Genomic DNA, 288,358 nt, shown 5'->3' with positions numbered 1-288,358 from the left:
TAAGCCTTTTATTTCAGATGACTTAAAAATTTGGTAGTTGATTCCTTGCAATCCTGCTAAATTTCAAATTATTTGGACATATTGAGAACATATCATACTTATTGGCAAATTGTTTAGACATATTGATAGCATATAGATAGCACGGCATGTCTCATTCCATATAATATCCATTGTTGATATCTATTTCATCTCTGTCTAAAACATGGGCACATTAGAGGCCCACTCAGGATCCACAGTGCAAAATTAATGTCCATTGTACCCAGCAAGTTACCCCATATAATTTGCTCTTCCACAAACCTCCAACAGGTTTTAACAACCATCTCTCTCTCTGTACCATCAAACAACACTTCTAACATCCCTAAATCCTTCCAGTCAGGATCCTGAGTTTTAATCATAACCTCAAAAGCTTTTGTCATTTTGTCTGGGTCAGCTCAGTAGGTGCCAGCCATTGCCTCCCAATTATTAAGGTCTGTTATTGCAAATGTCACTTTTTTAATGATTGAACTGTCTGTACCCACTGCCTGATGAAGGCAGATGGTACCACACCTCTGTGTTTAATTCTAGTTCTTCCAGCCAAGTCCTGGACTAAAACTCTCTGTTCCTTGATACATCCTTTCCATCTCTAGCTTCTCCTCTGCTCCACAACAAAAGCATCCCAAGCACTGAAAAAAAAAATTACAATCTGAGTAATTGTGGTCTTGAATTGTGGACTGTGTACGTGTTTACAGATGAACAGTATGAAGAGAGAAAAAAATAATAATTACCTATTAATAATTTCTTTACTGTAAAAAGGAAAGAAAAAGTATTTTTATTTTCATTAAAATTCAGCATGCGCCAAAGTTCAAAAATAGAGCATGTCTTCAATGGAGGTGAAAAGAACATTATTATTTAGAATACTGCTGTATGAAGAAAGGAGCCAGGCTAGGTAAAAGATTTTCCTAACATGTAGAAACACACCTGAAGACAGCTAACAGGATTGTTATGAGATCATTTTGAAACACCAGTTCACCACGAGCAAGACAGGAAACATTTAAACACTCTGTTGCAGCAAAGAAGACATTTTCATGGTTCTGCAGCAATGTAAGCTTCTTTTCTCTTTACCTGATGGGACTTTTGTCTTCATCTCTACTTTGAAAATTGTTGTTGTTGTTGTATGAATTAATTATCAAATGACTGGGGAAAAAAGGAATATTTGGAACAGAAAGACCAAGCTACATTGGAGCACTCAAAACTCAAAAAACTCAAAAAACCTCAAAAATCTAAATTTTTCACATCATGTTCCCATGATTGTAGATGGAAAAAACTATTATGCAAGCTTTTTCTTTATGGTACTTATTAAATAAACGGATTTAAGATGAGCACATATATTTATCTGCATTTGCCATCAGAACACTTTTACCTGATGGGCCATTTTCTTCAATTATATCACATGAAGATCTGGATATTACGTCCATAGTGCTTACATGCAAATATTTATTCTTTTATGACTACCTCATGCTAAATCTGTGCTAAGAGGGGCTTTTCCCACCAGTGCTAACCTGAGGACCTAGAGCATACTTAGTAGTGTAAGCAACACTGATATAGAGTAGGTTTTTAGGGAAACACAGAATAAATCCAAAAAAATCAATATTTAATCCATACTTCCAGCAGAGTAAACCAAAGCAGGTTTACTCCAGAGCCCAACTCCACTTTTTCTTTTAACAGTGGGGTTATATCCACAAGGATCTGATGGATGATGAGAAGAGGATCGAGACACTCAAAACAACAGACCACACAATGCATAAATACATCATTGCAGGCATTTTAGATGGATGAAAGTACTTATCAGTTTGGACATAAAGACAGACATTATTCCTAGCTGATAACAACTTCTTTCCTCAGACTTCAGGGCTTTTTGTTGCTGTCCATGAATTTTGATTCTAATTTAACCATCAGGCAAGTGCTTCATCTCAGTTTATCCGAGACATCAGTTTTCATAACTGCATTTTGTGAAGAAGCTGTTTCTTCCTGCAAAGTCAGGGTTTTCCAGGCTGCATCTCCCCCACAGTATTGAATATTTTCGCCTTACTAGCAGATGAGAAAAATTAGTATGTTTCTTCTCTTAGAGATCTCATTTAAAGATAAGGTGCTTTTGATTAGAGCAAAAGGCAGGACTGCACTGATACACATACAGATAATTAAAAACTAAGTGTTTTCCTTTCCTCTTTAATGAACACAATATTCAGTTTAAAATTACTCCTCCTTGTTTACTTTCTCCACAATCTGGTGTGGCATACCCACAGGCTTCACTACCATGAAACATTTAATGTAAGAAATTTTAAGCGTACTTTCTGAGCACCTTGTCCTCATGTTCTCTTTAAAATTCACTGAAATAGACATATTTCTGGAACATGGCAAACCATTCTCCCTGCAAAAGAAAGTTACTGCTTTGTTTTAAATATAATTTCTGGTATTAAAATCTTTATCTTTCTTTAACTGAGGGACTTATTTTCTTTAACTGAGTCTTATTTTCTGTGCAAATGTGTTTGTTTGTTTGTTTGTTTGCATCAATAAATCAGGACTGACTTCAAGCTGACCACATATTGTACACCTCAATGGAAATCTATGAAGGGAATATTCATAATACCTGTGGACATCTTGCATTACACCAGTGGGATTTTTCATCATCAGTAGATGAATACAAAAAACATGGACAGAATAAAACATGGCAGATTTATGCAAAAGACATATTGAACCTGATTTATTTAGCAGTCTGTTATTTACTATATCCACCCTCAATCTTCCCCTTGGGTATGTGGAATGGAATTATTTCCCGTAACTGTAAAATTAAAGGAAGGAAAAAGGAGAAAGGAGGAAAAAGGAGGTCACAAAATAAAATAATGAAGAGCAGGAGAAGAGACAACACTCTTCCTTCTGTCAGTTTGATAAAAAAGGGATTCTTTTTTTCCCCTCACCAAAATCAGAGGGGATTGTGAAAAATTAGTAGCGATAACATCTGGTTAGAAAATCAGAGGAGAGCAAAGAAGGAAAAAGGTACAACCAATGGTTTAATAAATCTGCCGTTTATTTTAAAATATTAGACTTTAACATATAGGCACAAAACATTTGAAATTTGGGTCCCCCCAAAATAATTATTAGGACACAATTTTAGCAGTGGCAGCCCTAACAATGCATGGGATTTTACTTCTCAGAGGCTTCTCAGAGTCCAGACCAGAGATCACCATGCACACCCAAGTGAGAAAAATAAGATCCACTGTAAAATCCACTCCCGGTTTGTAACAGGGGGGAAATGCCTGTGCCCTCCCAGACCACTTCTTCCCTATCAGTCCTCATGTACCTGACATTTTACTTCCAGAACTGGGGGAATATATGGAACAGGGTTTCCAAAGCCACCTTTTTCCTGAAAGATAGGTACTGCATTGCTATCATTACTGTGTTGTGTGACACTCTTGTTCCTGGATACCTTTTCTCTAACCTAGATAATCTACTTTTCCCTTTGTCAGCTGTTGAAGTGCTGCAGGGTTTATTGCACCCTGGTGACTTTTACAAAGCTAACCACCTGAGATGATGTTTAGCCCAATTCATCTTAATTTAAGCTGATAGAAAAATCCTGCCCAGCCGTCAGTCATTTTCTCAATAGCTGAAACACCCAATTATTATGACTCAGTTTAGTATGTTTTCTTGACCTGGACAAGGATAAAAGACTCTGCTATATTAAGTTTCTCACAGTATCATTGATCGACCAGAAAAATGGAAATTAATTGAAGTAAGAAAGAACTCAGTGGAATATTTCATTTTCTCAGTAAGGAAGATTACATTACTGGTCCTTTGTTTATTTTGAAAAGAATCATCTGGAGTTCAGTTATAACTATCCAAGCATGTTTTAAAATAGAAGTCATCTGATATTAATAGAATCATGAGAGGCTAAATGAATAAACCAAACCCTTTAAACCCCTAGTTTAAAACTGGAGAGAAACACTGCACAGACACAAGCCAAATTCAGTGACGTTTCCCAGGCTGAGGAGGAGTGTGAAATTACAGCCACTCTTAGGAGCTCAGAGTCACCATTAGTATTGGATTAAGATGAAAACCAACCCCAAGGTGCAGTGCAACACTGTAGCAGTCCAAATGCCCATTTTCCAAGTTATATTATGAAGGCCTCACACTTGTTCAGTGTTTAACAGATATACAGTCTGGGCAGAGGTTTTCTGGGTTTTCTTTGCCTTTTCTTGCTTACTTAGTTCTTTTGGAAAAAAATCTTCCCTGCAGACACATTTAGAAGGAAACATAATTCTCAAAATCATATTGCTTCCTTGTTTTCAGAGAAAAAAGTCACCAAATGGGTCCTGCTAGATCCATCTCTTGGGAAACAGGGGACAACTCGTGTCTCATGAGAAGGACAGGTCTGATTTCTGTGGCCACGATCTTAGGTTGACCTAATGTATTAGTATGAGTTACTGACTGCCAGGCACAGGCAAGGAATCAGCAACTGGAGCCAAAAATCTCATGAGACACCGGTAAGATGCAAAGAGTAAAAAAAAGCAATAGCATTTTGTTCTCTTGCTGCAAACCATAAAACTTTCAAGTAAAACACACTTGAAGAAGCATAGCTTTAAAGGAAAACTACATTTAGAAGATATAGACACATTTTTTCTGTACACTATGCAGTGTATAAAATCCTGGAAATAAGGCAATCTCATATTTTATTACATACACTGTTTTCCTGTATATTATATTATTTGGCTAACTGGCTCTTCTGAGCTACATTTAGCCAGTTATTTTCTCACTGCTTACCGGTGTCTAATTCCCAGAACTTCCAGCATATTTTTCAATTAAACTTTTGTCGTTATAATAAACTTCATCTTTTCCTTTTGTTTAAGAAAAACTGTCCCCTAAGGAGCAGACTGAGGAGTATGACGTTTTTACCAGTTAATAAAAAAGCCTTCTGGAAAATATGTTCCAAAAATACTTTCAACTAATGTCAAAGGATTAAAAATAGAATCTTTCATTCACAAACTTCTGCTTTGGTGATGCAAGAGAAATTCTGAACATCTGTAGATCCAGGAAAATTTGCTTTACACAGGAATGATCTCTAAACTCACCAATATAGTGTTTCTCTACTTTTCATTGAAAATAAAAGAAAAATCAAAGTTTCTTGAGTGATACAGACCAAAGCAATAGAAGACCTAATACGTGTACAATATGGACATGTTTATCACAGACCTTATATTTGCAGAAGGTGGTGCCTCCTCTGGTGTCTAAAAATATTCCCAAAAGGGAATGAAAGGTCTTTCAGTTCCAGTAGGGGAAAAAAAATTGAAATAAATCCTTAAATTAGGAGAATCGAGAAGAAGGAATATATAGCAAACACCATGGAAATATTTCCTTTTACTTTTTCACTCTTTTTCTCAGGCTATTTCTTTTGCCTCTGGTTCAACCCATAGGATGTTCTTGCTCTGTTCAAAACTGGAGAGTCCCCAGAGTCCCAGTCCAGGCTCAGTAGATCCTGAACAAAGGCATTCTGGGGCAAAGCCCAGCTAAGCCATTTTGTCCTGCATTAGTTTGCTACTGGACCTCCTGTTGCAAACAGACAACAATTTGTACAATGAGGTTCATGTCTGCAATGCTGCTCCAGGGCTCACAATGTGAAATCAGGAGCTTTGTGAAAAGCTTTCTCAAAATGAACAAAAAAAGAAGAGGTTCCCTTTTGAAGGTGTCTTTTGAAGGAACTACTTCAGTGTAGCCAAGAAAAGGCCCACTTTGGGAAGTGGGGGTGAAGGGAAGGAATAAAAGAGAGAAATCAGTAAAATGGAATTTAGAATTCTGTGTAGATTAATGTTGTATAAAAACTTGTTTTAGGGTCTCAATGTATGCTAAGCAAATAGTAGTCACAGAAAGAAAAATCTGAAATATAGTCTGCCATGTTGCAAGTCAAACCTGATTTTTCTGACATATGTCTCCAAGTCTGAGGTTATCATTTAAATTACAGATGGTATAGTAAAGACTCTTCAGCCTTTAACTGGTGAAGTGATTGTAAATGTTGTTCTAACTTATACTGAACAGTACTGATGCTAATTGAGTAATAGCAGAGATTTTCTTCAAGTTTATGGAGTATAACCATTTCTCTTGTGTTCAAGAAATGCCATAGCTAAATTGTGTGGTATTAATTTCACACTACAGGGGGAAATGGTGATTGTTGCCAAACATAATCATAATTCACGGCCAATTTTGATTATTACAGTCAGGTTTGGTGCACAGAGAAATTATTTAGCACATAATAACTTTAAGAGGTCATAACCAGGCATTTAAAGCTATGGATTTTCCACTTCAACTACAAATTTCATGTTCTAGACCTGCAAGTGATCCAGAGGTAACATTAGATACTTAAACTTGCTATTCCAAAAACGACTGAATGTCACTTCAGGAATAAGGAGTCACATTAAGTTGTGTTGGTGCTGTTGACAAGCACAGGGGAAGTTCCCATTCGTGGCAGAGGTTCACACGGAATCAGTGTTGTCTGGATTTTCCCAGACACAGGGCCCAACACTTCTAAGTGAGAAGTAGACTGGTGCTCTCCTCCCTTTCTCTGCTCATTGCTGGTGCAGGCAGACAGTCCTCATGGCAGGGCTGAGGCTACACTGGCCATTGTAAATGGCCTAATAGATGTTTTTCATTTTTAGAATGAATATGTGTAGGCACTCAAATTAGCTTCTGGAATCCTATTAAAAATGCCCACAGTCCACTGCCTTCTCATAAAGTAATTTTCTTTGCTTTAGAATGAACTCAGAACTGCAAGTCTTGGGTGTTGGATGTTGTCTTGGTCAGTAACATAAACAGCTTCACTTATTAACAGTTTTTTGTCATAACAACCACCCTGGGTACTAAATTATCTAGTCCCAGGGTAAATCCTGTTTCCTGCAACACTCTTTATACCTTACTGCAGATGCTCACTCTGGACCAAACAGACCCCTTGCTTAGGCACTTTCAGATTCCTTTGCATCTGCTCTTTCCTATGAAGACCCACAGGTGGGATTTTCGTGTCCATGAACCCACAAGACCTCATTGATCATAGCCTTATCATCAACTTTGCAGAAAACTAACCTATCACAGTATTTTTTCCAAATGTTTGACTTTAAAAGAAATCAAAAAACCCCATGAGCTCTCATGTTTGGCATGTAAATGGTAGAAAAGTTTTGTTTATTGCAGTTTCCATGTATAAGCAAGACAAACCTGTTGATATTAGACTTTGGAAACCCTGTCAAGGTCTTTGCCAAGAAAAAAAGCAGAAGCTTCAGAACAAAAGTGCTGGTTCTAGCGAGCTAAAGACCAGGGACTAGCTGTGTGTCCACATAAATGCATGACATTAATCCAGCCTCAGTCTCTGAGCCACTGGAGCAGCCAGCAGCTGGGACTTGCAGAATGTTCTAGACAGTCAGACTCTGTATGTTTCTCTCTGCATAATCACAGCCACTTCACAGGCCTGCAGCAGTTCTGCTGTTCCATCACATAGCTTTACTTCAGGTCGTCAACTCTTCCACCGCTCAAGTTTGTAAAATATATTGGTTTTTCCCCAGTATAATTCTAACCACAGAACAGGGGGGTTCTACTCCCTCTGGGTGTTCCCAAGTAAAATCAGCTCATGGCAGGGCTCCATGCAGGTGATGGACAGCAATGACCCAGGAATGGCACAACTTTATGGCACAATTCCCTGTCATGTGGAGAAATTTCCTTCCCCCACATAGAATTAACCAATATATTTAACATGGAAGATAAGCTATAATTCAATTAGTTGGGGTGCAAAAAGTCATCATTCACAATAATAATAGAAGACTGAAATACTTTTGCAATAAACTTTTATTGCTTCTAATGGTAGTAGCGATTTTCCAAAATTTCTCAAAAATATCTTAGCATTATGGAGAACAAATCATAATTTAGAAGGCACAGTAGAATAGAGCTTCCTAAAGATACATGTTAGTTCAATGTATAGATACTTTTTTAGGAGAGAAACAATTGAAATACACAGTAAATTCAGTGTGATGTTCTCCCCTCTGTAGTGTTTGCAGGAATAAAGGCAGCATTCCTGCTGAGGGGCATGTCTAATGAAGTCATCCTTTCGCTTTCTTTTTGGTTTTGCCCTTTTAAACCTTTGAGTTTGCATATAACTCATTATTCTGCATGAGTGGAAATAGGTCCCTCAAATACCATCTGGGAGACCTCTGAGGTTTGCCTTCTGTAGAGGTCTGCCCCAAAAGCTCCTGAATGGCAGGAAAAGGTTTCTACATACTGTTCAGAAAGATTGTATGTGAAGTGGCTGATACTTGATAAAAGCCATGGGAAAGACTTACTTTAAGTGAAGTGAGTAAGAAGGACACATTGAAAATATCATGGAGCAAAATTACTAGTTAAAGAGCAACCCGACTTTTTTTCTGAAAGAAGCTGTCAGGGTTTAGTTTGGTTTGGTTGTTCATGTTTTTGGGTGATTTAGCTTTAAACTTATTTGAATCCGCTGATGTAAATGGAATAACAGCATAAGATTTTTCCAGAATGCCTTACAAAGTGAATTGACCTTGTTCACTTACAGTCTGTGTGGCATCAAATCCAGCAATTACATGTACTGTGACGGAAGTTGCACTTACAGTATGTGCAGATTAAACCACTTTACCACTTACTTAGATTTTTTTTTTTTTTTTGATACAGGAATTAACTAAGTATGCAAAACAAGAAGTTCACTGTATGGGAAGAGTAGTTTCAGCTAAAAAAATATTCATGAGAACATTGTAAAATAATGCTGTCCACAGAACTAGAAAATTGTTCTTAATTTTTAAAATTTTTGCGTGCAATAGACGTATTTATGCTGGAACAGTGATGAATTTTTCTGAACAGAGAGACATCAAATGTTTTGTGGTCTATCGTGTTTTACTAGATTTAGACAGGTTTTGTCTTCTTTTTGAATTGGACCAGGTGAATTTATTTGAATTGCTTCTTCCCATACTAGCCAAAAGATGAGTGTCTGATGTCTTCTGAAAGCAGAAGAGTATTGCTTAAGGAAATATATATAAAATTATGAATGAGAAACATTGTAATAACACTCAGGAGAAGATACTGGAAGTGGATGAAAATCCTGACCATAGCCATTCCCCTGCTAGTGCAAGAAAAGCAGACAAAGCAAGGGCTGAAACTCCATGTTTCAATATCACAACTTCTTTCAGTAAAGATAACTCCCATTCCTCAGGTATTGAATGAGGTCACATTACTGCCAGCAAATTAGTGATTTCCCAGAGAAGGGAGGGTGGCTGTACTGGGAACTGCAGGAGAAGGTCAGTGCTGAAGACTTTGCAGATCAAGTTTCAGCAAAAACCCACACGTGCTCTGGATAATCAGAATTCAGAATTGCAGGATATCTTGGAGCTCTTACTAATCAGATGGCTTGCATCAGCCATCGTGGCCTTGTTTGGAAGAGAAAGGAATCCCTTGGTGGGAAAGGATGTGAGGGTCAGTAATAAAATCTACCTCTAAAAATAACATCAGCTTTACAATAGGGCTTTTGCTTTTACACAGTTTATACAGGCAAATTACTTGACAAACTTCTTTGACAACAGAGAAGCAGCCTTAGTTTGCTATTTTTGAGCCACTTATTCATCACAAGAGCTTTATCAAAATATAATTTCCATTCTTCTGCGAACAAATGAAAAAAATCTGAAGAAAACAGAGTAATTCATTTTTGAAGCTAGCAGCACTGACTTGGGGAGCAGCTATGCCTTATCGTTTTTTTTAGAGCAGACTTTACATTTTCTGCACTGGAAATAATTAAATATTCAATACTGTATAAAAAAACTAAGTGTTTTGAAAGGAAGAGAAAGAAGATCATACAACCTAATTAAAGACCATCACAGAGAATTCTTCTGGTGCTCTGGAGAGGCCCAAGAGAGTGAAAGTAGTACATACCCACAGGCTAGCCCTCCTTATCTGACCCAGCACTAAAGAAATCAGTGTTTCCAGGAAAATAGCTTCTATGCCCTAAGAGCAGTGCATGCAACAAACTACCAGCACAGCAGTTCCTGGCTGGTTAGCATGTTACATGTGCACATCAGCCTTTCCCTCAGCCAGGCTGCACATTCAGAGCAGATCCACCTCGTATTTCCCCAGAAATCACCAGTGCCCAGTTTCAGCTGGCTTTGCTTGCTGTAGTGAAAAAGTCCTGCCTTGACCTGGGGGCGACTGCTTGTTTGCCTCTGCTTGACACAGCTTTGCTTTCCACAGACATGACAGGAGTTTTCCAACTAGATAAGGTTCTTAACAAGGCTTCCTCTTTTTTTTTTTTTTTTTTTTTTTTTTTTTGTTTGTTTGTTTTTTGGGGTTTTTTTTGGGTTTTTTTTTTTTTCATTTTGATGTTAAATTTGACTCTCAGAATTAGAGAATTGTAATAATTATGGATCAGAAACACACTAAAAAAAAGTTACAGCTGTTTGAAAAACTAATACATTTATCCATTTCATTACCTCCAAGTGTACTAACACAGCACCTTCATCGATACCTCAGACACAGAGTACTGGAAACTCCAATTTTCTCTTCCCCAGCAAGTCAGGGTAACCAGCAAGTCGGGGTGACAAAAACACTTTGTTCAAATTAAATATAAAGAAAGAGCAAACTCAAAAAAACCCAGTGAAAGCCCTTACTCCTTATCAGCAAGGAACAAAGGCTTGATTCTATAAACTAGCTTCAGGTTTTTTCTTACCTGAGATACAGAAAACAAAACTTAAGGTCCAGTAAAACACTTTGATTACCTTAACTGCCAACCATTGACTAATTTGAAAAAGAGGAGGAGTCAGTCTGCAGTGTCTGTTCAGACCAATCCCAGCAATTCTTGTGGACAGTGCATGGTGCTATGGAGACAGTGAGACTGCAGGGGCTGATATCTCCCCCAGCTGCAGGACCGAAGGCAGGGACCCATCTGTGCCACGGCCACTTGTGGAGCTCGGTCGTCCAGGCTCACTCACACTGGCTGCACAGGGGATTTGGACAATGCCAACCTGAATAAAGGCTCAGATTTACCCCCTCACAACATTCACAGTGGAATGATGAGACAGCAATGCACAGATATTAATAGAAAAAAAAATTTACACACATGGATCTCCAGCTCTGGTGTAAGTTGATAAACAGCTGTACTGCTGTTTGCAAGTACAATCAGAGACAGAGAGGAAAGATTTGATTTATTAAAGCCTGGAGAATAGTGAGATGTTTTTCTGCTGCAAAAATGTAAATGCATGTAAGCATTGAGGCAACAGAAATTGCCTGAGCTTTGAAAGGATCATTATAAAACTGTGGGGCATATTGCTAACAGAACTGCCTTTCCCATTGCAATATTATCTTCACTTCTAGAGATTTGTGATCTCTCTTTATGGTCCACTGTAAGTGGCATTCAACGCCTACAGCCTACAAATAAAATGTATCCATTAAGGCAAATTTCAGAGTGTATTGCTAAAAAAATGCTTTTCACATGCCCACACTTGGTTTCACAAAAATAATTTTTTCAAGGTTTGAAAAAAGTGCGTTCTGATATGAATGTTAAATAATTGATTATAAAATGTTCATTTGGTATTAAAAAATTCTCCAGTTTTTCATATAAATCATCATTTATAGTTCTTATTCAACCGGATGAGCAGACCTTATCCAGATTATAACTATACTTTTGCAAATTTAAGGTGTATTTTGAGTTGGAAGGGACCCACAAGGATCATCGAATCCAACTCTTAAGTGAATAGCCCATACAGGGATTGATCTCAGAACCTTGATTTTATTAACACCATGCTCTAACCAACTGAGATCATCTCAGGGAAGGTATCTGAGACAAAATCTTATTTATTATTATTGATAGACTAGCAACCGAATGATCAATTCATTGGATTTGCTGTTTTTGCAAGGGCACTTTGGCTACTAAAAAATTAATTGCCTGAGAATCTGCAAAAAAACCATTTTTATTTGAGGTTGTATCCTATATACTGTTAAAGGCAGAAAAAATCCCTTGAGTTTTCTGTTTTTAAAGTGCTTGCAGAGAACACGTTTATGTGATGAGGTGAATTTATACTGCAATGAGACTCCTTGACTCCCCAAATTCATGGAAGAATGAGATTATAACTACTGCACTGGGTCTGATGAGGAGACTCAGCCAGGCAAGGGAAAGCTGATGGCAGCCCCAGTACAGAGCTGTTCAGAGCCTGGTTTAACATTAGTGGAACAAGGTCCACTAAATGAAGACTTTAAAGGAGGACACAACCCAGTGGGACAACATCCTCCCATGCTAACTCAGGTCTGCAACCCTGTGAAAAATTGCTCTTTCCCTAGACCCCCTCAGGAGTTTAGATGACTGAGCAAATTCTTCCATTTACATATAAGGGAAGTATAATTCTAAAACTAATTAATGTTAACAGCTAAATTATATCTTCAAAGAAAAAAAAATAAATTGATTGACCTATCTAACTGACCTATTGCCCTCAGCTGGTAATGATGTAATTTTCCTAAATAATTTTTAATTAGTTGTTAAAATTAATTGTAAGCAGTGCCCACTTTTAGCCAGTACTAGTTTTTTCAGAGGCTCTTATTGTCACTTATGATATAAAATCACCAAAACTGTAAGTTTGCTAGAACTAACCCTGGTGAGCTTCAATAAACTCACCAAGAGCCAAAGGGAGTTGAAGATTGAACATCTGGGACCTAAAATTTATGACCCTTCAAGGATGTTGGAGTAACCAGAAGTTGCAGAGGAGATTAAGGCCTGTAAAGCTGGAGACTACCTGTCTGACCAAAAGATGATAAAAAGACTAAAGAGTGTGGACCAAATTAGCATGAAGAGTGAGAAACCAACAGCAAATAGAGGATAGAATACTAATTGATGAAAAGAACGATGCAGATTAGAACCAGTAAGCATAAATTTCTTTGTTTGCTAAAAATGTATAAATAAGTGAAGAAGTTTTGTATTGGCATCTCTGTGGAGGCCAGAACTCTGTCAGCCACACATATCTCTTCGCCAAGAATAACGTAATGCCTTAATCCCTAACACTAAGAAAGCAGTGCTAGGGAGTCTTAGTTATCCTGATGATTATGGAGGATTTTGGTGACACCCCCACCTGGAATAAAGTAGTATTTTTATAATTCTGTAGGAGAAACCATAATACTGTCGTGACCATAGAGATTCACAAATAGACGCCTATATGTGTGGCAATTTTGGAAAACTATATGTGTGGCAATTTTGGAAAGTTCATCCCATCTGTTAATTCATGCATTTACAGATAAGGGAAGAATAGCAATCAGGAAGGTGATTTCTCATCCCTGTAGTGATTCTTAATGAATGGACAGAGGGGATAAGGAAAAGATGCCCACATGCAGCAGTAGCCTTCCATTTGGCCTTCTCAAGACACTTTTGGTGTCTGCATGCCAAGCAGCTGCATTAAAAATCAGTAGTGATTGATTGAGCCACCACTGTGAGAAGTCTATTAAGCACAATTCATAAGTGGGCAGGGGCGCTTATTCCTGGCTATCTTTAAATTCTGGGACATTTTTTTCGAACACTTAAGCAAGAGGGGCACCTCCAAACAAATGCTGGATGTATGTGATTCCACATTTGCTTTTTAGTATTTTTTTCCTCCTGCAAAGGAAGTTGGGTGTCCAGCCAAGAGGCAGACATGGAGTTGAGCTCTGTATTTCAAGATACCTGTGTGCAGACAGTCTTTGTAGAGTGGAGAGATGTACAGATGTCAAAAGAAATGGCAAACAATGGAACTAGATGAACTTTCATGTCCCTTCCAACCCAGACCATTGTATGATTCTACATTAATCAACCTCTTCATCAACTGTTAGTGCTTTATGAGAGCAACTGGAGAAACAGAGATTACTTTTCAAATTATGCAAAAACCCAGGCTTATCTGGAACTGGTCAGATCTGTCCTGCTAAAGACACAGCCCTCAGAACTAGTGTCTGGCTGCCTGCTGGATGTGGCACTGTTCACCCCCATGCTCTGGGGGTTCTTAGCCCACAGAAGAGAGCACCTGCCCAAGCCACGGGCTGCCAGCTTCTGCAGGAGAATGCTGTGGGAGACAGTGCCAAGGCTTTGCTGAAGCCATCCCCAAGTTCCCTCCATCCACCAGGCAGGTCACCTTGCCCTCTGATTGCTCTGTGTATGCAGTGTGATTGCCCTCAAGAGGATCTGTTCCATTATCTTGCTGGGCACAGGGGTCAGGCAAAGGTAGAGTGATAAACTCCCACTTGTCCAGAGCACATTCAAAAGTGGGGCTGTGTACATCCCACAACTGAGAGTATCAAATTACAATTGTTAAAACCTTCATTATTATGCATTGAGCTGCACATCACAAGTTTCTGATGATTCAGTTTATGAAGAAGTTTTGTCATATCTTCCTCTCATGACAACAGCCCTCAGCTTGCCAACTTGAGCGTCAGACTCAGAAATACCTGCCAGTTTTCACGGTGACAAAACCTACAAAAACACCCCTGACCCACCAGAAGTAATCTAAATGCAATTTTCCTTTTCTCTTAGCAATGCAAACAAACTGCTTTCATCTCAGTCAGGTCTCTTTTATATTCTTCTTTTCCCCAATTGCAAGATAGTCAAAGGTAATGTAAACAATCACCATCAGCCAGTAAAAGCTAGGCTGGTTTAGCTAGAAGTTGGGTTAGTGAAATATTTTGATTGAATAGGATTTATATCCAGATTTTGAAGCAGACAGAATGAGCATGGTGGACTCAAAGTAGGATAGCCAAAATTTTTGCCATCTTATCCAGACATAATGTGGCAATGAAAAGCACTGAGTCAACGTGCATCATTTTTAGTGTCAGCTATTGCAGCAAAAAGACAGAGCACTATCGTTGGTAACAAGGGTTTTTTCAAATCCTCATCACCAGGCATTACCACGACCCAGGAAACTTCACAAAAAAAGCTCTCCAGTGAATTAACCTTTTTTTTTCTGGCCTGCTTCCAACAAAGATTTCACTATTCAATATTTGTTATTTCCCACAACCAGCCTGACAAAGGCAATCTAATGGCTCCCATGTAACTCGGCTGGCTTCAGCTGGCCAGAAGACAACAACCCTTTGCTGGCCCTTCCCCAAACTGCTCAACCTCCAAGTATCAGCTGCTCTTCTGAGATAACAAGGAAAGCAAGAGTGCATCAGAGATTGACACTGCTGACATGCAAAGCCAGAGTATGTGACAAGTTTCTTTTCACTGCTGAAATTAATGATCCTGCTTATTGAAGGGAGGGGTTTAGAACAGTTAATTGCTATTGTTTTTTACTGTGTGAGAGGTATTTTAAGCACAGAAAAGAAGCCAGGTCCTTGGAGGCTTTCATCTTAGCAGAACAATGCCCTCCTCCTTACAATCACATAAATAAATCTATTTTCTTGGTGCCTCATCTGTACACAGAGGAAGCAATTGTTGAGGCCTCCTCTTGAGGTGCCACATGACCCATACACACCTGCATCCTGATCTGGTTACTGAAGTTCTTAGAAATGCCCCTGCACAAATTAAGGTGCACTACATGCCAGTGACAATAGTGTGGGTTTTATCTGATAGTAAATATGGGGGGGGGGGAAGAGAGAGAGAAAGAAAAAAGAAATAGAAATAGGTGGGGGGACCAAAAGGGGATGTCAGAGACAGAATAAGGAAAATACCACCACTCTGTGCATGCCAGCAGTGTTCCATTGATCCTGTCCTTGGTGATGAATGTCCCCCCTAAAAGCACAGGATCAGTTGGATTTTCCTACCTCAGGCCAGGAGGAAAATCCAGGTACCTCCTTGAGCAGGGGGAGTTTGCCATTATCCCTTACAGCAGACTCCACATTTGTTGCATCACATGCAAAAGGTGCAAGGCCCAGGAATGACTCTGGGGGGCACTTTGGGGGACCTTTGATGGATTAAGGCATCCCCTCAGCTGCCCCTCACAGGAGGGTGCTATGGATGGGGCATTCCCAGGGTTGGGAGTTCCATAACCAGTTTGTGTAAGGGAGGATGGGTTCATTGCCCCTGAGCAGAGGTTACAGCACACCAAAACTTCCTCCCCCCACCTCGCCTGGGGGGGAAATCTGTGGAAACTTGCTCCCAGCAAATGGGTCTGGGGGCTACAGCCTCCCCCACCCCAGAGCCAGCCAGAGATGATTCTTAGCAGGGCTGCTGGGTTTGGCTCACATTATTTTCTTTGTTAATTGTTTGTTTCAGGTGATTGAACAGTGGGTTCTCCCTTTATCTCTTTCCAGCACTTTGACTTTCAGTCCAAAGTCTCAGTCAGGTTTCCTCAGGGGGGCAGCTTTGGTCATAGCTTCTTTATGCAGTTCTTGTTAAAATGAGCAAAACCTTTTGTCAATGTTTGAGGCAGAACTGTTTTGGTCGCTGACAACTTGTAGGGAAGAAAATTTGTTCAACTGTTGTGTACTAGAGTATTTCCAAAAGCTCCACAACTTGCTAAAATATTTCCTTTATTTCTTAAGGCTTGGGATAAACTCCCTCAAGAGAAGGGGCAGAACGTTTTCCTTTTTTTTAGTACATTCAACACTCAGTCTTTGCAAACAAGGAAGGCAAACTATTGAGTATAAGATCACCTATGCACAAATAAAGAAATAAATTTTTTGATCACTGGAAAAGTGATGTTGTTTCAGTCTGTACAGGTGAGGGTTCACACAGGTTTACCTTCGATACCACCTGACACGAAATAGATTAGATGTCTAAGGTTACTGCCTTCATGATAATAACGACCTAAAACCCTGGACACTGTCACAGCCAAAAAAATTATGACAGAGTACATGCTCAAAGGTGACAATGACAAAAAGGTACCCTGCTGAAGTTCTCCCTGGAAACTGTGGGCCTAGAATAGAGAATAAAAACGACACTGACCACCATATAATTCCCATCTCCATAGCTAGAGCCAGCTCCCCTGTCCTTTGCTTAAAAGACACATGACACAATTCAGAGAAACGAAAGGTTCCAGAAACATTTGTTATGAACAAATACTTTACATTTTTCTTTTGTTTATCTCTTATAGCACTGTATTGTGCGCTAGAATTGTGTTAGGCAAGAAATACACCAAATATGTTGGCCTGCAATTCAAAATGTCGGGGCCATGTTCCATCACTTTGAAGCCAGTCAGGTAAGCTAAAAACCTCTGGGAGAGTTACTGCTATAAAAGCCAACAGAAGTTTCTTAATTTATTTAAATTCATTGTTTTACTCTTCATAGTTCAGTAGGATCCTCATTAATATAATTGTTGCAGGAGTAAAATAATTAATTAATATAGCAATTTAACATGTGCAGCTTTTTGCAGTGACACTGAGGGTCCAAGTCTGCTCTCAGGCTCTCTGAGAAAATCCCACGGATTTTGGTGGCATTCTATTGACTTTATATTCTTGTTAATAATAAAAATTTTTTCTGATGATTTTCTGACCATTTTGTGCAACTTCCTTAGTTAAGCTTGCTTGAAACACTCAGTGAGATTCACTCTGAACATAAATAATGAATCATGCTTACAGAATATCCATGTAACAATTCCTTCTTTTTAGGTAATTTATGTGGGTAATCCTCGTAAAATAAATTCATCCCCTGCAAGCCTGCAAGTCAGTGCATTTGCCTCCATTCTGACTAGATTCTTTACAGTCTTTGGTTTTCTAAAATGAGATTGAGTTTTACTACACACTGGGATAAAGAAACTCCTCTTACGCACCCTGCAGTGCATAAAGGAAAGAGGTGTTATTTCTGCCAACTATAAAGTGAGCAAAACTTGTCCCCCAATCCCTACAATTAAGCTCTCTCTATCTGGTGTTCCTTGCATCTGTTCCACACTGCCTTTTTTTTTCCCTGAAAAAAAGAAAATCTTCTATCTCTTCTTACTTGCCCTAGGAAGAAGCATTTTCCCAAGGCCATCCATCCCAAACTGAAAGGTGAGTGACAGCTGTGCGTTAGGCAGCTTCGTGGGCTCCGGCCTTTCCCCTCTGACAGAAACAGTGTAAAGCCCTTGTTTCAGTGCAGGGAAGGCAGCTGTGGTTCCTGGTCCATACAAATAATTTCCTAATGGTTTGTGTGGGTGGCTTGGAAAGCCTGGTGCTATGTTCATGTTAATGTGTGTGGTGCATAGGTGTGCATACAACCGTGAGGAAGAAATGGATCCTTCATGCTGGAATATCGTTCTGCATTCCCTAAAATCACTGCAGCAGCTATCAGGGAGTTATGTCAAATATCAGGGTTTGCCTAATAATAAAAAATAAAATAGTTGATTGCATTGTGGGGAGGTAGAAAAAGTATGTTTTATCCCAAGGTTAAAGAAATTTCAGCATCCATGAAGGGTCAGCTTAGTTCAGCATTGAAGAGGTTGTTAGAGAGAAATATAATTAGTGAATGTCTTAACACAGTGAAAAGGTTGAATCTTCACTACATTTAGAAATCAGTTTTGCTTCACAATTAAAATCTAGGCCATAATCTAAGATAAATCTAAACTCAGTAGCACAGCAGGAATAATGAACCCGAGGAAAACACATCTACTGTAAAGCTTGTTCTTCTTTGTATACTGATTGTAACTGTATCTTTGATGAGTAAGAGGGACAAAACCTGATCCACACCAGCAAAATCATATTCTCTGGTGCCATCTACCCAACTCCCATATTTCGTTAGCATTCAGGAATGATTTGCAAGTTAATTGCGTTTGGAAATCGCCTTACACAGAAAAGCGTTCTTGAGTTTACCTCTCAAATCAATCTCGATGAATGCACCTGAGAGAGGCAATAATCTTTGGAAATGGCCAAGAATTTGAATTGCTTGTATCTATGTTGTTCTTAGCTTCTGGTGTAAGACGTGAAAATAATCCAATTACATCTCTTCAGGAAACAGCATGGCATTATTTGGCTTCCTGCATGCGTGTGCATGTGTCTGTGCACATCTCTGTGTGTGTACTCTCCAGAAAGCCAAAGCAAACACTTCAAAGGAACAGAAGACAGTGTAAAGCAAAGAAGCATATTTCTTGTCAGAAGTAAACAGATTAGGCACATTAAAATTAAATAATATTTATTATAGCCTGACCCCTTGCAAAAACAAAGGTTCCATCATTGCTGATGGTGAGCACGTTTTCTGCAAATGTGCCCATGGTGTTGAAGGACTGCTGGTCAAGGTGAGAAAGGTGAAATATCTGTTTTGAGTTAATATCCACTGCCTTTCACTAACAAAAGTAAGTTTGTTTCTACAGGACAGCCATTATTAGTCTTTTAATCCTTTCAAAGATCCATGCAAATTTGCTTTGCATACTGTTCCCAGGAACTTCAGTCTCAAAACACTTCACAAATATGAAAGAAAAAAGAAAGAAAGAAGAACCACATCAGGTTCCTTTCAAACATTTGACAACATCCTTGCCCTGCAAACTTTCTCAACCCCTTTCCTTTTCCCCAAAGAGATATCATAAAACAAGACACAGATGAAGCAGGATTGTCTCTAGTGTCAGGGAGATCTTGTTTTATAGCTTATGATCGAACCTCTGCATAAAAATAGCAAAGGGGGGAAATTACTAATAAAGACCCACCTCCCCACCCCAGCATTTTGCCCAAGCAAAATGCACAAAAGAACTTTTTCCTTTTAGGTGTTATCTATATACTTTCAGCTGACTATAGATGTGATCACTCAGTTGTTACAAGTAACACACTCTTAATCACACTAACAAAACACAGAACATTTTAATAGATAGAAACAGTCATGGTAGAGTTCATCTTGTCCCACTGGGGGAAAAGGAAGCAGGGTCAGGCTCTTTTCTTAGATTATTAATATTACTAGGAGGGGAGAGATTATTTCCTAAAAAGACACTTGTCAGGTATATCCTCAGAGGCCTCACACCACTCTTTTGAAAGCACTGTTTGGTGGGACCTTCACACATCAGGCAGAGGCCATCTGTTGGTTAACAGCTGAGGCTTGCCAGCTGAGCTGGTCCTGCCCAGCCAAAAACTCCACACATGGCAGAGGGGAGGTGCTCTGGTGGTCACAGGTGCCCCATACCTTGGGGTAACATCTGTTTGACTGGAGACAGGCATATGTGCTTCCTTTCACACAGTTGCCACAGTGGGAATTTTTGTCTGGATGCACTAAGCAGGATGTGGGAATCAGATCTCCTCTCCGCCAGGCCTGGAATTAGTGTCATCCTGAAACAAATTTCTCCCTTCTGTGTTTGTCTCTATTTCCCACTGTGGTAGCTTATTTTACAGCAAGTTCCTACTGGGGCTTGACAGTGTTTGGGACAAGCAACTGAGAGCTTTACAAGTGGTTGCACTTCAGGCTAACTGGTTTACTTTTTCATAAGGACTTAATCTACTGCAAAAAAAGCAAAGTGTCCATTTCTAATGTGGAAGGTGTGGTTGGTATCTTCTCTTGTGTCCCTATACTTCTTTTGCCTTTGTCTCCTGATCAAATCTTAAGCATCTTTAGAATGAAGAGTACAGATTTTCTTTTTGATAGCACCAGTGCAATACAGAGAAACTGTGTTTCCCCTGGAGCCTTACCATTAGCAGTGGCACAATCCCCACCTTCTGACCCTGCTCCTTGCACTATGAGGAACTTGCTGTGACAAAAACTTCCTGTCAGGAAACATTTCATACAATGGCTCTCCATTTGTCTACTGGGCATGGCACCAGGAAAAATATAAACCAGGAAAATACTCCTAATGAGAAACCCAGAACTTGTCTAGTTTCACCTGAACTGAAATTCTGCTAGCCAAAAGTGGATGGATGGATGGATGGATGGATGGATGGATGGATGGATGGATGGATGGATGGATGGACGGATAGATAGATAGATAGATAGATAGATAGATAGATAGATAGATAGATAGATAGATAGATAGATAGATAGACCCACCCCATAGTATTCCTTAAACTTTGTATCTTCAATCTTCAGTAGCACACTAGAAAGTAAACCACAAGACGTAGCTCACATATTTCTCACAAGACACAGCTCTTTTTTTTTCATTTAGTATTTTCTACAGTTTTAGTCATCAAAGACTAGAGTCATGTAGAGAAGACAAGACATGTGAATAACATTTAAATTTCATGAGAGAAAGAGCAAAGATGCCTTCAAAAGTACGTGAAAGGAACAAAGAAAACAGTTTATGATGGTACAAATGGTGGTCTTGAAATTCCAAGATGTTAACTAAGTCTGTGATTGGACATTATGCATTGATCATGATGCCCTATGCCTTGAAAAAAGTCCTCATACAAAGACTGCTCAGAGCAAGGCCTGAACCAAATTAACTTCCATGTCAAAAGCAGTTATCCTGTCTAGTCTCAACTTGTATTAAATAAAGAATACAAAGTGCACTACCCAGAAAACCCAAGGCAGAAGTTCCTAAAACTGCAATACTGGTCTTACATTTGCTATGGCACCCAACCTCAATAATGACACACTAAGCATGCAGGGAGAGAAATAGTCTCATCCTTCAGGAAAAAGCTATCAAAATTCAATACTTAGCAGAAACTATTTTATAAAGTAAAAGTTCTTTCACAAGTGGCATTACTGACTCAAACTAACTCCTTGTACAAGTGTTGGATATTGCAGGTGGAGACTATGATCAGCTAGGACTGAATTTTTATTGGTTTGAATTTGGACACGGGCAACTGATCTAGATGTGGTAAAACTATTTTGGTAGTTTGCATACACACACAAAAATGTCACAAGAAAATGTGTTGTGAGGGAGAGAGATCAGAGCTTCCATTACCAATTTCTTCCCTTTAAAAGCATTGGTTGGACAGAAACAAAACAAACAGACAAACAAAAACAAAAAATAAACCAAATAAAACCAAAAAAACACCACCACCACCAAAAAAAACCCCCAAACTAACCAACCAACCAACCAACCAACCAACCAACCAAAAATAAACCAACCAAAAAAACCCCAACTAAACAACCCAAACCAGAAAAACCAGCACAGGGGTAAAATACTGTCAGGTTAGCACTGATTTTTACTACTGTAGTGCACACTGCTTTCTGAACTTCAGGTTTTAAAACCAGTTTCCCCATCAGTGGCATTCAAAATTGCAGGAATCATCATTCCCTTGTTCCTTTTCCTCTTCTAGGCAAATAATTTATATGGGCTTGACAAGGCTGATCCTAACTGGGTGGTGAAGCTTATTAAAATGTAGTAACAGCTCACTATTATTAAAAAACCCCAGAATAGCTCAGGTTACCTGCCTTGTCTCTTACAGCAGCAATAAGCAGAGTAAAAGACAGCACCAATGTAATGTACCCCTGGTTATTCTGTTAGCCTCTTATTTCCAGTTCTGGGTACAGATCTGAAGTGAATTGCCTTTCCTGCAAGCCCCTGCAGATCTGCCTTCTGAACCCATCCATTTTCTTCTGGAATGAAGGTGAATTTCTTGTGCTTGTATTGGCCTTGAGCAGCATCTCTGATCTTCCACATGATGCACTGAAATGGAGATGCCAATTTAATTTGTTTGCTACTCTGCTGGAAGAGTTCTACCTGCTTTCCTCACGTCACTTAAGCCTGCAGAGCGTCCATGTGTCAGTGTAAGTGATCCAAACTTGGGTCTAGACAGTAACATATTTGAGGTATCCAGAATACTGCAGTTTTTCATGTTTTTTATGCCAATGTAAATAAATCCACTACCCTGTTCTTAGAAATTTTACATCTTGGTGTTTCCTAAGCAACAAAAAAGAAGATTTAGTACTGAGCTACCCCTGCTGGAAGGGCACTCTGTTTTGTCCAGATCACAAGGGTAAAGACTTTTTCTTGCTGCATAATAATTGAAGCATAACAATTTAACAGCCTTAATTTTAGTCCACCAGGGATAGGCTTTGATTGAAGTAGTAAAGGTGTGGTGTCTTTAAATTAATTTCTTATCTTTCTGCATCCCCTTGACAAAACCACTTCATCTCTTCATGCCTCAGTTTCCTCTCTATAAAAGGATGAATGCCTGTCAGTCTTTACCGTCTCAAACTGAAATAATATCTCAACAATATTACCAATAAATAATAAAGGAAATTATTGCTGAATTAGACCTAATCTTCCAGTTGGTTATTTTTTGAGGGTTCGTGTGTGTGTGTGTATTTGTTGTTTTGTTTGGGTTCAGTTTTTTTTAAGTACTCATGCCTTCAAAAATCATTTGAAGAAGAAGGAGTTTGAAACTATCAAAATAGGTTTTGGGGTGAATACAGACAAGCTCAATCCAAGTTCATTCACCCCATGTAACTTTTGTCTGCCTATGTGTTAAATGGACAAGGCACAACCCTTACTTAGACATTTGCTTGGCCTGTTGTGGATGCTTGTTGATCAATTAACACCCCTATTTCTCTAATCAAGGCACCTGAAAGCTACCAGCATGAAATCAGACTGCATGAATTGCCTTACAAAACAAAACAGTTCAAAGCAGCCTCAAGACACACAAGACAGCCCCAGAAGCCTCAGCCCATGGCACCTGCCTGGGCCCAGCCAAACTGGGTTGCAGTGCTGCAACAGCCTTGTGCAATGTAGGAGTTTCCTTCCAGCAGAAAGGAAGTCTCTAACTGCGGCAGAGATGGAGTCTGAACTGTTAGTTACTCTATCAGACTTAAATTTAAGGAGTAGATCAGCATCTCTTCTGCAGCTGGCACTTCCAGGCCTTCCTGAACATCCACTCTAAGTGGAGAACCTATGCTGACAAATGGTAGAAATTCAGAGCTGGCCAACAGTTCCGAATAGAAGAGATAGTTTCTTACTGAGAAACACTACGTATCATGTTCTCACAAAGACATAAACTTATCATGACTTTTAAAAGTCACTTCTTCCCATCACTTCCTGGCTTTTTCCACACAGATATTGATGTTAATGCTGTTTACTCCCGAAGCTTAAACCTTGTCTTACAAAGGTGCCATAACTCACACTGCAAACAATGCTGCAAATAAATATTTCCATTTCCAGCAGCTGGGTGTCATCAGTGAATAGGTGGGAATTTTATTTCTTCCCAAAACTTCATGTCAAAATCCCCACAACCCCAAGAAATGAAACATTTAAAAGGTGTTAAGAGAATCCATGCATCACAGAACAACAAAATTCTAGAATCTTACTGGGCAATCAACCTCAGAAATCTTTTACCTGTGACTTCAGAAAATACTAAAATTTAATCTCTAGGCATTCACTTAACTACTGATTACACCTTTGAAACCTCTGGAGTTAAGGGGATATTTAAGGAAGGAAGACAGACAAGGTGAGCCACACAACTGTTTTCTGTGATCCCCAGACCCTTAAATAACTTAAATAATTTCCTCAATCTGTCATTATTGAACAAAATTGCGATTTACCATGGCCACAGAGGGATGATCTAAAACCGGCTTGTAAAATGACTTTCACTCCAATGCAAGTACATTTTCCAGGAAAATCATGTTCCCATTAAAAACCATATTACAGAAGAAGAAACAAACATCCTCAGCAATTGATACCTTTTGCATCACAGTAACTCAGTTCAGCTGTCTCAGTCCTCTAACTCCTGAAGCTGCACTACAACAGTCTAATGTATGAGTGGGGGTTTGGAGTGGGCAGCTTCTAACAGAGACAAGAAGAGTCATGGACCTTATAGAAGAATATCCTTATGTATTCATGTTTTGCCAGGAAAAAAAAAAAGAAAGAAGAGAAATGAACAAATGCAAATGAACGCTAGAGGGAGGCAGTATTTAAACCAGATCCTAGTTCCAGAACTGAGTAGGCCACAGGGGAAAGGAGAAGCACCAGTTTTTCCTCTCACCAGTCTCAGTGAACACGCAGTGTAATTTATGCCTGTTATTCTGTCTGATGTACAGCCTCCAAGCTGTAAACTCAGTTATACAGATGTTGTTTGAGTCCACTTATCTAGTCCCTGAGTTACAGATGCTTGCTAAACTGTATGTTTTGTAAGGCTGCTTAAAAAGAAATCCAGATACCACTCTTTTCTTATTCCTTATTCCCATAATTTATCATTTTGGGGTTTTAAAAAAGGCTTAATATTGTCACTAAAATGTGTTTCAGACAAGATAGTTAGTTTTCCTTAGCTGAACTCCAATAGAAATTTGTTTTCTTTATATTCAGGTGCATCTTCAGCATAAATGAGTTTTGCATAATCTCAAATAGTCATCAAATTACACATACAAAATCTTTTAGATAGTGAGCATAAATTACATTGCTCCTTCCAAACAGTATTTTCTTAAAGTACTCGTGCAATTCATGGAGCAGAAACGCACAAGACTTCTGCTGGTCCAGTCTAGTCCAGGTGCCAAATTTTCATTGACATGAAAGGGATTTAGATGTCTAACTACTTTGATAGAATTTGTTCTTCTTCATTTAAAAACCATTTAAGTGAGATCAAACTATTTTTGCTGCCAACAAACTTGGACACATAATTTCGCTGCCCACAAACTTCAGAAGTTTGCAGAAGTGCAAGCTTCTGCAGACTCACTAAAAAATCTTGACATCTGAAATATTAAACACAGGAGGATTATAATATAGGATGATTACAAATACACCGAAACTTTGGATTTGGGAAACACTCCCAACCAGAGTACATTTGTCAGCCTGTGTCTCTTAGAGCTTCAATTCCTTCTGTTCTGTGTCATGTAAGCACTCCAAGGAGATAGTATATGAGGCATGGATCTTTTCTGAGATTTATCAGCAAAATTTGTGCCCTGGAGGACAGCCAACTTGTGCCTCAGGTGTACCAGATTATGGGGCTTGAGGACTGTGATAATGACTGATCGACACAATCATGGTCGTGTTTGGCTTATGAAGGCATCTCTCACCTTTTTTTTTTGTTCCTTTCTAAATACAGTCTGTCCTTTTAGTTCTTAATTGTAGCTTAAAAATATGCATAAATCATCAAATTTCAAAAGCCAAATCTTATCGTTGAGGCTAATACTGATTGCATTCTCTTTTTCTCTGAGCTAGCTTAGCAGGACCCTTTATTCCTGTTTTAATAACCCCATACCTCCTTTGGAGAGGTTAAGGAGCCCAGCTAACTTTGAATCCTTCTTTAAAATGAAATAACCCTAAGTTCAGCTGATGTGGAGCGAGAAGGAAATCCCATTTCCTGACCATTGCCACCTTTACAGTTGATTTCAGTTGTTGTAACACTAAGGTTAAATACATACAAAATGCCCAAACAGTAAAACTTCATAAACTGCACATAATGCCCACAAAGTACTCACAGTTATTTATTGCATCTTATTAGCTTTCTCTCATATCCCTAGTTCATGCCAAAGGTTAAAGGAAATCCCTAGCATTGGAGAGGATTTGTAGCCCAATGATGTAGAAGGGAAGACTGTAAGAGTTTATGTAAAAAGTAAGCTTCATTTAGCTTTGGACACAGGATATGAAGAGGTCCCAGTGCATGCATCTCACTTGCAGTCTCAGCAGCAAGACCTCTCCTGCTGGGACACTGCACAGCAGCCAAGTAAAGATTTGTGGAAGATAAAAAGTCAGGAATTCAGTTTCTTCTTCTGTACTGGACGAGACAACAGTAATATAACCCTTGCAGTTCACTGCAGTCTCTTCAACAAAATAATATGCTAATATCACATAAATGTCACCCCAGTGGCTGAGTTCTCAAGTTGTTCTCGAACTGGATCCCATAAAAGAAAAACCCCACAATTCTTCAGCCTTAGGATGCTTCTCACCTTTCAAACACCTGCTATAAACAGTGGAATCAACATAACTTCAAAGAAGTCCCAGGGGTCTTTTGTCAGAGGACATTTCAGGGATCGCTATCAGCTTCTCTGTTATAATTGCACACCTGTTAAACCAGTTAGAGAAGAAACCGTTCCTGCTATCCCAGGAATTTACATTATTTGACTCTCTCTAACACAAAAGGTACAATAAATACCTCTGAAAAGATCCTTGCAAGGCATTTGGGAACTTGGAATTACTGTCTGAAACTGCTTTGCATTTTGCTGGCCTTCTCTGTTAGACTGGGTCTTAACTTTACATGTGCAGGCTTATGCCGTCACTTTTTTTACTTCCATGGCAGGGGGTGAGCTGGCAAGCAACTGGATATATGGAACTAAATGTGTCTTTGGTATGGCACCAGAGTGTCAAGGGCTTGATTAGGAGGTATCTCATGTCTTTTGCTCCAAGTCCAGACCACCTGCTTTGAAAAGCTGTTTTTTTATCTTGACTTTTTTACGTCTTCAATTTGTGCTTAGGTGAGGTGGCGAATTTTACACTTGGGTAAGTGACAGACTTGCTTTTCCTTCAAACCAGGACCAATACATTCCCCCACGATAACTAATACAGTTTAGCCCTAAACAGAGGAATTCAGCACGTGCAAAGAGAGGTGCTTGTTGTCTCTCCACCTCAGTAAGTAGAAGGAATTCTACAATACTTCAGAGGAGTCCTCTGAAGATAAACCCAGGAGAACCAGAGGAGGACCTAGGTGGGACACAGAAGTGCTCCTCAAGAATGCAGAGCTGTGAAGGTAGCACCTGTGAGTAGTTTGTTTAACCAGTGACACCCTGTTTCTCTAAGCTTATGGATCAGCATTCACTAGTACAGCTGCCCTCTGCAGCTTACATGGCACAGACTGTCTTGAGTGTGCAGCTGCACCTGAACGAGCTGACTTCTCAAATAAAATCAGTATCATTCACAATCCCCACAGTTACAGATCCCAGCCTTATTGTGATAGAGGCTGAAGAAGCATGTAGTTGAAGAGACTAGAACTTACACAAGAATCCTTAACTCACTGAACTCTTTCTTGTCATTTCTTTCTTCCACACTATTGCCTATGCCTTGCGGTGCTTCACTGGCACTCGTCTGGTTCCACAAGTTGATTTACAAATGCTACAGAGCACCTCTTGTTATAAAACTTACAACTGGAACAGCGAATAAAAAGCTGAGGAGCATTTCCCAAAAAAATGCTGATTTGAGATGTGGGGACATAACTGCACAATGGGTGGAGACAGCTGAAACTCAAAGACTGAACCCAATCTCAATTTAAATAGATGCAGAGATATTGAAAAATATGCCACAACCCAGAGGTCTTTGACTCTTCCTTTTCTTTCAAGAGAGTGCTTAACTCCAATTACATTGGTAACTATAGAAAATCTGCTTGAAATGACATGGCTCCATACTAGTTTCAATGAAACAAATTTTGACAAAGAAACGGTTATCACTTGGAATACATGAGTTTTTCAACTCTGAAAAGGGGGGGTGGTAAAAAAAACACAAAATCAAACAACAAATAAGCTGCTGGGACAGTTTGGATAGGATAAAAACACATGAAATGGGTAGAACCACTTGATAAATGGGTATGCATGTTAAAAACATAAATGGTCTGTCTATAAAACCCAGTTTCACTGTTAAGGAAAAGGTATCTTTTTGCCTTCTACAGAAATACAGGGGAACAAAATAGAGGTAGCAACAGAAGAAGTTAAAAAAAATTACTAGAATAAAAGGCATGCTTTGCTTTGCTTTGCTTTGCTTTGCTTTGCTTTGCTTTGCTTTGCTTTGCTTTGCTTTGCTTTGCTTTGCTTTGCTTTGCTTGAAAAGCTACAAGTAGCCAGATACAGCTGGTTCATCCTGACCTGAGCTTAAAGAATGATTCATAGATATGGATTAACTGAGGAATGAATGGATAAGCAGGTACTTCCTACCTTGCCTGTTTCTGCTTTTTTTGCTAGCTGTCATTCTGTGAGTAAACATGGAAGGCTTCTTCAGATAGGAGAAAGCATGAACCACTGGAAAAACACACAATCCATGTGGGTCTTTAGAATGGAAGTAAATGTCAATTTTTTAATTTTTTTTTTCAGAAGCATGGTGTTTTCTAGAAAGTATGACAGAAAATCTAAGGCAAAAGGTACTGCTGCAGCTCATGGCCTAGGCAGCACTCAAAAGCAATGTGTGAGGAAAACTATACTGTGTGGTAGCCTGGACAGCTTAGTTAAGGGCTCAGTCAGAATTATCAGCTTATATCTGGTTTAATATAATTTTTACAGATGAAAGCAGCATGGAACAAAATAACTATGGATTGCATTAAAAGGAGCTACAAAGAAAAAGGGAGGAAAAAGGAGTGACAGAAGAGAAGAACCAGGAAAAATCAAAGGACATAAAGAAATCTGAGGAATTGAAAAAGAAGAGTTTGTGAAAAACAGCAAAAGACTGAAAGAAATGTAGGATGCAGCAAACATAGAAGGAAAAGTGTACATGGCTAACCAAAACTGCTGCCTGATGGCATCAGCATCCCCTTCAACCTCCCAAAAGCTTATCTTGAGGTGGTCCTGCATGCTCACCTTCTCTGTTGCCCTCTGAGCCCTGGGTCTATGCCCCATCTCATGTTCCAGCTGTCAGTGGGCTCTCACGGATTCTCTATTTCTGTATAATCTAGAAGACATGGCCTGAATTTAGGCTATGAGCCACCTAAGTGGATACAAATTGTTCTTTTCTTTGGTTTTCTGCAGACAGTTTGTGCTGTAGTTTATAACTACAGTTTAGCTCTGTGTCAAAGTGCTATTACCTATGCTGAGGTAGTGTAGAATGGCACCACGTCCATGCTGCTACTTTTGCTGGATCAAACTGCTTCATCCACTCCTTTAATTGAGGATGATGCCTTAAGGTTTAGCTTTCATATTTTCCAGATTCTGTACTGCATTAGTATATAACTCTGAACTTCATATAGAGTGTTAGCAGGCTCCCCTCACAGTTTAGTTAGACAAAACAATCTGTTTCCAGCCTGAGAACCAAAGACACTGTTGAAGCTTCAGGCCCAAAAAGTAAAAACAACAGCGAATTGAGGAGAGCAAATTGGGAGGATGGGACTTCATAACCTGAAGCTGTAATTGGACAATTAACCCCAATATGGAAGAGCACCAAAACTCATAAAAGTGTGAAAACTTGTGACTCAGTGTCCATCTTGGGTGGAGCCACAGCCAGGCTCTTGTACTGCCCAAGGTGTATCCTTTGAAGGCCTTTTAATAAATACCTACTTTATTCCTTTAACACTGGGCAGTCTCTGTTCTCTATAGCCTCTCTAGGCACCAAGGACTAATTTTAAATATAAATTCACTTTCAGTTCTTATATTGGGCTATAGAGGGTAGTTCCTACCCTCTTATCAACTCACTGTTCCTTATGTCCTCTAAATAGATATTGGGCAGAAGACAGACCAGGAATAGCTAAAATATTATGATCATACTGACTGCCTAAGGACATTAATTTGTATCTCTATCCTTTTTAAAGTTAGTAGTTCCCTTGAAGCATTCAGCAGCCCCACTGTCTCTGATGACCACTGGCCAATAAAGGAATTTTTTTTCCAGGGGATGCACACTATAGCACAGGTATTATTTTTTTAGAGCATCACATTAAAAATCCTTATTAAGTTGCTTCCCCTGACTGTAACAGTATTGCTGAATGTATGAAACAAGACAATGGACTGATACAAAATACTGCAAAACCAGTGCCATAACCATTGATTGTTTCTGACCGTAATGCTAGAGAGTTTCCATTCATCCACAGATGAGATCTGCACTCTGTTCTGTTTACATCTGTGTGTTTAATTCCTAACACCACTGACTTACAGGTGGCCCCAAGATAAAGGACGGAGAACAGATTTCTAACACTGCAAAGGAACATTTGTATTCAAATTTTGGGGTCAGCTCTTTATACAGAGTGCCATTGGAGGAATTTGCATTTCTCCACCTCTAGAACATTTAAGTTACCATACTTTTACGTAACTCAAGTCCATGTCTGCATCTGCTATCTAACACAGGCAGTAAACTGTCCCCATGCATTACTTTCAAAAGATCCATTCTGGGTAGGAACAATATCACATACATACTTTTGCTTTCAGTTAAAAAATGGCATTTTCCTGTGATTGGTAAGTTTTGTTTTAGAGGCAAATGATTACAGCTCACAGCTTTTATTGCTACAAGCAGAAGAGAAAAGTAAGATATGGACAGAGTTGTACGTTAGAACAATAAATTGGGACAGAAAAGTCAAACAGGAAGATGGAACTGCTTCTTGCCTTCTGTTTCATAACAAGGCTGCCATATTAAATATCTTTGTGGAATAAACAGGGCAAAATAACCTCTATTCCTATTATACACTCTATTCAAAGGCTGTTCAAACCAGATTAGATAAAGAAGAGAGAATGTGAGGATTTTGCCAACACTTTCATCAGGGAAGCAGCCATTCCACTAAAACTTCACCAGAGACATTATGGTTGTGAGTTTACACTGCAGTGAGTTTATATTGTTATATTAGTCAACACCATTAGAAACGTGTTCCAACTACGATTTTTACACAGAACAATATAAATGCAAAGTATTTTTATTATCCTTCCATCTGGTAGTCTTCAAGTGCTTTGCAGATGTTAGGAAGCCAAGCCCCATAATTCATGATGACATAATGTTTCAGAAAATCAAAGCAAGTTGCAATCCATGCTGTTTTTCTGGGTCAGATACTTGTTCAGGAGTTCACTGCATCACCAGGGCAGTTTAGTGAAAGACACAGGCCAGAACAGAGAGTGGTTCTTCCAGAGGAAATGAGCCTTTTCTCTCCATCAAAAAATCTCCAACCTGTCTTAGAAATTATTTAAATTTGTCCTCAAATCTACACTACCCAAGAGAGTAAAGTATAGATAACTTTTTTAACTTTTGAACTTTTCCAAGTTCAAAAGGTACTTTTCAAAGAGGGAAATTGAGGTAGAAATGTTTAGCAACTAGAATAATTTAAAACCAAAGAAATACTACTGCTTCTAGAGGTACAAAAGGAGATCTCCTCTGGCTTTTGGCACTGGGATTTAATGTTTTCCTTTACTCAGATTTTTAATATGTTCTGTTCAGTTTTAATGCCTGAGGAGTGTCCACAATTCCTTGTACTTAAAAAGATTGTAGTTAAAAAGAACCTGACCCACTGACTCTTTAGGAAAACAAGATACTTTACTTGCCCATACAAACCACAAATATAGCAAGGCTCTGTTAGGGATCCTGTGTGCAACTGGTTTGTGAACAAAAAAAAAAAAAAAAAGTTAGAAATTCTCCCCACTTTTAAAACAAGAACATTGCAACAGAAAGGGCTTCTCTCACCCCAGGAGATACAAACTCAGATGAAGTAAGAACGTAGTAATGAGCAGACAGACTGTATCATATAAATACTGCAAATTAGTCATTAGAAGATTCACATGGTCCCTCTTGACTTCCCTTTCAATTGCTACCAAGATAAAATGCCATTCTTGGAAGTGTGAAGCTTGATAAAGATGTGGATATGGAACAGCTGCAGCTGGATTTTAAACTCTTTGAAAGGTAAGGGATGTAACTACCTGTTAAGATCCAAGCCTGCTCAGTGACTTTTTAAAGAGGAATTCAGATTTAGGTTTACTTCAGTGATGCATAGGGGAAACAGCAAATTTCGCAGGAGGTTGAATAAGAAATTTTTACTTGCAAACTTTAGAACATTAAGGTAGGAAAGGATACTTGGCAAATTTAAAACAACAAAGTAAGGCACTTCACAGAGCAACTTTAAGTTATCCACATTAAGTTATCCACATTTTGAGAAGAGGAAGTTAGAGGAAGTAAGAGAAAGAAGAGATAATGATATATGTATAGCCATTGCTTTAGATCCAGTGTAGTCTCAGCTGTCTGTAAATCCAAGGCAGTGGGGCCCATCAGTGTCACACCTGTGCCACTGCTTTTTATCTGCTCTTGTCTCCCAGGGCCCCGTCACAGGCACCTGCCTGTGCTTTACTGTTCCCCAGGGGCCTGTGAGGTCTTGTTCCTCCACACAAACCACAGGAGCTGTTTTGTTGCTCTACAAACCTGTGGCTACTAACCCTCCTGCTTACCATTGAACAACGTGACAAGATCTATAGACAAACCAACCCTCTTTCAAACTTACTTTCAAACAGAACAATTGCAACAACCACTTCGTAACTTTGGCACAAATATTTTTTCTAAGAAATGCAATTTGAAATTTAAAAAAAAAAGCTCAGATGGTACTTTATAAATATTTTCAGATCTATTTCTGCTCATCAACCTGGAAATAATGGATTTTAAGACATATCTTCAAAGGCATATGCATGTATTTGCACACAACATTCAAAATGCTTGTATTCCTGCATTTAGATAAAATGTGTTACCACATCAAAAGTAAAAGAGCAAATTGAGGTTCACCTTTGCAAAACTCAAGAATCTGATCCTTCTGGATAGTACTTCCATTTATTCTTTGATATAAGTGAAAAAGCCAGTATACACTGCTAATGATCTGTGTATGCAATGTTTCTAGAGGAATTCCAAAGAGGCATAGAAGTAGAAGCTTACTGCAGAAGAAAACAGCAGCAGTTAACAAGTGAACGAAGAGGAAAAGAGAATGGCGTAGTCACTTATGCTCTGGCCTTGATACAGCCACACTAGAACTCTCAAATTCTCTTCAGGAGGATTCACATTCTCACTTTCAAAAATGAGCAGCGAGGTTCACTTACAGTTGATTCATTTATGTTCAACACTTAGTACACGTATTTCTTCTAATTTTCCATTATTTATGTATCACTATTTGTACATAGCCTTTTTTTCTAAATAATCTATCTCTCACTATAATATCCATTAAAATTCTTAGGATGATTCGCACTGTGACCTTTACCACCTCAGCGAATGCTTTCTTGTGCCAGAAACCTGCATTCCTTTCTCACTATACAAATTCCACTGCCTGAGCAAAGCTTGTTCACATTAAGTTCAAACCACAGGACTGAATCCTGCAAACCTTTCACATGCATAGTCATTCACAGGTCTCCCTTGTACGTAAGATTTACACAATCCGGATTCCAGTTTATATGCAATGCTTTTCCATTGGAAGCATTTGGATTTCCATTCCTATCCTGGCTTTGCTTCACTGACATTTCCAATTCAATTTCTTGGTATGCAAAAGATAGATTTATCAAAAAAGGTGCTTTTTTCAAAATGAAAAGCTATCATATGTGTCAGTGTTAGACACATATGTATTCTGACTTCTCTGGGTTGAAATGTCATTAATTATTTTTATTTGCATGAATCTAGGGCATAACTCAAATGATCCTAGCAGGGTCTCATTCTTAAATTATATTTTCTTTCCGCAGCTACTATGGGAGAAAGTTTGAATCAGCGTTATCCACCTAAATAACAAGCAGAATTTAAATGCTCATCTCCACAGAAAAGGGTTAAATGTATTCTTTTCAGACATCTGCAAGAGCAAAGACAGTATGTGTACTTTGAAATAGTGGCAGAATTTTGTGTTTACATCAGAAGGACATTATACGTATGCAATGCAATCTAGTCAAATCAAAGAAAAAATACTGATTATCAATTGACACTATCAGCTGTAAGATAACTGTTAATTAAAATAAAATAAAGGCATGATAGTGAGAGTTCTGTAAGCAGCGGAAGTTAAAGAATTCAAAGAAGGGGAAATAAAAGTGAGGTTCTTTTCAGGATGAAGAAATTACTATCAAAAATGAAATCCAGAGAACAAGAAGGAATACATGTCAAAGAAAGAGCTTAGAAGGAATGCTTTAAGGTGAGAGGAAGGACAAAGGCAAAATAAGAAAAAGAGAGGAGACTGCCAGGTCGAGCAAAGGGAAAGGTTCTTGAGTGAAAGCAATGACTTTTTTTCCATCCTTTAAAAAGCCTGACAATTTCTTTGGCAGAAAATGCTTGGCAGAGGAGACAGGAATAGAGCAGGATGTTTTAGAGGAAATTCAGAAATAGCAAAGAATTGAAGGGACAAAGGTCATGCTAGTTTAAGAAAAAAGAAAAGTCTCAGAATATTCTGAGTTGGAAGGGACCCACAAGGATCATTTGGTCCAATTCTTAAGTGAACGGCCCATATGGGGATTGAACACACAAACTTGATGTAAAATAAAGATATTGGTCAAGGGACAGAGAAAGGGATTTAAAAAACTGAAAACTTTCTTGTGGAATAAGAAACTGCATGATGCTTACATTACTTTCTCCAGCAAGGCATTGTGACATTAAAGTAGGTTGAAATCAAAGAGAAAAGGAATGCTAGAATTACACAAAGAAGGTGCCTTTTAAAAGAACCCCAAGGAAGCAAAAGGCCAGAGGAACAATGAAGGAGAGAAGATCAGGCAGGAGTGCTAACAAAATAGATGTAGAATAGATAAGAGGGTCAGAAGCAAGTAATTCAATGAAAAACTGCAGTAAGCAGAAATCAAAGTGGCTGGCTTAGAGTGTGGATCTCTCCCAGGCAACAAGACCAAGAGACTGCAAGGAAGGGTACGTGGGATACTCTGGAGTAACAAGGACCTTCACTGTGGAAGCCACCATTCCCTCAGCATGACTAGAGAACTGAGGAGAGAGGAACAGCCAGGATTACACAAGGAATAGGAAGGAGAATCAAAAGAATGGCAGATGAGTGCAACAGAGGCAGATGAGCACAGAGGAGCAAAGAATTAGATATGACAGATCCTATCTGCATTGATATATCATGTTACTGCTTTAGCAACTTGCAGTAGCACTGTGAAATATTTGAAAAAAGGAAGATAAAAAATTCCGAAACATTTAAAAAATCTTCTGATAATCAAAGTCTGTCTTGACTATAAACTAAGTTCACATTTCAGGCTTTGAGGGAAAACCCAAAGTTATCTGAAATAACTTTGTTTTTGTTGGTGGTATAAAATATTTATGGATTAAATGAAGAAGCTTTCTAAAAAATAGTGCACACACCTATATACATTATAAGGATAATGTGGTCTCTTTGAGATACTGCCACAGGGATGATGTGAAAACATCTGATGAAACCTCTGTAGGGTTCTCAAGCACATCTTAAAAGGGAATTGCATGGCAACTAAAAGTGCAAGTGATTTGACACTACACACCACATCTGAGTGCAGAAGAAATTACGAATGTTCATTTTAATGACAGATAATTGAAATCTACTCTTATGCTTTGTAAGACTAAACAAAAAGTTATCACAGATGCATTAAATCTCATTCTTTTTGTGGCTCAGGTGGAAAGGTTATGTACTGATTGTATGCTGGTTCCTTCAGCATACAATCAGTACACAACCTTTTCATTAAGCAGAGAATTCTTGGGGTGTTTTAAGAATTCAGCTGTTGCTTGTCACATGATCTGCATAAAGCAATATAGCAAGTGTTCTGGGAAAGGCACTGTTTCTTTTCTCTTTTATTCTGTGGCAGAAATAAAGGACCCAAGCAGCAATCTGATGCTCTGTCACAAGCAGCCTGTGGTAAGCCTTTTTGTATCACAACTCCAGTACCACGTCTTCCATCTCCACTGAGATACATCCAAAGACATGGTTATTCCTGCATGAAGGGTCTGCATTTACTAACCATTAGCTGCTTGTTCCCCTCAAAATCCCTGAAAGAAAATGAGAAGGAGAACTGCCTGGTTCTTGGGTATTGTTGTTTTTCAGTGTTTATACAGTAAGTATTTTGCATTTTTTTGCAAATAGGAAACCATTTTGGTTTTGCTGGACAGTCCCACTCTGTAAGAAACTAGTAAAATCAGTGGAAGGCTCTGACATAACCTTGACTAATTCTGCTTCTGCTTGATGTTGCAAATTAGCTTGCAAGCTCCAGGGAGGCACTGCAGTCCACGAAGGAGGCTTTCTCCCCACTACTGACCTCAGGAAGGAGGCTTTCTTCCCACTACTGACCTCAGTCGTCATTCTACAAAAGACTGCTGACTAATTAGTGATTGGGTGTGAACATCAAATAGCCCACTCTTTTTGGTGTTAATTTATAAACAATAGCTATTAAAGAGAAACACAAACTCAGTTTCTGAGAGGTTTTTGAAATGATACCAAAATTGGCCAGACAGAAAGCTTCTAACATTTCTGAGTATTAGAAAGAAAGCATATTTTATTGCAACATACTGGTCACTGAGAGGATCCTACCCCAAGCATCGGGTAAGCAGAGCTTTTATCATAAACAGTGATTACATGCCCATCAGCTATCCCTGATTACCTGATGTACATGTATTGCTGTATTTTACATGGTTATACTTACCAGAAGGCCTTATGGGGCTCTTTGGCATCTGTCTTTAACATCCAGTGTCCTTTTTAGGTGGTTGTTCCTCAACAACCTAAAAAACCCCATTGTTTTGCATAACTTCTGCTTCGTCAGCTTTGCAGACCTGAGCTGGCATCCTGCTTGTGTTTGAGTGAATTTGCACAACTCCTGTTTGCCTAAGCTACATCCTTTTCTCCATGTTGCACTGTTCTGTTTGACTGTCCTTATGAGAGTAAAATGCTGCTCTGTTCCACTGTTCTTATCAAGTCTCCCTTTTCTTGAGACCAAGTTCCTTATGGGAACTATTAATATCTGTATTTAATTTTTAAGCATAAGGCACTACAACAGGTATAGCACTGAATCATGATGCAAGATAAAACATAAGCAATTAATGGAGATTATTATAAACAAATTATAAACAAGTCTAGCTGGTTAACCATGCAGTAAGTTTGGCCCTCCTGAGCTGTCCTCAAGAGCTCACACAGTAGCTTTACTTGCAACCCATAACTGCTGATCCACAGGTGACACCATCAGACCATCCCAAGAAATGCACACAACTCTCTTACCATTTGTGGCTGTGGAAGTTGGCCAATTGCTTCTTTTGTTCCTGTCCCACCCTCCTTTGTCCTTGGAGGATTTTGAATCCCAAGTAGGTTAATGTGGTCTGGACTATTTGTGCTTTGTCTTTGAATACTCTGGATCCACTTAGTCACAGAAAATTCAACAATGCCACACTCTGATCCCAGCACTGCTGTTTAGTTTCAGTGGCTATCAGAATGTCATCAACATACTGCGACAAAACTCCAGGAGGGTTCTGATTTTTCCATCCCTCCAGTTCTTCTGCTAATTGATTTCTGAACATAGTGGGCTATTTTTAAATACCACTCCTGTGGTAGTACTGTCCAAGCTGGATTCTTCTCCCTGTGTTTCCATTTTCCCATTCAAAAGCAAAAAGCCCTTGACTTTCAGTATTCAAAGGGACACAAAGAAAGGCTTATTTCAAATCTAATGCTGTAAACTATTTTTATTTTTCACTCAAGCTTGTTAGCAAGGTATAAGGACTTGCTACTGCCAGGTGTATATCTTCTACTATCTGATTTACAGTCCTAGCATCCTGTACCAGCTGGTAATCCTCTCTGTTTGCCTTCTTAACAGGAAAAAGGGGTATTAATTTTGGATTCACAGTTCTTCAATAGGCCATATTTTATAAATTTTTCCACAAGGGAAAATAACCCCTTATGACTTTCTGTTTTCAAAGGAGATTGCTTTTGCCTTACCAATTCCACTCCCACTCCAGGTTTCAACTTCATTCTTCCAGGCTCTGCTCTTCTGGATTGCCCAGTCACCTCTCCAGCACAGACTATGGAAACCACTGCATACTTAAGTGATACTGGCAGACAGATCACATCCAATTTCAGAGACTAGTACAAAAATAGAGGCTTCTACATAATGAGGTTGAGAAATAATAACCCGTATTTTGCCCATATTTTGATTTCAGCATTTCGTTTTTCCAATAAATCTTTCCCAAGGAGATGCTTAGGTGAATTGAGTAGATACTAAAAGGGTGAGTTTGTTTTCCTAATTCAAAATCAATGAGCTTGAAAACCAGCTGAGATTTGCAATTTCCTGTTACACCAATGATTGTTATAGAATCATTATTCAAGTTTCATTTTACTGTATTTAGCACAGAAAATATCCACTGTATCCACTAAAAATTCTGCCTCCTCATTTACCTCCTTGTTTCCCAGCTTAGCTGTAAGCAGAGGTTCTGCTAGGGAAGAATCCTCTGGTCTCCCACAGTCATCATGGGTGATGGCCACAAGAGGGGGGCTTTTATGTTCCAGCTGTGGACAATCTTTTTTCCAATGCCCATGTTTATTACAGTAGGCACATTTGATCAATACCTAGTCTCCCTAAAGGGATATTCAAGGTGCCCCTTCCTTTCTCCAGGGGCACCATTCCTTTAGAAACCCTTCCATAGCTGCAACCTTCTGGGGTTTTTTTTTGGAGGGTTTTTTGAGTATTAGAAGGTAGATGCCAGCCACTGACTTCCAGTCATGAAAGTCTGTTATTGAAAATGAGACTTTTACTGTGATTGGACCATTGGCACCTACCATCCAAGGGAGGCAGCTACTGTCATATCTCTGTGTTTAGCTCTAGTTCTCCCTGCAACAAGACTAAAAATCTCTGCTCTTGGCTACATCTTCCATATCTCCTCTATCTTCTCATCTATATGTGCTAAATCTGCCTCTTTGTGCGCCAGCTCCCTTGTGATATCAGTCTTGGCAGCCTGATCTGTTCTCCTCTCTAAGCTGTGATTAGGACTGACTATAAGATCTAAACCATCCTCCTTACTGGGGAGATGTTCAGAACAAATTTGTTATATGCTGCACATAGAACAACAACATTTTAACCATTTTTCTTGACTCTCCTTTTCAAGACCCAGCACAAAAGAGTCTGAGGGAGTTGGATTCAAGCCACAATTTTTCTGCCATTCCATCTGATTCCACAAAGTGAAGAATAACCTCATCCCATTTCTGTTCCCATCTTAAAAACAATATTAACTGTAACAATGTTCAAGGTTCCATTTTGTGGCCACTTTTTCCCAGAGCGTAGTTTGTACAATGGCCACCATTGATTAAAATGCTAAACTGAATTCTCCCTGGTAGGTGTTTCCCCAGGGGACTGACATTTCTCCAAAGTCAAAAATGCAACCAAGTGTGTCAGAATGCCCCTTTAGATTGTCCACTACCTATTTTCAAATAGTAGACCCAAAATGTTACAGTACAGATACAGATACAAATACAAAACAATTATCAGTTGAAAAAAACAAGTCAGATACCAAATTTTAGAATACCAAATAACCCCCACACTGTGCTGGAAGATTGACACATCTTATATGGGCAGGATTCCCAAAAGAACACCTTATTATTGAATGGGATCTTACCCATGTCCCAGACTCGTTGGAGGTTCTTCTCCTGGCGCCAGCATGAAGATCCAGAGACCCCTGGGATCCACAGAAGATCAGGGGAAGTATCTCACCTGAAATCACCAAAAAATACCAAAGTGGGCTAGTCTCTCATTTTTTTAACGAAAAATGAATACTGAAAAATTAAATCTATCTGACAATTTTGAGACTTATACAGAGTTTCTAGAGAATTAGAGAATGAAGAATGAAAACCAAGAACTTACCCTATTTCTTAAACACTCAATATTTAACAAAACATGATTTAGGGATAGAGACAGTGGGGCCATGTAGAGTCAAAAAATCTTACTAAAGACACCACTGATCTGCTGTTTCTCTTACAAGGTCTGAGGGCAGGTATTTTGGATGACCAAATGTATCAGTAATCAGTACCCCAACAAAACCCCAAGAAGTGGGAGCATCCAGAGGACAGCATAGGTGCAGTACAAACAGCAGCAGCCCTAAGTGACAATGAAACCTCTAAGTTTGCTGATGGGGAAAGGGTTGGTGTCACATAGCCCTCTTCTGTCTTCCAGTTGTGTACAGCTGGTGCACTAGCAACAACTATGCCACATTTCTGACCCTCTAGGAGCTACATTAGCTCACCAAGCCACAGCTCAGTTATTCGTTCTCTAAAAATCTCACAATTCCCATACACAAGAGAACAAAAGATCTGCCACATCAAATTGGATAAAAGGTTTTTCCAGCATATCCATTCTGTCTTCCCAGATGGTCATACATGAGTGCCTAGGGAGAAAATACCTGAAATTCAGATTAAGAGTTGCATTCAGTCCACTGATTTATTTTAAGAAAGGAGACATCATTTATCCTCCATTATTCCAGCTAAGCTAATGGATTTGCTTTTAATTCTCCCATTTCTCCTCCCCGCAGAAATAAACTTTCCTATTACACAAAACGAAAAAATCTCCCAATATTACACTACTTTTAAGTGTGACAGTTCAAAAGTAAACCAGCAGGAGAAATGAATCCCACACAAACACCTCGGAAGAGATTCCAGGCTGGAGTTACAATTTAATAGAAACGTTACAATAAATGCAATGATACAGAAAAACTGGCTCAAACCCACCAAGTCAGAGTACAACCTGGCACCCTGTTAGCAGTCAACCACCTGCTTAAGCAGTGGTTGCAGTGTTGTTGAAATGAAGGTTGCAGGCTTGTTGAAAGTGGTGGTTCTGTGGAAAGTCCGGTCCTCCTGTGGAAGTTCGGGTCCTCCTTTGGGTCCACTGAGCAGTGGTGATGTCCCAGACCCCCAAACCTCAAGAGTATATGCAGTAGAGCTCAGGTGGTACCTCCCCCAGAATGGAATGATGTGGTCCTATGAGTTATGGGGTCTTTCAGGAGTGCCTGATGGTCGTTTCAGTGGCCTGTTCTGCTGGTGTCTACTCTGTTGATTATGGCCCATTAGCAGAGGGGACCCTCTCAGGACGGCTGCTGCAGCTGCTTCCCCCGTGGGAGTTATCATGGGAGGAGCCCCAGTGAAAACTATTCCTCCTCCCAGAGTTTGCCTCTTCTCTTCTAACACCCAGCTTGTAGCCTGAGGGATCGGCTGTGCACCGGGCAGCTGCTGGGAACGACCCATCATTAACAGTTCATCGGAAATTATGTAGATCGGAGTAGAATACACAGTCTGGTTACACCCATATTGGCACCCTTTTTCCTGTAACCACTACAGAAGAACCACTGAAAAATCTGTGGAGCAATCAGCAAGATTGCACACATGCAGCATCGTTCTTTTCAAACAAAAAGAAACAGTAAATAGAAGTGGCCTGCCAAGCAAAGCCATGGACCAAGTAGCTATGCGTGATCTGTATCACCACAGCTGCTTATCACTGTCATCACTACAAAGCCGGCTCCAGACAAGAAGAGCATGCTGAAAAAACAGAAGTTCTTGCAGAAAATTCAGCCTACATAGTAAAGATTAGAGCTCAGGCAGTTTAGAAAATGTTCCTGCGTTTTCTATAGTGTCTTGTATCATAGCTTGGTCTTATTTTGATAAAATAACCTGCTTACTCTTTGTCCCCATCCAGTGCTTCCTGCCTTCTCTTACGACTACAAGTTCTTTAGGAAGATGTGGGTGACATTTGTAGAAATCATTCAAGTTCTTGCAAAAGATCTGGTTTTATTTCTATTTGGTTTTAATTAGCTGTGCGCAGCAACAAAGGGAGGTTTACAGCCCCCAATCCACAACCTCTGTCTGGCAACTTCAGCCTTTACTGGTACAGTCCACACTGCTACAGCATTCCCTCGAAGCTAAGAAAGTAACATTTTAAAATATACACAATATAAAAACAGACTTACATCAACCTCATTAGCAGAGAAACTCTTCTCTCTGTAACAGCGGTATGTTCTGGTCAGTCATGTTTACAGTATGGTACACACTTACTTAGCACCATCTGTGAACTAGATTATCTGAGAACAACATATCTGTGACAAACCAAGACCATTTTCAGATGAGCACTTTAATTACTGGTGACTGAAAAGTGTCAACCAAGTCAGAGTTTATTTTCCCCTTGTCATGGTTTAGGAACGGTAAACCCAATTTAGTACTCCAAATAAAACCATCCTGCTGCTTGCTCCCCTCTCTCTTTTCCCCCTCCTCACTGTGGGTGGCTAGAGAGAAGAATTGGACGTACAACAGTTAGAGATCATGTGCTGAGATAGGAACTATTTACTGGAAATGCTAATGAGACAACAAAACAAAAAGTAACAGCAACAATACTAATAAAGAAAGTGTACAAAAGAGAGATGTGATTTTTGATTCACATGCAAAAAAAATACTCACCACTGAGCCTGCAACAACAAACAATGCCCGACAGTTCTCCCTCCTGCCCTCTCACTCAGTTTTCTAGAGGGGACAGAACACCCTTGTCTCAGAAGTGAGAGTCCCTCTCCCTCTGCCCCTCACAGTGGTGTAAGGTAATACAGAATAACCTCCATGTCCTAGCCACATCCCTCAGCAATGCTCTTCCTCTGACTACTGAACCAGTAGTCAGAGGAAGAGCTGATTATCTGTATCTAGATACAGAGACAAAGAATGCCTTTGCCTCTGTATCTAGATAAAATAGGTGCTTTAACAGTTCTCCCTACACAGCTAAGTTACACAGTTTATTTCAGAATAAGTCAATCATAATGCCCCAAAAATGGGTCTTGACAACACAAGCTCTTGTGTGGCCCAGCAGCGAAATGGATTGGGAAAGTGATCCAAGATTAACTCAGCAAAGTAAATGAGAGAAAGAGAGAAAGAAAGTACAGTTTTAACACCTTTAGGAGGAGTAAGAGAAAAACCAAGGAAGAAAGCACAGGCTGGTTTGGGCTGTTCTTTTAAGAGTGCCAGTCCAGGTTGGCTTACTCTATTTGTGTAATCTCGGAATAAGATATGAAATATGACACATTTCATGTCATATTAAATCCACTTTAACTGTGGGATGCCCCCAAGTAGGGCAGAACTATACTGTACACTTACATTTCTCCCTTTTCTTTTGCTAGATCTTGCTGATGTATACTTGCTGATGTATATCTTTAGAGAGGCCAAAGCCTACCTGGAATTGAGTCTGGCAAAGGAAAACAAGAAGGGCTTCTAGAAGTGTATCAGCAGCAAAAGGAAAATGTAGGGCCACTGATAAATCAGATGGGTATCCTGGTAACAGAAAACACAGAGAAGACAAAATTGAGGGGGGTTTTTTGCACCAATCTTTACTACTGAGGATAGTTCTCAAGAGTCCTAGACTTTGGGCGTAAGAGAAGGTGGCTGCAGAATGGAAGACTTCCCTTTGGTCATAGAGGTGAGCTCACAGACTGACTAGACAGATTAAACACAGTAAATACACAGGCCCTGTTGGGATGCACCCATGGGTGCTGAGTGAGCTGGAAGATGATGTTCGTCTGCCACTCTCCATCATCTTTGAAAAAGAATGGGAAAGGTGCCTGGCAATTGTAGGAAGGACAAGGTTACCCCCACCTTCAAAAAAGGCAATAAGGAGGACTTGGGAAACTACTGGCCAGTCAGCTTCACCTCCATCTCTGGTGATGGCAAAGGGAATACTGGAAGTCATCAAAATACATATAGAAGAAAAGAGGGTCAAAGAGGGGAAATCATGCTTGACAAATCTGATAGTCTTCTATGATAGCATGGCAGGATGGGTTGACAAGGGGAGAGCAATGGATGTTGGCTACCTTGACTTCAGCAAGGCTTTTGGCACTGAATCCCATTCTTGCAGATAAGCTTAGGAATTGTGGTCTGGATGAATGGAGAATATATGTCCGGATGGGGCTTGTCCAGGCTTGTCTGGCCTTTGCTGCTTGGCCGAAAGGCGGCGACTGCGGTGGGCTCACCTCAGGGACACCTTTCGCTGCTGGAAGCTGCAGCTGGCCCTAGGGACATGCCCAGACAGGCAAAGCTCCGGTTTACCTCTGTGCAGGTGCTTTAAGGCGGATGGTGAAGGAAAAGAGTGGATTCTGCTAGAGAGTTCGATCCAGAGTTTATTCTGATGTCAGGCTTCTGAATCCCCCAACAGCTTCTAACAGAACCCTGAAACGCCTGGCTGCTTTAAGCACCTTTAAGCCTAAGGAGAGAGGGAGGGAAGGAGTGGGGATCCCACCAGCCAGGTGCAGGGTGGGCAGATCTCAGGTGCAAGGGACGCCTGGGTGGGCCAATGGCCCCCAGGGCATCTTTTGAACTCTGCCAATCACTCGATGCCACTTTGGAATGCCAGGATTGACAGACAGCACCAGCAGAGGTCAGGGGTGGGGAGAGGGAAGGTGATTGCCACCTGGGAAAGGACAGAGATACCTGAGACAAACTATGACATCACACTGCTACAGAGGCGGATCAAGAGCTGTCTGAATGGCAGAGCTCAGAGGATCATGACAGCAAAGTTGAATCCAGTGTGAGCCAGTAGTCAGTGATGTTCCCCAGGGATCAATACCAGGTCCAGTCTTGCTTGTCTTGTTTTCCTGGATGAAGGGATCAAATGCACCCTCAGCAAGTTTGCTGATGATACAAAACTGGGGGGAGTGGCTGATATACCCTTGAAGGTTGTGCCGACATTCAGCAGGACTTTGACAGGCTGGAGGAATGGGCAGAGAGAAACCTAATAAGGCTCAGCAAACCTAATGAGGTTCATGCGCATACAGGATCCTATACCTGGGAGGAAGAACCCCAAGTACCATTGCAGGTCTTATCTACTAGAAGGACCAGGGAGCCTTTGTGGACAACAAGTTGATATAAGCCAGTAGAGTGCCCTTATGGCCAGGAGAGCAAACCTTATCTTGGGGCGCATCAAGAAGAATGTGACCAGCAGGTCAAGTGAGGTGATTCTCCCCCTCTACTTGGCTCCAGGTGAGGAATATTGTGTCCAGCTCTGGGCTCTCAGTACAAGAAAGAAAAGGAGGTAATGGAGGCAAGAAAGATAATGAGGGGTCTGAAGCATCTCTCTTAGGAGAGACTGTGTGAGCTGGCTCTCCTTAGTCTCGAGAGGACTAATAGGGCAATCTTATAAACAGATACAAGTATCTCATAGGCTGGTGCCAAAAGGATGGTGCCAGACTCTTTTCAGTGGTGCCAAGGACAAGGAGCAACACCCATAAACCAAAATAAAAGAAGTTCCACCTCAATATGAGGAAGAACTTCTTTACATTGAAGGTGGCAGAGCACCAGAGCAGACTGCCCAGGGAGGTTGTGGAGTCTCCTTCTCCGGACATGTGTCCATCCCACATAGACACATTCCTATGTGCTTTACATGACCCTGCCTTGGCAGCGGAGCTGGACTATGTGATCCCCTACAGCCCCCTTTCAACCCTAACAATTCTGTGACACTATGATTTGTCTGACAAGCTTCAAGGAAAACTTTTGCCACAAGTTCACTGGCTGTCAGCTTTAGGGCTCCCATCATGCCCTGCTTCTCCAGGAAAGGTCCACTTCTGGTTAAATCACTAAAAAACAAAAGCGCAATTACAATTCTGGTGGTTTTTTTCTTTTTTTTTTCTGGAGTATAACTAGCAGTATCACATGCTGAAAGCATGTGCATTTATTCACTTTATCAGCTGAACATAAAAACCTACCCTTACATTGACTTCAGCTTCCTGAAATATATTTAGGAACCCCAGAGCTATTGCTAGCGTTCTGTAAAATGCTAGCAATACTTCTGAGAGCATGTATGTGGTTGAGCAAAGCATTGGGGTTCTTAGCATGTGAAATATATTGCCTGTCTGGGCAAACTCTCAAATATGGTGTGTCTCCTCTTCTGAAAGGGAAGAAAGAGGGCCCCACCTGCCTAGTGGTAATGTATTACATTCTATTTCCTACATATTTATTTCTTGGTAAATGAAACCTGTACACAAATAAAGGACATCCACTTCTTTCCCCCATATGTCCTCTTAGCTTTCTGATTCCTCAGCCATGCTTCCATGAAAATGGATGGATTAGGGCACATATGCTGGATCCAAAATATTGTGGATTCATAAGAAAAAATGGTTTGGCTAGTTCAGACTCAATCTGTGGATTAAAATTTGTTCAAAACAAAAGTATTTAAAGGATAACATTGTCCTGGCAGGTTTTCTGGCAGATCACATATCACCTGTCCTCCTGCAGTGACCATGAAGCCAGAATAAATACTGTACTGTGTATTCTAGCTGATTTGACAGAAATGCAGTGATACACTCAGGCCTGAGCCAGTCCAAATCTGTACTAAGAGGTGATCTGGTCGTGTACAGCTCTGGTATTCCTGAACCAGAGCAAATAAAACTAACTAAATCCTGTTTTAATCCTCCACCTAAAGCTGCAGGGGATTTCTAGGAGCATGAATCACACAACATGGCTTGTTTTGTCTTTTTTCAGTTATGGGAAGAGTGTTTTGTATGAGGTCCTCAAATCTGTCTTCAGTTTTTCTGGGGTCTTCTACTGACAAGCTCCAGGGTTCAGCATAGAGTACTACAGCACATTCCTGCCTATCCAAACATTTTATTTCCCTGTGCCTGTAGTGAGGAGAAGCTTAGTAGTGGAAACCTACAGTTTAATTGTTTGCTTTCAGAGGTTTGGCTTCTCTACAGTGTAAACAAAACACTTTTTATGTCATTTGTTGCCAGAAACAATGTCCAAAGTAATTTAATAGATATTCTAATCACTGTCAAATTAATAGTCCAATAATTTCCCATATTGCTTAGCAGTCCCAGAGAAAATGTCCTAAAATAATGGTGCTGTTGTTATTCTCAGGGTCTGGTATGCTCCATATGCATACACTTAAGCACTAAAGCAAATGCTTGCTAAGTCCCAGCTCACACAGCCCATGCTGCTCTGCTGGGCTCTAAATCTGAACAACATGCAATCCTGTGTGTTTCTTTACATTTTTTTTTTTGTGCGACAGTTTTCATTTTCTCCACTTTACTGGAATACTGACTACCAACCACAAATTTTCATCGGGTTATGGGGAAATATCTTTAGTAATTTACAGGTATTTCCTCTGTCTTCTCTGGAGTACCCAGTATTCTGGAATGTTTGAAATTTGGCCTCCTCAGGGGACTGAGAATCTAAAATTTCTAAATCAATTTGAGTCTGCCTTAGAAGAAGAAATTGTGAAATTTCCTGGTTTTTTACTTCCTTTCTGAATGCACTACACCATCCATTTTTTTTTTTCAACTTCTAGTGGTGTATATAATTTTTCAAGTAGAATTAATATTCTCAATATTGTATTCTGCCCTAATTCTAATTCAGAATTATTACACTCATCCATTCCTGAAGATAATGGGAACTTTTGTCTTCTTTGCTGCTTCCTTTATTTTCAATCTAAAGAAAATTGTATCTTCTTTGGTTATCCCCTTTGCTAGCAGAATAATTAAGGTGTGAACACTTTCTAAAGTTTGTTCCTTCCACTCAGCTGTTTTCCCAGATTTGTTTTCTTTGTGGTACATCCAGGTCTCAGTTTTCCCCAGAGACAGCAGTTTTTGCATAACATCTGTTTTATTCGGTGCTCAGATTCAACTTAAAGTTCCAACTGAAGATGGAGGAGCACTCCAACAGAAGGGGCCACAACAAGCCGCCACACTGAGCAAAACAAAGGATGGTAAATGTCATCAGCAGAAACAGAAAGGTAAAATAGAATCAAGCTTTATTTTGATTCAGCCTCTCAAGCCTGCAATTTATGGAGGCTGCAAGGGCATGAAACAGCTGCAACCTCATTCCTGAAGCTGGTCTCTCTGCCTGCCTTCCACAACCACTCATTTATCCAGGAGAACTGAGGAAGGATGTCATAAGTAAAGCAAACACCAGTATAAAGCTTTCAGTATCACAGGTCAGGCTACCATAAGGGTGCATGTTACTACAAGGGTGGGGAAGGAAGGTTAACATCACACACTATAAAATATTAACTGGAGGAAGCAATATCTTATCATAACTAGCATATTCTACATTCAGTCTGATAGTAACATGACTCTACATCAGTATTCACTACCAAATGCCACCCTATTCCATAACTCTGATATCCATGATCACTTGAGCATGAAAAAAAAAAGATGTCCTTTTCAAAATACACTGTTTCTGTGAAAAGGGACTACACAGGCATGAATATGCACCCTATAGGCTAATAGGGAGCAGGGGCTAAAGGATGTAAAAAGGAATGTGATGACAGGCATGGAACAAGGCAAATTCAGTTGACATTTTGAACATGATTGCATTTTCATCTATAGTCAGGAAGACTGGATTGGAAATGCCATTAGTATAGGCTTTCTTATGCCATTCACACTAATTCCCATCTCCTGACATTACAGATATTTCACCACAGCAGTCTCTTTAGCTTTCTGTTATAGAAAGCCCAAGGAAGTACAAAAATGCACAAGAATAAAGAGATGAAAAATAGTTAGTTGAGAGTTTTCAATCTTTTAAAGAGGGTGGCACTCACTGCATCTTGGGTATCACTTTATTTTAGCGTGCCTTCTTTTATTTTACCCATCTTCAATATAAGACATGGTCCTAAAACACTAATCTCAAATGTAAATCCTAAATTTCCTAAATTTTGGGGTGTCTGAATCTAAGGATTTGATTCAGACTGGGTATAAATATCCTCTGGAATGAAACTTTTATGTTGGAGTATGAGATGTCTGGAACTAAGCTTAGAGGCATCTCAGTCCAATGTACACATACAGAATGAGAAGAAGACTCTAGAATTTCAGAAGGAACCCAAATACTATTAAAAACCCCTTTTGAATAATGCAACAGTGTACTGGGTCTGGCTGGGATGGAGTTAAATTTCTTCACAGCAGTCAGCATGATTTTTGTGACCAAAACAATGCTGTCTACTCACCCATAATTTAGCTACTACAGAGCAGCGCTTCCACAGCGTCGAGGTTTTCTCCATTTCTCACTCTGCCTGCTATGGGTAGGGGCCAGGGATTGGCAAGAGGCTGTGAGGGGACACAACTGGCACAGCTGACCCAACCAGACCAAAGGGACATCCGTGCCATCTAACATCATAGTTAGCAATAAAGACTTGGAGATGAGTCTTTCCAAAGTACTCATTACTCAGAGATTGACTGGCTGGGCATCAGCCTGTTTTTGGGATGTGGTGAGCCACAGCCATTTAATCACATGGGTTTTCCTTTTTTTTGTCCCTATTTCCCCCCCTCTCCCCCCACCCCTTCATTTATTAAACTGTCTTTATGTTGACCTGTGAGGTTTTTCTCACATTTGCTTTTCCAATCCACTCCCCATTCTGATGAAGGGGGAGTGAATGAGCAGCTGGTGGGTACTTAATTGCTGATCAGGGTCAACCAACCACAAAGACTAAAGCATCTAATTTTTCAAAGAGAAGAAAGGAAAATGGAATGATTTCTGTGCCATATCTACCAAACAGAAGTAGAAATGAAAGATAAAAAACATTACTCATTTTTCAAACCATAGTATCTTCAGGGACCATTATCCATAGCCGCATAGGTGACAAACATTTCTCTCAGCTGCCTCTTCTTTATTACTAGACACTATATTTGGATAACCTTATTAGGTTTTCTCTCTGTAAAAATGGGCTTTCTAAATATGAACAGAAGTTTTTTGTCTCAAGAAGCTCATGTCTTAAGAACAGATTTTGAAAGAGGATTCTAAATATTTTGCTTCTCTACACCAAATGCATTCTCCAGACACAAAGTTTCATAACACAAAATTAGACAGGTAATTGTGTTTTATTATCCCAATTTAAAGAAATCAGGAAAAAAACATGGAGTTTTCCATGCAAGGCCATAGTAAACACTAGAGTCAAGGCGGGCTAGCTTTAGTTTCTCTAAACCCTGTCTTCGGGTCTGTGGATGATAATCTCACTTCTGACAATAGCCAAGACAGGTTTAATTCTCTGTTACTTTGGGAATCCTGAGATAGCAGAACTTTTGGAGCAGTCTGTTTGAGAGATGTTTTCCATCTACAATGTTTTCTACAATTAAAAATCCTTTCTGACCACTACCTCCCCCTTGCATGACTGTATACCAATTTGTGTAACTCAGAAAGAACAGAGAGACGCATAGTTTAATTCTGTTTATTTATTCCTGCCAATTTAACCCTTTCTTCAATAATTAAACAATGGGACTGTTTACCCTTCCTTTTAATTAGTCAGTGGCTCTTTAAACCGAATGGTAATGATCATAAGAGTTTCTTTATGTCTTTCATGTTATAGCAAAGGACTCGGAGATATTTTTTTCTTCTAAGTCGTTGTTGAATTTGACATCAGGACTATTCTTTGCAGAACTAGCTGCAATTAGAGCAATTATGCAGATCACATGTCTTTCCAGTTTAATAGCTGGCTTTTGTTTTGCTTCCTTTTTTCTCTCTCTTTTTTTTTTTTTCTCTCCTCTTACCGCAGTTTCTGTAAGCCTAAGAGGAGGATAAGGAAAGACAGACAGACACTGAAGTGGACCACCTACTGACTAGGTCCCCCCATGGAACTAGATAATTTGTTAAATACCTTTGTGCTGGAGGAAATTCCTACGGGGTGCTTTGCATCTCAGCTTGCCAAAGGTCATCATCACAACATCACCCCATGCTCTCTTTCTGCTTCCCAGGCAGGAAGGGGATGGCACACTCTGCAAACACTGATAAATGTCTGCTCTCTGCAAAGAGACAGTGGGTAACTAAACCAAACCATGAACCAGATGGGAAAAAACACACACACAAAAAAAGCAAATATAAAGAGCCTGCATTGTAAAAGCTGTAGAAGGAAAAGATCTTAATCTCAGGTACCTGTTTATCTAGGCCCTGCCTCACAAAGAAAAAACCCAGATCACTAATTAAGCCATGCAGCACAATATAAGCTTACAGAGCACCTGTCAAAAATGTATCCACAGGCCCACTAGATGCCTCTATGCATGTGAGATCCTGATCTTCAAAGAACCGTGTAAACAAATTTTAAAAAACTGCAATCCTGCATGGCAAAGTCACAAGTACAATTCTGTTCCTTTATCTCCAAAAAAACCTCAAAAACTGAAAAAACCAAACCAAACCAAAACCATAAAGAAACCTTACAAGCCTGGGTGTTGACCTCAAATACTTAACTAAGAAGAAAATTAAGAGACTGTAACATTACTTATTTCCAGTTTTTTCAGAATTACTTTAAGAAAAGGTACTGCCTGTGAAGCAAGCACTAGCATCATGTCCAGGCTTCAAAATTATACAGATAACTTTACAAACAAATAAGTAACTCTGACACATTTTCTAACCACACTAAAAAAATTGAGTCAGAAAATTGACCACCTCAAAAAAGATCATGCTGTAAAATGACAAATAATTGTTGGCATATCAACTGCATTTTATAATTGCATCCGAACTTTCAAATACACCTAAACATAAATCTGATGCCACATATATTTTGTAATCCATTTGAACCACTTGGCTGCATGTCAGAGCTCAATTAACAACAAACATTATACATCAGTTGCAAAACATTTTAGACAACAATTCCATATAAGAGCAGAACTTTGAAAAATTTGCCTTTTACATTTGTGTAATTTTGTCTGTAGACATCAGGTGAAGGTATTTATAGATTAAACAGGATTGGTTTTATTATTTGTTAGTTCTTCAGGTGCAAAAATATATCTAATGTGTGTGCATGTTATGCAGCCTTTTATCTCCTCCTGCTGCCTGATTAGCTCACCCACAGGGGATACAACCACATCCAATGTGAAATGAATATTATAAATATGAAGTTCCAACAATGAGCTGCTGCACTCACATTCTCAGAATCTCCAGCACAGTCAGCTCTTTTGTATTGTCTTGCTGGAAGAAACAGATTCAAGAAGGTTCAAATTTCACTGCTCAATCTCCTGCTGAGAATGTAGCAAGAAATATATAATATTGACAGTTTTACATCTTAACAACTTGAGAACCTGCATCTGTCTTCTGAGAGAATTTGGAACTAGTATAAGATAATGCAGGGGAAAAAAATTAAGGAGGTTTTCAGTAAAATCAATGGGGTTTAAAGGTAAGCAGTAAACTATATTCTGTATGTCTCCATATCTTTCTTTTGTTAGCTATGCAGAACAACTGCATGAATAGGATGGAATTTAGTGACAAATACATTACACACACACACATACATAGGCTTTCTTAACTTGGCCTTCAGTATATGGCACTTCAGTATATGGCACTGATTTTAATGGCCTTTAATATGACTCTCACTAATGTCCAATGGCTTTTAGTCAGATCCCTGATCAAACAGTTTGACGCTAATGAGACTCATTACATTAAGGGCTTCATAAAAGTTTGAGTTAAAATCTTGAGGGTTTGTTTTTTTTTTTAATTGATCAAATGATCAATAGCAAAATCACGTGTGAAATACATAGAATAATAATACTGCCTCTAGTTAGGCTTCAAATAATTTAACCATTTTTGCTTCTTTGACAACCAATGAAGGACAGCAGTTTACCATAAACATTTTAGAAGGGCAGGGTAAGCTTTTGACTTGTCATGTCTAAAGCACAAGATGCTCTTCATCTATTTGTACCTTCTATTAATTCAGGCAAACAAAATAGTTACGTGGACCTTCCAGTGTTACAACAAATAAGAAGGTCTGTAGCATAAGGAAAATTTTAGTTGTTTGCAATAGAGAGTTTCACATAAGCAAGTATGATGGGCATGAGAGGTGGCTCACAGGTTACGAGATAACCTCAAATCTCCCCTTGTCATTTCCATGGTCTCTTAATGCACACAGGAGGAAAAGGACATGGAGAAATGCAATAGCACACACCAAATATGTCTTAGATTTAGCTGTATTGTTGTATTGAGGTACTATATGATGCAATTAGTTTAGACCCAGTATAGTAATCTCTTTCTGTAAGTCGCCTTTTCATGGTTGCTCCAGGGGCAGCATAGCAGTCTAGTTTTCCTAAAATTGAGTTCATGGTAAAGCCAGAATTCTTCTCTGATAATGTCAGTAGCTTTTCATAGAACATTCAGCCGTGTTTCTGAATATAACTGTTTTCTGATTTTGTCTGAGTTTGTTTTATGTACTTTTACAAGTTGTTTTCCAACATATTATGCAACTTGTTATCTCAAAAAACCCAAAAAGTAAAACACTTATTTGAACATCTGGAGATTAACATCTGAATTAACAGTCACATTTTCATCATGTTTAGAGTCTGTTGGCCTCTGAGTTTCACTTTCTTTCCTTTCCAAGAATAAATCTGGTAATCTCTTCTGAGTTTTATTAGGTCACTCATGAATGGATTTCATTAACTAAGAACAAGTTTCCTTGAGAAATTTAGTTGCTACAGCTGGCATCCATGTGTTAACTTCTCATCCCCACAACATCTCCATATGACATTAAGAGATGAAAAGCTTGCCGGTTCTGTTATATTGTTTCCTCTGTTTATGTTTTCTGTGATGTCCTCACCTATGGTATTCCTGATGCTGAACAAAGCATGTTCTGTCAGAGAAGGAATTATTGTTTTCCTAATGCTTACAGTAGTATTCAAGCATCACTTCCTGTACTTGAGGCAACAGTAAAAATATTATTTAGAAATGCTTGCACCACCTTTGTCATCTTGATACCATCTTGCAACAGTGTTAACAAAATGTGTCCATGAATCTAAAGACTCTGAATCAGGAATTAATACATTTGGACCCACTCCAGAGACAGCCAGCATTGTAGTTATGTGACCTGAATCAGTGACCTCCCGCAGGTGTGCTGGGAACACATCATCCTGATTCAGTGACCCACATACTCCTCACTATTGTATTCATGGAAAGGTGGATTATTTTTTTCTGATGACAACAGAGAGTGATATATAGCTGTGGAGTTGATCAGAAAACTGTCCAGAACTGGAGTTGACCAAGCAACTCAGATCATAAAATTGACTAAGTGAGCACATGACAGTCATTGGCTGCTGCTGTATTCCTCTGCCACAGTGCAAGTAACAAGACTGTGTTTCTTCTACTTTTTACTAAATGTCTACCAGAAATTGTAATTTCTTATGCATTATTTTAGTACTAGGAGTGATTATATACTTTTTGGTTTGGTTTACTTCATAGATGGATGAACAGGTAGATAAAGTAGAAATTGGAACAGGGTATAACAAAATTCATGTGTGCACAAAATCTAAATGGCACAGGGTATAACAAAATCTATTTGTGCTGGCAAGTTCTAAGTGTACCTATACATCAGAGGGTATTGCTTCTCTCTCTGATGGTACAAACACAACCCTTCTGGTTAGAAGGTTCAGTCTTTATCTCTCAGGGAGAGCTAGCATAGATTTTAGGGTGCTGTCTCTCAGGGTTACCCAGACCGCGTCCAAGGCACATTCCCAGAAAACAAATTGATGATTAAAGAGCTCATTTCCTAGGTATAGCTTCAAAATTAGGTTTTAAATGTCACTTTCATAGTGTGTGTATCAGTGAGCATGACTTGGTTGAGTTCAGGAAACCCTCGTTAAAGGCTAAGGGAACTTAATGAACTGGTATATTGGCAGTGGTGATGAACTATATGTTATACATAGACTTCTTAAATAGTGAATATTCAAGCTGAGAGCTGTGACTGCAGAAGAGACAAAAATGCCTTTCCAACAGGCAAACATCACATTCAGGGTGGCTCTCCACAGATGCTCTTTCCTTTTAACAAAGATTTTTGCAGTGTCTTTTGGAACTACTAATGATCAAAACTATGCATTCTGTACGCCAAACAGAATAATAATCTGCATTTTGCAGCATGAAGAAAAACAATGTAAATGCAAAGGGTCATAGAAGCATCACACTTTTAACAAGTATATTGGCAAATGTTCTCATTTGCACTGTGTGCTTTTGAGTTGCTCAGTTGCTGAATCAAAATTTAAAAATACCAATATGTGGCTCTGAATTATCCAACCGAGGAATCAACACAGAAGAGACAAAAAATAACTAAGGCTGATACAGAAGGGAAGAAAGAGTGAAGTGTTTATGTTGCAGAAGAACTTGATGTAATTTAGAACCAGTGTTTTATATTTCTTCCAGAATGTGTGAAAATTTTCTAGGAGTAATCTAATCTCCTCATGAACTGTGACAGTTTCATTTCTTAAGAGCAGAGAAAGACAGCAAAAACTGTCTTTTTCCATCACTCACAATAAAATCCAAACCAAAAAGACTTTATTTAAAAAAAACCCACTTGCATAGAAAATGTAATTTATTGTGAATATCACATCATTTACAAATGTGTGAGCATTTAACAGCAAGAAAATTATTACACAAAGAAATTGTAAATAATATATTAGCCTCATAGTAAAGCTGCACAATATTCTTATCAGTTATTAAAAAAAATATCCATTTCAGTCTTAAGTTTGACCAGGGGCTAAACTTTTCTAGCTTTTTTTTTTTATTATTACTTTTTTACAATTCCTCACCTTTTCTCTCCCCTGTGCCCTTCTTTCTTACTCTTGTAAAAGAATACAATATAACAGAATCAAAAGACCATCTAAAAATTATCTGTAGATAAGAAACTAAGAATTTACCTAAACCTAAGATGATGCTTTGTGGCTATAGATTTCACTTGCTAGTTATCATCATTCTCTCCAGCCACTACATTTCACACAATGAATGCACAGGTGAGCAGAACTGGACACACAGGAGGCTTGTGTACTTATGTAACATTACCAGAACTTTCTGGGAGAAATGAGTTGTTTGAATTAATGAGCAGCAAAACACACCCAGATCCTTCTTCTCCATCACCAGTTACTTCCTCCAGTGCTGATTTACACAGACAAATCACTGTGCTAAAGACTCACCAGTGTTGCAACTTCTGATCTGGAGTTACCATTAACCATTATGGTTGTACTCTGAACTTTGAACATGGACTACCAATTATGGAGCACTAGGTCATTCTCTGTCAGGTAGATATGATACCTTAGTAAGCATTTCTCAGCAATGCTATATTATACACCATCATGGTCAATACAATCCATGAACACTTTCAGCTACAATGGCTCTTGTTTTTCATGATAAACAGAGGTAAGCACAGAGAATAATGTCCTGTGAGTAGTATCTATAGAATAGAAGTCTTGGGGGACAATGAAGGGGCAAAATGATGAGCTGGACAAAAAGAGAAGAGAAAAATCTTCCCAGCAGCAGAAAGACAAGCAGACAAGGAAAGGAAGATTGATTGCAGGTATGTGGGGAGAAAAAAGAAAATTGAAGAAAAGGGTATCAGTATATGAAGAAGAAAATTTGGAAGAGGAAAGCATTCTCATCAAAAGATTACTCTGTCCTTTGTATTAAGTCAAACACAGAGAGGCCTTGACAGAAACTGTCAGTACACCTCTGCTCTTTAGCAGGCAGAGAGGCGGCATCTGCAGACATGCGCATTTCCTCTATTAATTTCAACAAAAGCACCAGAATTGTAAATTCCTTAGTAAATTGACACAGTAAAATGAGTTTCTGAGGTATGCAATCAGCATCACCCCCTTGGAAATGAACACCTGCCATTCACAATATCAGTCTTCGTAGCTGGGCCATTCTTTCTGGTGTCTATGTTTCTGCCCTCCATTTCTATTCAAACTTAAAATCTGACAGGATGTATGAAACACAACTAAATATTTTCCCATTTTTGTTTAAAACTAATAAAAATGAATGAGAACTTCCATTTTTGCAGTCTTGGCATTGGTTTAATTACTACCACAACAGCGTAGAGCACACAGAGGTTTCCCTACTCTTTGATTGGTAAACCCTTTAAATTCTTCACTATTCAGGAGCAAGTAAACTGGTGAATGGTATTTTATGTGAAAAGGCTATGCCACAGGTCTTACCTTGACCTCCCTGAAGAGGAATTATGTCTGAATTATAACAGAATGAATTATTATTCAATCACCTAGAAACAGAGGCTGTATGTCCTAATGCACCCTTTCCCAACTTGTTCCTTGCCTGAGACACAGTATAAAAACCTGCCACACTTCCTAAATGATAGGCTGATGTTCTTCCAGCCTCCTCTCCCATTAACAAACTCACCACTTCCAGGTCACATCTTCTGTTAGACACTGGCTGTAGTAAACAAGCTCTTTTTCAATTCAAGGATCAACAAATTACACTGAGCAAGTTTCATGCAAAGAAATGCAGATTATATGCAGGAGGAGTTATAATCCAAAGGAGCTGGGAGTCCACCAAAGCTGGGTGGACTGTAGAGTCCCAAGTTAAAAGGGATGCTCTTAAACTATTATTTCTACACATTTTTCTGTGGAAAAGGTCTCAGGTTTTCTTACAGATTAAAGACACGACCTCTGCTTCCTCTCACAGAAAAGAAGAGGATAAAGAAGACTAAATATAATCCCACTATCATCATGACGTTAGTTACTTCATGAGCATACCATGACAATAGGAGCTTCATGGAGCACCTGAACAAAGATAAGGGAACAAGGACTCAGAAGATAATTGCAAGTCTAAAGAAGCAGAATACTAGCTATACTAGTGAAGGGTCTGTCACTGACATGTTTTATGAAAAATCCTTTCCTTAGGATTTTTTCTCCTGAGAAGCTGAGGCCCCAGGAACAATATGTTCATTCTAGCTATGCACTGTGTGTTACCACTAAAGTTAGTATGGCTATTGGCACCGTCAACTAGATCTCTGAAATAGAAAAAAAAAAAAAAAGAGAAAATAAAAAGAAATATACAGGAAAAATAATAATGACAGTTTAGATTAAAGCTCAAAGAGATGCATTTGCACAAATGGGAAGATGGCAAATAAGTATGCTGGCAAAGGCATCAGTACAAGAAGTCTCTTCAGATGGTGTAACTAACACTAGCATCGTTTCAAATTATGCCTGCTAGTATGGCCATAACTATAATGAGGGGAGGCACATTCTTTCTAAAAATTACAATAAACACAATCAAAGATGTAAAGGTAACAGTGACATTCTGTTCACAGGGTGAAAAATAGACAGTGAAGCCTTATTCATAAAACTAAAAGGAAATCCACATAATACCTGAATAAGGCAGTATCAGTCCAGTTATCAGTGACCAGGAAATGCCCAGACACACATCTATTCCTAGATCCAGACATAAATGCTACTGCTTTACTACCAACAGACAAGAAATAAAGATCATTCCCTTTGATTCCTTACATGAATCACTGAGCTTCTGACACTGAGCTCAGGGAAAAATTGAAGCTTGGCCTGGAGCACACCCTGACAGAGGCCAAATACCCATCCCAATTTCCTTCTGTTCATTGCTTTGTGCTGCCCCAGCTGCTTCACCCCAGTTGAGTACTTTTACCTGTCCTGTCTCTTATCTCCTCTACATTCAGGACAAAAGGCCTTCCTCCTTGGCATTCCCAGAAAGCTCATTAAAGTCTGCTGTCAATTATCATGTTCACTCTCAGAGTGACTAACAAGTGGGAAGAGAAATTTGAGGTCATGCTTTGGTATGGATTGCACACAGGTTTAGGTATACAGACCCTATAGTCTACACACTTGGAACAGGGAGAGGTATCCCAGTGAGAGGGGTGAGCAATCTGAACTAATTGGCTGCTGAATGTAAAATAAGTGCCTATTCTACAGGCGCAAACTATCACTCAAAATTTGGACCTGCAAATGTGGTTTTTCATGAGAACAGTGAAGTACTCAAAATACATACCCTGCTTCAAAGGATGAAGAGACAGGTATTTGTGAAGAAAAAACCTGTTAATATACTTGATTATATGTAAAACCAGTGTTTTACTAAAAACCAAATAAAAAACCCCCAAAACTTACTATTCAAAAGCATTTGATGTTAATACGTAAAATCAGAGGCAAGCCTGAAGCATGGAAAACTGGAAATCAAAGAACTCTGTAACAGCAAATTGGATTGTATGGTGGCTGGTGTCAAGTGACCTAGCTGTACTGTTTATAAAAACCAGTAAAAACAGTTATGTTTGAAACTCAGGAAATCTAAATTCTCCTTTGGATTCCAACACTGTCCATCTTACTAAGGCAACCTCTAAACATCTCCTTGACACAACCTCCACTCTTTGGAAGTTTTCTTTCTTTCATCTACTATGGTTCAGACTCTTCCTCTCCAAGGAAGATGAACATATATTCCCAGTTTATTCTTAAAATAGTCGGTGCTCTGGAATGTCTTCAGAGGCCAGCACATCTGCTTGCAGGACTTCTACCTGGAAGACACTAAGCTCCCACTTTCCTTAAATTTACATATTCTATGTGGTTTCCTCCTTAATTATGACTCTGGGGTGCCTAACACATCTCTGGAGCACTGATCTGCAAAATATACAGGACTGCTAGGAAGCTGCCATGAAGCACAGCACAGTAAAAAGGCTGCCAGAGCTGGCGAGCCAGAGAGATTTTCAGGCTGAGAAAGAACTAGAAAGGAAAGAATAATTTCAGGACTAGGTAGGCAAAACAGCAAAACAAGAGGCAATTAGAGCACATAGGACAGAAGCGAGAACAGCCACTGAGGTCAGATTCTGGATCACTATTGTTTGGGATTAACAACAGAGGAGGGACTGATGGATTAGTATTAATAAGTAAAGGACAAGGGAGAGAGACCTGTGGAAATTTGCATTTTGAGCAGTCAGACAGATACTGACTTTTGTCATAGAAGAGAGGCAAGAAGGGGGTGGAGGGGTGTGTGTGTGTATGTTAACAAGAGGCACCAGTGTGACAATAGTGATGAAATGGAGCAAATTAGTGCTCTTGCCAAGAGGAGATAAAAACTTTTCCTGTGGTGTACAGACAGACAAGCTATCAGGTCTCCCACAGAGTTCAAAAGCAAGCACAGCTACCAGCTACATACAGTTCATATCCAGCAGGTACACTGAATAAAGGATTTTGCCATGATTAGAATTCAGCAAAACTTTGCAGTCTGGAGTTCATATTGAAACACATTCAAATGTTTCACAACACAACCAATGTCCAAATGTTCTCACACTAGCTATAATTGCCATCTAACACAGTGGCCTCAGCAAAGAGGACTATAATCACAGAAAAAAATGCCTCTGGGGACTACACCCCTCCTCTTCTAGAGTCTATTTTTATGTATAGTACAATTTTCACAAAATTTTTGTTACGCTGTGCAATATGATGCAGCTTTACGAAAAGATACTTGGGGACAACAATGTATTTATCAAATAACTGATTCCTAGCGACTTTGCTGCCCGTGTACAAAACACCATCAAGTGAGACAAGTTGGAAGTACATTACAGTATGGCCTTTTTCTTTGTAGTGTGCACCTTTTGTCCATCATCTATAGCAAAAAACATGGCAGTCAAAACAATAGTAGAATGATCTGAGAAAAGACCAAAAAATAAAATTTTAATTTAGCACCTTCAGAAAAACAAACTGGGGTTGCATAAGGTTCAGGTTTTGTGACCCATTGATTGCTATTTACTTCTATAGGGTGGATATTCATGATTAAGCATAATTTAAGCCCTCCAGATATAGGATAAGAGCTGGCTTGTGTAATTTTCATTGAACCAATGAATAAGGAGGTCTAATTGTTGCAGGATATTTAATGTCATATTCAAGGAATGTGTATTTCTGAATACTAGCAACAAGGTGTAAGTGCCTGGTCCTAACAGCTACAATTCATACACGGGCCAATGCTGCTGAATCCAATGAGAGTGTTGACCGCAGTTTCAATAGAACAACAATTTACTCAAGAGTAAGCCACCATCTGTGAAATCCTAGGGAAGGCAAGCCATGAGGTCTTAAATGTACAAAGAGAACTTAACAGTACATTGGAATATACTGAGAAAATGATCACACAAACTACAAAAAAAAGAAAACCAACAAACTAACAGAGAAGTAGCAATCTCTGGCAAATAAGTTCTTAGAGACATCAAACAAACAGGTAAGCAAAGAATGCATTTTCCCCCTTTCTCTTTAAAAACTATCAAAAACTATCAAAAGATGTGGGAAGATGCTAATCACCAGTATAATACCTGTGTGTAAGAGAAAAATTAATGAACCTAAAGCAGAGAATCATCTGAATTGGAAAACATAGCTTTCTGTGTTTTACTATTTCTACTTTTCAAGGGAAACAGCTGCTTTAACAGTAGAGATGTTTCCTCCACATTTTGGTAGAGGAAAAATAGACCTCTCTGTTATTCTATGACCTTCTGTAAAGTATGTAATTTCTCATACTTGAGCAAAAAAGAGAGTGACAGCAGCCTGTCACCTTTGATGACACCTTTTTCTCAGAAAAAAAGGCCCCAAATTTACATTAGTGCATTGCAATGGTACTTCTCATGTCCAAATTCCTTCAAAACTTGCACAGATCCTCACAGTAGGTCCGTTGGACCAATTATTTTAACTTTCAAGCAAAACGAAGTAGAGCTACAGGTAGTCTGAAGTTATTATGGTGGCTCAAATGCTTAGCCCATTAAAAACAGGCTTGGGCTGGAGTAGACATGAGTTTTCTCTTGCCCCAGCCAGGCACCAGCCTGAGACAGCTGCTGATGACCAGCAGCATCTTCTCTAGGGCAGGAGGTGCTCTGCCTATGGGAGCAGGTTGCAGATCTACGGTAACACTGCACAGAGACTTGGATGAGGGAGCAGTGGGAGCTCTCTCTTCTCTGTCTGGGTCTGGACCACCAATCCTCTGCCAAAGCGGCAGCCACCCACTTTTCTTTTTGAAGGTGGTGACCACGGACAGACGGGCTGCATTAAACGACGATGTATGTATACTGCAGGCAGCACAGGGCGGCTGCGAGAGAGGCAGCTGTGGGGCTGTTCTTGTCCTGCCTGGTAGCCGAGCAGTTTCTCCTGGGGACGGCAGGCCACAGCAGACACAGCCTACCGGAGCAGCTGGGGCTCCCCCACGGCCCCTCCTCGCCCTGGGCGCCCCGCGGGCGCAGGGCCGAGAGGCCGCCGCCGGTGCCGAACACGAGGCCTTGCCGCAGGCCTCGCACCTCGCCGCGTCTGCTGCAGCCCCGCCGGCGGGGCGGCGGCCTCCCGGCCCGGCGGGGGGGCAGAGACAGCGCTCGGGGGCGGCGGCTGACGAGACCAGCGGTAGCCCGAGGGCGAGGAGCGCGGAGAGCGAGGCAACCCGGCGCCGACTCGGCTGCCATTTCCCCTGGCCTTCGGCGCTGCGGGAGCGAGGGCGGGGAGAGGAGGCGGAGGAGAAGGAGGAGGGAGGGGAGAGGGAGGTGGCCGAGTCGGAGTGCACTGAGGCTCTGAGCTGCCAACACTCACACATCGCCTGCCGCCGCAGCCGCGCTGCTCCCGGATTCCGGAGAGAGGGAGCGAGTAGAGGCGAAGAAAAGCCAGACGCGGGAGAGAAGGCAGAAGACCGCTGGCAGGGGGAAGGAAGTCAGAGAGGAGGGAAACGTAGAGAGAGGGATAAGGACCCCTCCTCCCCGCGGAGAGACGACTTCCCATGTAGCTAGGGATAGAGGGAGAAGCTGGCGCTCAGGAGCAGTGAGAGAAGCTCTCACAAGCAAGTTACTTAATCCCGGGAGAGCGGCGGGAAGAGGGCACAGCAGCAATCACTGATCAGAACCACTATTCCCAGCCCCTCATCATTTAACCCCCGGGTGGTTCAATGAACTACTCCAAGCTCTTCCTAGTTTCTTCCTCGGGCTAACTTCGGAGGACGTGCTGCCGGAGCGGCCCAGAGGGGAGGACAAGGGCCTCGGAAGAAGGAAGGAGAAGTTTTGTGGGGGTTGCGTGCAGAGGAGAAGATGGGCTGGAAGCGCCGCTGTTGCTGGGGAGGCGGAGGCGGCGGGGACCTTCTCTGCCGGCTCACCCTGGTGCTGGGGTTCCTGCTGCCCGCCTGCAGGACGCGCCTCTACACCAACCACTGGGCTGTGCGGATAACCGGGGGGCTCCCGGAGGCCAACAGGATAGCGAGCAAATACGGATACGTCAATATAGGACAGGTAACGCTAGTCACAACTACTTCCTAGCGGGCACCGCGCTGCGGCCGCCCTGCGCCGCCGGGGCAGGGACAACGACGAGGGCAAGGGACGGGCGGCCCCGCGGCCGCTGCCCGAGCACGGCCCCGCCGCAGGCCCCGCCGCCGCCGCGGGGCGGTCAGCGGAGCCGCCCCGGCTTCCCGCCGCGGGCCCCGGGAGATGATGCGAGGGGACAGGTATGCCGGAGAGCTTGGGGTTGTGGCCTTCCTCTTCGAAGCCAGGTGTGAAACGGGGCGCGGGCCAGGGAGCCGCCCGCGGGGCGGGAGGGGGAGGGCATCGCCGGGGGGCGTCCCGCCGCGGCTCTGCGCGCCGCCTCGCTGCGGCTGAACTTTGCGCTCCGCGGCGGACAGCCTCCTGTGTCCCCTTTCCGAGTTGAAAAGCGCTCGTACGAGACGAGCTCGTCCTGCTGCAAACGCCGGTCTCGCCGGCAGGCAGGACGTGGCAGCCGCGGCTGCCGGCTCGCCGCGGAGGGCGTCCCGACCCCCGCGCTGGCGGGACGTGCGGAAGGAGGAGGTGGCAGGGTGTCCCGGAGCGGCTGCCAGGCGTGCGGCTGCCTGCGGCGTTTCGTGGGGAAGGAGAGCGCGCTAGTGGGGCCGGGGCCACACCTGGACGTGGCTATATCCAGACATCACCACGTCAGAAAATTCTTGGATACAGTCAGGTTCAGAAACTGCAAGTTAGCAAACACCTGGTTCTCACTGGATCCCATCACACTGAAAAATGTTCCTCTTCTACAATTAGGCACAGTTATCTTTGAAATGTCCTAACATCACTGCTTCTTAAGGAGTTTATACTCAGTGTTCTAGGCTTTCCTGGCAGTTGTTCTCAAAATTCAAGTTGCTTATGTCGGGTTTACAAGGTGAGTACCTAAAAAAGAAACAGTCCTGTGTGCATGCTTGGGTGCAAACATCCAAGGACATTCTTTGTAGACAGTAGTTTATTCTACATTAATTGAAAGGTTAGAAATGAACATTTACAGGTACAGAAGGCTTCCTTTTGTACATGAGATTTACAAAAACGCAGCTGTGTTTACACTCCAGGCGTTTCAGATCAACCAAATCAAAGTAAGACCTGATTATTATTGTGTTTTAAAATGGGTTCCCACTTACTACATCATTGAATCAAAAGTTTAAAGTACATCTCAATGTTCCCACTCATAGCAAGCCTGAATAAGACAGCTGTGTGGTCAATTAAGATAAATAATTTACATGAGAAAAGCTGGAAAATGTCACTGGGGTAGCACAAAACATGATGTGTAAGGATGCAGTTGCTTAGAAAAACTGAGTATCTACTTCTCTCTTGGAGCACTTAAGCAGGCAGGCAATATACTTCCAGCTGGAGGCACTAAAATTTGGGAGGAAGATGGCATGTCAAAATTAAAGTACTACTTTGGAACTACAGTTTAGGAATCAAAATTTTTTGCGTCGGCTTTCTTTTTAATCTTGCACGTTTTTTGCTCAAGATGTTTGTATTCCTATCTGGGCCCTTATAGTGCCGAAATTAGCAACCGTCAGTCAGTCGCAGGATGTGCCTTTCCCCGTTTTTTCTTTTGTCAGGCTGGCTGGTCAGCTCAGGGCCTGCCTTTTTGTGCTTTGCATATGTAAGCCTCATCTTGAATTAAGGAAAGAATGTAGTACGCCTCTGTTGTTTCTTGTGTGTCAGTGAAAAGTGTCTATATACAGCAATGGAATATACAATTATGGATAATACAGATTAGGTATACAGATGAGAATGAGAGAAAATAAAAGATTTTAAGTAATTGAAAACTGGAAAATACTTTATTAGGTATATGGATGAAAAAAGAGTAGACTTTTGCGTGCCTAGGTAAAGATGGGTAAATGGAGTAGAGTATTAACTTTTGGGAGAATGGGAATCGGGAACAGTTGGGACAGATGAGGTGGACTTGCCAATAGCGAGCTTTTTTCATAGATCTGGAAAAGCAGGAAAATATTTGACACAAAACAGGAAGTGCAAAAAGAAGATAAGAATAGGGCATAATCTGCTGGTTTTTAGTGAGTGACAATTGCAAGCAATTAAAAAAATTGTTTTGTGTGAGATGTTGAAAGATATTTTCTTAGGTGGATATGCTCTGAAAACAAGAGACATCAGTAAGCAGAATTTTCTCGTAGAGTTACACAATAGGCATAATGTTTTGGTTACATTAAATTTATGAACTCATCTTTAAAAAGAAAGTGCAAAAAGCTAAATCAAAATTCCACTGCAGCTGGTCCAAAGGACCAGCTTACAAATTATCCAGAAAAATAACCTATTTAAAATATTCAAGATAAGAAGTAGTGAAACTGTATAAAAATGAAAGTTGCAAACCAGGAGCATTCTGACAACAGTAAATTGCATGATTAGAGCTGCAGGAAACAGTGGGAAAGAAGGGTTCTAAAGGGCTCGTTTCCACTGACCATATTGTTAATTTTGTGTTTGTGGAAAAATGGCATTGAAAGATGCATATAAAGTTGATGAGTAGAGACAAGTTGGTAGACCCAGGAAGGCTCTAAATTGTAAATACTGGCTAACATCCCTTCTCCCAGTTTTTGTTATTTAGTGCATTCCTGGTGACAGGAGGAATTTAACTTACTGTTTTTTGATGCTTGTGTGATTTGGAGAATATCCAGTTGAGTCTTGAAATACGTCTTCAGTAATTTTCATTGCCATGGCAAACCTGCAAAGGCTTGCTAAATGACTGGACCAGTCAATCAGAAATAGATGGCAGAAGGGTCTGTTAAAGGAGGCCTTGAGATAACCTACTGGTGAGCTATTGAGAACTCTTTCTCTCACAGCTTCTGGTAAATTTTTGTTGCTCTCAGTCTTCTGTGGTCTTCATGTCTTACTATGAAAACTCAAAGCTTTAGCTTCTTTATTCATTGAACAGAGGAATTTTCCATTAATTTTTAGGGAGCATAGCACAACAGAGAAAGAATCCTCTTTATGTTTTTCCAGGCTACATATTCTGTTTCCTACAATATGCTCTGACATACTTCTTGTTTATCTTGTATTTCCAGTATTACCAGTGAGATATGTCTTCTGTGTTTCACTGGACTTTAAAATTATGTAAACATGTAATATCAGGACTTAAATGCATAGAGTTGACTTCTTTCCCCCTTTTCCAATGTAGGTTTTTCTGACTTACCCTTGAAGTGCAATTAGTAGTTTCTCTAGCCTGGAAAAGTGTTGCATTGTTCTTTTTGCACTGGTCTTCTAAGACAGTGGTCTGGACTTGCAAACCTTCTGGGACTGTGATAAGACAGCGTAACATAAAGCAGCCAGGGAGCTGTTCTAAGTTCCATGCTGGATGGAGCAATTTGGGCTATAGTGCATCCCCCAGCACCTCTTTGCTGGCTTTTCTATTTCACAGTGGCTACACAAAGCATACCTTACCTTAAGGCAAAGTATCCATCACTGACATTCAGGAACATTTCTTTCACTGTTGGCAGCTGTCAAGGGTTAAGCATATCGTCTGTGTAGCATTTTGTATAGTTGGTTTAAATATTGTGACTATTTGCTGTCGTTGGGTGCCAGGAGTTTCTTGTCCAGGCAGTGGATTTTCCTCTAAGGTTGAGGAGCAGTTGGTACCCCAAAGGTGATGGAAGAATGGAAGAGATAAAGATATCTGTGGTTGCAACAAGGGAGAGAAATGCTGAAATAGTAAACTTCAGATCCTGTTCTTCCTTTCTTCTTTCTTGATTCTAGGCAAGAGCTGAGGATGGTTGAGCACTTGCCCACATCACATCTTTCTTCTCCTGATAGTATTCTTCCAGAAGTACTATCTGATCTTCTTCCAGAATTGAGTAGCCTATTTCCTGCCCTTTGCAAGTGACTGTCCACCCGATCCCTACAATTTTCTTCGTGCAAGGAATAGACACTATTAGCCAAAAGGCACCTAAGTCTGCTAAGCTTGAGCTGTGCCTCAGGAATCACAGTAAGATAAACAGATTTGGCTTTCTAAATGATGTAAATGCTGATATTACTTGCCAGTAAGTGTTTTGTGGTGAGTTTGTTTGTTTTAATTGGGAGTATTGGTTTGAAGCCAGCAGATCACACAAAAGTTTAGTAAATAATATTTCAAACCTGTTAGTTTCAACAGTTCATTTCAAACCTGACATTCCTTCGATGTCGCAGAGAAGATGTTGTGTAACAAGGTCAACTGATAGAAAGAATGGGAGGAATAGCTGTTTTTCATTTTCCAAATCTATTCCTGATGGAAGGCAGAAGTAAATTCTGCAGACTAAGTAGTTCAAATTGCAAGACAAGGAAGCAGTTAAGGAAAAAAGGAACTTAATTTGAGATAAAAAGTCTAAACTAAGGTGGTTGTCTTCAGCAAAGGAAGGAGTTTGCTGCCAAAAGCCTCCACCACTTTATAAGGATGTCTCAAAAAAGCAAGATGATAGACCCTTGTGTAAAGTTCAAGTACCCCATAATATAGATGGATAATAGAAGAATCATACCTCTTAAGAGCCTGTGTGATCACAGTACTGCAACAGAGTATGCCTTACTAAAATTTAATACCTGTAATACCTGAGTACTAAGGATACAAGTATCAGGACAATGGTATTAAAAGAATTAAAGCTAGATGTGCTCTAAGTTGTATGTATATGCAGATATGTAAAGTGGGGTTACACAAATACAGCAAGGAAAACAGAATTTTCTCTTACATATAGGAGGAAAAAAGTTCATTAAGGGGTGGTAGTGAATAATCACTGGTAGACAAATATTTGGAAAGTACAAGTTCTGAAAAAAAATTTTTGTGAATGCGTATAATGCTACAGAACCGGCTCACCTAAACATATTGGAGTCTACAAAGAGTATACCATGGCTGTTTCTTCATTTTTAGTGGTAGTTTTCTCATCTCTGCAGTTAAAAATGGGAGGGAGGAGGGAGAGAGCAGATTGTAATTCTAGTAAATGTGAGTTTTCATTAGGAATTGGATGAAAAAAAGGAATGGTTTCTGATCATACAGTCAGTCTAGTAGCATTTGTATGTTATAAAATGAAGGAAGATGATAATCTTGTGTAACAGTATAGTGGTCAAACTGCAAGTTGTGTGATGATTTTTTTATTTAAAGCTCTTAGGCAAACACAAACTAAATTATATTTTTAAGAATAACAAGTAGTTATTTTGCATTGCCTAATTTACAAATGGCAATGTTTGTGCAATCTGCTTCACTCAAAGTGCAGAAGTGGATCAGACTGGGTTAAATGGAAGAACTGGAAGAAATCTGTAAAACATATTGATGTAAATCCATGGTCCATGATACCTCTGGTATGACAGCAGTCATGTCTGGTATGACAACCTCTGACTGACAATGGCTAAAGCTGTAGAAGTGGAGGGAGAGAAAGAAATCACTGCAGATCGGTTTGTCCATTGCAGTGCCTTTAAGGAAAACCAGCTATGCCCACATGTTTCCTGGCAGATATATAACCAGTTTTTGAAGGTCTTCAGTAAGGAAGTTGCACAGTGTCAGTGGAGCTAGTGGTTTTAGTGGTCTTTTGTACTCTCTGCCCTGGTGAAGTCAAAACTGTATTAGTCTTTCTGCAACTCAGATCTCGTGTTTCTTGTTTCTCTATGAATGTAAAGAGTAGCAACATCAGAAAAGTTGTAGCATTTCCCTCTTCCAAACTCTCTATGTTTTCCATCCAAGTTCAGTGGTTTCCTTTGTTTTATGTAAGTGAGGCTTTCACTGACCAGTCTTGCTGTTTGACTCTAGTCTTTCTAAGATGATCCTCATATTGAGCGAGGAGCTGCCAGAGCATTACAGCTGAGTACAGCATAAGGATTCCTTCAGCTGTCCTCAGGAAAGCACTACTATTTATGTAACTCATTATGGCATTTGTCTATCCGTAGCCATATGACATTCTTGACAGAGTTCAGCCTGTGGTCTGCTATGGTTCACAGATTGATTCTGCCAAATTCCTAGCCTATTGTTCTCCAGTCTGAATTTATTCAGTAGGTTGCTATTAGGTGTAGTACTTTGCTTATGCCTTTGCTGAATGTTGTCCTGCATTTCCAGGCCATGTGTTATGGTGCCAGTTTGTTTTGAATTCTGTTCCTGCCCCTCATCATACTAGCATATAATCTCTGAGTCTTTATGTATCTTAGTAGGTGTCTTTTCTCTGCCAGTATTCAGGTCACTATTTGAAATATTGACCAAAACAATTTCAAGAGGAACTCTGGCAGGTAATTGTTTCCTGCCCTGCTGTAATAAATAGGTAAATCACTCTTGCATATAAAGTTTTGACCTACTGTTCCATAGTTTAATTCTGTGCCCTGCTTCAGGAATTTGGTACTATTACTCAAATAGTTCTTGAAGATAGATAAAATTATTTTACAAAGTATCTACTCAAAATAAACATAATATAATAAATACAAAAATCTGAAGAATATTGGATTGGACAGAATCCTGAGTGATATGTACCTTAAGGTGTCCATAAGTGGATTTTTGACCCCAGTTCTAAAGGTGATTTTTTTTTTCCAACTTATGGGGCTAAATTTAGTCACAGACAGTGTTATATATCTGCTCTTGTGCTTAAGTGGTTCATCTGTCTCTCTGTGACATTTTCAGGGCCAGCCTTTATTTTGTTTCTCTAGCTTCTGGTGTCCTATTAGGAGATAGAAGATAGACTTCCCTCTCCTACAGTCATCATAGTTGCTGTGTTTTGATTGACATCTGTTTGCCTTGACCAGAAATTTTGTCTTGCTTGTATACAATCTCCCCACTGTTTTGTACTCTTTTGCCATAAATAATGCTTGTTGTCAGGCAAGATATTTCTAGTATCCTATTTTCTTGTTTTACAGCTGTGTTCTGTGGTCTGTGATTGACCAGTGTACCTTTCTCTTCTCCTCCAAACAATCAATTGTAAAATCAGCAAGTGGGAAAACACATGTCAACCATACCATGTGGTAGTCTTTGCCACCTGCCAAACACAGGAAAAGATACGATCAAACAGAATCCTGCTTGCCAAAGATACATACCTTAAGACAGTGTTTATTTGGCAACATACTGGGCCCAATTTGATTGATATTTGCAGAATGAAAAACTGTTTGGAATGAAACATTGGCAAGTCCAGCAGAGTATGAGAACTACAGAATGAAGTTCTGCCAGAAAAGCTTGTTGTGGACATTCCTGTGGATTACAAGATGTTGCACAATGGAGGTGAGATTGTAAAAAACATGTTAATCAGGCAAGAGGGAATATATAGTTCTAAACAAATAAAGAAAGAAAAAATTGTATGCACAGACTTTTCTGAAGAGAAGAAACCTGATCCCAAGGGGGTTGGCATACTTTTTTAAAAGGGATGGCCATCAGGCCCATCTTTGCTCAAGTGACTTTTTTTTTTCCCTTTTGTTTTTTTTCTTTTTAGGATGTTTCTGTGCCAGCAGGGTACAGGCATCACTTAGGTTTGTGTTCTCGGGTCAGATTGGAGTTAAGAGATGCTGCAAGTCATGGTTAAAATGTGTGCTATATATTTTATTCAAACTAGACCAAAACCAATGGGTTTTGTGTAAGGGTGCTTAGGAGGCAGTGAAGTGTTACAGAATAGTGCTGTGTGTCTGAAAGTCAAGCCTAGAATTAGATAATATTGTCCTTTTAGAAATATATAGTTTAATAAGTGGTAGCATGTAGTGATACTGAAATCAGCTTGAAAGTAAATTTTCTAACACAATTTTAGGTGTTAGAATGCAGGCATTCTTTATTACAGTGCTGGACACCTTCAGAGGATTTTTCCTACAATTCAATGTGTGTTGTGAAACTTGACAAGAAGGTCTTTATTCCATCATGATCATACATATTCATTAGAATGTACTTCCTAGCTAATACATAAACTTCACTTCTCCTAGAACCAATTTACAGGCCTCCACCTCTTACTAGAAGTCGTTTGATGGTCCTTGAGTGTTAAATAAAGAGGTCTCTGGTGGTTGTATTCACTGAGTGCCCCCAATATTGTAAACCTTGCCTGGAACTTCTCTGAGGGCACGTGCAGTTGTTTCTTCTAACTTTGCCACAAAACCTAGTAGGTTCCTTATTATCTTTTTATCCATTTGTTCAAGCTATGTTTAGCATCCTGTATGCCTGCTTTTACATTCTTTTATCTAATTTGCTAGTTAGTCTTTAAGCAATTGTTTGCAAATTCAAAGGAACTGAAGATTTCCATTCTCTGTGTTGTCTGTCAGTAGTTTCCCCTCTGGATAAACCTAGAGAATATTCCCTTTTCTTTCATGGAGCCTTTCTTTGTGGAACATATTTACGCAGTAACCTGATGTCTTAAAAACAGACAGGAAAGAAAATATGTGCTGTCTTACACCTTTAATGCCTGTACTATGACATTTGGGCATAGAGAAGTACCTATAACGTTTTTGTTCGCCTGAGCACCCTTATTGAAATAGGCCCAAAGGGATGGAAGGCCAATAGAAAATCTGTCTAGATGCCACTACCATAGGCACAGGCAGTGGTTTTAAGTTACTGTCCTATGTGAGGAACAACAAAACAAGCATCCAGTGCTTCTCCCTAACAGTTTCTTCAGCTGTTTTCGGCTAAGGAGTCTGCCTGAATTGGATATTGTTTCTGCATGCTTAGAAATTTGCAGTGTTTGCTTTGTCCAGATTCTTGTTCAGTCTTTGAAAAAAAACAAATCTTTTAGCATCCACAATATTCTGGCAAGGATTTTCAAAGTTTGCTACTACACTGTGTGAAGACACACCTCTCTTTTGCTTGTTACTTACTAGCTTGGTTAGATGGGTACTGAAAGAGGTGGTAAAAGATTATTTTTGTCCACTCTTACACCATACTTGATTTTTTAGACTTTGAATATTTTCTCCTAAATTATTCCCCATTGTATCCAGGCTGAAGGGTCTTAGTTTACTTTGCTATTTGTCATACAACTTCTGTTGTACCATATCTTTGTCCTTTCTTCTTTTCCTACTTGAAAACTTCTTCAGGTGTCCCTCTTTGAGTAGAGGGAAGTAGAGCTACACAGTATTTAATGTGAGAAAACCTTGCATTATTCTCATAATGCATGTACTATCCTTCATATTATAACTGATGTCTAGTATCTGATTTACTGTGGGGACTTCTGTTGAGCTAAGTTCCCGTGGATTAGTCTGCCATAACCTTGAGGTCGTCACTCTTTAATGGTATGGTACTGGGCAGCCCTGAACAGTTCATTTCAGTGTGACACTTGGTTTGTACATAAGTTAATCTACTCTTGTCTGTATTGGATTTAATTTGATATTGTTGTCACTCAGTTTTGCAGGGTCCTCCTGCAGTTCATGCACAGTCAGCTGTTGCGGTTTTTACGTCTGTCATGGCTGATTTCTGCACCTCATTGCTCACTCTTTTTCCCATGCATACCTTTTGTAATAAAATAGGGTAGCTTCCAGAAGAGATTCTGCAATGGAACACAACAGAACTCCATCTAGAACCTCCACTCATTGCAAGAAGCTAATTGCTATTTAATAAAAAAAGGAACTAATTTCTCCTAAGCTTTGCTTTCAGTTTTTTTTTTTTTTTTTTGTTTTGATTGCTTACTTCTGCAAAGACCTTTTGCAGTGGGTTCTTAAATTCTTAAAACCTGTGGATGAAAGACATTGTCAAAAGCCTTTTGAAAGTTCAACTGGAGTGTATCTGTTTACCCATCTCTATATGCTTGGCCTCTTTTAAGAACAGCAATAAATTTGTAAGACAGAATTTTCTTCTGTTTAACTATTTCCAAAGCAGTGACTTTCTACCCAAGTGTCCCTTAATTATCTTATTTCTTAATTTCTATTAATTTTTCTAGTAGTGACTTGTAGCCTCATCTCATATCTCCTCTTAAAAGCTGACATCACATTTGTTACGCATCTGTTCTGAAAAATGAAAACTGTTTTTAAAATGAGATTTTCAATTACTTTAATTTACTGAGTGTTTTTATTCAATTATTTCATCCATATTCCTTCAACATTGTGAACTGCAGAATGTCAACTATTGTATCTTGAGGAACTGATCTGAGCTGAACTGAGGCAAACAAATCAGTCAAACTCTAAACTTTGAAAAAAATCTGATGCTTTTATCGGTATGCTGCACTCCAATGAACCAAGCATAAATGACCAGCTTTAAGCCTCTACCCCTCTGGGAAATTAGTAGACCCCTTCCCTGCAGGATTGGGCTGCAGCATAAACTGTTTTCTCATGAGCGACTAAGCCCCATCTTGCACAACTGGCGGTTTTACCAATGGGATGTAAAGTGAAACTTAAGCAGATACATACAGAGTAGATGTATGTAGAAGCTGATTAACTTGTTTTGTTTTGAAAGTATTATACTCCACAAAGTATTCAGTAGCAGTTTAATAAAGTCTCAGTAATCTCTTAGTAAGGACATTGAAAATGTTTTTGCATGTACCCAAGTTATATCAGTAAGACTGACAGACTAGATGTATCCTGTTGCCACCCCACAACATGAACCCCAGCTCTAGCTAGCATGGCAGTATTAATCATGATATTCTGTACAGTTTTCTTCCTTGCTCCTTTGTAAACAAAATAATTTGCTTTCCATGAATTGAAAGCATAATGTTAATAGGATTTTATTAATACCTGATGGAAATAAAAGTTAACTCCCTGAGGATACATGTATGACAATATCTGGAATTGCTTTGACACTTCTGACATGTGCCCATCACCACATCCTGTCATTACTCCTTTCTGCCTGTCTCCTCAGGCTGAATATTTGTTTCAGCTTGGAGTAGTTTAAATTTCCATTGTCAGTGGACAGCACACTCCTACCCACAGTCAGTTTTAGATCAGTGCATGATGAGGGTGGCCAACTGACAAATCACAGAACCATCATCTGATAAAACTGCTAACTGTACTTAACAGAGTTGCAGAGCTTTGTTTTCTATGAGGCAACTATTCTGTGACCCAAAAGGGCCCTGGATTTTGTTGGCTTCAATAAATGGTTCTATCATTGCAACAGATTGCTCTTTTGGAAGTTTTCTTGTATATAAATGCCATTGCAATTGTGTGAAATTTGAGCAATTTCCATTTCTTACCTGGCAAATAAAAATATTAGTCTGACAATCATAACTGCGCAGTGAGCAGTTGTAGTGGTGGTTGAAATTTGTATAGTTATTCTGATGTTTGTTATCTTGTAGGACTCTGACTCAAGGTTTCAAAATAGAAATGAAAATCCTCTTATAAAGAAAAATACACAGTTTTATCCAATGCGTTGCCATCATTTTAACTGACTATCTTTGTCCTTATTTCAGTATTTTGATATTAATATCAATGTATTAAACAAATGTACAGTAGAAACTTTAATCCTTTCTTCAAGAAAAAATACTTTCAGGCATTCTCTCAACCCTGAGGTTGTAAGATTCAGGTCTCCAAATGAGAAGATCAGCAAGGAATGCTCTTTTTATATATGAAATAGATAGGGTCTGTAACTTGTTTATCATTAGTTTTAGTAAATTTAGATGTTTTCTAATAAATTGAGTATCAGATCTCTTTGGCTTGTCTCTGTAGTGGGAAGTAATTTGGAAGCTTAAGTTAGTTCTTAGCTTAATGAGATTAACTAGACTTAATCGAAAATATAGGCCTTGCTGGAGTCTAGGTTAAAAAAGGATTAAGTGTAGTTACCATTAAGTACAATAAAAGATTCCAGTGAATCCAGTGAAAGCTTAATTGAATCTTCTAGCATTTGGAAAAATGGTACAGCAGGAGAGACATGTATATCTGAATTAATATAATTTTTTTTGTGTCACTTTTTTTGTCTGTTTATTTTATTATTGTTGTGATTGCAAATAGCAACTTTATGTGGAATATGGCAAGACTGTGCTAGATGTATGCTCTGCGGGAATAGTCCCTTGGTATGTTGTAATACTTCTCAAATACTTACTAAATGTTACTTATGATTATGTAGCTGTTTTATTTCTTACTATTTTTGAATGCTACATGACACAATTTTTTTTGGTCTCATTTACTCACTTGCTTTTTGTTTTGGTGTATCTTTAGGTGCTGTCAGAGAGAATTTTTTGCTTTCCTACTATTAAACCTGTTGCATGAACAGGTATTGCTCTAGTTGTCTTATCAAAGTCAACAGGCTTACATATGGAGACATAAATAAAAAAATGACAAACCTTACTTTTACACAAAGAAAAGTATTAACTTTTGTACAGCTCTAGCAATAACCAAATAAACTAGATGAATATGTCAGTAACCTGGGGTTCTGGACCAGTTGCATTCTTCTCTGTATTTGGTTAAACATGTTGTACAGAGTGGAAGATACCAGATTTTGCTGGAGTACGAGGTTGAGGAAGTGTGATCTAAGTTAACTGTATAAGAGGGTTGGATTTACTGCCTACACACTGCACATAGGTGAACTTAACTCAGTCTTAGATATTCTCATGAGTCACTTCTTTATAACTCTTTGGTAAATTATATCGGTAATAGAAGAGGAAATTGCTTAAATCAAGTCTCATGAGAAAGTCAGTTCAATGAAAACATTGTACTTCCTATGACCAGTAAGAGCTGAATTCAGATTTGTAAGACAAAGTACAGCATGAAAAGGTTTATTGCTGGCAGTATAAATGTTCGCTGTAAACAGTATGACTAGTGTAAGTCACCACATTAGTCATTTTGAACGGTATAAATTCCCTTGCTATTAATGTGCTTAGGAGTTTTATACTGATGTTTAAATAACTGGATGCAGATATAACAGTATTTCTACTGTTGTAGAAGAACTGCCCGGTTCTTAAATCTTTTACTCATGCAAGTAACCCCATTAGGCTGGATTGCTCTTGATTTATACCTCTGAAATTCATTAGTTTCAACAGTTATATCTGATTTGCAGTTTTGTAAGTGAGAAGGTACTTGATCCCATGGGACTGGGTAGATGTTTACAAGTTTCAGGACGGGGATGATGCCTATGAAATATTTCAGAATCAAGATTTAAAAGGAAATGAATATGCGCATTGTTTGTTGTGACACTTTTCTTGCAGTAGTTTGTTAAAAAAATAAAGCCTGTTAACTAACCTTTTTGCTGTTTGCATGAATGAAGTAGCCTGGTCAGAACTTGTCAAGCCTCGTTCTTATACTTTATTATAATTACATGTATGAAGCACAGGTGAAGAAACATTACAAAGAAACCATAGTCTTTAGAGCCTGGAGTAGCTAGTAATGTGCGGTGTATGGCAGTTCAATTTGTTACTTCAACAAACATTCATGACATGGCGTAGTATACATCCTCATTTTACATTTGTTTTGTGATGCAATATAAAATAGGATTGGAAGTCAATAAAATAGAGGCAAAGTTCACTTCAGTTAATGCAGTATATAATTTAGACATTTTAAATTACAGATTATTGAGTTAGGGAAGGGGAAAAAAAGATTTCAGAAAGCAGTGGCAGTTCAGTTGACTCCTCAAAATTAAAGGTTAAAGGTATTTGTTGCCTTTTTGATGGCTTCATCAAAATTATGACTGTGGTACTGAAACAAATGTGACCATATTGCCTAACGGCTTCTTTGCAGATGAAAAATATGTTTGTTACGGCTTGAACTTTCAAATGCATGATGACTGTATTGAAGTCACTTTAAATACTGCAGAGGTTACTTTTGTTTGTTCAGCATAATAAAAATGCTGAACTGCTGTGTTGCACTCGTTTTTTCTTGCAGAAACAAGGTGGTGACCCACTGGGGTTCACAAAAAGGGGCATAAACTACAGTTTATGTTACATTGGTTTTTGTATTGAAAAGAAATGATAGAAAAGATGAAGGAAAATGAAGGAAGTAATTTATTTCCTTTTGAGCATTTTAATGAAAAATGTAATGTTGCCTGGTACTGCAGGCCCGTGGTCACAGGTTTCCAGTGTAACATTGCATTACTTTATTTGACAGAGATGTGAGCTTCCCAGTTGCTGCAGTGCTCTCACAAGGCAAAGCTCACATTTACAGTTATTAATGCCTGTAATTACTGTACTTGAATTTTAACATTTCACATGACAAATGTGGAAATGGCTTTCTTCACTATTTCCCCCCAAATGTTTTAGGCTGATATATCTGTTGGAGTCTACAGTTCATAAAAACCCCTCTACCACTGTCTGTTTAATAATTAAGGGCCTGTGTTCATTAATTTTAGCAATTTTTTGAACATCGTTCTAATAGTCACAACCTGTTTATCAGTCCTAGAGAAGAGGTGGGTGAAGCCCTTACCAACCATCAAAGAAATTTTTCAAGTACCATAGTGACATTTTTTTCAATTTAATGCTTGAACAATCAACACAGTGTCCAATATATCTTCAGCTTCTCTCTTTTTATTCATTCATAACATCACTGAGGGCATATTTGTATGCCCTCATCTATAGGGAGGTGTTCAAAGGGTGCTAATACACAGCACAGCTCAGATATTGTCCTCCCATAAAGACCGATGCATGTTCTTCTCAGAGCTGCACCTGCAACAGAGGAGGGTAGGGGTCAAGCTCAAGCTCTGCTTGTGTCATAACTTTTGTAAGGAATATGTATTTACGGGGGTCTCCTGTTACCTGCAGCATGTAAGGCTTTGCTGCTCATCCACATAGGACTCAAACATCATTTTCACAGTGTCTTTATTCAGGCAGCTTTTCTTGGGCTTTATTTACCTGATGGGTGTCTTTGAGGTTTCTCTTTTTATGATTTGGCTTCAGTATTGTCTTTTTACCTGCACTTTTAGAAGTAGCACCATTTTAAATTAAAAGTGATCAAAGCATATTTTTGTTTTTAAAAAAAACCAGTTAACCTCTCCCACTTTTCCGAACTCAGTAAAACAGGGAGTTCATAGTTTCAATAACAACAGGATTTACAAAAACATATAATCCAAAAAAAGATGCCACAGTCCTGTTTGGAAGGATTGTTCCTCCTGTATAGTAGTGTAGATTTAATTTAAAAAATCTTAGTGTGATCTAGCTTGTATTAGAATTAAGGCTATGATACAGTTTGAATTTATTCTTTCTAATACCTAAATTAATCTTACCTGCTGATTTGTACTAAAACTTGTTTGTGTTAGAAACTTTCTGGGTTTTTTAATGATATACCAACCACTTTATATTGCTATTTGGTTGTTAGGCCTTTTTCTCTTTATTTTTCAAAGTAATTCCATGTGCTAAATAAGGTTACCAAGAGAGCACTAAAGTACTGTAATTTCAAAAAGCAGAGTTTCATTTGGCAATATTTGTTTTAAAATACAACTGTACAAAGTAACCTTTATGCAGAAAGTGTGGTGTAGGAAGCTTTTTCCAATTCACATCAGCTTTTAAAAGTTATGGATCAGTTAGGAGTCTCAGAGGACATATATATAAAAACATAATTCGGTTTATGTTGCTAAATCTATTTTATAATATATTTTCAGTACAGCATTTCTCTACATAGAAAAGTAGAACTTTGATTTTTAAAAATAGTTTAGAATAAATCTAACTAGGAATTTAGAATTCCACATTTAAATGTAGCTTTTAGTTATAATTAAATTATATTTTAGAATTGAGACTATAAATGTGCTTAAGTTATATTCTGTAATGCAGTAGGAAGCCTGGAAAAGTAAAATTATGAGAAAAACGACTGTTATAGAGGTAATCCCAAATCAAATATACTAACTGTCTTGGTTTGAGACAATGGGCAGTCTGAAATGAGTAACATCCCCCTTGATTCCAACCAGTCACTTTCCACCAGTAAGGAACAAGATATGAGTAGATATAAGTGAAAAAAAAAATACCCCAAACCTGTTTAGTAACAGAATGCCAACAGGCAAGGGGAAAAAAAAGTAACTTTTTGACAGCAAACTGCTAAATCTCACAACCCCCAGGGAACAAAGAGAGGCCCCAATGCCGGAAATGGCCTTTCACAAGATGTGTCCAGCTGGAGGTGGCCACATGGCTGGAGGACAAGAGGGAAGATGATGTCACACCTTCCCTTCCAAGGTGGCACCCTCTAGACACCCGAGCCTTTCCCTCTGGAGTGGGAAGCCAATGGACTTGAGCTGGCTTGACCAGCTGGCACCTGTGGAACTCGACCAAAGGCGGCTCAAAACCACCAAATTCAGCCTCTCTGAGATGCGCAAAACCCCCCAAAATTAAAAGAGAATACAAAAAGGGAAGACAAAACCTTTGCCTGAGCAAAGACCAAACAGCCCATGAAGCATATATCACGTGGCAAAAAACTGGAAGCTGCCCATGAGAGAGGATTTTAAAAATGCCCATGACAGCATTTCTGGGCACACACAGTATACGTGCCTTGTGGGGTCTTACAGTAACAATTTTTGGACATAGATAGATATGGAATACAATAGCATAACTGTAAAAAATCTTAAATTTGATACTGAATTAGAATGATATAAAAATTATAACCGACCTCAGAATATGGATGTGTTTTAATCCTACTAACAAAGGCATATGAAAATTAAAAGACTGGAGTTTATTTTTCGACTGAAAGAATTAATGTGTTACTTTATTCTTAAAACAAAATACAGCATCATATAAGCAACAACAGTGACAATATCTTGAAGAATGTAAGGCCAAGCTACTTTATTATAATGGCTGTTACTAATTTTTGGCATTAGCTATTTGAAAAGCTAAACTAGCTCCAGGCAAGTGCCCAGACAAAATTTCTCTGTTCAAATAACTGAAACAGAAGTGAAAAATACAAAAGACTAAAATGGTGTATTTTAATTCAGTAAGGTGATATGCTTTCCTCTCTATTAAACTGAACAAGAAGAAATGCCAGTAGTTAAATGGTAAAATGTTGTGGTCCCACCATATTGAAGAGATGCAGTGTGATTTACTTCTATGGAATTGTGATGTTTCTGCTGAAATAGCCATGTGGGTTTTTTTAACTTCAGTCTTATGCAGTTTTCTTTATTTTTCATATGCAGGTGGTTCAGAAGGGAATCTTAATTTTTCTTAATTTGAACTATCCTGTCATCCATACTGAAGATTCAATAAACTGGGCTAGAACTCCTGCTTACAGTATAGCCTTTTTTCCATCTAAGAAACTCAAAAATTCTTCAGGAAGAAGGGGTGTATGTAAGACCAAGCCCAACTTGTTCAGAGTTGCCCTCTTCAGGAGCAGCAACACTTTGCAGACATCATGTCCATTTAAAATGAACCTGAAGAAAGGGGAATATGGGAGAAGCAGATAGGAACCTTGAGAACAAGGTTCCTGCCTCTGTCATACAGAGATATCTCCACTATATGGGCAGTTGAATTTCTGTTAGTTAACCAATAAAAAAACCTTTCATATTATGTTTGGGAGAGACAGAGCTCTCATCTCAGTCTGCAGTTCAGATGTCTGAGCAGCTCTGCAGCTGTACTTTTGGTGATTGATCCTCCAGCCTCAGTGTGCTGGAGATCTGTCAGGGCTGACCCAACAGTGGGGTTTTGGAGAAAACAGATGGAGACTTAGAAAGTGTGGTCACTGCTGTGTATCTTGCAGTGAAAAAAACCCATCCTAGTCCCCCCAAAAACTCCACTACAATTCAAGTTTCTTGCAATGTAAGTTGAGTTTAGGTTGCAGGTCTGGAATGAACATGACCTTACCAGGTATGGGTGCTTTAATTTGGATGCATCAGTGAAAAGCTAACAGCTTCTACAGAACTTTATTGCCAGCTAAATGCTGAACCAGAACACTGGTTTTAAGATGCTTAAGTCTTGCTTGTCTGGAGTGATTCAAGAAGGAAAGGGAGTGGCAGTTTTCTGCAGTGTCATTGAACCTATTTACACCTATGGATAATGACGATGAGCCAACAGGGATCAAAACTAAGGGCTATGAGCTTGCCTTGTGAGATTGCAGATTTACATTTGTGCATTTTTTACCTGGTCTTGTTAGACCTCATGAGATCCCTACGAGCTCACTTTTCAAGCTTGTCTTGGTCCCTCTTAATGGTATCTCATTTGTCTGCTCTTTCAGCTGCACCACTGGTGTCTTCCAGGCCATTCTGTCATTCTGTTATTCTATGTGTGCTGGTTTTAACAACCAACAGGGAACTAAACTCAATATATACCACTTACACCCACCCCTTCTGATAACAGAGGGACAATAAGGAGAGATTATGTGATGAAAATAACAATTAACGAAAATCAGAATAACCACAGCAGTATCAATAGTAAAAAGTATACAGAAAGAAGGTGGCTTACCCACAAAAGAGCATTCACCACCAGGAACAAAGAAAAACACTTCTCAAAAATACCATCTGGTGTGGTCTCCAAGCAAAGGCAATATGGTGAGGAGAGCTTCCACAGCACAGTGTTCTCTCCCACCCTTTCACCCAGTCCAAAAAGAGTGGAAAGCAGGGACAAAACAAAACCTGGAAGCTAGTTCATCTGGAAAAAGGAATTGTGCAGCTGCTGGCTAAGCTCAGTCCTCTGCACTTGCTTGAACTCCCACCTCCAACTCCCTGCTGCCTGGAGCTGTCCACTTCAACACCACAATTCCCATAGTAGAGCTGCAGAGGAAAATGGGAGGACGGAAGAAAACAGGTGGGCAGCAGAAGAGACCAAGTCCACCATGGTTTAAGGGTACAGTCCACTCTGCTTTTGTGACCGAGGCAAGAGTAGTGAATTCCCAGTTTCTGGCCCTGGCTTTTTCCTGCCAAAGCTATTCCCTCCAGGCATGATGTGGGTGGTGTCAAATATACAATGCTAAAAACTCCACCCCCTTTTTTCTTTGACTGGGACTCTATGAAAATGTTTTAAATGTTGTCTATTGTACAGAGTACACCCGAAAATATATTTTGGAGACTAATGAAAATGCTTCAATCCGAAAAAAATGTAAAAGTTTGAAATAGAGTTGAAGTGACATTGTTAAAATGAGCAAACTTCAAAAACTTTCTTTATCTCTCTGTTTTTTCTTCTTCTGATATTTTCTTCTGCCAAGGACTTTAAAACTTTGGAAATTTTTTGCAGTTCTAAAAAATGGGAAGTGTCATACCTTCATCTCCATGTGAAATATGATCCTGTGCCTATTTATAATGATTTATATTCCAGCTCTTCACAGGGGTAACTGATTTATTCTTCTTTGGCTCTTTTAGTATCTTACTGAGTTCAGAATCATATCTGTACCTGATTTGTCTTCCTTTCCAAATCCATTTAGAAGCAAATTCATTAAAGCCTGAGAGAAACAGGGAATCTTACAATATGTCCTCCAATTCACCAAATCAGTAGCATATTGTTTACTATTCAGCCCTCTGGAAGAAAAGCACTTTGTGCCTAGATGTTTAGAAGATTTGCCTCTTAAAAAAAATTGTTTACCAGCTAAGAAGCATCTCTTAGGTTTTTGCCCTGTAGCTGGAATGACTTCCCTACTCTTGTTCAGCTACATAGAAGTTTCAGTCAGTTTAGTGTCAGAGCTTAGTCAGATAGATCAGTTTGGTGACCATATAAATATATGTAATGTATGTTTAACAGTCATCTTTGGCATTTGTATTTCCTTACAGAGTTCATGGGGACACAATGCACATGTAGATTAATTCATTCAGCAAATTATGTTCTAAATTATTTTACTATTACCCTGGACTATAAAACAACATATGGAAGAAATATTTTTCAAGAGCAAGCTTAGAAAGTTTGGTTATTGTTTCATGTTATCTTTAAAATTAACCCATTTTCTCAACTTTAAATAGAAAATAAGACCTGATAAATACAAATTTAATGTAAATCTGGGGGTGCTTAGGTTTTCAGGAACGCCACAGTGATATTTAGGATTGTTAGTTCCTGGAAACTGAAATAATTTCTGGGAATTATTTTGTTCTTGAATAAACATGTTTGATTGTAAACATACAACAAAAATGTATGTATAGATCTGTTGAAAATGTTTATCTACAAACATTACTTCTAAAGAGTTTAGGACTTCTACACCCACTGTCCAATCTTTTTCCTTTCACTAGGCAATATTTCCCTATTTCTTTTTCAAAGAAATCATGCCCTCTGTGTAAAAAAAAAGGAGATTACAAGGATTTCTCAAGGATATATGAGTGAATCTGCCAGCAGTCTGTAGCAGTAGTAGAGTAGTTAGCTCTGGTGTTTCTGTCTTCACACTGCTTTTCTCTGACACTGCCTCTAGGACCTGGGAGTTAGAAGTATAAAAAACAATTAAAAAGTACATACATACACAATGAGAAGTTTTATTTGCTACAGTTACATAGTTTAATTCTTCTTCTGGTGGTCCAAGGATTTGGAAGGTCTAAGTAAATTCCCATTAAGATAAGAGAAGGCAAAAAAGCTTTTGGTAATGCTGGTGTTACTTTGCTGTGAAAGGCATTTAGTGAATATGAATTTAATTACACTTTAAAGATTTGGGCTTGGTTTAATTCCTTGTCAGTTATGAACTAAAGCTGTAGATCTCACAATTCTAAATGATCACTATTATTATCAGAGAACTAATGGTGTTTGGAAGACATTGCATTGCAATTACCATACATAATTCCAAAGGCTTAATTCTGTCTCCTCAGCCCAAGTTCTCAGAGGGAGTAGATCTGAACGAGGATTGCAAAGCCTCATGCTGTCCCCCTAGGGATGGAAGCATGCAGATACCTCCAGTATGTTCCATGGATGGCTAGTTCTGCTAAACTGTAGAACCTCCAGGACTTGCAGCTAGGTAATCTCCTACATTTGCTGGTTTGGATGCCCTCAGAGTGGTCAGCTAGAGTTAATCTGTAGTAAATAACTAAATAAATAAACACCCGAAACTAGTGCAAGACAAAACACTGAGGACTGGGTAATACTGAGACCTTTGTAGCACAAAACAGGATGGATACTTATTTTTGTTGTAATATTTATTTTCTATTTAAACAGTTTTGTGAAGTTGTAAAATCCAGTTGCTTGTCTGAGCTGAGTCTTTTCAGTAACATGTGGGCCTTGTAGACACACAGACAAAGTAGGGGTTTCTAATGCACTCTGAAGGCAGCAAGGTCTATAAAAGTTCAGTTACATTTATAGGTTACTGTTGGGGTGAGTATGCACTTTACAGGTCTCTGAAGACTTACGAAGCAAGACTAACATCACTTCAGTCTTAGCTAGCACTAGCACTTCAGTCTTATTTGAGACTAATTATAAGCCCAAGAAACATCCAGAAAGTAACTGATTACATCCCTCTGTCTCAGGGAAGCATGCCATCACTTGCACTTGCACTAAGCTTGGCACCAAATTTCAGTGATTGTTTTGAATAATAGTAGTGAAGAAAGAGTGCAACAGTAACCTGATGCTACTAGACTGTGTTACAGGCTCTTAAAATCAGAATAAACTTTAGTTGCTGTAGTCAAAAGTAATGGAGTAGAACAGAGTAGAAGAGAATAGAATAGGATAGAATAGAATTGGAAGGGATCCACAGTGGTCATCTAGTTGACAAATTCTGGGCTGACCAACAGTTCCAGCACATTATTAAGGGCATTGTCCAAATGCCTCATGAATTCTGAGCAGCTTTGGACATTCACAGCCTCCCCAGAATGCCTGTTTGACTATCCTCTTAGTAAAGAAAGTTCAGTGTGAACCTCCTTTGATGCCTTCCTGAACCCTTCTGACACCTCCCTGAATCCTAGCAGGAAGAGATCATCACCTTCATCATCTTGTCGCCTCCTCAGGAAGCTGTTGAGAGCAATGATGTTGCACCTCAGCCTACTATTCTCCAAGCCTAAGTGCTCAGCCCCACTTCACAAGCCGTGCCTTCCAGGCTATCCCCCAGCTTTGTTGGCCTCCTCTGGATGAATTCAAGGACCTTTACATCCTTCTTAAATTGTGGGGCCCAGACCTGCAGAGAGTACTCTAAATGAGGCTTACCAAAATTGAGTATGGTGAGATAACCACCTCCTTTGTCTGGCTGGTTATGCAGTATTTGAGGTACTCCAGGATGCAGTTTGGCCTCATGGGTGCCCAGATACATGGCTGACTCACACTTAGCTTAGTGTCAGCCAGCACACACAGGTTGCTCTCTGCAGGGCTGTGCTCCAGCCACTTCACTCCCATTTTACACTTGTGCCTGGTGATACTTAGTCCCCAGTGCAGAATCCAGCATTTCAGCTTTAAATTTCATCCCATTAATCATAGCTCTGATCTATCCAGATGCATTTGCAAGGCCTTTGGTTTCTCAAGAGGATCAACAGCATCAGCAAACATGCTAATGGAGCATTTAAGTGCTATACCTAGATTGTTGTTGAATATATTGAACAGAGCTGGTCCTATGACTGAGCCCAGAGGAGCAAGACTGTTGACTGGCCACCAGCCAGATGTAATCCAGTTCACTACAACTGAGCTCATCTGTGCTGTGGAGGTGTGCCACTTCAGCTGGAGTTGCCTTTCAGAGAGAAGGCAGCATGAAAATTACTACTGATATACTCATTAGTCTTAGACAAACCAATTCCTATTTAATTTATGTTAAACTAAATTGATTTAACTGAATGTTTTGGTATTTTTGTTATGCTAGACGTAAGTTACTCTTCCCAAAATAAAGATATTGATGGACCATCCTCACTGACTGGTGTTAATATCCTAGATCCAGTTTTCCTGTTAGGTGAATTAATTTAAATTGTTGCTGTTTTCTATCAATATCTGTATTTTCTTTGTAGTCTACTGTCAAATTATCTCAAGGTTTTTGTTTTCTAATATTCTAAATATTCTTGGAATTTGTGAGTGACTTACTTCCAGTTCTCTTCAAATCTTTACTGCTGAACTCTCAAGTGTCCTGCATGTGTATTCTTACTAGATGCAAATTAAAAAATCTGAGAGGTTTTTTATGGTGAAAGTTTTCAAGTGTTGCTCCATCCTCTTTGGTGATATCATTTAGCTCTATTTGGAAAACCAAGCCTGTTTCATGAGGTCACTTTGAGTTTTAACTTGAAATGGCAGTAGTCTCAATTGTTCCTTTTTTGCTCATCATTGAGGAACTTGAAACTAAATTATGAAGTATGTTACAAGATTTGCAGTGCACTAGTAGGTAAAATTCCAAATGAGCTGGAGGGGCATTCTCCCAAAGACAAGGAGACTGAATGTTAGTTTGTAGGTGAGTGAAACTGAAGTTTCAAGTTAAAAATGAAAAATGAAAGCAGACATATTGATGACTCTGGAAAGGAATATTTATTTTTCAGATTGTGAAGGCCATGTCACTTCAGTATTTATATTTCTATTGTGTGCTGAAGGGATGAGCAAGAAGCATTTTTATTGCATGTGAAATTTGCATTATTAGTATATGAAATTTGCAAATTATCCTATGAAGTTACCATTTCCATCTTTCTTTCTTGTACTTTTTGCTCTCATTTGGCAGAACAGGAAAACTATTCCTATTGTATAGTCCAATCCTATGAATGTTCTTTTTTGAATTTAATTATATCAGTAACCAAGTCTAGTGTGTTTTACAGCACATTTCCTTAAGCAAACTAAATGAAATGCCATTTAATGATTTTTATACTTGCTGTTTGAGTACAAGTTTGGATATAGATTGATATAGAATTACCTGAAGTACTGCATATAAATTAAACATTAAAAAGGTAGATATAGCCAGACTAAGCAGCTCAGTTATAATCTTTGGTTATGCAGTTACTGCCTCAAGGATACTTCATCTACTTCATATCATATGTCCTTCTTTTGAAAGATGATCAGTGGGTTCAAGTAACATTTCAGCACAGAGGAAATTGCATAATTTATAGACTTTCCAAAATGAAAAACAGGAAACCAGTTTCATTAAATTAAGTCTTCCACTCCTTTTTTTTCTTTTCTGCTCTTACAGATTGGAACATTGAAGGACTACTACCACTTCTACCATAGTAAAACAATTAAAAGGTCAGTTCTCTCAAGTAGAGGTACCCACAGCTTCATTTCAATGGAACCAAAGGTAAGAAAATCCATGCATGTGTTTGAGGAAAAAGCCCTTGCATTTTTTATATGAAATACTATACCAGAGAATATTCACCTGAATGGCATATAGCATTACAAGAATTACCCTATCTGTTTTCTAAGGTTCTACTTCTCATTAAAACAAAGTGAAGAAGATACTGTGCTATTGAGTAATGCTATTCTTGGAACATAAAGTGCACGATTATTCCTAGATGAGTACTTGAATTTTGATAATGCACTAATTACTGTGCTTCTCTGCAAAACCACACACATAAGATTTATGTCTGCAGATTCCTTCTGTGAAGCCACCAGCTTTAAAAATAAAAATGAGCAATGTGGGATGATACACTGTTCAGAGGAAAGTTTCTCTTTCTTTTTTTCTTGTCTTCTTCTGGACTTGGTTGTACAAGGGATTAAAAAGAGTACTCTTTTCTGTGGTCCTTTTGGTAGTTTAACTGATCATAATTTTAAGATCTGCATGAAAAATGGTACCATTTTTTTGTAGCATACACTATAATAGGTAACTGTCAACGCAGTTTAATTAGTGGTTTATAGTTAAGTATAATATCTTCATGTATCCTACCCACAACACACTTTTGTTTGAATTCTTTAATTTCAGTGATTAGTAGCTTATTCACTGACTGCAGAATTGAATTGCCTCTGGTCTTCTTTTAGAAAAAAAGTTTGGTGAGGATCCCATTAGCTTTTTTATGCTGTTCATGCAATGAAGTCTTGCCAACAAACCCCCAGGCCCCTGGTGTGGTAATAACAGAGTCAAGCTTTTTAAAATTATTGGATGATGAATATTCTCTGTGAAGGGTTTGTCAGGTTTTACTTAACAAATCATTTATGAGAAGTAAAAGTTACTGGTGAAAGAGTTTGAACACTCTACAAATTGAGCATCATATAGGAATACTTCTGCCATCTGGAAAACTGTGTTTAGGTCTGAAGTTCCTCTTGAGGATGGGACAGGACTAGGAATGTACACAGAAAACTGTGCTCAATCCTCTGTTGATAAGCCTGAACTGCTTAACCCTTTGAGACCACCAGCAGCTCTGCTGAACAGTGTATACTGGGGGTTAGTATAAAAGTGGTGAGGGCCCAAATCTCTGTTCCCATGAGTACTGAGACTCAAACAGCAAGCATGTAGAGTAGATAAAAATGCAAAAGAAAGGGTGAGTGTTCACATCTGCATCAGTCCATGCTCTTCCCATATTCACAGAGGTGGAGCGATTAACACACCAATGCAGTAGTTTGCTGCCTGTACTACTCTAAGGGGGTGTTGCACCCAGCCTCCAGATACCCTATCTGCACCTCTGGCAGGCAGTCCAGACTACTTTGGCTGGAATCGTGAGAGTCTCTAAGGCAGAACACAGCAGAAAATCAAAATTACCATTTATTTATTATGCCATTTAGGTCTTGTCTCCAATATGTGCTGCATTGACATAGACTTTCTAAATTTCGGAACCGTTACGTATCACTTCACTACTGAGAAGTTCTAGTGAGGGTTTTACAAGGTACCCAACCCTGTTTATGATTCTGTACGCAAAGAGAAGCTGATGTTCTAATACCTAGATCTGACAAGAAGTATTTGTATGATTCACTTTGTGACTGCTTCACTGAACCTGGGTTTGGGAGCTCTGATGTGGCCGCAGACATGTCAATAAATGGACATGTATTTGTAGCATAAATACAACTTTGTCCTCAGTGTGTATAACATTTACTGATTATTAAAGCAGACAGGCAATTTAATTATTCTGTATAAGCTAGTTCTTTTAAAACAAAAGGTTTAATATTATATAAGGCACATTGCATTGCTGTGAGAATTTGAAAGGACTGGACACTACTGTATTTATGAGTGCAATGATATCTAATGCCAATATTTGCTGCAGATTAGTCAGCATGGGTATTCGGGAACAAAGAAACACTGAGGTTTGTTTGCTTTCCAAATAATTTAATGGTAATTCCCTTAATGCTGAAAAAGCTCTCCCTGTTACATGTACATGGAATTAGCCTGTTCTGTGTTGCTTCAAACATGGATTACTAATTTGCTCCTTTACAAAATTTTTAAGGATGGAATTCTGATTGAGTGGCAATTTGTTATGTAAATAGCCTGCATATAATGGAAGAAATGATGAAATTTGGTATTTCTGAATTATTTTCATGGATAGTGTTTGATTTCATTGTGTGAATGCACAATGAAAGATGTAGAACTAATAGAAAATCTTGTTATTGTGGATTTAAATTAATGAATTGTTTGGAAAATCTTTTGTTTGATTTTCTTCTTCGGGAAAAGCCTCTTGACACTGTTATAAACAATATGAATAGATGCAACAGGGAGCATAATAACTGGGTGTGGCACTTAGTGCTGCGGCCTAGTTGACAAGATGGGGGTTGATCAAAGGTTGGACTTTATGATCTTTGAGGTGTTTGTCAGCCTTTAGTGATTCTATGATAAACTGAAGACATATGAATTGCACATTTTAACACTTTCCCCAGCATTAGCCTGTATTAACCACATATCATCTGTCTTTAGATGAAAAGGTAAAGGATATGCAGTATAACGTGATTTTGTCAATTGTCACCCGCATCCTTACCTAGCAATGCTACGTGCTGTCATTTAGCAAAGAAAAAGATTAAACAGTTTTAGGAAAAGATGCATGAGAAAGGCTGTAATTTCCTTAACATAGATTGCAATGGAAGAAATTTTAAACATAGCTTTATTTGCATCATCTTTATCAGCCAGTGAATAGTTATGTGGTGTTTTGCATGTCCTAATGGGAAAACACAGAAGTGGAAGAAGTCTGTGGAATTTAAGGAGAAATCTGTTAATAGAGGTTTCTGGTCTCCCCAGCTGATGTGCTGTTTGCGGTTGGCCTTTGGCAGGGGTCAGTGAGAGCACCACACCACAAATCAAGAGGTTTTTTTAGCTTCAGTGTTTGCTCTGCAAAGTTGTTTTGGTGATACCACAATGCATTGGAGTAGGAGCAAAAAATAAGTGGGAAGGTGTACTGAATGAATCCATAGTTGAAAGTTACCATGAAGCTCTAAATAATCTATTAAATAGTTGAGTGTATTGATGGTAGGCAATCTGCTGAAACCAGACTATTACAGCATTTCCAGGGCTGAGAATAAAGAGCTGAGGTATGCCTCTGGGTTTGCTGCAGTAGTGAAATGAAGAGTCACAAAGTGGGAAACATTGCAAGCAAAGATTGAAACTGCAGTCTGAAGGCCAGACTTTTCATCAATAAAAAGGATAAGGGAAACCAGGTGGAGCTTTTCTATTAGTAAAGAGATTGCAATTCCAATGAAATGTGAGAGTTGAAGTGTCTGTGCATGACAATAGTACATGCAAATTAAATGGACAGCACAGCTGGAATTTTTCATTTTATTTATCTTTTTATTCTGAACTGTTACATAAAATGTAGAGTTTTTAGTCAAGAGCTGTGGTAATCAAATTTGTGATTTATATGGTAAAAAATATCCAATAGAATAAATAGCATAAATAATCCTAGAAGATACCTGTTCTTAAGCTAATAGAGGGCAGATAAAATATTGATAATATACTCAAATAGATGTACTAAAGTTTGTTCTGTTTTATTCTGTTCTTCTGAAAAAGACATCTGGCTCACAGTGATGCTAAAAACCATGGAATTAATAATTTGTTTTTTCTGTTAAGTGTGACATCAGCCAACTTTGGAGCATAGTGCATCTTTATCAATCTCTACTAAGATGGCATCTCATATTTTTTTTAATTTTAACGAATTTTGGGTAGGTTTATTTGGGGTTTGAATCCTGTTTGATGGGTCATAAAAACATAAAGACTACATAAGATAGAAAGATTTACAGTCTTATTAAAATAAGAAGTAAAGTTACCTTTACTTTAAGGAAGATACTCTGCTTGAGCACAATTTTGCAGTAGTGTCATGCTTTTGTCAACTCTACTCCATGATCAGAATATCTGGGAAAACATCACTCCCAGACACTTACATTTTACTCAGCCTGATCTAACCACACAAGGAGTGTAGCAGTATGATGGAGGAGAAAGTCATCTTTGCCATATCAAGATAAACAGAACTCATGATATCAGCATGTAAAATGCTGGCAAGCATTTATTTGATGACACCAAATGATTTGGGCTTTCTTCAGACGATAAGAAAGTAATGCCAGAAGCCTGTCCTTCTTACTGGTTGTGTTCATGAGAGCACAAAGGGGAGCAGAGCTGTAGCAGCCGTGAGTACCTGGGGCTTTTAAAGCCATCACCATGGACTTAAAGCTTAGAGAAGTTAGATGAGAATGTTATTATGGTTAAGGTGGTATTTAGCTGTTAAACCTTTGTGAACAAAAAGATTTTGTTAGACGTACAGGATAACACAACAGTTAAACAGTGGGACCAGGTAAGTTACTGATGTTTGCTTGGTTAGTCGTGAAATGTACAAACACACAGGAACCAAGAATCAGTAAGATGCTACTTGGTTGCAAAATAATAGGAGTTGTCATGCTCTTTTCATGTTCAGAGTTTGACTGGAAGTTTAAGTTATTCTTAAATAATCCAAGATTTACCACTGTGGTCCCTGTGAGTTAAAGCATGAACTGAATCACAATGAATGAGAGGGAATAGCAATATCTCTCTATATCACCTGCTTCTGGAGTATTAGTTAGTTTCATGTAAATGTGAGCAAATAGTCCTACGACTTGGTTTTTTATTTTTCACAGCTTTTTGAAATATGAAGTTGCTGTTCACTGATAAGTAGATCCTGCTAGATATTCTAACTGTTCATTGTGCCATAAATTTTGTATGAGCTGGTTGGTTGTCTGTTTTCTTTATGGTAGTTGAAACCTGCACTTATAGGGGTGAATGTCATGTTAGTTTTAGTTTAAACTATATTCATCAGCAGCAAAAATCCCTGGGAAATAGGTATTGCTTCAGCAGGAATCAAGAGTATTTTTTGCATGATGAGGCTGCATCACACTTACTTTCATTCGTCAATCAGTAGTGACTATTCAGCAGTTCAGAATGCACCTAGACCTAGAATAAAGATGGAGATAAATCCTGGTGAGTATAGCAATAAAGTAGCTGCATTTTGTAGCAGGTTTTTCCCTTATCACAGAATTCTATAATGGTTCGAGTTGGAAGAAACTTTTTGGAAGTCATCTAATCCAAACTGCCTGCAACGAGCAGGGACTGATCTTCAACTAGATCAGGCTGCTCAGAGCTCTCTTTATTCTGACTTGAATGTTTCAAGGGATGGGGCATCTACCTATCCTCTCTCGACAACTTGGTCCAAGGTTTCATCACTCTCGTTGTAAACAATTTCTTCCTTATATCTAATCTGAATCAACCCTCTTTCTGTTTGAAACCATTTTTCCTTGTCCTGTAGCAACAAGACCTCCTAAAAAGTTTGTCCCCATCTTATTTGTCCCCTACACATACTGAAAAGCCTCAATAAGGTCTCCTTGGAGCTTTTGCCTGAGGATAAACAACGTCACCTCTCTGAGCCTTTCCAAATGAAAGAGGTACCTTAGGTCATGAACCATTTTACGGCCCTTCTCTGGACTCACTCCCAGCGAGTCTTCCTGTACTGAGGACCCCAGAGCTGAATGCAACACTCCAGGTGGGTTCTGCAGCAACCCAGTATGTTCAGTACCCCGTCCTTTATCAAGTTTTTGCAGCATCACAGAAACCCAGTGTTGAACTAGAGTGTCGTTTCTTTCTCAAAAAGAATCCTGGTAAAAATCCTGACCCTTCTCCTTGCCATCCTGAAGTTTATCAGGTTCCTTCCTCATCTCTTTACCATCTTAAGAAAATAATGATATGAAAATAGTTAAAGAATATAATGCTGCAAAATAATGTTTTCACTTTTTCCAGTGGGTGGGAGAGGAGGATTTAATTCCTCATTTGCTGCATTAATTAGGAAGTCAGCCAGTTAAAACCCCTCTACTAATCTGCAATTCTTTTCCAGAAGTTAACAATGAGATTGTCATTGCCAAGGAGTTCTGTAAAATGACTTGGCAAGTGAAAAAATGGAAGCTAATCTAATACTTCTTTTTAATGTACTTGAAATTAGATATATTGAGGGGACAAAGCTCCTTTGAGGCAGATGCCAACAACTGATGAAATCATGATGAAATCATGTGAAATCATGATGAAAGGGAAATCTAAGTGTAGGTAACTGAATACACTAATGTATTTCAATAAAAACTTCCATATTCCCCAACAGTGAATATTTTCCTTTTCTAAAACTATTACACTGAATTCCTACAGGCCATTTTGGTTCTTCTAGTCGAAAACATCAAAAGGTAATTCTGCTAGGAAGCTTTAGTGACTGTTTTTTGTGTCTTTAAGTACAAACAGCAAATTGTCTATTAATTAGACATTAATAAAGCTTTTGTTCTTCAGAAATAAACCTGTCTCACTAGTGCTACAATTTACTTTATTAAATGTTTCTACCTATTGTAAATAAAGAGAAATTACCATTATGTGACAAAATTTGTTGACTGAAGAACAGATACTTCCTCTTATAGAAGCAGTGGATTTGGCCAGTAGAGTAAAAAGAGAAGGCCCTACATATTCATGTGATATTGGCTTTTCATTTTTAGATTACACCCAAGGTTCATCCTTACCCGGGTTTTGTATCCTCCACAGACAGAACATTGTTCCCAGTGCAGAAAATGAACACCAAATTTTAGGTTGCTCTTCTTCCTAAAGAAGTGTTGGACCAGCTGTCAGATATCCCATTCCACTGCTCAGCAGTCTTTAGGGATTGTGGTAGAGCCTGCTGTTAAAGTCTCTAGCCTTCATGGTCAATGAGAAAGATGTTGGCTGACTCTAAAGGGGCAGGCAAGGACTCAGCAATCTCTCACAGAAGTAGCTAAAACTTTATGGACCAGGAAGAGTAGAAATGATGCCGATTTCATTTGTCTTTGACTTTGATGTATTTGGAGCCTTCTGGTTTTAGAGAGGCAAAAGCAAAAGTCCCCACATATATACAATGATCAGGGCCCTTGCAAGGGACTCATGCTATTAAGAGAAGAAAAAATATATAAATAGTCTATTCTGAATTTTGCAGACCAACATATGTCTTGAGCATGGTAAGTCTCAAAGATTTAAAAACATGGGCTGAATTGTAGCTGAATTTTAGCTTAGAACTGTTCAAACCATGAGGGATTTTTCATTTGAGAAATCATGTTCTTTGACCTCTCTGCTTCACTTGGTGAATTTGGGGCTTGTGGCAATAGGACTCCTTGGCTTTTGTTTTGTAGAGTGTGTTCTGCTTTTAAAATTATTTCCAACAAACATGTTGAGCAGAGGTTAGGATCAATGACAGTATTTCCAACTATAGCCTAGATCTTGTTACAGAAACTTGTTTAGGAATCTTTAAAAAATATAGAAATATTCTTTAGGAATAACTGGGGGGAAAACGTCCTTCAGGGGATACTTTTGCTGTAGAGGGAACAAATATTTCTGAAACTTGGTGTTACGCAATGCTACCAATGCTACGTTCACGATTCTAAATGTAACATACCGCTTGAATTTCTGGGGTTTGGGCGCTCCAGATATTGTGAGGAAGAAAGTAGCGTACTTTTCCCTTCACTGTCACTATGTTTCCCTTCACTGTCACTATGTTTCCCTTCATTGTCACTAGAGGAACCTCAACAAAAACATATTTATGTGTCTTAGGAAGGAAATCTTAGGGTTCATAGGTGATAGTAGTTACAATTTGCTTGTGCAGACTGCCGGAGCTACAGTGCTAATCCCAGCAATGGATAAATTCAGAAAGACGTCTTGCTAGACCTAACTGCATTTAGCATTTGATGTCTTATTTTACAAAATAAAAGTACTTAAGATACAGATAATTAGTTATCAATACTTCTTTTGGTTCCTTCTGTCCTTATATTTTATAAGTGTTAAAACAGTCCAGGATATCGTAAGTGCGCAGTTGACGGTATATCAATGAAATAACAAAAACAAGGAGGAAAAAAACTATGTCTATCTGTTGCTTCATCAGAGGACATGTTAGCATCACGATCATGGAGTTAAAGTTTGGAGAAGTTATTTGAGCAGCATGCACTCCAGTATGGTGCAGTGCGCTGTGAGAGTCTTCAGCTGGCAGCTGATTTGAACAGGGACTAGTAGAGGTTGCAGCTGCTTTTGCTGAGAGTGCAAAAGGTATATGCAGCGTGCAGAATAGCTAACTTAATTGGGCATCTTTGAGTTTTTGACTTGGTTTGGTTGGAAGGGACCTTACAAGCCACCTCATTCCAGCTCCAATTTAGATGCTTTCTCAAGTCTCTCCATTCTGGGATAAGATTCTCTCTGCACTACTCTGTCAGAATGCTTTCTTGCTTAATGGCACATCTGACTGGTTTGTTCTCCTGTGCAAGCTGGGAATGCTCATCCTCACTCAAAGTGAGACCACTAATGGAGGGACCTACAATGTGTGTGAAGGCAGATCACAGACTTGTGCAGTGTTATTTTATAAGTGCAAATGCAATTTGAAAGCAAACTCATGAACAAGAAACACAAGGAAAATCCATTTGGAACCTAAAAAGGAAAGAGTGTTACATTCCTCACACAATTCAGGAAGCACTAAAGGATTTTGTTCAGCCTTAATGATGGCAAAAGCACTTTAGGTAGATATATGTGTGGGAAATCTAAAGCCTTAAGAAGACAATTTCATCATAGCAGTTATAAACATGTAAGAGCAGAGGGTTGTAAAGAAAAGATATTTGCAATCCTTAGTCCTTAGATGCTAGTAGGTGCTAATATTTGACTTTCTTTACAGTTCCAGTAAAGTAGTATTGCTCCTATGTTTTTTAGCAGCAAAGTGCATTTATGAAAAATGATAGGACAACTAAATGTTTTTTTAAACAAGGGGAGTTAGTCCTCTAATTTTTAATCTGTATTCTACGAGCTTGATAGTGAAGACAGCAAATTGGTGGTTTGGCTACTGGGCTGTAAAATTGCTGGGTGTCAGAAAGTGTCAGAAGAGGGAACTGAAGAGATCCTAGTTTTTAACTGTAGAAAGATGCAGCATTCTGGAAGCAGCTGATCCTGCAAGGCAAAATGCCAAAATATCAGTGGGAGAGATGGAGAAATTGAAAGAAGACACATTTTGGAAAGGCGCATCTCAGAATTGATTGAATAGAAATGTAATCGAACAACTTCTACACACCATTTCCTGAGGAGATGCAGCTTTCTCTGATGTTGATGATACAGGCTGTATTGCAGAACATTCATAAAAAAAGAATTAAAGTTTTTTTTCTTGCACTTGGAAAACATTCTGGCAGCAATGTATACTCCTGACATAATGGATCAAGATTTTTATGCATCTGTCTTCCTGCTTATGACAGGCAAGACCATCATGTTTAATTCCAGTGGTTGTTATCTTACCCAGCTATTCTAAATGGTGGACAGCAAGAAATTGTGAGACACCTAGATAATTTGTCATAGCTGGGATTATTGACAGGTTATTGACAGATTATTGGAGGCAGGAAAAACATCCTCCCCAAAGCAAAGCAAAAGAATCTCCCCACTACCCAATTTTTTGTAATCCTTTCTTTTAGGATTATTTTGAAAAGCCAATGTCACTGAAAAGCCACTCATCATCCTTGGCTGGTCTGCTTTACTCTGAGCAGATCCTCACCAGATTTAATGGTTCGAAGGAGGTGCCAGGCAGCTGTGTCCAGCTCACAGCTGTGCTGCCTGAATGTGTAAAGCCTTCATCAGACAACTTTGCTCCTTCCTGCTTCTGACTCAAAACACGGACAAGGCTAGACGTTGAGTAAAAATTTCGGCAAGTGTCAAATGCACACCAAGTGCTCTGTATTTTATTCTGTGGAATTTTATTTCTCTTGGTGTCACACAGAACATTGTATGAATCCAAGCAGTCGTATCCATTGGTGTGTTGACCATCACTTACATAACCTGTGTTTTACCTACATTATTGCTTGACGTATTTTTCCCTTTTAAAAAAAATTATTTATTTAGAGAGAGAGTAAATGCTGACACTCTCATTAGTGCTGAAGTTATATATAAATATCTGTAAAGGCTAGAATAGTAGTTTAGCTTTACTTTTGTAAATGATGCAGATTAAAAATTTCTTTTTAAGTAGCTTTACTAAATTAAGACTCAATTCACTGTTTCATCTGTTGCTGTTATAACAACTTTGTGTTTATATATACATATATGTACACATACACACACACACATACACATGCACACTCACTTTGTATTTATATATATACTTTGTGTTTTATATGTAACAACTTTGTGTTATAACGACTTTGTATAATGAAACCAGAATTTCTGGATTCCAAAGTTTTTTTGACTTCCAGGCTGTTCCTTAAAAACTAGTTCTCAAGAATACAAATGCCAATAGACTCATAGTCTGTGAGATCAAAAGCAAATATTTTGATCATCCAGTCAAACCTCTTTTATTAGATGTCATATGGCATCAGAATTAATTTCTATTTGCTTTATGGCCAGTTATTTAACTTCAACTTTCAGACAGTTCACATTCCTGTAACTATTTGTGAGTTTGAAGAATAATATTGTACAGCAGTTTGGTGACCTGCATATGTGTTCGGACACTGAGACCTCAAAAACTTCCCTCTCCTCAGCTAAGAAGACATCCGAATACCACTTCCTTGTGAATCTGTTTTTGTCTTCATCATATTTGAGCTTCTTTCCTGGGTCCTAGCTATACTAACACACTTCCCTTGCCTTGCATCAAGGAAACTAGCAGCCCTGCTCAGGGCAGATGTTGGGTAAACTTGTCATTTTATGAGCCAAATTACACTTTGAAGAGGTACTCTGAAGAAGGTATTTTGATAATAGTTGCCATTGTGGGAGACTGAGATATCATCTCTTTCAACTTTCACACCATTCTGGCAAATGTGGAAAGGCAGTCAGGTGATTTTTAAGCTCTTGTCTGATGCTAATCTATGTTTGTTTATGAACTAAAGTCCAGTTTTGCATTTCAGCCCTTTCTGCCAGCAGGTAAAGGAACTGAATGAATGATTAGAAATAAAATAATAGGAAGATTTATGAAAACCGTTGCAGTTTTTGAAGCTTCTGAAATGTTTTCCGTCATGAGAGCAGACATCTTCTGCAGCACATCTGAGATTCTATCAAACAAAACTTAAATTTATGTATTTCAGAAGATACATATTTGTACATTTGAAGTTTATCTTGGTTAGGAAAAAATTGTTTTATTAGTACAGAGGGTATTCCTATACTGTAATCATATGAAAAAATCACATTTATATTAGACCATTTATCCTTTTATCCTAATTAAAGACAGTGTAGAAATAGCCATAGAGATTGCTATCAAATGAAATAAACATAGGTGAAAGAAATTTTGTAAAGACAGTAGACACCACATTGCAACCCTGTAAGTCATGTGACTGGAGATGAGAAAGCTCTAGTAAATGCAATTTATCCCACAAATCATAGCCGTCTTTTTTTCAATTTATAATATAACAAGTGTTGTGAAATAGGAATCCATAAGAGAGTGACTGTTGTGGACACACTTTAATTGCCAGAATGTGCACAGGGATTGTCCTAAAGCTGCAAAACAGCGATGTTACCCTTGATTCATCTGGGGCTTTAAAATTAATGAAAGTAATCAGCCGGTTTGTTAATCAAGCGTTACTCCAGCCTTTATGTTATCTGATATGCAGAAATTGAGAGATATGGCCTCACTGGAGGCTGGACACATTGTCTCTCACAGGTAGCTTTTGGCAGTTAATTTTGAATGGTGGTCATTTTGATAATGATGTTTAAGAGGGGTTGTAATCAATCTTTTAATATCAGTGAAGTTCACTGGCAACTGTAAGACTGAGGGCAGAAGAAGGCAGCTTGTTCCAAAGGTAACTGCTAACAATTATCCTCCATTGACCTGAACTGGTAGATCAGAGACAAACACAGCGACCATGAAAATGATGTTCCCCAACGCTCAGTGTTGGGATCAGCCCTATTTAGTATCTTCGTCAACAACCTGAGTGAAGGGATCGAGTACACCTACAGCAAGTTCACAGATGACACCAAATTGGGTAGGAGCGTTAATCTGCTGGGAGGGTAGGAGGGTTCTGCAGAGGGATCTGGTCAGCTGAATCAATCAATAGGTTGAGGCCAACTGTATGAGATTCAGTATGGTGAAGTTCTGGGTCCAGCCTTGGGACACAATAACCTAATGCAGCACTACAGGCTGGGGGAAGAGTGGTTGAAAAGCTGCCTGATGGGAAGGGATCTGGGGTTGCTCTTTGGTAGTGGCTGAACAGTTGTCAGTAGCGTGCCCTTGGTGGCCAAGAAGGCCAGTGGCATCCTTGGTTTATATCAAGAACAGTGTGGCCAGCAAGACCAGGGAAATAACTGGTGAGGCCATACCCAAATCTTGTGTTCAGTTCTGGGTCCTTCACTTTTATAGAGACACTGAGGTTCTGGAGCAAGTCCCGAGATGGGCAATGAAGCGGCTGAAGGCTCTAGAGAGTAGGTGGTATGAGGAGCAGCTGAGGGAGCTGGGGTTGTTTAGCTGGCAGAAGAGCAGACTAAAGATCTTACTGTTCTGTATTACTACACAAAAGGAGGCTGTAGGAAACTGAGGGTTGGGCTTTTCTCCCAGGTGATAAATAACAGGATGAGAAGAAATGGTCTCAAGTTGTGCCAAGGGAGGCTTAGATTACCTATTTTAAAAATTGAAAATATGGAAAGGTTTGTAAAGCATTGGAGCAGACAGCGCTGGGAAGTGGAATCACCATCCCTGAATACACCATATCCCAGAGTCATAACCCCTCTGGATATGACACTAAAGGACGTGATTTAATGTTGAACTCAGTGGTAGTGCTGGGTTGATGGTTGGACTTGATTATTTCAAGAGTGTCTTCCAACTTTATGATTCTATGATTCTAAATAAGAGCAATAATCAAGTTATATTACAAAGGCATCTGAAATGCCAAGGAACTAGGGAAATGGGGTGCTGTAAAATATACCACTGATACTTCCATTAAATGTAAAACTCAACAAAACTCTAAAACCGAAGCTTAGTATAAGCACTTTGGCTCAATTCTGAAATTTAAATACTAATTCTAAGTATATGCTATAAAAAGGTCAGCTTGGAAGAAAATACTTTATCCTTTTCCTGTGATTAAGGATAGAAAATAGGAAGACAGGCACAATCAAATAAACCCAAATGGGATCAAGTTTTTCTGTGATTTAAAGTACTGTGATCAGAAAACTGCTTAATTTGATATTTAATATATGTTCTGTGACTGAACTTTTCAATGTCAGACTTATGTGACATTAAAACAACATTAAGCGAAAGTCTGGAAATCGGCTGAGTTATTTGTGACACTTCCTTACATTCTATTAAGGGGGTTTTGGTCAGTGAACAGTCTACTCAGGAGGTGTATTTATTTTGGTAAGTCCAGTATACCACTGATGGATATTACATATCACTTAATTATGGAATACTTTTACTGCCTTGCTAATTCTCAGTGGATTTTCTAAATGACAGTTGAAATCATGGGAAACTCTTGACTGAATCAACACTTGGAATTGCACTGGTATTTTTGACATTTGACTTTAACCCTGTGGTAGAGATTTGTCTTCCTAAGATGTCACAAAATGAGTTAAGGCCACCTCTAAGTAGCACATGCAGATGTCTTAAGGACTTAAATGATTTATGACATGAGTTGAAGGACTAACCTAAGAAAAGAAAAATATCACATCAGAAATTTCAACAAGTTTTTTTAATATATAGAATAATTGCTACAGTAATACAGACATGAAATCCAAGATAGTTCAGCTGTCTAGGATGCCAGATGTTAGATTCCAAAGCTAATGAAGTTTAGAGAGTTCAAAGTTTTATCCTCTAGTGGGCACTGGATCAGCCTTTTGGTTTATTAAGAATATGAAGTTTTAGGGAGTTGTGACATTAAAGTTTACATTCAGAGTGATACTAGTACTAATCCTCCCACTGTATTGAAATGATGAAAAGATGATTTACATTGTCCCAAGACTAGGTATTTCTACTTGATACTAACATTGTATTCGATGGTGTGAGCAGAGCTTTAGGTACTGTACCAAGCAGACCTATCAATGAGAGGTCTCTTAAAATTGTGTTCAAGATCATGAGCATGTAGATCTTGAGTTGTTCCAAGGTGAGGTGTATGACCTGTGGCTAAAAAATATAAACTACCTTGTATAAACATAGAAGTTGCTTTTAAGCTCATGCTCTAAAGACTTTTCCTCACTATTCCAAGGCTGAGTTATTTTAGAAACAAAATCAGAGCATGCCAGCTGGTTAGGCCCCTTCAGGTCTGAGGAAGGGAAAAATCCCCAACTGCTTTAGACGCTTGTTCTTTGCTTATGATATCTGGGGCTGGTGCTGCTGGAAGCCACTGTCCAGGAGCCCAGGCTCCCTGAAATTTGTTCTCAGCTCTTCCACAAGGCTGCTGTGTGATTTCAGTCCTGTAATTTTGAGCTCCTTTATGGTCAGCTGTGGTACAATACACTAGAAGGGCGGAGGTTGGGCAGTGGCTGTAGCCATGTTCATCCTCAGTTCCCACAACTCTGTCTGCAAGTAGAAAACCTGTCAAGACTTCCCCCAGGAAAGAAAATGTGAGTCCTTTTTCCTTGGATTGTTCCCCAGTTTTCCAGTTGTACAGACATCCTGGCCAGCAATAGATATGCTGAGCTTCTCCAGAATTTCAGTGTGATGCCTTTGTCTTTTTCAGCAGCTCTGGTTTCTGTTAAACTACCTTGGTACCTCAGTCTTCCTTCATCACTAGCCAGGTTGTTCCCTTTTCCCTTTGCAATTTATTCCTCTAGAGTCTTGTTCATAAAGGAAGAAGACTTTTTTCCACATAGTTTTAGGCTGATATGTATGGATTTAAGGACACTTCAGTCCCATTAAAATCCATAGGTGTGGATTCTTGTACGTCATGAATGTGGAACTATAGCCACCTCTTGGATGTGGCTATACTGCTACAATTCATCACAACTACATAGCAAAGCAGATAGAAACCACTTAATTCATACCAGGACTGACTGGCCTTTCTGGGGCTATGAGGTGGAAAAATGTGCATTGAATTTTAGCTTTGGTCCATGGGAGACACTGCAGTAGCTTGACCCGCTGTTGTGCGAGATGTGTTTCTTTCGAGTTAAGTGGTAATTTCAAGGATTATCTGCTGTATTTTCTTCTCTGCTTTTTTGGTTTCTGCTCAGCCTGTATTAACATCTGTTTCTTTTTTTATCTTGTTTTTTTTTCAGAATCTGTAACATAATTTTGACAACTGCTTTGATTGTGGATTGTCATTGACCCTTGCTTGAAGAAACACTTTCTTTATCAGCAATTATTGGAATAAAACCAATATAGTCAGACGGGACGTGCCTGAGCTTGTCTGGCCCTGAGCTAAATAGCGGCCACTATGGTGTTTTCACCCCAGAGACAGTTTGCCTAGCTGGATGCTGCAGCTGGGCAAGTGCAGGCATGCAGGTGCTCCGATGGCTGCAGAATGGAGCTTTCCCCCGTAACAGGGTCTGCTCCTCAGGTTTACCTCTGGTGGAGAAGCTTTAAGGCAGTGGTGAAGGAGTTGGTTCTTATGGAGGGTTTAGATACAGAGCTTTATTCTGGCCCACAGGCCTCTGAATCCAGCAACGGCTCCAACAGAACTCTCCAAACTGTGTGGTTGCTGTTCTTTTGAATCCTGGCGAGAAGGGGAGAGAAGGGGTAGGAAGCCATCAACCAGGTACATAGAAGGAGGTCTTAAGGGACAAAGGACACTTGGATGGCCCAATGACCTCCCGGGGTAGAGGGCATCCTTTGAGTCTGCCAATCACTCGACGCCCTTCTGGAATGCCAGGACTGATAGACAGTACTTGGCAGGGGAAAGGAGAGGTTACTGACACACCTGGGAGGGAATTATCAGGGGAGGGACCCAAGGTTCTGAGGTAAACCCTGAAATCACACTGCAACAAACAAGAATGCATCATATAGCACTGCTGGAGACAATAATTTTGTATCTAGCTTTAGACCCCTACATTTGTGAAATGGTATCTGCAGTAATTTTCCGTGGTCTTGACATATATCAACATCTACTTTACCAATTACCTTCATCTATTTTCATTGTGAAAAGAGTCTGCTGCTATTGTGAATCAAAGAATAATAGGTTAAGAAAATAGCTGGGGTTTTAATTATGATCAAAAAAAGACACAAAATTCTTTTTAAGATGGGAAGTCAAATTTTTGGTGGTCCCACTTTTGTGACTGCACATAGTTAGCAAGAGGTGTGTCAATAGTCTTCATCTTGCATCTCTTGTTCAGGAACTGAGGTATGGCCCTTGGATATTAATATGTCCTCCTCACTTTACCCTAAATCATTGGTTTCATTACAAGGTGAAATGCAAAACCAGAATGTTGTCAAATGATACACTTAAGTAGAGCTGGTAGCACAGAAAACTTAATGACAGGACAACTAAGAGGCTTACTTGTTTTGTTAGAAACATAGAATCATAGAATCACTTGAGTTGGAAAGGACATTAAAGATCATCTCGTTCCAACTCTCCTGCCGTAGTCAGGAATATCTTCCCCTTGACCAGGCTGCTCAGAGTCCAATCCAACATGGCCTTGAACACTTCCATGAATGGGGGCATCCACAGCTTCTCTGGGCAGCCTGTTCAGTGCCTTACCACCCTCAGAGTAAAGAGCACTCACCTTACCTAATATCCCATCTAAACCTACTCTCTTTCTGTTTAAACCATTACCCCACATCCTATCACTAGCTTGACTGCCTGATTATGAGACCTTCCCCATCCTTTCCATAGGTGCTCCTCAAGAACAGGAAGGATTGCCATAAGATCTCTCCAAACACCTTTTCTAGGCTAAACAATCCCAGCTGTCTCAACTTGTCCTCATAGCAGAGGTTCTCCAGCCGTCTGACCATTTTTGTGGCTTCCTGTCCTCTGCCTGTCTTATGCTGGGGACCCCAGAACTGGATGCAGCACTCCAGAGGGTAAACAGAGAAGTGTGAACTGTCTTTTTATATAGCCCAGCATACAGTTGGCTTTTTGGGCTGCGAATGTGAGTTGCTGGGTCATCTCCAGTTTTTCTTCCACCCGTATGCAAAGCTGCTCTCAATCCACTCATTAAACCTGTATTGAGGTTTAGGATTACCCTGATCCAGATGCAGGACCCCTCACACTTGGTTTTGCTCACCTCACAAGTCTGTCAATGTCCCTCTGGATGGCCTCCTGCTAAGACAGGACCTGTTGGAGCAATTTTTTTCCTGTGGCCTATTCTGGGACAGAATAGCATAGTCTCATATTTTGTCTCAGAGTGTGCTATCCTCACTTCTGTCCTTTTGTAGCAGAGTCTTTCAGAACTCACATGTACAAGTGTTGAGGGTCCTTAAGCAGGTAAAGAATGAAGTGTAGCAGATGGAGCATGAGACCATCTAACTGGGAGGGAGGGTGCTTGCCCAGAGCAATCTGTCTGCAGACAAACTCTGAGTAACAGTGCTGCATTGCTGTTCAGTGCCTGTTTTCCATGGGATGAGGTAGCCCCTCTTGCTGATCTGTTTACTAGGCATTACCTTCCATGCTTCCATGTGCTCTGCATGGGTTTTCTCTCTCTTTTTCTCTTTAGTCTGTAGTGTTCCTGTGGCACCTCCTCCCTTGTTATCTGAGGAGGAATTTATAGTTTCTTCTTACAGATGTAGGACAGATGGAGGTGAAGGAGGCAGTACAAGGGTTACAGTTACAGTTTCAATTAGGAGTGACACCTGAAGGATCTCTTTTTCACATTGAATTTTATCATAAAAGTCACAGATTCTGTGATTTACTTCAGAAATTTGTAACTTACTTCAGAATTAGAAATTTTTTTCATCCCAAGCATGTTTTTTCGCAAAATGCAAAGGATTACACCTTCAGCTTGCCTGTAACTTCTGCTGTATAGTAATGGCATTTTCACATATTGGAGTTGATACATTTTTAGTAATTTTGAAATGTTTATTCAAACAGACCCTGTCATGGTATATTTGAAAAATTTATCTTTCACAACAAAATCATGCTGCTTTGATAAATTGGTGGGTTTTTTCCCCCCAGCATGTAAGGTTTTTTCATTTATCAAATTTTATTTTCACAGTTTATAACTCTGGGTGAGGGAGGTCTTACTGCAGCATACCTACCTGGGTTTTTTTTCACAAGAATTCTGTTGAATCAATGAGGTTAAAAATGGTAGAAAGTAGTTTTGATTCATTTCATCAAGAGATAACATTTCATTTCAAATTCTGTCACTTAAAGAGGAGAAGAGTCCTTGAATTAGCTCAGACAGTTTTATTGCCATAGCAGTGTTCCATGCAGGTCTGTGAAGAAGTGCTGGGTCATGAACAAAACAACGCTGTGAGTCCTAAATTGAGGAGATTGAAAAGGGTGATTTTTAAAAATAATTTGATCTCCAGTCTGGCTTGGCTTTGATTTCTAGACACTTAGGAAATGGAACTTTTGAGGCTGAGGTCAATGGGAAAATATATTTTGTTACCTCTCAGTAAGTGTGACTTTATGGAAATGTTAAAATGACCTTCATTGTTTGCATAGACTCACCTTTTTGGCAAGAAATGACAATCTGTATAATTAATTACTCCAGAAATATTATTTTTATACAAATGAGCTCCTTTCATACAGAATCAAACAAATCCAAAATTACAGTGATTTGTGGATGAATACCCATAAAATACTCAAAGGTACTATGTGTTGGAATACTAATGTAACTTCGCGTCTTGACCTTGTTTTCATTAATATAACCTAGTGACTGTACAATGTAGAGTAAACTATTCCATATAAGTGGCAGTGATATTTTCTGTAAACAAAATTGTATGCATTGACTTGTCAGATGAGTATATTGTCTTCCAGTGATGTTTAAATTAAGTTCTAAAAGGCTGTATCAATATAACCTGATAATAAAAACAATTCATCAGCAGATCTCAACAAAAGGGATTTGCTAAACACCTTCCAGACAAAGCTATAAGTAGGACTGTGATCAGGCATGTTGGGATGTTTCAGGTCACTCTCTCTAACATCCTGCACTATCTCCCTCATAGCTGTGTGTGGTCACTGACTGAGAGTGGTTGGTTTGACTTCCCCCTTTCACTGATGTAGTTTCCTGTAGCAAACAAAATGAGTCCTAATGTTTTACACCAGGTTTGTCTAGTTTGAAGAAAAGGAGACTGAGAAGCAAACTCATTGCCCTGTACAGCTAGCTTCCTGAGGAGGGGATGGAGAGAGAGAGATGCTGATCTCTTCTTCCTGGTATCCCGTGATGGGGCATGTGGGAATAGTTCAGAGTTACATCAGGGGAAGTTCACATTGAACTTCGGGAAGCATTTTTTTTTTACCAAGAGGTTGGTCAAAGAGATCAGTCTTCCTAGAGACGTGCTTGATGCCCCAGGCCTGTCAGTGTTAAAGACACATTTGGACAAGGCCCTCAGTACTGTGCTTTAACTTTTGTTCATCCCTGAATTGATCAGGCAGTTGGACTAGATTATCATTGTATCTCCATTACAACTGAAATATTCTGTATGAGTCTAGTCTATTCCATCTAGACACTTGCCTTCCATCATTAAAGAGCTACCTGCATTATCTTCCCATATGCATACTTAGGCAAATGTGTCGTTTGCCCACTTCTTTATTTGTATGAAGTTAAACAGCTATTTTACTAAGAGCAATTCTATGCTTACATAAAATTGTCATTAAGTCTTGTGGGAAGACAAGTTATGTTTCTTTTACTGGGTTTGAGTCTGATCATTCAAGCTGCACAATAACTGTTTCATATGTTCTGCAAAATAACTGTTTCATATGTTTTCCCTAATTTTGCTGGGAGCTGAGGAAATAGCAACTATGGGCAACATCGGGCATGTAACAGGGGCATGCCCTGCAACAGAGAGTCTTTTGTTAAAAGGTGGTAGATAAGATACAAAAAAATTACCTGTATCTCACTAAAGTACACCCACCTACTATACTGCAGGCTTGCAGATTAATTCACTTGATACAAAGTCTTGTGCAAACACATGCATATACATATACTGAAAATTCTTTATGTGTCAAATAATGTATATTCCAGTTTATATTGGTATATATAAACTGGAAGTGTGCAGTGCTGCAGTGTTTATGATTGCTTGGACTAAATAACTGGTACTATTCTCCATAATATTGTCTGAAATAAAGGAAATGGAGAAAAGAAATTATTTGGGCATTTTTTGAGGCAGCAATGTATGCATGCACCAGTCTCCACCAGTACTATGCTGCCTTTATATTTAAATCTTTAATGATCAGCAGGTATTTGTCGCTGAATAGGCAATAATCAATGGAGACAACATGTCACAGTGAATGAGTAGAGAGTTTGGCTAAGAGTTTGTCTAGTCAGGAAAACTACTTTCATTTTACCCATATAGAAATGGTATTAGGTTGCTGAAGTTCTTCTTAAACTTGCGTGTTGCACAGGCTGCAGGAAAATGTTTACTTCTTTGGCTCCATTAAAAAGGAAGGGTGTTTTCCCAAAACTTCTCACAGTCACTTATTGTAGTTCCTATAGAAGCCTTGACGCATGGGAGTCCCTAATACCAAATTAGATGTCCTGGGTCTCTGATTTATGGCTCCTCTGGGCAATAATAGTGTTGGTGAGTTCTTTCATTAATGTTCATGCATCTAAACTAGAGGTAGCACTGGCAGAAGGTTTAATCCTCTTCAGCTGAGTCTATCTCATTGGTATGTCTTTGTGGATACTTCTGCAGCACTATCAGATCCTTAGATTCTGTTGGTGGTAGGTTTAATTCCTCCCTGCAGACTCAAGATAGGAGTAACCAAGCATGGCATGGTGTGCTCTGTGCGGTTTTGGCCTGTGAAGTGCTGAAATTTGTTGACTTGTAACTTTCTCAGCATGGTTAACATGCTTATGTGGCTAATCCCTTCAGCAAAAGGCGAGTCAAGATAACAATAAATATTCTTGCAGCGTAGAAGCTTTAGACCCCTCAGTCAGCTGAACATGTTTCTAGCACTGAGACCCAAATCTCATAATGAGACTTGGAAAGTGGATCTGTATAAGCCCTGAAAGCCATGGTTGCTTTTTCAGACCTGTTGAAGCTTTTTTGTTAATGACTGCTAAATAGTAGTAATAGGAGAAGTGAGGCCCATTGTCTATGGCAATCCAGTCAGGTGGGGAGTGAGAGACAAAACAGTACATAGGATGCCAGTCTCTTTGGTTTTTTATGTGTTGGGAGGCCTGGGCTACCTGAAGAAAAGAGAAGTCTTGAAGATCAACAAGCTTTTGTTGTGAGGGTCTGGAAAAGAAAGCATTATATTAGCAGCAAAGGTCAGGAGAACAGGGTTCTTTATTCAGTTAAAAATCAGTCTTTTTCATGGGGGAGAGAGCTAGTTAGAGAGGGTTGTTGATCCCAGTTTAAAGCAGCCATTAGGCTTAGTGCCTACCAAGGTGTTTTGATTTGAATTTCTTTGGCCTTTGCCCAGACATGCTTTGTTATCCTACAGGCCTTCAGACTTTGTTACATCAAACAGCTGAGAACGGTTAGCTGCCACCTCTTGCAGAGGACATCTTGATCCAGTCAGATCTGAGGGGAGCAGTTAGCTCTTGTCATGTTGCGGGGGATTTCGAATGGTACTGGAAGAGGGGACAATGGGCAAGAGAGAAACACTGTAAAATTTCTCCATTCTCATAGAGCTAGAAAGTGACTAATGATTGTTCCTAGAAGATTTAACAGAGAAATGAGTTTCAGTGTCAGTTCTACCCAATAGTCTGTGTTCTTAGACTGCATAATTTAGCCTCTAGAAGAATACTTTTGATCCTGAAGTTAGTTCTTGGGAAGGAGAAAATTCCACTTCTTCTTTATGAAGAAAACCATAAAAACCATCCAGCCTCTATAAGGACTGTCCTGAGAACGCTCTCTGGACAAATTCAGACGTGTCTTTCTCTATTTTTTTCTGACCAAGAAGCAGAGGCCAGAGTGCTATGGTATGTCTACCTAAGGATTTGAAGTTGTGTTGTGAATGCACAGTAGAGAGATTAGCCTGCTAAGTGAAAATATTAATAGTGTCTCTGACCAGTGACAAACAAATATGTGAGCTGAAAGTAACTCCTTTGATATATTTGTATGTTTGTGTGCATACACAGATATTCAAACATCACAAATAAAAGATGCTGGGTTGGCTGCTAGGAGATGATGACTGTCTGGCTTGGAGAGATGTGAATTATTTTTTGTAGTTATGTCCTTTGAAACAATTCAGCACAAATATATAAGCTGCTAGATGTGTGTGAATATACCATTGGCTTTTTCTGTGGTTAGTTCATATTATTTATATTTATTGCAACTAGCTCCATTTTAGGATAGCTAATACAGAAATAGCTTCAGAGTCCCCTCTGATCTAAGGTTGATGTCACTTTTGGTGTCGCCTTCCTTTGGATGTGTCATGACTCTTTGAAGAAGTGTCAGACAGACAAAAATAACTTTCAGAATTAGATTTTTAACCCTTATATTTCTTTTCCTGTTTCAAGCTCATTTTTGTGTTTTTTTTTAAATTAGAGCTGTTGCTCAGTTTCCAGCTATTTCTCACAGGGGAGTGCTTAGTGTAAAATAAAATTCCAAAGTGCCTCTCTGAGACAATCTTGACACTTTACTTAAAACTAATTTTGGGAGGTTTTTTTCTCTCTGAGTTGTGAAGGTGATTTAGATATTGATATAAAAGGAAAACTTTTGAATATATTTCTTAATGTTTTTGTTTTGTGGAAAAGAAAGATAAAAATAAAAACAAACTCACCCTTTAAATTCACTTAATTCCTCATTGTAATATGCTGTTAGATTTTGTGTAGGAGTTTTTATAAATTCAAGAGAAAAGTAAATCTGGTAAAGAAAAATTGGAAAAATAATAGTATTTAAAAGGTAAAACCAAATTAAGTCCTTCTAGCAGGGTATTTAAGCAATTGTTTGGGTAGATTTGTAACGCTAGCTAAATTGAATGTATTCCTTAGTGAACAATATGTCCAGATGATCTGCACGATTTCTACTGCCAAAATGAACTCTTTAATACGAAATATGCTTTGGAGTGTGGTAATGAGAACAATCCCAAGTTTTCACACATTTCTTGATAATCTCCACAGAACTGTAACATTCTCCGTATGTTTTCCTGGTTGGCAGGTGGAGTGGATACAACAGCAGGTGGTTAAAAGAAGGATAAAGAGGGATTATAAACCTGGTGGTACCCAATCCACTTATTTCAATGATCCCAAGTGGCCAAGCATGTGGTACATGGTAAGTACATGTAGGGTCATTGACTCAGTTTCATGCTAATGTTTAGCTGTCTGGTTCGATGTTATGAAAAGGGGAGGAAGAGTATGTTCAGAAAAGGCAGATTTGGGGATTTTTAAGTAGCTAATAACAGTCTGTTAACTCCTTAGAAGTATTACAAAGAATTTGTGGTGAGCCATGCAGTAGGAAGCATTTACTGATGCATTTATTAATGAATTATTCCTATTGCAAGATGTCTTACTTACTTGAGGATAAATAAGCGATGAGAATGTAAGGAACTTAGCCACAATGTGTGAGAACCCACTTGTATTTAATACCAATTTCACTGTCCCCCAAATAAATGTATTTTGTCCTGAAACAGAAGAAGAAAGCTAACAGCACTGACCATTCATTTCCTGTCTGACAGAAATTGTATTTAAAAAAAAAATAAAATTTTGTCCTAATAATCACAGTTAAAGCTTGGAGAGAAACTTTGTACTTATGATGTTTTAAAAAATAGTCTCATTTTTGCCACATGAAAATCTTAGGATTACAGAATGGTTTGGGATGAAAGAGACCTTTAAAGGCCTTCTAGTCCAACCCACCTTTCAATGAGCAGGAGCATCTTAAGCTAGATCAAGTTGCTCAGAGCCATATTTGACCTGATGTTGACTGTTTCCAGGGATAGGGCACCTACCGCATCTCTGGGTAACCCAGTCCAGCATCTTACAGCTCTTCTTGTAAACAATTTCTTCCTTATATATAACCTGAATCCCCCTTCTTTTGGTTTAAAGCCATTACCCCTTGTCCTATAGCGCGAGGTGCTGCTAAAGAGTTTGTCCTCATTTTTCTTAATGATCCTCCTAAAAATATTGAAAGGGGCACAAATAGTGTAAGGTCTCCCTGGAACCTTCTCCAGGATAAACAACCTCAATTCTCTCAGTCTTTTTTCGTAGGACAGGTGCTCTGATAATAGATAGTTACAGTTGCCTCTAATTTTATCAGGAAGATAGTAGTCTCTATTTAAAAAACAGTTTGTTGTCTAGCCACACTGCCTCCCTGCTGTGCCACAATTGCCAGTCTAACACTGAACAGACTTTAGAGCATCAAATGGACTTCACTGGATTTTTTGGTACAACTTTCATAATTCCTCATTTCTGTCCCAGTGGAAAAAATCCGCACTTTCAAACCCTCTGGGAAGGGACCATTCCTGACTGATTGCATTTACATCCACTGATTAACTCCATGTATTTGCAACATCATTAGTGACAGTGGTTTGATAACATTTTGTCAAAAGAGATCGGTAAAGTATTAGTGACCATGCTATCTCATCAGGGAGAATAGCTAAAAATATGTGAGTGGATTGACTTCAGGACTGACTTGAGACATAAAAAATAACCTCATATAACTGTGTTTATTATTGTTACCATAGCTGCTTTTGCTAATCTTTCTTAGCTTTATAAGATGAAAGGGAAAAAATGAGTTCAAGGTTGGTTAATGGTTTCAGTCTTTGCTATGCTGGAAGAGGTTTTTAGGTTACTGGCTACAGACGTGTTGTTGAAAAAGTAGTAAGAGTAACAAGAAATTACTCTTGAGTAATTTCTTGAGAAAGCAATAAGTAAACTATCATATAGAGGTTTGCAGTTTGATTAATAAGTAACTTTGTTGTGGGCTAAGATTGATACCTTTGCCCATTGAACTGGCACAATTTCTAACAAGGCCATAAGTGCAGTTCAGATTTGTTGACAGAAGTCCTGTTATTCAAAGACTTTGTCAAGAAATATCTGATTAATGTTTTTCTTCTCCAAGGTTTTTCTTCACAAGTATTGCTTCTTGTAATTTTAATTTTCTCAGCTAGAAATAATGCATTTATTTTTGTGTGATATCTGTGGCAAGAAGCTACAAGAGAGAATCAGGCATTCTTTCTCTTTTGAGCCATCACAACACTTTCCCTCCCTCAAAGCATGGAAAGTTGAACAAAACCTAACTTCTTTAGCATAACTTCTGAATCTTGAGGCATCTGTGCTTAAGAGTAAACTAGAATATTTTTACAGACTATTTAGCATATGAAACTTTACCAATCCAACTGTTACTCAGAAGTGCCCTACAGAAACAGGTCCAGTTTGCTCAGAACAAACTGATATCAAAGGAAAAAAATCCCTAGTTAACATCCTCTTCAAAATTTTTTCCATTCCCAGAGCTCAGCTACCTTTATACCATCATGTTAAAGCTAATAAATTTCTTCTCTTCCACTGGTGTTGGCAAAATAGCCTGTTAGCCAATAATTAGATGACCTGTATACAGTCAGTTTGGAGATTTTGGCTGAAAGAGGTTGAAGTTGACTGTTCTGTATTTTTTTAACTCAGAGCTAACAATAAACAGCATCTTCAGAATGACTGAGGTGACTTTGTGCCTAATCAATTTCACTGTAGCTGCCAGTTGTTTATATTATTTTCTTTATCTTATCTGTGTAGGAAACTATAGAAAGTAAATATATTAATATATAGTAAAAAAGAGAGGAAGTAAATATATTTTAAAAATAGAAATACGTGCAAAGTTGTGGTTAAATTAACTAACTTTGGTAGACTTCAGTCAGAGTAGTTGTTATTGACCATTTCTTTTTGTTCCCCACTTCAAGAAGAGCTTTGTAGTGGTAGGCTGAAAGAGGAATTACGCAGGCATAGAGGCACAGGTTTCTGCAGTTGTAATTTACCTCTGCTATGATGATGGGCTCCACTGGATGGGTTTTTTACATTTTTTAAAAATGAGAAAAACATTTTGGATAACCATAATGAAAACACTAATTTTTTTTTAAACTTCTGAAAACATACTTGAATAGTAGTTGGTAAACCTAAGAAAACATACAGTGCCTGGCTGTGCTGTTTCTCAAACAGGTTATGAGACCTAGTTCTGGGGGGTTTTGACAGAACTGGAGTGAAAGGAGAAGAAGGTGAACAAATGCGAGGTGTGTTAGGGCATTCAAGGTGGAAGAGGATTATAGTAGCAAGGCACAGTAAAACCACATGACTGAGCCATAGTGGAAATGAACATTTATCAATTACTTGGTGAATAATAATAAAGTAGTTTCTTGAACCAAACAGCTATTGTTGTACAATTATAGATGTACAGTGATATACTGGGGTTTTTAGAAAGCTGTTGAAGGTAAAAGATTTGCTGAGAAGCCTCATCAGTCAGTATTTATTGGTCATCAATCATCAGATTTATTGGCATATTTGCACTGCAAGATTTCTGATGTAAACAGGTGAAATGTAATTGATACTGCTATTGAGAGCAAGGTACACAAGCTGGTATGTACTGAATTACTTGCATGCAGGGCTTGCTGCCTTGAGCTCTTGATGCTGAAACCAAAACCTAGGGAAAATTGCATACTTTTCACTTTCAGTGAGGACTGTGAAGCATGCATTGCTTTGAGCTTCAGTGAAGTGTCTGGTGAAGCCAGTTACCTCATTTCTTCAGTAAATTCCTCCAGTGTGCTACATAGTGCTCTCCAGTTATAGTTGTGAGTTCCCAGGTAAACTGTTCATTCACAGGGAGGGACAGACCCTTCTGCTCTGACACAGTATAATTGACTCTGGATAGCAGCCAGAATGGGGTTAATAAGCCTTTATCAGCAGTGAGTAATGTGAGTTTCCAAAGGTCCTGTAGCCATGAAATAAGGTGGAGGTGACGAGTTAAAGACAGCTGAGTTGCCTCCCTTATGCCACTGATGATATCTGCAGGGAGTTGGCTTACCTTGTACCTCCTCCCAACTCAAGCAAGTGGCAGAGCAGAGAAAAAGATTTTACTTCCCTGGCCTTGCCAGTAATGAGGGCAGCTATGGTGGATGGGACTTGAAAGGAGACAGAGGAACAAAGGAAGGAGTGACAGAAGCCTGATGTGATGGGCTGGAAAGAGGTGAAGGGAGAAGGAGAGGCCAAAGTGGATCTGAGGGCTGGCCCAGGTACAGGGAGGCAGAACTCAAGGAATAATGAATACATGTCACTCTCCTTTATGACCTCCTAAAAGTTCGTTTGAGAGCTAAGGAAAAACCTCACTCTTTTTACTGCCCTCCCAAGAACTGTTTTCTCCTTTCATCTGTGCAGTGGAAGCCAAATGATTGTTCTTTCTGAGGTGGCATGGCATGCTGGAAAGTGCTTTGCATATTTTGTAACTTGGTTTGGTTGTTGCATGCACTTTCATATTTTTGGGTTTTATTGCATGAGAACATCAAGATTTTGGTGTTCTGTAAAGTTAAGAAGATGATGTGTGACTTGACTTCAGCAGAAGTGCTGCTAAAAAGAACCACTCTGCCTGCCACACATTACCTTTCAAATCTGCTTGTGGAAATACATATTTTGTTGTTGTGTGTGGACAAGGCAGAACAATAACATGAGGTCAAGTAATACACAATTTGACCTAAATTAATTTCCTTTTGGAAGACAACAGCGCACCTTAGGTTATCAAAAAGCCCATAGAAGTGGATTTATCCATGCTTGCTGAAAAGAGATTATTAATGCAGATAGTTTAGCAAGATTAGCAAATATTTTGAAGGCAGAACAGACTAGATAGTCTTCTTGGTCTGTTCTTTGGGTTATTCAGTTCTCCTAGATAAGCACACCTGGAAGTGCCAGAAAACACAAAATGGAAGCCAGCACTATCTGGGGGTTGTGCCAGAATTTTCCCTGAAGCAAGAAGAAGCAGTACCAAAATTATTTCCATGCTTGCTTTGGGAGAGCTTTTCCTGTGTGTCAGAGATTTGGTAATAAATCATATAGCCAAAGCACGCATTCTTCTGCCTACTTACTGCTGTGATTGTATCTTCAGAGGCAGAGCATCCAGTCTTATCTTTACAGAATTTATTTAACCTGATTTTTTTATGGGCAGCAACTGAGTTGCATTAAGAAACTGTAGGCACTTGTTTGTATAATGTTCTTTGTGAAATATCACTAGTGTATAATACTGTGTTTTCCTGCACTGCCTTTTTCTGAGTAGTTTTTGCAGTTAGTAAATAAATGATAATGCCTCAGAATCTTTGCTGAATTTCTAATGATATTTGATAAATATCTGATTTTAGTTTTCGTATCTCATACTGGTGCACATTCTACTATATTTCAGTTTTTATCTTGCATTGCACTTAAGCAGGAAAACCACTGATATAAAAAGAGGTACGCAATTACCTGGAAGTACATTTTTCTTCTTTACAAAGGAGAAGGAATCATTGCTTTCTAAGAGCAGTTTTCAGGAGCAGCTGCTTAGTTAACTATCCACTTTTCAGATTTTTAAAAATCAAAATCAATTAATGCCAAATAGCAAAACAATTTCTTATGCCACACAGTACTGAATACTCTATTAATTTACTGAAAAAAAGAGAGGTAATTTAATTAATTATTATGAGAAAAAATACTGATATGTTTCAAACTTTATATCTTGTTTTGCTGTTGTTTGCATACTAAAATTGCGGATACTTCTGGAAAGGCGTATCTACTTAACTAATATTTTATACATTATTTCACCTAAAGAACAAGCATAATGAATGTAAAAATTACCAAAAGTACATAACCACAGTGCAGAATTAATTCTGAGGCTTTCCTGTCTTGTGATCTGATTGATAAGAAATGAAATAGTGTGACATGGTAATTTTGCCCTTATCAGAAGCATACTCGTAAACCGATGAGACTTCTAGGAGTTTCTGAAGCAAAGACTCACTATATACTTCCCAGTCAGGAGGCAAAAATTAAGTATTATGCAAGTGTAAGGCAATTCCTAACTGTTCAGTACACAGGATCAAGGAAAGTCTGGGTAATGCTTTTAGTCACATGATTTAGGTACTATCGTGAGGGGCAGGCAGTTGAATTTAACAATCCTTGTGGGTTCCTTCCAACCTGAGATATTCCATGATTCTTTGAGGAGAGCTTGATCTGTGTCAAAGAAAAAACTGGAGAGAAGTATTTGGCTCTAGGATGTTATGTCTTGTGCTAGTTGTTAAAAATCAGTATGCCCATTTTAACTGATGACGGATTCCATATAGACCCCATGGAATGAGGTTATCAAAACTCCAGCTTTCCAGATTCCAGCATCTATGTTCAATTGTGTCTTCCTGTATATCATGTGAGCAAATGTTGTGACAAAATTACCAGTTTGCAGAGCACCTTAGTTCTTGCTGAGCCTTTTTCAACATTAATTCATGATCCTTTTTTGTCCATGTTTTAAAAAAACCCACAAAGCAAATGCAAACAGCTCTCCCTCAGCCTAACAACCAGAGGAAGCAAATGCACTGAGGACAGGCACTTCAATAAAGTGCATTCTGCACTACTTCATGAAATGTAGGTCACTCTTGGCATTACTTTTAGATACTTCTGATGTAGTGAAATCTCTGCTGTGCATTACATCTACTACTCAAGCGCTGTGGGTAGGATTTTCTTCCCAGCCAACAAGGAGCAGATAGCAGAGGAGACTACCAGTATAGCAAATTCTAATAGCACGACTTTGGAAAGAAGTCCAGCAGCTGTTTGCACATCTGCATGACTTCTAATAAGTTTTGATGAAAATTTACATGAATGAAGGCCACTCTGACGAAACAAGACCTCAAGTTTCCTTGAGGAGAAGGAGAGGCAGGTAGAGCTCTTTGAAAAATACTCCAATTCTAGTGTGTGGAGCAAAATAAGCAGGATCTGTGTTTGCTCTTCTGCTGAGATTATAAATTCTGCAGAACTGGCAGTTTCAAAATGAACTCATTTCAGGTAACAGCAGAAAAGTATGTGGTCAGGGAGAGGGAAGGTGCAGGAATGAAGAGCCTCAGATATTCCCAAGAGATTAAAGTGAGAATCGTTTAAGGTAATAATACTACTTTGGTTTTACCCTTTCAGTAGTGATAGAGTTCACTGAATCATGAGTAGCATGCCATCTAAGCATTTTTCCTGTCTTCATTGATTTTTATTTGAATTTCTAACAGAAAAAAGTAAGCTATTTTCAGTTTTCAAAACAGATTGAAATTATATTAAAGCCATGTAGTATAAGCACAGTGGCTTAATGAGCGTCCAATACATGATAGACTAAATATGAAGTGTTTAGCAGGGTTTTCCCTCTCCTGTGTCTTTTGGAAGAGACAGGTTATTAATTAACAGTAAACTACTGTTTGGGAGTAAAAAACTCCTGGTTTGGGTTTTATGAAAACCAGCTCCTAGTCACACAATTGTATTTGGAGCCAGAAATCCTATTTAGAAAAAAATAAGAGAAGTTAAACAAAGAAAAAGCATTTCTAAAGTTACAAAAAACTCTTCCATAGCCTGCTTGAAGTTTGAATCACTATTTCTCATTATAAGTCTCCTGGTCTGGCTGAAAATAAGCTGTTGAGGAAAGTTTGTTAAATGTAAGCTTTCACATGCCGTGTTTGGATGAGCTCTATATGAAACCAGCTGCTGAAGCACTAAAATCCAGATACCCTTTATTAACTAGGACCTCATCTACATATGAATTGAAATGCAGATTAAGAATTTAATATAGCCTACTTAGAAAGTGTTACAGTCCTTACATCTTGGTAAGGAGTCAGTCTGCTTACAGAAAACGTTATTCTGAAAAAAAAATCACAATTCTTGTACACCACTGAATTTGTGTTGAAGAATCAAGACTCTTTTCTGATGATGAAATTTCCCAAGACATGCTTGAAGCTCTGTATTCACATCCTACCACCTACAGTATCTTTGCCCCTAGCTCCGCAATCCTATCCCCATCCTTTGCATCATCTCTTGAATGACAGAGAAAAAACAAAATAACAAAAAAGCAAACAAAAAAACCCCAACCAACTAAAGAAAAAACACCAACAAAAACCTCAAAAGAAACTAAACGAGGATGGATCAAAATTTTCGCTAACACTGAGGAGTTGGATTGGTCCAGCTGTCTTGAGGATCTTGACCCTCAGTTTATGGTAGCTGTGTTGTTAGTTTTGGTTTAATTATTAGTTCTGTTTGCTACTCTTGTGTGGTTGTCCTTTTTAAAACATTTCCTCCTGCAATTTCCATCTGGTCCCACTCCAGATTGGTGATGGCATACTATATAAGAGGATAAAAATATTCTGAAATTGAAAACATTATTCTGCTTTGCGCCTGTCTTTTGAAAATGTTTGCCCAAACACACCATAACATTGACCCACTGTCATTGATACTGACCAGTGAGAGAAAACTAAGTTTTGAAAGGTTCCTGCCTTTTAAAGCCAGTCACACTGGGCATGAGATGTGGTCCGCTTTCACTGCCTGGCTGCTGCTGCTCCACCAGTATTCAAAAATTTCAAGTATTGAAGCAGCTTTGATCTTGTTTGGGACTTCAAACACAGTGATATCCGAAGACCACATTGTGCATTATGTAAACTATAACCACAGACACATTCTGGGTCTAATTCAGCATTTATTCTTCTGAATTAATCTACATGGGTGGCCAAATGCACTTTTTAAGCTTGGTTTGTTACTATACCAAGGCCTCACAGACAAGATTTGTCCCATGGTCTAATAGGAAAAATCAAATGATGCCTGAGCCATGCATCTCTTCTAATCTCCAGGCATGCAGAAGTTCTTTATACAAGTGTGAGCATGAAGGGAACAGAGGTTATGACCCATGTTGCCTCCAAGCAGGCACCAAGCAAAAGAGGTCTCCTGATGCAGTCATGTTCTATGGGGAAGGACAGGGACAATTTACATGTCAGTATATGCATTTAGATTTAAATAATAATAATAATAAAAAAAATCTAACTTATCAGTTATTCAAAGTTATTTTTCATGTAGGCATTTGTCGGTAGGGATACTACTAGGAAATGGATTCATACAGGAAAACTCAATTAGAAGGAATGCATCCAATGACAGTATGAGGCAGATTTTCCCCATTTATCCTTTTGGTGGCGAGGAGATTCTAATCATGCTGCATGCACTTGTTCATTTGATTCATGTGTTATGTTGAGAGAGGCAAGAAGAAAAGTACTTACTGTGTGTTGAAAAGTTCTCACTTAGAATACTGTATCCATGTTAAATCCTGGCATCCATAAGTCAAAGGATGAAAGGTTAAAATGGCTAAACAGGGGAAAAGTGGTTAAATGGAGGTAAAAGAACAGCTGTTTTGGCTGTTCATAAGAATAAAATATCTTTAACAATAAAGTGCTACCTGTAATGATATTGTTACTGAGAATATGTGCAACAAAGTATACAGGCACAGGATCAGATCCCATATAACTTAGTGGCAATAGACATCCACCTGAATGCATTGCAGATGAAGGACAGATTTAAACATATTCCTAAACTTAATGTATACTTCAAAGTTCTGTTAATTTTTCCCAGTGTCCCCCAAGCCAACATTAATTGGCTGCTAATTGGCCCACATTTTGTGTTTTAATAAGCCTGTCATTATATTAGTTGGTTTTGTAGATTGTTTGATGTTAAATCCTCCATCTCTAGAGAGGGGAATTGATGAGGATATCTGTAACAGGACTGAAATGATTCTTCAGTTGAATTAATAGAAAATAATAATATTTGTTATTATTTTTATTTTTATTTATTTTTATTGTTGTGTAATATTTATATTACACAACATCAAAGATATAAAATGAAAACTTTTCTTGTTTTTTTAAGAAATCTGTTTTCCTTGAAAACTCATACCAGTAGCAGAGCAACCACACAAACCCATATTTTTCTGTTTTAAAACAATCAGTATCTATGTAGTGATGCTTATCAACTAAAATTTTGCTCCAGAGGTAATTAAAAATATTTTTTCAAAATTTTATTCAGCTTCCTTTCAAAAATCTTGTCACCTGCTCTTAAATGTAGATACATTGCATTAACTTTGGCATAAAATAAACACCATTGCTTTACAACTAGTTTTCAGAAATAAGAGAGGCTGGGTGTGGGTGGGCCTCATTTCTGATTAAAATCAATTAAACAGCATAATTCTGATCCAGGTCAATAAGAACTTTCATGAGCTGATTCACAAACAGTGAAATTAATCATTGCAGTGCTGTAAGTCTGCTGGACTTCAGTAGGAACTTTCACAAACATAGAGTCACCAACAGTGCAGTTTATTGGAGCAACAAATTATAGATTCTTTAAGATTGCTGGTGATAAATTCACTAGACCTGCAAAATATAAGTGTACTTTATACATGTACTATGTATACAGTACTATGTATGAGTATTCCCGAGTATATTCCAATTCAGTTGGAGGTGCAAAACTCAGCCAAAGAGGTGCTCTTGTTTTTGGGAGATGAGCAAGCCAATTTACTTGTCTGCAAAGTTGGTTGTATTCTCATCCTCTGCCCTAGAGGATTTCAAATGCCAGTTTATACTTTTGGCAGTAGTGAAGGTGAGACTGTATATTCTGTAATTTACATCATAAATGGTGGTGATGAGCAGCCACTTTATATGTAAATGAGATGTCGATAGTAGCTCAGAGATTACAGACTATGGGTCTTGTGCAAAGGTGGAGCAGAACAGGTGATGATTTAGCATCAGTCCCTCTTCCACCTGGCTGATGGCAGCATTAGGGGTCATTCTCTACCCGATAACCCAACACTCCATCAGCAGGCCATCATCACCTTAGCTACACATCTCGGCTGTAGCCCTCATTCCTGCAAGATGTCTAAAGGGGGAAAAGTACAAATCAACTCATTTGGATGTCTCATGTCAATTCTGTGCTTAGATTCCCATAGCTACTCATCCGTGAACTGACAAGCGCATTTGAGTGGCCTGCTGCCTCTCCAGACACGGTGAATAGATTCCTGCTCACTGCAGAACAGTTTGACTAAATGACCTTTAAAATCATCTATTTGACTTTTGACATTCTTGTTTAGCATATCTAATTGAGATTTAGTCACAGTAATTAATGTTTCTCTGTGTATCAGTGTGGAGTTTTTCATGATACGCTTATATTTAAGCCCACACCCAACTAGATAAACTGAAGCTTCCTCTCAAATTATTTGAAGGTAGTTAAATAGCAGAAAAAAGTTTAGTTCTCCATTATCATATTTCTTACTGAGGCTTCAGTAGAGTTCCTGACATTCAGCTATGTTAGTCTCACAGAAATCAGAATCAGGATCTCATCTCCTTTGGTTAATTCTCCTTTGGTTATATTGAGCCTTTTCTTCATGATTAAAAATCTTACACATCTTAGTTGCATGTTTATCTTGCTCTGTACTTACCTTGTTAGGCCGTTCTTTACTAGATTAAATAAATATTCCCCCTTCAAATATATAATCATGTTGTTTGGGTGCTGCAGTCACATCATGCCTTTGCCCTCTCAGATAAAGAAGGTTCTTTAAGCTTGTTAAGAATCACTGCAAATTGTGTTTACAGCACTTATTTCAGACAAGAAGCATCAAGAAAACAAGCAACAACTCAGTGTTCATTCTCCAGTAACACTCTGTAAAACTTCAATACTGGGAACATACATGCATTGTTCCAAAAATAGCATCATTGCTGTCATTAAGAAGAATGTCTTGACCCACTTTTTGCTACCCCACTGCTTAACTATCAAAGAATAATATGTAGCTTCATAGAGCATCTTTTTGAAGTTGTAGGTGACTGTCTACCTTAGATCTTAAATCCTTTTAACTGTTACTGGTTTTCTGTAGACTTGCATTTTAAGCCTTGCACTCGTAATTCTATAAGCATAATTTTTTGCATGATTTTATATAAAACTATATTACAAACACTCTGCTTAAATAGGTTCACCTTCATTAGTGATCCAGATCACTGTCTCTGTTGCTCTCTCTACTTTCTGCCCCACTAACTTTTCTATCATCAGATTTGAGAGTGTGCTGTGTAAGAACACTGTTTCAACTTTCCTGAACTACAAGTAAACAGTGGAGCCTCTTAAGATTTGAGACTTAATAATTGCACATGCTAAGTAATGTTGCCTTGAACAAACTGTATGTTAAGGAGTCTTAATGGAATCAAATCAAAATCAAATCAAATCAAATCAAATCAAATCAAATCAAATCAAAAACTGATATTCCAAATCTTCTGCTGCTAGTTTCCTTATGAGTGGATATGTTAAGTGCTTACAGATTCATGGCACATCTCTAACAGACCCAAAGACCTCACTACAGTTTTTAAGGAAGCAAAAACATTTTTGTAGCATGGTTGTTTTCATGCTAGAACATGGACAAAATGTAGTTTACTGGAGGTACATTGTATTTCCCTGATAATCCCCCCTTTTACTTGGAAGAACCTTTCTAACTTTGTAACATATTTTTGCGCATTCACTTTAAAATCATATTTGCAGTTAAACAGCAGACTCTTTGTAGGAGAAACAAAGAGTGAAAAGATAATCCATTTACAGCTCAGATTTGAAAGCAGAGTAAGCTAAGAAAGGTAACTGACAGGAATCATAGGAGATAAAGATGGTAGGAGAGACAAGGGAGAATGCAGAAAGTGTTATAAAAAGTACAATGAATATTTAATAGCTGTAGCACCAGAAAAAGTTGTGGACACAGAGGAACTGTCAACAATCATAAAATTAAACTCATACCTTTAGTTTACTTTTGATTGTATATATTTTTTCCTTCTGATGATGCTCTGATCATAGCTTTCTTTAGTTATTTATTTGTTTTCTCTGCAGACTTCCTGGATTTGCAAAGATACCTGCAAATTCTGAAAGTTATCATGAATGGATATCATTTCAGTGCAAAGACTGCATTATGCACAGTACAGGCCAATAGTCATGAATACGATTTTCCTTTGTTTGTTGTTAGACAAATTACATTTGATATGCATAAAAGGTGCATACACTGAGGTTGTATATTTTCTCTGTCTAAAGGAATACATTCCTATAATATTAGTACAAAACTGTGTTCTCAGATTAGTTCCATATATTCAATTATTTTATTTGCAGCTGGGAGAAGTTCCTTCATAGCACTGCTGAGATCAGTGGAATCTATGTGTCTTTAATGCTGAAGTCAGGAAGTATTTAGGTTACAAGCATCTCCCCAAGACCCTTAAAGCTCAATAGACATCAGTCTGTGTCCAGTTCTCCATAAAAACAGTGTTTTCAGATTCTCTAGAATCTTTCCCAATATCTGTATTTTCTGAGATAACTAGAATCCTGACACTGTGCTGAGATTTCTGTAAGATCCTTTGCAATTTTGATATTTTTACATTCATTGTCTATTTTGCAGTCTTCCTTGCACAGCTGTGTTGTAAATCTCTGGACTAACCTTGCTCAACATTGCAAAATTTGATCATCTGAGTCAAATTTCCCAAGACAATAACGAGAATAATTGTGTGATTATTCTTTATCTTATGCAAAACTTTTTCGTGTTTCTGTTGATGTTCTTGAGTAATCTTTCCTTTTCCTTCCCAGACCTCCCTAGCTTCTCTGGGCTAGTTCTTCATTTAGACCTGATGATCTCAACCGCAAATTATAACCATCCACCCTCCCTAGTGGTTTGGCCTTATCTTCCCAGGTTTCACTTATACTACACAGTGGGCCTTACATTTATCAACCCTAGCACACTCAAATGGTGAAAAGCCTATTGATGCCTACAGGACTTACTTCCCTCTAGGCAAGCTAAAATAGCAGCCATTCATCTTTGTCGTCTTCTCTACTATTAATGAATTTTCACAGCATGCATTTCCAGTGTTAGATGAAACACTTTTATAAGGCTGTCTAAGGAGGGCATGAAGTGATGTCTGCACTTGTGTCTCAAGAGAATGTTTTCATGATCCTAAAGTTTGTACTCTGGCAAGTTATAATCTTTGATATACCTGAACATATAATGGACCAAGGCTACAATAACCTGACAGTGGTTCTTAGGGAAAAGTTTCCTAGGTATCAAGTAGCATAGATGTTTTTTCCTGTACTGAATGCACTGTGAAACAGTTTCAGCCTGAGAAACACCACATGCATTCTCCATTTTTAGTAGTGAAATATGGGGTTCTCTTCATATTCTGACCTAAAAGTGCCCTGTATTTCCTACTTGCTTTTGTTCCTTGAGAAAGAGTAGGACATGAATCTTTCCTTCAGCCTCCTGAACGTGTCCTGTCTCACACCCCTCCCTCTCACTGTCCTTCTGTCCTGCCTTCTCCTCCCACTAGGACATCCAGCCATTGAGACCAGATGCAGGATATTGCTTCATGGATCAGAGGGACCAGACCGCAACATAAAATACAGAAAAAAGGGCTGCAGCATTGTAAGAGTCCTTAAAAGTTGCATACAAGCATTCAGAGTCAACATCTCTTCATCTTTTTCCTTGCAAATCCTCTTATTCCTACAAGTTCATAACATTCTTAAAAAAAAAAGTTTCCTGGTCCACCCCATATCAGTTCCCTGCCCACCCCCAGCATCCCAAAATAGTATATTCTTCTTAAGCACCACTCTTCCTTTTTCACTGTAAAATAAAAAAAGAGGGGAAAGAGAAGGAAGTGGATCTGTGTAAGCCCCAGGCTCCTCCCACTCATCAATCAGTCTCTTGGAAGGTTAATGCTCAATTGAAGCCATCTGCTCAAGGCCTTCTTTTCATGCAGTTATTTCAATGCTTTAGCATATGTTTACTCAAGGTCTAAATAAAACCACCTTCCTCTTCCAAGCTGCTTAACAAATGAATGTAGAACTAATAGTCTTTTACTTGAAAACGTCTTAAAAAGTTAATTGTGAGGAGTCGGTCTTTCGTAGTGTGGCAAGAATCTTTAGAAACATTTTGAACATTGCTATTCTAAAGCAATCTTTGCCATCTGTCTCTTTAATTGTTTTCTTAGAAATAATGAAAATATCCAGTCTAGCTTTGAGAGATAGAGGGAGAAATTTCTTCTTACTAGAGAACTGCAATTGCATGAACTGATGCATAAATAAAAAAGCCTCTTTGGACTTCCTGTAAAACTGCCATATTTTTCTTTCTTTTTTATGATTTAGAAGTGGTCAAATAAAAAATGAGTTAAAGGCCATGTAAGATGGTAAAATGAAAAGCATTGTCTCTCTGAGGACTCATTTGTCCTTCGTGAACACTGAATCCCCAGGCTTTGTGGTGCACTGCTGAGGCTGTTCTTCCCACATACTCTCGCTTAATTAGTAAAAGAAGTTCCATACCTTTTTTGTACACAGGACTTTGGACAAGGAAAAATGCATTTTCTTGCTAAGTAGGCTATTTATATGGTATTGATGGTATCAATAGTAGCAGCAGCAGTAGCAGTAAGTCATTGTACAGTGATCTTGAGTGAATATGGCCACATATATATCTTCCATTGTATGTTTCTTTCCTTCTGGCATTTTTTGGCAATAAACACAGGAAATTGTTTATATTTTCTCTCTCTCTTCCCAAAATGTTCTGCATGCTGTTCTTATATTTCTCCCAGTGCTTCGCAGGGTGAGTCCATACACTGACACATACCTTTCAGCATATGACCTTTGACACATGAGCAGTGATGCAAGGATATACAAGGCACATCAGTCTGATATGCTGTTTATTATCATCACTATTGTTGTTGATGATGTTATCATTATATATTGTAGTGAACCTTTCACAGTGGTTTTAAAAAGTTTTTAAATGAAACTTTTCATATTTGCCTATTAGTGGAGGTGGCATAAGGCATTTTTAGGTGCTTTTCTTTCTCAGCCTTGAAGGAATCTCTCCTGTTGCTACCACACGGGAAAGAAATGGGACTAGAGGCAGATGTCCCATTGGAGACGCAGGTTATGGCTCATGTTGGAGGAGGTGATGTTAGAAGCAGTTGCAGCTGGGAGAGATACTTTGTGGTGTGAAGTCCTAGAAGCAGGGGAACTCTAAAAAGAGTGCACTGTCATCAGGCTGTGTGAAATGGATGTAAAGGGCTTCCCTAAGTTAGTTCCTCTTTAAGCCAGCACACAGTTTGCAGAAAAAAAACATGAATATTGATTTTAAAAGGTGCCAGTGATGAAAAAGTGATGGACTTGACTTGTACACAAATTTAACATGTTATGAATTATTGCTCTTGTTAAGAATAGCAGTTTGATCAGCGCCAAAAAAAAACCCACATTTAAACATATATTTTTCACTTTGAAAACCCATATATGTAGGTTTGTAAGTTACTTTTCTCTCTGTAGTCATCAGATATTCTTATGAAGTAAGAAGCCCTTTTGTATGATTTTCTGTTCTTCTTCATTGCTTAAAGAGGCAAAAAAAAAGTGCATGTCTGTGATTGTTTTATTGGCCTCTAAGTGTATTCTTTGTTAATGCATCATTGAAGCTTAAGAATCATTCATCTTTAAAGTAAATTAACTAAACCCTCTGAAGCTGCATAAGCAATAAATTGGAATTAAATATTTAATATCATGCAGTCTTGAAATATTTCTCTTGGTACAGGTACAGATTTTAAAAAAGTAGCAATTCAGCAAAGTATGACTCCAGAAGTCAGATGATACTTCATGCAAAAAAATCTTGTATTTGAGATTAATCAGGCTCTATGTTGTCTGCCTGCTCCTGCTAGATCTTAAACATACAGTGTGCAGCAACAATCAGAAATTATTTAAAGATGTAACTCAGAAGGAAATACTTTTTGTATACAATTATCAAGTGCTGTTTGTCATGCACTAAGTATCAGATTATGCCTGAGAAAAATAAAAAAGATCTGCAAGTATTCTTCCTTCTAAAAATTCTTCATTGATCATCTTTTTTTTTGTGATAAAATAACTTTTAAAAGGGAGAAATACTTTTAAAAATAAACATTATTTTAATAGTCTGTTTAGAAAATGTATCTTTCAAGTGCTTACTCTTGGCTTTTTGGAGAAGCCAAAAAGTCATTTCAGTAGATCACATTATCTTAAGCCCATTTTAATAAGGACCCTAGCTTTCCAACTGTCTTGATTACTACCTTGCTTGCTTCTTTCATTCCCGTTTAAAATTGGATCACCTGAAAAGCATAATAAAAAATATATTATTTCTTTTTTTTTGCAGGAAAAGAGAGAATAATTGGCAAGTTTTAACTTAAAACACTGCACAAACCCGTACCTCAGAAAGCTGAATGTAGTATTAGGATGTCCCCTCTATTAAAAAGCGTATGACCTTTGCTGCCTGTGCATTTGCCTGGACCAAGCTAGGAGTGCCAAATGCTGCACATTACATTCCCTTCACAGAAGAGGAACATAGTAATTTCTTTAACTGCACAGAATGTCAGAATCTGCCCTGTGTGCCCCCTTTCTCTCTGCTTATGTTGCTCAAGGTCAAGCCATAGGTCCTTGACTGTCCTTCCTCTACGAGCGATCTTGTGCAGCTTCTGTCTTCTCCATGCTTGCAGGTTAGTAGCTGACAAACCCTCTGATGCAGAGAACATGACTGTAGTATTTTTGTTTCTGTCTGTGTCAAAGACCATTTCACTACTACTCTAAGGAAACCAGACTCGTTGTTGCTGCTGTTGTTCTTCTCAATACCCACAATCTATCTTTTCTAATCCCTAACTGGGATTTAGTATTTCAGAGCTTTCCAATGATCAGAAGTATAGGTACTCTAACACTAAATGAGATCCAGGACTTGTCAAACTCAATTGGTCTTTTTTATTATCATGTTGTGTTTCTTTATATCCCCATAGATAAGGACTGGATGTTGCCAAAGAATTCCTTGTAACTCAAAAACTGCAAGAAACCAGTGCAGTGAAGTCATGAAGACTTACAGAGGGCACAGTATGCCATTTCTGAGAAACTGCATGTCACAGAATTAGAAACTTCTGTTTCTACTCTGGTTTTGTAGACAAATAGACATTGCTAAGCAAGACAGAAGAGAATTTTACAGTTATTATTCTTGTAATTTGATTTTAATCTCTTTAATTCCAAAATATTTTAATAATTGGTATGTTCTTGATTCTTCAGTTTAACTGTTCAGTTTTGTTCCTGATTCCTAACTGGATATACCAAGTCTCCCAACTATAAAAATTAGTGCAGCAGACACATTACAATAATGACCATAAGGTAGTTTTTACAGGCATTTCACAAAATGAGTGTGTCTTGGTTTGAAAAGACAGGTGTCTGCTGAGGAAGGCAGGAGCCTCCCCTGGAACAGAAAATGTAAACCTACTCCCTCCAAATTGTTATAATTTTGAAATTAAGGGGGCTCTCAGGCAAAGGTATGGGACCAGGCATAACAGTTCTTTATTAGGGAAGAAAATAAAAATAAAATAAACAAGGCATACAAAACAACACTGACAGAGTCAGAATACAACCTGACACCCTGTTGGTCAGGTTGTTGGTAGCAGTCACACTGAAATGTTGGCTGCTGTCCTCAGATGTGGTTCTGTGGAAGCAGTAAGCCTGTAGAAAGGTGTAGTCCTCTGAAGATCCAGTGAAGAAGACAGCTGCTCCTCTGGTAATCCAGTGGGAAAAGGCTGCCTGTGGTGTTCCAAATCTGAGATTCTATCCAGGTAGGAATGCCTGGCTCCTCCCCCTGGGCAGAGCATCTCACAAGGGGATGATGTAATTTTATCAGTCATGGAGTGAGACTCAGTGACCCAGTGACAGAAGACATCTCCCCGGAGGGAGGATGGCTTGTGTAAGAGACAAAGAAAACTGCCCAGTTAACAGAAGATAACCGCCCCATCAGATAGGAATAGAATACACCCCCCCCCTTTCTAACCTAAGACAAAGTGTGAGAATCCATGCCCATGTCTGATACTGACTGCAGCATGAAACTTTCAGAAAATCCTTCCAAAGTTATGTCCGTTATGTGTACTTCAGAGGTTTTTCCACCTTGTACATGGTTTTTATGATACACCATTGATTGTGTCATTAACATTTTCAAATTAAACATTCCAAAGAAAAACATCGTTCTTTGAATGCCCTTTTAAAATCGTAGTCGAATCTTAAAAATCTTAGTAAAATTACTCTAAATAACTGGGCAAGAGTTTGTTTATTCCTTTTGGTGGTATTCTCCAGGCTATAGATGAAAGCAATGCATGTTGAAGTAGTGCTGATTTAATGCAGTTGTCTAGTCATAGTACAAATGCAGGACATTTCTGAATTACCTTGATTGTTTCAAGAGGCAGAAAATACAGTAGAATAGTCTATTTTATACTGTTCCCTTTAAAATTCAGAAAACAACAGTTCAAAGATTGACTGACCTAATAAAAGTTTCCGACCACTGTATTTGTACATGATCATGGCAAAAGTTGTTTTTATTCTAACAAATAAAACTCTAATTCAAGTAAAATTTCTAACAAGAAAGAATATGGAAAATTGATTGAAAATAAACCATAAAATTCAGTATTTGCTCATTGATACAAAATTCAGTCATTCTGGATCATGTAACATTTATTGTAATGATAGATGTTTAATAGTTCTTTTTTGGGTAACACTGTAAATTGAAAAAGTGCTTCCAAATTAATTAAAACCAGCCCTCTGCCAACAACCTGACAATGTAATTTGGCTTTGTGGTAGAGAAACAGCAGGTGCTTAAAGAAAAATCATGGAATGGAACACAGGAAATTTCCTGGCAGGAAGTGTTATTTGAAGGAAGGAGGAATTTTAACCAATGCAGCAGCCAAGCACCACACTACTGCTTATTCACTCCCCCAGCAGTGGGATCAGAGAGAGAATCGAAGGGTAAAAGCAAGAAAACATATGCATTGAGATAATAAGAGCTTAATAGGGAATGCTGAAGCTGCACACACTAGCAAAACAAAACGGAATTCCTTCACCATTTCCCAGGTTTTCAACCATCTCCAGGAAGCAGGGCTCCATTGTGTAAAAATTACTTGGGAAGGCAAATGCCATCACTTGGAACATTTTCCCCTTCCTTCTCCCCCTCCCCAGCTCTAAGTAGTGAGCATGACATCCTATGATATGGTCAGTTGAGGTCACTGTGTCACCCTGTGTACCCTCCTAACTTCTTGTCTGCCACCAGCCTCCTCACTGAGCGAGTGATGTGAAGAGGAAAAAGGCTTTGGCTCTGGTAACCACTTCTAAGCAATAAAAAAACATCCCTGTTTTATCCATACTCAGTTCATCACAAATCCTAAACAGTCCCATACTAGCCACTGTGAAGAGAATTACCTCTATCTCAGCCAAAACCAGTCCAAGGGGACAGAAAAGGGTGCAAGTGAAGCCAAGTAATAGCTGACATATTAGATGCTATTGTATGTGGAATGGCATATCTATACCATATACCATAAAAGATTACTTGAGGAGTAATTCCACTCTGAGATTAAAAGTGTTCTTGATGAAAGATGAATCTGACTGCTTCAAGAGGAAAATGCCCATTCTGATTTATCTGGAGAAATACAGACACAAATATGGGGGAAAGTCTAATTTGTGATTAAAATACAGAAATTTTGGATCAGATGTTGAATTAAATAAAACTGGTGTTTCAGTAGTAAAAGACATTGTATTGGAAAGAGAAAGTATTGGAAGAGAAAAATAAGGCTAGAAACAGGGCAGAGATTAAAAAATGCATAAATAAATAATTGAATAGAAGGAAAACCAGCAGGGAGTAGAGGTGGAAAAACCCAGATGCTCTTCTAAATAGGACATGAGAAGCTGTTTTTTATTGTAATGATAATAACTGAACTCTTCATCTGCTTTGAACTACTCCCATTTGGCTGCTTCTTTGTTGCTTTTACATTTTGTATCCTATGTTAACATATGCTGTGTGCTAAAGTTAGAAGTGGTCTCACAATTACGACTGCTTTACCCTTCCTTTCTTAATTTGACCTTATGTGTCTCTTGAGAGAATCATCAGAGCACACAGTAAGGCAAGAGATGTCTTTCATGGTTGTCTCCATGCACAAGAACCCTAGCAAAGGCCCCTTCAGTCACCGCCACAAAAGAAAATATTCAAGTAAGACAAGTGAGGGCAATGGACTCATTAAGGGAAGTACTAGTGACCTCCTGGCAGAAATCCAAAGAGCTTGCAAGGGAATGGGGATTAAAATACCCATATGCTTGCTCAGCCTGTGTGGTTTGGCTGGCATGAAAGCAAAATAACAAGCTCATCCCTTAGGAAGAGAGGACTAGACATTAAGCAAAGCAGCTGAGGGTCATCTGGCATTCCAGAAATGGAGATAAAGGCAGTGTAATGGTCCAGTAAATCTGACTGGAGGCCAGAGCCAGGAATCCTGATTGTCTGTTGTAGTTCACCCTGTGGCTAAAGGCTAGTGGTTCCATCTTCCTGTCTCTTTGTCTCCACAGCAGAAAATGTGGGGGATGATACTAAAAACTTTTGCAGGTATTTTCTGTTACTTAATTTAGTAACATTTTGAAAAAGAAAAATGTACCTGGAAACATTAAATTTGTTTAACCATCTTGTTTGTACCTTAGAAATCCTCATGTGTACAACTATTACATTCAGCAAGTTTACACTGTAATTAATTTTATAAAGCCAGCAGCATGAGCATTTCCAAGCAATACAGAGAACAAAAGCTACACATTCCTTGGAACTGGTCCCTGGAGTCCTTTGTGTGGGGATGGATAGGCAGAGAGCGACAGATATTTGTGGGCACAATGGAAAAATCCTGAGAGAGACTTTATATTATGTATAATAATATAACCTTGCTCCAGTAATAACAAATGACCATTCTTAAATCCTCTGATTTGGGTGGTAAAGTGGAGAAAAAGGAGGAGGAGGTAAAATATGATTTAATAGGAATCAGTTTGCACATAGGGTTGCTAATGGAGGCTGAGAAAGTTTGCTGACTGGAGAAGACTTAGTCAAGGTGGAGTACGCCCCTCCCAATCTATTTACTCCTTAGAAGTAGTAGAGTGACAAGACAGGAGGCTGAAGTGGGGACATGAGGTGGAGGGACAGGGATTGAGATGGAGCATGCTCTACAGCCACTGTTGTTATGATACAAATTTCTCCTTTAATTTCTTTTTTCTTCTTCCCACCCTTTGCTTTTATTCTTCCCTGTACCCTGTCTTTGTTCTGTTTTTGCCTGTTGCTCTGTCTGAGTCTGGCAGAGCTGCAGGAAGGCAGTGCTCCTGAGAGCGGCTCATTGAACTAATTTCACAGGGGAGGGCTGTGCGTGTGGATTAGAGAGTGGCTAATGGGGCATTGCAAATACCTGAGGGTCATGTCTCATTACCATGGCGAGCCAGATTTCTTCACATGAACTGAGTTCATTTGTGTCTAGGAAGAGGCTTTCAGCTTTAATATACACTAAACTTTCTTCCTCCATGATACCGGACTTGGTTGCTCTGAAAGCTGTACCCCAGGCTGCTGTCAATCAGCACTATCTACAATTCATCCAGCCCCCTAAGATGCAAGTTTTTCAGAGTGGTGTTTTCATTAAGGTTCTTAACTGTGGCTCATCTCCTGCTGATACTGCATAAAACCTGCCAAAAGCCTTCTTTTGTAGATAGAAATGAATCTTGATTGGTTTCCAAACATTCTGTCAAGAAATTGTACATAGCATATAAGCTCTGAAAAGCAAGGTGGGTTTTTTTTTTCCATTAGCATTTCAGTACAGGCATTTGTCTACTTTTATCCACATATGGTTTGGTTTTTTGAAAAAAAAGTCAAATATTTCAAATTCAGTACAGCTGAATGCTTCCTTTCGTATTGCTTAGCATGAAGAAGAGTAATCAGAAAGAGAAATAAGCAGGACTAGCAGTTTTATACACTTTGTGTTTTTAAAATTACTTTCTGTCTAAATAAAGGTGTCAAAGTTTTATAGTTTCTATTCAACTCAATACGTTCATGTGTGATTTTAAATAGTAATGTTAATGTAAGTAGGATGTATTCTCCAATATACAACATCTTTATTTCCTCTTCTTTCCCCAGCACTGCAGTGACAACACCCACCATTGCCAATCAGATATGAATATAGTAGGTGCTTGGAAGAGAGGATACACTGGAAAGAATGTTGTGGTCACCATCCTGGATGACGGCATTGAAAGAAACCACCCAGACTTGATGCAGAATTATGTGAGTGTCCACAGGAACCCCCAGATTTCCTGCTTTGATATTACTCAAAAATAATTTGCTGCTTCTAGAAAGATGGAGAAAAAGAGGAGGGAAGGGGGAAGAATCATACAAGTGTTTCCTCAAATGTTAACCCCAATGGGAGGAAGTAAAACAGGTTTTGATAATATGTGTTGTTTTAGTTAAGACTGTGTTTCATCTGAACGTATTTAATATCTGGATGCCTCTTGTAGCTGTCCTGAATATCTGAAGAACTGGAACCAGTTACTGGATATTTTTTGTCTCTTCTGCAATTTTTTTTACTTAATATCTTCACACTTTCAGAACTTAGAAATGGAATACACTGCTTTTCAGTTAACACATGCAGCTGAATTCCATATTTGGCCAATACATTTAGTCAGTGAGACAGAAGCTTTTCTCAAAGACAGTAATTTTACAGTAATCCTTTCATGCATTAATTTTAAAGCTGTTTATCATACTGCTAGAAACAATATAAAAGGAAAAGTATATGACCTTTCATGATTCACTCAGTTAAGAACAGTGAATAACTCAGAAAGAATATTCTGTTTTAGAATATTCTTTCTAATAAATCTCTTTTAACTCTACTGAGTACCCTCACAATTTGTGATAGAGCTGCATCCATTGTTTTCTATGTTCTGTGTGTCACTTTGCCTAAGGAGCTTTCTGTATGCTTGTGGTTCACCATATTTAGATGACTGATTTAATCTGTCTTGGAAGCTGATAACATAAGGAGAATCTTCTTCTCTAGTGGGTTACTTCCTGTGTTGGAGTTTAAAGATGTTCAGAGCATCAGGTCCACATTTTACTGGAGTGGTTTGTCCTATCTTTTGGAAGTAGGCATTAGTTGAAGGCATGTAACTGTGAGGACCTTATGATTTGTCTGAAATAAAGTGTGCAAGGTGTACTTGTACTTCTACACAGAGCAATAAAAGAAGCAAATATATTTGGATTGAGCTGGACTGGTGAAGATGACCATGGTGAAGGCATGCACATACCTTCATTCCCATTACAAATTTAGATCTTATTAAAGAGCTCTAAACACAGGCTTCTTGCCAGCAAGCTTATTACTTCCTGATAGAGCATTAAGAGATTTTGACAAAGACATCTTTAATGACCCATTAAAAACTACAATGGTATCCACAGTTTAAAGCCACTTATTTTAAATTAGCCATATTTACATATGTATCCCTCCCTATGGTACATGTGGAACTCAGCTTGGAGGGTGTGAAAACAAATGGGGGGCAATTGCCCAATTTGTCAATGTATGTTTGATCTTATCACATGACACATCTTTCATTTTAATATCTTAAATTATTTAAATAAAGCAGATAAAGTTTTACCTCCTCAGTGAATGACCCAGATTGTATCAGGTCACTTCATACCAGTACTGCCCTACCACTGAATTTAAAGCAACTATTTATATCCTTACCACTCCTCTCTCCCTTTCCTGATGCCAGCAAGGAATTTCCCAAAATCATAAGCAATACACATTGCTTGTTTGATCACAAATGCATTCTATATCTCAGATTATAGGTGATGGGGCTACAAAAAGGAATATTTGAGGTAGATGTGTTTTGAACAAACAAGAGTTTAAAAATTGCTGTTTGCCATGTCAACACACCACATGTCACTGCATCATTAATGAGAGCCATACAAACCAGCAGCTGTTCACTCTAGGAACCCTTTTCAACTGTAAGAACCATGATAAATATGGAACAAAAAGACAGATATCTTGCAGATATTTGAAACAGTTATACTCCCAAGGAAATGGGGAAGCAGTTTGTGTTGCTTTCCAAGATGTAATTTTATAACAATATTTTTAAGAAAATTATATTATTCTTATTTCTTGAAACCATGTCTGAAATTTCAGTTATAGTCACGAAGATAATTTTTTGAATCTTAAAACATTCAGCAAAATCTCAGTTTTGAGAATAAACTCTCTTAACTTCTTAAAGGTTCTTAGAAGAGAAGTGGTCTTCTGGTTAAATGAAACACCATTTTCTATTTCCTTCCTAGTGCTGGACCTATACTTTGTCAGAGCATTTTTTATTCTTCTGTGTTTTCCAAAATTAAAATAAAATATATAATTCTTGTATATAATGCTTTCCTAAAAGACAGTTGCCATAAAATCACAGGAATATTAAGTTAGCTTATTTACTCTTTTTGTAGGAACCTGGTAGTGAATGTATAGGTCCATGGAGTAGATGGCTAATTAATTAGCAACTGGTTTTCTTTCTTCTGTTGGATACAGGATTCGCAAGCCAGTTTTGATGTAAATGGAAATGATTTTGACCCTATGCCTCGATATGATGCCAGCAACGAGAACAAGTAAGGCACTATGACACTCTTCACATTTCTAATCTGAGCCATCAGATAGAAAGTACCAGTTAGTCTATGAAACTCTACAAAACTTTATTCCTCATAAAACAGAATGATCTGCATTAAAATCTTTGTGAAATACATGTTTTTGTCTTTTCCATGCGCACATATGACTCTTTGAAATAATTTGAAACTATCTGAAAACACATAAAAATCATTCTGAGAGATCTGGGCATGTGAAATCAACAATTTTCCATCCCTTTGGGAAGCAGAATATATGGGATGGCTTGCTTTTCTTAAATATCATTTCATTGAATTATTAGGGTGTTATTTTGTGTTACAACTGTCCTAGTTTCTGAGTCTCTCGAACTTTTTAGAATTTTTTTATTGAAGTTGGCGAATTAGTAGAGGTTGTTGCTTTTTTTCCCCTGCAACAATGTGTTGGAGATAAAAGTGATGGAGATTTTTCATTTGGAGTTAGATAAAAGCACAGAAGTGGGAATTCTGGCAGGTTATATCTGTGTCAGATGACTAGTTGGAGATATCTCAATGAATGACATATTTCCCTCTCAGAGTTCTGCTTTCTGATATTTCTCATTCCAACTTGCTCTTTGTATGTGCTCTAGTTAAGGCTTGGAGAAGATCAGGGAGGACACTTCACCTCAGGAAGTGGGCCACCTTTCAGCTCACTGGGTATTTGAGGACAGTTATTTGTTGGTAACACCTTCTTAGCTAGGTACTTGGCAGAAAGAAACACCTTTCTGTGGAATTGCATCTTTTGAAGGAAGGAGGATCCTCTTGTTGTCAATATGTTAACTATGCCTTTTGTTTTCTTGAGATTTGGGTTCTTGGGTTTTGTTTTTTTTTTTGAATTGTGGAAAGCATTTAATACTTTCTGCCTACAGAAAAGAAACTACAAAGATTGAAACCTTGTCCTTAACAAAATGCTTTGGGGGTTGTGTTGTTTCTTTCCTACAAAGAAATTTTGTCCAGAAGAATGCAGCAGGTGAAAGCTGGGAGTCAGCTACAAAATTTAACATTGATTTAACTGCAGAAGCAAGTTGGAGCAACCTTGGATCACGCTTAGATAGGAGAATCTTCTCCTGGTCAAAACTTTCTTCATAAAGGCAGCAAAGGCTGTTACATCATAATAGGACAGGCTGAAGAACAGGGCCTTGTTACTTGCCCTCTGCAAATACTCTTCACCTGAGCTGCTGTGTTTGCATCACAGCACATCCCTCTCTTCCGCTGTCCAGCACACACGTATCCCTACATGCACTTCAGGGTACATCCTGGCCCATCTGTGAGAAGATGTTCCTCTTCTTAGACTTGGGGTATAACAAGGGTACGCTTGGAGATTGAAATTTCAGTGCACTTTCAAGGACTTCTGGGTGCAGCAAGAAGCCACATACCTTTACCTGTGAAGTTGAATCTTTTTTTCTGGCTGAATACTGAAGTTACTTGCTTACAAAGCATGTCCAGAAAAGGGAGTCTGCTTTCTTTTTTATTAGTAGTTAAAGTTTTATAGAGGATATAAATTTGGACTGCTTTTTTATGTCCTAGAGCCTAGGGCATTTTAGTTTTCATACCCTGCCTCCCCCTTAAGTGCTTTCACTGCCCAGTTTCCAAGTTTCTGCAGTGAAATGTGGTGATAGGAGGGCAGAAGCTGTGCTGTACTGAGCTTTGTCAGTGTTATCAGGAGGTATAGTGTCAGGTCAGCTTTTGGACGCCAAGGATACATGAAGCATGTTTTCAGTGTAAGATTACTTGGCAGCCTAACCTCTGCTACCGACTTAGAGGCTCAATGTTTCCAATTAGCAGACCCACAAAGTGTGATAATCAGCAGCTAATCACCTCCAGTTTTTGCAGCTCTTGCCCTTTGTTCCTAGTTGCCCCTAGACTAAACAAAGAGTTAAACCACTGCACGGGTACTGAAAGGCATTACTATAGCCTGTCTGTATTTTTTGTATCTAAAACACTTTCAGAAATTGGGGCAGCAATTCAGATTGTCCAGCATACATGACCATGTGGCACTAGATACTTAAGTTGTGTCAGAAGTCAAGCTAAACACAGGCAGGGAACATTCTGAAAGCCATGCATTTCAGAGACTTCATACTGTGTAGATCAGTTTGGTTGATTCCTGCTTCCTGCGGTAGCAGCTGGACAGACAAAATTGCTTTATAGTAATTTGTGTTTTTCAGTGAAGGTGGCATCTACAAATGCGCTGTCGTTTTCATGATGATCTAGTTTATTCTGCCTCATTTTATAATCCAGCTTTTAAGGGATGGAATGATAAAGAGCAAAAGGAATTGCTATAAAAATACACAGGTGTCTGGGCAGCTCTGCATGCAGCTGTGAAACATCAGAGTATTGGATCTGTGTGCTATCTTTTCACTTTTAATTAGAGTGAAGACCTTCTGTTGCTGAGACTTATTGGTCAAAAATTAGGGGGCAAAAAAAAATTAACTGTAAATTACTTTAGTGTGAGCACCAGAGTGGCACTTTCTAAAATTACATTTTGGAAGTTCTACGTTAAATCTTCTATTAGCTAAGGAGAACAGGAGGGTAGGAAGAAACATTAGACTAGTCTTTCAAGGCTTGTAGTCAAAATGGGTGGGATGATAGTTTCTTTAACTACTATGGTATGTAGGCATACTGCCAAAAGTTTCCTTTGGTTTCTACAAATTGCCAGCAAATCACAAAGCTTCTAAATGGTACAGACTTAACTAGAGTTTCCCTTTGCTTGGAGGCAGTCAGCTGTGGATGAAGTAATTTGTGCTATGCAAGGCATCTTGTTTTGGTTTACTGCTTTATTCTTTTTTCTGTTATTCCACTGTTGTTTGTTAACATCTATGTTTACAAAACTAGGCATTATCAGTCTCAGGTCCATGACAGAATGCAAATGGAATCACTGAAATAGTACTGTGCTTATTGTATAGCCTCAGGAAAAAAACAGAAATGTTCATAGTATTTTTTTATTTGACCAAAAACTACTTTTTCTGTTTCATAAGAAATTTCTTAGGGATCATATTTCAAAGGTTGGGTTTTACTGTGGTGATGGGTACTTTTATAAAACAGAGGGACTTTAAAAAAACTCCTTTAAATAATACCAGTTGATTTAATGCAGTTCCTATTAAACTTACATAAGAAAAAGTAAAAGTGAGCTGTTATTTCTGTTTTGGAGATACTGAGTCATTCTTTGGATGCCTCTTCAACATTTTTCAATGATGCATCCTACTACATAAATAATTTATTTCAATAACCTCCTAAATTGCTTTTTAATGAGTGTAAGATTTTTGAGAGACAACAATTCTTGTCATTCAAAAGTTATTGGAAACAGAATCTCTTATATTTAAACTTTGCAATACGGGGAGAATTTCACAGCATTTCTCACAAACAAAAAAATTAGTGAGTTGGTGAGTTTCGGTCCTGTTTGATCCAACACATTGGCATTGTTTTGCCACGGCATCCACTGTGATTCATTATTACTTCCATTTGCCAATCACATTAATATAGATGCCCAATAAAACGCCAGAGTCTTAATTTTCTTCAGAGAGTGACAAACTGCTAGTTTATACTCTTTGCTTATGGTGAAGGTCTGTAGTCCATCCAGAGTCATTTAATCATGTTGGATACAAGATACTTGATAGGCAGATGAGCTTCTGTTTCTGCCTGGATCGTCAGTAGAAGAAAATTGAAAAGCATTATTGCCTGCTGTGACACTCTTCAGTGCAGATACCTGAAGAACTGAGCACAGCAAACACAGAGAGCCTCAAGTCTCTCACTGGTGGCTTGAAAGATCATTTCAAAAGATTCCTACAGCAGCAATGTGACAGAAAGGAATGCTGACAACTGGGAGTATCTTTCTATGCAGTTTGAGTGCTGGTATGCACCTGTTGATATTGATTTTAAATTTGCTGTATTGTGTGCTGCAGACAAAGCAGAAGGGAAGATAAACTGTACAGAGAAGCGCTGCTGCATCCTGTACTTTCAGCTGGAGTAAGGTATCAGCTCTTAGGTAAAGGCATTTTTTTTCAGAGGGAATCTCAATTTTGTTTGGTACTCTTCTGTACCCTGACTTTTTAACATGACGTTCTCCTGCCTCTGGAGGCTAGAAAAAAAAAAGCATGAAGTGGTGTTGTCAACTGGCTGAGTGCAGTCTGTTTTATGCCAGAAAAGCATCTCTGATAGCACAGAAATACTCCTTAAGGGGGAGGTAATTTAGGATGGAGAATTCACTTAATGTGTATGTGCGTTTCAGATCAACAGAATTAAATGCTTACAACAAGTGTGGTATTATTGATTCCAGGTACTAATGACTAAATGTCAGGTGTCTAGTGTATCTCAGTGTCACTGCAAATTTCATGGACTTCAGTTAGAATTCTTAGGAGTTGCAGATATTGGATTGTTCTCTAACTGGTGACATGTTCATGTGTGAAAACCAGGATCTGAACCAAGCAGTCAGAGGTCATTGGTATAGAAGCTGCAGTCAGTGACTGCAATCCTGATTTATTGTGTTTTGGTTGTATTTTGATTCTAAACTCATTGCTGTTATGGCCACAACCTACTGTGCTGCAATTTTAGCAGATGTTAATAATGAAATTTAGTCTGTTTCAGCTTACAGACTGAGATGCCACTTTTTACAAGGCACATTTTTAGTGATTTATCAGCTAATCTCCAAGTTACAGTCTAGTGACCTGTCATGGTTTAGAAATGGTGTTCCACAGTTTACTGTTCCCACTAAATACTAAAAACCTTGTGTTGCTCCTTTCACTTCTTCCTGCTCCCTTACAGTGGGGCTGGAGAGGAGAATTGGAGACACAGAAGGTGAAGATCAGTTGGCTGAAATAACAACAGTTTACTGGGAACAGCAAAGAAATAAGAAGGCCAATAAAAGAGTGTGCAAGAGAGGTGAGCAATCCACATGTGATTGGTCACCACAGAACCTAGCACCAGACCTCACAGTCCTGCAAACCAGCAGTCCCACAAGCAACACCCGTCTGAACAACACTCCTCTCCCCTTCACAGCTCAAGGTGGCCTCATCCCTCCTGGCTGTTGCAAAAATTAACCCTCTCCTGGCCAGAACCAAGTCATGACCCAACCAAGGGCCATGGGGCATATGGTGCATGGAGAATATCTTACTGCGTGACGTACTATCTCTTACCGGTAGTTAAAGGTTCCAGTATAAAACTGTAAAAATAAGGAAGATAAACTTTGCAGCTTGCAGAATTGTACTGTGATGGAGTATAATAATTTTACAGGTTCATTTGGAGCAATTTTTTCTTTCTGTTTTAACTGTTACTTAGAGTCTTTGGATGCTGTTATACAACGTGCTTATCCTTCAGCTTGCTATGCCTCAGGGGCAATCATCATACATGCTTCATTATTCTCTCTCAGGGTAGAACTGAAAACATGTAGGTAGAATCTTTAAGCAGAAAACTTTCTTTTCTAGAAAGGACAATTGTTGTAAAAACATGGAGCACAAATCCTTACTATGTATTGCATCTGATAATGTTTTTCTTTTAATGCAAAACAGGTGTTTTGCATGGGACGAGATGAGGTGTGCAATGAAACAGAACAAACAAACTAATAGATGATGTTTTGAAGTTCTCATGCTTTGCTATTTCAGAAGAAAATGTTTGTTCATTTGAAGTTTTCTGAAAGTAAGGGGGATCTTAGACTTACTGGAAGCTGAGGACAATTACCCAGGCTAGAGGAGGGGCAGTCTCTGTTAAGTCAATTCACCTACCCATGGTAGGCACCCCTCATCACTGCTGTTTATGATCAGTCCTTGATGACAGCATTTCATATTCACAAGACACTAAAAACTTCATTGGACTACAAGCCTTGGTTAAGTAGCCTTTTGATCTAGGTTCCAGCTTCAATAGTGGAAAATCTCATCATGAAGGTTTTGTCAGATTGCCAAATATTGTCTTTTTGTTAATCTCTTCTAATCTGCTCATTATGTTATCACACTGTGTTACATAGTCCTGTCTGACAACCATAAGTGGTATAATTTATAATTTTTTAGAGCCATAGGAAAGGAAATTCTCTGAGTAGTCATTGAAAGTGAGAGGACTGAAACAGAGGAATGAACAAAACCCAAATTCTGCTAGAATTTCAATTGAAATATGAAAAAAATAGTCTTTTATCTATACTCTGGTATCAGTCACTGACCAGTTTTGTTTACTGCTTAATTGGTGTTTGAGGAACAGTGCTCTTCCTTTTTATGTTGTATAAGACTCTCGTGGTCTCAAAACATTTAACCACAACACTTAAGGGAAGCCTTCTTTCTGTTTCTAATTACTGAAGTACCAGACAATGAGCTCAGAAATAAAATTAAGTTCTGAAGCATTATGCAATTGCTTCTAGTGCTTTTATGTAAATTACTGATCACAATGAGTCAGATATTCCCTTACAATTCAAAGTCAACAATAGGAGGGATACAAACTTTTCTGAATTCTTTTTTATCAAGAGTTGGATGTGAAAGGTTTTTTCAAAAGTTCTTTTTCCCAGAGTAGTTATTTTTTCTAAGTAGGTGTCTGTATTTTGAGGTTTTGAACTTAGCGGGGGAGAATTTGCAGCTACAGTAGGCTAGTCTTGATGTGGTAAAATGATAAACCAGTTTCAAGTTGCATGCATGTATACATATACAGCTGAATAGAATTTGAAAGCACAAATACATTTTTTGTGTGCTTTCCACTCTTCAGACATTATAGGTATGGGTGAAAGTTAAAGAGGGGATCCATGTTGATCCATGGTCATTGATTTTGCAAGATGATTTCATAGTAAGCACAGTAAAAGGTAGTGCAAAATGTGGTGCATTGGGATTTTTCAGCCGGCACAAGTGTAGCATTGATTACTCTTCTAATGTTTGTGGCATCAAGGCTGACCTCTAATTATAGATTTGATAAAGCAATTGTGAATCCAGTGTCAAAAGCTTTTAAATGGAAGCATTTTTATAAATATACTGTTAATGGCTGAACTTTGCAAAGTTATGACAGAAATTAATGTCTTAATGGCGTTACTAGAGGTGTTCTATAAGAAATTTTCAGATGCCGCTTTTTTTTACAAATTAAAATATGTGCATTTATAACGTTATTGTTGCTGGCAGGTTTATTTTTATAACCTTGATTTACATTTCTGTGATTTTCTTGAAGATATGGTCAGATTTTTACCTCAGACAATTTATCAAAGTCAGATTTCTCTCTTGAAGACAAATTGTCTTTTTTCCTTTTCCTGAAGGAAAATAATCAAGATAGGGAAATTCAAAAACAGATGTAAAGGAATGGATATTACAGATGTAGATTGCACTGATGAGTATAACCTGGTTTAAAAATTACTTGTACTGCTATACAGACTCAAAGCAATCATCAAATATCTGGTGTTAGAAAACTGAGGAGGAGACTATGGCTTGTTTACTTAGCCAAAATGTGTGATGGTGAGGCTGTTGGCTAGTTTTGTTGAAGAATGGCAAAGACAGTGTAGTGAGAAGGTATGTTTTACTTCTCCTTTCAGCCCCAACTTATGTTCCTGCACTTCTTAAGACTCTATGAACATCAGTTGAAGAGCTGCTAACTTGTTCTGCACTGACGTGAGTGTGTGAGAATTAGACTTCTAATGCTGAAACTGTTCTTCCAATTAAAAGGAAACTTTGCTCCTGCTGAATGAATTATATAAGTTTCATTGAAAAGCAATTATCAACAAAGATAAAAGTAGGACTTGAATTTTTTTCAACAATTTCCTCATTCATTTTTTAAATGCATCTTTAAGGAAAAATGGAAGGTCTGTTTAATGCAGAATAGCATTATGAAATTTAGGATTAAGCAAGGTACGTATCTTGCACAGTGCAGTTGAAATTGCACTCAGAATTTAAGAAGAGTAGGAAGTATGTCTCTGAGCTGGGATATGTTGCAGATCCAGAGTTACATAATCTTAATTTCTTTAAAACGTTTTCACAGCAGTTGTCCACTATGAAAAATGGAGTATGCAGACTAGATGAAGATCCATCCACACCTTTGTGCACATCACTGTATTGCTCCTCCTTTTTGTGTTGTGACTTTAGTGCCCTTGCATCTGTCAGTATCTTTCTTGCCTGAAAGAAAATTTTCCCTAAGAGGGTTGCCCTAAACTGTTCTTGGGATCTCCAGAGGCTTCCAGGACTTCTTTTCCTGCCGAGGACATCTAATCATGAAACTTCAGATTTGCATTCTTGTATTCATAAGATATTTTTCATTTCTGCTTAGGTCTCATTTCAGTAGAAGTGATGCAAAATATTTTTGAGAAGTATTCTTTTCTGTGTCATTGGGACTTCTGTTACACAGAAGTGTGGAGATTTTAAGTAAAATGAGATTGCTGAAGCATCTGAGATATCTTCAGATTATTCAGATTGTTGTCAGTGTGGATGAAGAACATGAATCAGAATATACAATGACTGATGATATCATATCATACAAATCTTGTGAAATAGAAATATAAAATGGAAGATAGTATATGTAAGTACATAATGTATCTGTAACAGAGCAGGCTCATGGCCATGAATTTAAGGTGATCAATTCTTCATAATAAAGGGATCCAGAAAGACTGGACATACTTTAATATGGAAATCTTAAAGACAGAGGAGCAGACCACCGTATTTGGTGAGCTATCAGGGAAGAAAATTGGTGTTACAGGGAACTTTTGCAGGAACTCAGATTAAAAAATATTGTTTTATGGCCCTTGGAAGAAGGGGCAGACAACTCATGAAGAATGTAGTGATGTTAGGTTGTAAAGAAAGAAAACTAGAAAGGTGAAATCTCAACTAGAGCTCAATCTGGCTGCTGCTGTAAAAGATCATAGAAAATGCTTTTATAAATACATTAAGAACAGAAAGAAGGCCAAGGAAAATCTCCATTCGTTATTGGACCTGGTGGGGAATATCACCAACAATGAGGAAGAGATTGAGATAACTTAATGCTTTCTTTGTCTCAGTCTTTAACAGTAAAGACAACCAACCCCCTGAACTGGTGGACAGGGACAAAAAGCAGAGTAGACCCACTTCAGTCTGGAGCAAAGTCATGAGAGACTGGCTGTGCCACTTGGAAACTCACAGGTCTAAGGGACAGAGTGGGATTCATCCAAACGTACTAAGGAAGCTGTTGAAAGAGCTCACTAAGCTGCTCTCCATTATTTGTCATCAGTCCTGGCTTACCAGGAAAATCACAGATGAATGGAAGTTGGCCACTGTGACACCCATCCCCAAGAAGGGCTGTAAGGAAGTTCCAAGGAACTACAGGCCTTTCAGCCTGACCTTGGTGCCCAGCACAGTTATAAACTGATCATCTTGAGTGTAATTACACAGCACATAGAGGACAACCAAGGGATCAGGCCTAGGCAACAGGGGTTTAGGAAATATAAGTCCTGCTTGACTAACCTGATCTCCTTTTATGACTGACTGTACTGCCGAAGGGATGATGGAAAGCCTGTGGATCTTGTCTGCCGGGACTGCAACAAAGCCTTTAATACTGCCTCCCATGTTATTCTCCTGTAAAAGCTGACAGCTCACAGCTTGGACAGATGCACTCTTCCCTGGGATGAAAGCCTGACTGGCTGTCCAGGCCCAGAATGTGGTGGTGAATGATGCTGCATCCACTTGGCATCTAGTGGTTCTCCCAGGGCTCTGTGTTAGGCCCAGTCCTGTTCAATATCTTTATTGATGATTTGGGTGGGGTAATTGAATGTAAAGTGGGTATATTTGCGGATTATGCCAGGCTGGGTGCATGTTGATCTGCTGAAGGGGAGGCAGGGTCTGCACAGGAATCTGGACAAGACGGATTGATAATCTGAGGCCAACTGTGAGGTTCAGCCAGGCCAAGTCCTGCACTTTGGTTACAGCACCCCCATGCACCACCACAGGCTGGGGACAGAGTGGCTGGAAAGTGGCCCAGGGAAAAGGACATGGGGGTGCTGGTTGACAGCCAGCTAAACATGAGCCAGAGCCTGGCCAGGTGGCCAAAAAGGCCAAAAACGCCTGTGTCAAGAATAGTGGCCAGCAGGACCAGGGAAGTGATTGCCCCCTGTACTTGGCCCTGGTGAGGCTGCTTCTGGAGTTCTATTTCCAATCTGGGCCCCTCACTTAAAGAAAGACAACGAGGTGCTGAAATGTGTCCAGGAAAGGGCAGCAGAGCTGATGAAGTGTCTAGAGGGTAAGTCCCGTGAGGAGCTGCTGAGGGTGGGGGTATTTAGCCTGGAGGAAAGGAGGCTCATGGGAGGCCTTACTGCTCTCTACTATTGCCTGAAAGGAGGTCTTAGTAAGTTGGGGGTTGGCTTCTTTGCTGAGGCAGCCAGCAACAGGATGAGAGGACATAGTCTCAAACTGCACCAGGGCAGGTCCAGGGTGGACATCAGAAAGAATTTCTTCACTGAAGAAATTGTTAAACATTGGAACAGTCTGCCTAGAGGGGTGGTGGTGTCAGTTTCCCCAGAGGCATTCAAGAAAAAGCTGGAAGTGGCACATAATGCCGTGATCTAGTTTACGTGGTGGTGATCAGTCAAAGATTTACTTCACTTGTCCTGAAAGTCTTTTCCAACTTAAATTGTTTTGTGGTTCTGTGAATGAGCATAGATTTTGGTTTAAGTCATGGTTCTGTGTTTTGTGTTGATAATTTATATTTTAGCTGCTGCTGAGCTGATTGCAGAGCACCAAGGCATTCTCAGCTACTTACACTGCCCTCTCATTCAAGGAGGCTGATCAGGGACAAGAAGCTCAAAAGTGGCACAGCTGGGACAACAGATTCCAGCTGGTCAGAGCTAACCCATGACATTTAATGGTGTGCTCTGAACTAAAGCTGGGGGGGTTATTGACAAAGTAAGTATTGATTGGAGAGTGTCTGGGCATTAAGTCTGCTTGTGGGACATGCTGAGTAATTGCCTATGGCTCACTTGGTTGTGTTTTATATATTTTCTTTTTCTTTATTTATTGAACTGTTTTTATCTCAAATAATAAGTTTTTCTCTCATCTGCTCTTTCAATTCTCCCACCAATCCCAATGTTAAGGAGGGAACAAGTGATTGGGTGGGAGCTAGCTGTCTGCCAGGGTCAGTATCTCAGCCTTTTAAAAATGTATTAGTTCTCAGGAGTTTAGTAACTAACAGCTTTGGAAGGCTTCTTTATGGCAGCATATATCTGAAGCATCATTCCTGCAAGCTCAGTTTCACTGTTAAGTTGACCATGGGATCTTTGGTAGTATAAACTACATTTTGCATTTGTAGTAGACACATTCTGTTATAAGGGTCCTACAGTCCAGGGAAGTATTCAAACATCAGCTGTTGCAGAGTTGCTGATCTTGCAGTTGCTGTGCTGGTCCATTTGCCTTTGTAAAGCATCACATAACTGGCAGGGCAATGGAGGTAGAAAAAAAAAAGAAGAGAAGTAGAAAACCAACTTTACTCCTTTGATTCCTTTAACTCATATAATTTCAGTTATTACATGTAACAACAGTAGATACATTTGTTAGAGGAAATTGTGGTATCTAGACACATCTAGGATACTTCAAATACCTAGGAAACTGTCTATCTCCAAAGCAGGTCAAGGACCCCTGAAACCTTAGAAATCAACTTGGCAGCTATAAGAACAAATAGATGAAAATCTTAAATCAAATAAATTACATTACTTGCTTTCTTCATGCTCAATTAGGTTGTGGTATCAAGTCTTTTAATTCACAATGCAAACATCTACCATAGGCAAGCAGTAATGTGGAAGAAAACATTCTTGCTTCTCATTGAAATATTCCTGCGTCTCACTGGCTTAAATGCAGTTAGCTAGCTTGTGCAAGGTTGCTAAGAAGCTGCAGTCCAAAGTTTTACTCCTGGCTTTGTTTACAGAAGTTATATGGTGATTTGCTTACAGAACAAAGAAAAGTGTATAGAACTTAAATATTTGTTCTGAAAGTTTTTATTAAGATGTGGCTATTCTAGTAGAGGTGTTTCCTTTAGTCTCAGATTTACAGTTCAAGCTTTTGGTACCTCTTCAGTAGAATGAGAATGGAAGTCTCTTCACCGAAAAGTATTACTTTTTTAATACTTTAGATATTATAGTAAAAGTGATGAAATGCATGCAAGTGCAGAATCAAATTTGTGTGGTTTAGTTAATCACTTTTTCAAAAAACAGCTGCTTCACCTGTATCCATCTCAACCAAAGCTTTCTTACTGCACAGGTGTCATAGTGCAGCCAGTATATAGTAACATTTCCCATATATACGAGTGTTCAGTCTAGGTGGTACGTTTGGAAGTTTTAGCAGCAACTTTCTAACAAGCTTTATTTATTGTGTCCAAGACTTTGTTTTCTAAGAATATCTTGGGCAAACATAGGTCGACTTTCCTGGGAATAGCAAATACATTGTGTAGCCAAAATACTAATGTTGTCGTGTTCTAGTTCCTACTCTAAACTTTCAAAGTCTATTGAAAATTGTAATAGATCATTGACTTTGGATAGCCATATATTCAAAAACACTGATAACAGTTCATTAGTGAAAGATTGCATGAACCAGAAGATTAAATTAATAGGAACCATTCATAAAGCATACCAAGAGTTTCTGATTTGTGTAAATGAACATTGGGAGTGACACTAACTTGGTTTGCAATCTGAGACCTTGTTCCCAAACTAGGATTAATTTTAGACTCAAAAGGCAAAACCTGAAACTATGCTCATTATCCATATTTTTATGTGAAGAATTACTGTAAGGCATCATTTTTCAAATTTCATCCTGAATATACTTATGTCAGGTATATTAATTTTTCATATTTCATTTTCATTTTTTGTATTTAATTTTGAGATGGAAAAGGGTAAATTAAAGTGAAATAAAATATTGTTAAAATAGTATAAGAAGCTGTCTGCAAAGAGTTTTGCTCATTTAAATATACTTACTTTTCTATCTTTCTTTACTTACATGAGAGTTTGTGTCAAGTCTTTCAAAAAAACTATAGAGGGGTAGCCATATACCCACCTTTATACCTTCTTCTCCCCAAAGAAGCAAGGTATGTCTTTTTTGTGGAAATACTGTGGATTTCAGCCAGAGATACCTGAAGTCCTGAGTGACCCAATATAGGTTACTTTACTGCTGTCATCATCTGGCAGTATTAATATGTGAGAGGGGGCCAGTATCCTAAAGAAGGAGGAGAGGTACAGGGAAAGTGGTTTATTCTGTTTGTTATTTTTAGCAGTTGCCTTGGGAAGTTTCAAGGATACCTTTATTGGGCAAGAGTACAGTGTCACCCTGCTGTTATTCAAAGTTAAACAAGTAATATTATTAGGATACTGCAAAATCTTCAGTTCTAGGACTGTGTTCTAGTCACTGAGACTGTTGTAGACTCAGAGAATTAGGAACAGAGAATTTAAATTTCATGTTGAACCAGTAATCCCAAGTGTAAAGAATTAGCTTAAAAACCAATTTTTAAAATGTATTTCTATTTTTTCTTGTATAAAAGACCATTCCTGATTTTGTCCTTTTCCCCTTATTAAGATGCGGAATGTAGTTGTTACCCTTACCATTTTGCTAGCCAAGATTTGAACTTGGGCTTTTGTTTGTCTTTTTTTCTGTATGTCATGAGCAAAGTGATAAAGCTATCTAATCTCAGAGATTAAGAATGAGAAAAGTACAGACATGTAGTCTGTTTTTACCAAGTCTTTGTGCTACAGAATCACAGGATTAACTAGGTTAAAAGACCATCAAGTCCAACCTATGATCAATCACCAGCTTGTGTTGGTTGCACTGAGTGCCACATCCAGTCTTTTCTTTAACACCTCCAGGGACAGTGACTCCCGCACCTCCCTGGGCAGCTCATTCTAATGCCCCATCACTCCTTCTGTGAAGAAATTCTTGCTAATGCCCAGCTAAACCCTTCCTGGTGCATCCTAAGACTGAGTCTTGCTGCTGCCTGGGAGAAGAAACCAACCCAATCTGCTACATCCTCCTTTCAGGGAGTTGTACAGAGTGATAAGGTCTCCCCTGAGTCTCCTTTTCTTCTGTATTCTTTAAGCTGTACAAAAAGAGACTGCCAGAATTGCTTGTAACCTCCTTGTTCTAGGATTTTCCACCCTTTCTACAGCCTCTCAATGAACCTGGTTGAGAGGTTATAAAAAGAACTGGCATTTGGTTATAAAAAGAACTTTTTGCATATGTGGCAGGATGTCTTGAAATCTAAAGAGCCTTATATGCTTCAGTTTCTAAAGGAGACAAAGTAGTGCTTTTCATTAGGTATGTCTATGTAGTCATATACTCTTCCAAGGCAGTACTAGCCTTGATTTAATTTAGGTTTAATTCCAGAGCACAGGAGGTGATCTGTACAAGTTTTACTTGAGATTTGCTTTAGTGACTTAAAAGCAAGAGTTGGATTGCCCACCTTGAGAAAGTTGCTGTACAGTTAGTATGAAAGGCAGTACGAGAAAAAAAGCTCAGCTGAAAGTTTTGCTGTCCTGGTGAATGAACTGTTGTATTTCTTCTCACCAATTTTTTTTTTTTTTTCCTTCCTGAAAAGAGGCTGAATAAAAATTTTGCCTTGGATTAAAGCATATTAAGACATCAGTAATTTTTTTTAAGTACATTAGACTATACACTTGGCTAAATATTTACTGATTTTGTTTGATATTTTTTATTCTACGTCTTATTTCATTGGTTCCATCAAACAATCTATTCATTATTTGTTTAGAAAATAAAGAAAATTGGCATATTTGTTTTATATGTTCAGTTAATTTTCCCACTTACAAAAGCAACACTGAAAATGCTAATGAAATTGTAGAGGCACATTCCTTTCCTAGGCTTGCATCAGAACTTCACACTTGTGACAAATTAACTGCTAATAGCTAACAAATGCTTAGAGAGTGGCAAGTCAGCATTGCTGCTACCCATGCTGTTAAGTTTAAAATTTGCGTGTCTGATGTGTGAAGTGTTCCATGTGTTTGTTTTAATGCTGTCATCTTTGATTTTGTGAGAAATAGATGAGATATTTTCAAGTTGTTCTAAAAGCAACTTCCCATAATCATGCAAAAAGTCATTAGCCCTGGGGACGTTGACTGGTGATCTTCCAGTCCTGTGCTGTAACCACATTACAACACTGTGATGCTGAGAAACAGTATCCTGCCTGTGATGACACCCAAGTCTTTGGCATTTTTCTTGATATCTCACATTGAAGATTTGTATAACTTGTTTTTCATATTTACTCTGTCATCTTTCTCACTGTTAATGTCCAAATATCTCTCCTTTGGGAAATAGCTTTATTATTGCTGTTTTTCAGCTGTAGCAGATTATGTTTTAAAGGCAAAAGATTGATATTTTGCTTGCCTATGCTTTTAATGTGCGACAGTTCCTTTTTATGTTCTTATTCAGATGTACCTAGAAAATCATCTCAACCTAGTGTCAATTTGGAAAGTGTTTTCCACCCTCCAGATTATTAGAGAACATTTATAGATTAACAGCTCTAAAATAATATTTTTTTAGTGTTATGTAAGACGTTAGTCTGGGATGCAATAAAGTGCATTTCTAATGATTGCTGTTAAAATATGGTTTTTCTCCAACTGTTATTATATTGTAACCCTTCAGATACCACACTTCCTGTTGAGGATTATATTGCAGTTTAAGAGACAACTTCGAAAACATTTGAAAGTTTAAGTAAAGAAGAGTTTTGCAAAAAATAAATTCCAACTCAGGTATTTTCCTACAAATACCAATAGATACCCAAATTTCTATTCTTTCTCTTTCCATAGGATTGAAATTGTTATAACCTTTAAAATTCCTTTATTCGTATAATTTTCTGTCTCCACCATCCCTGGGATTCTGCTCTGATTTATAGTAATGACTAATTTGGATTTTTATTTCTTAGTACTAATGCATTTTCTTTATGCTTAGGAAGTTTCCCTGTCTGAGAAAAAGGGCATCCCAAGAGGGCACATCAAAGCACATACAACTATACTCCAGAAATGTAGAAATACCCGCAGACATCAGCTTAGCGCATATAATTTATTAATAAATCATTCCCTGCCTGGTGAAAGGCATGTGGCTAAACTGCAGCTTCCCAGACAGAGACTGCATTGCCAAGAAATCCCTCACAGGTACCAAGTTTGGGAAGATGTGATGGGAGGAAGGTCTTTCAGTAGAGAAAGTGAGCAGAAGTGATGTTGTGCACATTACTTGGCTGTGGTGTAACCAGCATGTTTGATGATACAGTGGAAATGTAATCTTTCTGACAGGGCCTGTTGGATGTAGGTACCTAAGTAGCAGGTATCCGTATATTCCATCTGGAGACAAGGAGAAATTTGAGCTATTTGTTCCATTCTTCTCCAGGCAGCCTCCCTTCTCCATGCGTGGCTTTTATCCATTCATTTGCTCTACCAAAAGACCTTCCTCCCCATCACATCTTCCCAAACTTGGCACCTTTGAGGGATTTCTTGACAATGCAGTCTCTGTCTGGGAAGTTGCAGTTTGGCTACCTGGCTTTTGCCAGGCAGGGAATGATTTAGTAATGAATTCTATGCACTAAGCTGATGTCTGCAGGTATTTCTACATTTCTAAAGTATAGTTGTATGTGTTTTAATGTTTGAGTGATAACACCTCAAAACTTGCATGTACACCTAACAAAACCATAATAAAAAGAAAGGATGTTTGGATATAATGTCTTGTAAAACTTTTTAAGACAGATCTTTTCATTTAAATATTAAGACATTTTTAACAGGCATTACTTCAAACACAGAGCTAGAAGACTATTTGGAAATGCTTTAAAATAAAGAGGGATCTTTTCAAAACTTGTTTTCTTCTGTGATTTTTGAATTGTTTACTTCAGGCTTTTCAAATTGATTTTATAAATGGGTAAGACATTAATTTGCTGATTAAGGTAAACAGTCTTTTTTCAAATTAAGAAGAATTAGGCTTTAAAATTAGTCTTCATATGAAAAATAAACTTCAGATTTAGTCTTGAAAAATTCTCTGGTCAAGTTTGGCAACCAAATAATGGATTGTGACAGATCAATAGGAAATTAGTTGAGATAATATAATTGTGAAATCTTGAGCCAGCTTTAGAATTAATCAGTTTCCAACTTGTCAGTTTGATTTTGTGAATAAAGGTTACACTTTTCTTAGAGGTTATGTATATCTTTCTTTTCAAATAAACTGAATTATAGTCTGTGACATTTTAGCAGTTTAGCACTGATCATTTATATTTCTTATTTTTTTATTTTGTCTCTTTTTCCTAGTCCTATTTGTTATTCTTGTTTTACGTTAATCCATTCCAAGCAAGTCATCTTAGTGTCTCCTGTTTAAGTGTCTTAAAAGGGTAAGGGGGAAAAATTACCCTGATAATAATGAAATAAGAAATAACTTTACACAAACAAGCTGTACCAAAGGAAAGCAGTAGTGATTCTTGTCTGTAATATAAGCATCAACTTTATTTAAAAAGCAGCTGTGTTCTTTAAATGTCTGTGCAAACAAGTCTGTCAGCCACCAGGAGAAGAGTGTCTGTGTACCCAACTGATCTCAGCCTCCTCTGAAGTGCTTGCTGTGTAGTTTTCTATTTCTCCCTTTGACTTAAACTTCTTTCTTTTTGGCTACTCAAGCCTTATATTATCTTTCTTATTATCTACATCTTATCAAGTTCCTATCTCTTTTGCTCTGTGGGCTGAAACTCTCTATCTCCCCATCATAGCACCTCTCTAAGGTTCCCTGCCTGCTCCATCTTGCTTGCATCGCATTTTTGCAGTGGAGCTGATTCACTGCACAAGGATGAGGGCATGACTTATTAGTAGAAAACACCCTATGAAATCCATGTTAAAGGCAAAAACCACAAAACATGGGGGCAGCTTTCCTACCGTGGCAACAGTATGGGTAGCCACAGTCACCTTGTAGAGCATATGGATCCGGGCTAGGCAAAGCATCCCACTGTGGCTTTGCACAGAGGGGAAGGGGGTGAGCAGCCACTGGACATTTCTTGTTTTCCTTCAGTAGCTTCTTGAAATTGAACACTTGCAGCTTAGCTCTGCTTCCAGGCACAGAGCATACCTCTGATGTGACAGGTGCTTTTGACATTTTTACTGCTCCCAGAAAGGCAATCAGGCTTGCAGGGTTGGCCCAAGGTAGGACCAAGAGGTGCCTAAGCTTTGAGCATACCTTGCATACAGTCTTAGCCTCACCTCTAAACAGCAGTGTGGGCTTTGGTGCAACCTCATCTTCCTCTTGGCATATTGTGCGTGGTGGAGGTTGGATGGATATACACATACTAGCAATAGGAGTGGTTGTTAGAGAATTCTGGACAAACATTTTGTTTAAATGTAAGATTTTGTTCAAAATTGAGAACCAATATCTAAGACTCATTTCTGTTGCTGTGAATTACGTATCATTTCTGTATGACTTTATTAGAAACCGTGTTTCCAGTAGGCACAAAAAGTTTAAAGTGATGGTGGTAATATTAAAGCATGTTCAGAGGAATATTATAACTTGGGTATAAATTACTGTGAGGGGTTAAATAATGTGACACGTGATGGATAGTTGTTCATTTAGCACCCGAGGACAGGCAAAATTGAAGCCTTTAATCGCAATGGTTTGTGCTTACTTGGAAAAATGTTTGTCTGACTGCAGGCATGGAACCCGTTGTGCTGGAGAAGTGGCAGCCACGGCGAACAACTCACACTGCACAGTAGGAATCGCCTTTAATGCCAAGATTGGAGGTATGTGAAACAATCTCTTACAGAAAAAAAAAGTAACCAAAGAGCCATTTGTGCTAAATGGTACATTCAGACCTTTCTCAACAAGAGAAGGAGATTTGTATGAACAAGCCTCACTGTATGTATTAGCTAGTAAAGCTCAGTTGTAGAGTGGTCATTCAATATCAGTACTGAAGGAGTTTGTCTGTAGTAGCCCTTCTGCAGTGCCCTCTGAAACACTGCTGCCCAGTTCACATCAAAAAATAGAAAGTCAAACTTTTGATGAAAACATGACCCCATAATTAGGACACTGGGGTTTTCTCACAGATTCAAAGCTCTTAAGCCATGAACTTTGACAAACCATAAGTAAAGGTACATATCCTTTATATTGCCTTGCTTATTGATCCCAAATGAAGCACTCTCAAAACATATTGCATCTTTATATTTTTGTCTGTGGTTGGTGAGAATTTTCTTTTGATCTCTATGGGTGATAAGATTATTGCCTGAAAATCAATGTTTGATCACATATTTTTGTTCATTCAGTCAAGAAGTTTCAATTGTTTTCTGTGAATTCTTAGTCACTGGCTGTTGAATGAATGTCTTTAGCATAGTTTTATGACAATGATTATCAAGATGTCATCTGCATGTCTCCTGGGATGTAGCCTGCCTGTGACAGATTGTAATACTTCTAGTGAAGTTTATTCTGAACTTTCTGTGAAGTCGCAGGATTGGTATATTGGCTTTAAGTCCCATAGCTCAAACTCATTAATTGTTGCCTTTCGAAATAGAGCCTAAAACAGAGCCCATCTGTAAAAACAGAAACATGTTTACCTCTTTGTACAACAGAGGACAGTTCCTCTGTACACCAGAGGACAGTATGAGTGGGCAGAACTGAGACCATCTTTCCATTATTAAAAGCACTGCATCTGTTCTCTGCTGGATCAGTACAAGTTTGATCCAAATCTAATGTGAGCACAGATTCATTTCAAATTACCCAAAGCACATAACATCATCCTCACATTGGCTTGCCGTTTTCCTGCTGGGTAAATTAGGGTAGATAATCCCAGATCCAGGATAAGGTTACAATGATGCAGAAAAAAAAAATTCCCTTGAGGTGAAGAGCCTTCCTTCCCCAAACTGCCCTGTCAGAGTGGTTTAGAAAATCAGAACTGCTCAAGTGAGGGAGTTTGTGACAGATGAACAGGTGGTCTCATGTGAACATGGCATTTAACTGTAAACCAGCAGATCTGTTGAATTGTTAAACCAGAGTCAGAAGAGAGTTGCTACACTGATGGAAATAAGAGATGCCTTCCGGCGAAATTTCATTTTTGAATGGAATAGTCACACAACCTGCAACAGCTTTGACATGGCTTTGGAAAGTTCTCCAGAAGTAACAGTGACTTCTTCATAGTTTATTAGTTATTAAGTATTAGGAGTGTGCAATAATAAGAAATATCCTCCAGGCATATTAGCTGACTCACAGTCTTTTCTAAATATAGTATAAAAATTGATCCAGATGGACACAGTATACAGATAATAGAAACAGTAAAGACTAGATACAAATGCTTTTTTATTATTTATTTCTAAAAGAAAGCTGGAAATGAGTAACAGTGTATAAAACCTCTCTTGAGGTGCCTCCTTTTAAAAAAACCAGCATTTGGAAATTACTTAGGAAGCTCAACAAATAATCTGCAGAAAATCAGATTTAAGAGGAAGTTCCAGGGAAGATTGGTTAAGCTTCTTCTTCCACTAGGTGAATATGTTTGAGAGCTTTGCTGCTGCTGACCTCTACTTGGCATGCCTCGTTCCTTTCCTTCAGAGCAGCCATAACTACTCATGTGAATATACTGTGGTTGTGTCAGCTCACTTGTTTCCCAGGGATTTAAAGGCCCTCCTGGGGTATTCTGGGCGAAGAAGCTAGAGTTGAGGTAAAGCAATTACATTCTTATATAGAGGAGCACCTGCTGACAATGATGTTGGATTTGCTCCACCAAGATAAGTATCTTTTACTTCAAACCAGAAAGCATTTCTGAACACATAAGGGATACTAATATATCAAGCAGAAGGGAAAAAAAATCTGTCCCATCAATATGCCATAAAATACTGGCAGTTGAACAAATTCAGTTAATGATGTTTCTGATGCTAAGTTGTTAACAAGATATCCATTAATAATGCTATTTTTCTTCTAAATGTGTTTGGACTCCTTGTCTTGTTTTCCAAATATTTAAGAACATCTGATGACCAAGTGTCTAGGAAAGTCTGAGCCTTCTTTTAAAATGGCGTAAGTGGAGCTGTAACATGCAGAAAAGAAAATTTTAGTAAAATTGCAATCTGAGTCTTTAGGTTTTTTACAGGTTATGACAAGTTTCTTATAAAAAATTATAAAAACACAGATTTCTGTGCAGCAAAGCTACAAGTCCCTCTCACTAAAAGAGAAACCAGTGCGCCAAAGGAATGGATCTTTTTTTTAGGTTTAAATTCTGAAATAATGACGCAAAACAAATCACATACAGAGCTTGTGAGACTTTTTATATGCAGGCTTGGTTAGTTTGCTGTTATTATTGCAAACTGATTGTTTGTGGAAGTTGTAAAACATCTGTGGGGATTTGGGTGCTTAGTTACTTGGCTGGGCTCAAGTCCTGATGGGAAAACAGTTACACTGAATTATGGCACAACAGATGTATATTGTCTTCAGTTGACAAAGATTAGTTCAGCTGTTTCTTTAAGTTTAAGTCAGATATTGAATAAAAACAAGCATTTTAAAAGAAAACTTGTTTCAGCTCAGTTTTGGATGTTTCCTATGATTCATTGAAAATTTGTTCTGAGTTAAAAGCCACTTACATTTTGCAATTACTGCAAATGTTAGAAAAAGTTTATAGGGCTCTGAAGTCTTGGAACAATCTGCAAACACAGTCTGCTAATTGCCTTTTGGATAGCTTTTGTTGTGCTATCACCACATGCCAAATGCAGTTTGGAGGATGTGTGATCAGCAGACTTAACCACTGCAGACATTGGGGTGGCAGGAATAGAAAAGCAGGGAGGAAGGAAGGAGCATTATTTTCACTGCAAATATCCAGTCAGATGTCTGTTGTTCAGACTCATCTTGCAGAGAATTACAGAGTCATTTTGGTTGAATAAGACCACGGTCATCAAGTTCAGCCTTTGACTGATCACCACCACCTTATAAACTAGATCACAGCACTGAGCACCATGTCCTGTTGTTTCTAGAACGCCTCCAGGGATGGTTACTCCACCGCTTCCCTGAGCAGCCTGCTCCACTGCTTACACAAGCCCTTCAGTGAAGAAATTCTTTCTGATGTCCACCCTGGACCTGCCCTGGTGCAGTTTGAGACTATGTCCTCTCATCCTGTTGCTGGTTGCCTCAGCAAAGAAGCCAACCCCCACCTTACTAAGACCTCCTTTCAGGCAATAGTAGAGAGCAGTAAGGCCTCCCATGAGCCTCCTTTCCTCCAGGCTAAATACCCCCACCCTCAGCAGCTCCTCACGGGACTTACCCTCTAGACACTTCATCAGCTCTGCTGCCCTTTCCTGGACACATTTCAGCACCTCGTTGTCTTTCTTTAAGTGAGGGGCCCAGATTGGAAATAGAACTCCAGAAGCAGCCTCACCAGGGCCAAGTACAGGGGGCAATCACTTCCCTGGTCCTGCTGGCCACTATTCTTGACACAGGCCAGGATGCCATTGGCGTTTTTGGCCACCTGGCCAGGCTCTGGCTCATGTTTAGCTGGCTGTCAACAAGCACCCCCCCATGTCCTTTTCCCTGGGCCACTTTCCAGCCACTCTGTCCCCAGCCTGTGGTGGTGCATGGGGGTGCTGTAACCAAAGTGCAGGACTTGGCTTTTGGCATGGTTGAACCTCACACAGTTGGCCTTGGCCAACAGCTTTGCCACATGTTTGTCCATTGCTGGCTAGAGAGAACAGCACCTAAGTCACAACCTTGTCTGTGTTGCTTTAAAAGTAGACCACTTCACCATTGCAAAAAAAATTTTTAAAAAAGCATGTGATTTTCTTTAAGTGCCAGTGGCAGGATTTGAGTTATTATTCATTGGTTGAATATAATATTTAAACTGGCTAACAAAGTCATAAAGGAAAGCTTTATTTTCCTTCTTTCAAAACCAGTGTACCTTTATTGTCTTTATTCAGAACTAGAGAGATACTTAAATATGCTTTAAAGGAATTGAGTGCACAACTTTCACCCAACATTAATTTTCTGTGATTATGAGAAGAAAATAAAATCCTAGAATCCCAGAGTTGGTTTAATGACTCTTTTTTATAAAGCGAAGTTCATAGTGAGATCACAGTTTGTAGAAGTTTATTATCTCACAAAACATAGGCAACTTTTGTGTGAACTGAGAAATACAATCACTTTTCATTTCTCAGTCAAATAGTGTAAGAGGAAAAAAGTATTTTTTCAACAAAGCAGTCCCTATGCCTCTTGGCAATTGAAAGTTAAAGTCTTGGTAAACACACAAATTTTTTTAATCTGAGCTCATAAGCAAAATGCAGTGTGTCTGTAATTAAAAATATGTAAATTTTGCTTATAAATAGGAGTAGCCTCTTAAGGCAGAAAGAGCATCTAACTTGTGAATTGTGAGTGATCATCTCTCTATTATACAATTTTATTAAATTTTTATTTGATATTTAGTGTCCCTTCGATCACATGTCACACTAGCTGTGTGTAGGTCTTTTCTCTTGTTTAGGTTAAAACCGACAGTTTTCTCAGCTTTAGCCACAAAGTCTTACAGTTAGGAAAAACCCCAGCTTCCGTATTTTCTCAGTTTTCAGATTTTAGCATGCTATATTCAGTCTAGTAAACTTAAAATATTGTGATGTGCTGGCACATTGACTTGTCTAAACCCACATGAATGGATTCTTTTAACATAAGAATTCCAGATTATACCTCACAAAAGCTTCTTCTGAAGAGAAGAATGTTCACCATATTGTAATTTCAGGTTGAACAACTTTACGTATTTGATTTGTTCATAACCTCTTGTAATTGCTGTGCTACAGTGTGTGGTAATTATTCTGTACACAAGAGAGTTCTCCCCAGTTTTTTCATTGCAGCCTTATACAATGAAGGAATGATGCCAAGGTTACTTGTCTGTAGGGACCCTTTTATTACGTCTGTTAACATGATTGAAACTGTAAATGACTCAAGGAAGGTAATGCTGTTTCACTGCAATATATCTTTAAGTGACATAAACGCATTTCAAAATTCAAGTATTTTTTAAAATTTTATTTAGCCTAAAACTTTGTTGTTGAAGTTTGAAGGCTGTATAGTGGATAAATTACTTATAATTTTTAAAACTTGAAGAAGGATGAAAATATTTGTGTCTTTTTATATTTTTCCATCTAGGCACATTGGGAAAATAGATACCCAAACAGATTTTGTTGTTGCTTTTTTCTTTAATAACAGTAGGAATTCAGTTCAGTGTCGTTCACAACAACTTCCTCAGGGTGGGAAGGGCGGGGGGGGAAGAAAGAAACATTTTGAGTTTGTCTGTACAGTTCATTGTATTTTTCATTCTGAAGGTGTGCGGATGCTGGATGGAGATGTGACAGATATGGTAGAAGCAAAGTCTCTAAGCCTTAATCCCCAGCACATCCACATCTACAGTGCCAGCTGGGGGCCTGATGACGACGGTAAGACAGTGGATGGACCTGCTTCTCTAGCACGTCAGGCCTTTGAGAACGGCATCAGAATGGTAGGTTGGCATCACAGTGCATTTCCTGGATCTGCTTTCATGTGCACCTCTAAGGGTACCTGTGCCCACTGTGTGCAAGTGCTCAGCATGGGGAAAGGCAAAGGACTTGGAAAGAAAGAAGAAAACTTCCTTTGCATATAACTGAAAAGGTATTTTTCTTTTGTAGTGACTTGATAATCACTCTCATCTAAGTATCAGCTCTGTTCATTTTCATCTGGAATACATAATCCTCAGTGTCTTTTAAAACTGCTCTGAGGGAGTGATGTAATTAAAAATAAATTGACTGAGAAATGCTACTTTGCACATCAGTGCCAACTCATCAAATCTGAGGTGCAAAGAAATTTTAAAGCAAAACCTTTGGCTGTGTTTCCTTCTTTCTTCATTTCTGTTTTACTTTGTTTCATATGATTTCTTAATGTAAGTTTGATGATTTTAATAGGAAGTTGGGGGGCAAAAAAAGATCTGTACCCATGGTTCTTTTACCATTTATGTCTGCTCTCAGAGAATTTACAATCCTGTAATGCAGGGGGCACTAATGGAACTGCAAGAATGCAGGGAATCTTGCTCAAGAAAGTTTTTTGTTTAAGCATATATATGCGCTTGTTTAAATGCCGTATTTCACGTAGGGAAGACAACTGTGAAAAGTTCAGCCTGAATTTCTGTACCAGAAGGACTCAGCCATTTCCTCATTGAAATCTCAAGTTCTCAAACTGGGGATAAATATGTGTAATAACTTGCCAAGAGTGTAGATCTTGCCTACAAACATTATTGTTCCACTGTTATTATTATAGCAGTAATATGAGAAGATACCCTACAGAATCCAGATGAATTTCATTTTACCAGCACATTGTTCTGTATGTGAAATAAGCACCAGTCTATAGCGAAAACATAGCATTTCATTTTATGAGGTAGGCTTTTTCTGATAACAATGCAGAAAAAGGTTAGAAATTTTTTTTGAGAAATAATAGAAGTCATATTTGATACAAGTCAAATTATTCTTTCTTACAATTTAACTTTTATGTCATTTTATCAAACTCTGTTCTGCCTGAAGCTGCCCATGAGGTCTTGAATAGATCTAAGTATTTCCATATATTTGGATATTTTATCTGTCTCTGACTATGAAAGCTTCATTTCTACTCACAAAATAGAAGTACTTTCAAAAACTTACATAAAAATGTGCTGATAAGAAATACAAAACAGATAAAGTTAACCTCTAATTTTCATTCTTTAACATACAATAAAGACTGAAAGATTGTAAATGCATGTTGGAATTACCCCCTTCCCTGGTAGGCTGTTTCCAGACCAAGAATTACTTCAAGATGAACTCTTCTCTTTCTTTTTAATAAGTAATTTCTTTCAGTATTCAGATAAAGGTACTTGCTCTATATTTCCTTATACTGTCATAAGCTGTGTCATTTTAAAAGATGAGGCAAATGGAAGAAGAAAAGATGAATTTACTTTGACAGAATATCCCAGAAATGGGCTGATTGTTCAAGGTCGTGTTTACATACTTAGCCAAACATAGATTTCCCTAACGAGTCACAATAATTGTGCAATAATAATAGGCAGACAAAAATGTTTATTATGTTGTCTACAGATCCTTACTCTCCTTTTCCAGAAATATTGAACTAAATAGCAACAGTGTAACATCTAGGATCATGTCTGTGGAGTAAATTGAAGTAACATTGTATCTTGGTTTAAGACAATTAAAGGGGGCGGACCCTCCTGAATGAGTTACCTTCCCTTTTAGTTTTGACACTGCCCATTCACCAGTAAGGAGAGATTAATGCAAGAAGATATAAGTGAAATAATAATAGTTTAAAACATTAAAAAATGCAACAGGAACAGGCAAAAAATAACTGTGATAATCAGTAGTTATAATGTTGCTGAATTTCATGGATTTCTCATGGACTCCTCAGAAACAAAGAAAAGCAAAAACAGCAGAGAAACCCTCCCCCAAGATGGCACTCTCCATGGATGACCGTGTGTGGAGAGGTAAAGGGAAAATGGCAGACAACTGTTACCCCCAGGATGATTTCCTCTGCAGGCGACCTGGGGTGGAGAGAGAGAGCAGAGGAAAAGAACAGCACAGCAATCGAACCTCTGCAAGTAAAAATCTCCCTCTTCCCCCCAGATGTCAACAAACAGGGCAAAAGAACAAAACAGAAAGAAAACCTAGAGTCTCTGGAGGCTGGAACTGGGTCAACAGCTGGAACTCATGGAGGGACTTTGCCTTCTCTTTAGCAAAAATAGCGGCAGGGGCTTGGACAGCTTGGATTCCATGCCTTCCTGCTTTGACCAGGCACTGCTGGCAGTCTGGGGCAACCATATGGAGTGAGGGCTGTTCTATTTTTCTTGGCTTGGCGGTGTGGTTGCTGTCTGCCATGTGCTATCTCAGCTCGCCCATCAAGAACAAAAGAGAAAGAGCACTTTTTCCCAAATGCCCCCAACCTTAAAAAAGGACTTACACACAGCCTGACTTCACTGTTCCTTTTCTGGCCACTGGGTCTTCAAAGAGACAGTAACTTTGGGCACAGATAGATATGGAATACAGTAACATTTTGTGTTACCCAGGACACATCAGTACAGGACAATTTAACAATACCTTTTTTCAGACCTATGCAAAGTTTGAAGATTGATATTCCTAATTTATTATGCAAGTATCCAAACAATTGTATATTAGAATTTTAAAATGGAGCAGCAAAAGGAAATGCCAAGATTTTTTAAAAACGTCTGAAAAGGAAATTATGTCTGGCTGGCTTTATTAGGAAAATCAAAGATACTGCTGAATAATAACTTTGATTAGAGCATAATCAAGCTCAATTATTATTTAAAATTTAATTTAATCATTGCATAAAAATGAAATGGATGCAAGAGCCATCCATTGTTGAGTTTCCTAAGAGACTTGGTTCCATGAAAAAAGCACCTGATTTATCTTAAGCACATATTATTCCAATCAACAACTTGTGCTGTGTGCTTCAAAACTATTATTATTTTTATATTTGCTGAACTAATATGGTGACACCTTTCAAATCCTGCAGAAAATAGTAAAGATGACTGCATAGTTTTTCTGTAGAATTACAGAGAGACAACACATGCCTTGAATTGAGCAGAGAAATCTGTTTGAAGAAAGGCTACTGAGGGATAAATGAATTCATGAAATGAACATGTAAGTTAAATATACCTAAAAATTCTGTCCAGGACCAAGGTAATGAAAAAGAAAACCAGTTTTTAAACCTGTCACAAGTACTATGATTTTATGTCATTTTTAAGGGTATTTCATCTAATTTCATGAAATTTGCATACTTGAGTTCAAAGAGAAGTCTTGGACACTTTACTATCAAACAATTTCTGTGCAAATATAGAGCTCCCTTTAAATCATGCTTTCAGTTGAGAAGATCCTTCTCTTGAAAATAGCGTTGTTGTAAGTGTGGAAAATTCTAGATGTCTATGTTTTAAATACGAATGCATTAGAACTTGTAGACCTAATAATTTCAAGAAAAAATCCATTGTAATCATGCAGAATTTGCCTGAAAACAGCCTCAGACAAATGGTGGTATATCAAAAAGTAACAAATTCAAGGAAAGATTAGGTATGTAATGTTACATTTCGCCCTGTGCTCAAGAGCAAACAAGCTTAGGCATTGCATAATATGATCATGGCCAAATCATGTCATAAGACTGTGCTGAATCTGGGACAAAATGGAGAGCATAAAAGCCTTCCCTGATTCATAAATACGAAATCTATGTTTTTAAGATGCCTGTTGGTGTCTTACAGTCAATAAGCACAATGCTATAAGCACTTAATGGAGTTGAGTTTGCTGATCCATGGCTTCGCCATGCAGCGTTCAGGCCAGTTCATTTTTATTCATACAAATAAGTCTGGTATTCTGTGATGGTGTCAACATCGTTTGGAGAGGAAAACATTTCAGGTATTCAGACTTGTTCTCTCATTGCTGTTTGGCAAAGACCAAATAGTCAAGTTTCTAGATATGTAACCACTGTAGATACTTTACATTGAAGGATTCCAAAGAGCTTGTTATCTCACTCTCCAGTGTCTCACTAATCTCACATTTTATGTTGTTTCTGTAGTACACATAAGGAAGTGTATATAAATCAGCAACTGGTCAGGTCGTCCTTAATATAACCCAGAGAGGGTGGAGAGGAAGGGAGATCTGCATGAAAACTTTGGGCACAGGCATCTTCATCTTATTGCTGTGACACCACTCTGTTCAGTGAGCTGGACTCAAGCCAAAATATTTGATGGACATTAATGATCAGATGCTGTGTGGCTGAACCTCTTGTGCAAACTCAGCTTCATGCCTTCCCTCCCATCATCATTGCCCCTTCTCATCTCTCTTGCTTCAACAGCTTTGGCTTCAGAGTGTATGTTCCAAGTGCTTGCTGGGTTCAAGCACTTAAAATCACTTAAAGCATCCTACCCACATGCAAGAATGAGAGAGAAGAGGGAAGAAAAGGAGAAATCAAGAAGAAGGATTTAACAGTTATTATTATCAACATCATTACTGTATGTTTCTCCTCCAAAAATGGAAGAGATTGCTCATCATTTTCAAGTGTCTAGGCAAAGGTTTGCTCTTAATGTTCTACCAGAGATGTTTCTATTAAATTTATTTGTCCTGTCATCATGTCTCTGCATTATTCTGAGGAGGATGAGTTGCCTACACCAAGAGGAATTATGCCCTTTTACTTTGCCAGAGAACTGCATTTCAGAAATCTAATGCTGAAATTACAGCAGGAAGACTTCTAGTCAAACGTGTCAATACATTTCAAGTGATACACAGCAGATTTTTAAAATTATTTTTTAAAATGTGTATTGTGTTTTTTCACCTTGCACAGCTGTTGTTTAGGTCTAAATAATACATACCAGTGTTTATGCATGTCTGCAATCATATATGGATGTGTTTCTCATTCATGAGACCTCCTGCACATTTCCAATAAGTTGGCAAGAAATACTTGTTGAAAATCAATCAGAAGAGTTATTGCTGTTCTTGGGGATGGACTCAGAAGACAGATTTGCAGTAGGCTGATATATTCTAGTGTTAGGTCTTGGCATTTATCTATTACATAGTTTGGATATATACTATGTATCCTGGTTGTATCTATGATAAAAAGTGAACATGAACATGTGATGAGGAACATGAAGCTTATGTCTATATAGCTATATCTATATCTATCTTATCTAAATACAGACAAGATAGATATAGATATCGATATATAGACATACGCCTCAACATACTAAGTTAATCTTTGATTGGCTCTGTACTAGAAGTGCATGCTGATTACATAATAGAACTTGAAAAATCCTTCTGTTTTTTATCATTGTATTTCTTCCTATGATGTCACAAGACATAGCACCATTGGCTTGATATTCATAGTTCTAACATCTTTCATCTGTACCTGCCTTGTGTCTTAAGCCCAATCAGCAAAATTTCATCCAGTTGTTGCTTCATTTATATCCCTGTTTTCCTGATCCTTCTGTTATTTTCTGGTTTCTGTAAATCTTTTGAGAAGAGCCATTTTTAACTGAAATCTCATGTCCATGTCTTTGCAAGGCAGTAGCAATCTTCACTATTGAAAATAATATAGCTTATTACTCATCTGAGTCTCTGACTTTCATTTCCACTGTAAGCTGAGTCTTTTGCTGTATTTATGGTGCATGTTATGGTGTTGGAAAACTTGATATCTAAGACATTACAGATTTGGAGCAAGGGATCTCTTGCATAAATTGAACTGGACCATAGGACATAAGACAGGAAATGACAGCATAGGTCATCCAGTGCAGCTTTCTACCACCACAGGCATTGTGCCATTTAAATACATTGAGCATTTTATGTTGTAGAGCAAATCAGATTCTTTTCCCCTCTGATTCTCTTGGGGAAACATTTTATGGCCTACATTATTTATTGGTTATAGATTTTCTTTTAAGTTACAACGTGGTTTCCTCATGTGCAGTTTTCTGCCCATTTGTTCCTGGACATAAATTGTGCCTCATCTTAAATAACTTCCCTCCCTCCATTTTTATTTCTGATACGTTTTTTGATTAGTCTCATTTCAAACTTCATTTAGATATGATAGACATGCCACACTCACTGATCACTTAAAAACTAGTCTGTCCATCTCCTTGTTCAATAGAGTACTGCTTCTCCACATCTTCCAGCCTGAATTCTTTTCTTGAATGCAGGTGGTGGTGATTACTAGACTCACTAAGATGCTCTTTCTCTTTTAGGTCAAAATACTTAAAAGATACCTAGGTCAACTTTGTTTCCCAACCTCATCCTTGAAATACTCTACTCTATGTTTTTCCAGCAAACCCTATGTTATTTCCTGTACAACAATTTCCACACCCACTTTGATGTTACAATAGTGTTCATTTTCTTTTGTTTCATTACTGATTTCTTGCAGGGCTCATCATATCTTTGCAGAAGCCTGACAATCTGGTTCTGATACATTTCTCTACATAAAATAAGTTACCAGAGAAAAACTTCACAGGTTTATCTGAAATTCTGAAGTGTTTGTTGCATTTTGAGCTTTTGTACAGTAATGCAGGCACCACTTACTGACCTTTAAAATCTGTTCTGCAATCTTAAGCGTAATGCTTTGTATATTGAGTTTCTTTCTGTTAGTCAGACTTTCCAAATCAGACTTCATTCTTTCTGTTTTTTGGCATTAGTATTTCCAGTGTGGATACCAGAACGGGGCATGCCAGTTTAGGCATTTTCTATGTGTGCATAGTATTGCTTGCATATTCCCTGGGTGGGTTCATATAGACCTTACTTACTAATCCAGTGGACAGACTATTTTAGGGTAGCTCATTCCCAATTGATTATCTTCCATAGCCCTAAACTTCCTAAGCCATCGCTTTACAAAATTTGTTCACCTTCCTTCATTTCTGACCAATATGCCTAATTTCTAGGTCTGACTACCTTGTGTTTGGGTGATGTATCTCAGATGCCTTAATAACTTTGCAGATGTGGTTTAAACTTGATATGATGTAGTTTTCTACACATAGGGGTTGCCCAGCAAAAATGAGGTTAGGTGATAACACATCATTAATCCAATAGTAGCAATCCTTTGCTCTACTGTTTGCACACAGTTATCAACTTCTTGCATTCAAACAAAGTAGAATTTGGAATATTGCCTTCCAGTAAATTAAATAATATTTAGGCTCAGTGATACTTGGATGAACTTTCATACAGTAAACTTTATTTTGTTTAGGAAATATGTGAACAAAGTGCGTGAGTCAAATATATGCAGCTAAGGTTATGAAGACAACCACGACCCACATCTGAAGTGCAGAGAATAGATTTCTTCCATCACCTCACTGGCTGGAGGATTACAAAGAAACAAAGATATATACATACATTGCTAAGCTCATTTTAGCAGGGCCTGACCCCTGCATTACATATCAAAGAGCTTGGAGCGTACATAAGTCTTCACCAGGCTGTGTTTTACAATCTCAAAACTTCTTATCTCCCTTCTCCCCCTACAAAGAGGCCCCTAGCCTACAGAAAGAATGCTTTTAGGTCTTTAACAACATTCTGTTATCTACTCTGAGAAAATTTAATTTCTTCTTCAGTGGACAGAAAACAAACCAAAGCAAACACAATTGTGTGAATTCTCTCACACTGAGTATTTTCTAACATCTCCCAGGTGCAAGGTTGGTGTCTGAGCAAAAACAATTCTGAAAATAACTTAATTTACTCTCTCCTCACTAATCTCTTGGTTTTCAACTGTTTCTGTCCCAAACAAAGCTAACCTTAATATCGCTCTCCTTTACCTTCTGTGCAAAAATGAGCCTTTTCACAGATAATTAGCATGTAGTACAAAAAAATGCAGAAAAAGAATTAATGTATCAGAAATGTTCTCACATTGCATTCATTGAAATAAAAGAATCCTGAAAGATGGGAAAATTTGTAATGAGAGTTACCGGAAGATATACCCAAAATGGCCATTTTCCTTACAATGTCGCAAAGTGTACTGGAAACCAAAACTGTTGGTTACCTCATCCCATCTCACACATGCATGAAAACTGTTGAAACAAGCCAGAATAGCATTGCTGGTTTTAGACTTTCCAAAATGCCTCTGGATTTGGATGCCAACTCTGAAACAGGTGATATGTTGAACATAAAAAAAACCCAAAAAAACAAAAAAATGCTGCATTCTTTTTGTGGAGTAACTCTTAATTTGAAAAAAGCATACTAAAAAGCAGCTTTGGCAAATCAATATTTCCATACACTGAAGTATATAGATTTCAGAGTATGCCTTTTTGAAACATTAATCTGGTTTCTGTGTGTAAACAAATCACATATACACTTCACTCATATATTTGAACAACAGTAGTTCTATGCATTTGTATGTGTCACGTAGGAAAAAAGAGATTTCTAGACTGGAAATCACTGGAATTTTGGTGTCAAAAGTTTTCTGTGCAGAAAATTTAACAGTTTAAGGCACAAAACTGTGAGGGCAGTGACTTTCCACGCAGCCTATACGTTGTTTTTTAAATAAAGGCTGTGGGAGACAAACTGCACAAAGTTGTTCCGTAAGTCTTCAGTCTGCAAAAGTAGACGTGAAGCAGTCATATTTTCATGCTTATCTACTGAAAAGAGCTAAATTTGTAGAAAATAGGAGGTTTTTTTTGTTAAACCCCAGAGTTCAATAGACATCTCTAAACCTGAAGTTTTCCACAAGGAAGAGTCTGATGTAAGTCGTAAAAAACAGCTGTGTGGATCTAGTGGCCCTGGGCTCCCTGTCTAAAGTGATTAATCAGATAGTAGTGTAAAGGCAATGAGAACTGCCTGAACCCATCCCATATAATGGGTGTTTGTGTATAACATCAATTGCATACCCATTTCTCACACTGATGGCTTTCCTGTGCACTGCTTGTTTATTTTGGCTTTGCATGCAGGGACAATTTCACCTCTGATTAACTAGAGACTCTTCGTACAACAGAAATTTTGGCAAAGCAAGCTCTTGTGTTATCACATTGTGTTTGCCATATACAACTCGTTTTATCCTGGTAACAATAGTAGTGATACTGTAGAGAGAGAGCCTCAACTAGAACTTGCAGTCCTTGAGCTGGCTCTGTTTTGTTTAGGTAAATGAGAAATTCATTCCAATATTCCACATGTTCATATTTCAGGTTTCAGCCAACAGTTCTTTTCATTGCACTTCAGGCACTAATTATAGCTCTGTGGGGAATATCTCGGAGCTGTTTAAACTGCTTTTCTCATGAAAAGTAAAGTAAAAAATACACCACATGAAGCCTACATACTGAATTGTTCCACTGATATGTCCTGATAATTAGTGTCTAAGTACATACCTGCTAGTGGTTATTCAATACAGGATTTTGTTATATGCACATTAGAATGCTTTATAGCTTCAATGTTTCAAACTTATCATATCCTAAGAGATAATACATTTTTTCCTTTTTTTAGCATGGTTAATTGTTTTGTCTTTGTTTTCTTAATAAAGGAGCTAGTTCAGAAGTAGCCAGTAACCTTTCTTAACAACCAGTTCCCTTTCCAACAATTTAAAGTAATTATTGTTTTATGTAAGTAGTGATATATTTTTGCATTGCATATATGTTATGTGTGTGTATATATTGCTGTGTTCCAGCAACAGGAAAGATTTTCTTTACTTCTACTACTTTTTTTTACTACTACTACTACTACTACTAAATTTTCTTTTCTTTACTACTACTAAGAGCAAAAACATAACTTCTAATATAAAAACACAGGTGTCTCTTTTTGTTCATTCCCCCAAACATGCATCTTTATTTACGCATACCTGTTTGGCTCATTACTCATTTCCTCATAGATACCGTGGGTGTGCATTTTAAATAAATTGAGGCGCAAACATTATTTTTCTGAAAGTGTGGATACCTCAACAGAATTAATGGCCTGAGAAATGTTTCCTTTTGTTTGTGAATTTTTTGCTTTCATATCTAAGAAGACTGTTTAAAAAAAAATAAATCTGTTTGTCTGTCTTGTGGTAGCAATTTAGAATTGTTGACTTAAACTCTCAGCTTACCATTATCTGTTTTTGGAGAGATGCCTACTTTCAAATTCAGTGCTGTGCAGTCTACAAAAGAGTCTTTTAAGAATGTTATGCCAGACTATTTTTCATTCCCAGATAAGAGGTTAAATGGACTGGTAGAAACTCAGCAGGAGCTAAGGGCTGCTGCTGGTCAAAAGCAAAATGCTGACAATGAGCAGTTTGGCAGTGCTGTGTCTCTGCACAGGGCAGCACTGTCCAGATCCTAGAGAGTGCAGAAATCGGCAGAAACTGGAAGAAAGGGATGTATCTCACAGGTGCATTTCTCAGGATGCTGTGATCCTTGGTGCCTGGCACTACAGTGATTGTACTATGCTGCAGCTAAAAGCCATGCCTGCATAGTAGGTTTTTTAGGTTTCCAGAATACTGGCCTCTGTTCTGCTCATTCAGTTCTGAACATTTCCTCTTTAGGAATTAGTTATTAAGGAAGAGGTCATACCATGGGCTACTTTTTCCAGATTCCACTTCAGGATCAATTTCACTTTCTGGCAGAAGTTTTTTGTTCTTGGAAACATAAAGTAATTTTAGAACAGTATTGAGGAGAATAGAGGAAATTAGATGTTTAGGCTCTAGGTCTGGATAGAGTGTCCCTCCTTCTCTCTCCATTTTATATTTTCATGGTTTGTTTTCTGCTCATCAGTGTGCAATTTCCAGCATATTGGTGCCAAATTATTTCTCCCTGGCTGCCACTTCTGTAGCTCTTAATTACTCCAGTTCAGCTGTTCTATCCTCTGCTTTTCCTGCTCCTTCACATTTTCTTCCTTGCTCCATTGTAAATCTGATCACACCTATCATGACAGTGACTCACTCCACAGGCAGAGAGGGTTATTGGGGCACTTGATTCATGGGCTGTAAATAATCAGGATTCATAGACTGGATTAAGGCAACTTGACTTGTAAAGTAGTGAATGAATGTAAAGTCTAAAATTTATAAAGTAGTGTGAATACTCGACTGGCTCTTACTGCATCTTCTAGATGGAAACTGTTTTTATTATTTTTAAAGAGTGCTGTTAGCATCTTAAAAGTGTGTGGGACTGCTGGTTGTCTTTATTTGAGTGTGTGAAAACCTCTACCTTAAAAAGGTCCCTGCCAGTACTGCTAGTTCATCCACTCATAAAGATGTGGTGCATACACAAACACACACACTTGGAGCAGGGGATTTTTCTCTAATAGTATAAGGAAATTCTGCAGATGTCATTATGAGCATGTTCATACTGGCTCTGATTCTTGGCAGACTTAACCTGTCCATGCTGGTGAACTGGAAAAAACAAAAAGGGGCTTTTGTATCATTTACCTGCTTGCAATTTGCTGACCAAGGAAAAGGAGGCATTAGCAGGAGAAAAAAAAAAAGACAAAAAAAGACAGAATGCCCCAAGATTCTTCTTTTGTGCTTTTACAAATGCAATTTCTGCCTTGGGGCCTCTTTGATAAAAACCTGAGTCAATTTCATTTAAGCTGTGTGTTGAGCACACTGGCTTTGTCTAGAAAATGTACTAGAAAATTGGACTGTGGCTGGGTCGATAGCAAGTCACAGGCATCAGTGAAACAGCTTTGTTTTGCATAATGGGACAGTTGATTTCTTTCTTTTAAATGATATGACATTTTATGCAATTTAAGAAAGTAGACTAGAAAAAAGGAGAACCTTTCATAGCGGTCTGATTTGGTGCACTGACAAGCATAAGTGTGGAATTATGGACACCATGCAGAGTTTATAGGAGGCAATCCCTAGCTGTCATTGCAAATGGAAGAGCAGAAACAACTTTGTGCCCAGAGGGGAGGGAATGAAATTTTAAAATCATGAGGCAAGTGTTGAGCCTACTTTGCTGGGCATCCATTCAACACTGGTCTATGCGTCTTCAATGGAAGAGTTACCAACTCTTAGTTTTGCTCAAGGTCTGTCTCTATGATTTGTACATGAACCTTTGCTTTTGGCTATTAAATGACACATGGCTTCTTGGCATCCCATGGCTTGACTTTTTGTCTAATACCCTTGGGCACTTGGCAGATGACAAATGATAGATTTAGATAAACAATAAAAGCTACATAGTGCCTTGCATGTGTTTATCTTAATTTTGTAACACAGTCCAACTATTATTTAACTGTTTATTTAGATGATACCAGCTGGGAATAACATTCACATACAGTAAAACAGCTGACACTCTTGCTCTACTTACTTGGTGGGCATAGTTACTAACAAGTTTGAATTTTCCTAAACATTATTGGGACTGTTGAATTAAAGCAGAGTGTTTGGAAACCAAATGGTAAATCAGAATTTATTTACTTGACAAATTAATTTAATTTTAGTCAAGTTCATAGGATCATAGGATTATGGAATCATCAAGGTTAGACGAGGCCTTCAAGATCAGCCAGTCCAGCTGCCCACCTACCACTACTTCTGTAGCCTCGCAACCATCCTTATTACACAGCACCAGAGCCAGACTTCTCCTGAACACAAGTGTTGAAATTAGTTTGGAGGGTTGCGTTTTTTATTGTTTTTAAGACTGCCATTTTCTTTGCCAAATATCTTCTAGAAACAAGTTGTCTAACATGTTTTCTGATCTGAAGGTAGTGCTGTTGTTTTCAGTGAACCGCTGGGCACATGTATATGCACTATTGCAATGCATTAGAGGAATGGCAATTCTCACTTTGTATATAGAAAATACTCTTTTCCATTGGTCAGTGCATCTGGTATTTACTTTTTATTGCAATAACAGAGACATTGATCCTTTACATATTTGCAGTAGTCATTAGTTTTAGAGAAATATTAGCCATAATCTGTTTACCAATAAAAGCCTTAGCATGAAAACGTAAATCCAGGTGCAAATGGCTATTAGTTTTAAAGTCCTGCCCTTACTTTTAAAAATCTAAATTGATGTTTGTCATGTTTAGATTATTAATACAGAATTTCTAAAATCCATTGGCATGTTTTCACCATTTTGTGGCCAAAAATGATTCAATACCTTTTTCTGCAGCTTGCTCATTATTAGCCCAGCAGCATAAGTACATGTCTAATGAAATAGATGACACAGAGAATAGATTGCACAGAGAATAAACATTCTGTGTGCAAACAGACTAATAATACAGTGATACCCTGCAGTGAAAAGGTTTTTATTGCATGGGACAAATCATCTTATACTGCTGATTGCATGCAGAACTATATGATGGTAACAGCAAAAAAATTACAAATAGACTGCTATTAGTAGGACATTTTTCTTTATGCATCTTCTTGAGAAGTTCTTTTACAGTTTTTTTTCTTTTTTTTTTTTTTTCTTTTTTAAGTGGAAGCTATGGCTTGATTTCCCTGAATTCTCATTTCTTGTGTCTTGGTTGTATTGGTGGTTATACCAAATTTCGTGTGGGGTTTAGCCATAATACTGCTTTCAAAACCTGTGTGTGAAGAAGAAAAGTGGAGAAGAGAGCTGTAAAACTTCATAAAGGTTGTCTTAAAAACAAACAAACAAAAATAAAAACCAAACAAACCAAAAAACCAAACCAAACAAACAAAAAGCCCCACTACTCTGAAAATTTTGCTATTTTGCATATTTTTGTTGGTTCATTAGCTAAGATTAACTAAAAGGAAGTGAAAAAAAATGTAATATTCAGACAGAGTGTGTCTGGCGAATGTGGATTTCATAGTACATTAAACTTGGTACCTTGGTGTTTTCTCTCTGCTTGAAATGTTTCTAAATAAAAATTTGAATTTTAGAGATGTATCTTCATGAAGACACTAGTCAGAAGAATTTGCTATTTAACTTACTTTGCTGAAAAGTCTTTCCAGGTAGTATACTTTTATTAAACTCAAAATTATCTCCATGATAATTGAGAAGTCTCATGGCAGTCTGGTGAAGGCCCAAGTGACTGGAAAAGGGAAACATTGTACCCATCCTGAAAAATGGTAAAAAGGAGAGCCGGCAACCACCAACTGGTCAGCCTCACCTCTCTGCCTGGGAAGATCATGAAACAAATTCTCCTAGAAGCTCTGCTAAGGCACATGGAGGTCAGGGACATGGTTTGGGATAGCCAGCACAACCTCACCAAGGACGTTGGTATTATTAGCCGGTGTTTTTTACTGTCTTCATTAATGACATGGATGAAGGAATCAAGTGCATTCTCAACAAATTTGCAGATGACACCAAACTGAGGGGTGCAGTTGACACTCTTGAAAGATGGAATGCTATCCAGAGGTACCTGGACAAGCTCAAGAAATGGGCCAGTGGAAGTCTTACGAGATTTAATAGGACTAAGTACAAGGTGGTGAACCTGCATCAGAGCAACCCTCAGCATCAACACAATCTGGGGGATGAACAGATCAAAAGCAGTCTTGCTAAGGACTGAAGAAGGACTTGTGGGTGCTGGTGAATGAGAGGCTGACATAAGCCAACAATGTGTGCTTGCAACCCAGAAAGCTCACTCCGTATGATATTTTACTACTTCATCGGAGTTTTCAGCATGACTTTCTTGGTACATCTGGATAATATAGATGCAGACCAACAAACACAGTATAAAAGTTGTTTCTGTGCTCATACCACTCATTTTCTCCGTTTTTCTAATGTCTGATTGTGAAATCTGCTAAATCCTGTTCTCTTTTCAAATTCTTCTCAGGGTAGTTGGTTTTTTTATTTTTGTCTTTTCATTAAATGTTTTTTTGGGGAAAAAGACCTGGCTATTAAGCAGTTGAGAGAGAAAAGAAGAATTATTAATCAAATCTTTTGTACCATTTCCAAACAGGGACGAAGAGGCTTAGGTTCAGTCTTTGTTTGGGCATCTGGAAATGGTGGAAGAAGTCGAGACCACTGCTCCTGTGATGGCTACACCAATAGCATCTACACTATCTCCATAAGCAGCACAGCTGAAAGTGGAAAAAAGCCGTGGTATCTGGAAGAATGTGCATCCACACTAGCTACAACATACAGCAGTGGAGAATCCTATGACAGGAAAATAGTATGGGTTTTATTTGTTTTTTCATGTGTATGTCTTCGTATTTTGCACAGCGCCTTTGGGGGATGGAAAGAAAGGGAAATCATTTACACCAGTATCTTCCCTCTGTTTTAAATCCATTATCAATAGTTTTTACATTTTACACACATATTAGCAGTTTACCTAGATACCTATTTTCTCAGATTTGTTTTGACCCAGCATCATTCCCCTTTTACGTGCAGTGACTGTCACTTATTACTCATATCGATTTTTATTCTGGAAATATATTGTAAGGAAAATTTGGCTCTGTGCCCATCTTTTCTGTATTGTTCCTCTTCTCATTCCTAAGCAGCCAGCATTTATTTTCCCTAATGTTCTCATCTTTGCTGGAAAATTACAAATAGTTTTAATTCTGTTGGATAATCTGTTGATATCGTTAGTATTTGTATATCCTATGTGTCTTTGCAAAATGAATGCATTCAGGATATTTTCCAGTATTCAACATTCTACTCATTTTAACCTTTTAAACCTTTGTTTTCAGATTGATGAGGTTTGCTAATATAGTCCTCTTCCCTGCTTATTTATTCTAGTGTTTAACTTACAGAAATGTATTACTTCTGGATCAGAAAATTGAAGGATTTGGAGGGGTTTTTTTCTTCCTTATGTTTTCTTAAGGGCTCATCTAACCTTTCTTTCTGGTCCTTAGCAGATTCTTCTCTTGGTGTCAATAAAGAGTTACAAATATTTGCCTCTATGGGTTTTTTTAATACTGTCTGCCTTGTCTTTCAGGATTCTGGGATGCTGGCCATCCCTTCTTGGATTCTTCGTTATTTTCAGATGGTCTAATTTCTGTTTTAAACTTGTTCTGAGATCTTTCTTCATTCCAATGATTTTTCTGTTATTTACTTGCTGCTCTTCACTGAAGTCTTCTCTTTCTCTTCCTGACATGTTTTTGTTATCCCTGATAAATAATAATAAATTTTAAAATGACTGTATCTACTAGGAGTCCTCACTTCTGTGATTAAATTCCCTTCATTGTCCTTTAAAAAATATTCACTAACTTCTTCATGTTTAAGTGAGACTAACAAGCTGAGGAGATATGATTGTGGTCCTCCAGCCTGACCTCTTACTTAGCCAAGTCTGTAGGACTTCCCCGAGTCCTTTGAATCCAGCAGTTGCTGTCAAGTCAACAACAGTTTTCATAAGTACAATCAATATTGCTTTCAAAGTTTGCTGTGACAAAAAATTCACTTAAATTTAGTGTAAGTGCTTTCAATTATTCATTGCCATTAAAAAATTCCTCTTGTTTGCTCTCTGGGCCCCTTTAGCTTTGATTTCTAAGCATTTGGTGTCACATATTGCTAGTATGAAGACCACTCCAGCTGTCTGTCTTCTCTCTGTGTCTTCTCTCTGCCAATGTAGTCCAGACAGTTAATCCCTTTTGATAACTGAAGGTAAGCTTCTTGTGTCATTCTAAGTCATGTTTTCTTATAAACCCTTTTTTGTGTTACAAGCTTCTAGAATCCAAACTAGACACATCAGTCAGGTAGCAGCAGTATTCAATGACAAATGCACAGGAAAATGGGTGTCTGTGGATGCTGGGTCAGTTTTCTTCTATTTACATATTGACCCTGACTGAGACTTGTTAGCTTCATTATCATGTAATGTGTCTATCACTGTGTGATACCCAGCCCACTTTCAGAGCTGCTGCTTCTCTTTTTCAAAGTTGGTGGTTCAAGGAAATATGTAAGGGTAGTTAGGGTCTCCTTATTCCACTGTTAACAACTCACCTTCAGACCAGCCCTCATCAGCACTTTGTCATTTTCCAAGTTTCTCAAATACTCATCTGAAAGTGCTGCTGTTTTCTTCCATGTCTTTGGTAAAAGCTTTAGGTCATACTATGGCCAAGAACCAAATTGCAGAAGACCTGATTATAAGCAGCAATCATTTCTTCTATATGTTATAAGGGTATATATAATTTCTCTGCTTCTAATTTTTTATACATGCTTATTTTTTTGGACCATATAATTATCCCAGTTTAAATCAATGTATTATGCATCATGTACATTTAAAATCTCTTAAATTTAATTAAAAAAAAAACCAAAACCATGCAGTATTACATGATGTGTCTTGTAAAATCCTGAGTACATTACTTTCAGCCAAAGTGATGGCCAGAAAAAATACTACAGTACTTTGACAAATTTCTTTTCCAACAACTTATGTTATCCACCATTGAGTATACTACTAGCTAATTAATCTATTAGTAATTAGTTTAAATCCTGTATCAGCTGTTTTTCACTAGATAAAAAGGTGGCAAATAGATGACATTAGTAGGACAATACTCCTTACCCTTTTAAAAATAATGACACTATGCAGGTTTCTGTAAGTCTTCTGGAATTTGTGCAGTGTTCAGACATTTGCTAGAAACAACACAGTAGTTCCCTTTCCAGCTCTTGTAGGAGTCTTTGGGACTTCTAATCTTTCTGATAATATAATTTATTATATTATACTTAATAATATTAACTTGTTATTTAAAATAGAGATAAATAGTAAGATGATTTATTATCTTTCTATGATCTGAAAATTTAATTTAGACTTTATTTTCCAAAAAGAAACATTCCATGAAATAGCTGTTTACTATAAACTATTATCTCTGGACAATTAAAACAGTATTGTTTTGGGGATTATTTTGCTTCTGATGTATTTGAAAATAAAACATGCATTATTTTTTAGGGTTCACCATTTAATCTTGTCTTCCCTCATTGCCTCTCTGCATCTTTTATCCTCAAAAGTAATTAATTGCTGTTTCTTTCTATCCTTGCTCATGTTTTTCTCAGTCCTTATTGTACTTTCCTACATTGCTAATTTAAGCTTTGTTCATTCCTCTGATTTCTTAATAGATGTAATTTTCTTGATGATTGTCATCCATTCTTTTCAATTAACGCACACTTTCTGCTTTTACAGCATTACTATTTCAGTAAGAGAACATTGCTAATTTCCGACATTTCACTCCCTTATGTCTTGCACTAGGATCAAAAACACCCAGAGGTGATCTCACCTTTGTTGTTAAAGACTTCTCATGAAACAAAAGCATGTAACTTTTTAGTTTGCTGAAGTATAGTATCCACCACTTCTGGAACTTTACAGTGTGCTAATACAGGCTGGGTAATCTCTTATTGTAAGATTTTTGAGAAGTATACCTTACAAAGGAGATAATAATTATATATATAGAATGTACACAAATTATCCCATAATTAGAAAATTAAGGAAGATCATTTACATAAATGTTATTGAAAAGAATTAAAAATATGTCTCTAAAAATATTCCTACTTGGAGTTCTCCCTTGGAGATTTCACATTGAATATCAGAGATAAGTAAAAATAATTTTTAATTGAATTCCATTAATTCTCTAAGCACTGTTTGTTTTTACTAGTCAGATGAATTGTTTTTACTGTTCAGATCTGCAATTCAGTTCCATATGCCACTTTTAGTTTAGTGCTACAGTGGGCATCATTTTGCACAGTAAATGGCAAAAGTCTGAGTAGCCATAAGAAGTAACCCAAGTCTGTTGACCATTTGTTTACCAGAATGTAATTTATCCTTGACTACTCTTGTGCAAAGCAACATTGCAGTTGCAGTTGCAAGAGTCACTGATCCCAAATACTTGACAATCAGACTGTAAAAATTCCTACCAATATTTTTTCCTGCACTGTATTATCAATTGACTTTTGAAACACACAACTCTTCCATGTTTTACTAGTGGCACTTGGTATTTAAAGCCATGCAAGGCTGTTTGCTCTCCAGATACTTTCAACGGTGAAGTGATACAGCATAGTAGAGATAAATAGCTTCTGTTTGTGTTGTGTGTAAACCAGCTGTCCACATAAGGGATAAGTATGTGATTCTGTTATGCTACAACCTAGTGAGAAATTCCTTGAAATTGTGATGCCACCTTTTCAAACTGATTGTTGAGAAGTCCTTTCAGCATACATACCCTGACATGGAGACAGGAGTATTACTATTACCTGTGTAATCTCTTGCATATAGTCTGTTTTAAGAGCATTAATGGTTGTGTTGCTATTCTCATCTCCAAAATTCATTCCTCCTAAAGTTCTATCAAGTATCATTTACCTTGAAAGGAAGTTTTGTTTGAAACAAAAAGTGAACTCAAGTCAGAACTGAATACTTCAAATACTAAGCTTTTTAAACTGCTTTTAAGTGCTAGAAGAGTCTAGAAGCTATATATGTTGTACCATGCATCCTTTTCACTGTGTCGTATCTCACACTTTTGTTTAAACTGATGCTCCTTTTGAGTCAGAGGTTGTCTTCATGTCTTTCCACAAGAAACTGAGAGCTTGCCTCAATTTTAAAGGGAAAAATAATACAGGGTGAGTAGAAAGATTATTATCATATTTAAATTATCCAAATTCTGTTATGCATATAAATTTATATGCAGTTGACAAATAATGCAGGGTTCAACTCTATGCCAAAATTTGAAGAGTAACAATACTTGATCAGATCATAAGATGATTTTGTTTGTTGGAGTGAGACTCCTACATTCAAAACACCACAGCAGTAAAACAGGAAGAAGTAACCTGGCATAGGATTTACAAGCAACATCAAATGAACTGACTTCTTCTCTTTTTTTCTTTTCTTTTTTTTTCTTTTTTTTTCTTTTTTTTTTTCTTTCATGTAACACAGCACAGATTTCAGTGTCATGTGAGATTCTACAGTGCTGTGGTGCAGAAATACCTACCCAAGACTTAGGAATAATGAATGGGTTACAGTTGTATAATGTCATGTTTCACAGTTCCTGTTTTTCCTTGTAATTCCTTAGTTGAATATCTTTCTTTTTTCTTTTCTTCTCTGTTTTTCTGTCGGGTAAGTGCAGAATGTATTATAATGTGAATGAACAAACAGTAACCAAGTATTAGAAACTCACTTTGTAGGCTAAAAATTGTTATAAAAATTATTTAATTTCAGTGTGGAGTAATAGAATCACAAACCCTTTTATAACTACACGAAACACTTTTTTTCTCTTTTCATTGCTACCCACTTTTTATAATTGCTTGTTAAAAATATAGGATGTAACATAATTTTAGAAGTTTTTCTAGTCTTGGAGAGTTTTTTTTGTCATATACAATGACAGCTTAAATTATTTTAAGCTAACAGTTACAGGTAGACACACCTTCTTGGAAGAGTTCCTTGCTGCTCAGGAAAGTACACCAAGTGCACTTGACTTTATACTGTACTGAGTTTTATTGCAGTGATAATTAGCCTCTTATGAGCCAAGTTGCTACCCTCTGCACATATTAAAATGTTCAAAGCATGCAAATGTTCCAAAGATGCCGATATATGTATGCCTTTTACATAGACTCTTCTGGAAAAGGACTAGAATTACTTTTAGGTGTTTTCAAGTGCAGCTGCAAAGTGCTGGCATAGCTACAGGCATAGAAACTCTCACTGTGGGACAGAGACAAATGGACAGTAGGTAAAGACTATACAATTATAGTTCTTTATAGATGTTACCTCTCATACTCAGTGAGTGCAGAAGTATTGGCTAATATGCAGTTGTCAAGGTATTTTTTTGTAATATTCTCTTCATTGCTGCTTTGAATGCCATAGGATGGTGCTTAAAGACAGCTTTCCCCTGCCAGATCATGTGGCTAGGACAGGTGAAGCACCACATAATACAGTTATCTATATGGTTCTTATCAAACATATTGCACAAATGCATTTCCTTTGAATTTGTTTTTCAAAGGATTTTGTAACACACTAAGATTTTGATATCAGAAAGTTCCTCATAGATATGATTTATAGCTTACTAAATTACTTATCTCCTGCAAATAATGTATGTACTATATCTTCAACCTGTTTTGTTGTCTTCTGATAAATAGCAATTCATCAGCTAATTTTCTTTCTCTTCTTGCTGATAAACTACTCTAAGCAGAACTTAAAACTGAAACAACAGAAGAAAGCCCATCCTGTCTCCTGCCAGTTCTTAAAACACAAAAGCCTGCTCTCCTTCAGAAACTCACTCAGGTTATCAAGATATGCACCAGATAATCACAGGACACAATGTGGCATCTTCTCTTCTGGGTACACACAGATGCATAGGCTGTGTAGAATGTAGAATAGATTTTTGTTAAAATCTCTTCACTTCTTGGGACACATTCACAGTAGTCAATGTGTCTTGAAGAACTGTAGCAGAAGGTAAAAAATTATTCAATCACTTCAGAAAACTCATGTCATGAAATATGAAACACAAAGAAATGCAGAGGCTTGAGAGAGGGTATGTGAGCTTGTTCTCTGCTAAGAGAAATCCCATTTTTAACTTTATTCATTCATTTCCGAGTTGGTAAAACTATGGAAAGATTGATGATTCAGCCTTAATAATTACTGTAGAAAATTGGCATCTCCTTCAGAAAGCAAGTTGCTTCTATGAAACTGTTACAGTGTGTCTAGATTTTTTCCTTTAATAAATGCCTGGTCTTTCTGAAAAATTTGCACCAATGCCTGTGGGAGGTATTACAGTGCATTGCAATGATTTTTATAGCCTTTCATCAAGGTGGCTGTGGCTAAATTCATGTTGATTAAACTAGGCAAATACCAAAAACATTGTCATTGTCTTCAATTAAACCTATTTGATTCAACTCTTTTAGAAGTTGTTGTAACTCTTGGCCCTAGAAATACTGCATCGACTTTTCTTGGGAAGTTGAATCAACATTTTCACAGATCAACAGCTGTCTTATACTCAATGAAAGATTTTAAAATTTCTCCTTCTCCCCACCCTAACAATCAGAATGACTGCTAATATACACTAATGGCAGCTTCATGGTGCTATCAAACACATCCTTTTATTGTGATTGATGATGTTTTTATGTTGCTCAGTAATTTGGGCATCATTTTTCTTCTTGAAATTTGCTCACCTCTTGGTGATCATGTACTGTTCTTTCTGGGGTAAATGCAACAGTTCTCTGACAGTGAATCCATAGTGCTGAAAAACATGCCTCAGATCTCGGAGGTAATCTACACCTAAACATCTCAGCTCCTGTCAGTGATTTTCCTTTGAATTAGCTCAAATGGCATTCACATGTACAAAGCTTTCTCAACACATTTTTGGCTGAAGTGTCTGCTAAAAGCAAGACAAGAGTTCAAATTGCTACCACAGTATCCACTCAGAACAAGGACAGTGTTGCCAATTAAAGAGACATCGGGTCTTGTTGTGCTTGATATCTGTAGCGACAGGACAGTAAAATCTGTCTGGAAGGACACTTCCAGAGGATGAGAAATTCAGTGTGAGTTTCACTATATTGACAGAGGCTGTCCCATAGGGAAAATCTGCTGTGACAGCACCTTTTTTCCTGCCTGAGCTCCTGGATGATTTGTTGTTTTTTGTGCTCTTTGCTGCATCACTTTTATGCAGGGCATAAAGTACCAGGATATGAAAGGCATGAGCATGTATTAATCCCTTTTCATTCTTTCTTTTTCCTGGCTTTCCTTCTGGTCCTTGCCACAGCACTGACCAGTATTTTCCAAATGGGATACCTGCATCTTTTATGTCTCGGTGTGCATGTCACTGTCCAGTATTCAGACAGATTCTTAATTCCCCCTGGAAAATGAATTTGCATATATAGGCAATGCAGTGTTAGGGCTGTTCCTGCTGCAGTTTCATCTCTTTGTCACAGCATTTACACAATTTCCGTGCTTAAAGTTTTTCCCAACGCTGTTAGTTTTCATCATCTAAATGAATAGACAGTCCATAGGTAAGAGGGCAAGGGAGAAGGAAATTACATGAACATTCTATTTATGGGGTTTCAAACTTCTAGCCAATGACAGATAAAAGAATATATATAACAAGGTGTGCACAAATGAAGAATATTATGTAATAGGGGGCAAAAAGCTCTGTTTAGACTTCATTAATCAAGAAACCCAGCACCTGGTAAGTTTATTCATTTAAGGATCCAACATCATAAATGCTTTCATGTCTTTTTCAATTTTTAGAAGCTTTCATATTGTTTCACTTGCTCCCTACTTGTTTTCAACATTTTCTTGGTGCTGTTAGCTCCTTTTCTGTTAGAAATCTTCTGTGTTAACTTGCATATGTTTACATGCTGTGAGAATTTTCATCAGCCTTATACAAATCATGTAATATACTGAATATAGCTAACATCAAGTGTGAAACCCATCCTTCCTGCACACATTTGTTTATGTTCTACCCAGATGTGGTGCAGCTGGTTTTTTAGATCACATTTCATGCATCTTGAGATTTCAAAGCTAGACAGGCATTTTTACATGTCCTGTGCTCTTTTTTTTTGTGATTTTTTGGTCATCTGATCCTCTCCTTCTCCCATCTTTGTGCAAATCTGTGTTGGAAACGAAGTACAGTAATGAATTAGAACACAATAATTCCATGTTCTTAGATAAAATGTTATGTAAGCAATTTCTCTGCCCCCTCTGCAGATATTTTATATCTTGCAGTGACTGAAATTCTCAGAATAAGTTTTGACATCACAGGTCATGGACCTTCATGGAGGTTTCCCTGCTGTAGACTGCTGTCTTCAAACAGCTGTTCTCCAGTCTGCATTGGTTTTGCCAGAGCTTCTGCTAGGTAGAAGTGACATCCTACCTCTTCTGCATTGCTCCTGCAAAGAACCGCTTCTTCAGGAAGACAAGCACAGAATAGAATCCCTTTAGACTGACATTGCCTTGGAAGAAGCAAGATTTAGAATAAACACATTTTTGTGCATGTTTTACATTCTTACAAAAAGCATCTGTCTAAAATTCATTATTGGATAGAAACATCCTAACGCTAAGTAGAAGGCTGTTTGTCTAGTTGGTATTACACATTACAGTTTGTACATCCACTTAGATTACATGAAAAATTATATATGTGCAGCATGTAATTATCTACACATAAGACGTAACAATTTAAAACTGAAAACAACTAATTGGCTGGTGATGGCTGGGCCAAATTTGTGATCACAGCAGGATTTTCCAATGAATTACTGCTTAATTTCATGTGATTTAGTGCATAAGGAGTAAATGAAAGATTAAACAGGGTACTTACCATGAGCAAAACTGTATTCTCTTGTGTCACATACTTCCACTGTGACTTCCTTCAGGCAATGCAATCAAACCCTCCATATCTCCGTGTAGTCTCTAAAATGTGCATAAGTAGGCTGTATACAGGATTTAGTTCCTTCCTCTTTGTAAAGCACTTTGAGATTCTTGGAGGGAAAGTCTTTTGTAAATCCAAACAGAAGGACAGAATTGCAGTTGTGCAGTTTCAAACCCCTCTGCATGTTTTTCTGGTTTAAAAGTGTCTTTGTTGATCATGCCATGGAGCAATATAGAGAATATTGTCTAAATTCACAAGTCACTTCAAGTTCAGAACATCTAACATCATGTAACTTCCTTTCCTTGCAATTAAAGAAGAAAATACCCTCCACATACATGTGACTCATTCAAGTAAATGAAATATGCTCTGATTTCTGAAGTTGTGTTCTAATTTCACACATTCAATTTCTTCCAGATTACTACAGACCTAAGGCAGCGTTGCACAGACAGCCATACTGGAACCTCAGCCTCTGCACCTATGGCTGCAGGCATCATTGCCCTGGCACTAGAAGCAAAGTAAGATCTGAGATATATTCTGAAACAAAAATTAATAATACAGGAAGATATTTCTCGTTCATCCAGTACCTTTATGCAGACTTCACACTGTGCTTTGGAACCTTTCTTGTCACAATATACAGTAAACTCCAAAGGGGAGGAAAGGTCTTCATGCTTACTTTACATGAAGGAAAGCTGACACTGTGGAGATGCTGGCAGTACTCAGTGTTGAAGTAACATGAAACAATGTTGAGCACAGGTGGTTTCCATTAAATTATATATAGCATCCTCTCAATGTCTTACAGTTCACTCAGAAGGCTGCCTAGCTCTGTTCTACCCTGCAGGGTACTGTAGGTCACCTCCTCCATTCACCAGGCTCCTCTTAGCAATGTCTGTTCTTGAACACTGAAAGAGGTTTTGGGAGGTGTTAGGTTAACCTGAATATAAGTTAATGTAGTATGAAAAATAAAATCGCAATTTCTGCATCCTGACACAAGTCTATTTTTTAATGTGTGTCAAATTCATCAGCTCTAAAAACTATTAATAGTGTAGCTCCATAGTCCTTGTACCTTTGCTCAAAAAATTTCCTGTCTTAAAAGCATTTTCTCAATTGTATGATTTTGTTCTTTATGCCTAATATGTATCTCTAATGTGCTTCATGGAGCAGCAGAAATGTGGGTGATAGTCAGGTAAATCTGAATTTTAGAACCTTTTGCATTACTTTGTACTCTGTTGGATAATACCTGCAGGTCTAAGATGGAATGCTTCACCCCAAATCCTACTCACACTTTTTAAGTTCTAGGAGATTGATTCTATTGAATTCTGAAGAAAACTAGTTTCCTGTGGGGTCAGCCATTTTCTTTGAAGAAGTAAGAAATTTGCACTCAGTAGTAGATTCAAATTGTGCGTAGTTCGTAACACTAGAATTACGTTTCCATCTTTCATGTTGCTTTCTTTAAAGACAGCTTGACCCAGTATTTGGCACAGCATATTTTTTGCCATTGAGTTATAAGCATAAGAATTTGTAATTGAAGACCTGACATAATCTTAAGTCATGCAGCATGTGTGGCATTGTAAATGTGTTTTCTTAACACAGTTATCAGAGACAAAGGTATTTAGAGAAGTTAATATAGTGTTATTGTGGGAGGTTTTTAACTTTTCACTCTCCTCTTAATCCCAGTTTTAAAATCCTTAAGTTCATTTCAAACAATCTGCAAATGCAGCTAAGACTCTGTGCGTACATTCCAACTTGCTGTAAGTTTTTCTCAGTTAATGAACTGAAATTGGTAATTGATTATTTCTATTTTGTTTTCGTTGAAAGTTTCAGAAAAGTTATATCTTACAAGACCTGCAACAAAGCAGGTTGTGACATCTTAAAACACATTGAGAAGCCTACCCTTTTTAATCTGTGACCTTCGGTGACTCTACCAGTGGGAAATCCATATTAGTGCATATGGACTAGCATTTTTTTTCAAAACTAATGGTAACTATAATAGACATAAAGACAAGACTGTGATAAAGCTTTATATGTGGTGATGGAGATAAAAATGTGCCAGTGACTAAATATCCTAGTAAATCTTTTCTATTTGTAGTGTTCCATTCCATGGTACTAAAAGGGTTTCAGAGTAAAATATGCTGACTTTGCCTCCTTTTAGGTTCTGTTCCATTTCATTAAATGGAAGGTTCTGATTCTAGATCTTAGCCTTTGTATTTGAGTAGATCCAAAGGAATTATATTAATAATACCATAAATATGGTTTTTATTCATTTGTATTTCATTCACTTTCCCTCTTATGTGTACTTAAAATCTGCCACTGCTGCTAACCACAGCCACTAAATAAAAAAGAAGCTAGGGACAAAACTAGTTCTCATGCTATGGCTTTCCATACTGATTTGCTTCACCCCTTTGGAGAAATCTTTGGTCTTGTGACATAGATTATGAAGTACAGCCTTTAGTATTATAGGGAGATCATATTGTAATCTATTCAGTTTTAATGTCTCGGGTTTGCATGTATGGAATCTCTTTTGTTTATTTTATGCAGTTTCTGGATTTCTTATTTATGTGATTTGAAATTTCAGGTTGTATTTTTCAACTGTGATGCCTCTCAATTTAGGTGACCCTAAGTAAATGTTAGGAAGTTTTGAAGCCATTGAAGTATTTTCTACAATACTTTTAAAATGGGATATAATGGACACATGATATTGTGTCTTAGTTAACTGCTTGCTGGAACTATCTTGTTTCAAACAGAGTTTGCATTTTTGTAAATTCTTCATTAGCTTCCTTATTAGTACCTCTCCTAATGGTAGTGTTTATGTGAAAATGTTTTTAAAAGACAAGTTGGAAAAGGGTTTTGCAAGGTTAGCTACATTCTTTGTACAGCAAGCTGTTAAAAATTAGTCCTGAACGCTTCTTGTCTTTGTAATAGTGTATAGTTTCATTCCACTTTGTGCTGGAAAACACAGCAGTTTATACTATGGAAAGGTTTTGAGTCTATGAAAGTCAGTTTTGCCCAGTAGGCAAGTTCCATTCCTGGGAGATATCATGAGTTGAGCAGAGCACTAGTATGGCCTGGGTGTGAGTTAGAACGGCCAAGAGGTTGCTTTAACTCTCATACAAAGGTATGTTCAACCAAACAAAGAAAAAGCAAGACTTATGTCTTGTTCACATTTTCTTTCTTTGACAAGCCCCATATGTAAGGATTGGCAAATAGCTGATCTCTTTCCTGCCTACTACTTGAGCCCTCCACTTAGCCATTTCTTCCAACAGTGATCTGCTTCTGAAATCCTGGTAACAGATTGTTTGAGGATGTTGTTATGCACAATGTGAACACATTTTTATTATTTTTATCTAGTATTTGAGTATCAAAGTGGCAAGTTTTTCCTCAGAAATCAAAGAATTGTAACTGAGTTTCTGACTGCTTGTTTGTAATCTCTGAGGCTGCAGTGCATGGTTGTAAATAGGCAACAACTATTGCACAGACATCTCTTAATTTTCATGTTCTGCAGTTTTCTTATGGTATTTAGGGAGTTAATTGCTTTTCAGTTGTACCCAGTTGATGTTTCCTAGTGTATCTAGTACCTTGATCAGATCCTATGAGTAAATGCTTGCTTGTGTGTTGCACTTAGTCATTACATAATGTCAAATTTTTCTAATTGTAAATGTATAATCAATTTAGTGCACAGAGACAGCAATTTTCTTAATAAAAATAAACTATTTTCATTGCATAGTACCATCTGTTGTTGGTAGCAGAGATACCTTTCTCATTGATAAAAAGGTTGGATCTGGGATTTGAGGAAATCGGAATCAGGCGAGACAATTGCCCTATATTTGTTCCAGAGACCATTGTGCCATGTTCCTTTGAAGAAGCCAAATTTAAATAAAAACCCTTATGTTGCTGACAGAAGAATACATTATACAATTGAACTGTGTGTTCCTGTCTGTAAGCCAGTGCATATTTTCCACCATGTGGTGTATAAACTGGTTTCATTAGTAAGAAGCAGCAACTGAAATGGAAGTATTAGTCCGCTACCTTTTTCCTGTGTGGTATACTCAGCATTATAGCCTTGGAGAGAGTCTGGTTTTGTCCATGATTCTCTTCACTTGAATGATATGGAATCTTAGAATTATTTCATTTGGAAGGGACCTTAAGAATCATCTTGTTCCAACCCCCTGCCATCAGCAGAAACTCTTTTCACTAGACCCGGTTGCTCAGAGCCCCATCCAGCCTGGCCTTGAACAATTCCAAGGGGAAGGACGCCCTCCACTTCTCTAGGCACCCTGTGCCAGTGCTTTACCACCCTGCCAGCAAAGATGTAATCTAAACCCACTCTCTGAAAGAAAGTGTCTTCTCCTCAAAGAGAGGTGCTTCATCCCTCTAATCATTTCCATGGCCCTCCTCTGGACTTGCTCTAACAGGTCAATGTCATTCCTGCATTTGCCTTTTTTTACATGAACCAAGGCTAGAACAAGGTACTGCTGGGAAGAACTAAAGAATTTTGGTGAATTCAGATACTAGTGACAGAGAAGTGACAATGTACCGCATTCCTCTAGAAGACAGTAGTACCAAGTGTAATCACTGAGAAAAAAGGAAAATGGAGTTCACATTGTAACGGGTCAACAGTGTCAGAGTTAGATACTTTGGATTTCTGGCAACTGAACAGATATTTGCATACTTCAGATTGTTTGATTTTCTCACAGAAAGGAGAAAAGCAGTGTACTGTCTAGCAAGGTACAACTTTGGATACAGAGAACGTATTTCTGTGTTATCAAAGTTATTAGGGCTTTGTCATAAATATAGTTGGAGGTTAAAAGTGATGAGACCAGCTGAGGTAAATTGAGGAAGTGCTGTCAAGTCATTTTTTGAGTAGTTTGTTCTTAATATTGAAGTATTTGAAAAACCTAACTATTAATAAATGCTTACTTTAGATCTGGAGGTTTAACCACCTATGCCACTTATGGAATTTCAGTATTATATTGACATTGATTTGGGTGTACTTTAGTTTCTGTTTCTGTGTTCATTTACATATAAATTTGCCAAAGAATAACCATTCAGCCTGAAATTTTCCATTTAACTTGCATTTTAAAGGTTTTAAGAAAATTCCATGCAGACATTTCTTAAACAAGATTAAAAACAAGTAATGTTTGATTGTAATGATTTTTAACTTCTTCATTGAGTTTTTTTGTGTCTGTGCTTTGGAGCAACAGCTAGAAATAAAACTAGTGGATGGCTGTTGTTCTGGTGCCAGGACAATGTGTTTAATTTGTATAAGCTTTTCAAAAATCTCAGTTGGCATTTTCTCAGTTGAGACTTTTAAGCTCTATCCCCTGTAGTTTCTTGGCTCTCCAAGTGTTTTCCAGCATCAGCTTTTAGAGGCTAAACTCTGAAGTTACTCTTGAGGTGCTTCTGACTGTTCACCTTGAGAGCTGGGATTCCAGCTGCTTTTTTCTGTCAGTTCCTTGTGGGAGTAAAAGGAGGAAGGTGGAAGAGGAGCAGTTTGACTGAATTGCAGTGTCCCTATAGTCAGTCTTTTGAAAGTGGAAGACAGGTCAAATCAATAGCCTCTGTACCATAGCTAATGCTAACCATAACTTCCTTTATTAACCTAAGACAATGCTAGCCTTCTCCATCTTCACAGTCAAACTGATTCTAATAGTGGCAATTAACTTAAGGTTTTGTTGCTGTCCTTTCCATGTTATTAATCAGATGGTGAGCATTGTCTTTTGGACAGTCTCATTTTATTGTGCCTTTGGAGATGACATAATAAAATATGTAATTCAGATGCCTTTCTCTCAGGGGTTTTCTCCTCCCAATTTCATCATTATCAGCCTGCATATCAGGCCATTGTTTGTTAGATTTTTGGCACTTACGATTTTTTTTCTCTATGTGCACTGCAGATTTGACACAGGTACATTAGAACACTGTTGCTGGTGGATGTATAGCTGCCTTTACATAGCTGCCACTGTTCATCTAAAGGAATACATCACGCCCTATCACAACTTGTCTGGATTTTATCCTAATAACCAATATAAAGATAATGCAAAAGATGGATTTTTTTTTCTTCCCTTTACAATAAGAGTAGTAAAACATTGAAACACATTGCTGCAGAGGTGGTAGATGCCCCATGCCTGGAAACATTCAAAGTCAGTTCAGTCAGTTCTCAGCAACCTGGTCTAGTTGAACATGTCCCTGCTGATTGCTGGGTACTTGGGCTAAATGGCCTTTAAAGGTTCCTTCCAAGCCCAAACCATTGTGTGATTCTGTGGCTATAGATTCTATGGCAAAGCCTTTCAATGCTGTCTCATGAGGAGAGCAGGATGCATTGCAGAAACTGCGGAGATGCAGCATGGATATAAACTGAATGTTGTAAAGTAGAACTAGAAATTGACTAAAATGATGTTGTACAGGACATGTAGAAGGGTATCCTATCTTACAAATGCTTAATGTGCCTTACTTTAGCCATGACTTTCTAATCTTGATTTCAGTAATTTTTACCAGCCCAACTGGATAAACAATTACTGTCATTCTAGTCCAGCAGCCTAGTGTGAGAAACTGCACCATAGGAAAAAAAGGTACCTATAGGCATAGTACTGTTTTTAAAAAATGCTCAGGGAGAGAAGGCATCTGCTCTCGTTAAATACAACACAATATTTAAATATGTTAAGAATCTGGTTTAAGAACCAAGGTTTCCCTGGTTTTCAATGACTGCATAGTCCCGGGCAGTGTAGGCAGCCAGTTCTGGGTCCTATAAATTTCATTCTGGTCTGTTTTCAGCTCAGGGGAAGCATGGCAGTGTGTGCAATAGGGACAGATAATGATGCTCTGAGAATGCTGCTTAGTGCCTGGTGTTCTGTGCCACAATAGTTTTTTCTTCTTCATTGTTTAGTGGCTCAGTTTATCATTCCCTCTACTACACTGCATTTTAAAAGAGAATACTATTCATCTTCTTGCAGGTAATAGAAAAACTGAAAAATTGGAAGGAGAAAGAAAAGATAGCCAAATGATGGCACCTTTAGATCTAAGAAAAGAAATTCTCCCTGTTGAAGATATAGAGGAAATAGGAAAACTGAAATCGCTGAAGATTTGCCCTTGTCCTAGAAGATAAATGTGTATTAATGTCACAGCGAGGATAGAAATGGCATCTTTTTCACTTTTCAGGTGGACAGGTTGTTAGGAACTGTAAGGAATACTTATCTGTGTAATCAGGCCCTTACTTTGCGACTCACTAACCATCCAACTGTTTGGAATTCTTGCAAAATACTCACAGACTCCCAGTGAATTCCAAGACTGGGGTAGTAGACAAATTAATAACAACAGAGGCACCTGGAATAGCTTCAATAGGAACTGAAAGTCTAGAGGAATTTCCAGTTTAAGCTAGCAGTTAGTGAGATTTAGTAGGGATTTTCAGCAAGCCAAAAGTTTGATTTCTTCTCCTTTGCACTCATTAGGATACAGTATTTGATGGTCATAAAAATTGCCTCTGTATGAAGTGTACTGATTCACCTTGCCTTAAGTTTCATATAACAGAATATTATCATATATTGTTACAGTCTGCTTATGGCAAACCTCCCAGTTGTATAAATAATATCATACAGTTTTTCTGTAAAATTGGAACATGTATTCTGAATACATGGAGTGAAGGAAAGTAGAGAAGATAAATGAAAGTTGTTTTGCTTTAGATACTTTGCAGCTTACATGACCTTGTATCCCTACATGCTGGTAAAATGTCTGATCTATGACTTTGTTTTCATAGTCCATTTCTGACCTGGAGAGACGTACAGCACATCATTGTCAGGACTTCACGTGCAGGACATCTGAATGCTAATGACTGGAAAACCAATGCAGCTGGTTATAAGGGTGAGAGCTTTCTTTCTTCTTTGCTATCGCAGGCAATCTAATATTTGATAATTTTGTTCGACACTATGCTGTGCATAGTTTCAAGACCTTTCAGCCTTGATCTGAAGGGGCCTATCTTCTCTCAGACGAGGAAAACCTTTTAGAATGACTAATGCACAAAACTGTCAGGTACAAAGTGCATTGGCCCAGTTTTCTTAGTCCCTTTCAGTTCCATATCATATACACTGCTGCCAGAAAACTAAGTAAATTATTGGTGTTTAATTTTTCTTTTTATATCTAGTATTCTGATAAAGTAGTAGAGAGTTGAAGATGGAACAGTTCTGGATTCCAACCATGCTCTCACTCAGAATTATTAACAGTTTCAATCAATTTTAAGTTAAGAAACAGTATTTTCAAATTTCATTTTTATATGATAAATCCTACATTATTTATATGTGAAAATTTTGTCATATTTTGGATAAAATTGAATTTTGAGCTGTCGTGACTATTCCTCAGGCATGTAATCATTTTTCAGTGACCTGTCGAGTAGATTTCTAAAATTTTGTACCATCTTCAAAATTTGATAAAAGCTACATCCTAAAAACATTTTTTTCACTTTTGTATGCAAGCAGAAGTAAACACTTGTGCCATTAAATAGAATATATATTTTCAGGATGGCTTAAAACAGAACCTTGAATCTGTACATTTTATTTCAGCACAGTTTGTCTTCTGATTCCCATTCACTACGTTCTTTCTGATTTCACTTTGTATTGCATCCTAAACAAAACCCTGGAATGGCTTATTTCTGGTTCTCTTTTCGTAGCAATTCCACCCAAAACTGACATACCTCTTATAAGATTAGAGTTGATCTGTGCTAGGATCTCCTGAAAGAAAAATGTAATATACAGGAGTTATCAAATCTTTGCCTTGGTTTCACTTTAAAACTGAAGCCTTTATTTAATCTATTTTGGATCAAGGCAGTGCTACTGTGTAGAGCATCTTTAATATACAATTCTGACCTATGACATTTTTATTGCAATGGCATAAAAACCAAACCAAAAAAAACCCTTTTTATTTTTGTATACAAACCAGTCTCTAACTACAGAGAATGTGTTTAGAAATAGATATTTGATCAGGACCTCCTAATCATGTGAAGGTTCTGATGTTCAAGGGCCTGGTTTTATCCCATTTACGTGTGTATGCCACACAAAAACCACAAATAGATACTTCCTTAATTGCACTAACATTACAATATTTTTTATTAAAAATAATTTCCCAGGATTTAAACAGTTTTATCAGGAGATGATGACTCTATCATCACTTTATTGAAGCTATATGAGGGTCAAAGAACACTTTTCAAGTAACATAAAGCAGAGCTATTTTTTCATATCTTAGTTCCAAAATTCTGTATTTTTAATGTTTTTCCACTTGTTGTCCAAGAGACACAAACACGCTGTGAGTCATCTCACAGCAGCTGTCACTCATTATCAAAAGATAAGGTCACACTAAGGTCACACCAGCAGCAGCATTGGCCGCAGGACTTGTTGAACCACTGTTGAACCACTGCTTATTCTGAATCCTTGGAACCATTTTTCTATGCATTGTAACACATACATAGTAACGAAAAGGGATGAAAAAAGGTTTTGTCTCCACTCATGGAAAGTCACAAACATAGATAAGCTCAACTTGGTAACTTGGATTCAGGAAAAACAACTTGAACTGGCTGAACTCGTACTGTAGACTCCATGGTGAAATTGAAAAAGAGGAAGATGAGCTAAATGCTTGACCTCTGCACAGCTCAGGAATCAACCTTAACGCAAATAAAAGCATTAGTTTTAGCTAAATTATTTTGGCAACTTAGGCTGAGTACATGGTTCCAATAAAAATACGTCTCTCTTTAAACTCCTGTTGGTTTTGGAAGAAGGAGAAGCAAAAGATTTAGTTTAAATCACAGCATCCGAACCTGAGTTTAAAAGGAGATTTGCACACCACTGCTGGCAAGACTGAATGAGTTTTTTGAATTGCACATGGCAATATTTATTATAATATTACATTATTATCCTTCACTATCGCCAAGAGTAACAATTAAAGTATGGTTTTTCATAGATGAACAACTCTGATCAAACTGAGTTCCTTAAGGAATTGTATCATAATCTTGTTGATAGCAAGATCCATGGTTCTTCCACAGTGTGTTCTTAAAAGGGGGTGGAAGATTTTTTTTCATTATCTACAGCAGACAGTCACAAGAAACAATCTACCTTGCTTTAGTGCATACTGGTGGAGAAAGGGGAAAACAAGAATAAAGAGAAAAACAGGTCTGCCACTTTAAAAATAAGAACTGAAAGGGTGAAAAACAGCAAAACACTGAAAAAACCTTTCACTCAACAAAGGGTCAGCAAGAGCTGGTAGTTGAAAGTGGGTCAGCATGCCATTTCAGAGGGCTGTTTTGCTGGTCTGCATGGCAACCCTCTCCCTTGCCATAGTCCCTGGCAGTGTTTTGCCTTTGCGGAACACACAGAAAGAGCTCACAGATGTCATTACTGGTTTCAAGATCTCATTTTTTTTCTCCTTACATTTATACAAAGAAGGATTAATTCATGAAAAACACTTAAGACAGCTAGTGATTTGCTAAAGCAGTCCTTGTTATTTGTTTAATTTTCTGGCAAGTAAACAGTACTCATTAAATTCATGTCAATAGAATTAACTTAGGAATGAGCAAGAATTTTTACTTGGTAGGGTTTTTTTTATTGTTTTCTTGTCAGACAGCATGCATCTTTTCTCAGAAACTTGTTATTTTGTAGTCTAAAAAGAAAGACTTGAATACTCAGGCAATTCTCTGTTTAGTCGGTTGTACATATAATTTGTCAGTAGAGAGATTTTTAATAATTAAAGCAGTTAATTAGCTGATTTTATGGAAAAATACTTGAGAGCATCTGTTTTTGTGAAGATATCAAAACTGTTGATCTGTTTCTGGTATGGCAGCTTGGATGCAAATCCTTGTTCTGTCAGCTCTTTAGTCAACAACAGAGCATGCAAGTGCATTCATGAAAAGGAAACTGCATTAATGCAGACTTGTCTCTGAGTTGAAAGATAGAGAATGAAACAGTGCAGTTTTGAGAACAATGATCAAATCATGTAAACAGTTCTTTGTCTGTAAGTGAAGCTCCACATACTGTGAAATTCTGTCTCTGGAGAAACAGACCATTCATAGGGTGTACTACTGATTTGCAGGGAAATTTTTAGAGAATATACTTCACTCTTCCTGGCTCTAAAGCACAGACAATAACACTTCAGTACACAGAAATAAAATGCCACTGAAAGATAAGATAAAATGAAATCAAAAAGCAAAAGATTTTCAGTTTCGGGCAATTCCTAGGCCCGTGGAGATATTTTTCCTAGAGAAACCAAATTACCTCAATTTCCAAGGAGTAAAAAAGGAGTTATGTCGCACCCCTTTAGGTTAGCTAAGGTATCTGCTGCTTCCATTTAAGAGTGACCACTGAAAAGGATTAGTCACTTAATATTTTTGAGCCTTTTAATATAATTGCTTAATATTTAATAAAACTGGTGATTATATTAGTTGTGAGCAGAGTATTAGCAAAGCATTAGTCTGGGAGTGAGAAAGAGATGAGTATATATAGGCTCCTATTTAGAAGACCTAGACTGGACAGATTTATCTTGTGGTAACCAGTAGCCAGGCAGGAATTCAGAAATGAGCAAAAATATCCTTACAATGTGTGCATTTCAGAGGAGACAAATAAACCATTCATAAATACCGTACTGCATATTTTCAATAACTTTAAAATGCAAATAAATTTTAAATTATATTTTTAAGACATTGTCAGAAGCTGGCATAAGACTTTTGGAAAACAGCAAGCTCATAGCTTGTAACTGATTATGTCAAACAATCAAAGCTGTTAATCTGTAAAAAGACCTTCCACTCTTACAGATATTCATGGTATTTTCACATGGTACTGGCAGCCAATATCAACTCCTATCCACCCCTAATGCTCATACACACAGTGGATGGACAAGTGAAATCGAAACTTTGACGTTAGCTATTGTAATATGCCAGCTTTCTTTAGTTGTCAATAAGACACCAAACACATGAAGTTGCATTGGTCTCAATAGGAGAGAGGAACACCATATCCTGTGCAAGCTAGCCTAGTGGGGTTTTGTGCTTGAAATATTAAGGGATGGCCAGCCTAGCTGAACAGGTAGCTTTGGTTGGAAATCAGGAGAAAAAAAAGGAGTTTATCATCTTAGGGAGACTACTGGCAGGATACTCAAGAGAAGTACAAGGATGTCATGCGTTTGTGCAGTGAGAAAACTGGAAGGGCCAAAGCCCAAACAGACCACAATTTGGCTCCTGCAGTAAACAGCAGTTAGCGAATGTTTCTAAAAATACATTGTATTGTACAAATGCATTGTATTTCTATGAATACAATGTATAAATACATTGTTCCTACAAACAAAGGATAGTCTTTTTCCTTTATTGGTTGCAGGGAGAAAGACAAAGGATGAGGAAACGGATGAGGTAGTTAATACCTTTTTACCTTTTAATACCTCTCCTATAATAAGACCCATTGTTCTTTAGGTACCTGAACTGGAAGATGGGAACAGGAAAAAGAATTAAACCCCCATAATCCAAGGGGAAATGGTCAGTGACCTGCCACACCACTTAGATTCATACAACCATATGTGGTCATTTCTGTATGGGATCCAACAAAGGTCCTGAGGGAGCTGGTGCAAGAGCTTGCCACTCTCAGTCATTTACCAGCAGTCCTGGTTAACCAGAGAGGTCCCAGTTGAAGCACCTAGATTAAGGATTTGGGGTCTACAGACCTGTCGGTCTGACCTCTGTGCCAGGGAAGGTCATGGACCAGGTCCTGATGCCATCATGTGACACGTACAGAGCAACCTTTGGCACTGTTTCCCACAGTATTCTCCTGGAGAAACTCACTGCTCATGGTTCAGATGGATGCACAGGTCACTGGATGAAAAAATGACTGGATGGCCAAGCCCAGAGAGTGGCAGGGATTGAGTTAAATTCAGCTGTAACTACTGGTATTCCCCAGGACTGAATACTGGGGCCAGTTCTGTTTAATGTCTTTATCAATAACCTGGACAAGGGGATCAAGTGCACCCTCATTTAGTTTGCAGATGGCACCAAGTTGGATGGAATGCTGTTCAGCTGGAGAGGAAGGAAGGCTCTGCAGAAGAATCTGGTCAGGCTGGATTAATGGACCAGTTTGTGAAATGCAGCAAGGTGGCATTCTGGGTTCTACGCTTGAGTCACAACAACCTTGTGCAGCACTTCAGGCAGGGAGAACAGCGGCTGGGAAGCTGCCTGGCATAAAAGAACCTGGGGTTCTGATCAACATTAGCAGAGTTGGAACATGAGCTTGAGTTCACCAGGTGGCCAGGAAGGCCAGTGACATCCTGGTTTGGATCAGGAAGTGTGGCCAGCAGGACTGGGGCAGTCACCATTCCCCTGTACTTGGCAGCGGTGATGCTGCATTTCAAGTCCTGTGTTAAGTTTTGGAGCCCTCACAACAAGACACTGAGAGTAGGAGTATGTCCAGAAAAAGGCAACAGAGCTATTAAGTCTGATGAGGAGCTGTTGAGGGAGCTCTTGTCTCTTCTCACATGTAACAAGCCAAGAACAAGAATAATTGTGACAGGGAGGTTTAGATTGGATATTAGGGAAAATTTCTTCTATGGAAAGGTTGTCAAGCATTGGAACAGACTGCCCAGGCAAGTGGTGGAATCACCATCCCAGGAAGTGTTTAAAAGATGTATAGATCTGGCATTTGGAGACATGGTTTAGAAGTTGTCTTAGAAGTGTAACGTTAGTGGTTGATCATAAGGATCTTTTCCAGTCCAGATTATTCTGTGATTCTAAGTAGGCTGACAGCAAACATATTCTTGGAAAAGGCAATCTAACTCTGTATACATGGTTGTTCTTAATGGATTGGTGGATGTAAAGTCTGAGAGAGATATTGTTCTCACATAGGTAGGCATTAACCTTCTGTTAGCTGAACTGGTTAGATTAATCTGAACTTTTTGCATTATAGCTCCTGACTGAAAGTTGTTTGAAGTCAGGGCAGCATTTAGTTTAGCACCAGGAAAGAAGAGAAGTAAACGAGCTACAATTACTAGCTTGTCTAGTAATTGTGTTTCCCCCAGCCCTGATAGAACATGTATGATTGGAAAAGTCTGTGTCCTCAAGAATCTCATCCACATTTAAATACCACATGAGTCACAGGTCAACCTCATAACTTTTATAAGTGCTTCATACAGAAATCCTTGCTGCAGCTGAATAAAAGATGTGTGGTTGGATTTGAAAGTAAGATAGCTGAGGAAAGGTGGAGTAAAACATGCATGTCTTAGCAGCAAGTCTAAAATTACTGTCTTTTCACTGGATGGTCTCTGTGATCTTTCCAGGTGACTCTTGTTTACTTCTTGCATACAGCAGTTCAGTTTCTAGCTATGAATAAAGTTTTCTTTAACCTAGTATTAAAATTGCATTAGGATTTTTTCAGTGCCGGGTATGTTAAACCCAAGCAAATTGCCAGGTGACTGAGTTCTGCTAGCCCTGAGTAAGAACTGAAATACCTCTTTGAGATTTGGGGAAGAGAGCTGGAAAATATCTTGAATTATCCAGCCTAGATTGTACTTATTACATTTTTTTTTACTTCCTGACAAAACTGAAGTTACAGACAATGTTGTTTCCAGTTGAAAGACATATAAGGTCAGGAATTTGTCAGTAAAGTTCCAGAAAAGAGGCTGTACAAAGTAGGAAAGGGAATCTTCCAGAGAAGCCAGGCAGGCGTTATTACTTTTCCCAGCCTCAAATTCTTCATTATCAAGGCTTCTCATTTACTTTTTGGATCTGCAACACTCTGTTTTCTGTTCCCTCTGAAAAGTAAGGAATGAAGCTGTAAAAATGTAAAAACAGAGTTCAAACTGAAGCGTCAAGTCTGTGTTGGAGTACATAAAGAAAAATGGATGGACATCCATCATGATTTTGTCTTAGAGTTGATTACTTTCCTGGGGTCATATATTGTAAGTCAAACACATGTTCTAAAATGTACATTAAATCGTTCTAAAGCAGGAGTAATAGCAGGCAAAAGGCAAAACTAGGCTTTAGTGTTCTAAAACAATTGCACTCAGAATTGTCGCCAAACCATGAGCAGCACAGCAGACAAAGAATTTAAATTAGTGCCTCAGCTCAACAACTGAGATAATTTTCCATCTATTTGTCTTAGATATAAAGGTATACAAAATTGCTGTGCTCTGCAGCTCTCTAGTATTCCAAACATTGCCAAGTGGACTGACAGCTCTAACAGGATGCACACCATGAGAGTGATAACCTTTGACATTGTTTTCCTTTTAACAAGCCCAACTCAGACATTTATGAAAACCCTGTAAAGAATTGTGGCACAGGGAGGAAGCGGAGGTTTAAAAGTCTTCCCCTGTGGACCATAAGAGTCTGCCACTTAGTGTGAAATGTAAATTTCTATTTTTCAGTATTAACAAAGAAGAAACAGGATCAATAAATTTTAAAAATTACTGATAAGCTGATAAAATTCTCCAAAGCGAAAGGTTTTAATTGCAGACATTGAACACTGATTTTTAAAAGAGAAGTTCTTGGAAGTTACATGCATTTCATGACCTCTTTATGTCCTAATTCTCAATGCGGTACACTTGTAAGAATATTCTAGGCAAATATCTGTCACGCTTGGATGCATCCATAGCAATGGTGAACAACTTTTGGGAAGGGTAGGTCTGTCTTTTTTAAAAAATAACAAGTACTTCCCATTATGAACAACAAAGCTCTTCTTCACTGCTGTTGCATTGCTATAATGCCTTTTAGTAGTTACAAAACTGGCAGTAGTTCTATTATCAGAGTGTGTCCACTTTTATGGAACTAGGATTCAGGCCACTTAGGAAACAGATCACACTATATACAATGTAGTATTTTAAGCACTTAATGTATCCCGTCAGGATGTAGAATTTCTTGTAATAAAAGGGAAATATAAGAGTCTACATAGGACAACTCAGCTCAGTTAGATGCCTGAAGTTATTTATAACAGTATCCTTTTTTCCCTCCAGAAAAATCAGCTTTTGAGGATATGCTTTTAAGTCAGGGCATGAAGAACCTCACCCACCACTCTGACATTACTGGCCAGTTATTTCTATAGACTTGGCTTACTGTTTAACTTCTTTTGCTTCAGGTTACTGATCAGCATCTACTACATAGGTCCACAGGAATACTGTGAAGTTGGTTTATTTAATTAATTATTTCTTTAGTTATTCTATTCAGCATCATTATCATTAAACAATTTGGAATATACTTTTTCTGTGATTTACTGAATGTTTGTATATCCTTTTTCTGATTAAATTTGAGGCAGCAGAATGCTCCATCAGGAATTAGTGTAAATATCCTGCTGGAGTTCCAATTCTTCAGGATACACAGAGCCTCAGTGTGGGATGGAACAAGAGGGATGCCGTGTGATACATATGTGATACATCTGACAGGAGAGAAATGCAATCTTTGTGTCTCCTGCCAACAATCTGTCAGGATTTCCAGTTACAGTGCCTTTGACTCACCTATCATAATCTGTTCTGATATGAAAGCTAGCACAGACACTCTCACCAAAAGATGTTTTTATTGTTTGATAGAATGACATTGTCTTTGTCCACTATTGAGATATCAAGGAATCCTAAATATATCTCCTAGGGTGAAACTGCTCCTAATAGCGGAGATGAGTACATTTTTTTGCAAGGTGTTGCACAATGTAGTCACAAAATAAGTTTTTCTTTAAAAAAATTTTCAAACCGCCGTGTTTTCCTGTGCTAAAAATCCCCATGCGAAAAATAGAAATTGAAAAAAAAAAAACAATTCAGTTTAAAAAGACTACCACTAGTTAAAAAACTATACCTTCTATTACTGTAGATGCTCCTTAGCCAACTTTATTTCAGCAAACATTTTTTTCACCCTTCTAAACTCATATAATCTTCAGATTTATTCCATTCGCATAAGCTGTCTTATTTCAAGTGAATTAATGTCTTTGGTAAAGGCTTTATGATTTACAGCCAAATGCTGCTGCAGAGAAGTCTTTGAATCCTGCTGCAGAATTTTCATAGCAATCACCAGTCAGCAGTAGTCAGGTTTCCTGTTTCCATCACAACTCTGCTGCTTCAGAGGCAGAAGTAAGCAAGTCTTCCTGGTCATTCTGCCAAGGTTTTCAGCAAAGCTCACTGGTGTTTTCTCTGACTCTGGGCAAGATATCCCCATTATGCAGGGCACATTCTATGTGTGAACACCATGTGTTCTGAAGACTTCTTTAACTTTGTTATCTTATTCACAAACAAAATCTGAGAAGTAAATCAGGAACTGTTGGCATGGGAGAAATTGTTATGGTTGTGCTTGGTACTCATGGATGCTCGCTGCTGACCAGCTGAATCCCAAGACTAAGGCCCTCTGCCTGGAAGCTGCTTATGCTCAGGAGAAGTGGGAACTATTTGGGTGGCACGTGCTGTCACTACCAGAACGGCCTGACTCTGAGAGCCCAAAAGTGTACTTTGCTTCTAGTGCCTTATGTCAACCAATGTCTCTTTAATAACCACTTGACTTTTAAGTTCCTGAAGTAGATAAAATATGTAAGGATGTGAAGGAAAACAGAATCTTGGATTTAATTTCTCAGTGTTTAAGATGCTGTGTTCTAAGGCTATTTTTTTAATAACTGCAAAGCCTCATAGCAGTGTCAAAGTTACATACAAGCTACCCAAAAATGTAGACTGGTTACTGGAGATTTAGTTTCTACTAGCTATCCTGCTAGCTTTTCTGGGCTGTCTGTATTTTATTTTATCAATTAATAGGAGCTTTTTGGCAAAAAGAAAAATGTAAAATCCAGAAGCCTCTTCTTTTTTTGTCAAATCTAATATCAGGTAAAGCCATGATTAGTGTATTACTGGAGAAATTATTTGTACTACTGCAAAAATCAGAAACAGGCATAGACATAACCAGAATCTCAATAAAAGCAATTTTTGAAGTATTCTGTTAGCACCTTTCTGACTATGAAAATGTTGAAAGGCCTGGAGCACCTCTCCTATGCAAAAGGCAAGGAGGGGTAGGGTTGTTCAGCCTAAAGAGAAGGCTCCAGTGAGACCTTACAGTGAGACCCTTTCAATATGTAAAGGGTTCTTAGAAGAAGGACAGAAAAAAATTTTTTATGGAGGTCTTTTGTGACAAGACATGGGGCAATAGTTTTAAATTGAACAAGATGCTTGGTAACAGTCAACATGGCTTTATGAGGGGGAAATCATGCCTGACCTTCTGTGATAGGCCTACAGGACTGATGGATAGGGGCGGAGCAGAGCAACTGGCATCATCTACCTGGACTTGTGCAAAGTGTTTGACATTATACCACTGAACATCCTCGTCTTCAAATGGAAGGGATATGGATTTGATGGATAAGCCACTTGGGTGAAAAACTAGTTAAAAATGGCCACACACAGTGTTGTGTCCATTGTCCACATGGAAACCAGTGACAAGTGGTGTCTCTGCACAGTCAGCACTGTGGCAGATACTGGTCAGCATCTTTGTTGGTGACATGGACAATGCAGTCAAGTGCACTTTTGTCAAATTTGCTGACAACATGAAGCAGTGTGGTACAGTCAGCACACTGGAGAGAAGGAATGATATCCAGAGGGACCTTGAAGGGCTTGAGAGGTGGGTTTGTGTGAAGCTCATGGAATTCAACAAAGCAAAGTGCAAGGTTTTTACACCTGAATTGTGGCAATCCAAGACACACCCACAGGTTGGGCAGAGAAGTGATTGAGAGCAGCCCAGTGGGGAAGGATTTGAGAGTAACTGTTGATGAAAAACTCAACGCGAGCCAGCAGTGTGGACTTGCAGGCCAGGAAGCCAGTCCAATCCTTGGCTGCATTTAAAGGAGTGTGGTCAGCAGGCTGAAGGGGGTGATTCTGCCCTCTACTCTGCTCTGGTGAGATCCTGCCTGGAGTGCTGTATACAGTCCGCAACATAAGAAGGACATGGAACTGTTGGAGCAAGTCCAGAGGAGGGCTGATAAGTTGATATAAGGACTGGAGCATCTTCTCTGCTAAGACAGGCTGAGAAAGTTGAGGCTGTTCAACCTGGAGAAAGGAGGGTTATGTGGAAACCTCATAGCAACCTTGCAGCATATGAAGGGGGCCTAAGGGGAAGCTGGAGAGGGACTCTTCGTCAGGATCTGTAGTGATAGAACAAGGCATAATGGGTGCATATTGAAAGAGGGGAAATTTAGATTAGATATTAGGAAAAAATTCTTTATTGTGAGGGTGGTGAGACACTGGAACAGGTTACCCAGGGAGGCTGTGGATGCCCAACCCTGTTAGTGTTCAAAACCAGGTTGCATAAGGCCTTGAGCAACTTGAGGGGTAAATGTCCTTGCCCATAGAAGAGGGTGTTGGGACTAGTTGATCTTAAAGGTCCTTTCCAACTGCTTTATATTCTATGATTCTGTGATTCTGTGATTTGAATGGTGAGGCACTGGAACAGGTTGCCCAGAGACACTGTGGATGCCTTTTCCCTGGAAGTGCCTCAAGGCCAGATTGGACAGGTTTTCAGCAGCCTGGTGTTGTGGAAGATGTCCCTGCTCACAGCGGTGATGTCAGACTAGATGAGCTTTAAATGTCCCTTGCAACCCAAATCATTCTGTACTTCTATGATCCTATGATATAGAGGCCCTTCAGATTCACATTGTGCATCTTTGTAGCTGCCACTTTTTAAACTGCTTTTTAAGCTGCAAATTCCTCATTTGTCACACTGAAATTGCTACTATTTCTCTCCTGCTTTAGCATTTGATATGTATGTACAAAATGTTTATATTTCAAATGCTGCTTTCACAGTACATAGGATATGATATATAAAATGCCAGAAATATAGCAGGGAGAAAATTTTATGCAAGCCTTTTGTCACATGAGTAAAATAGGAAAGAAGGCTTAGTGTTTAAGTTACTGATGAGACATCTTGATGACAGGCAATGACATTATACCTAACAAATCAAGTTTACATTCCATTTACACTGGAAATGCGTTTTTAGTGTCTGGGACAAATTTTTCTGAAGTCTGCATGATTCTCTGTTATGATTTATCAACACAAGCTATTCATATTTCTCATAGTCAAGTCAAATGGGATATACATCCTAACTTTGATTTGAGGGTAGCTTTGTATGTAAATTAGAAAGTTACTAAATTTTCAGCAGCAATTTCAGACAAAACCAAGGAGATTATGAAAAAGCCAGGGAAGTCTCTCCAGCAGCTCAGAAGACCTTGTTTTTATGGTGTGCTAATGAAGGAATTGCACCAGGGGTAAATAAATGGACTTTAGCCATGAGAAATGTTGTTTCATCTTTAAGATGAAAACATCTTTAAGATTAAAGAGATCAGCTAAAGAGATCAGCTTAATATTTACTTCTTGTTGGGGAGGCAAGTTTTTCTCTGAAACATGCCCTGCACCTGTAAGGCTCTGTGTGTGCCTGTGATTTTGTAGAAATAAAAATGATCAATTAGTACTGCTGTCTGACTGGAGAGAGAATTCAAGACACCTCTACTGATGGACACCTTGATCACACAAGGAGATCACATTTTCAACCCTTCAGTTTAACAAAAACAACAGTCTACTCCTCAGCCACCAGTTTACATTCTATCAACCTCATATTCGTATTTTGTTTGTGAAGGACAAATAACCTTTGTACAAAACAGCCCAATACCCCCTCTGACATTAATGATGCCTAGCGACAGCTGAGCCCAGTAGCAATTCACAGCAGTGATAATGCAGAGCACATAAGTAGGTAGGTGCAAGGTCTGGAGGCATTTTACACTTTGCGCTCTGCAGTCATCATAACCTTTCAGATAGTGCTTTTGATTAATCTGGGCTAGCAATGTCAACTCAGTATCTTTTGCATACAAATCAGAGGCATTTCTAGGCATTTCTCAGAAGACATTTATAGTTCTGTATAGACCACCAGCTTATTGTTAACCTTTGGGACAGGCATCTTGGGATATCGCTCACAGGAATACAAGGATGTACACAGATGAAGAAGCACAATATGAAGGTAGTAGAGAGAAAAATCTGTTTTCTTCTCTAAGACACAACTCCTTTGTTTAACTCTGTGATTCTCTCATTAATTGCTGTAATTTGGTCTTTGAAAATTATGGGCCTCTTCTGGTACCTTCAGCCGCTAACCAGCCCACTGGATCAAGGGCTTTCAATTGGAAATGTTTTGGATGGCCAAATGTCAGTCTACATGGGAGGATTTAAGAGTAACCCTGTCTGTCAGGAAGTTTTTATTTCAATGGGAAGACCTTTCAAGGAAATATAGTATTTCTTTTTCAACTGCAAAAAAACAACCCATCAGGTGCAGAACTTATCACTACACTGCTGCTTTCATGCAAGAGATTTTAAACATTGAGTCATGGACAAATACCACAACCACAAAACTTTGAGTGGTAATTTTTTTTCCTGGATAAAAATTCTTCCTAAGTTCTGTCTTCTAAGTAATTGGTAGGGTAAGAAGGATAGAAAGTTCACTCCATAGATTTTATTTGCATTTTTAATATGCATACTGGGGAAAAAATTCTATGGGTAAATAGCTTAAAAGTGACATAAGTTTCCATCTGAAGGTCACTGACTGGTGGTGGCAATGTTACATGCTTTTCTGCCCTTATTATTGTCAAGAAAAGGTGGGGTGAGGAGAATTTTGGCTCTTTGAGCTCAGAAGGTGGGTTCAACACACAGCATTTTCAAACTGGACAGCTTGAGCTCTAATTCAATATAAGTTGCTAACTGTCAGGAATTAAAAATGCATTTTCCATGGGTTAGCTGAAAAAAATTTCCATTCATGAAAATTTAATCCCTTGCTTTTTGAATGTACTATACAGAGTAACTGTGTGCAGTTACACACCACATGACTTAAGAGTCTTGTTCCTCCCACTTATCTTCCAAGGAGACAGAATAATTATTAATTAAAATTTTAGTGTAAGAATAGACTTATGTCTTCACAGATAAATAAGTACTCATTATCAGATGCAGTGTTTGCAAGATAGACGTCTTAGACTAAGGACAATTCCATCCCAGGAATCATCTTCACACTGCAAAATGTTCATCTAAGCTCTCCTTGTCTTCTTTTGTCTGCTCCACCCACATATAGAAATAGGACATCTCTTTCCCTATCCATTTGTTTCTTGAATACATGAAAGAGAATTCAGAAGGCTGAAGGAATGCAGATTTTATTTTTTTGATACCTTTTAGTTGTGTTTCATTTTGGAACACAGTGCTTGCCTTACATGGCAGAAGAGCTGCATGTAGATGTCTCCAAAGGAAGATTTCCATGCCATGTGCATTTTTGTTTGAGGCTCATGGGGAAGGACACGGGAAAAAAAAACAATCTATTACACAGTCATTACACCTTGCTGTATTTTTCATTGAAGAATCCTTTTCAGCTGACAGTTTTGGACAGTACTAGATATTTGGAAGATGTGATCCTTAAGATTTGGACTGTATCTGTTTGAGAAGGCTGGGGTTTTTTAGAAAGAATCCTTTGAATTTTGGTTTGGCAATTGCTTTCACAAACCTTCTAGAACATGCAGTTGGAAGGACTTATACCATGCTTTGTTGCATTGCTGGTTAAACTTGAACTTGCAATTTTCTCTGGGTTTCTGTGGTAACAACAAAAACGGATTTACTAATATTTGCAATCTAAACTCCTCCTGTGGGAGCTTTTTTGTTTCACCTTCTGCTGTCAGAATTATATCAAGAGCACCAATTTGTCAGAATGGAACATCATGGCTAGAAGCTCTTCCAATTCATCAAAACCCTTTTGCAAGTCTCTGTTTCAATTGGAACAGCAATCAAAAACACATAGTTGATTCAGTAAGTGCTTTTCACCCTCATCAAGCAGACAGCTTTAGGAAGATGGTGGATCTACCTAGTTGGTTGGCAAATGACAAACCTACTGTATACAGGCACAGAAGAGCATCCACAGGCTGCTTACACTCAGGGAAGTTCAGAGAATACAACAGTTACAAAGTGGTCTGTTCATTCTCAAATTTGTCTCAGTTAGCTTCCTTGAATACACATGCATGTGTTTGGCATTTGAGTAATGGAAGTAATCTTCCTCTCATTCATTATGCTCATGTAGCCCCTTGTCATACAAAAGGGCTGAGCTAAATTGAGGCACATGGACAAAGGGCAGACAGAGACAATTTTAGTCACTGGCATTCTGTAGTTCTCATGGTAGGCTGTGTAGGTAGTGCCTCATGCCACTTCTGTAATAAAGCAGTGAACATATTTGTTGAACAAATTAGATATAGTCATTATTGTTCCTGGCAATGAGATTTTGGAGCTTTGAGTGAAAGTAAGGAAGAAGAGTAAAGAAGTAACTCCTGTTAGGATGTGACACTCTGGAGTTAGTCTATGATGAAACCCAAGGGTTTATGCTATAACTGTATCCATTCTGTTTGTACCTTACAGTGAGCCACCTTTATGGATTTGGACTGATGGATGCTGAAGCAATGGTGACAGAAGCAGAAAAGTGGACAACGGTGCCTCCACAGCATGTGTGTGTGGAGAACACAGATCGGCAAATCAAGTAATACCCTCTTGCTGACATAAACTTGTGGAAAGAAATTGGGTATAATATACCCCTCCCTTGCATTATGTATAATGTATAATTTTTAAAGCCATACCAAGAGTCTGTCACATTTATGGATGTAGTGCACAGGAAAAGGCCCTAGTTTTAAGAACATTGCAGAAGGTGAAGGTGTAAAACAGTCCAGACTGGGTAGTGATGGATTTTTATATAGATGATACATCACAGAAGAATATTTGGTTGAATGCATTTCAGTCACCTTTGCAAGAAGAGACAGATGTAACAGTCCAGGATATAAAAAGCAATACTTTTGAAACTGTATGATATTGTCTCTCTCCAATGGTCTTAGGAGAGTCTCTAGTTCAGAGGCCAAAACTGAACTGCTTTTCACTTGCTGAGATAGGTTCTCTGTAGAGCCAGGCTTAAGAGCAAAATTCTGTTATGTGTACTCTATGGAGTATAGAGACAGAATCAAGCATGAAGCACACTTCCAAAGCACTAAGGATATTGTTTGATAATTATAAATGACAGGCTTGATCCATAACTGGTATAGTCTGCAAGGATGTCACGCCAATTTAAACCAGCTGAGTCAGATGCTTTTTGGTACAGTTAACATGTAATACTTGCTGTTACGTAAGCTAGGATTAGCTATGCCAGGCATTTCCTGGGGTTTAGCAACCAGCTGTGATCCCATGACAATCTCAGCTGGCCGCTAAGCCACAATAATGCTCTGTCCCAAAGGCTTATTCTTATTTTACCTTGTGCATGTGCTTAACAGAAACCCAGGCAGTTGCCATTAGCCATTATCTGCAGTGAAATAATTACCCTATAGTGGTATTTTCAGCTAGGAAGCACATGTCTAAACTAGTAATTATAGGCTACTGACTTTTCAGTTGTCCAACATTGTCATTCACTACTAAGCAAAAAACATGGGATTGTGTATTTTACACAAAAAGCAAGAAATGCTGATGTTGTTTGCTATGCTTCTGTTGTAGAACAATACGACCTGACAGCATTGTCCGTTCAATTTACAAAGCCACTGGCTGTTCAGATAATCCTAACCACCATGTGATCTACTTGGAGCATGTTGTTGTACGTATCACTATTACTCACCCTCGACGTGGAGACTTGGCAATTTACCTAACCTCTCCTTCTGGAACTAGGTCACAGCTCTTGGCCAACAGGTATAGTATGACAACCCAATTTCACAGTACAGTCAGCATGTAGAGCCTGCATAGACATGTCAGTGTCAGCTAAGAGCAGTCAAGTCATTACAGCAGGGATACTAGAAAACACAAGCTAATTACTTTTTCTTAGAGAGATGGGCAGAGTGAAGTACAAATGAACTTAGAGATGACAATCTCATTAGAAGAGTCATATTAAAACTGTTGAACTCCAAGAAAAAGATTAGTCAATTTCAATACTTCTTGTGTGGCTCACCATTTATTAGATGGCTAGAAAATGTGAAGAAAACAGATTCAGTGTTCATAAGGAAGCTGAATCAAAGTGTTTCTACATATTGCCACTTATTTTTCATTTTTCTCTTATCCTTTTTTTTTTTTTGATAGCAATGAAAATCAGATAGAATAGTGTATATTTACTACTATTTTTTTTAAACCCTCGATGTTACCTTTTTCCAAATCCTTTTTTTCAAAGTAAATATACTCAATCCATGAAAGGCTTATAGTAGGACAATGCTGAAAGGTAGCACTGGCACTTGAAATTAAAGGATTCATTTGTAAATTGCAGATTAAAGCTTTTAAAAGTTAGCCACCACCTTCAAAAAGTTTTGAAAGTTAGACATCAGTTCAGTGATGGATACTTACTTTCAAATGTCCAGCCTTTTTTACAACAACTACTAAAAAAGATCAATCTTCTTTCTCATCCTGTCACCTCTACGTTGTGTTTTTGGGAAAACTGTCACAGTGCTTCAAATTGTCTCTTTTATTCTTCCTATTGAGCTCAGGCAAGTATCTCTTTGTCCAATGTATCACTGGACAAATTATAAGTGGAGGGAATTATTAGCAAACTGAAAGACTTCTCAGTGATGATTCTGTTTCTCTGATCTGCTAGCAGAAATTTTCTTCAAAGAAGATATTGGCAGTCTTTCCCATGTAAATCTCATTAAATCCATAGTCAAAAACATGACCTCCTACCAGACATGGTTAAGGCATTAAGAAACATCAGAAAACTTCCCAGATTTTACCCCAGTGACAAATATGTGAATAAGTTACATTCACAGTAAGAAATGCTTGTATACTTCTCCAACTAGCTAGAAATCTTCTTCCTGATAGGACCATAGTATGATAGATAATTGTTTTTCCTTGATGACTTGATGTAGATGGCTGCCATTCTGCTAGACATAGAGCATGGCTCTCACAGAAAAGTTTATGTTTACTGATGTTATGTATCAGAAACTGCAAAAAATGCCATCTATCAAACCTGTGTTGTGAGAACTCTTCTGCTATCATGCTTAAGTCTTCACAAAATTAATATCCCTAGTCCTACTCTTCAGGGCTTTTAATAGATTGAGAGTGGCCTGCTTTCCAGACTGCTTTTCATCCATGCTTCCTCAGTCAGAAATGCTGATTATCTAGCTCTGGAGACTTGCATGTCCTCCTGTATCTCAATGACAGAAAGACTTATATTTCCTCTTGAAACAAAGAGCCTGTTTTGGAGACAGGTGGAGGTCAAATGGACTTGGTTTTGCTTGAACTGTGAATAAACATTTTCATTAGAGATTATGTTAAATTAAAAGGAAAGGTAAACTGAAAATATTCTTCAAGCTGTAGACACTAATTCACCAAATGGAGATGAAGTTGTCCGGGAAGTTTGGGGTCCTCTAGAATATCTCTTGTGTTCCATTGTGAGTGCTGTCATAGGTTGCTGATAAAGCACATAGGCACACATATCTCTATCTTCCTGCTGCACTGCTGCACTGAACAAAGAATTTGTCTTCTGCTAACCAGTGTGAGACAGGTTTCTCTTATTAGTTATGAAACAGGCTTTTGTTTTTCTGTTTGAAGAAATCCTTCTTTAATTTTCTCTTCCATTTTCATGCAGTAGTTCTTCCTCAGTTCAAAATGAAAAGACATGAAAGCCATCCAACTAGGTATCCAAACAAAACAATCTTGTGTAAACCCAGTGGTCTTAACACAGCTAACTTTTGGCTCTAGGCTTTCATGTGCTGCAGCTGACTCACAGCAAGTGGGAAATACATTCCAGGATTCACAGTTCACCTCTGGTGATGATTGGTGTGTGGAATAGGAACAAAATTTAATTCAATCAGTGCCTTTATAACCCCTGCACCTTAAAAGTAATTGTTTTCTCTACATGCAGTAGAGAAAGAGAATGCAAATATATGTAATAAAATAAGAGGATGTTTAGCTCTTTCTTATATTTTAGTATCAGAAGACTAAACAGAAAACAAAGAAATCTAAAAGGCCTTTTCACGTTTTGTCACTGCCCAGGAAACAAATTATTGATGACAGAGCACATAAAGTCTCACCAGAGATTCCCTTCCCATGGAACCTTCAGAAATACATGGACTTGCCATCACATTGGCTGATAGGTTACTAAACAACTCTGGGGTACTAATATTAGAGATAAATGTATATTGCAAATTCTAGGTCTGAATTACCTAGAGCCTGCATGAGGCCTTTCTTAGGGCAAAGTGAGGGACATGAACACAATACTTTCTGAAATGGAGTTTCAAGGTTTACTTTATTTGACCTTGCTGTAAGTCATACAGCTTAGAGGTAGTAATTTCTTGACATTAGGAGTATGCTGTGTGTTGTCAGTGTATATGTTTTAGCATCATGTTATGAAATAGGATATTACTTTCTAGTATAAAAAGTTAGTTACAAGGCATTTGATTTTTAAAGCATCAATAATACTGAATATCATGAATAAATGCATTCAGTTGTAAGCATGCATGCAGAGATACATTGGCAGCAAATAGTTTTTCTGCTATAGACAAAGGCCCCAGAGGCTGTTATACATTGCTACTACCTGACTGAGATGTTCTTCTCTGATATACAAGACTTTTTAATGTACAGGATTAATAGCAGCAATACCAGCTGTTTTTACTAAAACCAGGGAAAACCCCATTGCTTTACAGTTACTCATCTGGGTTTAATTTTAAATAGTTTGCTTGGTAAAATGTTTTTAAGTGCAAAAGGTATATTTTACATGTGCACTTCTCCACCAATTCTGGAAGGAAAGTCATTGTGTGTAATTTCTGGTGCATTGACAAGTAGGTCCCTCGAGGCAATATTTGGCCTTTTTTCTGCGTATTTTATCCTTAATGTTGGCACCCCCTAAAATTACTTCAGTAAGAAAACTTGTTAGTCTGAGACGATGTGGATTCCTTTGCAAGCATTTGGTGGATAACACTGTCACTGGTTTAAGCCTTATGTGCATTCTTCAAAATCTGCATTACAGGGAACATCTGCTTTGTTGTTTGGAAAGTACTAAACATGATTACATTGGATGCACTGCACAGAGGAAAATACAGGCTGGAAGTGTATTGGCTGGTGTGAGGATGAGGCTAGAGTTAAGTCCAAAGGGAAACAGTATCCCCTTTCCAAAAACAATTGGCCAGTGGATTTGGCAGCATGGGTTTCTGAGTGTTTTTGAGACATACCAAGGTCAGTTGTAACAAACATTCACTACAGGCAAGCTATGGAAGAGAAGCTAGATACAAAGGGAGTAGGAGAAACAAACTTAGGGCTCATTTGTCTCCCACTGAAGTCATGGCTTATTTAATTCTTGCCCTTTAAATTTAAAGCAGCTGTTGCCATTTGAACTGCGTAACTGAAATATTTCAGCCACATGGTGGCAACTTTCCAGGCCACTAGCTTCATAAGCTTATATGGCCCTGGTATTAATAATACTTCTCTTCAGTAACAAAAGAATGTATCTTCGTGACCATCTTTTTCCTATCATGAAACCTTAGACAATCAATAAATTTTAATAATATCCTCCTCTGCAGAACTCTTAGACCAAATCCAAGTTATTCTTATCTAATCTTACTCAATTGTTTGCTTCATAAAATGCCTTGGTGATCTGAAATAGGGGAAAACTTTCTTTATAGGTATGCATCTTTTTCCCAGCTTACATGTCATACTCTTATATTAAAGAAAACTAACATTTTAATCCTAATATGATGAAACATAAGGGCCAACCTTCATGCTGAATGTCACTGAAAAGGTCTCTGAGGTGGTGGTAATCTAAGTCTGCAATGAGCTAACAATAATCCTGTGCTTGTACTGTGTCTACAGAGTGAAACAGTTCTTGGAAAACCATTTCACCCAACTCAAACTTGCTATATTTTGTTTCCTTCATGTTAACTATATTTTTTTTTCCTTTGTGGGGTTGATGAATAGATATCCCACTAGTAAGCAGCCGTCTGACCAGTGGAGTGTGTGGAGCTCCTCAGCCTGATATGTTTGCAAGTAATGATGGATCATTTAATATGGAAAATTGTAGTTCCTGGGGACAAGCACTCCACTTTTAAAGATGGTGATTGCCATACTAGCCACTATTTCAGGCTGGCAGGCATTGTACACTATTGTTCATGTTACTCCAAACAACTTTATCATGATAGTTCAGAGATATCCATTGTTTCATAAAACTAAGCGTGATAACCAGATGTAACATGGAAATGAAAAAAAAAAAGTGTGTATGCCAATACTTTAAATATGTTTTCTTTAGCTCCACATCCAGAAATTTTAAGTCATCTCCCACATGTAGGTAAGAAAGCTTCTGAAATCCCGAGTGTGTTCTCTGACCATTTCTTTTTTTCAAATACTTCAGTACAGATGGGCAGTAGGGTCTGGCTGAAGCTTTGGTTAAGTCAGTTTGAGTTGTCTACAGTTTCTCAGGGGCTTCATCTCACAGGGAGCTCACAGGGAGCTGATGATTTGGCCCTGTGGAGAAGAGCTGCTTTAAGGAGAATAGTCGACCAAAGCACTTTCAGGTACGCAGCTTGGGAAGGCACTATGTAGTCTCTTCAAACTATAAGCACACTTGAAGTCTTGTGGCTGTGCAAACTTCTGGACAGGGTCCACTTGCCCATGAGGCTGCCAGTTTGTGTGCTGGAGTATATCATAACAAAGACAGCTGCTGTAGGAGAAGGAAAATTCTTACCTCTTCCCAGCTACTCCACTGCAGCCACAGCCACTAGCTCTAGTGCAGGGCTTCCACGCTCTCAATGCTTTGAGTTCAGTATACAACCATTGCTGTCAGGTGCAGCACCTTCTCAGCTGAAACAAACAATCTTGATAACTGAAAAAAACCTCTTTTTATGTGTTTACTTCTTAGTGTTCATGACGGATGATGCTGGTGTTGCTAAACAAATCCGCTACCTTCACTGCCTTTTATCACATGAAATTAAAAATTGAAACAAATTCTTCCAAGCATTTAGGAATTTAAAGATTCTTTGCTGCAAAGCTGAGACATTTGTTTGTTGGGTTTTGTAATGCTATTAGAAACTGGCTAATTGCTTTCCTCTGGGTCTAAAGTTTGATTACAGATTAATATTTCAGCTTTAAATATGTTCTTGAAGAGAAAGGTTATGCAATTTTTAGGCTGAAGTGGCGGTAGTGGAAGAGATCAAAACTCTTGAATTTGTTTTAAGAAAAATAATCATTTTATTCTACACTGTGTAACATATATTCCTATCTAGACATACATATGGTATGTGATGAGTATGGCATAAAACTTCTCAGAAAGAGAAGAGCAAGCTTTTTTTTTCATTTAATGCTGTTATTCATTGTAGGGAGCAACTTATATAGTCAATCTTGCAGTAACATCCGCTCCATGCTGAGTGTTCTGTTTCTAAGAAAGGTCCCCTGAGTAACTGAGTAACAGAATTGGCATTCTGTTGTGGTTATGTTACCACATAAGTTTTGAAAATTCAAATGTTGTTAATCGTTTTGGCCTATAAAAGCATGTTACATTCACAAGTACAGGTATAGGATCATAGTCATAAAAAAGCATCAACTTATTATAGTAATCTTGTTTAAGTATTTTAGTCTATAATAATCTGTAATGGTCAATTAGCAGTTCATCAAACAATGTACTACATTTTATTAATCCAAGATAATCTGTGTCACAAGTGTGTTTTTGATAGGAATTTTTACAAATTACAAAAATTAAATTCTGGAGTGGCTGCATGCTCCTTAAAAGATCCTATGCATTTCTTTCTGAATAAGGAATATACAGCTGAACATTTGGTCATTCCATTCATTTATTTAATGCCACTGAAAGTGCAATCCCTTTGTTGTCTCGTAGATTCTTTGATTTGAGAGTTTAGTGCATAAACAAAGCAAAGCAAAAGTACTTGGACAATTTTGTATGTCCAATATACATACAAAGACTCAGAGTTTGATTTATTTGTAGAATCTTTTGTGTAAACACAGTTCATACATTCAAAGATTCCAATTTAGACCTTATTTTATAAATTTCAAATCTTTCTCAAGGAGGTATACTTTTAAAAAACTAGTCAATTTTCTCAGAAATAATATTACCCGATTTTCCCCATTTCCATGGATGGAAGCTCACAGTTCCAGTCACAGCATATTTTAGGTAACAGTGTTTTTAAAAACAAGACATGGGCTTTTTGTCTCTTCCACCCAAAATTACTTATAAGAATTATTAAAATGGACATCCAACAACACTTTAAAATTTCAAAACAAGACACACCTAGTTATCCAAAAAGTACTATGGAAAATACCAGACTAATTACAGTAAAAATAAAGAGAAGCTCATGTTTCTAATGTGTATGAACAAGTTAATATACATTATCAGTGAATACAAATTTGTAATTGCACAGTATTTGCATAATACTATATAATTTAGTTGCTACAATGGCAAAGAGAAATACTGGCGTCTTGTGGCATTGACAACGTGTTTAGAAAGTAGTACATAAGCTATCAGAAAACAACAGTATGGCAATTTGAATTACAGTTGGAAATAGCCTACATGACTTGAACATACTTGCATGCAAATTCTGGATAATGACTGTGTAATAATTTCTGCCATTTCAGTAAATGGTATGTGCCATACCTTTGTGAGATTTGCACACAACTGATTTAAGAGTGACATGAAGCAAGCCCATTCTGCTGCCAAAATATGTCTACATTTACACTTACAGGCACATACACAGAAGCACAGAACTGTATCAGAAGAAAATCTCACACAATTATCAGTGAAAATAAATCCCAATGTATATTTTAATTTAGTTTTATAAGTGCTAATAAATTAGACTACTGTTATAGGCATTCATTTAAAATGGGAAAAGGTAGCCCAAACTGAATGTCAAGTTGAACATGCGCCAGCAGTGCCCAGACAGCCAGGACAGCCAGGTGTGTCCTGGGGGCATCAGGCACAGCATCTGCAGCCTGACAAGGGAGGGCATTGTCCTGCTCTGCTCTGTACTGGGATAGTCTCACCTTGGGTGCTGGGGGCAGTTTTGGGCACCAGAATGTAAGAAGGTTATAAAGCTATTAGAGAGTGTCCAAAGGAGGCTGCAAAGATGGTGAAGGGTTTGAAGGGAAAGTCATACATGGAGCAGCTGAGATCACTTGTCATGCTCAGCCTAGAGGACACTAAGGGAAGACCTCATCACAGTCTGCATCTTCCTTCTGAGGGGAGCCAAGGGGCAGACACCAGTCTCCTCTGTGGTGACCAGTGACAGGATCTGAGGGAATGGCCTGAAGTTGTGTCAGGGGACTTAGGCTGTATATTAGGAAAAGGTTCTTCATCCAGGGGTGGTTGTGCACTGGAGCAGGCTCTCAGAGATGCGGTGTAATCCTTGGGGCTGTCCTTTTAGCGCCAGGAGTTGGATTTTGATGATCCTTCCCAGGATACTCAGGATATTCTATGATTCTGTGATTTTATGTTGAAAATAAGACCATGAAAATCAGGTTTTGGATGAGCCCTATGAAGTGCACCAATCCTGTAGGTCCATACAGTTTCTATTTTAAGTGTTGGACACACAGTACCTGACCCCATGCCTCTGACTGACCAAAGCTTCCAGCAAGAATGATGGCATTTTATTCCTATCCAGTGTGGCAGTTTTCACCAGGAATGTACCTGCACTTGCATCCTGTTTTCCTGTTTGCTGAATTTCACAACATTTTGAGAGTAAAGCTTGAAATTAGCTTAGCGAAGAACAGATTCACATGAATTCAAATATAATATTTATGTTGTCTAATGCTAGGCTTTTCTCTGTTTTTTGGAAAAGCATTTTCAATCCATTGGATTTTCCACTGTAGATTCTTGTCTTTTAAAAATATTTAATTGCAGCTATTACCAGTGGAGCTTTCACACAAAGATATCAAATTTACATAGTGATAGATATTACACACATATGTGTGTATATAGATGCATGTATAAATTGACATGCATACATATCTCTGTGTGTATATATACACAAATATATAAAATAAAAATACAAACACAAATATTTATATATGCACACCAAAAAGTATATCTTCAAATACATACATGTGAATGTATAGTTATATATGTATTTTTTAAGTTGAGCCATGTGATTTTATTGGAGGCAGCAGTCCTACTTAGAGTGCTCTTCTCATCAGTAGTTTTGGGGTACCAAGCAACACACCATGAACACTAAATAAAAGTTCAAATTCTCTTGTGTCTCCTGCCAGGAAGGGTCCTCCTTCCCCGTCTCACAGGGGATCACAATCATATTGCAGTATCTGAAATTGGTCCCCTATACGAGAAATTATCATAATCCAGGCCTAAATTCTAATGTCTTCACCCACAACCTTAGTAATTAAATTATAGTAATGGCATTGGTTTGATTAAACCATGCCATTAGTCTCTCAGTTTTACCCAAACTGAATTCTGTGAGGTGTTTGAAGAGGGTGATACCTTGGTAGTTCAAGGATTGAGTCTAATTTCTCAGTTGCATATTACTTCTTCACAAGTGATGTATTGAATCACTATTGTCTTAAACTTGTTGTTTTTATTGGGTTTAAACTCCTTTTAACTATTCCAATGTAAAGCCAAAAATAAATGTTACTGAGATTTTCCAGCTTACAAGTTATTTGTAATTGCATCATGCTGTTAAAGCAATGGAATTCTGTATCATATGCAGTTTTTCCAAGACCCAAAAATCATATTAAAGAGTCTTAGCAGTTATGGTGTTATTGCAATGAATTTGCTTGCCATTCTCTTTTTCATTATAAAAACATGATGGCATGTAAAGACTCTTCCATCAAACAACAAAGAACTGTTAAATGTGCTTGTAATACATGTGCGAAAACCATCATGAATAATGTTATGTGAAGGTACAGATGAATGAACTGGCTGATTATTCAAGAGTTATTATTCAGGTTTGCACACCTGGAGGCATAGCTCCCCAGGAAAAAAAATGTTTGCCTTGAAATAATGTCATCATTTGTTTTAGGCTATTTGATCATTCCATGGAAGGATTCAAAAACTGGGAGTTTATGACTACTCACTGCTGGAGTGAAAAAGCAGCAGGTGATTGGATCTTGGAAATCTGTGACACTCCATCTCAGCTGAGAAATTTCAAGACTCCAGGTAGGACTCTTAACATTTATGAGGGCTGGGTGAATTCTGAAAAGTCCTTGCTGTTTTCCACCTTTTATTTACAGCTGGAGCATCTCACTGGTTTTAGTGTGAAGCCATAGCTGGAAAGAGCAATGTTCTAAATTTAAATTATCAATGCACTCTTCATTTTTATGTTGCTGTTATTTACTTTTTAAGATAACATGATTCACTTTTATTCTGAACTTATTTCTCTGGGGTTTTTTTTAGACAATCTGTTTAAAAAAAAATTAACATGCAGATCAGTCTCACTCAATCACTGTTGATAGAATTCAATGAGAATTTTGGTTCTTTATTTCTACTGTACTTTAGCTGTGTCATGTTCCAATAGCTAGTCTCAACTTTTAAAAAAAGGTTCTTTGTCCAGCCATCAAATCTATTGTCTTATCACCTGACTCACTAGTCTACATAACATGATTTTAGGTTTTTAGGGTAGTAAACCAGCAATCACAAGCCAAAATTTGAAAAGCTTTTACACAATATGTGATTGACATGGTCTTCTAATGAAGACCAAGATAAAGTATGATTTGCAAAATTTATGTGCAGAAAATGTCTTCTAGACTCTGGTAACTTTTTACACCATTGCTAGTGTTATTTAAATTCTAGCTGTATAGTCATGTGGTTAACTTTAGGCGCAGCATTTTGTGAATCTTGATTATCTTCCGCTAGAGCTCTGAAAGAAAACACCAACATTGCCAGTGTTTTAAATTTCACTTTATCACCACTGATGGCTTCTCACCATAGTTTCCCAGCTATGGTTTGATCTTAACTAAATGATGTTAAATGCACCACTAAACAAAAAGCAAGGTTTCCAGTACACTAAAAAGGGGTACTCACTAAATGTGTCTCGAAAAGCAGCCGCAGAGTATAAGCAAATCTGGTCAGAAATTCAGGAGAAGGTTTTCTGTTTGGGTTTTTTTTTAATTTTCAATGCTTTAGAATTTCATAGAGGGGGAGGTATTAAGCAGCAAATAAGACATTTCATTTTAATCAAATTACTGAAAAGAGACAAAAATCAAGTATTTTCAACTCCATTTTACACTTGTCATTCCTGACACATCCAGGAACATCTCTGGTGCGAAGGACAAGTTAGAGTAGCTCTTCACCTTTGTGTGTACTGGAACCATTGTTTCATCCAATAGGCATGAAGGTACAACCACATAGCAACATATTTCAACTATTTCCCTCTTCCCAGACACACACCTTGCACTAAAAACGAGGTAGCCTGGAGCCATTTTGCAAACTTTTAATCTGGGCAATTCTCCAGCTATATTGTCCAGGCTTTTTACATCATCAGGGCGATCTCAAAGTGGCCTGCTACATTTCCAGCTTTATACTTCAAGGCCCATTTCTCCACACTCCTACACACTACAACTACATATGTAGTTGTATAGGTTTATTGATTTCAATACATTACATATACTCTCTCAGTGCTACAGTAGCTAATCTAATGGAACTGATTTCCTTTCCTCCATCAGAACTAAGGCCTAAAGATGCAGGTCTGGAAAAGGCACAGTAAGGCTAGGGGATTGGGAGAAAGTATGTCTGCAAAACTAGGGGTGTGGAGGAAGCTGATCTACTGAAAAAATCCTGCTGGAGAGCTCTACTTTGTTTTAACCACAATGTAAAACACTGCATGAGACTAGTTTGGTTTTTATGTGCATTTGGTTTTCACAAGATGCAGTGTGGTTGTGAATTTGGATCCTGGTTCATTGTATACTGTCTAGTAATGTATCCCCCATCTTTCTAGAGCAGTGGTTGCCCTCTGATGAAAGCTGTCCAGTAACTCTTCTGTTCAAAAAGATTTGGAAGTGCCTGCCATATATTAGTGGTGGATAAATTCAGCTGTTTGGGCATATCGGGATTAGTCTCTGCACTGAAGAGAACATGAAGTAAACAAAAGGTGCTTAAACGTAATTTATGCCTGGTGCCTCTCCAGTTCATGGTGCCTCTCCAGTTTATCACCATAGCCTGCAGTTTATCACAGTGATATCATCATCATGCCTGTTTCTTGTTTGTGTTCTGTGCATGTGTTTACTCAGCTCTTGAAAGGTCTTTTAAGTAATTAAGAGTTGCCATTTTTCTGTAATCAAATTAAAAAGAATGACCCAACATGTCATCATATCCCTGCATTGGCAAGGTAATGCCACACCTATTACCTGAAAAGAAATCAAGAGTCCAGTTCATAAAAGTAATGCATGTGATTTCTACATTTAATTCTGTAGAGTTTATGGAGGTGGATATATATTTGCTCTGAAACATTGCAATATGCCCTTTCTTCTATAGATACAACATGGGACCTTTGTTGCACAGTCTAAATTCTAGCAGGGAAAGGATTATTCTAGCCATATTAAATGATGGAATCAGCCAAAAATGAGGAAAGAAAGATTTTGGCTTAAATGTGCATACTTTGTTTATTCATTATAAAAGTGTGTGTGTGTATGTATATATACTTAGGTATTGAAATATTGTCATTGTACCAATTAAACCCACCTTGAGGCAGTCTTCATTTATTTGCTGGCAAATCACCTGAATTTTTCTCCTCCTTATTTACTGAAGCATTTTCTTAAAAGGCAACTAATCTCCTGAGAAACCCTACATTATTCCCCATACTGCCCTTTTGCATTATATATGCATTCAGAGTAATAATCCTTCCTGCAGTGATGTTAGTACAAGATCTTCTGTATGTGTAAAATCTGAATGCAATATGCTATGCCTTAGGAGCATCTTTATCTGTGGTTATTTGTAGTAGGTTCTTGCAAATAGTTTTACCAGTGTTCTGGGAGAAATAGAAAAAAACATATTTTTCTATTTGAGTGAGTTTTTGCTCATAATAAATGGGGATAAAAAGATCTGAATAACTTAGCGAAACACACTTTTTTTTTTAAAATTGCATCCAATGTATTATGATTTGTATGCTCTGGAAGTGGTCAGAACACCAAAAAAGGCAGGGAGTGGACATGAAGAAGATGTATCTTTGAAACGGCTGTAGAGATGACTGCATAGCTGGTTGAAAATTATCTCCCTGTGTGACTTCATTTTAAAAAGAAAAGTGCCATTAAGGAAACAGTTGGATCAGTCTAAGGAACATCAAGATGTAACTTGATTCCCACATGTCTTTAAAGGAAGAAAATGCATGATTTGTCTCTTTTTAATCTAATGGGTCTTTAGGAGTTACATGTCTGTGGGTAGGAGAAGAAATTGAAAACAAAGTGTATCCAATTTTACAGCCAAGGTAATTAGCCAATAGTTTGGCAGCAGGTATGGTAGATTCATCAGCGGTTAATTTTTTTATTCAAGATCAAATGTCTCTTTAAAGAAAGTAATAATTCAGATGTGAAAAGTTGAAAGGTACTGTGGGACACAACTGCCACATGATGTAGTCTCTGCTTTGCAGTTTCTACTCAAAAACTGAGTATACAGCAGAGAAGGTTTCATATGAAGTGCAGAAATTTTTGTCTCAAAAAGATTAAATTGGATTGGCAAGAGACATAGAGATAACAGAGATTTCCATCCTCATCCCTAATATAAATCATTTAAAAGAATTTGCTTGTGATCTGTCAGGTAGTGTATTTGGTTATTGTTGCTTACTGCTAGAAGCATGCATGTACAAGCAGAGAGATACTTGTCTTTGTCATGTCAGTGGAGGCTACCAAATGACCTTGGGAAAAATACAGAAAATCACTTTTAAAGGTCAAATTTATTTGATTGTACAGATTGAAAAGTCCAAATGAATAATATTTCGAGTTAATGAATATCATTAAAATGAAAGAAGAGGAAGATTGCTTGAATTTAATTTTACATGAAGTATACTACATTATTCTCTTGAGAAGTGTCATACCTGGATTACATTTCTCATTAAATAAGAAGTTCTCCTTGTGAAGAGTTTTAACCACAAAACAGCCTCCAAAACAGGATCATTCAAATTCTCCCTGCTTCTCTGATTTCTCTTTGTTCTAATGAAAATTTGACATTTACAACTAGCTCTTCCAGGACAGATTAACATAACCAAGATGTTGTGCTGATACAAACTTTCGTTGCGCCTTTTCAAGCAGGGATGTGTTTTTTATACATCTTTTCTTTAGACATTATTTCAGGCCTGAGTGTTTTTGCTCTTTCTCCAAATTTTTTCACCTAGTAGTATAGAGAGAAAGGTTGGGACTGAAAGTTCACCCCTTATGTTCTGATAGCATGAACTGATGACTTGATACACCTTTATCTTTTTATTCTTGCCAAAAAAAAACTTACCAGAAAGTCAGAACATGCTTCAGGTGGCCAGATGTTTTTTTCTGTCTTCACTCAAATATTAAGAGGATAAAATATTAGTGGTGATTGCAGACGGTGGTGTGATATATCTGCCAAATAATTAGCCCAAATAAATTAGAAATTATGCTGATTTGAGGGGGACCGTGATGTTCTTCCATGGAGATTTTAAGAGTAGGTGTTTTCTTGTTCATCAAGTTATGTCCTAAAAGTCAATGAAAGGTTCTTTTAGTAATCCCTTTCCTAAGTCAGAATTCTGAATACAGCTACTTAGCTAAAAGATCTCAAATAATAATTACTGGACAATTAATAGTGTTCTGAGGGGAAAGTGAAATCCAGAGCAAAACCACCTTATGCAGTACCATGTACATATTCCAAAAACTGTATGCCCAGATGTTTTGTTTATTGTTTATATTGAGTTCAGCCCATGGTGCTGATCTTTACTAGATCTACAAGAAATTGGAGTGCAATGAAAATACAGTGTAAAGATCTGATTGAAGGAAATATGCTTTCTCAGGTTGTATTAAAACAGCTATTGCACTTGGAAAAGAATGTCTTCCACACCTACTCATAATAACATGCTTAAAAGTTACATACTTTCGTAAGACACAGAGAGGAGAAGTAGTTCTGAAAACAGTTTTATAATACTTAACTTCCAGGCAAATTGAAAGAGTGGTCCTTAGTACTGTATGGAACATCCATTCAGCCTTACTCACCAAGAAATGATTTTTCCAAAGTGGAAAGAGTGCGCTCCAGTCCAGTTGAAGACCCTACAGAAGATTATGCAACAGATGACTATTCAGGTGTGTACATTCATTTTCTCTGTTTGTGCATTTACTGAACCCTTAATGTCTTTAAGGATGACCTGAGAATCTGCAGATGTAAAATGTTCAGTGAATTGGATTCTTCGCTGAACATGAGAAGTACTTTTTTCATCATTGAAAGTTGGGCGTATGAGTTTGCCTGCATAGAGTTACGTATTTTTAAGCTACACTTTTAAAGCTTTTATATGAAGCAAAGTCAGCACATTGATTCAGGAGTGATCAGTGATCCTGAAAGTTGTAACATCACCCACAGTCCTTGTTTATCTGCATAAAGGCAAGACTTGATAATTCTCTCCTCCCATAGAAGGAAGGATCTATTTGAAAACTGTAAGAGCTAAATCACAGAAAATACTAAGTTGGAGCAGATCCAAAGCATTATCAAGCCTAATATGAGTGCAGGTGAAACAGAGGACTTGGGAATCAGCAAGTACTACCTGAGGCTTTTGTAGCCTGTAGCAGCACAGAGCATGAGGGCCCTGGTGTCTGATTCATGGGGTCATGGTAGCCACTTGGATCAGCTGATATTCACTTGGGAACCAGAGCAGCCACTGATCATGATATTTGTGTTGTCCTTCTTTTTAGAAGTAATTTTACTAATAATTCCTAATTATGAATTACAGAGGTCTTTACACATTTCCAAATTAAATGAGGATGTCATACTTGTTTAAAAGCCTTTTTTCTGAATTTTTGAAGTCAAGTCATGCAGGTATTCAGGAAACCTCCTTGTCCAGCCATCCAGGAGCCACTCCGGAAGTCATACTCTCAACAACTGAGCTAGAACCAAGGCCCCTTCACAGCTGTACCTCCCACACTCACATAATCAGGCCAGGTTTCCTCACTAGCTCAACCCTAGTTTTCCCATAGCAGAGTCTCAGACTTCCCAATCCCTAGAAAAGCTTAATCTTGGTGCAATAACTAAATAAAAACATAACAGCTTGAGCAGAGTGCCTCTGAGGAAGGACTCTGAACAAGGGAATCCTTGGGCCTTTTTACCCTTACAGTTTTAGCACATGGAAGTCTCAGGGTCTTGGCTCTTGGCTGTGTCTCTACATGTCAGGTCACCCAACTGGTGACATAGGTCCCCATGTTGTTTTTTATGCAAAGGGTCTGCACAGCCTCTTGCTTGGAGCTTCTGCCACCCAGAGCTCAATCTTGAGCTCACAGTACAAGTAGCAAACCAAGCTACCTGTGCTAGATGTAGTCCTCAACGGAGGGAAACAGAGTAATTGCATTCCGCAATAAAATACTGTGATTTAAGGTTAAATGTCCCTTAAATTAGAAGTTTTAATTCCTTTGTCGCTCTGTATTCTGTTTTTTTACAGGTCCCTGCAATGCAGAATGCAGTAAAGTAGGGTGTGATGGGCCAGGACCAGATCATTGTACTGACTGTCTGCACTATTACTACAAATCTAAAAACAACACAAGGTAAGAGAAAGAGAAAAAAACTTCACTTCATTGATTTCTTAGTATATCTATCTTAACTTTCTTTTCTCTTTCATTGCAGTCATGGATAACTAATTTCCCCCTGATTTTGAAAAATTTTCTTTGGAGTTAAAAAAAACCCCAAACACTAGCTAATCAGAATTTAAAATACAGCTGTGGAAAACGCTTCTCTGATTATATCCCCACCTCTTTTTTTTCTATAAGAAGCTTTCTCTGTATATATACATATTCATAGACTCTTATAGCTACTGCAGCTGATGTGATTAGGTGAACAAGATAGGAAGAAATGTAGATGATCGAAAATTATACTGTAGACTGACAAGACATATGCTGGTGAGGAGGTAGCATGTGTAGCGACATAAATGCAAGAGAGTCAGCTTGATGCAGTGCTTTGAAGGGTTATATCTTAGTAAGTACATGATCATTAGAAAGGCAACAATGCTGAGAAATACTTCTGCTTTGCAGTCATGGTCCAGGAATGTGGTGGCAGGTTATTTCATTAACAATTCTGCCTTCTCTTCCCTGCTGTCTGCAGGATCTGTGTTTCGACCTGCCCACCTGGTCACTACAATGCAGACAAGAAACGATGTAAAAAATGCTCACCCAATTGTGAAACCTGTGTTGGAGGCCATAATGACCAGTGCATGACCTGTAAATCTGGCTACTACCTGAATGAAGTAACCAATAGCTGTATTACCAACTGCCCTGATGGGTTTTACCTGGACAAGAGTTAGTATTTCTTGTTGGTTTTCTTTTGCGGGCTACAGAATTTCATCTGGGGAGGTTGCTGGAATGGTTATGAGCAGGAAAAGTGTATGTTGATTTCTTATCCTATTGCTTTTGTTAAATTGTTGCCAAGTGTGATCAAGAACGTCCTGAATGATCTTCCTTTATTTTAAAAACCATGCTTATGCTGGGCGTATCTGGGAGTAACAGTAGCAGAACCAAGTCAGCTGAAGGACAGCAAAAGTTATCACTACTTGGAGAAGGGATAGACAGCACCCATTCTGACCATGATTCCCCATTTAGCCAGATTATATGGGACCAAAAGTGAGAGCTGAGACACTGGCTGTGGCCAGTTGACCCAGAGCTCTACCACAAAAAGGCTCTTCAGATGTAACATGGTTGCACATAATGTTTCTGACAGACCTATGCATCTCCAGAGTGATGTCACTGCCCAAGAGCAGTAATCCTCAGCCATGATAGGTACCTGCCTTCAGCTTCTTCCTGTGATTGCCAAGTAGACTGTCCATTTTTAATTTCCAGCTTTGGCTAACAAAAATACTTAGACATATATTCAAATGGGCTTAAAACTGTTTGTTATCTTTAGACCCTCGTTAGAAGATAAATATATTCTCAGGAGCTTTGTTCATCTAGGTACCTAACATTCTGCTTTCTCCAGCATGAAGCTGTGTGCTTGTTTTTGAGAATTAGTAAAAAAAATTAGTCCTACCTTAATTCCAGCATTTTCACTGTGAGAACTTCAGTAAAGAGAACTCTTTCCCGTACAAATTAAGATGGATAGATGAAAATTTAGGATTAAATGGAGAAATAGAGTTTTTCTTCTCAGAATGGTATGTGTCACTCACTGCCTGTCAAAAGACAGCAGGGCTGAAGAGAGAGAGGGATTTCTTGAAGAAGGAATCTCCAGAGATAAAAAACCAGCTGTTAAGTAATTTATATATTTACTTTGTTAAGATCATATCTGTTTATACAGGTGTGTCTTTTAGCACCAAATCAGAAAGACAGGACAGACTGCTAGCATGGAAGGTGTAAGATTGCAGGACAGTCTCCAGAATACATGGCAATTATTAGTGTATATTACTACTATATGAGAACGTGACTTAAGTCCATATTATAAATAGTGAATGTAACTTTTAAGTGTTTATGAAAAATTTTTAATGGCCGCAAAACATATTTTTTTCTCAGGGTGCAACTTTGACTTCAAATGTGTGGAAATATTGTAAACCATTTGATATTTGATGGGAAAAGCTAATGATAGGCACAATTTTGCTGGTTTAGTCTAGCTTGATGTTGATGTCAAACTAGAAAGTAGTAAGTCATGTAATAATATATTCATACAATTTTATCAAACAAAACTGACCAAGGTTTTCTGGTTTGTTTTCTTTTTTTCTCTTGTAGATAAGATTGTTTGTCGTAAATGTAGTGAAAACTGCAAGACCTGTGTTGAATTCCAAATCTGCACAGAATGCAAACATGGCCTTAGGTAAGGAAATTATGTATGTCTCTAAACATAGTATCTGAAGAGGTAGACAAGGCTGTAGATACACAATGAAGAACATCAGATACCTATTTAACTTTGCATGGCCCTCATTTTGTCTGTACCAATGCTGTTTACTCTTGTTTAGTCTGTAATAGTGATCCTGTGTGCCCATTTGACTGACAACAGATTTTTAGAAGGCCTTTCATATCAGGTAACATAAAAGCCACAGTCATGTGGAAAGCTGGCTTCTTCAATTTTTGACCAACATTATGTCAGTCAAGGATTGTTTTAGAAGTAGAGCTAATGAATTGTATTAATCTTTCTGGTTCATTCATGTGGTAGTTAGAAATTATTTTCTTATCTTTATTGTATTTCTTCATGTATTCAGCCATTCACTTACCTCAAGTACCTGAGGCTCAATTCTATTACAGTGATCATATATTTTAAACAGCAGGTGAGATTTTTTTCCTTCAGAGGGGAACTTAATTATTCTTTAAAATGATAGATAAACATACAAAGCAGCAGTACATATTTCAAGCTCCTTTATAAAGAATGACCTTTTGGTCCAAGTAGCAAAGGGCAAAACTCATGCAATATTCATGACAGACTGTATGGTGGCTTAGTGCAACAAAAATGTGAAGTCAGTATTCAGTATCTGTAGGTATTCTTTTGAATACAAGTATTGTGTTAATGTTTTAACACTGAGGTTTCCTGTTGCATTAAAGTGGTTTTCATCTTTTCATAAAAGCTGAATGTTTGCTTCTAGAAGATCAATAGCTGGGTTCCTTTATTGAAATTGAATTACTAAACAAAATTTAAAACCTAACCCTCATGTTTTCTTGGGCAATTTTAGCAAATAGAGAGTCATTTTTGGTAACATTTTTTTAAAAATGTCTGGTTATATCAGATAAATGGAGCCTTTCAGGACATGCATTTCACATTCCATAGTTGTTCCATACTTTCTGCATTTTCTTGGCAGAGGTATCGATGAGCAGGGCCTTCCTTGAGTGGGTCTTGAGAGACCTGAATTCCAGATCTACTCTGTTACTGGCCCATTAAATAAACTTGGGCAAATTATTTTCCCATCTGTAAAAGCATGATAATGCTATGTGCATTGTAAAGCTCTTTGAGGTATGTTGCTGAGGAAAAACAAGATAAAAGCAGAGCCTGTGAAGTTTTGTCGCATTCCTAGTTTATTTTGTAAACTAGGAGTGAGTACAATTTTGAAAATTGTCAGTGGTGCTGAACTTACCTGGCTATTGCTGGATCCAATCTGTAAAAACATGGTTAGCACTCAGAGTGGGAAAGTCCAGAGCTGATGAGCATTTTTAGAGAAAGTGTTAGATTGGATGAATCCTGAGATTCTGCAGAAAATGGTAAATATGGGAGAGAGGTCCTAGTTTAAAAAAATTAATTTCAAACAAACAAAAATAAACCAAACCCCTGCAATCTGCTATAGGCACCATATAACATGAAAGCAATAAACAACTTCAAGGAATACATAAAAATATTACTTGTTACTAACATTTTTGTGCTCTCTCAAAAGTGCCTGCAGGCAGAATACCTCTGTCTATAATCTCAGCAAATCTCACAAGCCACACAGAACTGGCATTCAGTTGACGGGTCCCTTAGCATTTTTTTTAATGCTGATCCTGTGCCAAATTCCTCATGGATAATTGCATTTTACATGCCTAAATTTTTTGTGCTGTTTGTCATAGTTCATTTTTTTTTCTGTCCCCTATTACTTCGTAGTATTTACAAGGAGTTTGTAAACAGATTCGTTACTTCACCATGGGCAAAACTGCTTTGCATTCCCTCTTTAAGTGATTGGTGTCTCTAAATTTATGAACTATGACCATTGAAAGAAGCTGAATGAATCATAACATATGGGTTGCTTTTTGATTAAAAGAGAATTACTGGATTGTGCACGATCTTGTTGTCCTCTGTTGCCATTATCTGCTCTGTGCTTTTTTTCCTTTTTATGATAGTTTGCATGGCACCAGATGTGCTATCCGCTGTGAAGAGGGAAAATACCATAATGGCAGAGAATGTGAACCATGCCACCGTTCCTGTGCAACATGTGCAGGTACCCCACTGACATTTGTCTTCATTCCTTGATTTTACCTCTGATTTTATTCCGCTATATATCACAGTTACAGTATAGCATCATTGTTTACATGTGAATCCTTCATTCTCTTAGTAGCTTTTAATTACATTTTAAATATGACAAACTTCTTTTAACTAGCATAGCAATCTAAATTTTTAATTGAAAGCATTTATAAATTCCTTTCTTTTTTCTTTTTATTTTATTTTTTTTTATTTTTAAAATTTTAGTAGAACTTACTATGATTTCCATTATTGACTTCCATTTTCTTCCAGGGATGGAATAGTGACTGGTAGATTTTGTGGGAGTTTTAGAACTGCAGCCATTTATTTCAGAAAAAGATACACTAAAATGATGTCACTGTTTATTTTAACAATGTACCTGCCTTCTTAACATTTCTCTTCGGACTAAGGTGCTGGAGCTGATGCCTGTATAAACTGCACGCAGGGTTACTTTATGGAAGATGGAAGATGTGTGCTGTCCTGTAGTAGTGGTTATTACCTTGATCACTCCACTGAAAGTGGATACAAAAGCTGCAAAAGGTATGATCAGTGGCTGATATAGCTGATATTTAGCAGTATATTAGCTATTACTGTGTTAGAAATGTTCATACTTATTAGAAGATAAAACACTGTTAACATCAAAACATAAATAAATACTTAATATTAAGTAAATAAGAAAAATATATTATTTTTGTTGTCATTATTATTATATTATTTATATTCATACAGATCCTATAAAAGTATTTTTTCTGGTATATGTGTGTGACCTTCCCTTTAAAACAGCCTGTAGTGAGCCTGTAAGTAGATTTGCATAGAAGCATAAAATTTACAAATCTGACAGAAGATCTGCATTTGTTAATAGCAAACAAAAACAATCCAACTACAGGTTTTTTCATTGCAAGTTAGTTACTATTTATAAAGACCATTTCAGTTCTTCCACTGCATATTCACAAACATAGCATGGGTAGATTCTAAACTACTGTCCAGTATAGTTTACCTGACTCAAGTGCACAAAAAGCTGGGCAAAGTTGTGCTGTGCAAGGAAGGAATATTTTTTCTATTCCATGCTTTGTTAAACAAATATCATTTGTTGCCCTTGGAATCATTTATTGTTGACTCAGATATAAGTTCCGGGCAGGAATGGAATCCCCATGTGTATCAGAGTGTTCTGCATAAAAAGACAATCAATATGTAATGAAAAGACAATGGAGCGAGATGGGTGATGAAGGGACTAGGCATCATGTCAGTCATTTCTATCCTGTGGCTTTAGTTCATGCCTTTCACATGCACATGTTTGCACCATCAGCTTGATACTTTTGCTGATTATTTATGCATAGTTGCAACACACTAGAATAAGACAGCTGTGTACTAAAAACTCTGGAATAGCAATTTGTTGATGGAAGGAAACAGGACTGAGCTGCAGGGGTAGTCATTTATTATCAAAATTAGAAGTAGTAATAATATAGTACCTTGTACCTCTAGAAAGAACAAACGAGTCCTTTGCAATACAAAAGAGGTCTCCCAGGTAGCCTTATATTTGGTGAGGCCAGCAGGCCAACTCCTGCCCTTGTCTTTCAGATGCGATGCCAGCTGTTTGGATTGCAGTGGCCAAGGAGACAGAAACTGTACAAGCTGTCCAAGTGGCTATAACCTAGACACTGGTGTCTGTGTCATTGGAACAGTATGCAAGGATGGTGAGTGCACGTCTCTGAAAAGATCAATTTTATCACTGCCAGTTTCTTCTTTTACATGTATCGGGTTGGTTTGGCCTGCTTTTCTTCTTAAGTATGGGTTTTAAATTTTTCAGATGTATAAAAAGGAGAAATTTACATTTGCATGTGTTAGCAAGATTAGTCACACCCACTTTACCTGAATTTTCCTAAAATCATTTTCCACCTTGCCAACAACCTACTTTTCCTTCCTTAGCATTTGTTCAAAAGCCATTGCTTTCAACAGATTTTTATATGAGGACCCTAGAGTACTATTAATAGAATTACATTTATCTATCTCAGCACTTTAAACTGTGAAAATGCTGGTAAGTAAAAACGATTTAAAACACCCGTAGGATTGCTTGACTTGTGTGAAAGGGTAGTGAGAAAAAAACAATTCTGAAATAGGGAACATACAGTTTAGGGTGGAGATTTGAACTTCCTCCGAATTCTCTGTGGCAACCAAGATAGCTTTCTCATTGCATATGATTGTCTTAATTATTCACCAATAATAACTCCTTTTAAATGTCACAATTTCAGAGACACTTAGATAACATTGTACTTCCCTAAAAATGTTACCTTGTGAATTACTTGTAAATAGAGTCTAACAGCAATCCAACAGGAAAATTATATCAGAACAAAGTCTGGGAAGATACTGACATCAGATATAGTAAAAGCTAACAGTGACTCTTGGGCCCAGCTTATTTCCACTGGATTTACTAAGAGTTAAAGAAGACTTTAAAAGGAAAGAAGAAAGAGCACAGGTGTGAGTCTTGTTCCTGTGGACCTTTGCACTGCCTGTTGGAATATAGGGTTCCAAACTTTGAAAAGTATCCTGTTCATTGTAAAGCTACATTGCAGATATTGGTAAACTAGTCATGAGCCCTTTTCATGTCTGGACATTGGAAGAGTTATTGTCTTAAGCAAGTCCAGAATAGGACAGATGTACGTAGACAAATTAAGAAATGTAATGCTAATATGGTATTGCAATTGATTTCTGCAATGCAAACATTTGAGATACCAGTTTTGTCTTGTACAGCTGCATAAATCTATCTTCATTTGTACGCATGCAGCCTCAGTCACATACCCCGTAGTTCCTGAGGGTGAGGAAACCCGTCTCACCACCATTCTTCCAAATGCAGCTCTCATGGAAGGGAAGCACATGGATGTGCAGGCCTTCAGGCTCTTGCAGTGCACCATGCTGGGTCACATCACACGACACGTGTTCTCAGCAGTCTAGGGTAACAAGAAAAGTCCAGGAGGGCTTGGGGTTTTTTCTGTTAATTTACAAAAGCAGAGAGGGTCTCATTTCAATGCCTTACAATCAACTCATTCTCCAGGATTTGCATTTCTATGCAAATGTTTTACTCTTTTTCTGTAGTTCGATTGTTTTATTCTTTTAATTCATAAAAATTGAGAGCAAATTCCTTTGCTGTAAATATCACTGTATTCTAATTATTCTCTTTCTAATCTTTTTTTCCTTTTCATAAATGGATACCAATCATTCCCTGTTGGACCACACAATATCTCTTGCTGAAAAAAAAAATGCTGTTGACTGAAATTCCTTTTGATGGACCAAATTTCCTACTTGTTACCTGCTCCTGAGTGGTCTCTTCAACCAAATCTGCATGTCTGACCAATTAAACCTTCCTCCATTGTACACGCCGTGCTCTCCAAACCTTCAACTTCCCTTCCTTCCCTTGCTGCCACCCTCTGGAAGCCACGGAAGAGTCCTGGGCCGAGGGAGGATTCTGTATGCTGGTGAAAAAGAACAATCTCTGCCAGAGGAAAGTGCTTCAGCAATTGTGTTGCAGAACATGTAAACAAAAGGGGTGAACTGACACCTCCCAGCATCCTCCTCCTCCTGTTGACTTACAGATTAATTCATATTACTGAAAAAGGAAAAAATAAAGAAAGAAAAAGAAAGCAAGCCACCTTTTTCCCTCTCCCCCCTCTTTGTCTGGGGAGATGGCGAACTGTTTGTTGGAACTTAAATGGAAAAACTACAACAAGCCTACCTTTCATAACTGGGTGTCTAGAGCTGAGCATCCAGGATCACAGAGTCAGTATTGTGTGACCAAAGCATTTGATGCCAAAATTAACATTTAACTCTTGATTTGATTTCCTGTCAACCTTAGGATAATTCCCGTTTTTTGAAGGTTCTTTTTCTTCCCTTCTTTCCTGCTTCTTTCCACTTCAAGATGTTTAAATAGTGTTTCAAGAATACAACACAAGTTTACATGGATTAAAACTAAACAATACAAAAAAATTGCATTAGTCTTTTTTTGTGCTGTATGCTTTGACAGGGGGAACTTGAGTTCCTGAGGGGATCAGAAACATCATTAGTGCAGGACTAAGTTCTGCCCCTTTTTACTAACACTATTTTAAAAAATGGAAAGTGAACATTTCTGCACACATTTCTTTCTTACTTCCTCTACTGTATGCTTTTTTTTGTATCACATGCAGTATGTATATATGTTTGCCCAAAATGTGGTTTTGGTCATATAGATTTCATTTTTAGACAGGTGGCTTATTAACAGATATACTAGGATTTTTATTATATTTTTTTAAATTGTCAAAGCTATTTCAAATAAACATAAGAAACCCATTGTTCCTGTAGTGGACAAATTTAGAATATGCTACTTCCCTTGATTTGCATAAGTGAGAGTAATGTATATGCTCAGAAGTCAGAAAACATTGCTAACATGTAAGAAGTATTCATAAATTATTGTTGTCTTGTAATGTTCATTTAAAAAGGGGATATTATCATACAGATATGTGGAACTGTTTCATAGTGCCCATATGTAAATGCCAGTGTGACTATATACAACAGGATGTGTTTACAGGACTGGATTTATAATTGTGCCAAATACACCTCCAGGAAAAATTGCATATAGGGCAATAAATCAGTGGTTCTCTTGGTTCCATGATGGGCCTAAATATGCTTTTAACTGCTCACAGTAGAAATTTCAGCAGGAATAGTCCTGCTAAGGCCAATGGAGTTACCTCACTGTAAAATAGTCCTGAGTGATAAGAGAAGTGGCCCCAGCCTCACTCTTTTTCTACCCAGGCACATGGCTGCCAGTACAAATTTCTGTTTAATTTGTCCTCTTCAGCTTCACTCAGCATACTGTTCAAAAGACAGTTATTTCACAGAAAACAGCAAATTGAACTTTAAAGATACTGTTTACTGGGGATAGTACTTAAAACATGCAAAATGTCTTTCTCAGTTAGCTTTCCAGGACATACAAACAGAAAATGGATTTCAGCTGTTTAAGCATGTAAGTCCTGGGAAATAAAGGGGATCAAATATGACTGTGGATGTTTTACAAACTAATTCAAACCTTTAGAGGTAATGTCCTCTTAGCAGAGAGCAGATAAACTATTTCAGCCTGGTTCACTATGAGAGAGTGCAGTCAAGCTCCTTTGGTGCCCATTACAAATTTCCTGATAAACATTCAAATTTGTGCTAGTTTCACTACTAGTCTGTTACTGCCTCATTTCTCAGTATAGCGTGTTTAAATAGAACATAATGCTTTCAAAGTTTAAGTTAATATTATATATGTTATATATAAATATATATTCACTATTGAGATTTAATTATGTAATGGATTGTAAAGAATCTGTTTGGATACTTACAAATGTCTCTAACACTATTATAGAGAAGAAATTAATAACTTTGTTTTCTTTAAAAAAAAAAACTGACATTGTTATAACGAAATCCATTTTTACTGAAAAAATACTGTACATGTGTAAAATGTTCAGTTGTTATTTGTAAAATAGGGTAGTTCTGTTGTAATTGATATTGGCCAAAATCAATGTTATTCCATATTTTATTTTTTCTATTAAATTAACCTAAATTCCTGTTCTTTTGGTCTGGAAAAACATGTTGCTCCATATGCTAAACAACTTTATTGAGGGATGTAGGTAGCTCTGTGGTATAGAGCGCTTAGATACCTGGGCGTTTAATTTTATTACAGACTTCTTTTAGTTTAAGTGATGGAATTTTTGATTGCAGGAATACCTGATTTAAGTGGAGATCACTTTTGTGTAGTAACAGTACAACCATATCTGAACACTAATGGGTAGCAATGTTGACTTCCTCTGATCTGTAAGAGTTTGTGATGGATCTAATCTGTTGTGTGTTCAGGATTAAAAATCAGAATTTGTAACTACCTATTGGCTCAGGCAGTTAAGAAGGAAGGTCTCATCATTGCAGTCATGCAGAGTGGCCACTTGCAGAGTGTGGTGTCAGTGTCTGTTGTCGTGCTTGCCTGCAGTGCAGCTCAGGTCACAGCCAGAGTGCCCCTTCGACAGTGCCCCTCTGTCCTTGCAACACCACAAGGGGGCGAGCTCCTTCCCTGACCTCAGTTGATGCTCGTATTCATTTCCCACTTAGTCCCACAGCCTGAGTGGAGAGCAAAATAGCAATTTATCCAAGGGTCAGTATGTTCAGATAGCGTTTTAAGCACATTGGGGGCCATGTAAAAAATTTCCTGAAAAAAACCCCACCACTTTCTGGCCTTAGACTTCTCATTGTCACTGACCTGTTTTGACCTGGTTTCAAAACAAGGAGTTAGTCATCATCCCCCGGTTTCCCTGTCAATCCCCAGAAGCATGCATATGTGGGATGGCGGTTCTTAGCAGTACTTTGGTGAGACCACACTTGGAAAAAAGGTTGCTTACAGTGTTGTATGAAGAATTTCTTGTTTCAGCTCCCACCTCACATTCATCTTCCAAATGAGCAGACAAGTAAGGATAAATCTGTGTTTTAGGCTGAAAACTGGAATTTTCTAGAATCAGCTCAGACTCTTTGATCATCCTTGTTTGTTTTGCCTTAATGGCTGTTGTCAGAGACATGCAAAATTTGTAAGCAGCCTATAGCTAGTACTTGTACTAGAGGATCACTGCGGTGACGGGATTGCAATTGAAAGAAGTTCCCAACTGCAGAGTTCTCTTAGGTGATTGCTCCTCCTTCTCTGATTCAATGAGTAGTTTGGTGTGATCAGTATTTGACACTATTGATTACATACAGAAAAGATACAGACCATTTCAGAAAGATCGGAAGATACTAAGTATGAACAAAATAAGAATTTTTCCTTTGTTGGGAAAGACTGTGTATGGCATTAGTTTAAATCTGTTCATCAATTTCATTTTATTGATACCACAAGTCAGAAAGCAACGCAAATTGAAGATGCCCCTATAGTAAGAACATGGTATTTCCCAGTTCAGGGAAGTGCTAGTCTCGGAGAACCCTTGATTTAAATACAAATTGGACACACTTCTAGACCTTTTCGTCACTAAAAGTCCCAAAGTTTTTAAACAAAGACAACTATGGTCAAAAAGCAACAGAAAAAAGTAGTCATACATGCTAAAAATAGCTTACCATACCCCACACCTGAAGAACATCCTGCAGAAGCCTGTTGTGTGGGGTTGTCATGTTATGTTTCGTTTTCTGCAATGGAGTTCCAGCCTTACTCCCTTTTTAGCTGCGGCTCTTCATCTCAGCCACACACCAGTACTGTAGGATCAGATGCCAGAACAGGTCAGTGGAAATCCTATGCTTCTGACCAGCAGCTCCTGGGACATCTGGCTTAGCCCCTGTCTGCCCACACACACACCTGTATCCATTAGCATTCCCTGCCTCTTCCTGGGGAGGCTTTGCAAACTTCCCCTCCGTGAAGCACACCATTTTCTAGTCAAGATTTCCCTGTGAGACCTTACAGACTACCCCAATCTCTGCTGTGATTGCAGCTTTCCAGTAATAGCAGGCTGCTGCGTGTGTCACATTGTTGATCACAAGAGGTTTGACAGAGGTATGAGTAAACCTACATGCAGAAGCACTAAAGCTATCTACAGCAATTTCACCCATCACTAAATGCAAGTTACAACTGTTGATGACCAAGTTAATTCTCTTAATAGCCATCTGTTACTTTTTAAAGCATATATTTAATGAACTGAATGGTTGTCAGAAGGCCTATTATAAATTCAAGATTCCTGTAAAGACATGTAAGAGCTTGCTTATATGAGTCAAAGCTTTTAATTTGCAGTGCAACTTGCTGAACAATAACTTGTCTATGATTCATTACCATGCCTTATATTTATATTAGACATGCCATTGTGCTGTCAATGGTACAGAATGAACCAAGAAAAGTTTTGCCATTAGTTGTTTGTGCAAGATATTTTAAGCAAGCATTTAAAAAGTCTTACAGCATACAAATAAAAACCCTAGTCAAGTTTTCTTCAAAAGGAAACTGAGGCACAACAACTTGAATGATCTTTTCCAGAACAGGGAATTTAATCAGTGAAAAAAAAAGGTTGAAAATATATTTTTGATGAGCATTTTCTTCACTAGGAAAAAATACATTTCAGTTTAATGTAATTTTAATTACATGTCTTACTTAAACTAATTTGTGAGATTTTTGTTTTTTATTGAAATAGATTATTATCTTATTATTTACTACCACCTATCATGATGATCTGTTGGAGCTTAAATCCTCCCCATTAGCAAGAATTAAAGAGTTGTGAGTGTAGTGTCCTTAAGAACAAACTAAGGCTCTGAACCTTAGTACACCATCCAACAAATGGAAGTGCAACCAACACCCATATTGCCATCACTGCTTCCACACCAACGGGCAAAGAGGATTTGGATCTATCAAAGGCCTGGACATTCTGTGATTTCTCAGAGCGCAGTAGCATGAAGTCTTACTAGGAAATTGTTCTGAAGTCCTTGGGATAAAGGCAGAGAGGCTGCAATAATGTTCACCTGCTGTGCAGGTGAACATCACCACCAGATAACACCGCAGAGTTAATGTTTAATACCTGAGCTAAGCTTGAAATTATCCTGAAGAACTTCCTTTCTGGATTAATAAGCAGTGTTTGCGCATAAAAACAGAGACAATTTTCACTTCTAGAATGGGAGTTGTAGTCAAAGGGAAACATATTATGGGAAGGAACCTCTGAGCATTTCTAAAAAGTAATTGCAGTAAGCAACAAATGCAGACTCTTTTGTGCTGCACCAAAGGCTGGTCTTTGTTGGGTTTTGGCAGCAAATACATGAGCAGGTCATGTATTTGCTGCCAAAGATGACCAGGGAAGCTTAGAAGAATGACCTCATACAATCATCTATTGGTTTTTCTGAGTGTTTTGGGGGTGGATTTGTTGAAGGTCTTCTGGGAAACCAGCAAAACTTTTCAAAGCAAAAGCCATTGAGCGATCAGAAAACACAGTAGAGAGCAATGAGGTGATTAAGTACCCATTTTTACAATCAGCCTGGTGGTGAGAAGCCAGAACATTGACGAGCAGCAAGTACTTGTTTACCCAAGGAGAATTAATGGCTCTATCATGCAAATTAAACAGTAACACTGCATGTTTACTGGAGCATGACTAATGTGATTTAATAATAATTCAGATAATACTGCATAACTTTGGAATTTACAATTGTCCTTGGCCGACCCACTGCCCTCCTCCTGATGCCTGCAGATATTCTTTGAGATGTGAGTTGGAAGGAAAATCTAGCTTCTGATTGCCAGTCCTCACAGATCAGGTTGCTGTCAGCTGTTGTGCTCATGACTTTGCTAATGGTCCATTCTGTGCAATGCCACTGGATAAAAATACAAAAATAACTCAAATATTCACTCCCAAAAAAAGTAGCCCCTTTTCGTACTACAAGAGCAAGGCCATACCAAAATGAAGGTGTGCAAATGTGGCTCTTGTTGTGTCTGCCTTTAGCACAGCCTCTCTGAATGCTTTCAAGGCTGAAAGAAGGATTCAAAATTAGTTCCCGCTGCTGAACAGTGTCACAAAGCCTCTTTGCAGGTGTATCTGAATTAGAAGAGCTGTGTCATCAACATGGAATACGTGATTGTTAAAGAGAATGTAATCTGTAATCATAAAACAATTACCCAGAGGTGCTTATAGCAGAGACCAGGAACCAGGGAAGATTTCAAGCAGGGGAAGATAACCAGTGAAAGTGCATTGAGGAGACTGAACAGTTACAGATGGGAATAAAATTTAGACTTTTATACCACTAATTAAAAGATTTTATTTGATCTGTTCCTTATTTCCAAGGACTTACTCATATCTTTATGGAAGGTTTCTTTCAGGTTTTAATATATCTTCATCTCTGCAAATTAAACAGAAATTGCATTTGATTAATAGTATCATCTATTGTACTAGTTGTTACATCTTGGGACAATAGTTGTCCTGCTAAAATCTGCCCAATAATCAGCACATCTCTGCTCAGATCCTCATTAAGTTGAAGATATCCAGTATTAACAGCCTGTTCAGGAGTTTCTTAGCTTAAGATGGATGACACCACTGAAATACTGCCCCAAAACATTTGTGTCTATTCAAATCAGACTACAGAAATTCTGCAGTGGTCAGGGAAGGCTCCGTGCATACAAAGGACATACTCCTTGCTTTATAGCAGAGGAGAGAGACACACTGTTGTTACCTTGGTTGCCTCTGATGTGTGTTTTCTTCCAGCACTGAAAGAGTCTATCTTTTATGTACTCCATGTGCTAAAAATGTCAGCTTTAAAGCATAGTACATTTGGGTTTTGAATTTCACGTGCAACTACCTAGCTTTCCAAAGCAGTACTATCAGCACTGTGCAATAATTTTCAGTCAGGTTCAGGTGTTTCTGTTCCACTGCTCTTTAGAAGATTGTCAGCTACTGATTATTATGAAGAATGGGAAGCTTGAAAACATAAAACAGGAAAATTTCCAGTTGGAAAGCTCAAGGAGTGGAGAGGCTGAGCATATTTTTTCTGTTGTGATTCTAAAATTTTGAGAGTGCTGTAGCATTTCTCCCTCCTTCAACAAGTGAGAAGGGTACAAACCAAAGCTTTAATATAGATCCACAGAGATTGTTTCATTTCCCTTCCTCCTTTCTTTTGGGACTGTCAAATTTCAGGCTGTAGGTGAGCAGCAGAACACCTTGCCAGGCTCTGACATAGGTGTTTACACAGGCAAGGGGAGAAACCATGAACCTAGCCAGCTTATGCTTCCAGGCATCCATACAATTAGTACAAATGCCGTTTTAAAGCAAATTCTTAAAATACCTAAAAATTTGGTAGAAATGGAGGTTTAAAGGTTAAGGGTGATTTTAAAGAAAAAGAAAAGTCTTTCTGGGGTCTGTTTATGCCCACTGAGTACTGCTGAGGGCTCTGGCTCTTCAGTGGGTTTCTAACAACAATTTTATTAATACTACATAGAAATGGGGGTGAGAAGTACACATTGTAAAGGGAAGAGAAAATCCCTTTGTGTTAGAAATAAATAAGGCAGCTTTGGCTAATGTGAATGTTTTTATTCTGCAGGGAAAAGCACAGAGAGCTGTGTAAGACAGCAGAGTCTGATAAAGGCAATTTCCTCACTCCTGACTGTCATGATTACAGCTAACCTGAGTCTCTCTGTGTGATCTCACCTAATCCTGCAAGAAAGGGGCCTTTCATCCTAAAATCATTAGATCACACTCAGCACACAGCTATTCAGGGAAGAGATGTTCAATCCTTTTCAAGGTTCTGCTTTGCCCCTTGGCACAAGAGGGACATTTAGTGACTTAGGAATCAATATCCTATTTTCAGCCTTCTCATTTGTCACTGCCTAGAGCACTTCTGAAAAGAAGACTTCCAATCCTGAATCCTTCTCATCACCTCAAATCTTAATACCCAAAAATTTTGTCCCTTCTGCACATCTGAATAGAGAGAGAGAGAAATTTGGACATTGTGTAATTAGCAGGAGACTGAAAACTGAAGCTAGACAAACAATTGGAAACCAGATGCAAATTTTGTACAACTGCCAAATCTGAGAGCAAAGGAAATATCTTCATTTTGAAAATGTTACATCATTGACATTATGGCAGGATTTCTTTCTGGGAGCTGTAATCTCTCAAACACTGAGATCTTGTGCTTTAAAAAGACTCTTCAGAGTGAATTTACATGTATTTTTATATGCAAGTTAGTTTTAGTTATCTACTTAAGCTTTATGAATAAATGTTTCTTTAAAAAATTCAAGGAGCAAGCCAGACAAAATAAAATGTATCACAGCCAAGCATGAGAAAAAGCAGAGATCTCTGTAAGATCAACTTATTTCAGTTCTCACAGCTGATAGATGAAAAGCAATTCTGAGCAGTTTTTATCTGCTTTGTCAAACATTTATAACCCATAAGATTGTATACAAAGAACCCCAGTATGAAATCCATATCCAGATTCTCATGAAAGTAAACAAGCAAAATGGAGGAAATCAGTTAGTTTTTTCCATTGATTTAAAGGAAAAACCCTTGCAGCAATATTATAGACAATAAAGAACATTTTAAAATTAGATAAAGCAATGTTTTGATCAAACAAAGTGAGAAGTAACACATGACTTGCAGTGACTAAGTCTCATGGAGGGACTACAAGAGATAAGGATTTATGGCAGCCAGCACATAAAACCTCCATGCATGACTGGACCCTCTTCTAATTGATCTCCTGAAATATCATGAGCTGTCAATGAATGGCACGGGTTTTGGAAAGCAAGAGAGAAATAGTGTCAAGATAAAGGTGATGCTGCTTATGAAAAAACATAGAATGACTTGGCAACTATGACAAGTGCTCCAGACTGGGACTCAGGAAAGACAGGTTCCAGTTTGCTATTGCAAACTAATTTGATTATATTATTGCAACTCAGGTTTCTACCTCCTTAATGGGAAGAAGGGTTCTTACCTCACTTTAAAATGCATCATATGAACTGATAGGAACTGAGCATTAAGTATAGGGATTTTGTATGCAGTTAAAGGCACAACCTGAAACCTGATGTAGCCCAAACACAGAGTTAAACATTTCTAACAATGGACACAAAAATTACACATTAAAATGTTCTTATTATGAGGAATCAAGTCTGTTAACATATCGTTATTCCTACAATATCTCCAATTCCTTTTTTTTCTGAACAATGTGACAAATGTTTTTAAACAAGGTAACAAGGTAGCGGAATTAAACAATTATGAATTATAAAGATGAGATGATCCAAAGTAACTGATGATCATTGCCTGATTGAAAGCTATGTGAAGACATATTGTTGAGAGCATTTCTCTACTAAGTATGTTAGACAGATACATATTTTTAATACAGAAAAGAAGAAAATGATTGAGGCTTTGGCAGCCTGTATTTTTATAGGTGAATTGCTCACAAGGAATTCTGGCAGATGGTTGAACTGCCCTGTGGAATAGTTTAGAAGTCTTCTTTTTTTAATTCCAGTGTTAACTCTTTGAATATCCACCAAAACCTTTTTTGTTAGCATGTCAGATCTACAGTTCTAGATGTGATTTGCAATTCAGACGGCCAAATATGTAAGTATTTTCTGGTGCACATTCTTGTAATAGCATTCATTAAAATGCTTCAGTTCAGAGCCACAGAACTGGTCTTCCTGGCACTATTCCAAGCACAGCTGAAATGAATTACACCACTTCCAATGAAAGGCATAACATAGAAATAACTAAACCCTTTAAAAACTGAAGTACTTCTGCTATTTGTGAATGCATAGCTGAGGTGTATGAATTAGTAGCTCAGGTCCAGTGGATAGGCACACAGGATAAGCATATATATATAGTGTGGGAAAATAAAGTAAAGGAGAAATATAAAAGTTTTCTAATACATATCACAAAATATAATCAGAGAAACAATTATGTAATAAAGCCACCCTGACAGATTTCCCAGTGGTGTAAATCCAATAGAATAAAACAATAGAATAAAAAACTCGAGCATCAGACCTGCAATGGAAAATCTTTTCAGATACTGAAATTTTTTCCTTGGTTATATTATAGTCCAAAAAAAAAAAAAAAGAAAAAAAAATATATATATGTGTGTGTGTGTGTGTGTATGTGTATGTGCGGGTGTGGGTGTTTCTATATATATATAGACACAAACTAAGACAAATCTTATATATACATATATATAAGATTTGTCTTAGTTTCAGGCAACACAAAGTTAATTTTCTATACTATCTGGAAGGGGCCATGACCAGAACCTTATGTTACTGGACATCATCTCACATCATTTTTGAGGGGCAAGCAAAGGGACTTGCTCTCTCCTTCCAGTGTTGAGAGAAATGGTGGAGGGCAAAACAGTCCAGTATTTTTTCATTTTCCATGTAAATAATTTCAACCTTTTGTTATGAACATCGTAGCTGTTACAGTTTTATTATTTCATTACTGTTTCCAGTAAACCGTTCATATCTCAGCCTGTGATTTTCGCATTTTTGTGCCTCTAATTTTCAACTGCATCCCTGGAGGGGAAAGGAGGAGAGGGAAGAGTAGGGGAAGGAAAGCAAGCAAGTGATATCTGGCTTAGGTAAATCTCAGTGAGGCCAGAGAATTGGGGAGTACTATTCCTAGACCATGAGACAATTATATACTAAAATCTCATAAAACATTTGAGAATGTGGGATTCTATGTTACATCCTCTGGTTACATGCCAAAAAGGCTCAAGAGGCTTACATTAACCAAATCTGTCAATGGCCTGGAGGCCACATTATTTTTTTCTAGAAGGTGAGAATTATAAATATTTGGTATCCTGATAAATATGCATTAATACAACATTATCTGGGCAACATCTAGAAAAATTTAGAATCCTACTGAATTATATTTCTCACAGCTTTTCTAATGTTTTTAGTTTTAGTCCACTATAAAGTAATTACTCATAAAAGATGCAGTGTTGCAGTTCAGAAATGCTGCACCAGTTCCATGGAGCTAGTCAGTTTACACAATTCAAGTTTTGTCCTTTATGGGCATGCAAGGTGTTACATAAATGCATGGAAATAGAAACATAGATAAATATAGATACAGTTATAGATGTATACAAATTGCTCTTTGGGTGAGGAGAGCTATAAAAATGTCTGAACATGTTCTCATTCAAAGACTCTTGTTTCCCTGATCTCATCAGGAGACTCTTCACTTTCTCCCAGTCTGAACTTCTTCCCAGATAGCACTAATCCCAGACCAACCTCTGAGGAGCATGGTTTATGTAGTTCTATCACTGGCTTTTGGCTTGTCTGTTACTTTTTTCCTCTCTTTAGAAGACACACAAACCCTTACAAAACAATTACATCTCTTCCTACATTTTGAGTACTCCAGGTTTCACCCAGGGCTGGCTGGATGTTCCAGTCAGTTTGCCTTTATAACTGTACTGTTCCCATCCCCTTAGGTATGTAAGTACTATCCGAGCTCATATCTCAGACCAGAGGTTTCAACTATTATAAAATTTTTTATTGCTGCTTAGTATGTAAAAACACAACTGTTAAAAATACAACAGACAGGGAACATAATTTGCAGTATTTCAGAAAATTTTTCCTCCCTACACTGTTTTAAGTTGGTATAAGTGTTTGCTTGTACTGTGCCTTTGCTCTTTGAATGTAAGGAACTTACTGCAAGTGAGAGCCAAACCCGAGTCATTCCATATTTGTGTTTTGATTCCTAAAGTTCACTATATTTGCCAGATCTGGATTTTCCAGCAGCGATGCAAGTGGAAAGAGTTGTTTGATATTGAAGTATCCATAGAAACTGCAGGTTTTATGTATTATATAGGACTTTTTGCCCAGCCTCTTCCATAACTCAAGAATAAAGGAACAGCCAATTCCTTAAATATATAGACTCGGTTATAATAAATTTTCCCAAAACAAACAGACATAAAAGACCCAACCTTGAGCTTTATAAAACTGCATAATAAATTAAGTTACTGTCCCCACATGATGCTGCACAGAGATAAAGTGTTCATACCAGTTACCAAATCTCTGCCCTAAGAGTTATTAGGCATGCAGTTTACCAGTTTGTACCAGAGTTTTAATTAATATTCAGTAAATAAAGAGGCTTTGCCCTTCAGCAGCATGGCAGTAATAGTGTATTCATGATCTGGAAACGTTTCTATCTTTATCTAAGTTTTGAGGTAGAAATTCAGATAATATAAATTTTTTTTCAAATGGTGCACTTTTGGACCAAGTTTCAATCCAGCCAAAATTAAAGCCTACGTCCTTTAGGTAGGGAGTCTACCATTAGCAGCCCAGGACTGAGACAAAGTATGCTATAGCTAGAGTTTTGGGAAGCACCAGCAGGTCTCTGGCTGATGGAAGCTTGCTGAATTCCATCTCCTCATGTAACATATCCACACCCATGACAGCAAACTCTTTAACCTGCAGCTTGAAAGTGAGCTCAAAAGACATTACACAGTGAATACTCCTCAGGAGCATTAATTTTGATGTAACTCATGAATCTTAAGAGTCTCATTACTTCCATTGATGCAAAATAAATTAACAAAAATAACAAAATCACTATTTCTCAAATTCATGTGGAGAAGAACAAACAAACAAACAAACAGGTGTGATTATCTTGGTTTCCCAAGGGAGCCAGTACTTGTCTTCCTGATGCCACAGGGAAACGTGCTCATTTCAGTAGTTAAAAATAGATCAAATTCCTCTTCATCACTGGAAAGATCAGCTCTTTTTTCTCTTTCTTTTTTTTTTTTTTTTTTCAAATTGTGAGAAGGTTGATCTGCAATAAACCATTTTTTTCTACCAGGCGAATATCTTGATGATTCCCAAGAATGCCAATTGTGTGAAATATCCTGTCAGAAATGCATTGGACCTGAGTCAGACAACTGCCTCAGCTGCCCACTCACAAGGTAATCGTCTCCCTTCACAGTGCAGTACAAAGATCTCACATTATCATTTGGAGAAGGGGCTGTATTCTTCTTAGCAAAAAAAATATGAAAGCAAGAAGTGTCTGGTGAAAAAAATCCACGGGACTTGAGAAAACAATTTTTATGTTAACAAAATAGCTGGCTACACAAGCAATTAATGTTTAGCAGCATGATTCTCACAGACAAAGAAAAATTCCTTTCTGTATGTAAAATAGACTTTCTTTCATTGTCATCCTTGCTAAATCATAATTTCTGGAATCACAACTGGCAATTTCAATGACAAAACTTAGGGCATCTGTAGCTCTACACAGCTATGAGGACTGGCTCGAGGCATGAGTATGGATGCTGAGGCTAATGCTGGGGGACATCCATAGCACCTAAACATCATTCCCTCACTGAGGTGTAATGGGTTAGGCCAATACTTCTAACCTGCCATGAGGATTGAAGAGAGCAAGAAAGAAATTTTTCCACAGGACTTCACAAATCAGAGGTTTATGTTTAGGTCATGTCACATCTATTCCAGGAGACTACTGGTTTTATACATGTCCTACCCATAGCTGTGTTCTCACACAAATAGCTCTGGTTCTGTTGCACTGGATTCTTTTGTAGCCAGCTGACATTTCCACTGGAATGAAAACAGGATCAGATCATCTAAGACGAGCAAAGAAAATCCCTAAGCAATTCTGAAGTTTGCCCTGAAACTATCTATTATATGACTATGCCAGTGAAAGACATACCAGGAGCAAGCATTATTATATTCTGTTACATCAGAAATGAGACCAGAGAAAATGTGGACAGAATTTTGGACTGTGGAGTGGACTTCTCCCACTCACAATGGTATTTAAATTAGATTGCCTGTTCCTTCCTTGCAGCCTATACTGTGAGCCTCACATGCAGATATTTACAAAGCAAAGAAGGAACCAAGGACTGTTATGCTGAACCACCAAGGTGCTTGCTGTAATGAGGTCTCAGAGATCTTTTGGAAGGATGTGGCTCTAACCACCATGATAAATTCTCTAAAAATTTTGGTATCTAAGGTTTCAAAAAGCTTTCTGAGACCCTTCTGTTCATTATGAAAGGTGCTAGAAAAAGTCATATGAAATGGAACAGTATATGGTAAAAGAAATAATAATACAGAGAAACCTTGCAGAGGCAAGAGCTCCTTATGAAAATTCAGGATCGATGCCAATTTATTTTAATAATAAAATTTCTGGCAGATCATTTGATAAATGAAAATGTTGCTACCTGAGTTTGCCTTGTTTTGTTATTTTTAGCTTTTCTAAAAGAAAAAAAAAGAAACTGTAGTTTTTTACCCAGACAAGCTGATTATCACAGAATTCCTTGTCCATCTGTTTACAGTTTGAGCCAAGGTTAGTGACAAGATCTGACCAGGTGTTTCCCATTAGGGGCAACATAACAAAGAGGAAGAAAATGTACTTTACCACTGTGAGAGCTGCTAGTAAGGATGGCTATCATTAGAGCTAGCACATGTAGTTGAACTAATATTTGCATTCCATATAAGCATAGTCCAACTACCTCCAGTACCTCTGTCACATTTCTCCTTTTCTTTCAAAATAAGTCTGAAAATGATCCTAGCAAATGAAATTTATGAAGATTATATTGCAGGTTCTCTAATGCTATTGACTGACTCCAAGAAAACATGGCTTACCTTGATATAATGGAAAGCCTTTTGTTGTCTAGGTGTAATCAGTCTGTAGTAATGGCCTAAAGGGCCCTCAACTTCTCTAGAAACCGAATCCCAAGTCCTCAGATAGCAAAGTGGTCAAAGCAGTTAAGTGTAGAGGATTACAGCATTTCCTTTCTTATTTTCTTAGGAGGGAAAACACAGTCAAAATCTAGCCAACTTGTTTTATGTTCTTTCTGTAGTCTATGAATGATGCACGAATTGATGCATTTCTATTTTTCTCCCAAGCAGATTAAAACAGTAGATATTAAGAAGCAGTAAAAAATGGACCATTAATTTTCATCACATAAAAAGATTCTTTAGAAAACATTTAATTATCCAGCAAAAGAAAATCATTTAGCAGCCAGACTCCTACGTACTCACAGATAGATGTAAGTCCTGGCTCCAGCCAGGATGGAGTTAACTTTTGCAGCAGACAGGAGAGGCATGGCTAGGGCTGGAGGTTACTCAGTGCTACCTGATCTTACTTCCAGGGGTGGGGGACGGGGTGCCTTTACAGTCATGGCCAGGTGTTGTCAGGGGTTCCACGGCACAGAGTTGAGTGCTGGCACGTGAATCATTCTGCCGCGGTACACCCCGCTGTTGATGTTCTTGCTGCTACTCTTCATTCTCCTTTTTCATTGCTGTTTCCAGTAAATTGTTCTTATTTCAACCCATAATTCTTTACCTTTCATGCCTTCAACTCTCCTCTCCATCCCACCTCGGGGACAGGGATGGGAGAGTGAGTAGGAAGCATGTGGTTTGGAGTGTTCTGGTGGGAGCACTAAATGGCATTACTAAATCTCATTGGGAAATCTCATTGCTAACCACAGCAGCCTTGTTTGGCATCCAGAGTGGGGCATGAAGGGTTGAGATAACAATGGACCTGAGCATTTGGGTAATTTGTGGGTGTGGTACCTGACCCTGTATGTGCCTCCATATATTTGCTCTATATGCTCCTCACAGTGTTTGTTTCAGAGCAGGGAGGAGGATCAGGATTGCTCTCTTCCTGTGCTGTGTGATAGCAGCTAATGACATAATAACATCAAGGGAAGTGAGGGTTATCTGAGATGTGCATCCAGAGCTGCTCTTCTTCCCTTATCTTAGGGAATGTTCTACCCTTGTCTGCTTTTGGGAATACGTTAATAATCTAACCCAGCCTGTGGGAAAACAGGATTATTTTCCCTGTGTTTTCACCTCCCTTTTCTTCTTCAGACAGTTTGTGAAAATTTTTTATTTTTTTTGGATGTTAAGGAATGCATGTTCTTATTGCTGTGTCTGGTATGTCTTTTTGGTGTGGTCTACACCATGTTTAGGGCCAAGAAAGTGATTTCTAGGAAGGTTATTCAAAGATTTGCCCCGAGTGTGGGTAGATTTGAGTGGCATAGAATACGGGAGAAAATGGCACTGTCTGGGGGAAAATTCTCTTTTACAATGGTTTGGAAGTTCACCCTTGAACAACTACAGGACCCTGATAAACTGACAGAATATTTGCAAGGAAAATGCTGGGGTAACTCCATAGACAAGCACCTTATTGCAGTGTGCTGAACCCTGGCTACCCTTCACTGGACACAGGTCAACACTGGACAGTGCCCGCAGGGAAAGGAGGAGGAAATCAGAGCAACCAGCACCCCAGCCACTCAAATTGCAGCTGAAACAGGGGAACAACGCATGCAGGTAGCAGCTGCCCCTATACTACACAGAAGTAGAAATCCAAGACCAATTCAGTTTGTTTTGTGATGAATTGAGAGGAATCAGGACCTTGTGGAAAGATTGTCCAAGACTTTGGACAGATTTGAAAGTCTCAGGAAAGTTAGAGAATCCCATGCTCCACCAACACAGACCAGAGCCTCAGCTACCAGGAGCAGATGTCCCACTGTTGGAAGAGACAACCCACACAACAAGGTAACCTGTGTTTCTTCCTGTGTGACTACAGAGAAGACATGAGGAATGGGATGGAAAACCCACCTCTGCCCTGGGTAGCTGAGCTGAGAGGAAGAACAACCATCACAGCAAATTCTTCAAGGATAACTGCTGCTCCAGTTTCCACTGGACAAGTAATCAGACAAGAACAAGAGAGCTGATGTTACTTCCAATCCTCTTGAAGTTCTCCTGTTGATATTTACAAGAAGCCAGCAATGAGTACTGTGACCAGGCATGGAGAGCCCTGCCTCCAGCCACGGGGAGGAAAAGGACAATCAGAGCTACTGGACTGTGTGGATCCATGACCTGGCATATGAGACCCACAGGAGTATAAGGTTTTAGTTGACACTAGTGCACAGTGTGCCCTGATGCCATCAAGGTGTTGAGGGGCAGAATCCGTCTCTATTTCTGGGGTGACGGGCAGATCCCAACCTGGGACTGTACTGGAAGCTGAAGTGAGTCTGACTGGGAAGGAATGGCAAACACAGCCCAGTGTGACTGGCCCAGAGGCCCTGTGCATCCTGGGCACAGATTGCCTCAGCAGAGGGTATTTCAAGGACACCAAAAGGCCATGGCTGGGATTTTGGGAGAGCTGCTGTGGAGACAGAGGAAGTTAAAACAACTTAACAGCTTACGTGGTCTCTCAGAGGACCCTCCTGCTGTGAGTCTGCTGAGGGTAGAATAAAAACATCACTGCCACAGCAGTGCACCATTGATAACACCATGCCAGCCAGGACTCTGTGAACCTCAGCCATGAGATGGGCTCTGGAGACCAGGGAGTGGCCAGCAGGACTCACTCACCCTTTAGTAGTCCCATATGGCCAGTGTGTAAAATCCAGTGGAGACTGACAAGTAGACTATCATGGCCTGAAAAAAGTACACCACCACTGAGCACTGCTGTGCCAGGTGTGCTGGAACTTCAGTATGAGTCCAAGGCAGCAGAGTGGTGCCACCACTGACATTGCAAATGTGTTTTTCTCCTTTCCTTCAGCAGAAGAGTGCAGGCCACAGTTTGCTGGAGGGGCATTCGGTACAGCTGGGGCTGCTCACCCCAAGGGTGGAGACACAGCCTCTCTATTTGCCATGGACTGACCCAAACTGCACTAGAAAAGGCATAGACTCCACAACACTTGCAGTACATTGATAACATCATTGTTTGGGGAAACACAGCAGAGAAAATTAGAGAACTGGCACAATAGTGAAAATTTAATCATCAGAAGAGGAAGAGGAGGAGAGAGTGAAAGGCTGAAGATGTTCCACAATAAAATTGACTGGAAGGTCTAGGATGGTGGAGAGCCCACAGTCTTGATCCAGATGGATTTAACAAGCTGTTGGAGGGACAGCTGTTGACTATGCAAGCAGTACCTGTGCTCATGTGTGTTTGCACATACATATGTGTGTGTGCGTGAGCATAACTGGAAGGTGTCAGATGGGCAAGACACAGAGGATGCAGAGATGAATCATGTCCTGGTTCCAGTCAGCACAGAGTTAATTTCTGCAGTAGTCAGGAGAGGCAGGGCTAGGGCTTGGAAGTTTTTCTAAACTGCTGCACTGTTAGTTCCAGTGGTGGGGGAAGGGGTCCCTTTCCAGGCAAGGCACGGCCAGTCAGAGGCTGTCAGGGGTTCGCTGAGGTGTAGTTGTGAGCACTGGCATGAGAATTGCTCAGCTGTTGTGTGCTTTGTCATTGATATTCTTCCTGTTGCTGTTCATTTTCTTATTTCTTTGCTGTTTCCAGTAAATTGTTCTTATCTCAACCGGTGATCTTTACCTTTTGTCCATCCAATTCTCCTCTCCCCCCCCAGCAGAGGAGGGGGAGGGAGGACAGGCACTTGAGCATGGTTTGGAGTGTTTCAGTGGGAAAACTAAATACCATTCCTAAGTCACAACAACATGAAAGTCTAAAAACACAGCTCCTGAAGGCAAATATTCAGATAGATACTTGACTTCATGTACAAGGTCGTATTACTGAAGCCAAAGTACTTTTTAAAGGCTTAAAAGTCTTAAAAGTAAAACAGATGGGTTATTCCTTCAGAAAAACCAAGTGTTGCTTTCCTTTTAGAAGACACGTGGGACCACTGTCAGAGATTGTGATATAAGGACATATAGGTAAAGGACCAAAAAGTGGTCTTTGAAGTATTACATTCATGTTTAAAACACTTTTCATATGGTAAATACTATGAATAAAACCAGGAAAACATAGTCTTGAAGTTCAAGGGTTTGTAAATAGAGTGAGAGAAGAATTTATTTAGTTTCTTTTTAGTTTCCTTTAGATTTAAAGAACAAACAGTAGCTAAATTTGTAATTATGCCTCTGTCTTCTTAAAAAGAGTCTTTGATGATGGCCGCTGTGTTATGCAATGCCCCAGAGGAAAGTTTGAATTCAACCAGCACTGTCATTTGTGCCATCACACCTGCCTGGACTGCAGTGGAAGTGAACCTAACAAATGCACCACTTGTGGAACAGGTAAGTAAGATTTCATTTTGCCAGCTTTTTCCCCTCCCTTGGCCTCCAAATTCCCTTTTTCCTCAGCTCTCAATGGCCAGTTGTTAGACCCAATAAAATGAGTAGTGCTTTTACTACCAATCTGTATCATAATCTCCTTGTGACTCTGAAGGGAATTGGAACTCAATTTTTTTTAAGTACAAGAAAACACAACTCTGTATTGTCCTTTCAACTTAATGCATGTCCCTTGGTGTTTTTTTCAATAGGAGCTGTGTTAACAGAAACAAGAAAAAGAAAAAAAAGAAAGAAAGAAAAAAAGCTTCATACATGCTTCCCCTACCCACTGCAGGGATGTGCTACCCTGAAATGGAGTCAGTTTGCTCAAGCAGGCAGGGAGCCAGGCTGCTTTCCTAAGCATCTCTCTGGGAAAGGCTAAAAAATGAGTGTGGTGGGTTCCACTGGAGGCTGATGTGTCCCTAGAGCTGAACAAACAGGGCTTGCAAAGAGAAGCTTATCACCAACACACACTTTTATAGATCTTAGGTTGAGAGGAAGGCTAATGTAGCTAATTTTGTGGAAATTCTGAAAAGCCACTTTCTCCTTTTGAAATTCTGTTTCAAAAATTATTTCCTATTGTTTCTCTAATATTTGATCAGCAAAAACCTGAGGCCATTACCTGCAAGTATGTGCAAGTAGTCTGAGCTGTCCTTGGAAATGAGTATTTAAGATATAATTTATAATAGAGAGTAATTTTTAATGAGCTGTGTTATGAGGGTTCACAATGGATTCACAGCCTTTTCATTTCAGCTGCTACTTCCATTTCAGTCCTCATCAACAATGACATGGACTTTATTTAGTAATAAGTGTCTAAACTACAAGCAAACACTAGTATGGCTGCATTAATTAGTCATACTGATGATGAGACTGACTTTCTCACTTTTTGAAATGTGACTCAGAGGATGAAGTTTTCAAATGGGACTTCAGATCTAATGTGAGACCAAGTTTGTATAATTGTTCCGCAGGTCTCTCCCTTATGGAGGACAGCAAGATATATTTCTGTATTTCTGTGAATCAAGAAATTAAGCTGCTGATGAGACTCACACCCTAAGGAGGCAGGAAAGTTAAAGATTTGTGCATAAAAAGAGAAATAAATAAAATTCAACTTGTGCTATGGTGAAACATTACTGCCTAGTATAGATGCTTTCTCTGCATTTTCAAAAATAAATTCTGGCAAGCAAATTCTTGCTCTGCAGTTAAGGCAATGAAATACACTTAGCACAATTATATGTGTATTTTCTACTGTAGGGTAACTGATTAGAAATGTCCCCATGCTGCAGCACATGGCACATGAAGTTATATGTGTTTTCACAGGCAGGATTTGGAGCAGGGGACCTCCCAGTTCCCATGCATTAGAGAATGCCTGCGCTTTTATAGCTAGTATCTGCACATCTGCCATTTAAATTCAAATCTAGATTATTCCACTAAACTGAGGATTACAGTTTAATCTTCTACGGACACAAATTGACCCTCTCCAAAGGTGAAGTGGGCCATTTTGCTTTACAAATAATAATTGTACATTTGCATGTACAGTGCATTGCAAATACTTGTTTGTCCTCTGCACGAGAACCCAGTGATGGAAAAAATCTTGATTTTTTTTTTTAATTAGATTGATGGATGTAAAGAGTAATTGTTCTCTGGCATGACATTTTACATGCCATAAATCCCCAGGGATGTGAAAAGTTTGAGGTCCTGAAGCTTTTATACATCTCATTTGGTGTAAAACTGTAAAATCTAGCAGTCAGTGTCTCTACTGCAGCACTACAACTCCATAAAGCTCCTTCCCGTGCCCGGCAACTTTTTCCCATCTGTTTGCCACACAGACAGAAGAGGAGTGGAACGTTTCCTGTATCATGGGGAGTGCAGAGACCACTGTCCTCCAGGTCACTACCACTTGGAGCATACCTGTGTGCCTTGCCCTGGCCACTGTGAGGTGTGTCTGAACTCCAGCCACTGCAAAAGGTGCTTCAGAGGCTACTACCTTGCTCAAAATGTGTGTCAGAAGCATAGCTGTAGAGAAGGTAAGTGTCCTTCAGTAAGAGATAACAAATACTCTCTTGAAATTGTTACAGAAATCTACTTAAGCATATTAAATATGTTTTTAAATACTTACCTGATCCTGAGGTGCTCGAGTACCAGCTCTGACCCTCTTCTAGTATCATAAGATTGTAAAGTAAGATTGTTTTCCTCAAACTGAGTTATGCAAAAACAAATGAGAAAACAAATTTCCATGAGTCTTTCTCCTTTGTTGATTTGAATCAAGTTTGTTTCCAGGAACCTTGCTGAGTGCTTCGAAATGTTGCATTATCTAGAATTAAACTGGTGATTTGCAAAACACAGGTGAAGTGGGAGATCCTGACTCTGAAGACTGCATACCATGTTCAGATGGATGCCAGAACTGCAGACAGGGTAAATAATCCCTTAATCAACCTTATTGTTATTCTTAAACTGGGAAAATTTAGTTCCCCTCACTCTTGTCATTAGCTTAAGTGCATGCTGCTGAGCAACGAGTCTTTGGTGCAGGTGGCTTCTCAACAAGGAAAATTATATTCCATGCTACACTTATTTTTGAAATAAATTTCTAAAATTTATATTTGGCATAAAGAAGAATAATTTTTCTGTTAAAATTTGCAGAACTTCTACTTTTTCCTGTTTGAATGCCACACTCAGACTGAAAGATTTACTGATCTTCTAAAGCTATTAAACTGTTATCTGACCCAGAATTTTCTACGCCTCAAAACAGATCGTCACCCTGTCTTTTTTTCTTCAAAGATAGAGACATAAGGGCAATTTTAAAATTTCATTCAAGAGCAAGTTAGTGCAACAACAATGCTGCTGCCCTAAAAAATTCCTTGTATTCATTTCAAGGTTGATGCAGCCTAATTAATCCATGTGCAGCTCATTTGGCATTCCTGTGAAACAGCAAAGAAAGGAAATGCGCTGAGTTGAAAGTGCAACCAGCAGCGTTAAATCAGAAGAGGGGTTTGGAATTCAGGTGGAATCTCAGCTTCCACATCACAAAGTGCTTGCCATGTGGCTGCTGCAGCTGCCCTGCAGTTTCAGAGGGTTCTCCTCCTACCCAAATATCCAGAGAAAGTGAGACTGTTCATAAGAAATCAGCAAGTGCAGCGGGTGCAATCATGGGTGAACGCTTGTAGTCCTCTGGGAGTCTGTTAAAAGGATGTGGAACCCTCCTCCAGGCAAGCACAGATTCTGCTTTGTCATGTTCCAGAAGTGAAAACCTTGGATGTAAAAATCTGCCCTTTCCATGAAAACTGTATCCCGCACATTCAGAGTTGCCACCTGCGGTTGGGACATTTTCTGAATTTGGTTTTAACAGGAATGCAATGTGTTCTCCTTTTGTATGGTGTGTTATCCAGGTTCATGGCAGCTGCCTGCCTGGCAGTGGGGAGGAGAAGTCAAGGGAGAGTTTATGTTTCAATATCTATCTTTTTTGGTGCTATCAGAGGTTACTTCCCCGTGCTAATATTTTCTGTGATTTTTACAGTGATTGTGACTTAAAATTATTTTTCTTCTGAAGCTGTGTAGTGGCAATTGGTGTTTTGAGTGAGGTAGATATTTAATATGTATGAATAGCAACTTTTTAAAAAAATACAATAATTTCAAGTTACTCAAAGGAAGATTTTCTTTGTTATGAACTTCATAGGTGTGCATAAGGAGACTGAAAGGCTGTTCAGGGTCAGCTGACATACAGAAAAAGGGGCTGTACTCATTTGCATTTTTCCTGGGAGAATCACTGATCTCCTAAATATCATTCATCCATAATATTCATTACATACTTTCAACTTCTTGCACTCCAAGTTCTGAATTAAAAGAGGGCTTTTAAGACCTTCAATTATCAATAGAATAGCTGCAGGTAAAACAAAGACTGAATTAATTATCACTGCTGTGTGAAGTCAGAAGTATTAAGATGCCGGTGTTTGTTTACAGGCATTCTATTAAGGAAAGTCTTTGGTGCTCATGATGCATATGTTACTGAGAGTCAGAGATTGGTTTACTGTTCTACTTGGAAAAGAAGAACAGTAATGGCCTGAAAGCACAGTCCCAAGCAGATTTTCCAAACTATAATGTGTTCTTGAAATAAATAAGAACCTGTAAGCTCCAACTTAAAATTAAGTCAGGTAGATATGGTAGATACCTATATCTATCTACATTGTATGGTAAATATTTGCTTGTATTTTTACTCTTAACATTCAGTGAGTTTTCAGGCATATCAACAACTTCATTCATAGATAAGTTAAGTACAGCAATGGCTTTCTCATGTCTAATCAGAAAGCTGATGGGTTTAGAAACTTTCATAAAAAACCCTGAAAAGCAAAAACTTTCATGCCTGTCTCCTACGAGAAGTTTATGATTTTGCAAGCTTTAGAGAAATTACACTGCCATAAAAATAACGTAAAATACTAAAATTTCAAGGTGAGAAAATATGGAATGTGCTACATTTAGTTTCACATCTTCATAGTCTTTCTACAGACTCCCTTTTGAAATTAAGTGGATGTTGGATGGTCTTGCAGTCTTTTTGTCCTATCTTCCCTTTAACACAATTGAATAATTTATTCTGGGAACTGTAGAGAAGGTGTGGGAAAAGTTCCATGCTGTGAAATTTTCAGATAAAACTGCAATGGGGAAAAAAATGTAGTAATCATAGCAACTGGAGTAAAAATTTACATAGTTCACAACTGAAAAGCAGTTGTTCATATACACAACTGCAAATATATTTTGTGCGTATTTCTGGATCCTCAGCAGACTGAAAACCATTCTCTCATAGAAAATCATTCAGCACCTGCTCCTTCTAAATGCTTTAAGATCCTTCAATATAAATTCTAAGATGTGAAAATAATTCACTTCAGTTTATACTGAGCATTTCACTTACAGAAGTTTTATTAAATTTAAATTCTAAACATTCTAAACCAGTAAAATGCAAATTATTCTCTTACTGTCTAGAAATTACAAAGATTATTATAATTTCCTCTTTTCTTGTAGGCAGAAGTCTAATTTTTAGACTAAAATTATATTAAGATAACTGAACTGCCTGTTTTCCTACTAGCTTGAAAAAGTTTTGCTCAAAAAATCATTTTCACAAGGCACAAATAATAGATCAAACTGCCACCTGCAGTCTCTGGCAATGCTGTCCTGCTTTGCACAGACAGGAAAATTAACAAGATTTGCTTCCTTCTGGCATGATGCCATATGCCAGCAGAATAGAGCAAGTCTTCATGGGCAGTCTCTCTTTCTGATCAGTAGTGACACAACATCCAGATCAAGACAGAAGTATCATTCTTTGGCAGTGGTTTCATACTTTGCATCCCATATCAGGCATTTCAGAGAAGAAAGTAAAACCCATACAGTAAGTAACACTGCAGTTTATCCTTCATCAGGTGTGAGGATACTGAAGTAGATAGTTTTTGTTTGTAAGACCTCCTGGAATCCTCGAGGAATGTAGTCAAATCTGTTTGGTTTCCTCCAAGTCTGGAGTGGGTTTTGTGTTAAGGCACCAGTGTGGCAATATATCTTCACTGTATCAACGCTGAAAGTCTAAGAGCAGAGACAGGAACTCAGAGAGGGAGACTTAATCAATGACAGGTAAGTCTGGGTAGTTAAAATACAAATTATGCCTTCTTTTAAATTCAGTTAATTATCTTCTTTCTGTTTCACTTCATCAGTTCGGAGGCCACTCATATTTTAAGGATGTAGAGAACCTTTAATGCTTACAGGTACCATTCTGCCTGCAGGCACTGACAAGTCCTGGGATAGGCTGACAGGAGCTTTGCCTTAGGCAGTGCTGATCCCCAGAAAATCTACAGCTTTGTGTACAGGGTGTCCAAACAATGGCTGTGCACATTGGGGTTCACCTCCTCTCTTTGTGCTGCCCACAAGTTCTGGGGTGCACTTGGCTCTGCTCAGTGCCACAGGAGCCCAGTTGTCCTCCTGGAGCACAACTTCCCATGAGACCTGAAAGGCAGACTCTCACACAGGCACAAGCCAAGGCTTCAGGTACCTCAGTGCCTCTGTTTAAATTCTTAAAATCTTGAAATATATCTCTATCTCAGTGCAAGCAAACACAATCACAATATTGGACAGACAAAGTGTCTAAGAAAGTGTGCTCGATACATCACGAGTCCACACAGCCAAGATGTTCTTTAAAATGCCTTATGCCTTTGGTACCTCAGCTCTTACAACCCAATTTTGGACATGCTGTTTACTTTTCAGAGCAGCAATGGGTGATTGCTCCCTCTGATGCAAAAAGATGGGAACTGCAGCTCTTCATTACCTTTGACCATCAGGTTTTGATTAAATTTTAATGTTTTTTTCTGGTGTGTGCCAGCGAACATCATGAAGTCTACAAAATTAGGTCCAGTTTCCTCAACAAAAGCAGTTTTTGAAAGACAAAATTCTGCTGCAAAAAAATATTAAGGAAGAGGATTTTCTCTATGCCATTGCAGCATTTACCTTCCACCTCTCCATGTTAAGTTCACTTGAATATCTAGATAACTGCAGGGTAGCATTCATATTCTCTCAAGACTTCTAAAACCATAATGAATTTCAGACACCTTCTTCAAAGCCAAACTTTCCTTTTTAGAAAGCCTGTGGCTATAAGGCAACGCTCAGAACAAGACAAAAAAATAAGGTAGAACCATAGATTCTGAGCCACTTATAGTAATTATTCAAAGAGATTTTCAGAGTCAATAAAATGCAAGAACATAAAAACATTGGCTCCTATTTCTTATGTTTAAAATACAACATGTGGGCTAAAGTGTTTTCTCAAATAACTTCAGCTCTCTCTCTAATCATACAATTTACAAATGCCTGTTCTTCATTACTTCTGGGTTCTCTTCCTCACCCAACCTGTGGAAGTAAAACATCTTGTTATGAATAGTTCTTACAGGTTCCTACAGAATAGCTCACCTTCATGCAGCAAAATACAATATTTACCTACTTTTGATCCATCCAAATTTCTGCAGTGAGCACCATGACGTGGCTTTGCAGCCTTTGCACTAGGACTGTTTTCAAAGGCCAACGCTGAGAGTGAAGTACTCCTCAGCTGGGTGCAGAGTGAAAAATGTTCAGCAAAGGTATAACACTTTTCTCTTTCAAAGATATCTTACAAAAGAAACTAATGAGAAAACCCAAGGAGCCCTGTCCCTGAGAAAAAAGGCCTGCCAAAGAGGCATTTAGCCTCTTTGGATCTAGCAAGGTCAACCAGAACCTAACTATTTAATTTGGTTTAGGTTACAAGGTCTGTGTGAAAAACATAAAGCTATAAAGGCTGAAAGTGAAAATAAATAAAACACAAATGATCAACAAGATCCATTTTTCAGAGTGGAATGGAGGAACCTAGAGTTTATAAGGCTGTAGGAGTGAGAAGTATTTGGAGAAGATTTAAAGAAGAGTGAGGCAGCTGAAAGAGCAGCACTGTCCATGGACTCAGGCTTACAGATACAGATTTATCATTTCTTGATAAAAGCGTGAAAACTGCTCTGGTTCCCATAGCAACCTAAGAAAGAGAAAGGAAAACTTCATTTCTTCAATCCATTGCTGATGATGAATAGACCTTGGCTTTCAAGACAAAATTATCAGAAGGATCTCAGAGTAAACCTTCCACAAAAGGTTAGCCTTGAAGAGGGGTTTTAGATTTTCAGATAGTAAGACATTTATCTACAAGCTTCTGTGGTGATAATATGCAATCTGTACAGAAACAAATGCCCAACAAGTTTTGGAACTGTTCTGTGATTTTCAGTCCTGACATTTCAGTGTAAGCAGAACATTACATTGGAGCATGGTGTCTTTCCTAGAGTGTAGGTAAAAGAGAATTTCCCTCCACGTTGAAGATACAAGGTGCATGTATTGAAAAAACTTTCTTTCTTTGATTTTTTTCTTTTCCTGAGAAAGAAAAAACTACTTCTTGTGTAAAATCCAGGCTTGGGAAAAATCATTGGAAAAGTTTAAGATACAAGACCAAACCTTGAGTTCTGCAAGTACAGAATATTCCAGATTTTAGTTTAAAGTTCTCCACAGAAATAAGAGCATGGAAGAAAACTATTCAGATCAGACCAGAAATTCACCTAGCTCAGAAGCCACTGACCAAACATACTTCTAAAATTACATATACAAACAAAGTGTGTATTTCTACTCCTTCAACAATTTGCAGTTCAGAAACTTCATTAATCAAAACAGTCAAAAATGTTAACTGCTGAATCTTTCTGCTGGAATTACTGAAGAAAATATACATTAAAACAAATATAATCTAAACCATCTGCAGACCAGGTCTTCTTTTCAGAGAAGTTTGCTGCCTCCTTGGGGCCGAAATGAGGGACCTCACCAAAAAATAAAGGGGTTAATGGAGCCTTAGAAATACTGCTTACTATTGCTTTCACAGGGGTTCCAGTGATATTTCAACAAGAAGCTCAAGGTTAATGAAAAGAGATTTCAGGACACTGGAAAGATCAAGTGCCAGATCCTATGCTTTGGCCACAACAACCCCACGCAGCTGAGAGAGCTGGAATTGTTTAGCCTGCAGAAAGGATGCTCAGGGGGAACTTCTGAACTCTCTTCAACTGCATGAAAGGGGATTGTAGCCAGGTGTAGGTCAACCTTTTTTCTCAGCCAGCCAGCAACAGGATGAGAAGAAGTAGTTTTTGTCTGCACGTGGGGAGGTTTAGATTGGATATTAGGAAGAATTTAATCTCAGAAGTGGTGGTTAGACCTAATGAACTACCCAGGGAGGTGGCAGAGTCACTATCCCTAGAAGTGCTTGTGGAAAGATTGGACACGACATTTAGTGTTGACAGGGTGCTTGGTCAAAGGTTGGACTTGATCTCAGAGGTCTTTTCCCAACTAATTGATTCCATGAATCCTTGTTTCAGGAGGGGAGGTGCTCTCTTCAATTACCCCAGAAATGAAGAGCACAGTCTCTCACAATATTCTTCTGGACAAAACTTCCAGCACACAGCTGGATAAAAACATCATGGGGTGGGTGAGAAACTGGCTGAGGGGTCAGGCACAAAGGGTGAGACTGGTGACTGTCACCAGTGGGGCTCCACAGGGCTCCGTTCTTGACCCTGTGCTCTTCAACATTGTCATAAAGGACCTGGATGCAGGACCAGAAGCAATCCTAAGTTTGCAGATGGTACAAAACTGGGAGGAGCTGTTGAATTCATCAAAGGGAGGTCCTGCAGAGAGATCTCCACAAAGGAGATGACTGGGCGATGACCAACCGTGTGAAGTTCGACAGGGGAAAGTTCTGCGCTGGTGCAGCCCCTCTTAAGTTTGGGCACCACAATATAAAAAAGACATTAAGCTACTGGAGAACATCTAGAGGAGGGCCACAAGGATGGCGAAGGCTCTGGAGGAGAGGCTTTATGAGGAGCAGCTGAAGCCACTTGTTTTATTCAGGCTAAAGAAGAGGAGACAGAGGCGAGACCTGGCTACAGTCTACAGTTCTTCTTGAGGAGAAGAGGGGGATCAGACTTTGACCTCTTCTCTGTGGTGATCAGCAGCCAGCGACAGCCAAGACAGTGGGCTGAAATTGTGTCAGGGAAGGTTGAGGTTTGATATCAGGAAAAGGTTGCTGGGCGCTGGAATGGACTCCTCAGGAAGAGATCGAAGCACCAAGCCTGACAGAGCTCAGGAAGGGCTTGCACAACACTCTTGGGCACGTGGTGTGACTCTTGGGGATGGTGCTTTGCAGGGCCAGCAGTTGGACTCAATGATCCTTCTAGCTCCCTTCAAACTCAGAATATTTTGTGATTCTGAAATTCTCTTTATAATACAGAATACATTCACCCAGGTTGTTCCATTTCCTTCCCATTCTGCTGCTTCTGTGATATTTTGTTAAAGGTGAAAGAAATAGTGAGTAGAAGATAGTAGAAGGAATTTTATAAAAAATGTTCTTCATTTTTGGAGTAAAATCCATAATTTTAGGAGTTTTAAAAGTTGTGTAACACTTTCCTGTTCATTCAACAAAATTTTTTAATTCAAAAATTAGTTTTCTGATGGGAAAGTTTACCCAGAAGGCTTGCACTACCACTACCTCTTCCCCCATTACCCCCTCTCCAAATACAGAAACAGTCTTGTCTAGCTCAGGATTTTGAAATTTAAACTGATTAATATGCTTTTAGAGGTGTCAAAAGTTTTTAACTTGACTTTGCAACAAATAAAGAAATAAGATGCAATTTTAACAGTTCACTTGACCCAACCTGAGCCCCTTTAAAGGTTCTGCTTTTCAGATCATCACTTCCTAGGGACTTAGCTCCTTCCAGGTACCTGGTACCTGGATTATGCTGAGGACTAAAAAACCCCAGGTTACTATGAAAATACAATCCAGGATCTGTGGAAAATTCCATCTCAAAATAAATGTGAACAGAGATTCAGAGACAATGATGTTCTTTTTATGACTGTAATTATTTTAGTGTAAGAAATATTACCATAAAATTGGTGTAAAAAAAGTTCTTCTTGGCATTCTGGTTTTAACTCTGGAAATTATTTACGTAATTTTATATCTTTAATTTTAGATGATCCGAGAATCTGTATAACATGCATTCAAAACTATTACATGTAAGTATAGCTGTATTTATATAGCTCTTTGTGACTACACATTTTTCTGAAGCAAAAATATGCACTTTACCACATAGATCTGTGCTGTGTATGTTGTCTCACGCTTTAAATTGCTTGTGTGAGGAATGGTAAATGGGAAAAAGACTTGGGAAACGTTGGAAGACTAGCTAGTTATTCAGTACTGAGACCTGTTAAACCTTATGGACTAGTGCATATCAGAAGAGAGGAATATGGAACAAAAAGTGTCAAAAAGTTAAATGGGGCATATGGACTTGGAACAAACTTTCTTTTAGTATGTTGTGTCTAGTTTTGCTATGTGAAGTTCATAAGATTTATAAATGTATGGAGTTTATGCAAATCAATAAAAAATTAATTTATAACTTAAATGAAGAGAAAAGAACATTACTGCTTTTTAAAGACAGCATTTATAGATCTCTGAAAAACTGCAAAAGAAAAAATATTGATTATGTTGACTCTATAGACAAAGGCACTGGATTATATGTTTTTACAAGCAATCGGCTCTTTACAATTATGATATAATAATTTTTAATGAAGCATGTATTCAGGTTTCTGCCTACCTTTGAAAAATAAAATAAAATTAATCATACTTAAGAATTCTGAGATTAGGAAACATGACTTTGCTAGCTGAATAAACAACATAGCCACAACTACACTTTAAATCCTCATTGTAGGAATAATTTCTGTTCATTATGCTAATCATGCTTTATCATTCCTAGAAACACACAGAAAACAAACTCAATGGCCTTCAAAAGAAACTTACTAATGATGTTCAACTTTATCTTACAGGTATAAGCAGCATTGCTATAAATACTGTCCAGAAAATACCTACAGAGATGAAAGTTCTTGGCAGTGTAGAGATTGTCCTAGCAACTGTGATAGCTGCGACAAGGATGGTTGTGACTTGTGCAAGGAAGGCTTCTATCTCTCAGGTGAGAAAAGGTCAAATAATGGCATAATACACAAGAATATTTTAGACTATTTCTTTAGAAAAATACTCTCAGTCCAAACTCTCAAATTCATAAATCTGTTCTATGGGAGACAGTGGAGGCTCTATGCAAAATCAGGCATTTGCCTTAAGGTGTGTTACACAGTACTGTAATTTGGTTCAAAGGGTCTATATACTTAAATTTCAGCCCTTTCAGGCACATAAAAAAATTTGTATTTGATTCAGACTTTGTGAAAGGAGGGGTTTTTAACTACTGAAAGATATTTAAATATTTCCTTACTATTTGCAAGTTCAGTTTTATTTTGATTTTAAACACTCTGAAAAAAGCTCAGTTAAAACCACTAAATTCCACACTAGATTCACACTGGAGTAGGAATCTCCTAGTTTTTTAAAGAAGCCATAAATCAGGCAGGTCTGGTTCAGACATGGTGCCAAAAATGAATCACATGAATTCCTGAGGTTATAGTATTTTCTTGCCCTGGCTGTTGAAAGTGCCCAATAGTGGCACCTTGCTCTGTGGAAAACTCTGTGGTCAAAACCAGGGTGAGCTGTGGGTCTGTGATTTCTTTAAATTGAAATTAGACAAAACTCAAAAAGCCATAAGTGCTACAACTTCCAGAGGTTTTGATGAGGTATGCAAAACCTTAATCTTAATCAGCTTTAAACCTGAGCTTAACTTCATATTCAGCAGAAACTGTAAATCCTTTAAATTTACATATGTCTAAAATTTGCATGTATCTAAAAATTTTAGGGGCATCTAGTCTTTAAGCTTTTATTGAGACAGTGTAACTGTTAGGAATCAACCATAAAACTTTTACCCAGGCATGGACTTCCATTAGATTTTGTATGTACTAATGTTTAGTATATTGATTAAAGCCAAGTTAGAGGTAAATTTATATGGAGATTGAAGTTTGTGAAGTTTCTCATATGCAGCTGAACTGAATTTAGATTTCATGTTAAAAAAAAAATAAAGAGCTTTTATAGTTGCAAAGTTTTTCATATGTTCTTACATGCTGTTTTTTTCTTAAACCATTTCTGCTGGGGACAGAGGGGTGGACAGGCGTCATTGTAGTTCCAGGTTCTGTTTTTGTTGCAGATGGTGCCTGTGTGAGCGAGTGTGGAGATGGCTTCTTTGCTGATGGCATCTCTAGAGAATGTGAGCCTTGCCACAGGAGCTGTGCCACCTGTGCTGGGTACAGCTACAAGGACTGTACTGGGTGCAAAAACAGTTTCCAGCTCTCTCATGGGCAGTGCCTGAACCCAAGGAATTCTCTGCCAGCTGGGAAGTTCTGGAGGGGTGAGTTGGAACAGGTCTTGTAATCTTCTCTGTTTCTCTGCAGACCACTACAACATTTAGAAAGAGTACAGCAAGATCTTGCAGACTGCTTGAAACTGCACTTCTGTCATTTTAAAAGTATACTGACCAAACCCATTGGTTCCACAAACTGAAATTCTTTTTCCTGCAAATAGTAGAACATGTTCAATACAATGTCAGTGTTTCTTAGCTATCTTATCTGAATAAAGATTAAAAACATAATTGAGAAAAAAATATTGAAAATATGAAATATGTGTAAGAGATTATGGTACTGAGAGTTCCTTATCTAAACTACTGGGTGCATTGTAGATTAGGTCTTAGACCAGCTTTGTGGCTATTTGTTTGCTCCAGAGAAGTCAATATAAATTGGAGGAAATAGAAATAATACAGTGTGCAATTATTCATGTGTGTGAATGTGAAAAAAAATCTATGTGAAAAAATCTATCCTCTCTCTTCTTTTCTTTCTCTGTATGGATCTGCAATGCTTTCTGAGAGACCAGCACTAAGAGTCTTTAAGAAGACATGGAATGTATCTGACAGGGATTTTTGCTGAATGGAGCAAAATACCAGATCACCAGTTGCATTTTTGAGTCAAGTAAACATATTTTTCTGGTTCCTATGTTTTAATTGGATCAAACACATCCAAGATCAATATGATCTTGTATTAGAAACTAAAAGACAGTAATTAATACTTTCAGAAAGAATATTGACCGTTTCAATTAATTGCCTATCTGTTGGAGAAATTATGTGTTATAGATTATAGGAATAATCTTTCTTCACTTCAAAAAAATATCAGAGAGACATAAAAATAAGAATATTAATAGAAAGTTGATCTCCTAACTGCATTTTCTTGCATTTAATCCACAGAAGCAAGTTCGGGGTTTTTTTCAGCTTAAGGCTATATCTACATCAGTGCCATGAAAAGACGACATCTGTAGTCTGGTCTATCTATTGACCAGCTCTTTCTCACACTGTTGAACATGGTGACTTCTTTATTTTGTCAACTTCTTTATTTTGTTAACTTCTTTATTATGTCAACTTTTTTATTTTGAGCAGACATCTAATGCAGTTCTGCATAAATGAACATTCCTGTCCTGTGAAACTTCTTTCTCTCAGTCTTGCATGTTATTTGTCTTTCCTTCCAGTAGTAAAAAAATACATCTGTCTCAGGGACATTTCAAACTGAAAGATGTGTCTCACTCAGAGCTGGCTTGGACATTAGTGACTGCTCCTAAGACACAGGATTCCTGCTGCAGCTGGTGATGGGACCCCAGGGAACGTGGCTGGGGCTGTACAGCTCCTCTTGGACAGACCTGCAGGGATTCCTTCAGTGTGGCAGCTGCTGTCCCATGTAACTTCTGGGAAAGTGATGTGAAGCTGGGGATGTCCTGAGCCTTTTTCCCCCCGGCTTCCAATAGAAGCAATCTTCAAGTCAAAATGTAATGAAATTGCCACTGTGGTTATTGAAGTTACATCCTTTAGTAACTACATTTATTGACATTTTCTGAAGTTTCCTATTCAGATACTGTAGTCTCATACAGTTCACATAAAAATAATTGTCATTGCTTAAAAACAACACAACCTGAATGGTTGATTTTTGTTTCGAATATCACTCACTCATTTCTTTTGATCATTTCATTCATTCATTCAAGGGGCAGATGTCTGCTGAGTCCAGATTTCCAACCATACTGTCTATACTGGAAATTCTTGTTGCATGCTAAAGGTCCTTAACAAAAAACATAGAATCCAGGAAGGCAGGGCAAAAACACATTTAGCTCTAGCAGCGCATCACACTGCTAAGGTTGTTCCCAGTTAGAGACTGCAGTGCATTTCACACCCTGATAACATTTTAATATACATGGATCATTTTAAAAAGGAAAAAAGAAAGGAAACCAAAGGACTGAAGCCATTCTGTGTTTCACAATCTGTCACAATTCTTTTCTTCATTATCTAAATCTTTCTGAAAGCCAATAAAATTTAGGGAATGCCATCACTATCATTGTCTACACAATTCTGGAGGATTAGTACAAGAATGGATAAAATTAAAACCTATCTCTGCTCCTTGAAATTTACTATCAGTAAAGAAATTTACTATCAGTGAGTACTCTGGCTCTTATATCTGTACAGAAAACATGCCTGGGTGAAGAACGAATGGTCCCTCTCCAGGTCATTTCAAGCATATCTGTAGGTCCTCCTTCTCTTCCATTGTGTATTTCAAAGATATACCTAATATACACAGATACAGGGAGAAAATAATTTTTCTTTCATACTTGAGGTCAAAAACAAAGCATCTTTCCAAGTCTTTCACCAGCTACTCTGGACAAATGTATCTGGGAATCTTTTATCCCACTTTACCTTTTTTAGTTAGGGTGGTTTTTTAGGTTTTTTTATGCACTCTTTGATTTTATCCAAGATTATTTTTTCTTCCCAAAGTACAAGGACCTCCACCTCATCTGTTTTCAAACCCATTTTCTAAGGGTAGCCTGTCATGCAGCATGACAGGTATGCAGGTTATTAGAATAGTTTCATTATTAGAATAGTTCCAGCCCTACATGAGCAAGGTTGTGGCTGAGATTTGGGTTTTGACTTGCATCTTCTCTGGCTGTTCAATATAAGCTTCTTACAGTGCGTCAGCATCCTCAGCCTCAGTGCAGCACCATGGTACAGCTGCCTCTGATCTTCAGTGGCCTGAATTAAAGAATCTGATTAGAACATATAGGCCAGATGATTTCTAGTCCTACCATTTTGGGGAATTGAGCTGGGTCTGGGGAGCTTAGTATTAAATAAACAACCTTGTCCTTGCCATGGGAGTGAAGGTAGGATAGCACCAAACGCATCCTCAGTACATGGCCTGCCCCAGACTGTTGCAGAAAGACAACTCAACTAGGAAGACAGACAAATTTCCACATCTAATAGTCTACATCAGCTTTTATGATGTTACTCTTCCATTTACTCTTTTTCTTTAGAAATGTGCTAATTCAGAGTTGAGGTATTAGACCTTGAATTGCATTACAAACAATGAAACAATTCCTCTTTGGCCCTTCCACCCACATGAATTCAGTGGGTTCCACTGTGGGTTTAGTGAGTATGTTGACACATCGTGGACAACAATGTGACTTTTGGGAAATGTTTTGCTGGTTACAAGGCTAACATAATTTAAAGGGCAGTACATCAGAACCTTCCATGGAGAAAACAACTCTGGGTCTGACTTTCTTGGCAACTTGAGAGACTAGTCCTTTTGGGTTAGAATTAAAACCATTGTGAATGTGGAATGCACTTCTATTTTCTATCATGTTCAAGGTTTCACTTCCATTTTTTAATGCAAGGATAAATTATAGGAGATATATATATATATATGTGTGTGTATATATATATTTTTTAATATATATATATATATCCCACAAATTTTTATAAGCAAACACTTCAGCATCCAAAACACTCTATTAAAAAAATCTATTTCAATTTCTATTTACTTTGCTGGTATATTCTGCTGAGCAAACTAGTATATTCTGCTGAATCCCTAAAAGGTCATATTCAGGTCTGAAATAATGCAACATAATTAAGTCTGTTACTCAGGCTTTTAGAAAGACAAGGCAAGAAAAGAAAAGGAGAAAGGGAAAAAACCCAGCAACTGAACTCTAGGTTTCTAGCATGAAATATCATGTGTGTGTGTGTATATATATATATATATATATATATATATATGTATATATATATAAAATGTACCAAATTATTAATTTGGAAGCCAGGAAGCACACTAGTACAAACTTAATTTACCAAGTGAGTACTTTTTAACTGGACTAGATATTTTGCAAATTATGATGAGGTCTTTGTTTTGCCAATCACTAAAAGGTTGCGCCCTTAAAAACAGTAATTCCTTGGTTTAATATGCTACATTGTAATGAAAATTAAAAATGGAAAAAAATATGTATGGAATAAGATCAATTTCTAATGATGGAATGTGTGTTTCTTTACATACAGATTAATATCAGCAGTTTACTGTTATGTACCATCCCCAATAATAAGTGCAACCTCCCACAAGCACAACTAACCAACTGCATTTTCCTTTTCCTAAATAAAAAGCAAAATAAAACCAGTAAAAATGTACTGGTTGTGAGAAAACAATAATTAAGGCTGCAAAAGTACCTTAATGCAGCTCTACATATATATATATATATATATATATATATATATATATATATATATAAAGGTTTCACAATATGGGAAAGGAAAAAAAAAGCAATGGGCTATGCAGAAGACAAGAGAGAAATCAGAAGTAGGAGGGAAGGGTCACAGTCTTTTAAGCATGAAAATGTTTTGCCATTTACAGTGCAGAATTACAAGGTCATGGGAAGAGGTAGCAGGCCATTTTAATCACCACCCAAATGTGAAATTTCAGGTTGCTAGAAGCAAGCAAAAATGATCCATTATCAAATATGTTCTTATGCATGACAATTTCATATTCTGGTTATTTGTTTGTATGTTTTATTTATGCCAATAAATCCCAGAATTTATTTGTAAAATAATGTATTTGTTACAAGATAACTAAATTGATAACTAATGGTTATTGGGGAATGTCATTTACTTCCCAGGACTTCTATAATTTCTTTAAATTTACAGTTCACATAAGTCTTCACAATGGGAGAAGTCTAGCATTTTATTACATATGTTTATAATTTTCAATATCTTTTACGCACTTATTTCAATTTCTTTTACGCAATTATTTATATAATTGCTATTATCTCATGGAGACATGTAAACTGTTTAGGTTTTTTTATTCATGATTGCATTAGTTTTGCAAGAACAGTGCCATGCACAGAATAAAATCTAACAAACTAAGCCACACTTCAACAGGATTGCATTCCAACCACGTATTACTACACAGCATAAAAGCTAGACAGGTCACCTTCCAAAAGGAATACCATCCCAGTAAGAAACAGTACTTCATTCTCTTCTGCATCCCTTACTAGAGTAATTGTACTGCTGTCCAATAACAAAATATATTGTCAATATATAATCCTTTCAGAAAATAATATCTAGGAGGTTTTTTTAATAAAATTCACATTTTCCAGAATAAGTGGTGAACATGTGAAAAGGACCATGCTTGTTTCCATATGAACCCATGATTTCCACCCTAAATATTTTTGAGGACTCATTTAATTTTTTTGCTAAAAAAAAGGAAATATGGGGACATTGTATTAATTGTAAATAAAATTTCGCTCTTTTTTTTCCTTAATTAATTTTGGGGTCACAGCTAACATTTTGCAGTGATGTTTCAAGAAAATCTACCATTGTCTCACTCATGATGCACAACCCCAAATGAGAAAAGAGAATAAGGAAAAAATATAAAATATTTCACAGTCTTTTTGCAAAAGTTTTATAATCCCTTGAAGAGACTGAATGGACAAGAGCACTGTGGCAGCTTCAAAGCTGCAGTAAAATTTAGCTCAAGAAATAATGAGATTCAGTTTTTCAGATTCTATAAAAGAATAAGAGAGACTTAGCTGGGCCAAAGATGTTACTCATTCTGTCAAAGACACAAGAATAAAGATGGTCTTGGCTCAGATTCTGACCCAGTTTAAATAAAGGGCTTTTGCTTTTGAGAATAAAAAATGGATGTTGAATTTTTTTTTTTTTTAATACTATAAGTTGAAGGATAAAAACAACTCAGAAGGTCTCCAAAGATCATTCATTTTGTTGAACAACCAGGTCCTTTAAAGGAAAGGAAAATATAACCCAACAGCTTAAACCCAGTAATTTTCAACCTTTCCATTTGCAATCAGTCCAAAGACTGAGGAAGGACATGTTGCATGACCATTTCTTCAGCTATATGAGGTTATTCTTTGAAAGGATCTTACATTTAAAGTGAAGGAAACTTACTTTAAAAAGTTCATATTATTTTAAATGTGTGCTTTATTTCAGGTTTTTTGGTAAATGAAAACCATAGTCACAAGAAAGACTCATTTTACCTATCCAGATTTTTTTTAAAATAATTTTTTACAAATTTATTCTGTCAATATTTAAATTGGGAAATTCAAATTTTTATATTTGACTGGAAGCTAAATGTTGTTTCTGTCGTCCACAAAAGCCTAACTGCTTGTGTACATTCCCCTCTGGTGGCAACTAGTAACTATTACAAAAAAGAGGACAAACTGCAAAAGGGAAAGAGAAATAAAACTAGTTCACCAAAAAAAAAAAATCTTTATTTTGCATTGTAAGGCTTCAAACATTTAGAAAGAATGAGCTCCTTTAAATATTCTTCAGCAGCAGTTAACAACTTCTCTGCTTAACTTCACCTGATCTTCACTCAAAAACAACAAGAGAGAAGCTCTGCAAAAATAAAGTTTGGACAATAGAAAAACTTATAAGAGCCAACTTTTCTGGAGTATTTCTTATATTCTTACAGTCAACATTAATGACACTTCTTAATATTTTGTTAAATACTGATGAGTAATGAAAAACATGAAGCTAAGGAGTAGTGTCTCCAAAAAACTCTTCGACAGTGGATCTCAAAAAAGTACGCAATTATCTATTTGAGGATTATTTGCATAAGAGAAGTCAAAATGCTTTTAAAAAAAAAGGTATTCTGCAGGGGAAAAAGAGCTGTAGAAATTATGTCAGCAAGAGTCAGTGTGGGAAGACTTACTGGACCCTTAGTGTTTGATTTGTCTGCCAGCATCCCAGGAAAGCTGAGACCCTTGTGCACTCTGCCAGTGTCCCACTGGGGGACCTTCACTGAGCAGTTCTGCTGGGTGGGAGGGTGGTTCCACCAACTCAGTCAGGGAAAGCAGCAGTGTAAGGGAGACCCCTCAGCAGATCTTCCTCTTTTGGAGTGTGTTACCCACTGCCAGCCACTGCTAGTGCCCATGAAGGACACACACCGACAGTTTATGCAGTAGCACTCTTTATTCGTGTAAAATCGTGACAGCTTAGCGTTCAAAGGCTGTCGGTGATAGCGCCTGACTGACAAAAATGTATTCAAAACAATCCACAGACAAGCTCTAATCCCCAGTAAAATGCTCTGCCAGCAGAGAACATGATTCTTGCCCAACAGGCGTCACTGTGGGGGAGAAAATGTTCAGCCCATTGACTGATCCAGCAGTTATGATGGACACTTCCTTACCTTTTCCCCCATTCTTGACTTACTTTAGTACTATTTCTTTGTGTTTAGGTGCAGCTTGAGTGACTCTAGTCTTGCATCCCTTTGTTACTGATTGGTGTAAAGTTCTCTCACTTTGCTTTTACAGATACAGCTGTATCTGAACAAATTTTATGTTGCACCAGTTGCCAGAAAGAGTAACAGCACAACAGGCTTTCATTATCCTGTAGAAGCAGTACTCACAAGTAGTCCTAGTAAAGAGTGACTAACCATGTCCTTGCTGAATGACCTGCTGGTGAACACCCAGGTTGTGATCTGCTGTGATCATCACATTGAGACTTTTTTTACTTCAGTGAGTTTTTGAGGCTTCTCAGCTAATGGTAGTGTCAAATGTGGTTATTCGTACTGTTGAGGTTATTCATACTGTTGTGGACTCTCCCCAGTCACGTTGAACGTGGACCTAACGTCTCTCATTTGTATCTTTATTATTATTCTCTCTTCTTCCCCTGTGGTATGGTACACATATACACACTTTTCATCTGCTTAGTATAACGCCGATCGTTTCTCCTTATGGGAAAGGGCTTTATATAAGCTTCCTGCTCTCCTCCCTTGTCTTTATACTTGAAGCATTTGCTTCCATGGTTTTCATTCAAAATTTCAGTATTCTAAACTATTTTACCAGAACAAAAGAATTTTGTGATATGCTGCATTTGGCTAATCGTTACTGTCATCAATCAACCTACAAAAATCATACAAATTTAACTGTCAGGATGACCTGGGTATGGTAAATGAGGTGCACAGCTCAACCTGCAAGTAACTTTTGTTTTCGTCTTTATTTTGTATTTTTAGCAAAATCACAAAGCTTCAGTGTGTTGTCTGTTTGTCCATAATTATTTTTTCCTTAGACCTACATTTAGCCATTGTTGTAATTTGCTGGGTATCACAACACAGAGCTGCATGGTGGGTATGTGGTCACATTGCACAGCAGACTTTTTTCTGTTATGATGCTCCAATGTCCTTGTCATTTTTTAGCTGATGGTTCTGCAAAGAGTAATCAAAATTTGCTTTTCCACAGTCATAAGAACTCCACTTGACACTCATTGGGCCCCCTTTTGGAGGGAAACAGCAGGCAGAAGTAAGTTTGGGGAGAACTATTTAAGAGGCATTATTCTCAAACCTTGATAAGTTAGAGAGATAGCCAATCACCAACTGTATGAACTTTAATTTGGGCCAGTGTTGGATTCTGCACCATGGGACAATGTAACTCCAGTTTCTTAAACAGACTTCAGAACAAGAGGCAGAAGAGAAGTGCTGGGGAAAGGGACCTGGGTGCTCTGTTCGATGGCAAGTTCAATGTGAGTGAATAGTGGGCCCTGGCAGCCGGGAGGGCCAAGTGTGTGCTTTGAGCACAGCACTGACAACTGGTCAAAAAGGGGATTGTCCTGCTCTTCTCCACACTGATGCAGCCTCAGTTTGAGGACTGTGTGCAGATTTGGGTACCACAATATGAAAAAGACAATAAGCTATTCGAGAACATCCAAAGGTGGACCTTGAGGATGGTGAAAGATCTGAAAGGAAGGCTTTACAGGAAGAGACTGAGGTCATCTGGGTTTGCTCATTGTGGTTTTCATATTCTCACAAGGAGAAGTGGAGAAGCAGGTATGGATTTCTTCAGTCTTGTGACCAGTGACAGGACACAAGAAAAAGGCATGAAGCTTAGTAAGGGCAGGTTTACACCAGGACATATTTTTCACCCAGAGGGTGACTGAGTACTAGAACATGCTCTCTGTGGAAATGGACACTGCACCAAGTTTGACAAAGTTCAAAAAACATTTGGACAACGCTCTCAGCTGATGGGGTATCCTGCACAGGGCCAGGAGTTGGACTTTGATGATTCTTCCCTTGCCGATGGTCCCTTCCAAAGCAATATATTCTATGATTAATGATTTCTGTCTCCTTCTGACTCAGAACTTTAAGGTTACAGGGTAATGGTGTTCTACAACAATTTAGTTCAAAATGTCCAAGAAGTACTCCATTAAACCAAGTCCCCAAGTGTACATACTTTCTAGATCTTTCTGTTTGCAATCTATTAGTATAACATATCCATATTTGGGGTTGGAGCACTACACTGAAATTAAGATTATTGGGATAATTATAAAATCAACAACATTATTATTGTTCTCATTTGTGATGAACAGTCCAGAACAATGCCTTAGTGAACATGAGTAAAATATTCATATTTTCCTTTAATACAACCTGTAACTTATCATTTAGGAGAGAGGAGTCAAGCACAATTATTAAGTTCTTCAACTTTGTGAACTCCAAAAATTCGCAGAGATTTTGAAAATTGCATTTTCAAAAACACTTTAGGAAAAGCCATACAAAGTGTCCCTTCTAAAGGGAGGAGAAATTAAGAAAACCAGATGGCAAATAAAGGATTTTTTTCCCTTTCATCCCAGATGGAAATAGAAAATTGCTGTCCTGTGACTCTTCATGTATGACCTGTGAGATATCTGCTGATGTGTGTACTTCATGTCCAGAAGGTAACATTTCAGCTTCCTTGGATAAGTTTGCAAGCGACTATAGTATTTCATATCCTACATGCTTCCAGAGAATGTTTTTGTCAGTGGTCACTACAAAGTCCCTTAGCAGCTTAAGAGGCAATCGGACAATGAACAATTGAATTCAGGCAACAAGGCATGCCCTTGGCAATATGGGTCAAAATATTGTTGCTGGTGTTCCTTTTCTTTCAATTAAAATTTTTATATATCATGCAGGAATTACTGAATAGGGATTTCTTCAGCGAGACATCCTAGATAATCCTGATGATTCCTTCTAACTGTCAATGTCATTGAAGTCTGAGTGAAATATTTTGGGAAATGTCCTAAGAAAGCATGTTTTATTCATGCTTTTAAGAACCAAAGTTGAATTTTGAGAAGTTGAAAGTTTTTTTTGTAGCCATCCAAGGCAGAAATCTTTTAAATATATGTCTAATTGATGTCTTTACTCCCCTGGGTTGCTCTTCTGCCAGGAAAATTTCTTATCCGTAATACCTGTATTTCTCTGTGCCCTCCAAAATATTTTGGCAACATTGCAAGTGGAAAGTGTGAGAAGTGTGGGCATGACTGTGAGGTGTGCTCTGACCAGTGGCACTGTCAGAAGTGCCAGGCTGAACAGAACCAGCTGCTCTTCCTCCACAAAGGCAGATGTTTACAGGAGTGCCCTGAGTAAGTAACCCCTTTTATATCATCCTCATTTTTTCCCTGTGTTCTTTCTCTTTAAAGTTCAGATACATTATTAAACTTTCAAGGAAGAAGTTTATGTAACACATGCTACCAGAAATTAAGGTAGATGTAGTTTTCAGACTGCCTGAATAAACACTATTTGCTTCTGGTTAGAGAAAAAGTAAAAAATCAAAAGTGAAGGAAAGACATTAAATCCTATGAAAGATGGAACAGCTCTCAATGACTTTAATAGGAACATGGTACTTCATGGCAAATGATAATAAAGGTTCTAGACATCCTCCAGTTTGTTCCTTTCTCCAAGTAGTACAGAGCAGAGATATAAAATCAGACAGTGAACATATTAGAGTCCTGATATGTAAATACAGTGCATTGATATGCAAATACACTGCTTAATGATGTGTGTTTCTCTCTTTGGCTCATATTTATTTTTATATATTTTTAAATGTGGAATTTAAATATATTCCCATTTGATTGCAATGGATATTAGATCAGGTTCTCTCTTTTCTATGTTTTTTTAATCAGTGTTCATCTTATGTATATATACATAATACCAAAGCTAAAAAAAGCAGAAAAAAAGCCTTGCTTGGTTAACCCTTTTTCTTCAGAATATTGTGAAGCTCCTGCTTTTCTTGCAATCTCTCTGCCACTGCCTTCCTGGTAATTTTGTCGAATAAGTCAATGAGGGCCAATGGAACAGGTTTTCTTCACGAAATGTCACAGTGAGTTGGCTTTATTGCAAGATAATTGCAATAAAGCCAATTCTAGTCCAGAAACAATTCTTAATATTAGAAACTGAGGCATACAACCATTAATTGTGTTTTGACATTAATATGTCTGTTGTCAGTACTAGTTTCCCAGTTATCCACCTAGAATCAGTATAACAAAATTAAAACTTTTTATATACCACTAGTCATTTCAGATGTTATTATCCCCCTTTTTTTCTCTTTTCAAGTCTGTAAATAATAGCTTCCCATCACTGAGCAAAATTCACAGGGTTTAAACTCCAGTTTCAGACTCTGAGGTAAAGCTCTTGAGACTCAACTAGTCTCCACTGGAGTAAAAAATTAGACTATTTATTAAGGGGGTTGGCTTGGGTTTGGGGACATGTTTTTAAGGGTTAAAAAAGTGATCAAAAGGTTTGGCTTATTGCACGAATAATTTCTGACAGAGGAATTTTGAAAGACTGGGCTAACCAGGTACTCAACATTGAAAAAAGAAAAGATGACAGGACTGTGAGAAGTAGTTGCAGGACCTTGATAAAAGTTGGAGGATAAAAAAAAAAAGAGAGAATCGTTCGCAGGCATAGCTCCTCCCACCTTTTCTCTAACCTTGCTTCTAATGCATCTCCCCAGAGTTTCTTTGGAAAAATCATGTCAAAGAACAGAAGGAGAAACACCCTTCTATAAGGAGTAACAAATTTGTTAATGTAAAGTACATATTGTGGGAATAATTCCTGTCTCAACTTCTTATTTAGTTTTCATTAATGGCTCTGTGGATTAGCTATCATCTCAAAATACTGAGATGATTACCCATCCTTTAACCTTGCAACAATTTGATTCTGAGAGTGTAGACAAATTGAATTCAACATTTCTTCTATGCATCTTCACCTGAAGCAGAGATGCAGATTTTTTTCTGCATTTATGACTAGTACTCCCAGCTGTGGCTCTCCACATTTGCTCTCACACCACAGATACCACCTCTTTGCCATCTCTAGCCTGCTGTCACTAAGTCAAGGTGTTATGTAAATATCCTTCTTTTTTTTGTTATTTTCAATTCCTGACCTCATTTTTCCTACCCTTCACATTTCCGGAGTTGTGTCTTCTCGTTCTCCTCTCTAGAGCCACTGAGGTTACCCTTCTCTTTCTTTCCTTGATATCAGTATTGCAGGTCAGCTGCGCATGACTAGAGATTGCATGTTTTCCCAAATGTTATATATCTTTTTATCTTATGTAAGGGGGAAATAAAGACATAAAAGTTCAACATTAACTTAAACAGCAGGTACAAGAAGAAAAGAAAGTCTTCACATAGCACTAACCATGTATATTTTCTGCTTTCAGACACAGGGGAAGTTAAGTGGAAGATGTGCAAAAAATTGTCTGAGAAACATGCTCGATCTAGTGAAGTGCATGTGCTGGGAGAGTCTCATTTAGAGTTGTAATTCTCATAGCCTGGAGTGACCAACAGTTTGCTTTGTGGTTTTTTCATTCCATAGGGGATATTTTAATGATTCTGAGACTTGCAAGGAATGCGGTGGATCCTGTAAGACATGCATGGGAAGTGCTACCCAATGCTTGTCCTGTAAAAGTCCTTTGCTTCTGGAGCACCGGGAATGTAAATCTGCTTGTTCAGAGAAGCATTTTGCCTCTGAAGGAATCTGCAAACATTGCCCTGAAATGTGTCAGGAATGTATTCATGATGAAATATGCACAGGTACTACAAAGAACATCTGTTGTGTAGAATAAAAACCACCTGGATCTGTCTGAAGAGAGACTGGCAGAAAACAAAATCCAAATTCAGTAATGTGAAGGAAAAAAAAAGTTAAATGCATATAATTGTTAATCTCTAAAATAGATTATGATGAGACTAGATTATGATCTGTAAATATTTCACATTGCTTTGCCTGGTCCTGTGGTTCTTCAGAGATTCCTGCTAGTTAGATTTTATTTTTGATCTAGTGTATCCAACCTTAGAAACTTGGATATAGGCACCAATGTGAAATACAGAATGCTTCTTTCGTAGCTTAGTTAAACTTCACATCTCTTTACCATTTTTGCAAATGACCACTCCTGTTAGAGAAAGAAATCCCTGTGAAGAAAGATATTAGGAAAGGCTTTGGTATCCAGGTGAGGCTAAATACACCCCCCTCCAAAATTCCAACACCCCCTCCCCCCCCAATATTAAAGATGGTTAATATTGAGAAAGCCATTCTGGAAACATAAACATGGATGAAACAAAAAACCAAAAATCAACAAAGCAAACCATAAACAAACATATTAAACCCAATACTCATAATAAAATAGCAACTTATTCACAGCTCTAGGCAAAGACAACCATTTAGGTCAATACACTTGAGGTAAACTCATATTTCAATAATAAACTAAACGAAACTTCAGATATATACATTCCTGATTTTGCAGGAAGTTCATCATGCAGAAAAATGTCAGGAAAAGGTCATCTATACAGTAGTGTCAAATGGTTTGGTTAATATTACCAAAGCTGAGCAAGTAACGTTTTTTCAGTTACTTGCTGTAACACAGAAGATAGCATTTGAGGGTCAGGCCAATGTAGGTCTTCTGGAGGAGAAAGATTTGAGAAAGGAAGTCTTACCTTCTCAAGGTGTTCCGATGACTTTTGTGATGACATACAATCCAGAATGTAATGTTTCCTAGGAATTACCTTCTCTTGCACTTAGGTCGGAATTTGCTGCCCATTTGCTTACTGATGTTCTGCTGTCCCCTGCAGAGTGTATGGACGAGTTTTTCCTGCACGACGGGAAGTGTGTACGGGAATGCCCTTCACACTTCTACCCTGAAGACAAGCACTGCTTTCCCTGCCATGCCGACTGCATGGACTGCAACGGGCCAGATTCTGATGACTGCACAGCATGCACTTTCAGTGTGCTTGTTCTCTACAATGGCATGTGTTTTAATGAATGCCCTGAGGGGAGTTACTATGAAGAAGCCACCAAAGACTGCCAAGGTTGGCAACCCTTGTTTTCCCCAGAAGAGTACTGAGCTACAAGTGGGCCTCTTTAAGGGTCACCCGCTAAGGGCCTGCGTGTGACAGCTAATATTGTTACCAGTGTCTTGGAGTTGAAGAGGACAGCCAAGGCAGAAAAATAATCTGACTCATTGTAGAACAGCAAAAATTGAAGAAAGCAGAGAGGGAGGTAGCCAGGATACTTATTTGATTATTCAAGGCAACCACTGTGGTAAAATACTGAGAATGGCTACAGAATTGCTGAGAATTGCTGGAGATGCTATTTACTTTTGCAAAAGCAGTGTTGTTGCAAAAGCAAACCTAAGGAACTCCTTGCACAAGACTGAAAATTACTTCCCACAGGCTTTCATCCTGAGATTACAGCTCTTCCTTCAAAAATTAAAGCTTTATTAACACTCTGAGACAAATTCAGAAAAGGTGAAATTTCAACTGTTTGTCTTTTTCAGCATGCAACAGGACATGCCAGACTTGTTCTTCTTCCACCACCTGCCTAACTTGCAGAAATGGATGGATATTGAACGATGATGGACACTGTATGTTACCTGGATACTGCTCTCCCACTGAGTACTACCTTGAGGAAATTCAGACCTGCAAATCTTGCCACAAGAAATGCTTCCACTGCTCAGGACCTAGTGAACACCAGTGTCTTAGCTGTGTAGATAAACGGTATCTTCTCAGTAAGTGTCTCGCTCCTCCCTGTAGGTTTCATTCTACACTGAAAGCATGGAATAGACAAGTTTTTGTCATATTTGCAAAGCATTTGGGCTGCATCAACCAATCCAAATATTGTAAGGAGGACATGACAAGTCATTAAATTGGGCAGAGATAATTTCTTCAGCAGGGCTATGTGGAAACTGTGAGTCAGGGCTTGCCAGGGCTCACAGGACTAATGAAGGATTTCTAAATAGCAACAAACACCATGACTGAATGAAACTTTGTTTCATTTACTTGGTATGTACTCTTCCTATTGTTTCCTACAAGGACGTTATAAGCGTGCTACCCTTAGGTTTATTGTTATTGTTGCTGCTGTTAATGTATCTATAAAGGGTGCACATTTCCAAGTTGGCTTCTTTAATCCCTGCAGCAACCTGATTGAGCAAAGGAATACTTATACATCTGATAAAAGTCAGCATCTAATGGGTGGCTACGGTGCAAAAATTACTTTCCTGACTTCGGAGCAGAGAGTAGGTTTAAGACTATACAGCCTCAGAAACAAACAGGAAAAAATTGATAAAATCCCCACAATAAAACATTTCTTCTCTACAGATTCTTCTAAAAGCAAACAAAAATTTTAGAAAATCATTGGGAGAAAAAATATTAAATAATCCTTTGTGCAGGAAAGAGCTAAAAACCAGTGTAAATTAGAAATGAACCTGAGCTTTTTGAGTCTAATTCTAATGCAGATTTTACATTCCTATATTTCTGAGACCTTGCATCAGATTTACCTTTTTTATCAACACACTAAGCTGTTTTGCTCCATTACAAATGGTAAAGTTGCTGGACAAATGCAGATAAACATATTGGAACTGAGATAAAAATGCAAAAAAAACCTGAACCTGAAAGTATCTTCCTTTGCCCAATTGCAACCCAAACAGCAAAATTATCAAGACAAATATGTAATAAGCACGAGCAACTTGTAATCTACTACTTTATTAGCTTTATACACTTGGAGCTAATTACAACACTACTAACTTCTCATTCAGGATTTCTACTACAGTGACTGAAATTTCACTGAAAAAATGGGACTAATCTGGCTTTGCAGCATTTAAGACATTTAATTCCATAACATAACATAGAAGCCACAGACAAGGGTAAAGACCAGTAAACAAGTTTCATTAAACCTCAAATTTACCATCAGATTCATCATCTACACAGAATGAAATTAAATTGATGCTTAGAGTGAAATCTAGGGAAAACAGCAATGCAGATAAAAACCTGCCTTACTACTTTTGATTATTCAAAGGAAATCACATCTGCTGTTCATTATTATGCTACTTTATTTTTGACAAAGATAAAAACTTGCCTGTCCTGAAGAGCTTGCTAATATGCATAAAATACAGAAATGAGGACTAATGAATTTACAAGAATCAAAAAGTAATTACTGTACCCCCAACACCGGGTTTTCTTGTTCTGATACATCATCTATCAGCAGCTCGGGCTGATGGAGTTTGCTCTAGTACAGCTGCATGAGATGTTTTATAGCAAATACTGAATATGATGTGCTACTTTGCATTGTTGTCTCTGCAGACACAACCTGTGTTGAAACATGCCCAGATGGATATTATGCTGACAGCACAGAGAGGCAATGTTCTGTATGCCACAGCACCTGTCACACTTGCACTGGAAAACACAGCTCACAGTGCCTTTCCTGCAAAATGGGTTGGTACAGACAAGGAAAAGGATGTGTAACTCAATGTCCAGCAGGGTAAGGCCCAAGATCTTTTGCTAAGAGCTGCATCATAGAGAGAGCTTTGAGAAATCAGATCACTGCAGCATTCCACATCAGTCTGAAATAGAACAGAGGTTTTTTTCCCAGGAGAAAATTTCTTGTATTATCACAGTACTCTAATGGTGGGTAACCTCCCTTCCCTGTGGAAAACTCCAAAATTGGTGCCTAGATGGGAACTGCTTAGATGTGGTGTGGACATGATCAGAGTATGTTCTTGGCTCTTTCTATACAGAACAGTGTGAACCAGAACAAGTATACTAAGTTATAGGTCAGTCAGCCTGAGCACAGGTAGAAGAGCCTCCAAGCACCACTGCGGCCTCCACTTAAGGAGGAGAAGTTTGGATAAGGTTGTATTTTTTTTGTGTTGAGTTAATGCTTACAGTGGGTGATAGGAAAATCAACCATTAGAACAACTTTGAACTGAGCACTCATAATTCTAGAGAGAAGCTTTATAATTAATCCATTTAAGTTCAAAATGTGAATTCGGTGTTTTGGGAAATTCAAATTTAGAATGTTAACCTATGATTTCTCTTTCATGTCCTTTTAAATTAAAACTAGAGTTCAATGGATCACACTGGCTGTCCCTCCCATTAAAGAGGAAAACTTTAATGACCATATCTCAGCAGAATCACACAAACCTTCCCTACTTCAATACTTTAAATCTCAATTCAACTCAGATTTTAGAAATTTTTGCTGTAAAAACTATACAGAGTCGTGCATTGCAGCTGAATTCCAATGGCCAAAGGGAATGAAATTCATTCTATTTCCACTGAGATTATGAATACCTGTGTTCATTTTAGTATGATTTTTATAAATGGATGTAACCATGATAAAAAGCTAAGGATTGAATAAATGTTGGTTTTCCTATCACTGCTAGCCTTTATGCAAAGCTATGCCTATCTGATCTATCTCAGGTATTTTGCACAAAATTCCACTGGATCATGTGAGAGATGCCACAAGAGTTGTAAGGAGTGTACGGGGCCTCGAGCCACAGACTGTCTTTCCTGTAATACATATTTCTACCTGTTGCACTCCACGAACGAATGTGTTAGCTCTTGCCCTCAGTACTACTATGAAAACAAGGACAACAACATCTGTGAGAGATGCCACTCTTCCTGTTTAACTTGCGAAGGTAAAAGTATATGTTCTGCTTTGAGCAAAAAAAAGGGGTCATCAAAACACCTGGAATCTCAGCTGCATGATCTGGTAACACTTCACAAAGATACTAGCCACATACAGTGCTACCATTCTGTCCATAACTTTGGGTGATGTAGACCTCTCCCAGGGCCCCTGAGCTTTTCTTGGCTCTTGGTAACTTGTTGCACTCATGTTCCATTGATCTATTTCTACTGTGTTGATAATTGAGGTGAAACAAAGTATATGAATTCCTGTCAAGCTTTCTCCAGGACTGCTTCCAACAGAGAGCACAAACAGAGAGCCAGCCACTTCATAGGGAGGGGTAGGACCAAGTCACATGTTGCCCAGTCAGTGAATGGGAAAAAATGGACAACAGTAATGAATTTACCATCAGCCAGGCCTCTCACAAAAATGCTCATCATAAAAAAATGGGCTCACAGAGATGGACATGAATATTAAGAATGACTGAAAAATACCTCACTCTTTGAGCTGTCCTATTGTCTGCTACTCTGTGAAAGCCAAGGAACTTAATTCCAACTATACATCTTTACAGCCTACAATGGGAAGACTAAAGACCCATAAGGCACATCTCTAGGTTGAAAGGAAAACAGAAATCAAAAGCACAGCGATGTTTGTTGCTTTTAATATAGTTATGCATTTCACAATGCTTACTTTCAGAGACTGTCTATTTTGGTCTGTGAGACACTGTTTTTGGTTTCTCAATTTTCCTAATTAAACCACTTCTGAAACAAAAAGCATTAATCCTCTTGGACCCATTTGGTGTCCTTTTTTACCTGAACAACACAAGATGATAGCTAATGGGTTCCATGCTGCAGCTTAGAAGACCATATACTGTTTTGGATAGTGGATATACTGGACAGTAGAGATAGCTAATTGGAACATAATGATATATGTGGAAACTATACTTAGAATGAAGCCACCTTCAAGAATGTTTACAATATAATTGTATAACAATATTATGAAAAGTAGCAGAAATATTTTTGTTTGGATTTGCAACAAAAAAAGATAGGCATTTTAATTTACATACCACCTCCTGTGTTTTTCACATTATTTGGCTTAAATACTACAGGACAGAATTTTTATCATCATTACAAAGACAGAATTATAAAGCACAAGACAGACTGAAATGCATCTGCATTGCTGATATATCAGCAAAGAGCATGGTGTCTCTTTGTTAAGAGCAGTAAGGAAAACCATCCATTGCACAGTAATTTAGGAAGTTCTCTGTGTTATGGAAGGTTACTTCAGCAGTTTAACACCTGCTAATGTCAGTTCCTTGCACTTTCATTTTCTTCTTTTCAAACAATGGCAGAAAATGTCTAGGTGCAGGGAAATGGATGGGCACATCTTGACACTTAAACCCATCCCCTCAGTGTTTCACAGAAATACTGCATGCAGCATCTGTCTTTAAAAAGAGTCTCTGACACACAAGGTGCATATGGTCCTCTGGCTGTACCTAGTGCATAATGGTTTTTCTTAATGCAACTAAATTAGTTATTTTTCTATTCAGATATAAACATTGCTTAATTCATGGTTGTTTGAAAATAGTTAACAGGGCAAATAAGTATGGATTTTGTGAAGGACAGGATTTGGAGAAGGTTCTCCACATTTTACTTCAGTGCTCTGATCTACTTTATCTTTCTGAATATGTCAGAGGTTCCCTGTACAACTGATTTTGAAATAATCTTTTCATGACTATCAAAACACATAAGAAATAAATTTTGTTTGCACATAAAGCCCCAGGACTAGGCACAAGCTTTTTCTAACACCAATTTCATCATGTGGAACTCCTCACTAATGATTGTTGCCATATTTTGTTTCATAGCAGTGGTCAGTATAATTTTTAAAGGAAGTTACCTGACATTTCCTGTTGTAATATTGTTATTTTGTTTGCCTGTCTAGGGAAGGAAGCATTCAGTTGCACATCTTGTGTATGGAGCTACAGTTTATTAAATGGAATGTGCAACTCAGACTGTTTTGTAGGTGAATACAAAGTCCAGGAGACACCAGGACAAAAGGTACCTACTTGAAAGGTTTTTGTACACAATACAAACAACATGTATGCATACTTTTTTCCTCTTTTGGCAGGGGAAGCCTTGTTTCTCTTTCTGGGGTTACCTTATAGTGAACAAAGATATCAAAACTACATGAACAAAACAGTTCTATTAATGATAAAGTGTTTTTTTCTTCCAATATAATTGAGATTTCCTCTTGGATTTCTGATGCCTTTTTTGTAAGAAATACTTTTGCATTTTTGATTGACAGCTTTTCTGGCAGAAAGCTCTAGTAGAAGGACAGGCTGAAATTAACACAGCTGTATATTTAATTGAACAGGATTAGGTTTGGGTCTGCACCACAAGCCTGGGTACTCCACCTTCCAAATTTCCACACCAATTGTCTTCTAAAGATATTTATTCAAGAATATGGCAGCAGGGCATGCCTGGGATACTACAAACCCTGGAGCCTCTGTCCTGGAATATCTTCTTGACAGTCCTACTTCATAGCATTGAATCTGAGAAAATGGCCTTATTTGAGGCTGGGGACCATACAGGTGCGCAGGTCTTTGCAAGAGCTTTGACTCTTAAGAAATTATGAACAGCTATGATCCTGCAATCTTGCACAGGTTCTTCCATGCAGGATAAACAGCCTTGCAATCCTAACTGCAAGTTTGGTGAGAGTTTATTGGAGTTTCCAGATGTTCACAGTGAACATGTACCATGGCCAGAAACTGTGAGCATTGCAAACACTGAAACCACTGACTTCAGAGCATTCTGCAAGGCAGGCGTGACCACAGTGACCTCTGGTAGTCTCTGTAAACAGAGGTTCCCAGAAGCCTGGACTTTAGGAAGACTATTTGAATCTAAGCTGTTTCCATAGAAAAAGTAAGCCTCACAATTGAAATCAGTTTTGCTAAAAAATTTCCAACCACCTTTATTCCTTACTTCTGCTTCTTCCCTGCATAGAGAGAAAATTGATACTCTCAGCTTTTTTCCAGAATATTTCATATTGCTTCTTCCATGTCGGTTACTTTTCTGGCCCAAAAAGCTTAAAAGAATGAGTAAATTTCAACATCCTGCCTAGCTAGCTGAGATCGCTAAGCTTTTGCAACACTTTACATTCCACAAGCAGATCACTGAGAAATCAGAAAACAGGGAATTTTGAATTTGGTATTGTATCTTCACATTGACACTCATGGTGCCTTAGAGATGACAACCACAATGGTCAATGACAGGACAGAGCTGCCAGGTCAGGTGCAAATCACACAAAATCAGAGGTGCATTGCTTGTGTTCTATGTTTGAAGGAGAACAAACCCAAGTGTGAGAGATGTGACAGCTCATGCATTGAGTGCAAGGGACCTGGTCCTCTCAACTGCACAGTCTGTCCAGCCAACATGCAACTCTTCCTGGAGGAAAGCCGCTGCCTGCCCTGCTGCAGCAACACTGACCCAGCAGAAACCCCAGAGTGCTGTGACTGCGGGGAAACACAAGGTAGGACCATGCTGAAAAGCAGGAATAGTGCTAAGTGTTCTATGGTTGATTATGCCTAAAAACTGGACTAGAGCAAAAATGTGCTATTGATGAACAGTGTGTTTCTAGTCCTTCATCAAAAATAGGGAAGGTTTTACTCAAATAACAACCATTATGTCTGATGCTGGAGATGGCAACTTCTCACACTCTCAACTATTATGCTAAATGGCCTGGCATTTCATAAACTGACTGGTTTATGAATTAGCTTACTTCAATGAACAGACATCTGAATCTCATTGCATTCATGTGCCTGCTAGCTTTTTGGCTTCTTTCTCATTATTTCAAATCAAATAATGAAGAATAGATATCCCAACAACCTTATCAACATCCTTGCTGCAAAAGAACAAAAATGTCATTGTGGTGCCAGAAAAGCTAGGTGTTTTGTTGACTGCTATTACTGCACCAGACACACCCTACCAGACTGTTAAAACACACACAAATGCAAGCTCATTTCACCCTTTTTTTTTTCTTTTTTTTTTTCTTTTGTTTTTGATTGCTGTTGTAGATGACTGCGTATTACAGACAACTCTACCCCCCGGACAAAAAAGCAAAACTATTTTCTTTGTTATCACTTGCATTTTGCTTCTGCTTGTAATTGGAGCCATTGTATTCATCTGGAGAAAGGCACGAACCAAAACCCAGCCTGTCAATAAAGGACGATATGAGAAGCTGACAAATCACTCCAAAAGCTTTCCTTCCTCTGTGAGCAACTATCACAAGAATCCCAGTTACCATGAGGATCAAGTGATTGAATACAGAGATAGAGATTATGAAGATGATGATGACGAAGATGACATTGTGTACATGGGCAAGGATGGCACGATTTATCACAAATTTAAATATGGACTCTTGGAGGATGATGAAGAAGATGAGCTAGAATATGATGATGAAAGTTACTCATTTAGATAACTTTTTAGTAGTGAACTAACACTAAATTAGTCCCACTTTACTGTTTTTCCTATGAAATTATAGGTGTTGAGTTAGTATGTTTAGTTACTTGATAGCATCCTGACCTCCAAATTTTTTGCTATTAATTATTGTGAAAGAAGAATAATTTCTAGAAATATTTCTAGAAATTCCTTTTTTCTAAATAAATCTTTTCAAGGCTTTTAAGTAGCACTCCAGATATAATCTGGTTAAGAGACCAAGTTTCTATGCATTTGTGTGGAGAATAATCCTTTCTCAATATATATTTGTGTAACTAACACAAACTTTTCTTCAGACCTTTTTGAAGAACCATGCCAATCACTACTACAAATGTGATAAGCAAGATGGGTGCATCTACTTGATGAATGCCACTGGGAGAGGATGCCAGTAGTTCACAAATTTGTGATTAGTTACTCAGCAATTCATAATAGAAGAGGCAACTTGAAGGAATTTACTTAGATTTTCTTCATTATCACCTGGTGTTCCCTAAGCAAACACGTTCCACTTCATAGTATTTACAGCGTACTTTCCTGTGAATCCATGTATCTCTGATATGATATTTTAAGACTTGGGATTCTAACTACTTCTCATAACTATACCTTATTCACAGTTTGTGTGAAATAGAACAAAAGTATTTTATATGTCAGCCTCTGATTAATCTTTACTGCAGTGTTTGTCAAAAAATCTTGCATTTTACAGATGAATTTCTCAGTTTACAACAAAGGGCAATATTGTCTACAAGCATGGCATACACACACCAATTCTGCACCATGAGCAGGTGGTGTTTATATTGTAAATGGCTCAGGATGCTCAGACAATGGCAAAGGGGATATTTGCACTTTTCTGTTAATTTTTATTACTATCTCAGAAATAAAAATTTGTAATTCTGAAGAAAAGTATGGCCGTTCATTGTGCATAAATTCTTTAGCCATCTTATATGTGCTGTTATTCACTACATTTCATTAAATCTCAGAGTTTCTCTAGGTTTCCAGTAAGGATCTGCTCTAAAAACAATAAGGCTACAAGGAATTGTGTAAAAACACCAGCTTTTAATGGCTCAATGCCTTAGTGGAATTTTCAGTATTACACAAGCCTAAAGACCTCGGGATAGTTCCATCTGTAAGATTAAAAATGTTTTATGGAGAGGTTTATTGCTTCCAATTTTAATTTTAACCTTCTAGTCATTGTACCTTCAGTAAGAAAGCAAAATTAAAGGTAATGCGACTTCACAAAAGCTGAAACAAGTACCTATGTTTAGGAAAAGCTATAAAACAACATTTGACAGCAAGGTACTTTGGAAAGATACATGTTATCTTTCACTTTAAAATCTAAAAAAACAGAAAAGGAAAAGAAGAGTGAAAAATCAGTTTGAAAGATGATACTGCTAACCTGGTTTTCTAAACTTGTTTAAATTAACAATATGCTTTATTCTTGTTGCTAATGGCTCATAACACAACTGTGAGGATGCGCTTCGACACACTTCCTCACATTTCAATAGCTTATTCTTAGCTATGCCTGAGCAATCTGAAATCAGAATGATAATGTGCATTTTCTTCATGGGCTCATAGGTTATGAAATTAAATTATTATGAAAGGGCCAGATGACCCTGGAGGGGCAACAAATCATTGAAACCATGGTGCCATAGTTAGGACTTTGGTTACTCAGTCCTTTTGCCATGCCCTGGTTTCCTGGGGACAATGGGGCCCATCTGACAAAGGAGGGAAGAAGCATCTTTGGTCAGAGACTTGCCAAACTCCTGAAGAGGGCTTTAAATTAGATTTGTTGGAGAGGGTGTCTGTCCATCCCAATCCAGCCAGTCAAATATCA

At 38.3% G+C, this 288,358-nt stretch overlaps 1 protein-coding gene across 1 annotated transcript; it reads left to right on the top strand.

The window, feature by feature from the left end:
* The first annotated feature begins 63,014 nt into the window (after nucleotides 1-63,014).
* On the top strand, nucleotides 63,015-234,294 carry PCSK5 (proprotein convertase subtilisin/kexin type 5). Its single transcript, XM_084225783.1, has 21 exons — nucleotides 63,015-63,271; nucleotides 87,020-87,124; nucleotides 110,331-110,444; nucleotides 133,128-133,271; nucleotides 135,541-135,617; nucleotides 154,208-154,296; nucleotides 159,826-159,998; nucleotides 174,799-175,011; nucleotides 184,523-184,623; nucleotides 191,853-191,956; nucleotides 207,480-207,597; nucleotides 208,593-208,781; nucleotides 218,039-218,175; nucleotides 223,125-223,268; nucleotides 224,612-224,714; nucleotides 225,268-225,461; nucleotides 226,875-226,959; nucleotides 228,945-229,042; nucleotides 229,473-229,602; nucleotides 230,641-230,756; nucleotides 232,492-234,294. The coding sequence occupies exons 1-21, from the start codon at nucleotides 63,074-63,076 to the stop codon at nucleotides 232,605-232,607; spliced, it is 2,748 nt and encodes a 915-aa protein (XP_084081909.1). The 5' UTR covers nucleotides 63,015-63,073; the 3' UTR covers nucleotides 232,608-234,294.
* The last annotated feature ends 54,064 nt before the right edge of the window (nucleotides 234,295-288,358 follow it).

This window comes from Fringilla coelebs (genome assembly GCF_963513975.1).
Source record: "Fringilla coelebs genome assembly, chromosome: Z".
In the NCBI taxonomy this organism is placed as follows: Eukaryota; Metazoa; Chordata; class Aves; order Passeriformes; family Fringillidae; genus Fringilla; species Fringilla coelebs.
This window is presented reverse-complemented; position numbering and strand designations above follow the sequence as displayed.

Bases quoted from the DNA above. Each gene is read 5' to 3' on its own strand.
- PCSK5 (XM_084225783.1), top strand. From the start codon at position 63,074: ATGGGCTGGAAGCGCCGCTGTTGCTGGGGAGGCGGAGGCGGCGGGGAC. The intron at 135,618-154,207 runs GTAAGGCACTAT...GTCTGACTGCAG, and splicing joins GATGCCAGCAACGAGAACAA to GCATGGAACCCGTTGTGCTG. The intron at 229,603-230,640 runs GTATGATCAGTG...CTTGTCTTTCAG, and splicing joins GGATACAAAAGCTGCAAAAG to ATGCGATGCCAGCTGTTTGG.